Here is a 288,358-nt window from a genome sequence, read left to right on the forward strand (position 1 = left end):
AATGTAAGGCCTCCTGAGCTGTGTGCTTTTTATCCAGCACTGTCCCAGTGGTGACCCCTGCTCATGGACAGCTGTTTAGCAACATTCACAAAACGATCTTTATTATGGTGGCTGGCCCCAAGAGCTTCCTGCACTGAGGCATCTCCCCAGATGGCGATGAGATCTAGGGTCAGCACAGCTCCAAACTGCTGCTTGATGCATGTTGTCGGGCTTCTGGCATAATATCGCAGCAATTCTGATAGGCTCAAATCCAGAAGCAAATGGGCAAAATCTGGCACTGTGCCAATTTTTAAACAGGAGAGGGGCCACCCAGTCAACTTGAAATGAGAGCAGGGGAGGCCACACAGGTAAACAGACAGGGCAGCTCACTCACACGCAGTGTGGGGTAGCCACCGGAGGCCTGCTAACGCAGTGTGCAGTAGTAGCATTACGTGGACACAAACAATGCACCGCACTAACTCAATTCACAGCAAAGTCAGTTCACATCTAAAGAGGCTCCAGAGCTCACGATAGTTAGTGTGTGATAATGAATTGTGGTGTGTGTATGCAAGTATTTTCAAACTAGATTACCTCAGCTGAATCCGGTTTAAATCTCACCCTCGCCCACGTAGATAACCCAAGTTCTGCACTCAAATAAGACCATCCAATTCTCAGTCAAAGGGACTTGTGTATGTATATCGGAGGGCACAATTTGAGCCTTAGTAGTTTAATCACCAGCTGTGGCAAAATTACTTTTTGTTCTTTTAGAGACGCCTTTGAACGATGATGCAGTAGAGCACCTTTGAATGATTTAACCTCCCATTAGATGAGTGTGATTGGGTTTGGGATAAAAAAAGCTTCTGAAATTTAACATGGGCTGACTAGCTCTTTGCCCAGAATTAGTGAGGTGCCATTGTTGCATCACTATTTCTTTGGACTTGGACTAGAGTATGTTGATAGCTGTAACCAAAACCTGACTATTCTGAGATGTGATGGAGAAGTCATCAGAATCCTAAGGAAAATATGAAAAATAAAGGCAGAGCATGTAGCGAGATCTCTGGAAAGCTGTGGGTGACATCACATACGGATGGGAAGGCACTGCAATCAGGGGCCTGTGTCGCCATGGCACAATGGAACCAAATTGCGCAGCAACAACCTACAACTTCCACAGCAGCAACAGCTAAATTCTAAGGCCACATTAACTTATTCTACCACATATAATCCCCTAACACACACAGTGATGGTTCGTAGTTATAAAAAACCTCATTGATGTTACATTCAGCTGGGATTATTTTTGAGGATGGGATTTTCACTATGGCTTCCAAAAGCCTCAGTTCCATTCCATGGGCCTTTGTTGTCCAGGGGCCCAGCTAAGACCTGCTTGTGCTTACTATGTGCCAAGGAAGTAGAGCGATTATAGCCCCACTTCAGTGGCTCATCTGAATTCAGATGATCAATTTAAGATACTGCTTATCAGTGGGAGCCGGAGGTTTTTGCATTGCCAACAGTACGGAGGCTGGTTTTACTGGAGTCATTGATAAGCGCATTTTTGGAGCAGGGAACCTTAGCTTTGCCTTGTCTGGTGGCTGTTTGTAAAGCATGGTTGTTAAGTTTCTACAGATTCATTATAAATAGTTAAGGTGACATTGTCTGTGGGACCAGAGTGAGCCAGTGTTGTCCTGACCTTGATAGGCAGAGCGGGAGCGGGCTGTCAAATGCCAGACCTTTTTCTCTTAATTGCAGCTGTTTTTTATTTTATTTTAAAGAAGCTTGGTGCAGGAGAAGGAGGAATGAGGTGGGGTTGTGAGTACCCTGGCCAACAGAGAAAACAGACCAGCTGATAAGGGCAGTAGAAGAGTGAGAGAGAAGCTGGAACTCATCAACGGATGGCGTAACTGGGTGTGATAATGCTGGGTTGCCAAGAGATGATCTCTGATGGAGAAAAACAGAATGAGGCTGATTGACTGAAGGAGGGAGGCTGTCCCAAGGCACAGTTGTGGGCTTGGTGAGCCAGAGTCTCAGAGGATGTAGCAGAACAAACAGGCAGGAGCTCAGATGGAGCTCAGGGTCATTTGGAACATTAAGGCCCGCGAAACCGCTGCACTGGCACAAGCTGATCTTTCGATGGTTTTTTGATTTGCCTCGTCAGATTTGCTTATCTTGTTGAAAAAGCTGGACACTGTTCTCTAAGCAACGCGCCCTGTTGGTGAAGGAGAGCAGCGAACTAGACAGACTCCGGTGGTGCATCCTGTGGAAGGCACAGCCAAAATGAGGTGCCTTGGAGAAAACAGGCAGCACCTCAATGTGCCCAATGACCCTGCCATTTCATTGGGGTTCCTGCCTGTTTGTTGTGTGATGTGGATGGACCCAAACAATCCCGAGATGTATAGGTTGTGAACTTTGGCAACAATACGGGCCTAACCGTGTCTTGGACAGGAGACTGATACTGCTTGGCTTCAAGCTCCTTTGCGGTCCAATGCATTGTAAATACATTTTTGAACATTCTGTTAATCATGCCTCATAAAATCCTTATCTTACAGACTTACGGTAGTTTTAAGGATGATCCTCTGCAGTCCAGGCAAGCCCATAGCAGCCCCTCCCACCGAGCTGCAGATTGTTTTCAAATGTTGATTTAAGTTTTAGAATTTGTTTTATTATGTGATAGTCCTAAAACTATGTTTTTTATGGGTGAATGTGCTCCAGTGTAATAAAACTGTGCTTATTTTTCTGTCTACTCTGTGAACTAAGAATAAAATGCCTCGCGGGACTATATACATTTAATGGATTTTCTGAATTAAAAAAAAAACCCTCAGATTAAAATCATAGTCTTTGGTGGTCCTACCCAATAGCCTGTTACTGACACTCACACACAACTTGGAAGTAATATTTTTAATGCTGTGACTTCTGCTTTCAGAGTACTCTTCTAGTGAAAATTAGGGTTTCTACTCAGTTTTGGGATCCACTCATACCTCACTTACACTATTTTCACTCCCTGGTGAGCATTAATATAGAGTACATGAGGATCACTGCTCTCATCCTCTCCAGGAGCTGCCTCACTGTTGCTGACTGTAAGTCTATTACTTTATATGACAGCTCTGACTTTTTTGTTGTCATTAATTATGCCTGCATTATCAGGCCCATTTTTGAAGATTTAGGTCTATACCTCTAATTGTTTAATCTTGTAATTTCCCCTTTTGCTACTGAGTAGATGAGAACAGTAAGATTGTCTGCTATATCTATAACTAGAATAGATTATGGAGGCAACTCTTTACTGTTAGCGCTGATGCAGTCCTATTATTTGGAGCACAAATGGTCAACGGATTTCCTTATCAGAGATACCACTGGTCTAGATCTTAATTGCTAATAATTATTTACTTCATGTATTTTCAGATTGTACTAACTGCAAGACTGTTCACTTTGAATATTGGAGCATCTGCAAACAAAGATTGAAGGAATGAGTGTCTGTAGCAGGTGAACCAAAGGAAATACTAAAGGGAGGTAGGAAAGAGATCCCCAGTTGTGGGGAAAAGGTAATTAGAATGGAAAAGAGGTGATGGAAGGAATGATTCTGAAACCTTGTTCACTGCATTGCAGTGAATTAGCAAGAAAGGTACTGGCAAGCTAATTGGCAGAAAAGCTCTGTAGTAATGATGGAAAACAGAGGGAGAACAAATGCAACATAAGGGTAATGGTTTAGTACAACATATGACTGGACCAGGCAGTCCATAGGGAAGACACAATGAATCAACTGTAACGATTACTATACATGGGGAAATCAAGGACTAAGGTGAAGTAGCTTCTGTATAGAGTGTTAGTAGGGAACATAGCAGAATGGGAGAGCCCCTCTGGAATGAAGAAAAGTGTGAATCATGCCAGTACATGAAAAGGAGAGTGGAGTGCAAATGTACAAAAATAAATTTGTTTTTAAAGTATGGCAGCCAAAGTATTTCCTCTCTCTCTCGCTCTCTCTCTCTTACACACACACACAAGTGTGTTGTGATAATGATAATGAGAGTGATAATGCTACAGGTCACAATAGTTTCCAATTCAAAGAAAAATATGGCACCCAGACTAGTATTTCTTGGGTTTTAAAAATAAATGGAGAAAGGAAGACTATGGGAGATTCTGAGCAGCTGTGTCCCTAGTGAGATGGGGGAAATTAACAGAAAAACAATGTGAAAGAATGCAAAGGTGTGAAGGATGGAAATGATACTTCATTATGGTGTCGGGTAAAGAATGGGGTCTGACAAGGCTGCATCCTGTCTTCTGGGCATCAGATCACAGGAATTGCCACACTGGATCAGATCCATGGTCCATCTAGTCCGGTATCCTGTCTCCAACAGCGGCCAGCACCATATGTTCAGAGGGAGGTGTAAGAAATCATGCATTAGGCACTGTTGCATACATGGGCAGTGAAACCACTGTAAAAGGAATACTAGCCAAGTTCCTGCAGCAACAGCTTTAGAAAACTCCCCAAAACTGATGTGAGAAAATGAACTGATGTGAGTTTAGTGACAGAGGTGAAAGCTTATCATAACCTTTGTTACAGTTGTGCTGGACAGAGCAGAAACGTGGGTCTTGATCCTGCAAATACTTGTGCATGTTTTAAACATGAGCAGTACCATTGGGAAGTGCATCATGGATAGATTTATTGGAAGATATCTCAAGAAGACAAGTGGGAGTGAGGTTATCTAGAGGAATGACTAATAAGAAGATATGGGGAGTTAAGCACAGTTACAGAAGTTCAGTGAGCTGGCCGATCCACTAGGTGGGTGGGTTACAGCTGGAGCATAAGATCCGATAAAATAACAGGAAGAGTTGAGTGATGGCAATCAGAGGGAAGAAGACCACCGGGAAGACTGAAATGTGAAATGGAATGGTCCTGTAACACTGCTGAGCAAGGAACAAGATTGGAGCAAAAGGGGACAGAAAATGCAATGAATGAAATTGCTCAGATCTCTGCTTCAGAACTGAAGTTACGTATATTACTTCTCAGTACTTGTGTTGGGATTATGTTCTAGGTTATTTGCCTTACAAAATAACCAAGTTCAAAAAGTACATGCCACAAAACACTAAAAAAAATAATGGTTATAGATTAGGTATGTTGAAAAAAGTAGCTTGGAAATAAACTAATACAGAGAATATGCATAACTAAATATATGGACTAATAAGATTAGAACAATCACAGTAAGAGAGTGAGGTACACTTGCAAACATATGGGGCATATACCATGTGTGGGCATATACCACAATCTTCCAAACTAACCCTGTGTCTTTAAAAACAACTCCCCTTTAACTCAAGCACAAAGATATCTGTACATTATTCATGGTTCTCACACAAAAATGACTTGCATACAAACTTTTACAAATTTGGCCCAGTGTGACCAAACTTTATTACCCATTTCATGGAGCTGTGACAAAAGTCTAAGAATCAAACAACTTGGGGATCACAGAGGCTATTATGTTTATTGTGCTGAACAGACTGTGATAATCCATTAAAGGACCATTTTCAACAAGCAAGCGATTCAAAGTACAATCATAGGCAGCAACTCTACATGAAGAACAAAGCAAAAAAGGAACAGGAAAACAGTAAACTGCAGTTCAACATCTTGAAACTGGTTTCCTGCAAACATACCTATCTTGCAGAAATGGTAGAAAAGTTTAATGTCCAGTTTTATTTACTAGTGACCAATGACAGCAAAGAACAGTCCTATAAAATTTATCTCCCATAAAAATAAACTATATATATAAAAAATTTTATGATGTTCTCACTGTTTCAATGGCCACAAGCAGTTTTCAGTCTGAAAAATGAGGTATAGTAGGCCCTAAGAGGTAGTAATGTATTTTGATTGTACTACAATATATAGACAATATAAGATGAACTTCATCAGAGCTGTAAGTCCCTCGGAGCTAGATCCACATGCATCAACTACTTCTGTTTCATCTGTTGAACACTGTGTTTTTAAAAAAAACAAAATGCATTTGCTGAACATGAAATTGTTAGGACCTGATCCAGCGTCCTTTGAAGTCAACTGGAGTCCTTCCATTGACTTCAATGGGCAATGGCTGCAGTCTTTAATGAGCTGCAGAATGGATATGATTATCCCTTGTTTAGTTAACATTAACATGTCTAGTTTTACTACTCTGATCAGCTCTTTCTCAGCAATCCCTGAGAATGAGCCCTCTGCAGTCTTTTGAGGAGATCCTTGTTTCTTGATATCACTGTATCACTGAAGAATCCAGTAAGTAGTTATCTTTAGGTGCATTTGGCTCAGTACTAAAGCCATACCGATAGAAGCCTTCCTGAGAAACTACCCCCGGCCCAGTTAATATTACAATGTCACAAAGCAGATATACTGACTAGGATAGAGAGAGAGCGAGAGAAAGAAAGGAATAAAAAAACTCTACATAAGAAGCATTTAAAATAAATCAGGTTTGAAACATATTACAAAAATCACATTTGTGTAAAATACATGAAAATACTTGTCAAGTATTTTCTTACAATCTACTAATTTGTTTTTAAAAAAACACACATATTTGTGATTGCATTATGCAAAAGCTGAGCTTGTTGCTTCCCACCTACAAAGCTTCAAGTTTCTTTGAAGGTTTTTTTTTGTTTTTTGTTTTTAATATGAAAGTAATTTAAAATGTGTTCATTTCCAGCAAAGTTCTTTTACAAAAAATAGTTTTGAATTAGGGATTAGTTGCAGTCCTAACTGTTTCAAACATCTCAAACTATTGCTGAAAGTAACAAGTTCATTCCATTTAAAGTCTGGAGGTAGGTCTTTGTCAATCGATTAGTCCATTTCTTTAAACAATTCATTTGAGGTACAAACTTGGACAGTAATATTTAAACATTACAACTAATTTTTTCTATGTCATGTAGTGTCATTGAAAATTATCCTTACAAACCTATGAGTAATTCAGTACAAAAATATATTCAAGTTAACAGTACATTACACAGAAATCTAGCAGAGAATAGGAATAAGTACATTAAAAAAAGAAAAATACATAGTCATGCTGAAACACATTGAAAATATTGCGTCATTAAGTGTTGAAGAAAAAATATGGAGAAAATACAGATATTCATGATTATTTACCCAAAAATAATTTCCTGCATTGTATGTGTATAGCAGCATGTATTTATCAGGCTGTTGAGTTAATTGTAAAAATCAGAGGTAGTATTGAATAGTGGGGTAATATTGCATCTGTTGCTAAAAGTGCTGCTTTGAGTGAAAAAGATGGAGAAATGTCACTGGAGTAAAACTGCCCAGTGAACCATCCTATGTCAACGTATATTGTTTAAAGTAATACACAAGCTCACTTGAGGTACATGGTGTTGATTCTTACATCAAAACTGGTGAGTAATGAGAAGAGATTCATTCCCTTTGAAATATTGATACATGAGGGGTGAAATTAGGTGAGGTCACACAAACCATTTTTTTCTTGGTTCAGGTAAGTTCCTGATTCGTTCTGGGGTACCTTTTCCTGATTTTTTCCTCCAAAACCACTGTAATTGATAAATCTATGTCTTTATATGGCTTGAGAGTGTTTTGGTGTTAGTCACCTCTAGTTCTGTAAAACGTGTCTGGCTCTGCAGGAAGCTGAGTCTACCTGAATTTCTAGTTTCCTGAAGATGAGTGCTGTGAGTTTTGTTTATTACTACTTCTGCTGATATGTTTGTATCTGTAAAGTATACAACGTATCTTTGTCTTTCTTCCCTTTTGCAAAATGAAAGTACCTATTTTTCCTTTCTTTTGATTATCGGCTGAATTAAGTGAAAAATCAGCTCCCAATTCTTCCTGAAATAACAGTAAGTTTAAAAAAAAATCAAGTACAAATCTACAAGAAGGTTACAAAAAAAAGAGTAGTATCTATCCCTTATCTTTGGTGTTCTAAACAGGGAGTTTACTAAGCTAGGGAGTGGGTTCTTGGACGTGTTGTAAGGCCAATGGTGTTACACACCAAGCCTTTCCTATTTAAATGCCCGTTTTAATTATGTTACAAGTCTCTTGTTTATATGCAGTGCAGTGAATGACTTAAATCTTATTCAAAGCTTTCCTGACCCAGTCACCCTTACTTAGCAGCTCAAACAAACTATTAGTAGGTTAAGAAAAAAGAAAACAATAATTAAAAGTTGCATCGGTAATCTGTGTCCCCTTTGTGTTACAGCAGTTTTTCACTAAACATGGGACTGTGAAGGGATTACAAAGAAGGTGATTAATATAGTCTTTTTTAAGGTTATGTGATTTCCCCCCCCCTCCCCAAGGCATAAGTGGAAAGACCATGGCATAGAAAATAAGTGGTCAAGGCAGCGTCTTCTCCCTTCAAAAGACCCAACTGCTGATGAGGTAGAAATCGAATGGTGTGGTCTCTTAGTCTTCTTCCTCTGCAGATTCTTGTGAGGACGTCTCTTCAGTTTCTTCAGTCTCTTCCTGGAATACAAAAAATAAATAATTACCATTGTGTCTGTGCCTTTCAGTTACAAAGGCAGACATGGTTGCCACTGAGTGAATGAACACTCTTTATAACTTTTACATTATTTCAAGAGTCCTCCTCCATGATACCTCCATACCCATGTAAATCAGAACATAAGACAGGCCCTACTGGGTCAGACCAAAGGTCCATCTAGCCCAGTATCCTGTCTTGCGACAGTGGCCAGTGCCAGGTGCCCCAGAGGGAATGAACAGAAAAGGGAATCATCAAGTGATCCATCCCCTGTTTCTCATTCCCAGCTTCTGGCACACCATTCCTGCCCATCCTGGCTAATAGCCATTGATGAACCTATCCTCCATGAATTTATCTAGTTCTTTTTTGAACCCTGTTATGGTCTTAGCTTTCACAACATCCTCTAGCAAGGAGTTCCACAGGTTGACTGTGTGTTGTGTGAAGAAATACTTCCTTTTATTTGTTTTAAACCTGCTGCCTATTAATTTCATTTGGTGACCCCTAGTTCTTGTGTTATGAGAAATAGTAAACAACAGTTCCTTATCTACTTTCTCTACACTGGTCATGATTTTATAGACCTCAATCATATCTCCCCTTAACCATCTCTTTTCCAAGCTGAAAAGTCCCAGTCTTATTAATCTTTCCCCATATGGAAGCCGTTCCATACCCCTCATCATTTTTTGTTGCCCTTTTCTGAACCTTTTCCAATTCCAATATATCTTTTTTGAGATGGGGCAACCACATCTGCACACAGTATTCAAGATGTGGGCGTACCAGGGATTTATATAGAGGCAACATGATATTTTCTGTCTTATTATCTATCCCTTTCTTAATTATTCCCAGCATTCTGTTTGCTTTTTTGACTGCCGCTGCACATTGAGTGGATGTTTTCAGAAAACTATTCACAATGAGTCCAAGATCTCTTTCTTGAGTGGTAACAGCTAATTTAGACCCCTTCATTTTATATGTATAGTTGGGATTATGCTTTCCAATGTGCATTACTTTGCATTTATCAACATTAAATTTCATCTGTCATTTTGTTGCCCAGTCACCCAGTTTTGAGAGATCCTTTTGTAGCTCTTCACAGTCTGCTTGGGACTTAACTATCTTCAGTAATTTTGTAAATTGGAAGGAAATATTCTCCTCCAATGTCCAGCTATGCCTGTCCAGACTGTGGATCTGACCTCTTACCACCAGATGGAGTTCAGAAAGAAACCAAGAACTTGGGGACCTCAACCCTCTTGGAAAAGGTACTGACCTGGCTGACCACATCAATTCATTTTCAGTTGTCTTTCAGTCTGCCCACTTTTAATACTTTGGGACCTATGCTGCTTTTATGTTGACTTAACAGAGATGAGACTAAATAAATAGCTAGGAATTGGAGGAGGCTTTGAGTACAACAGTAATTATCTTGTTGTTTTGGGTTTGACACTGGAGTGACTTTGATCTCAACATTTCTCATGCCAGAGGTACATTAACTAGATGCAACCTTACTCATGTGTTTAAACTAGCAAAGAGGAGAGCAGCATCTTCATTAACACCAGAACGCTCTTTTAGTTCTGATGTCCTCAGACAACAAAATGAAGGAAAATAGGAAAATATCTCGGCTTAAGGCAGCAACTTCAACCCTGAAGCACTAGGTGGAATTTCTTTTCTTTAGCCTGACTTCTTTCAAAGATTAAGAAGAGAATTTGTTTGAGTGGATGTTTCTCAACTGTTGTTTAGAAGTTTAACCAAGTTAAAAACAACGCTGTGGTGAGATGCAGTGTCTGAAAGGTGGGTTAGCCACAAAAAGTAAATTTGACATATATCCTTGCAGGTCCCTCCCTTAACAACAGCTGCTCTCCTCTCCCCATCCCTCTGGCCTTGACGTTTTCCTTCAGCAGGCCCAGCTCTGCCGTACAATCCTCTTCACACTGCTTATTTAATAAATGTGCAATACCTTTCCAGACATGGTTGGTAAACTGCAGACAATAAACATTTCTGGTAAAAGGGCTGTTAGTGTGAAGTTGATTTTTATCAAATGCTGCACATCATCTCCTAAGACAGCATGTGAAAAAGATCTAGGAAGAATAGGTAAACATTTACCCCTACAGCAAAGTGAGACCTTTTAAGAATGACCAGCTTAAAACAGCTTATAACAGTCTTCATACTTTAATAGATTTGATTTTCCACATGGCTTCATTTTGTCTGGGTGGCTAACTGACACAATTTATAACTCTCTTCCTTTCCCAGGCCACTACAGTACACCATTCAGTAAAGCATGCCTTAGAGCTCGTCTGCATTATATGACCAAACTTCCATTCATTAGTGTTTGAAACACCTCAGCTGTGAAGGGCTCCTAAATGCTACCATGTGTGACAGTGCTGCACAAGAGCAGCATCGAGAAAAAAAACCATAGGCTTTAATCATAGGCCACTGCTTACTGCAATCCCTTTTCAAAAGGTTTCAAACATCCAAAAAAAAAAAAAAAAAAAAAAGGCTGAAAAAAGCTGTAAATCCAGGGAATAAACACAAGTACAAATGAATGGATGACAGCTTAAAAAATATAACCATAGCAGCATCAAGCCATGAGATTTCACACTGGTTTTGTTTAGTCTGCTTTGGGTTATGTGGGAAATGCGGAAAGCATGAAGCAAAAGCCCCCCTCCCTGCTAAACCATGGGCCTCAAATATTTAAGCCAGTAGGTTTATACCTCTTGACTAGCAAACAGGCCATGACCCTGGGTTACTCTCTGGAGTACCAGGCACAAAGAAAGATGTAGCATGATCAAAGCCATGGCCAGACGAAAGAGAGCAAAGTCAAGTGTCAGCTGCCCTCTGACCTTGTCTTTTCAATTAGTATTTAAATTCCAGAAAGGCACTAAGCGAGCATGCAGATACACAATTTTCTTCCTCGCAACGACTCCTTTACAGTCATGACAGGGGAGGTGTTTAGATTACTGCAATGAAAGTTGTCACAGAACCGCAAGTGTGGAGGTGAATTTTACTCCCCCCTCACCAAGATTCAGAATATTCCAGTACTGAACCAACCTTTTAAACCCTTCATAAAATTCATAAATACATGATGTGTTTTCCCCACTCATCCTCCCCATCTGGCAGAATGACATAGGGGGCAGTTGTAACAGTTCAGGCTAGAGGAAAATCAGTATCTGAAGCCATCTTTGTGCTGGCAATTCTAGAAGTGGGAGAAGCTGTTTTAAAACATATTGCTTTGACGCTTTGCAAATTCAGAGGCTCATCAAGATCATGACGAGCAACCGCTTTGCTCAAAGCTGTCAGTGACTATTCAGCTGAAAATGGTGACCTTGGATTCTGTTTTCTTTACTTAACATAACACACATAGGTGTGTTTTTTTAAATGCTGCTTTCTACTGACTTTGAAGTTGTATTAGCTTTGGCATTTAATTAGTAATGGTATGAGGAGCAGCCTGGAAACCACCAATGATTTTTAAGGCTATGTAGAGGGCAGAAGTGAGTTGCCTGAACTTTCTAGAAATCCATTTCACATACCCAACAGTTAAGCTACTACTCCTGGGGGAATTCTGTGCCAAAAAATTAAAAATTCTGTGCACGATATTTTAAAGTTCTGCAAAAATTCTGCACCTTTTATTTGTCAAAATAACACTACATAATCACGCCATTTTCAATTATTTTGGTAATTTATTTCAAAATACCTGTCAGCAAGTATGTCTGTAACAATACAGACACACACACAAATTCCACCAGGAGGAGAGAGTTAAAGAAACCCCTATGACAACCCAGTTCCTGTTTGCTGTCCCCTCCCCTCTAGAGCCCAGCCAGGGGGGCCAGACACCCACAACTCCTCCCCCACAGAGCCCAACTGTAGCTCCCCCTAGCCCAGATATCCACATCCCCTCCCCACCAGAGCCCAGCTGCAGGGCCCTCCCTGGTGCAGACACCCACCCCCTACAACTCAGAGCCCAGCCGCGGGGCGCCCAGAGCCCAGATACCAGACCCCTTCCCCCGCCAGAGCCCAATGGTGCCTCCCCAGCCAAGACACCCGAAACCCTTCCCACCACAGAGCCCAGCTGTGAGGCTCAGCCTTGCCCAGATATCTGCACCCCTCTCCCCTCTGAGCCCAGCCACGGGGCCCCCACAGCCCAGATATCCACACCCCCTCCCCTCCCAGAGCCCAGCCATGGCCGCCCCCGAGCCCAGACACCCACTTTCCTATCCCTCAGAACCCAGGGATCCAGAGGGAGAAACAGCACGATGCTGGGTCTGCATTGCGCAGTGGTGCAGAATTCCCTCAGGAGTACAGCTATGTGACCACTTGCATCATTTTATGATTGGCTAGTTGGGAAAATACTGCAACTTTAACTAGTTCTTTTTGAGAGCAGGTGGACTTCTGACCACCCTATCAGAGAGGAGGAGTGGGGGTTACTGGCAGCAGCCTCTGGAGAAGGTGTTTGTGGAAGTAAGTGTTTCACAGCCAGCGATGGAGAGCTGAAGAGACAACTTCATTGCCAAAAGGTATGTTTTAGTGCCAGTGTTGCCACCTCTTTTAACGTTATCACAAGTCTTGCGATATTTAATGGTTTTCTTAAAGTTCCAGCAAGAGATTGCACAAAAATCTTTTTTAAGAAAGATTCTAGCCCTCATGATTGTGGTAAAAGGTTTGAAAATGTGACCCAAGGGCACCCTAAAGCTGAAACCCCAGAAATCGAGTAAAAAGGACATCTTTTTCTTTCTTTCTTTCTTTCTTTCTTTCTTTCTTTCTTTCTTTCTTTCTTTCTTTCTTTCTTTCTTTCTTTCTTTCTTTCTTTCTTTCTTTCTTTCTTTCTTTCTTTCTAAAAATCTCATAATGTTAAGACAATCTCATAATTTTGGGACTTGATTCATGATTTTTTAATGTTTGAGGTTGGCAATGCTGTGGATCATTTTGGTTTGGAAGAAGAGTTTTTCAAGAAGAAAAGCAGAACTGAAAAATTTTTTACTCTGCTAAGGGGAGTGGAATATTGACTTGCAGACTGACAACTGTTTTGTGTGAAGCCTGGTTGAATTCTTTCTATGCAAACACTAAGACCAGAACACTTAGTTTAGAAGTGACAGTAGAAGAAAGATATTTGTAAGTAACCTAGACAGTAGTTATTATTTACTGCTGTTTGGTATTGTACAAAACACAGAAGATGATATACTTGCTGATTTGGAGTGCTTACCACCTAAACAGAGAGAGAACAAAAATTAGATGTGACAGATATGGCAATTTCCTGCAATATCTTTGGGAGATCTTACTGCCTTAAGCTTGTGTATCATTGTGGGCAAGGGATTGTATGTAACTCCAGGGGGAAGGGTGACCATAGCTCCTCCAGGAACTAAGAACAGTGGGGGCTAATTCCCTCAGGCTGTAACTCCTGCAGAGCAGTACCATTGTCTGGAGAGATTTGCATATACCGGTTCAAACTGGATTCTCCAGAGACCAACAGACAAAGAAAGGACTTCTGGATAAATAGCCTGAGTTTAAACTGATTCAGGGTCTTCCTTCTGATCCAGCAAACAGACAGGAACTTCTGTCCAAGTGGGGCCACCATCCTTCCTGGGAAAAGTTCCACAATATTCTGGTAAGCTTTTAGCCTACGTATAGGAACTTTCATTGTTTATTATGTAATGCATTCACCTTAAGAATAAATGTGCTTGCTTAGAAAGAGCTGAGTGGTAACTTGTGACTGGTGGCAATTACAGCTGTTCATAGCTTTTGAAGAGAAAGCAAAGCACAGACAGAGGCCTCTTTACGCAGTCTGGTGTGTTGGGGATAGTACAGTGTAGGCAGGGAACTGTGCTGCCTGGAAAAACCCTGGTCAGGAGGCAGAGAGATACATGTCTCTGCCCAAGAGAAGTGAGGGCTGAGGAGCCAGGAGACTAGAGTGGGTGCCCTCGACAGACCACAGAGGGGAATACAGGTAAAGTTGCCCTGAACTGGGAGATCCAGAGGAAGTAAAGTAATAAATTATCTTTTTTGTGGAGATAGCACTTTTACAGAGTGGATTAGTGGTTATGGGTTCCATGGAAGAAGAGCACTTTAAACAGAAATTTGAAAGGAGGGCACGTGTACTATATACTAGGATTGGGTGACACTTCCCGGTGTTGAAGCTGGCAGAAATGGTTAAGTTTATCAGAATGTTGTCAGTGATTCTCAACCTTTCCTATGCTATGGCTTTATGTTACCATAGAAAAAGTAACCTCCCAGCCCTCTCCTGTCTAGCCATAGAAAAGGAGAGGTGGTCAGAATCTTCTGAAACCTGTTTGCAACCCTGCTAGAGTTGCTTCTCCTACATGTGCAAACCTTTGCTGTTATAAAGTATTCAGGGAACTCACTGAAGTCAGTGGGACTATTCCCATGTTTAAAGCGAAGCACGTGCCTAAGTACTTTGTTCAGTTCCTTGCAGGACTGAGCCTCTAGAGAAGAAGACATCACAGTCTTATGCAGTGCCTTCATGAAATGATAATGTATTTTACACAGACCTACTGACTTGTATCTGGTGTTGCTGCATGCAATAGGACCAGGCACTGAGACAAAGCTTCAAAACAAAGGGAAGGATACTGTGTGATGGAGCAGGGAAACAGTCCCCACATTTAGGAGGAACTGGGTGCTGGAATGAAATGCTTTGTGGGTCCAGATGAACTCTGACCAAACTCAAGAGAGACACACATAACACACGCAGGAATTCTGGCAAGGACTACACTTTTATTTCCTAGCTACATCCACATGACATAGGTTGGGGTATCAACAGGTTAACACCCCCCATCATGTGGCAGGAACTAATATCCCTGACTCCAGTGGCTACTGTTATATCTCCCTTCCTTCTCACCCACCCCTTTTTTTGTTTTGAAAATCAAATGCATATAATCTGTAATATCAATAAAAATAACAACCACAAACTAATCCAACTACTTAATAAAAGTTAGAAGTAGAAACAGCTAGGATGGCGCTTAGGGTACAGCTGCCCTTAAATACCCTATCAGAACCTCAACGCCTTTCTGATCACATGGCCAGCCACTTCTTGTTCTCAAAACACTTCCTTCTGCAGCGTCCTAATCAGCTGCTGAAGTGGATCTGCTTCCTGGCGTCTTTGTTTGCTGCTCCTCATGTTTGCCATTGTGAATAACCAAGTGAGCATGTGTTGCTTTTGTCAGTGTGTAAGAACTGTCACTAGCATTTTGGGTGTTCTCAAGACCAACAAGTCAGTGTATTCCTTTGTCTCCTTTGGCTGTCTTCAGTTCCTCTTTCAAGCCTGACCCACAGGGTAATTATGACATAAAACTTCGGTGCTGAATCTAACATTCTCTCCCACTTGCAACAGGGAGTAACTGCTTGGCATTTTTGCCATAGTATTTCTTCTGTTCTAGTTTCCTGGTGTAAAATTCTTTTGTCACTACTTCAAGGTTAATTATCTTTGGCTCAAGAAGCTTGTTGGCACTAAGGTTTTGGCAATATTCTAGTAATGCTAAGTATTGATCCCTTGAATCTGCCAGGGCTTTCTTTAAAAATCAAATGATTTTGTTATTTATACAGCTTTCTCTTACTGTGCATTGTAAGGCCCTGATGGGGAGTGCTTAAACTGATATGCCAAAGAGAATTGCAGAAATGACCAGTTTATGAACTGTGGATCATTGTCTGTTGCTAACTCCTCTGGAATTCCATGGAGAGCAAAGCAGGATTGTAACAGGAACCACTGGAAACTGTTGCTACTGTTACAGATGCAGAAGGCGAGTGGAGGCAAAAAAAGGCACCCATGTAAGGACCAGGCAAAATCTAACTTTAAACAGTTAACACAGTAAAGTTATTTAAGAATGGCACCTCCTGCAAATGTAATAGGGCTAATAAATACTCAGTTAATACACAAATAAGAGTTGCATATGCATAAAGCCGATGATAAAATCTGGTATATGAATTTAATGCACATGTGCAAAGGTTATGGGCCAGATTCTGCCATTTTTACTCACACTGAGTAGTATCTTACTTTGACCAAATGCATACTGTTTTCACAGCCTACACTCTATTCTAATAAACTTCGCACAAAATATGCCTTCTGAGGTATCATTTGAAAACAGTAACTCATTGATCAATAATATCATAGTGAAATGTCTGTAGCAACATTATATGTAAAGTTATGACACAAGCTGAAATTATGTCTGAAATGTGTTTACCAGACAAGTCTGGGGAGGGGTAAACCTATTTCTCAAAAGACAAAGGAAAAGCCAATGCCTCTAGCCAGATGTCATCAAAGTAGATTGGCAATCTCCTGTCAAGTGAGCGTTCTTTGGCAATGAAGGGGAGCAGAAACAGATTGATCTGCATTTTAGCAAACAGCATGGAACCTCTTTCACCATGACACTCCATGACTCCATCCTCACAGTGGGAATGAACTTTATTGAGGGGTAACCCTCAGGAAAATATATTTCAGAGGGGGACAGGACTATAAAAGTGAGAGGCAAAACACCCCAAGGTATCTCTCCCTGTCCATCTCACTTTCTCTTTCACCTAAGAAGCAGCCATTTGCCTTTGGGAGAGAGCCTGACCTGAAAGTTGGTCAGCCCTGTTGCTGGTAAGAATTTTATCTTGAACCAAGTCTAGTTTGTTAAGTTTGAGCACTAGGAACTGTTTTATCTTTATTTCTCTTGTAACCATTTCTGCTTTAATGCCTTGTACTTGTGCTCACTTAAAGCCTATCTCTTTGCAGTTAAATAAACTTGTTTTATTCTTTAATCAAAACTGATCCAGTGTTGTGGTTAAATGGGGCTCTGGGGTAACTCCATTTAAAGTAACAAACAGTTGGATATTGTTCCCTTATAGGGGCAACAGACCTCCAATATCTGGACTGTCCAGGAGAGAGCTGAGCAGTGCAGAAAACATGTTTTGGGGGAAAATTTGGGACTGGGAGTGTGTTGGGGTTGTCCTGCAGGTAGTAACCAAAGCTGCTGGTGTCAATGTTCTTGGAAGGCTGCAGTTATACACACACATTCAGGGTGTGACCTGCATGCTGGTTGGCTGTTTGTGAGGGGCTCAGGTTGGGAGCGACAGCCCCAAAGCATTGTGAGGCCCCCCAGGTTGCAGGGCAGGTGGTGACACAGCCCCTGACTGGTCGGCACTGCACCTCAGAATGGGACACTGACTCTGCTTATAGTCCCAATGAAGTCAATGATGTTACTTAATAGCAGAGCAAGGCTCTAGTAAATGTGAGTAAGAGTGGCAAAATCTGGATCCAAGGCCAATATTTTTAAAGATATTTAGGCATCACTCCACTCAGCATTGCAAGTGACTTACGCACTTAGGAGCCTGTGTATCACTGAAAATCAATGAGACTTAGGCTCCTAGGTATCTCAGTCACTTTTGAAAATAAGACAGCCATCTAAGTCTCTCAGGCCTTGCAACACTGAGCGGAGTGATGCCTGAATATCTTTAAAAATATGGACTCACCTGACTAGAACCACAGTGAAAGATGTCAGCTGGCAAAATTGAGCAATTCTTATAACTGGTCACAGGACTTTTTGCACAGAGCAGAGTTCAAGCGTATATTCTGTATAGCATTTACTCTGGGGACAAATCCTGCTTGCAGAAATCTTGGGGGCCGTGGGGTGGGGCTATACAAACTCAGATAAAGAGATACACCCTGCCCTGGAGAGTTCACATGCTAAAAGACACAACCAGGTCACCTAGGAGTGAAATAAAATATTAAAGAAAGTAAGGAGGCATTCCTAATTCATATTGGTTGAATCAGTAGTGTGACCTTATACAATCTTGTGGCAGACTGGCAAATCCCAAGGTTTGGAAACAGCTTTTACAAATTGTCTTTTAGATTGTAAACCCTTTAAGTTAGTGACTATAATTTACTATATGTTTGCACAGCACACAGTATAATGAGGCCATGACCTGGATGGGTTTGAGGTGCTAAAAACAATATAAATATAACAATTAATAATAATAAATTAACAAGCACATAGCTCTGCGGTCAGTAATTCCTAGTATTTAGGCCTGTGCACTACACTGACAAATTATAGGCCTTGGTATAAACTCTTCCTCCTGATGGTAGTAAAGATTGTCAGTACCAGAGAGATGTTGCTGTCAATGCAGGTGGAAATGATATAATCTATAATACCACTGAAGAGCTCCCAAGGACTCATGCATGAAACAACATATATTTCTGTGCATCCCACCTGTTTAATTACAGTCAGTGTTACAGCAATGATTTCGTTTTTGATATATGTGAGATGCCATAATATGAAAGAACAGGGACACAACAATCCAGAATAAAGGTGTGAGTTGAAATCCATATGACCTGTCTTAGCCAAGCCTAACATCATGATCTCCTATCTCACTGAAGTGAGAGCCTCCTTAGGGTATGTCTACACTGCAATTAAAAACCCGCAGCTGGCTCATGGCAGCTGACTTGGGCTTAAGGGCTTGAGCTAAGGGACTGTTTAATTGTAGTGTAGACATATCATGCTGCAGGCTGAGATCTGAGACCCTCCCCCCCTAGAGCACAGGCAACATCTGAGCCCAAATGTCTACACCACAATTAAACAGCCCCTTAGCTCGAGTCAGCTAGCACACATCAGCCGCGGGTTTTTAATTGCAGTGTAGGCATATCCTTAGCGTATGTTTAGAATAAGAAAGAAGAGGCACCAGTCAGATATCCGGGGGCCTCCTGTTATAAAAAGACATAAAAAGATGAGGAGAGAGATTTGTCCTTTTAATTCCTCAAAAGAGTGATTGCTTGTTGCAGGTTGATAAGGAATGCCCAATGACATTCAAATCCTGATCATTACCTCTTACAACAGCATTATAATAATTTACTGACAAGTGGCAACAGTGATTTTTCTGAGTAGCCAAATTTATATTATATGTATTAATATCTAGCACTTGAAACACAGCTGAAAGGTTTTGACAAGTGCTAAAACTTGTTTAGACCTCAAAGCTGCCGCTTTGAAGTAATAAGAAAGAGATTGAAAAACGGTAGCCAAGAGCTGTACACACCTCATTAGGGCCAAGCAATGTGGGAAGGCCAACCTGCAGCTTCCTGCTCAAGCATGCTTATCCATTGGAAAGGGGCTTCAGGAAGGTAAGATAAAAGAGCCTTTCAAAGTGGAAGTGCACAATGACATTTTTATGAGCGCTAGTCATGAAGGCTTTTAAACACTGAACAACTCGGTCATTTACATAACCTACTTCACAAAGAAAATGAAGGCTGCTACAAGGGGCATAACAAGCACATTCTTTTGGGGGGGAGAGTTGAGTTGGAGAACTTTGTTTTTATTATTACTGTTTCTAAATCTCACTGGTTTGCTCTTCATTTGTTTTCACTCATGAAAGGAAGAGTTTAACAAATACGGCTCTACCTTCCCCCAAGAGTGCTCAGAAAAGCTCCCAGAATAAGAAACGTATTTCTGAAAGAAAGCTAGCTGGGTCCTCTGCCTTGGTTCAACAAAGTTCATGTGAGACCTTGCGGTATAATGCAGCTAAATGATTTGGCTCTTAAATAAATAAATAAACCAACAAAATCAATGAAAGAAGAAAACACTACAGGCTAAAAGCCTTGTAAAATCGTTTTTAAAATGTCTGAAGAGTTTAATCCTTGATCTTACCACACAGACACTGGTGAGGCTGTGTGCTGGCAGCAAAGCAGAGTATTTAACTTTGAAAGCCGAAGTGCTGGGTTTAATTTTCAGTTTCAGACTAAACAGCGGGTCTGCAGTGAAAGGCAGGGCAATGAGGACTCCTGAGTGAAATGGGGTAATGTAAATGGTTTCCTTGCAAGCTTTAAGGATTGTGTAACCATGGAGCACCTCCTTGTGCAGGCAAAAGAACACAAAAATCAGAAAACTTTGTGTAGGCTTTAACAAGAACCCCTGTTTTCCCTCTCTTTTTTTACTGCAAAAAATTCTGTTGCTATTTTATTATGAAATGCTGCAGGCTAAAAATATATCCCTAATTTAAGCCATTTTGCCAATAAATCTACAAATACCTGGTAATCCAAAAAGGGTAGTTATAGTTTAATGACATACTCTTCTTGTCCTCTTAATATGTTCAATTCGTAAAGGATTTAGAGCCATGCATTTAAAGATTTTTCAACTTCTTGAATATCTCTGAGCAGTCTGGTGGAAAAGGCAATAAAGTATGGACCTCTTCATCATGGCACATGAAACCAACTTTTTGAGTTCCATCTGCTAAGTGATTCATGTTACCACAGAGCTGAGCCTTTTCTTTTTCTACATTGGATAGTTTGATTTAAAAATACATTGGGGCTGTCTCACTTAATGGATGGTGATTATTTCCTTTTGACTAAAGAACTTTATGGTCGTTTCTTTTTAAATGGAACATATCTAAATCCTACAATCTAATAGAAAAAAGCTCCTGATGGAAACCTATGCACAAAATACTTTTTCTTTGAAGACAAAGAAAGATTTATTGAAGTTTATACCTCAGTGTTCATCTGTTTTCCTCTTCCTAAATGTAAAAAAATGAACTAAAATAAATTGCAGTTAACGCCTCATTATATAACATTCTTCTTTGGAAGACTTCATTAAAGTGAAGGGGAGGCTGCCTAAAATACTGTATCTGTCCCTTTGTTGTTCTGATTTTAGTTTCCAGATTTTGCCTCAAAATAGCCATGGGAAATAGGGAGGAAAAAAACCCATTCACTGTCCTGACTGTAGATCTACTGGGTCCTAGAGCTCAGTGTTTCATTCTGTCAGACTCCTAATCTGGTTTCAATACAGAGCTCTCTTTCCCCTCCCCACCCCCAGCCCATCCTATCTGTGAGATCAGCCATTGTTGTAACTCTGTGAGACATTATACACTGCGATGTGGGAAACGAGAGATGAAAATTCAGGCAGAATGTAGGTGATTTGTTTTTTTTTATTTCTCTCCTTTTTTCCCCCATGGCTGTAGGGTGGCAGATTATCTTCAAAACCAGAGATCAGAGATCAGAATCAAACAATCAGAGTTCAGAGATCAGAATCAAACTACTTCAGCAGCCTGCTGACCGAAAATTCAGCAAGTTTAGGAATGATTTTTCATGCTGGTTTTCCCTTCACTTCATCAGATGCCAAGAGTCTTAAGTGCTATAAACAGGGTTAAGGTAAAGCACGGGGTATCATGGCAATACTCTAGTGTATTTAAACAAAATTAGCGATCATTAAAAAAAAAAGTACAGCTTGTGAGCAAAATTTTCAGAAGTGCCTAAATCCCATTTTCAGACGTGCATAAGTGACTTGACTTTTAATGGGACCTCAGCTGCTTACACTTTGGTGCTTTCGAAAATATTACCCTGTGTCTATAACCACAGTATTACCATGATATCTGTAATCACATTTTACTATTGCAACAGGATGCCTGCAGTCTCCAGCCCTTTGCACAGGCCAGCGCAGCACTGGGATAATGGTGGCTTTTGGAACCTTCAAGTTAGAGCCAATGCACAAGCAAGATTGCTTACTCCCAGCACGCTGCCAGAGGCTGGCATGGTGAGAGTTCTATTCCAAAGGATGTGGACTCAGCTGGAGTTAAACATTTTTAAAATGTGTGTGTGTTCTGTGATTTTGTGCATATATGGATTTTCATGATTTTTTAAAAGATTTTTTACTTTCTAATGTCCAGCTAATGCACATGAGGGGGGATGCTGGTACGCCTGCATGGTCTTAGCAAAGGTGCTGGAATCCTGCTCTGATTGGCTGCCAATATGTGGTAATGTTCGGACACATCAATCAGCACTGGTGTTGTGTGATATAACTGTGATTTCAAAGAAAACAATTCTATAACTGCCCATCATTAATAGAGTAGCTGTGTAATGCTTCGTACTCATATTCCAAGGGGTTTTTTGGTGTGTGTGTTGGGGGGAGGAGTTGGGGGATTGGGGCTTATCAATTAATCTTCAAGGGACAGTTTCCAGAGTGAGACTTTATAAAATGCCAGAAATACTGAGGAATCCCTAAAGAATAAAATGTTTTTCTCCTAATCGTCTTCTCCCAGGAAGTGTACATCAATAAATGATGATGGAGCACACAGCTATTTCCACTCAACAAATTGTTTTTTTTAAATTGTGCTTGGTATGTAAGGACCTTAACTGACAATAACAGTCAAAGACTCAATATTTAATAGATGACAATGTATTATATTCACTGGTTCATTTAATCATTCTGTGGTTCCTATATTTGCCCAAAATTTCTTATTCTATTTCTGCTACTTCATAACTAAATGTTTGTATGTATTACAGTACAAAATGCGAAACCAGTCTGAAAAGACCAAGGGCTTGGAGATTTCAAGCACTGGGTAATAGATATCTTCGTATAGGAAATTAAACTGTGAATCAGTTTTGTCATCTGAGAAGATGTGGTACATTTCTGAGAAGAACAAACTAATACATCAGTGCTTCATCTTCCACCCTTTCTGATGTAGTTGATCAGTTATGTCCTTGTATTATTTTAGTACATCCAAGCATTTAAGGACCTAATCCAAACCCCAAACAAGTCAATGGTAGTCTTTCCATTGACTTAACTAGCTTGGTATTAGGATCTATGAACGTAATTGTAAAAGTTGCTAAACACCCATAACTCTACAGGTGTTCCATGATACCCTGTCTCCTGGATACGATAAATGTCTCTTTTTTGAAGTAACACTCCAACTCACATCACCTTCAGTGATTAGTGTGATGGGGCATACAGGCCACAGACTGGCAAGGATGGGGTTATAAAGGGCCTGTGGATCAAACTGCCTCTGCCCCACCACACCAGTAACACGTCAGGAGTGAAGAGGGATATCCAGCTTGATTTGAGGCTGACCAACAAGGAGATTAGAGCTCTGCTTCTCTGTTGGTGAGAGAAGCCTGGTTTCAGCCAATAATCTGAGACCACTTGCTGCCTGGACAAACCTCCTGGGGGATGGGACAACTGAGACCAGGAAGACTACTGACTGGCTGAATGAAGACAAGCCCTAACTAGAAGGGTGGCATCCTGCCAAAGACACCTTGGACAACCCTAGTTTTGAATTCATAGTATTCCTTTAATTTTTAACTTTAATACTTGGAAGGGGTGAGACTCAAGTGTGCCTTGGCCAGAGGCTAAAGTGCCACTGCCCCGGACAATGAGAGGTGGCAACAAATCGTTGGCATCCCTACAACAGCATGAGTAGCGTCCCATTGGGGCATAACGGAGAGAGGCCCTGTCACAACTGATTTATTGATTGTCTTTGTTGTTACAGGTGTAAGACAAACTCCAAGATTTTCAAAAACAACTAGTGATTCTGGGAGTTCTAATTTTTTGATGTCTTTCTGGAGACACCTTCAAGAGGTCTGAATTTAGAGAGTGGGTGCTCAATCTGGCAATCAGGCCCCTCTAAGGTGTATCAAGTTAGGCACCCAGAAATTATGGCACTCAAAACAGAATCACAGAAATGAAATGCTGGAAGGGACCCAAGAAGGTAATCTAGTCAAGCGGTTGTCAACCGAGGGTCCGTGATATGTGCTTGGTATGTAAACCTGGTGCCCCGAGCCCCTGGAGCTGAGGCTGACCCCTGGCACTCCCTTCGGGCAGAAGCCCTGAGCCCATGGCACAAGGCTCCCCCAAACTGCAGTGCCTTACCCAGAGTGGAGCAGTCCCAGGGAAAGCTCCAGCCCCAGGACAAAACATCATGGAGGTGCATAAGGCACTCAGAGTCCTCTATGCTGTCCAGACACCATGAGAACAAATTAAACATAGTGCCCAATGGATAGCTTTTTAAAGGTGTTTGGGCACCAAAATCAAAGGGAAGCGCTACCTTCCCCAGTTTTACAGATGGGGAGCAGATCCCCAGATTTCATAGGCAGCGGGTAGAATAGACCAGAGGGGGCTAAGCCTCCCCTGCGGCACAACTGCTGACCCACTGCCTTTGAGAGTGTGGATGACTGGATTGTGGTGGCTCTGCCTGCACTCCGCCCCTGAAGTCCTCTCCCGCTTTTTGCCCTTGACCCCACCCATGCTCCGCCTCTTTCCGTCCCTGCTCTGCCCTTCCACTGAGGCCCCTGCCGCTTCTCACTGAGTCCCTCCTCTCCTCTCCTGAGAGGCCCCTACCTCCTGCTGCTTGCTGAGTCCCTCCCCTCCTCCACCCCCTCCTCCATGGTCCCCCCGCTAGCTGAGTCCTGACTCCTTCCTCTCCTCCACCCCCCTCCCTCAAGGTGCCCACTGCCTCCTGGGTCCCTCCACCCTCCTGTGCTCCCCCTGCCACTCAGGGGAAGGGGAAGGACTCAGAGGGTAGGGGGACCATGGGTGAGAGGGAGTGGAGGAGAGTGGGGACTTGGTGAGTGGTGTGCAGGGGTGGGCTTGGGGGATGAAGCCTAGCATGACCGGGGCCTGGGGCAGAGTGTGGGTGGAGCATGGGCGGGGCCTTAGGTGGAGGAGGCTGAGCAGGGGCGGGACCCCGGTCCAGTCACTGGGGGATTTTCCAGCACTTGGGCCAGCCTCCCTGAATGGTGGAGCCACGCGCCACCCACGCCGGATCCTCAAAGGTATTTAGGTGCCTAACTCTCACTGATTTCTGTAGAAGTCAAGCACCTAAATACCTTGGAGGATGTGGGCCAGAGAGACTGAAGACCAGATTTTTATAGGTATTCTGGCATCTGAACATGAAGACAGGTGCTTTGTAGGATATTCAAAAGCGCCTGGATACCTAACTCCCATGGAACCACAAGGTGATCCTTCATTCCCCTTCCAGAGGGGAGCCAGCACTCCAATGGATACTCCAGCCCTGAGGCTGTTCAGCCTAGGGAAGATTTTTCCCTCCCTTCCACAGAAACTCCCCTCCTGAGCAGAGTTTGGTTTCTTGGGCTACGCACTTGGGGCAGGATTAGGGAAATGCTTTGAGGGAGTGGGTCATGATGTGTGCATGTGTTTGTAATTCACTTTATAAAGTCCTGAGGGGCATACTCTATATTCTTGATGAAATGGTGGAAATGCTAAGTAAACCCTTCAATAGCTTTATCATAGGTGTTTTCAATAGGTTTCATAAGAGAAAATGTTCAAATCAGTCATGATCAATGCTAGTTCTTACAAAGGTGAATTTCAATGTAGTGAGCTATACTTGTGCTGGCTCATTGGTTGTCACCGTCTGCCTAACAGGTGTCTGCATTTTCAGCTTGATGCATCTACACAATTTTGGTAAGCACTTTGTGATAAAAGGCACTATTTAAATGCAAAATAATAGAGTAATAATAATGCTTAGAGCTTGCCCAGTTACTTTTATCTTCAGATCACCTTACAAACATGAACTGAGCTCTTCAGATTGGTCTTGTGATTTGGGACTTTTTTAAAGGTGACTAACCTCAGCATGTTCTTTTTTAAAGGTAATTTTTCTCCCTTCCCTTCCTTCTTGGCCAGGAAAAATCCCAGTTGGCTTGTTTAACTCATTTAAAGAGGAGTTTCTGGGAAGCAGCAGTCTCAAAAATGTCATTCAATATAGTTACAAAATAAACAAAAATTACATAAAATATTTAAAACCAAGGAAATCCAAATCTTAGACCAGTTTGGGGATCTACAAAGAGCCTAGGGCTCCGTAACATTCTTTAGATTCTGCTCAGTAGTGATGTCATATAAACAACAAGAAACTCGCTTCCAAAAAACATGTGACTTCCTCTTCTAACCCCTAGTTCTTTAATACAGTTTAGCTTATTGCTTCATCTGTTTACAAAATCAGACACTAAACTGCTAATCATTACTTGTTTGTTTTTATTTTTTCTTTCTGAACAGACATCTTTTGGCGTGCTGTGAGAGCTCTCAAAATCTGACCTGGTGGGTTTTTTTCTTGCTTATCATAACAACCTTTGAGGCACGCTGTCATGGTAACATCCTACTGCCCAAAGAAGACTAGAGACAACTTCCTGTAGAAACCACACCCAACAATCCTACACTCTCATCATCTGAAGTGATAGAAGTTGCTCTGGAGTGAGTCTACATTACATTACAGAGTCTACATTGGCTGGTATAGCTATGGCTGTATAGCTATGCAAACAGAGCCCTCTAGTGTAGATGCAGTATAAGCCAACAAAAGGAGCTCTTCTGCCAATATAGCTACACCATCATTTACTGGAATGATATTAGCTACATCGTATGCAGTGTTGTTGTAGCCAAGACGGTCCCAGGATATCAGAGATACAGGGCGGGTGAGGTAAGATATTTTACTGGACCAACTCTCATCAACAGAAGTTGGTTCAATAAAAGATATTACCTCATGCTCAAATAAATTGGTTAGTCTCTAAGGTGCCACAAGTCCTCCTTTTCTTTTTGCGAATACAGACTAACACGGCTGTTCCTCTGAAACCTGTCACCCACCTTGTCTCTCTAATTAGCTATGCTGTCATAAATATAAAGGGAAGGGTAACCACCTTTCTGTATACAGTGCTATAAAATCCCTCCTGGCCAGAGGCAACATCCTGTTACCTGTAAAGGGTTAAGAAGCTCAGCTAACCTGGCTGGCACCTGACCCAAAGGACCAATAAGGGAACAAAATACTTTCAAATCTGGGAGGGGGGGGTGTGGACTTTTGTTTGTACTTTTGTTTACGTGGTTGTTCTCTCTTGGGACTGAGAGAGGCCAGACAGAAATCCATCTTCTCCAACCCATCCTAATCCAAGTCTCCAATATCGCAACCAGTATAGGTAAGCCAGGCAAGGCGGATTAGTTATCTTTTGTTTTATGTGACTTTTATGTTTCCTGTGTTAAGAGGGAGGTTTATTCCTGTTTTCTGTAACTTTAAGGTTTTGCCCAAAGGGGGATCCTCTGTGTTTTGAATCTGAATACCCTGTAAAGTATTTTCCATCCTGATTTTACAGAGGTGATTCTTTTACCTTTTCTTTAATTAAAATTCTTCTTTTAAGAACCTGATTGATTTTTCATCATTCTTAAGATCCAAGGGTTTGGGTCTGTGTTCACCTATACAAATTGGTGAGGATTCTTATCAAGCCTTCCCCAGGAAAGGGAGTGTAGGGCTTGGGGGCATATTTTGGGGAAAGACGTCTCCAAATGGTCTCTTTCCCTGTTCTTTGTTTAAAATGCTTGGTGGTGGCAGCATACTGTTCAAGGACAAGGCAAAGTTAGTACCTTGGGGAAATTTTTAACCTAAGCTGATAAGAATAAGTTTAGGCGGTCTTTCATGTGGGTCCCCACATCTGTACCCTAGAGTTCAGAGTGGGGAAGGAACCCTGACATATGCTAACAGTAGCATTCTTCTGTCGGCATAGTTGTGTCTACATCAGTGGTTTTATTGGCATAGCTATGTTACTAAGGAGTGTGATTATTTATTTTCAAAACGTTGTGGTGTCGATCAGGCTTAAGCACTCCGCCGATGCTGCACTGTCGGGTGGGAAATTGAGAGGCTGGGAATAGAAATCAAACTTGTCTCTCTCCTTTCACACTGGAGAGCAGCGCCACCTCCTAATTTTTGAACCTGATTCTGCAATTCATCAGCTTGTTGTTACTCTAATTCAGGGGTCAGCAACCTTCGGCACGCAGCCAATCAGGGTAATCCGCTGGTGGGCCGCAAGACATTTTGTTTACATTGACCATCCGCAGGCACGGCCCCCCCGCAGCTCCTGTTCCCGGCCACTGGGAGCTGCGGGGGATTGTGTCTGCGGACAGTCAACGTAAACAAAATGTCTCGTGGCCCGCCAGTGGACTACCTTGATGGGCCGCGTGCCAAAGGTTGCTGACCCCTGCTCTAATTTTTATTTGTTTTATGCCAATCAATATTTAGAGTTATTTTAAATATAAACATTTGAGCTAGTCAAAAAACAGAAAAACTGTTTCAAACTTGACCCATTTTCCATGAAAGTTTCTGTAAAATTTAAGAACAATTTTTAATCAAAATCATGTCCAAAACTGTTATAGAATATTTTTGTTCACAGAAAGCTGCATTTTGGGTAAGCAAAAATGTTTAATGATGATTTCAAACATAATTTCAATTTAAAAATTTGATTAAAACATCACAAAACTTTCACAAAAAAACAGAAACATTTCAAAAATATCAACAATTTTTGGCAAAAGAGTCCATTTTTTAAAAAAAGGCCAAATTGCTGTGAACTTTTTGTGCAAAAAATTTTGACCAGCTCCAACAACCATCCTTACCACTGCCCTTGAAGTCTCCATAAACACAGCCAATATTTGCTTAAAATAAATAAACAAACAAACAAAAAGCAAGATAACCAAATGTTTTGGAAATTCTTTTGCAGTGGTGCTTGTCACCCCTATGGAATTAGTTTCAGGTAAAAACTATATGTGCTATTGGACAATAAAGCTTCCTGCCTCTTATGAATTATAAACTTCCAATTCTCAGCTTCAATAAGCAGAATAACTAGATTTATCCTTATGCGCTAAGGGACTGATTCAAAGCCACTTGAAGTCAATGGGAAGATGAACGAAGTCCAATGGACTTTAGTCCCTAGAGGATTAAACTTGTGTGATACTGAATAATTGAATCAATGAGCACTGAAGGCATGCCATTCCTTGCAAAGGGTAGGCAGCATGTCGGATGTTCAAGTTGCTGGAGCAAAGTTTAGACCCCAATTCAGGAAAACACTTAAGCATATGCTTAACTGTAATAAAGACAGGGATTCTTTCCTGAACCAGGACCTTAATTAACAAGTAAGACACACAAAAAATGTACTTGATTTGCCTTTGTACCTATTCAAAAATAATGCTTTTCCTCTTATTGTTGTTATTGTATTCGTTTGCTTGGCGTGTTTGTTTTTTTTTAATGTAAGCAATTTAGTTACTATTAGGTAAAAAAAGTTACTTAACTGCTGGTAAAATATATTTGGACTCATGTTCTCTCTTCTGAATTCAGTTATGAGATCCAGAGACTCTAACATCTCTGATTTTTAGGCTCCCCCTCCACATGGATCATTAAACAGTTTCAAAAGCTTGTTTCAGACTCAGACTATTTCTATGCTGCAGAAAAGATAAAAATAAAACATGTCCTGTTCCCCAAAAAAACTCTGATAACTTTCATGATTCCCTAAAAATATCAATTTATTTTGTATTACTTAAGTACGCAGGTTTCAGAGTAGCAGCCGTGTTAGTCTGTATCCGTAAAAAGAACAGGAGTACTTGTGGCACCTTAGAGACTAACAAATTTATTAGAGCATAAGCTTTCGTGAGCTACAGCACACTTCATCGGATGCATACGCAGCTAATCCATATGCCATCAGCTGAGGATCCAGATGTTACAAATCATTTAAAAATTAGGAAAGTGGCTACTTAGTCCTTACTTAGTCACTTAAATGAGAATATGGTAGATCTTACTAGTAAGATCTGTTTGTTTGTTTTTTTCTGGTGACTAAAACATATTTGAAGCGGATATCTGACACTTCTCATCTTTCGAGATTTTTAGACACCTATCCCTCATGGAGACTGTAAACTTACTATGGCTTGCAGTTAGATTTTCCAGTACAAGTTCACTGTACTGTGTGTGTGTGTTTCCCCACTGATACAAGTCACCTGGTGACCATCATGAATACATACAGATTGTATGATTTACATGTTTGCATTGATTCTGTGGACATATCTCTTCCCAGTGGAACCTGCTGTTGCATTTACCACCTGCAAGATGGGAAATCCTCAGGGTTCTGTGGATGTTTGAAGCTATCATAGGTTTTTACATAGCATTGTCATGGCCTTAGACTGGACAGCAGCTGTCCATAAATGGAGATTTAGAGAATGCCTGAGACCTGGAGAATGCCTAAAACCTAGGTGATGGTGACATTTACAGAACTGTTATCACTACAAGAGAACTATCTGTTTTTGCTTCTGTGCCTTTTAAAATGCAAAACAATCAACAGTCATTCCATCTGAGCTGGCAACAAGGGTAACAGCTGGATGTAAATTAATACTAATCCAAAATCCTTGAGAATGAACATCTCCAGACATTCAAACCACAGCATTCAATGATAAGTCTGATCAAGGGTTATGCTTCTTTTATTCAACCAAACTGTGGCAACATGCTCACTATCACATAGCAGTGCTTGAACGTAACCTTTCAAAGCCCCGCTGATGAAGAAAAGATACGCTTCTAACTTAATCCAGACTGCCACATTGAAAAGCCATCTGTGAGGATATTTTGAAGGAAACAGATGGAAAAGGAAGAGATTCCTCTGAATGCAGGGTAAGATTTACATTATCCTCATGAACTTCCATGTAGTCCGCATGTTTATATAATTTATCACTATTTCCTTAGGCAGCTCAGATTAGGAAACTCGCATGAGCTCATATTCTTGTTGTTAATTCTGAGTCTGAACTCCTCTCCTTTAAAGGGAAATTCAGTAGTGTAAAAGAAAAGAAAGAAAGGCAATTGGACAGAGTGAAGGCCATTTATGTCAGGCTCCCAAACTTCCTATTGCTACCTCTCCTCCTTTTCAGCCTAGAGTCATTTTAGTATGTGTGCACCCATGACGATAGTCTACATTCATTGCCATGAAACAGAGCCGAGTGACAGCAAGAGGCTCTGCTCATTGTAGTTTTAGAGCAATGCCTATTACAGCTGCTATGGTAAAGGCCAGTCAGTACTTGTGTTGAAAACCACTGCTGCCAGGGGTTTAAAAAAAAGTTCTTTGCGTTTACTTGGCATACAAATAACTGCATTCATATTTATAATGTATCTGTTTGTAAACAGAAGTTTAGCTATAGTTCTAGTGCTACATTACCTTTTAGAAATCCAGAGTTATCTACCTACTTCCATGTTAAATACATTCTCTACTTGATTTCTAGTTTTCTATAAATACAGCAAAATTCAGAGATTAAAAGTGAGAGTTCCAAAAGGGCAATTCTTAACTCTAGTGCTCACCATGGAGAGGAATCCCTCTGCCCACCTTTGGCTGCAGAGCAGCTGCAAAGCTGCACCAAGGAGGCTATTGCAGCCCAGTGGCTGAACCCCGACCCCCTGCGGCAGTGAGTCTCAGAGCCCGGGTCCACAGACTTGGGCTCTCTGTTCCTGTGCTATGCTGCTAAAAATAGCCATATGGATGTTCTGGCTGAGCTCAGGTTCTGAAACCCACCTCCCCTCCAAGGCTTCAGAGCCAGAGCTGGAACATCCACTTGACTATTTTTAGTGCTGTAGCGTAGGCCCCGCAAGCCTGAGTCTATAGACATGGGTTCTGAGACTTGTTGGTGCACGTGGTTTTTTTTGTCATGTAGACGTACCCTCTGTTGCCTCTTCTGCTGCCCCCTATGTGGGGAGGGGAGGATAGTAGGATCCAGGCAGCAATGGGTCCTCTGGTCCAAGCCTTCTCTTAGTCTACCTTTACCCTGCCCACTGTGTAGTACTGCCCATCTTCGGAGAGGAGCTCTGCAACACGTAAGAAGCATGCACCTCATGCAAGGCCCCACCCAGAATCCTGTCCTTCTTTGCACAGCTGAACTGTGCCTGGAGTCTCTGCTGGCTGGGAGGGATGGTGAATTTGAGTTTAGTGTAGAATTCCTACTGCATTATCCTGAATGTTATCTCCACCATTAGGAGAGCACAATATTATTGTATCAACACCATTCATTAATCATGGCTGTAGTTTTATTGTTTTTTTTAGAAACTGGACTCCTACACATGCTTTTGGAGAGTTTTTATCTTTTTACCACTAGAACTTTCTGTTTCTATGCTTAATTCAGGTTCTTTTTACAGTAATACATTCAAACCATAACATAGTCTAGCAAAAGTTCTGTTCCTTCAAAAAAAGCAGACCTATATCAAGAAGAGTTCTGTACCCTTAGTAGTCCATCTGTATTCATCAAAGCACTAAGCACATGCTAAGTACTTTTCTGAATATGGATGGACTTAAGCCCATATGTAAACACTTGGCTGAAATGGGGCCTATATGTAATTATTCTGAAAAATATTTAGTGGACAAGTGGGGTTTATTTTGTTGTGTGGATTTAATGGATGATTTAAATGATCAGTGCATTTTTCCATTTATTAAGTACTAATTGCATTACTTACAATAAACATTGCTAATTTACATGCTCAAGAACAAAGGATATTAAGGTAATCTACAGAATTAATTCATATAAACATTTCTTACCTGAGCAGGCTTCTTCTGAACCACTTGTTGCGGCTGCAAAGAAAAGTAAATATTAGCCCTTTTATGAACAAGAAAATACATTGAGGCCATATTTCATTTTCTAACGTCTGAAACAACATATAGACAAAGGACCAAATTCAAAGATGATGTGAAAAATAGTGCACATCTCCTGCACTCACTCAGACGCCCCAGACATACTTACGTCCCCTCACCCAACATGTAAAGGTGTCTCAGTTGATGTAATGCACACTCTGTGGAGGCAGACATATATGTAAGGGATAAGTTAAAGCAAGGTAAGGGCTGCGTTAATATGCACTTTTCTCCAGCTCCTCAGGGTGTGTGTTACAGCAGCTTTACACATCAGAAGAGGGGGTTTAAACAGGTATAGAATCTGAATGTAGAGGAGTCTGTTACTCTAAGGAAGTCTGCCTTATAGCACCTTCTATATCCCCTCTGAATTTGTCCCCAAAGATGCAATTTTAGTTTAGTTTCAAAAGTAATGTTATTGATACTATGTTAGATTTTGGTGTGTGTGTGTGAGTACATATCAAGTAACTTTTGGGAAGCTTATATTATCCAGAAATTTCCCTCATATCTGACACTGTGCATTCTGTAAGCAGGCTGACCCCCATTCAGTCCCTCACAACTGTTTGTGTAGATACAGGTACACATTCATACTCCAAAAGTGGCATTTCTGTGGTCCTATGTTCTGGCTGGTCCGGGAATGGGCGCATAACACCATTGTAGACCCCTGATGATTTTACTTATTCCAGCAACACAGTTAATTCTAGAAGAGGATGGGGGGACGGATGAGCTAACATACACACACCAAGCTCCTAGGTCCTATCTGAAATATCTCTAATGACTGGCTCTGATGACCTGTAGAGCATGATCTCCACAGGTCTTGGTAAAGGTACAAAATAACAAGACTACTTAGCACTCATAGAGGGTGAAATCCTAGCCCCACTGAAGTCAATAGGAGTTTTCCCAATAACTTTAATGGGAAACCCACATAATGTGCACCCACATAATTTTTTTATATATATATTCAAAGCACAATCGTTGCATCTAATGATTTTCTTCCTAGCCATTGCTTTATGGATGTGTTGCCTATTCCCAGCTTTGCCTGTTTCCAGCTCAAGACCTGTGTTTGTCTCCTTACTTGGGCATAAGCCAACAAGTCATTTAGATAGCCAAAGGCTAGTTTTCATTACAGTGTGTTAGAAAATCGCTTAAACTTTTCAAAATAAACAATTTGATGTATCTGGTCCTTAAGAGCAATATTTTAGTGGGAAAAATGAATGAAAATGTAAAACAAAGGTAACTGATGCTAGGATCAATTCAGACTCCCCACCACAAAGCATTCTATTTTAGCAACAGATACTTTGTTTACCTGCAATATCTTTCTAATTCTATGGAGTCCTGATACTGATATGTTTTTGTATTTCTGCATAAACCTCTAAGGAAATACTAGAAAAGAAAGTGCAATTTACTACGTCCATTTTTTAAAATCTTAGCGTTGACCCTTTCTTTTCCATTGAATAACTGTGCAGTGGAGAAGTGATAAAAAATGCACACTTTTTTTGTTGATGTCTTTCCCAGGTGACTACAGGCCCTGGGCTGATTAGCACATTTGCTGCCTCTTGGGAAATGAGTCTTGGTGCAAAGAGATTATTTGGTTCAAAAGAATCATTTGTAAGAATAGCATTCATCAAGCTTATCAATAATCTCAATCATTAGCACTTCCCTGACTTTTCTTCCCCCTGTTGATTACACCTGTACACATGTTTACTCCCAAACCACACAAAATCCACAGACATTCTCACTGGCTGACTTGATTCCTACAGCTCAGAAATCCCCATTTTTTTTGGCAGTGGACCCTGCATTCATGTGACTGTTGCACACTATAGCTCAATGAAATCCACTGAAAGAGCTGCCAACTCACCAAATTTTCCATGAATTAGCTCCTGACACTTCAATGAGGGGAAAGACAATGTCTGAAACAAGGCCAGCTCTGGCTCCTTGCCTAGTATGTGTCACAGTAATTCTACCAGCTGCCCTTCCACATAGCACTTCATACTTTTCAGACCACCAAAAAGACCCTTGAATACTTTCAATACCAGTTGGGGTTAGAGCTGCCAGTATGTTTTCCCAGCCTCTGGCACCCGATGGCTTCAGACTGAACCTAGAAAGTTTTGTGTGTGTTTGTTTTGTTTTTATTTTTATGAATGGCTTTAGTAGAGGACTCTGATTGAAGCACAATACTGCAGTCATTCATAAAATGTGAAGGGAAAATGTTGTACTTTGCCTGCCTGGAAGCTGTTTCTGATACTGACCAAGTTTTATGAGACTCTTAATCACTTGGGACCTTTGGTATCTTACTGCTGAGAGCTTGCTAGCTAGAGTTCTTGTGATTCAAAATACTGTGGATTTGTGATCTTGGATATGCTGTTTATTATGCTTTTATAAGGAAGAACTGTATGATTTAGATTAAGCTTTAAAGCAGGGGTCAGATCCTTAGCTGGCGTAAATCAGCATATTCCCTTGAAGCCCATGACATTTAAAGCTTTGCCACTTAGAAAACAATGATTTTTATGGGCTGGGCTCCTGCAGATTGAATCAATGGGTGCTTTGTTTGCATAAGGACTGCAAATATTGCTTGGTAAAGTCAAGCGGGATTTAGTCTGGTCTCCTGAGGCTTGGAGTGTCCCTGGCCTTGAAGGCAATGAGAGAGTTCAGGGAAACTGACTGCACAGAATCAGGGCCTATGTGTCCTGCTCTAGTGATGCTTTCTTTGACTGTAGTGGCTATGTATCCTTTGACTCCTTTGTCAACTCTTTGACAAGTTAATGATGTAACCTCCTCTGCTCACTAAGCTTTCACTTCATTGTGTTAACAGATCTCTGCATCTTCCAATGAGTGTCTTGGACTGAGACACCTCTAATTCAAAAGGCTGTTGCATTTAAATGTACATCTTGCTGGGGTAAAAGAGAATTCATCTTGGATATAAAAAAAAAGTTAGTATCTATAAAAAAATGCCAGAGACAAGGGACTTTAAAGAAATCCTTTGGAGCAAAATAACATTGTACACAGAACTGGAGAGCCCTGAATAAAAGACTCCATCAGCTGAGAGTGTTACTTATGGATTCTGTACAGCAAATCTCTGTATCTCTGACTGTTCTCAAAGATGTGTAGTCTCGTTTATTTCAAAGATCACATTTGGAGTAGCTTAGCTCAATATATAACTTTCAAGTGTTATTTTTTGCCTAGTTTAAAAGTAGACTATTTTATATTGCCTGGAATATCAGTCACAATTCTGGACACGTGAAAGAAAAATTCACCTCTTTTGGTCAAACACGATTATAAGACACTGTCTTACACTGCGTCCCCAAATTCATGCACTACAGGGAATACAAAGCAAAAGTGTTAAGATGCTGGCAGATATTAAAAATATTCCTGTGAGAAGAGAACTTAAATAGCAATAATGTCTTTTAGTATAAAATGGAAACTAGAATATAGCAGGATTTTCTTCACCAACTTTAAAATTGTGTTGTTTTAATGTGCTAGCTAAAGCAAAATAAAATTAACTGTATACTTTCATGGGCCGATACTGCACTTTGGATGGAAAAAAACAACTATGGTGACAACATGAACAGACCTTTCAGATGTCTTGTCGTCAGCTTAAACTTCACACAGTTAAATCCCAACTCCTTATCTTTCCTAACAAACCTTCTTCACTTCCTTCATCCTCTATCACTGCTGACAATCACCACCGTCCTCTCTGTCACCCAGGCCTAGGGATTAGTTTTGACTTCTTTTCTCTTGCCCTGACATCCAGGTCATATCCAAATCCTGCCACCTTTTCCTTCTCGACATCCAAGATGCATCCTTTCCTTTCCCTCCCCACAGCCAAATCTCTTGCTCAGGCCTCATTATATCCTGCCTCAATGACTACAACGTCCTCCTCTAAAAAGTCTATAAATCAGATATCGTCTACCTGTGTAGGGAACTACAGACCCTGATCAAATCACTTCTTAATCCTTCTCTTTGTAGACTAGTTTGAGCTTCTTTACTCTCTCATTGTAAGACATGATCTCCAGTCCACAAATAATTTTTGTTGCTCTTCTTTGAACTCAATCCATTTTTTTTTAAAATGGACACATTATTCCAGCAGTGGTTCCATCAGTACCAAATACAAAGGCAATATCATCTCCATACTCCTGCTCATTATCACCCTGTTTATATTTCCAAATAGGAATTCCAAGTTAGCCCTTGTTAGCGTGCATACCTGGGCTTTCATATACTTTGCTGAATGTCATGCAAGTAATCCTTCCAACGTTTTCAATATTAATTGGGAGATTTCTATAACTGAGTTATAAGTTACATTTTGAAACTTCACGGTGTTGGTTGGAAGAATATGCATAGCTTTTCTTTTAAATAAAATGAACAATGTTGGAACACATATATAATGATTACAGATGAAAATACTATGCATGAATTCAATCCACTAATTGATTTCCATCCCCAAAGTATAGCAATCCACATTGTTCTTAAATATTAAAAGTCTGCATTTGGATCTGTCTCTCTCCCTTATTAAAGTGAGCTTAGTGCTGTGAAAGGTGCCAAATGGACAATCCCTGGAGACTACAGTTCTCTGTTTTACCCACAAGCGAGTACAATATCAACACTGACAATACAATCATACATAGGTAGCTCTGTTGGTGAGATTAGCAAGAAAGGTGAAAAACTAATGGCAGTTATGATGGTTTCACTAATGCCAACTAAGTACTGTAGTTAGACAATCAACTCATTTCATAGGTCACCCTAGCATTTGTAGCTCTAATTTAACAGAAGTGTAAAATGATATGCACAAATCCCTGTTGACCTACACATCCAAGAAGGTTCAAGAACTCAAATAATACTAGCGAAACTGAAATCAATCCAAACTAAAAAATATTCCCTCCAAACGATTTCAAGAGGTGGCACAATAATTTCTGTTGTAACTCGCACCTTCCTCAACTAGTTTAAATCCAACCTTGCCCCTGCCTACTTGATAACTGTGGAAGACATGCATATTTAGCGATCCATGTTTTGGGAGATTTGGAGTGGATCCTTAGTTATGGATAAAGGCTGCTTTTCGCTTCTTAACTGCATACATGAATCCACAGTGCAGAACTTGTGATATACTGGCTTATATAAATGCATATTAATGCCCTCTATCCAATAGAACCAGGTATGCAGATTTCTCAATTGGTGACTACTGTGCACTACAGTGGTTAGAGACCTAAAAACAGCATATATGTCCAACCGTCACCAAGAGCTACAGCATATTCTCTATTAGCTCAGTGAGTAAAATGCCTGAACATTTTGGGAGCAAAAGATCATGAATTCTATTGCCTACAGCCCAGGTTTGCAGTTAACAGGCAACCATGGTGTCTATGTTTGCACACAGCCATGGGTCATTAGAATCTAACAGTAATACCATTAGGCCCTTATAGTGCAAAGATTTCATAGTGATCTGTGTAGTCTTATAAACTGGGATAACAGTAATCTGTGGAGAATTTTGGTAAATCTGTGCTATTTCTAGTCTTTATTTTCTACCCTACTTGGTCCTACTTTTAGATTTGAATAGCAAAGACGAAGAAGGATCATTGAAAAACTATTTATTAGTTTATTAAACTGACCTGCTGCTGGACCTAGTTTTACAGAAACCCACAAACTCCCACAAGCCACACCACTGGAGACCAATATCCTTTAGCCTATAGCAATGTAAACTCCACTCTCATCCTAATTGTTAATGACAGTAGCAAGGAACTCAGTTATCTCAATAGAATATTTAATAGAATACTTCCTTGTTTGCATATTCCAAACTTAGTTCTAGGAAAACCCATTCAGATAACAGAAATTATCATGTTACATGTATATCCAATACGATAAGCACATTAAAGGGAAATTTCAGCCTGCCAAGATGAGGATTTAACAGGCAAAAGTAACTTTTTATCTAGGTACTTTTATGGCCTTTGTATTTGGTCACCTTGGGTGAAATTCTAGCCCCACTAGTGTCAATGGCAGTTTAGTCACTAACTTCAGCAGAGCCAGGATTTCACCCTTTGTGTTTACATCTATCTTCACAACAGAGGGCTAGACGCCTGTTATGTTTTTAATAGTTTTAGGTTCTGGGGAAAATATCAAAACATGAGAGAAATCCCTGGGAAAGAGCCAATGGGTCAGATTCTGCTCTCATTTACAGCAGGATAATTCCAGTGTAACACTAATTTAAATGGATTTACATCTGGATAACTGAGAGTTACTGGCAGATTTTCCACAAAGAATTCTTCAAGTTTGAAAAGAACTGTTGGCAAGTAAATAGGAAAAGTCTCATTTCTTGTCAACTGTTAATTACTGATCAACAATATCCAAGAGTTTATCAAGGATGTAATCAAAACTCAACGCACAGTAGGTGAATGTGAATATATTTTACACTCTGTTGCCTTGATATAAAACATTTTTGATTATTTTAAATATGTCAATTGTAATATCAACTACACTTCTCTTAAACTTCTAGGGCAGTAGAGGTTACAAATAATTAGTCATTCAAAAGGAGCTTATATCTCTGACTGAAGTATAGAAGTCAGATTCTACACTGTGATACACTGGGTTTACGACCGTGTAACTCAGCTGAAATCAGTTTTTTTAAGTCATTTCTATATGTTTATATTGAATTCAAATCTGGGAGCCCACTGATAGCCACAACCATCAGAAGCTGTGATTTAGGGCCAAACTGTGCTACTTGGTCTTGCTCAGATTCACGGTCTGGAGGAGGGCACAAAAAGTCTTCTCTTCATTGCACATCCCGATAGCAGTGTCTACACCATCATTTTCCCTGTTCCTTGCTCTCTTTCTGCCCCACCTTTTCATTTTTTAGCATTTCCCCCATTCCATTCACTTTTCTGAAACTAAGGGCTTATCTCTATGGCATGGCTGGCGAGTGAATGCGCCCTTGAGGGGGGCTACCCCCGGCCCTCCCCTTCTGCCTCCATCCCCCACTGGAGCCCAGAGCACCTCCTCCTGCAGCCGCCGCCTCCCCCTACACACCCCCAGCTTCAGCGCATCAGGCAGGCAGTGTGGTGGGTGGTGCGGCTGGACCAGTTCCAGGAGGGTGGAGCGTCCAGAATGCCCCCAGCCCCGGAGCACCAGGCAGGCGGTGCAGTCCCAGTGCCCCCAGCGCTAGACGGACGCACGGTGTGGCGTGGCCCCAGCCCTGATGTCTTGTGTGCACCCGCGCCAGCCTGCCTGCCCCCAGCCTCTCAGCCACAGAGGCGCGGGAAGGGTACTGGAAGCAGGCAGGAGTCTGGGGATGGAGCATGGGCAGGGCCACAACAGGCTGTTTGGGGAGGCACAGCCTTCCCCTGCCTATGCTACCTGCTGCCCATGCTATACAGAGACTTAGTGTGTGGCAAGCCGGGGTGAGAATATACAGTGCACCAGCCTGCAGCACACCAAGTGGCTGTTTGAAACAGCAGTGCATCATAGCGCATGACGGAACTTTGATTGGGTGGCAGCAGGCTCTGCTGGCTGCTTAGTACATGGCATGCTGATGCAACGTAAATTCATACCCCAGCTCGCCGTGCACTACGATTCTGTATAGACAAGCCCCTAAATTTTAAAACTTTAATGTGACTTTTTAAGAGCTCTTGAAAGGTGACAAACTGACAGCTGCGGGAAGTGAAGCTCCCTGTTTATCCACAGAACAGATAAGGTATGTGGTTCTCAACCAGGGATCTGGGCCCCTTGGGAGGAGGTTTTAGGGGGGTCCGTCAAAATAAACCAGAGAGCAGGGCCAGCATTAGACTCACTAGGGCCCAGGACAGAAAGATGAAGCCCAAGCCCTGCCACCCAGGGTTGAACCTGAAGCCCAAGCAAGTTAGCTTTGCGGGGCCCAGTGTGGTGTTGGGCCCTGGGCAATTGCTCTGCTTGCTATCCCCTAACATGGCCGTGGCTTTTAATCTACTGGATATGCAGAAAACCAGTTGTTGTGGCACAGATGGGCCGTGGAATTTTTATAGCATGTTGGGGGGGCCTCAGAAAGAAAAAGGTTGAAAACCCCTTTAACGGACTTTGCCTATGATGCCCAATCAATATGCCTCAACCTGAAACTTTTAAGGGAGAGAAGGTGGTTCAGTCTCTTTGCCTTTTCTGATAACATTTCCAACTAAGGTCCCACTTAGTGCCCACTGAGGTGCTATTTTTGTAATGTTGTGAATCTGGTCTCAGGGTGCAACTTGACAGGAATCCAGTTTCTTCCCAAATTCTTTCAATAACCTAAGCCAAGGAATCTGACACACAGCATCATACGTGTGTGATCATGCATGTCTTTCCAAGTAACACTTTCCCAGTTGCAGCCAATGACAGTTTCTCCTCCCTTTTATCGGCATGCTCTGCTGCACCCACTGCCTTTTGCTTCATGTTTTCAGCAGCAACTTCAAAAAAAAAGGAAAGGAGGAGAGACTCATATCTCACTGAATGAGATGGCGTGAGAAGGTGAATGAAGAGAAACATGTTCTTTCAGGGTGGGCTGGGACTTACAGGGGATGTGGATGATATCATCTGTACTGTGCCTCTTTCACAGCCATGTTTTGTACAGGGTTTATGCCTTTGGATGTTCTGATGGTTTGGAATTGGCACCTGACAACTACATTGGATAAACTGCAGTGGAGGTCATTTGAATAACCATTGTGGCTGACCTTAGCGTATATATCTGAGAGTCATCCATGCTGAACAGCGACAATCCAATTTCTGATAATGTTTCAGTGCGAGTCCAGTGCTTCATTGTAAGTGATCACTTGGTTTGGTCCTTCTCAGCAAACCAGTCTCATTTATGGCCTTCCACTACTCTGCCATAGGCTGGGAGGATTTCCCTCTAAAAGAGTTGCCTACAATGAAATGAGGGCAATCAATGGTGCTACACCCATTTATAGCAGCTGAAGATCTGGCCAGTATGTTATCTTGAATGCCTTGAATGTCTGAGCAAATGTGCTGGTAGACAATTGGTTGGCTAGAGATGTTTTTGTATGTCTGGGATAAATGGATGTTTCTAAGGTGCTATATTTGATCATTACTGTTGCATCCAGGATAGGGTTGCCAACTTTCTAATCGCACAAAACTGAACACCCTTGCCCCACTCCCTGCCCTGCCCCTTCTCTGAGGCCCCACACCTGCTCACTCCAACCCCCCTCCCTCTGTTGCTTGCTCTCCCCCACCCTCACTCACTCGCTCATTTTCATCGGGCTGCAGCAGGGAGTTGAGGTGCAGGAGGGGGTGAGGGCTCTGGTTGGGGGTGTGGGCTCTGGGGTGGGGCTGAGGGGTTTAGGGTGCAGGAGTGGGCTCCGGGCTGGGGCCAAGGGGTTCAGAGTGCAGGAGGGGGATCAGGGCTAGGGCCTGGCATTGGGGTGCGGGGTGCAGGCTCCGGGAAGTAGCTTGGGTGCAGGAGGGGGCTCGGGGCTAGGGCAGGGGGCTGGGGTGCATGAGGAGTTTCGGGGTGTGGGCTTTGGGAAGCATTTACCTCAGGTGGCTCCCAGGAAGCTGCGACATGTCCCTCTGGCTTCTAGGCGGAGCCATAGCACAGCAGCTCTGTGTACTGCCCCCACCTGTAGGTGCCATCCCCACAGCTCCCATTGGCTGTGGTTCCCAGCCAATGGGAACTGTGGAGCCGGTGCTCGGGGCTTGGGCGATGCGCAGAGCCCCTGTGGCCACCCCTATGCCTAGGAGCTGGAGGAATATGTTGCCACTTCCTGGGCACTTCACATGGACTGAGCATGCTCATTTACACTGCTGAAGCTGGCTACCCTCACTCTGCCCTCCCACTATCTGCTGGCATGGGTTGTCTCTGGGCTTAGTGCTGCATTATTGTAAGTAATCCATTTCCAGACTTGTAGGGAAGACGTTGATGTGGAACCATTTTGATGTATGGTACATTACATTTTGCATTTGTCTCATGTTGTTATATTTGAAAAGGAATCACAGGTATATGTTCCCCAGGGTTCAAAACAAATGATTTGTGCAATCCTTGCAAAGCAGCATGAAAGCCAAATTGAATTTTTGTTATGTTTTTACCATCCAGACAACAAATGCAACATCTCCGTATACAGTATGCTGTAAGCCACAGTATGTACTAATAGATTTAAAAGATGTTAGCAAAGCTAAATTCCTCTTTATTCAGCTGAAATCAGCTGTTAAAAAACTGATTTGCAGATCGATACTCGGCCTCTGTAATAACCTACCCTTAACATCCTGGTAACCATAGCGAAAGGAATGGAGTGTGTTTGTGTGTGTGAGAGAGAAAAAGCTCTCACTTCCTTTTCCTGCCAAGATGGCAGCAGCCTGAGATGGTGGGGACTGAAAGAGGCTTTATTCCTTCAGTACGTGCTCTGGATGTGAAGGTGGAAGAATCCATCTATTTGGAGATTGACTCAGAAGTTACTGTGCACAGACTGGTGGATCCTGTGGTGCTATTAGCTGATGTTATGATTAATAATTCATAGATTCCAAGGCTGGAAGAGACCATTGTGATCATCCAGTCTGAACTCTTGTATAACTCAGGCCATAGACCTTCCCCAAAATAATTCCTAGAGCATACCCAATGAGCCTTGTTTCTGTGGTACCTGTGGGGAAGCTGACTTGGGAATTGCTCTGGGCTATGGGGAAGGATTTGGGGTGATGGGACAGGCATTAGGAGTATGTATTCAAAAGGGAAAATAGTTTGCTTTGCAGCTCCTTGCTTTGGGGAGCAATTGCCAGAGGGAGATCTGGGAAAGGAATGGGTGGAACTATGTCCCTTTACTCTGGGAAATGGTTTGTAAGGCATGTCCTCCATTTCAAACACTACACAGAGACTTGAGGAGAGGCAGGAATACAGTGGAGCTTGGCCACAGTTGGGCTGTATCAATAATATAGGGGTAAAGGACAATTTTGTAGCCACACCTGTAGCCTTCCCATCCCCTGTAAGTGGAGAAGGGGCTAGTACTGGGATCTCCTCTGTTGCAGGGGCTCCATTCTCTTTAAGGAACTCCATCCAGGGGATTATACAGCATCTGAGTTGACCAGAGGGAAAAGTGGCCCATAAAAGGCATTTTTAAAGAATCTGAAGTGGGGACTTTTGTTTTTCTTGCCCCTGAGGTTCCCAGCAACACAAAGGGGGAAGCCCCCGTGCTTAGGAGGGAGCACAAAGGCCTATCCCGAGTGAGCAACTGAGGAACAGTGACAATAAGGAAGGACCTGAGGTGTCTGTTTCAAGTGTGGGGGTCCCTGAGAGGCTGAGTAGGAAGAAATCCCATGCAGCAGTCACAGCCAGTTGAGATCAGGCTTCTGGGCAAGCCCCCTTGCAATGGAAGCATTGCCCTGGGGTGTCTCAGCAGAGATATGTGATTGGTGTGCACTACACAGGGGACATGGACAAAAGTCTCCCTAGGGCTCTGTTAAGATTCTTTAGGATTCTCTCCTGCATGCCTGCAAGCCGTGATATACCTGCCAGGCAGCAGAGAATGCCATGTCAGCTTTTACTCTTATGGCGAAGAGGATTTTTTCCTGGGAACGGTTTGGAATTAGGAACTGGACTGGAGATTGGGGTGATATAGTGGCCAATCTTTATTCCAACCTGCTATGAAGCCTGTGACTACTTTATTCTGCAGTGAAAATACACATGAAGCAAAAGTGCTGCATTTGAGTTCCACGTAACACTAAAGTGGTGCAGACTCCAATTAAAGTTTCTGATGGATTTAGGGTTTGGAATGGTGAATTTAAAGGCACCACTAAACTCTTCCAGATAAATATTACAGTGCAACATCTCCCCAATATATTTCACTTAGATTTGAAGTGGGGTTATTGTAGGGATCCTGGGCAGCCACGCACTTTTTTTACCTGTGGCTCTACAGAGCATTTTAGTGTGTCTGGGGAGTGAGAAACTGCATGTGCTGTGGTTAGGGTGACCAGATAGCAAGGTTGAAAATCAGGATTTGGGGGAGGGGGTTTAATATTTGCCTATATAAGACAAAGCCCCTAATATCGTGACAGTCCTGATAATATCAGAACATCTAGTCACCTGAGCTGTTGTTCTAATGCACACAACTGTGAGGACTACAGGGACTTCAGTAGATGCAACATGCATGGGAGAAGTGGACATGTTCATAGTCAGTGCCCCAAGACATGGCCCAATAGGGAAAGAAATCACTTCCAGCCTTGCAGGGAACATTCCTTCTTCCCTGAGCCAGAGGTTCAGAGGATTTTGAGCAGCCCTGCAAGAGTTGTGGCAGGGCCTCTCTACTTCTGGGGGAAGGATTGGGGGACTTTGTTACTGATTCAGAAATGGAAAGGGTCAGGGTGACGGAGTGGGAACCACTGAGAGCCAGGATGATGCAGATGGGTATTTCAGACCTAGTAATGTGGGGGGAGACTATCAGAAGTGGGCAGGGGGGAAAGAAGAAACTGGGGAAGGAACATCTTCAGGCACAATTGGTTATGCAGGAATCTCAATCACCGGGGATGGATAGGCAGGCTACGGTACGGGTATGGCAGACTTGCTAGCTGGAAAGCACGTTTTGATATGCTCAGCTTCAGGAAAAGAAAAGTTCTGTGCAATCAGACAGGGAAGGAGAGGATCCACAGAGAATGCTAAGTAGCTGAAGGTGGCCTGCAGCTCTCCAAACTACACAGAATTTTCACAGTTCTAACGGGTAACAGGTTTTCTATATGGGTGCTGTTGCAGATGACGGAGAGCAGGCATTACAAGCACCTTTATTTGGGGAAGCAGAACTGAGTGTTATTGGGCTTGAGCTATTTCAGAAAGAACTATCAGAGTTGGGATCAGGATCTGGGGACTCAGGAGGCCCCTCAGTTGACAACAATGGACTAGTCAATAAGAAAAAAGTGGTCAAAGAAAAGGAAAGAGTGAGAGAGAGAGGGGTAAATCAGAGGGATTATCAGCAGTCACATGGTGGACAACTAGATGAGGATCACAAGTACCTGTAACAACTTGGAGCTGAGCCTTTGTTTAGATGGTACTGAAAGTTGCAATGTGAAACGTATGTTTCATTCTGAGTGTGTGCCAGAGGCAGATGACCTTTAGTGTTTGGAGGGGCAATATTTGGATCTGGTGGGGATACAGGTGTGACATGGAAGCTCAGAGGGATTGGAAGAGGGGCCTATCTTTTTGGTCCACAGGACTGGATAATTACAAAGGTGTAGGGGTACTGTTTTATACTTATGCAGTGTAGGTACAGAACGTGGTAGAACTGCAGCTGGTAAGGGGATTCTTGAGTACTGTTATTTGCATGTGAGGTATCATTGTGTCAGCAACTGAGGAAAGATCCTTTTATAGAGGTTGCTCCTCTTGACAATTGTTTTGTACAGGGGATTTTAATTGTTTAGCTGCAGTGACTGGCAGAGTGAAAAGAAAAGGAGTACTTGTGGTACCTTAGAGACTAACAAATTTATTAGAGCATAAGCTTTCGTGAGCTACAGCTCATTTCATCAGATGCATACAGTGGAAAATATAGTGGGGAGATTTTATATACATAGAGAACATGAAACAATGGGTGTTACCATACACACTGTAAGGAGAGTGATCAGGTAAGGTAAGCTATTATAAGCAGGAGAGCGGGGTGGGGTGGGGGGGAACCTTTTGTAGTGATAATCAAGGTGGGCCATTTCCAGCAGTTGACAAGAACAGTAGGAGGGGAAATAAAAAAGGGGAAATAGTTTTACTTTGTGTAATGACCCATCCACTCCCAGTCTTTATTCAAGCCTAAGTATCCAGTTTGTAAATTAATTCCAATTCAGCAGTCTCTCGTTGGAGTCTCTTTTTGAAGTTTTTTTACGTAGAGACTGTCCAGTTTGGCCAATGCACGTGGCAGAGGGGCATTGCTGGCACATATCACATTTATAGATGCGCAGGTGAATGAGCCTTTGATAGTGTGGCTGATGGGATTAGGCCCTATGATGGTGTCCCCTGAATAGATATGTGGACACAGTTGGCAACGGGCTTTGTTGCAAGGATAGGTTCCTGGGTTAGTGTTTTTGTTGTGTGGTGTGTGCACACCAAATGTGATATATGCCATCATGTGCCAGCAATGCCCCTCTGCCATGTACATTGGCCAAACTGGACAGTCTCTACGTAAAAGAATAAATGGACACAAATCAGACGTCAAGAATTATAACATTCAAAAACCAGTCAGAGAACACTTCAATCTCTCTGGTCACTCAATTACAGACCTAAAAGTGGCAATTCTTCAACAAAAAAACTTCAAAAACAGACTCCAACAAGAGACTGCTGAATTGGAATTAATTTGCAAACTGGATACAATTAACTGAGGCTTGAATAAAGACTGGGAGTGGATGGGTCATTACACAAAGTGAAACTATTTCCCCTTGTTTATTTCCCCTCCTACTGTTCTTGTCAACTGCTGGAAATGGCCCACCTTGATTATCACTACAAAAGGTTCCTCCCCCCCACCCCTGCTCTCCTGCTGATAATAGCTCACCTTACCTGATCACTCTCCTTACAGTGTGTATGGTAACACCCATTGTTTCATGTTCTCTGTGTACATAAAATCTCCCCACTATATTTTCCACTATATGCATCCAATGAAGTGAGCTATAGCTCACGAAAGCTTATGCTCTAATAAATTTGTTAGTCTCTAAGGTGCCACAAGTACTCCTTTTCTTTTTACGGATACAGACTAACACTGCTGCTACTCTGAAACCTGAGAGAGTGAAGCAACCTACAGCATTACAAGCTGATGAAACTTACTTAGAAGTTGTGTTTGATACTCCTGGGTTAACGGATGTTTTTGGGCATCCTCGTTTAAGAAAGGAGGGAGCATTTACATTTTTTTAGAGGGGAATTGTGTAGTCGATTGGACAGGGTGTATGTGAAAGCTACCACAGTGATCAGATACTGTGCAATGCAATCTGTAGTTTTCGGACCACTGCTTGGTCCATACCTTGCAGAGTATGGAACAGTGATGTTTGGCTGCAGTTATAGGAAACTAAATACCTTACTCAATAATGCTGTTGCAATCAGAAAGATTGAATACATCTTTATGGTATGAGAAACAGTTTGGGAGTTTTATGCATCCCAAATGGAACAGTGGGAATTGACCTAGCAGAGCCTAATGATTTCTCTATATTCCTTTTTCAGGCTGCCTGTATACGACTGATTACAAGCATTATTTAGCATTGCAGAGCTATTTGAGAGATCTTGATAGTTGACTGCAGGCTGGAGAATGCATAGAAACAAAGGTCTTTAGAGGAATTAAGAAGGAAATGTTGCAACGGTACAGGAGAAAGCTGGAATCAGCTTCATTTGCAAAGGACTTTAGGACAAAAGGTGGGGCAACCTCCTCTGATATATCTGCAGGATGTAAGGAAAAGAGACCTCAGAGGAGTATGATGGGGTTAGAGTATCCTAAGCAAAGGGCAGGTCCACAGGGACACCATTCGCATGTTGAGGATAGTTCAGGAATATCACAGTGAGTTCTTTCAGGGACAAATCACTCCTCCTTTCCAGCAGCAGCAGCAGCAGTAGCAGTAACAGGAGCAGTTTTTGAATAGTATTGCAAGTTTTCCAGCACTGGTAGATGAGGAACAGGACTTGCTTGTGAGGCCAGCAGAGGAGTATCTTGCCACTGAAGAAGGGAACTTCCCTGGGGATGCACAGTTTGACAGCGGAATTTTATCAGAGATTTATGGATCCCTTCTCTGTGGTGCTCTCATGTGCTTTCAATGATGCCTTGATTAGAGGCACATTGGAATCTTCCTTTTATTAAGGCCTTTTGGGGTTTTTTTTTGGCAGACAAAGAGGATTAGGCGTTGGGCGCCTATTGCTCTTTTGAACATAGATTACAAAATGTTGGCTTCCATTCTAGCGGAGAGATTGGGAAAAATAGCTGGAAAATTATTGCATCCCTGCCAGTCTAACACAGTTAAATGTCGCATAGTGGCAGGCACTTTTGTGTAGTCTGTAGAAAGTATTTGAAATTGGGCGACAGGAATAGTGGGAGGGGGCTTTTGGCTTTGGATCAAGCCAAACCTTTGGATAGAGTGAACCTGCCTTCCTCATGGGATGAGCCCTGGTGAGGTTATAGATATTTTGGTGCTCACTTTTGTCAGTGATTCAGTAGCTGAGTTGAACTGGGAGAACAATTTGCCTCCTGCCAGGTTAAGGTGATGAGGTAGAAAAGGTGGACCCTGATGCTGGCAGAAAGGGTGATGTTAATTAAAACATTTCTGTTACCCCTTTGCATTTATGTGGCATATGTGTTTCCTCCCCTAGAAAATTGTTGGTCAAACTGACCTGGTTATTTTTTCAGATGCTCTGGGAGAATAAATGTAACCTAATGTAGAGACATATAGTTTATTTGCCAGTTAAAGAAGGGGGCTTTGGGAGTGATGTGCCCTGAAGCTTTCTTGATGTTGTTGGTTTTATTTTTTAATTTTCTTAAGGTTTGCATGGTTGGGAGCAGGAGATAGCCACTTATTTTCCAGTATTACTGGGAAATGTCACAGGAGAAGAAATGGGTTAACTGATGGGGAAAAGGTGATGCAGCCCCTAAAAAGGATTTTTTTTCCTGCCCAGCAGGCTCCCTCTTACATGCAACTTGCCTCCAGGCGTATTTCCCATTGCCAAATTCAGGCAACAGCACTCCAGCATGGTGGCTCACAGTTTAGGAGACTTCTATATTGGAGGGTACTTAAGGGGTATTTTTCAGAACTCCATATGGCAGTACTGACTTGCCCAGAAGATTGTGTCAGTGGGGCATTGTTGTACCTTTAAAATAACAGAATTCCCTTCAAGTACAAGGATGTATGGTGGTGGGTATCTCATTGTAAACTGTCTGTTAGAGGTAACGTATGAGGAAAGCACATAGTAGATATAGGCTGCGCTTGGTGAACCTGCTCTGTATCAGAGGAGACAATGGAGCACTTTTTACAATTCTGCTCCTTGAATGTCCACAATTGGGATTTGTTGGCTTCAAAACTGAGAGTCACATTGTTGTGTGGCCAGACTGATGGACTACTGGATTTTTTACTTTTTCAGACACCAGAAGATTTAGCAGTTACCTGGATCAGACATTTGCCATGTATTTTCTTTAAGAATTTGGCAATTGTTAATACTGTGATTTTTTACTATCTATTGCAGAGCTGCTGTTCAAGCCTGTCTTCAGGCACAGAGTGACACACCTGCAACTCTAGTTCACACAACTGTGCAGTTATTCAGTTGCTGGCAATGATGGAGAAAAATCAAACAAATTCAGTGGAACAGTGGGCAGCATGGGGACCTAACATGCCGGACTGATCGTCTAGTTTTCAGGACAAAGAGTCTGGGGTGGGGAGGGTATGGATATCTTCTTTGTGAGTCTGTGATTTGTCCTGATTTTGACTGTATTTTTGGTCTTTGTTCTGAAGTTTTCTTTTAAGTAAACATGAACAGAGAGAGAGAGAGAGAAATTATACTCTTGGTGACCACAACGTAATTTTGAAGTAACTGTTGAAATCAGTGAGTCACTGGGGTTACTGTCAATTTAGGCCAGGTTAATAGAAAAGAATTTTCTCCATAATTTAAAAAAGAACTATTATGTAACTGTTTAGCTAAAATTGTTTAGTAGTCTTTTAGAAACTGTGTCTAACCTGAAGATCACATTTGTTACTTGGATCTAATGTTATGAACATCAAAGATATGTGTGTTAGGTATGCATGCAAATCCCCTGCAGCTTTTTTCATAATATTACCGTAACATGATACTGCCTCAAGAATGCAGTGCCTAAAGCACTTAACTACAACCCTGCTAGCCGTTACAGCTTAAAGTGGTTTCCTTGTTCCCATATCACAAAGCACCATATGCCACTGGGAAAGCAGTCTAGTTTTAAAATGTACTGTTGTTCAGGAACTGTCTTGAAAGGAACATTTCAGCCAATCACATTGCTCAATAATTTACTTCTATTTCCTGGCACTCACTCTCTATTTTTTTAAAAAGACAAAATAAAGTAATTAGATATAAGTGTATTATAAACACTGAGCCAAATGCTGCTCTTGGTTTAAAGAATTTATCCCACAATGTAAACACCTTTGCCCCCCAGCTAGGCAGATTTTGTTTTTGGTTAGTTAAATATGTGGTTTGGGGATGCCAGTTAGTGGCACTTGTGGCTGGCTGATTCTGGGAGACAAGGTAAGAACGGCCTGCTGGATAAATGAAGGGGATGGGTTGGCCCCCAAATCCTGCTGTGGCTGGCACTGGGAAGTATGTCTTTCAGGGGATTACGCATCAACCCACCATGTGAGACGAATGGGAGTTGGGTTTGCCGCAGCACGTAATTTGCCTACATGAGATCGGGAAATTACAAGACTGTTAGGCTTTGGCAGTGAGACAGCTAGGGCATGCTGATATATGAGAGGCTGATGATGGTGCAAAGAAGAGTATACCTGCCTTCCTGCCTTTCATCAGCTACCAGGATTTCCTGCCTTCAGGATTCAGGTAGTGGTTATGTGTTAATAAATTTGCATCCTTTTCAGACACTCTTTAATTTCATAGTGTGTCTCTCCTTGCTGATGTGAGTGTTTTTGTAACTGGAATTCATGGCACTTCCCCATTTTGTCAATTGCTTACAAAGGGTGTGCTGCCACTGGTGAATCCCTCCTGCCTGATAGGTGCAAAGACAGGGGGATAGGGGTCTCAGCTTGTACTGCCCATTAAATGTGGACCTCTACTGTTCTGCTTTCTGTCCACTCAGCCATTACATGTGACTTTTGTGTTGTTGATGTGTCTTTGGTTTGTTGTATGTTTTTAAGTGATAGATTTTGGGCTTTCACTTATGTCAAGGGCATCCCACCACTTTGCAAGGTTGTGTTTTGGGGGTCAATAGGAATAGTCTGATTTTGTCATCTCTGTGTTGTATTTTCTTGAGCTACTAGGATCAGATATATCTTGTACTCCTTTAGAGTGGACCTTTAATAGTGATGACCAGAGGTAAAGAGGTCCCCTTCTTCCCAGATGGGAGGAAAATAGCAATGGTGATGGCAGGTCTGCTAGCTGCACTATTCTTGGGAGTAGAGGGATATGCCCCTTCCTGTAAATAAGGAATCAACCCACCATTAAGGCTGACGATAGTTGGATCCACATTCTCCCTGCACAAGAGATCTAATGACCTCTCAGTACAGCAACTTGTGCAGAAATACAGGTCTGTTTAGGTGTTGTGGTTAGATTCTCTTTCATGTGGGACAGCTAGGGTGCTCATTTTTATAGGAGCACTAAAAGGGTTAGGAGGAGCGATGGCATAGGAGTTACTGTTGCCTCTTTGGAGTTACCATTGCCTCTTTGTCTTTCATCATCTACCAAGAACGTTTGCCTTCGGGGGTAATCTAGATGGGTTTATATTAACAAACGTGTGACCTTTTTAGCCATGTTTTAAATTCAGCTTCTGTCTGCACCCACTGGCACATGCCCTCAGCAATTTGTGATTAGTTCGCTCATTTGTGGTTCGTTGGGTATTGTACAGTTGTCTTTTTTTACTGAGTCTAGAGAATTTCTTGACATCAAGCAAACAGAGCTCATGAAGGTAATATCGCCTAACTTTAGTCTACTTTACATATTCAATTACCTTTTGTGCTTATTTTTTTCTTAATAGTAAATATTGCATTTTGCATAACAGTCAAGTTCTAAACTGACAATTTCATGTGTCTTCTGGATACCCAAACAACCCTGGGCCTAAAAACCATCCTTTTCTATCTAGGGCTAGTAAGAAAACTAATCACTCATTGTCAGATTCAGATTTGCTGGTGATCTTCATGTTTGTGATCTCCTGGCTTGATTAGTGAAATGATCTATGTCTCAGAGTGAAACCACCAATGTTAAAAAAGCTACAAATGGTTTAGAATACATCGGCCTGTGTGCTTAGCAACACAGGGTGTAGAAAGCACAGCAGACACCAGTGCACCACTCTCTGCATTGACTCCCTAGTGAATACTGAGTCAAGTCCAAGGGTTTGACTCCTCATCTTCAAAGCCTTCAATGGCATAGGCTATATTTATCTGGGGACAACCCTATACTGCATAATCATGACCTTCCATCACAGCTGGGTTCCAGTGCAACAATGGGACTATCTGGGTTCCAGTGCAACAATGGGACTATCGAGCTCCTGGGTCAGACTTGTGTGTAACGGAGACTAAGCTCCTGGAAGAGATCAAGATGTCCTTGAACCTCAGAGCCCTTCAGAGCAAAATGCAAAACCCACTTCACTGATATAGCATTCCCATGATACCACCAACAAAAATTAACAAAATCCAGGTCCTGCAGACTGAAAGGAAAAGAGAGAAAAGCCTGAATCCCGAATCCTACAAATCCTGAATCCTACAAAAGCCTGAATCCTACAAATTGATCCATGTGTGTGCAAGGATCTATCTATGCAGATAAACGTACAGGATCAGGCCCTATATCATTATATGCATACTTCTGCATTTTGGGAAGTGCTTAGAGATTTGTATAAAGAATCTAGATGGAAAAATCCGTCTCTTGAGGTGTTATTGTTAACATCGGTAAGGAATTTATTTTTACATTACAAGGTATTTTGTCAGAGATCTGTAACGGATCACAACACTGTCATTATTGGATCAAACATTGAATTTTTTTTCTAAAAAGCATATAATATGCATTAACCAATAATAGCAACAACAATAGTAAAATATATCACCTTACATTTGCACATCATTTTTAATCTTTAAGAAAGGAAGAACATAAGAATGGCCATACTGGCTCAGACCAATGGTCCATCTAACCCAGTATCCTGCCTTCCAACAGGAGTCAGTCCCAGTCCCAGATGCTTCAAAGGAGTAAATGGAACAGGGCAATTTACTGAGTGATCCAATCCCTTGTCCAGTCCCAGCTTCTACTAGTCAGAAGTTTAGGGACACCCAGAGCATGGGGTTTCTTCCCTGGCCATCTTGGCTAATAGCCATTGATGGATCTATAGCTAATTTTTTTTTAGCCCAGATATACTTTTGGCCTTTACATCATCCTCTGGCAATGAGTTCCAGAGAATGACTGTGCCTTGTGTGAAGCAGTACTTCCTTAGATTAATTTTAAACCTGCGGCCTATTAATTTAATTGAGTGACCCCCTGGTTCGTGTGTTACGTGACGGGGTAAATAACACTTCCTTATTCACTTTCTCCACACCACTGTCAGATTGCGACCTCCGTTTCCGCTTTTCCAAGTTGAACAGTCCCAGTCTTTTTAATCTCTCCTCATAAGGAAGCTATTCCATCCCCCTCATCATTTCTGTTGCCCTTCTTTGTAACTTTTCCAAATCTAATACATTTTTTTGAGAGGGGGGTAATTAGAACTGCATGCAGTATTCAAGGTGTGGGTGTACCATGGATTTATGTAGTGGCATTATGATATTTTCTGTCTTCTTATCTATCCCTTTCCTAATGGCTTCTAACATTCTGTTAGGTTTTTTTTTTTGACTGCTGCCCCACAATGAGCAGATGTTTTCAGAGAACTATACACAATGACTCCAAAATCTTTTTCTTGAGTGGCAACAGCTAATTTAGACCCCATTTTGTATGTATAGGTGGTACTATGTTTTCCAGTGTACATTACGTTGCATTTATCAACACTGAATTTCATCTGCCATTTTCTTACCCAGTTTTGTGAGATCTCTTCGTAACTCTTTGCAATATGCTTTGGACTTAAGGATCCTGAGTAATTTTGTAAGATCCCATTACAAACCCTATACAGGGATCCATTTCACTCCCCACTGAAACACGGCCATCTCTGGGATGAGATATGGCAGCTGTTTAACAGCACGGCACCATTACATATGTTTAGGGCATGAGGTGAAAAATACCATATCCAGTTTAAGCTGCAGGGGAGGAAGGATGTCATTATCCAAACTGGAATTTGGCCAGGATACCAGGGTCAATGCACCTACTCTTTTGAAAAGTGCCATGGGAACTTTAATGACCACAAGTGGTCAGGGCCTTGGTTTTTTTACATCTCATCTGAAAGACAACACCTCCAGCTGCACAATGCTCTTTAACACCCGCCTGGGGCATTGGTTCCTTAAGTGATTCAGAAGGAAGAGTGCCGCCCAGTGAATCACCAACGCCACTTCCTTCTGCATATGTGTTCACTGGAGGTGTCAAGTACTGACCTTGTCAATTCTTGTTTAGCTTGTGAGATTTGACCGAATGGCAGTGCAAGGGAGTATGGCTGCTGGAATACAAACAGAACAGGACACTGCCACAAAACCATGTGCTCCTGCTGCTCAATTCATGCTGATACATTGATCAAAAATTCACATCACCCTTTTCACAGCAGAGACTTTCTTCCTGTGATCATGTTTTTATTACAGGAACGTTCTTTCTGTTGTATAAAATGAGAAATGCAGATTAAGCTGTTTTTCCAAACTATAGATGTTGGTGCAATGGAATGGTGCCTGCTTGTTGTGATATTATTGACCTGCTGTATTCTGGTTATTTTAAGGAACAGGGATTAGACCCAAACTCACTGCTACTGATCTGGACAATCATAGAAGATCTTAATTCATAATAGTAAAGTATACTCTATTTTATGATTAAGATTTTTTTAGGCCTTGTATACATTGCTCCATAGTTCAGACTACAAGGGTATGAACAGCTGTGCACACCGAAGTGCTGCACTGTAACTCCCCTGTGTGGATGTTGCAGGCATGAAATAAAAGGTTCCTAGTTCATGTTAATGTAGTCCTGGTTGAAGAGGATTACACTAGGAACCTCTGAGTTTGCACCCACAGTGTCCACATGGTGAGAGATAATAGTGCAGTACTTTGATGCACACTGCTATTCAGACCCTCATAATCTGAACAGTGAAAATGACTGAAATTTATTTCTTACTTCATTTTTAAACAATTTTTATCTTGTAATTGAAGTTCAGCAATCCCACTGCCCAGTTCTGATTCTATCTGGCAGAATACCATAGTGTTTCCAAATCACTATTATTTATAGGTTTCAGAGTAACAGCCGTGTCAGTCTGTATTCGCAAAAAGAAAAGGAGTACTTGTGGCACCTTAGAGACTAACCAATTTATTTGAGCATGAGCTTTCGTGAGCTCATGCTCAAATAAATTGGTTAGTCTCTAAGGTGCCACAAGTACTCCTTTTCTTTTTACTATTATTTATCTTACTGTGGCTCTTATGGTATGTCAACACTGGGTTTTAAAACCCACAGCAGCCAGTCTCAGAGCCTGGGTCTGCAGATTCAGGCTCATGCTTCGGCACTAAAATAAAGTTCTGTAGATGTTCAGACTTGGGTGCTGAAGCCCAGGGAGTTCAGGTCTGGGTCAAAAGTCTACACAGCTGTTTTTAGTGCCATAGTGTGAGCCCAAGTCTGTAGACCTGGGCTCTTGGACTCGCTGCTGCGGGTTTTAGACTTAGACTTAGATTTCTCAACTGAAATTGGGCCTCATTATGACAGGCACTATACAAACAAATACTTAGTGAGAAATGGTCCCCATTACTAGTACTACTAATATATTATTCATTTATTATGATGATTTATTTGTAATACTGTAGTACCTGAGAACCTCAGTTATGGACCAGGCCCCCATTGGGCTAGGTGATGTACAAATACACAACAAAAAAGACAGTCCCTGTCCCAAGACCTTACAATCCCCAAACACTCACATTCTAAAAAGAGAAGACAGAGAAGAGGTGGGAAGGGGAAAGAGAGAGACAAAGAGGGGAAATGACTTGCCCAAGGTTACACAGCAGTTCAGTGGCAGAACTGGGATTAGCATACCGGTCTCCAGAATCCCAGCATAGTGCCCTATCCACAGGACCACACTGCTTCTCTGATTTTTAAAACTATGCCTACGTGAATATTACAGTTTGCCAACTGTGGCCAAATGCAGCCAGTGTAAAGGGATTTTTCTGTGGTCAGTAATTTCACATACAATCTTCTTGAGACTATCAGTCATAATAAAATTCTATGGCCTATGGTTAAGGCTATGATTTAGTCATGTCTGTTTTTAGTAAAAGTCACGGACAGGTTACGGGCAACAACCAAAAAGTCATGGCCATTCCCTAATTAAATATTACCTGCTTGGGGGAGCGGGGGGCAGGGGGCATGGGCAGTGCTCCAGCAGACGCTGCTGCTCCTGGGGGTGGGGTGTGGCCCAGGGCCCTGCTGCCACTGCTAGTCCTGTGAGGGGTGGGGGGGCAGCCCGGGCCCGCTGCTGCTGCTGCTCCCAGGCTGGGGGGCAGCCTGGGGCCCTGCCGCCACTCCTCCGTCCTCCAGGCTGGGGGGCAGTCTGGAGTGCCGCAGCTGCTCATGGCCAGGGGGCAGGTCAGGGCCCCACCACTGCTGCTGCTCCTCCGGGCCGGGGGGCGACATGGGGTGTCACTGCTGCCCTTGGACCGCTGCTCCGGGGCAGTGCCTGGGACCAGTTGCCTGAAGCTGCCGGAGCAGTGGCTGGTGCGACTGGCACCAGGGCTGCCCCAGCTGCTGGGCTGGCCCTGGGGTCAGCTGCACCAGCCGCTGCAGCTGCGGAAGTCACGGATGTCCTGGAAAGTCACGGAATCCGTGACTTCTGTGACCTCTGTGAAAGATTCACAGCCTTACCTATGGTCTCTGTTATTTATACAGGAGATCACAAAGTGGAGCTCTTGGTCCCTTTTGACCTTAAAATCTATGAATAAAGGGTCAGATATCTACATCTTTAAAAATTTGCAGTGGACTGTTAGTAAGACTACATTTTAGTCACATTTTTAGTAAAAGTCATGGACAGGTCACGGGAAGCAAATAAAAATTCACGACCCGTGACCTGTCCATGATTTGTACTATATACCCCTGATTAAATCTTGGGTGCTCTGGAGGGGGCTTCTGCGGGCACTGGGGGGGGTCCCAGGGGCACCGTGGGTGCTCCGAGGCAGGGGCAGCTGGGGACCGCCGCTGGTGCAGTGGGAGGGGTGTGGCACGTGGCCTGGGACCACTGCTGGTGCTTGGGGTGGGGTGGGGTGGGGGGACTGGCAGTGCATAGCCCAGGGCCGTGGCTGGTGCTGGGGTGGGGCAGCAACATGCGGCTCGGGACCGTGGCTGGTGTGGGAAGGGGGCAACGCGCATCCCGGGACTGCCACTGCTGCTGGGAGTGGGGGATGCAGTGGCCCAAAACTGGGTCAGTCGCACGGGCCACTGCAGAAGTCACGGAACTCCTGGAAAGTCATGGGATCCGTGACTTCTATTACAGACTTGCAGCCTTAAGTTAGTCACGTCAATCACTGCAATAAGGTTTTGTAGTATTACCTTACATGAACACACACACACACACACAGAGGAATTACTTAACAAATAACTATTCAAGCAAAGTTAAGGAGACGACTTAAAATCCCCTAAAACAAAGGACCCAATACTGCAAACCCTAATTCATGTGATTAATGCTAATGAAGCCAACCTGACTGAAACCAATGGGAATGCACACAAGAGAACGGACAGCTCATATAAATAAGGGTTGTAGGGTTTTCCCAAGGAAAATTAACCTCATGGCTTATCATGTTGTGCCTAAGTATTGGACAGATCTCCCGGCCATGAGCTAGTTTATATACAATACAATATATGAATGTGCAGCAATATCATGTGAGAGAAGCTAAGAATGGGGTTTCAGTCTCACCTTTAGAATCATAGAATCATAGAATATCAGGGTTGGAAGGGACCCCAGAAGGTCATCTAGTCCAACCCCCTGCTCAAAGCAGGACCAATTCCCAGTTAAATCATCCCAGCCAGGGCTTTGTCAAGCCTGACCTTAAAAACCTCTAAGGAAGGAGATTCTACCACCTCCCTAGGTAACGCATTCCAGTGTTTCACCACCCTCTTAGTGAAAAAGTTTTTCCTAATATCCAATCTAAACCTCCCCCACTGCAACTTGAGACCATTACTCCTCGTTCTGTCATCTGCTACCATTGAGAACAGTCTAGAGCCATCCTCTTTGGAACCCCCTTTCAGGTAGTTGAAAGCAGCTATCAAATCCCCCCTCATTCTTCTCTTCTGCAGGCTAAACAATCCCAGCTCCCTCAGCCTCTCCTCATAACTCAAGTGTTCCAGACCCCTAATCATTTTTGTTGCCCTTCGCTGGACTCTCTCCAATTTATCCACATCCTTCTTGAAGTGTGGGGCCCAAAACTGGACACAGTACTCCAGATGAGGCCTCACCAATGTCGAATAGAGGGGAACGATCACGTCCCTCGATCTGCTCGCTATGCCCCTACTTATACATCCCAAAATGCCATTGGCCTTCTTGGCAACAAGGGCACACTGCTGACTCATATCCAGCTTCTCGTCCACTGTCACCCCTAGGTCCTTTTCCGCAGAACTGCTGCCTAGCCATTCGGTCCCTAGTCTGTAGCTGTGCATTGGGTTCTTCCGTCCTAAGTGCAGGACCCTGCACTTATCCTTATTGAACCTCATCAGATTTCTTTTGGCCCAATCCTCCAATTTGTCTAGGTCCTTCTGTATCCTATCCCTGCCCTCCAGCGTATCTACCACTCCTCCCAGTTTAGTATCATCCGCAAATTTGCTGAGAGTGCAATCCACACCATCCTCCAGATCATTTATGAAGATATTGAACAAAACCGGCCCCAGGACTGACCCTTGGGGCACTCCACTTGATACCGGCTGCCAACTAGACATGGAGCCATTGATCACTACCCGTTGAGCCCGACAATCTAGCCAGCTTTCTACCCACCTTATAGTGCATTCATCCAGCCCATACTTCCTTAACTTGCTGACAAGAATACTGTGGGAGACCGTGTCAAAAGCTTTGCTAAAGTCAAGAAACAATACATCCACTGCTTTCCCTTCATCCACAGAACCAGTAATCTCATCATAAAAGGCGATTAGATTAGTCAGGCATGACCTTCCCTTGGTGAATCCATGCTGGCTGTTCCTGATCACTTTCCTCTCATGCAAGTGCTTCAGGATTGATTCTTTGAGGACCTGCTCCATGATTTTTCCAGGGACTGAGGTGAGGCTGACTGGCCTGTAGTTCCCAGGATCCTCCTTCTTCCCTTTTTTAAAGATTGGCACTACATTAGCCTTTTTCCAGTCATCCGGGACTTCCCCGGTTCGCCATGAGTTTTCAAAGATAATGGCCAATGGCTCTGCAATCACAGCCGCCAATTCCTTCAGCACTCTCGGATGCAACTCGTCCGGCCCCATGGACTTGTGCACGTCCAGCTTTTCTAAATAGTCCCTAACCACCTCTATCTCCACAGAGGGCTGGCCATCTCTTCCCCATTTTGTGATGCCCAGCACAGCAGTCTGGGAGCTGACCTTGTTAGTGAAAACAGAGGCAAAAAAAGCATTGAGTACATTAGCTTTTCCACATCCTCTGTCACTAGGTTGCCTCCCTCATTCAGTAAGGGGCCCACACATTCCTTGGCTGTCTTCTTGTTGCCAACATACCTGAAGAAACCCTTCTTGTTACTCTTGACATCTCTGGCTAGATCCTGGATATAACTTGAATAAATGTAGGGAGCATTATTTAAATAGACTGGTATCTTTTTATAAGTTCATTCACATGGACTACAATGTGGCCAGTGAGATCAAGAGACCCAACTATTGAGCCTCTTTTATAAAACAAAAGCCCTGGGGTTTTTAGAAGTTATGAGAGCAAATAAGTTTTTCACAATTGCTGTCTGACTGTAATCAAACATGTTCTCCAAGCAAAATTAAATGAATGGAAACATATTTATTTTTACCTGTGATTTTACAGTTAGGAGCACAATTAAATATATTTCTTTTTATCTGGAGGTACACAAGTATTAGCACCCAGGGATAAAATTGAAAAAGCCATGCCATCAATAAGTAATGCAACTTTATAAATATCTACTAGTTTGTGCTAAATAGTTTTTTGCATTCGATTTTGGCCACACAAAAATGTATCACAAACTTTGCAATGTTTAGCCCACAGTGTCTAAAATGAGGCTTGCTTTATCACTATGCCACCCCACTTATAAGAGTTAAAAAAAACTTTTAAAGTCTAAGCCCTTTTGCTCGTCTCAACTTTACTATCCCGCTGAAAAGACTCTCATTGTTTCACTTTAAATGTTGGCCCTTGATACCATGCTCGTTTTCCTAAGTCAATTCATAGTATCATTTTCCCTGAAGGTCAGAAACAATATATCAGGAAATACCACCTGCTAGTCAGGGATATCACAGGAAATTTGCATTTCCACTTTGTAAAGTGTTGTTATTTTGGACTGACAACCTATATTATTTCATTATCCCAGTGTGTTAGAATCCCTGATAGCTACAAAGAGAGAGAGAAAGAACGAGAATTACTGTCCTGGCTGCCCTCCTGCTGGCATTTCATGGTCATTAACAATCAGAGTGAGAAGACAAACAGTCTGTTGCTGAAAGATATGCATGCTTTACACACAGCTCTCAATGTCACTCCTACAAAAATATGGTAGCAATTCAGTTCCCTCAGTATCCTCCAGTTTGGCCAAAATTTCCCTGGGAGCTGGGTTACTGCCAGAGTGCATTCTTCCATCTTCTGTAAACAGCAGTTGAAGAATGAGGTGGTGTGGTCATGGCTGTATGCTTTTACCTCATTTCAAGGGGTATTACAGGCTCAGATACTGTTACTGTAGAGCAGTGGACTCCAACCTTTTTATGCCCAAGATCACTTTTTGAATCCAAGGGCAACATGGGATCTACCCCATCCCTTCCCCCAGGCCCGTCCCTTCCCCAAAGCTCTGCCTACTCTCTCCATCCCTCCCACTCTCACTGGGCTAGGGTAGGGGTTTGGGAGGGGCTGCGGGCTCTGGGTTGGGGCCGAGGGGTTTGCAGTATGGGAGGGGGCTCTGGGCTGAGCCTGGGGCAGGGGTTTGGGGTACACAAGGGGTGAGGAGTGCAAGCTTTGGGAGGGAGTTGGGTACAGAAGGGCGCTTTGGGCTAGGGCAGAGTGTTGGGGTGTAGGAGGGGGTACAGGGTACTGACTCTGGGAGGGGGGTTCAGGGCTGGGGCTTGGGGTGCAGGAGAGGATTGGGGGTGCAGGAAGGGGTATGGGATGCTGGCTTTGTGAGGGGGCTCAGGGCTGGAGCTTGGGGTGCAGGAGGGGATTCAGGGTGCTGGCTCCGGGAGGGGGCTCAGGGCTGGGGGTTGGGGTGCGGCCTCCCACCAGGCAGCAATTACCTTTGGCAGCTCCTGGTTGGTGGTGCAGCATAGCTGTTGCTAAGGCAGGCTCCCTGCCTACCCAGGCCTCACGCTGCTCCCGGAAGGGGCCAACACACCCCTGAGGGGGGAGGAGGGTGGGCGGCACATGGTGCCGCGCACTGCCCCTCTCTGCAAGCACCGCCCCGGAGTTCCTGTTGGCCACAGCTCCCCATTCCCGGCCAATGGGAGCTGTGGGGGTGGTGCTTGCAGGCAGGAGCAGCACGCGGAGGGAGACCCTTGCTCCCCCATTCGCAGGGCGGCGCAGGCAGGGAGCCTGTCTTTGCAGCAGCCCTGCTGTGCCACCGGAGATCGTGATCGACTGGGAGATCCTCTAGGATCGACCAGTTGATCACAATCGACTGGTTGGTGACCACTGCAGTACAGCTAAATAGCCTTCACTAGATCTTTACACAGATCGCCAACAAGTTTGAAACTCAAGTGCTTCTGGATCACCCTTGGAAAGAAAAAAACAACTCTGCCCTGAGATAGCAGCTCTCAATTCCTATGAATTTCTGTGAGTGCTGTGCGTGAATAGCTCAAAACAAAATTCAGCCCTTGAAGTAACCAGCAGTACAAATTCCAGCAATTGTATAACCTTACAAATCTCAGAATACTGATATGGGCTCATAGAATTTAGAGATGGAAGACCTCTGATGGAATCCACATCTCTGCACATTTTTAGATACTGTTTCCAAAGAACAAAACAGATATTAAACTTGATCTTAGATAAGAGGCTTTATTACCATACTCTCTACTCTCTAGAGTACTCTTTTAGATAAAAGGCCTTATTATCAATGCCCTCTACTTTCCACACTCAAACACAGTTGTCTTTCTTGCCCATCATACTTTTTCCTCTTGAGTTTACACTTATTGATATTAGGCATATAGCACAGACTGCCAGAGCAGACTCCAGTCCAAAGCCATATATATTCTATTTGATGGCACCTGAATGAAATTAGAAGGACATGTTGCTAAAATGGATTTTATTTATGGGGATATGGTGGAGGTTTAGGACAAAGCGTCACTGTTGGGGCTTTTCTGTACGGTATCTAGTTGGCTGGCTGTGTCCCTAACAAGAAAGTATCCTAGAGATTTCACTACAAGAAATAGTATTTTTGAAACTTTTTTTTGATAATGAGAGTGTTTCAAGACACAGTCCTATTTCAAGCACCAGTGACAGATACTCCTATGAAGTGGACTGGGCCAAGGCTGAGAAGGGACATAGCAGAAAGTAGAGTAGATGGGGAACTAATCTTACTATCTGTGTTAAGCAACTCTTTATTTAAGGGAAACTTAAGGCTCGTCCCTGAAAGTGGGAGCAAAATATCTCTAAATTAAATGATACCTAGTGAAAGGCATTCACAGGTGAGACAATGAGAGGCAGAATGTGGAGCTTCTAAGTAAGTTACACACTGGCCCTACTTCTGTTCCCCTGCCTCTCTCTCCCAAACAGCTTTGCTCTGTTGTGGCACTGAAAAGCAGTTGGAAAGTCAGGTTAGCCTGCTACCCAAGGAGTCATCAGGTGGTATGGAATCCGAGGAGCAGCTCGGAGTAGGAGGCATGGCCTCTTCAGCAATTCCCAGCTGCGGAAATAGCATTCTGGGGCCTCAGGTACTTGGTTCCAATTAGAGCAGCTCTGAGACTGCTTTAAGTTACACTGTGACTGGATTGGTTCCCCTCTACCCCTTGGGATGAGGAAGTTCAAAGGTAGTAAAAAGCTATCATCCCCTGTGCCCTCCCCTGCACCACCACCCCGCATCCTCCCCCGCCACACCCCATCTGAGCTGCAGCAAGTATCTCAGCACAGCTGAGGACCTAGCTCATTGTTTCTTGATGTGAATTTGCTAGCCACACAATGGTACTCTTATTAGCAAACAGGATCCGTGAAAGCATCCAGCTGGTGGAAAAGTGCTTTATACTGGCACTTATTCAGGTGGTGGGTTAAGAAAGATTGTCTTAAAAACTTCTGACTGATAAAACTAATGACTGTGTTGAAAGATGCTCCTAAAATATTGACTCGCCCCCTATCCCATCATAAAGCTACTGCTGATCTTTCAAATGGGTTTGAATGAGCTATTCCCCTATACTCAGTGCTTAACTGGAAATAGCAATCTGCTTGACACATCAGAACACTTAGGCCAGCAGTCAAAAAGTTCAAAAGGTAAGAATCACCTCTCACCATGAATAAACACCGATGTGCATTTGAAAATAACCTTTTCAATTACAATTAGCCTTTTGGAGCCTTTTGCTGCTTGGCAGTTCTCATGCTGAAAAGTGACTGAGATACGGCAAGAGACTATAAAACAGTTTCCAGCCTAGTTTAATGGTGGTTTAAAAATCAGAAGAAAAAACTTCAGTGTTTAGTATTAAAACAAAAAATGTTTAATTTTTAAACATTCATGTTCTTTTTATGATGTTTAAACCAATATTAATGCAGAATGTAAACTGTTTTATTGCCTCGGCGTAGGACTCCCTTGCCACTGCTTCCACAAACACAGTCCACTTTCTTGGTAAGATGAGCGCCGCCTGCAGGAGGTTCAGAAATGCCAGTAATAATTACTAACACCAGATAAAAAGCTTCAGGTCTTTGTTCCGCCAAAATTCTTACTGACTTCACTGACAATTCTGCCTGAGCAAGGATTTCAGGTTTTGACCCATTACATGAAGTTTATTTGTGGTCTGAGGTGCCGCCTCCTGTCTGAACTTTCAGTTTGACAGGCTGAGCCAAAGAGGTGCAGTTTCAATTTTAAAGGGCTCTCTCCCTTTCCCCCAAGTTTGTGCTCTCTCTGTTATTCAAAAGGGCTCCAGGAACTTAGTATTGTCCCAAGGTTCTGTTACTAGGAGCTTCCCGCAGCTTCTGCTGGCCAGGAATGGTGAACCGTGGCCACTGGGAGCTGCGGGCAGCCATGCCTGCAGATGGTTAATGTAAACAAACTGTCTCGCGGCCCGCCAGCGGATTACCCTGACGGTCCGTGTGTGGCCCATGGGCCGCAGGTTGCCCACCACTGACCTATATACATTAGGATGTGCTGTACCTCTTTCAAAAGGATGATGTTCTGTGGATGAAAATCAGGCATAGGGTGTCTGAAGCTGGGCACTCAAAAACTGAGATGCTTGAAAACAGAGGCCATATTGAAAATTGCTTCGCACGTGAATTTCTGATGCAGGTCTTACAATGCTAGAAGAGTGGGTACGGAACCCAGACCACCCTGCCCTATTTGTCTTTGCTGCAGCAAAACATTTTCAAGAGCGTTCAAATGGTAAATGTTTACAAGCAAATCTCCATCCTATGGCTCAAAATATCACAAGTTTATCCTTCCTCCCAGTCATCTCCTCACATATATCAACCTAATTCAATCACTGGAACAAGAGGTGCCATAGTTTCCCCTCCCCAGTTCCTCCTGAATCCTGTTCCTAGAAGACCCACACAGCAGCAATTCTGTTAGTTCCCACTCTTCCCACAGATTTTTTTTATTTTCTTTGGGGGTGGGAGGGGAGGAATCTGTTCTGCAATATATTTTACTAACGATTTAAAGCATATGGTCTGAAAGCTCTGAGTGCCATGGAAGATTATTGTCACATGTCCCAACCCACTGCATATCTGTTGACACAGTATCACCTTTCATAAATTGCTGGATATAATTTTCCCATCAGCATCACTCTAAACACAGGAATTATTGCCAGGACACAGATCCAAATAACCCTTATGTGCTTAATAAAATAAATAACAATTGGCCTCTTAAATATCTCTCCTTTAAAGGAATTTTCCTTATTTTAGATCAAATACTTCCTGGGGACCCATGTTAATTTGTAATTTCCGGTGCCATAAATAACTAACAAAGAAAAAAGCAGAACTCCCATCAAATTAGCCTGATTTATTTTTTTTAATTTAAAAAAATGTGCTCATCTAGCACTCCGGGTGCAAACACAATTTTTAAACGAATGCATAGAGAACAAGACCCACTCTGATGCATCAGATCTGCTTTTGCATCCTTAGATTAGCTCTACATTAATGGAGCTAAATCAATTTATACCACCTGGCCCACAAAATTCACAGGAACAATGAAATGTCCTTCTAAAGCCTCCTCCTTCTCCCAGATAAGTAAAGTAATTAAAGGGTAGCACTATACATCTCCCTATGCTCAGAACTCATCCTAACTATCTGGGTCACTTCTGGGTCAGGCAAGAACAAACAATTTCATTCAGTTGAAAGCCCAATTTTCTATAGAAAGACAGTTTTGATGGAAAATTTCCAACTGGCCCAAATCAGGACATTTTTCTTGTTGTAACAACATACGCTACTGTGTGTTCCTGGACCAGTCTACATTACAACCCCACCCGCCAACCCCACACACATTCCTCCCTCACAACACATACACACAAAGCGCCCAGGAGAATACATAGGCTCTGCAATGTGTCCTGAAGTTCAACAGATCTTGGCTCCAATGTGAGAGTGAAAGAGTAAGTTTCAGAGTTGGGGAACCCCTCACTAAGAAATCCCAGTCTGCCAACCCCCTGTTGCAACATCACATGAGAGGTGGTCTCCATGATTGTGTCAAACCACATCAAGATTTATAGGTTGAAACCAACAACTTGCACCTGGAGACCAGTCAGGGCAAATTATGGCACAGAGGTATAATGTGCTCCAGGTGGGAAACACAGCTAAATAAGTGAGCAGACACATTCTGTACTAGGTGAGATTTCCAAGTGGGCTTGCAGTGTAGACCACCTTACAGTAATCCAATCTAGAAGTGGCAAAACACAGGTAGGGTTGTCAAACTATCTCCATTACCTACATGAACATTTCCTACATATTTAAAAACAGAATTAACAATCACAATCTCTCTCCCTCTCTCTCTTCCTTCCTATAGTCTATGAGAAACAGCTTAATTACTTCAAAGAGTTTATCTTAAAGCCAAAGTATTTGTTTGTATTTATGAATTCTAGCAAGGCCCAATCCAACTTCAAATTCATTTTAATGGCCGACTTTACATAACATAGAAGAATCTATCTTGTCTAATCCTTTTAATGTCTACTTTGGTCATTTCATATCCCATAAGTCTCTAAAGCAGAATATAGTTGCACTACAAACCTTCCATCACATCTGCATGAATCTTTGTCAACTCGGATGTAATGGTGCTTTGGGAGCTGAAACACTGTACTATGTCAGCCTATACATAATATAGGCACTTTCAGGAAAGGATCTTTGTCCGGTGCAGTTTATGATGTATCACATCAGTGTAGATTACAGGGACACTCACCCCTTCCCCATGGGCCACCATGTTTACTAGGCTGCAGTGGTAGTGTTCTTTGAAGAGCCAAAATTCCATGAAAGTCTGACACCTCACACGAGGCGTGCCATATGTGCAATGCAGTACTACATGTGTATGTTCTGTGTCAAGTACCTTGTATATTACACTGAACAGATGAGATTAAGATGCAGGTCAGTGACACCACAACCTTATTGGCTCCTTCAAAGTGGTTGTCACATCAGTTCCTTTATGAAACCTTAAAGACTAAACGCAGACAGAGCACGTGCCTTATAAAGTTTCTCTGCTGTGAAACAACGCGGTGGTGTCAGCCCAGTTCCCCACAGACAGGTTCTCACTGCACAACCACCCATGTTGCAACTGATACTAACTGGAACCCTTGTTGGCAATCCCAGCAGAGTCCAAGGCTTGGCAAGGAGGCTTACTGCTCTGTCATGCCTCCAGGTGAGGGCTTTAACTTGTTAATATTCTAAACAGGTATGGAGTAAATAACATCACCAGGCATCAACATTCCGAGACCAGACTGGACTGGTCCTATCATGGGGATTAACAGAGGACTTCAACTTCCAGGGCTGTCAGTCTAGCACCTTTCAGAAGCACCACATTCACTCTGGGAAAGAGTATTTAAAAGAGAGAATTTAAATATTACTGAACCTGTGCAATAGCAGACTGGCAAAGATTGACGATTTGGTAGTTTTAAAACTTTAAATAATAATAAAGTCTCCAAACCAGCCAAGTTTACATTACATACTAATGATGCCTACAAAATTTCACCTTTTTTTTTTTTTTAAAAGAAGGGTCAGATTCACAGGTACAGCTGAAATGCATAGGGTGCAATGGGTAAGGAGATGCAAAAGTGGCTTAAAGTTTGCCTTTGCACTCCCTTGTCCTGGTGCCACTTAACACAGGGACAGTCTTGCTACACAGAGTTGGATCAGCCAAAAAAATTTCTCTAACTTATTCCAGACTGCAGTGCCACAGGAGGCTAAAGACGCCACCAAGGATCTGTGTAGGGCAGTGTTGTCACACCCATGCTTCCTTTCCTCAGTTCACGCCTATGTTAACTGATACACTGGCGGCAAAGAAAGTGTTGTAATAGTCCCTATGATAGCTCTACCCACCAGCAGACCATCCTTCTCCTGGAGTGGTCCTCTCTGGGCTGGTTACACCTACATTCGGGTGATGAAAACCAGCGGTACTGCATGGGTGAATCTGGCCCCAAGCCATTTTAGTGATGGAGCTTGACCACAGATCATGAGTATTAGGGTATGTCTACACTGGCACGTTTCTGTGCCACAAGTTATACCACTTCTATTAAAATGCTGGAATTAAACTGCTGTTGCGTGTTCACGCTGTGCTCCTTGTGATGCTGGAGCGTGTCTACATTAGCAGCTCTTGCAACGGCAAAGACAGCAGTGCACTGTGGTAGCTCTCCCACTGTGCAACTGGCCGCAGGGTGCTTTAGGAAGGGTTTGCAGTGCCTCATGGGGCAGGCACAGCATCACATGATGCAGGTTTCCCAATCCCATTGGTTCATGGGCATCCTACTACATTGCCAGCTGCTTTTCAACTGAAGTGTGGGGGGAGAGAAGAGTGTGTGACAGGGAGTGTGTGTGTGTATGGGGGGGGAGAGAGACATTGTGTTGGGGGGACAGAGAGTGTGTCAGCACGCTGTCTTGTAAATTCAGACAGCAGCAGGAAGCAACCAGTCCTGAGGCAGAGGGAGGGGAAAACCCTGACATCAGCCCCCACCTCCCTTCCTGGGCTGTCTGCACAGCAATCTCTCTCTACACACACACACACACACACACACACACACACACACACACACACACACACACACACCAGCCTCTCTGTTCAACAGGACGAGCATTCCACATTAATGGTTTGCTTTGTGTCCCGGAGCAGATCAGCACAGCACACAACAGCTGGCAGAAACGGTGCTTTGAAAGGGGAGGGGCGCATGTCTCCAGGGTAGCCTAGCTCAAAACAATGAGCAGAGCGGTTGCTTGAGGCATTATGGGACAGCTCCAGAGGCCAATTACAGTGCAGAAAGCAATCAAGTGTCTACACTGGCAATAGAGTGCTGGAGCCTCTGCGCAAATAGCCTTACGACTCTCGTCGAGGTGGCTTTTTGCAGCGCTGCAACTGAGGAGTTTCTGCTCACAAAGTGGCTTGGCAGTGTGTTCCCATCTGCAGTTTGAGCACCAAAAGCTGCTTTACTGCACAGAAACTTGCCAGTGTAGACAAGCCCGTAGTCGGATTTCAGAAACATATTAACATTTGAGGCTTATCAACCCTTCCTCCACTGTGTGTGGAACTTATTAAAGAGTGAGGCATCTGCTTCATATTGCTCACATTTTTAAAAAAAAATCCCAACCTTATCACCAATTGTTTCTGCCTTTGCTCTGGAGCTGCCAGGCCTACAAGGGTGCTTACCCATGCTGAAGAACAGGGAAACTCCCTCTCTACCCAGGATTCTCTTTACAACAATGTTCAGCGATGGTAACACTGGCGAATATCAACAGCATGTCGCACTATGGGAATTGTTACACTCAGCAAAAGGCATTCAGATAGTACGATGATGGGTTCCAGAGAGAGATAATGTGTCAACTCCTCTCTCCAGCACACAGTTTTGCGAGCTCATTGGAAACCAGAGGAGACAGGTGGGATTGTGTGGTGGAGGGCTCCTCCCACCCAACAGGTGAATAAACTCTTGACTGTGATTCATAGACTTACAGATGATAAAGTCAGAAGGGACCATCATGATAATCTAGTCTGACCTCCTGCCCACTGCAGGCCACAGAACCTCACCCACCCACTGTCTCTATATCCTTTTGGGCCTCAGACTGCTCTTACTTATAACTTGTGGAATCCCATTAACTGAGGATGCACAGAGTATAAATTACAGCAGAATCTAGCACATTTAATTGTTTACTTATGCCTGATTCTATATGCATAGTTACAGAAACTAATGGCAAACTGAAAAGGTAGATTAGTGCCTTTTTACAAAGTTCACAAACAACGAGATGTACATCTAAATCCTCATGTTTCTGGGCATACGTCAACCATTAAAAGCCTCGGGTCAGGAAGAAACTTCCCCTATGGCCAGGTTGGTCTATAATTTCCTGTTATGGGGATTTTGCTCCTTCTAATGAAGCACCTGGTTCTGGCCACTGTCGGAGACAGGATGTAGGGCTACATGGACCACTTCTCTGATCTAGTATGGCAATTCTTAGTCCTACTCCCAAATAGAGTTTAATATTTTTAAATAAGATTTCTAAACAATTCTTCCAAAGTGAGACAACCTTGCCCACTAAGAAGAAGAATTGTATCAGGCCTAAAATAGAATCCACTCCATAAAGAGGTATATGGTACTATGACATATTTACATATGTGCTCCTTTTGTCCATTTTTTGTTGCAGTCAGTCAAACATATGTGAAGTATTTTTTTTGACCAGCTCTCTAATTTTGTTAAACATAAAAACAGTACAGACAATTATTACTTAAAAAGCATTTGTTTCTTTTTTAGTGAAAGGAATGCAAAAAATGGCAAAATCCAGCCAAAATACTATTTTTGTCATCTTCTAAATAATAAATCATGGCCAAACCGATTTCCTTCAAATTTTGTGGAAAAGAAAAATGTTCTTGGATCTAAGCTAAGAGTTTGTGCACTATATTTCAGTCGGGAGAGAACTTTTATGGCTATTATACACCGCTAATATACAGCGTTTATAATGGAAACATTGACAGGACCTCCACTGAAGCGATACCAGGAAGGACCGCTGTAATAAATTCAATTAACAGCTAATAGAAATTGTGATCTCATCACATGCCAACTAACATTATGCTCTGAATAAACTAAGACTAGCACTGACTGGCTTCTGTCAATTCTCTAAGACTGCTATCCTCAAATTCTACCCACAGAATAGCAGGCTTTATGAAATGATGTAATGTAAACAGAAAACTACTAATTTTAGGCCAGACTGAATCTCAGTTACACTGGTTTAAATCCAGAATATCAGCATTGGAGTTTTCATCCGTTACTCTCTGCAGTGAGATTGTATGGGTGTAACTGAGGGCAGAACTTGGCTCAGAGGCTATTAAAAAGTCTAAATAGAAATTAGTGATTCCTATACTATAAAGTATTAGGATTCAAATCAGAGTTAAAATCAAGCCCTTGTTTATTTCCTGCCCGTAGGACATGCTACATCTAATATCCTTTAAAATTCCAGAGGTAATAAAATTTATACAAAATGAGGCAGGTCCCAGCACAAGTCTGTACTGATGCCAGGCTTAACAATCACTTTGATATGTACTGTTTTGAAAGTACCAGAGCTGAAAGGCACAGGGGCTTATGGAAAGACAGGGCTTGACATTTCCACTGATAACATGATTGAGCTGGTAACATGATTATTGCACATAGTACACAACAAGTTAAACAATTTTTCTATGAGGAGTGGAGGTGGTAGAAGGGACAGGGAAGCGTGAGAAACAAGGAAAACAGCGTCAGTACAAACCATAGGATGCTAACTTCTGTTTCCTAGAAAAATAAATAAAACAAACCCTTTCCAAAGGATGTGCTTTGAGCCTGAATTTTGTAAGGTGTAGGCATGATCTATGTTGTAAAGATAATTACAGTGGAATTCAGGTGGGGCCCAAGTACACAGAGTATAGTTCTGCAAGGTTAACCAAGCCATATAACAAGAGGCCCAGTTCTCTGTGCCTTTCGAGATGCACTCAGTGTGGGAGCAGAGGTGTGTGGGGAAGGTAGACCAGCCAACTTTGTGCCCCATAACTGCTTTTACTGACACTTGGGCTACTTACTCATAGCCCCCATGAGGATGTGGGCAACCAGGAGTACTTGGTGTGCAGTGGTGCATGGGCCTTGTCCTGCTCTCCCTATCCCTAAAAGGGGCTGCAAGAGTCATTTGGCATTAGCTCCATGCCAGCTGGGATGCCCCCTTATGTCATAGGTATTCCTGAGGGGAATTCTGCTGATTATAAGGCCCCTTTATACTTCTGGAGAAACATGTGGGGGCCTTAACACAACAGGAAATTGGATGTTCCCACAAAAGCAAGGCATAGTTTACAAAATACTATTAAACTAAAACAAACCCTAAAACGCAAAACATATATTCAAAGATTTTAAGACCAGAAGAGATCAGTCTCGCCTGCATGACACAGAAACCTCATCCAGTGATTCTTGCATCAAGCCTATAACTTCTGGTTTAACTAGAGCATAGCTTTTGGAAAGACAGCCAATCTTGATTTAAAGATTGAAAGTGTTGAAAAATCCACCACATCCCTAAATAAAGTGCTACAGTGACCAATTACCCTCACTGTTGAACATTTGTATCTTAATTCTAATCATGTGAGAACTAAAAATACAAAGAGTAATTGAATCATCACCAAATCATGGTGCTATGCCAATTTACTTCAGTTAAGGATGGGCCCTTAATCTCTTTGAGGCTTTTTTAATCCCAAAACAGAGCATATACTATCAATTTGAAATACTTTTGTGTAAAAATCTAGAACTAGGCATGAAATGATTTTTCCAACCCATGAGAATTTTCAAGATTTCAAAAAATTTTCCCACCTCGAATCAGGATAAAAAGTTGAAATCTTGAAAAGTTTTGTGAACTGAAAATCCCAACTTTTTTTTGATTGGGTCAATTGAAACATTCATTTTGATTTTGATCTTTGTCTTTTTTTTAATCTACAAATTTTGAAACAAAAGTTGTTTCAAAGTGAAATGCAGAACTTTTTATTTTGAAAATGTCAAAACAGGACATTTTAAAAAAAAATTTCAAAATGGGAAATTCATCAAAAGTGACCTTTTCACACAAGAAGTGTCGGTTTTGACAAATCGGTACTTTCCAACCAAAAAAAGTTTTGTCAAAAAATTCCTGACCAGTTCTAATAAAATCTAACTGGGCCTCAACCAACTGTTGTGTCTCTTGAGTCTTGTCAGCAATTGTGTGAGGGCCATATGGAGAGGAGACAGACAGAATGATTCTCTTCACACTAACACAAGTTGAAAATCAAATTACTTTTGATTTACTCCAGTGCAAATGAGAGAAAAGCCAGGCTTAGAACTGAGAATACACTGCTCGATGGGAAGCAATTCGCCACAGCAAATCTGCTCAGAAACAGAGGAACAAGGAACCAATAAGCATTATGGTCTACGGCTTTTTGAGGAAGTGAATGCAACATGTACTTTGAGAAGGATGGCTAAAACATGCACATATGTGCACTGTCGTCTATTGTGCCCTTGATGCTGGTGATTTAAATCCTATTAGCATCACTGATACTTAAAGAGAGGAGGAATTTCTCTGTGTATTCTGTAAAAAGGACTCTGATTTAATTTGCATTACTGCATTGAGAGTGGATTCTACTTTTAAGTGTAATTTTCTGTCCCACTTCAGTATTTTTTTAACATAATCAGTGGTTTAATTACTCAACATGACATATGCAGGAATCAAATAATCCAAAAGGCTTTGATTATGGACCAAAGCTTCTGGTGGTGTAAACTGTCTGGTGTAAAAACTAATAAATGCCATCTGAGGCTGTGGATCAGTCTCTTTTAAATGCGTTGTCAAAGGTGGAACAACACATGTGCGCACATTCTTCTCTCCCAAGTCAGCATGTCCTACGTGGGGGGAAAGGGATATTTTACATAAGCAGCTGTTGATTCCAAACTGTTACTTTTACCGTTCTTAGGAAATTCAAGTACATGGAGAATAAGTCTGCACAAAACTGGAGCTTGTTGCTGGAGACGCTGACCTCCAGGGCGACCCCTTGATGATTCCGCTCTAGTCTCCAACAGAACACCAAAAGAACTTCACCTTCAATCATTGTTAAAATGTGACCTCATGGTCACTTCCCCACATGAGTTTAGCTGCAGGCCTATGTTTTAAAGTTCAGGCACTATAAAAACCAGCTTATTAGATGCAATCAGGAATTAGACTTCAAAGGCTATTAGTCTGTCATTTGAAATTAACATATTGGATAGCAATTAAGCCACTTTGGGCATTTTATAGCACCAGTTCTTTGGGAAGAATGGAGCTAGTTTTTAACAATATTCATCAGGAAAAGATTTCATTATTTAAATGCACCTTACATTTCTAGCATGTTATAAACTGCAGAATTTAATTATGGAAATCTAATTGCTAACAAATCATTGGAGATAGTATCATTAGGAATCAAGGCTATAGTCTCAAACATAATGTTGCATTCATGTTGTTTTATTACTGTTGTTGTGTTAGTGGCCCTGACTGTTCTGGGGCGGGCTGTGTAATTAAAAATAGAGATGTCAAAACACTGATTGGAATGATGAATATAAAATCATTAGTCACATGTTCCAATTAAAGTATGTGTACTCTGAGGCTACATAGCCTGATGTAATATATCCTGAAGTGTGCATTAAATACATTAAATTGTTTAATTAAGACATTATAATGCATTAAACCCCCTCAGATACGACAATGATGAGAGCCAAGTGCATGTTCACAGTAACAGGGATTGTTAATAATAAATTGTGCACTTGAGGTTTGGAGTTTGATAAGGGGCAGCTGAAAGAGCACTGGTCTTTGGTCCCTGCCTGGTGTAATATTACAGTTCTGGAGATTGCACCTTTGCAATTACGTACCTGATGGGGCTCAGCTGCTATGATGTCTTTTTTCTGCTTTCCCCAGGCCTTCAACAACTGTCAGGTTAAACATGTGTACTCACTCTGTTGGGTATGGTTTACTTTGCTGCACGGAGCATCAGAGCCTGTGAAATCTGTGAAATTAGCCTATGGAGTCTAATGTACCCTCAGATAACATTTACTAAATAACAAAGTCAGACGGGATTTGAGGGGAAACAATGACTTGCCAGAGTGAGCATAGAGTCCATAAGAACATAACATAAGAACGGCCATACTGGGTCTGACCAAAGGTCCATCTAGCCCAGTATCCTGTCTTGCGACAGTGGCCAATGCCAGGTGCCCCAGAGGGAATGAACAGAACAGGTAATCATCAAGTGATCCATTCCGTTGCTCATTCCCAGCTTCTGGCAAACAGAGGCGAGGGACATCATCCCTGCCCATCCTGGTGAATAGCCATTGATGGATCTATCCTCCATGAATTTATCTAGTTCTTTTTTGAACCCTGTTATAGTCTTGGCCTTCACAACATCCTCTGGCAAAGAGTTCCACAGGCTGATTGTGTGTTGTATGAAGAAATTCCTCCTTTTGTTTGTTTTAAACCTGCTGCCTATTAATTTCATTTGGTGACTCCTAGTTCTTGTGTTATGAGAAGGAGTAAATAACACTTTCTTATTTACTTTCTCCACAACAGTCATGATTTTATAGACCTCAGTCATATGCCCTCTTTTCCAAGCTGAAAAGTTCTGATCTTACTAATCTCTCCTCATTTGGAAGCTGTTCCATAACCCTAATAACTTTTGTTCCCCTTTTCTGAACCTTTTCCAATTCCAATATATGTTTTTTGAGAAGGGGCAACCACATCTGCATGCAGTGTTCAAGATGTGGATGTACCATGGATTTATATGGAGGCAATATGATATTTTTTGTCTTATTATCTAGCCCTTTCTTCATGATTCCCAATGTTCTGTTAGCTTTTTTGACTGCCGCTGTTCATTGAGTGGATGTTTTCAGAAAACTAGCCACAATGACTCCAAGATCTCTTTCTTGAGTGAGGTATAATTATGTTTTCCAGTGTACATTACTTTGCATTTATCAACATTGAATTTCATCTGCCATTTTGTTGCCCAGTCACCCAGTTTTGTGACATCCCTTCGTAGCTCTTCGCAGTCTGCTTTGGACTTAACTATCGTGAGTAGTTTTGTATCATCTGCAAATTTTGCCACCTCTCTGTTTACCCCTTTTTCCAGATCATTCTGATCAACGCTAAGCTAGCCCTGACAACTTATATGTTTTGTATTGTATTACACTCATTTCAAGCCCGGCTTTCTTCAAAGAACATGTCCTCTTATTTATTTTCATTTATTCACATTCATTTTCATTTTAGAGCTGTCAGCTGTGCTGCTGGCTCGTTCAATCTCTCCCCGCTCTGTCAGCAGTATAAGTCCCTGCCCCTCCTTTGAAAATGTCAGGAAGGAATTAGGGTCTCTGAAAAGGTAAGAAGAGGCCTATGATTTAGTTTGAGAATCAAACAAGTTCAATCTTTGAGCCTAACCATTTTTTGATTTGTGAGTGAATGAAAAATTTAGAATAATTTCCTAAAAATGGAAAAGTACCTTTTGCCCCCTAAGAACTGTAACTCAAAACCAGAACATCAGATTAATCTCAAGCTTTCACAAAAAAAGTTTATTTTGCTGTAAGACTAGGTATACACATTTATACCAATAAAGAGTTTTGGGGTTTTTTTGCCTAAGTTATGGGAATATGGAGTCAAAAATAGTCTTGGAATGGCAATTTACAACTTTAAGACACTAACTTGGTTCCATAATCCAGAAAGGCAAATCCTGGTCTACTAGCAGTCAATGACAATTTTGTCCAAATGGGACCAAGATTTGGCATAGAAGACACAATGTGTTTAATAAGAGTTTTCTATATATCTATTGAATAAATTGTTTCTTCTTCCTGATTTAACCTAATTACACTATCTATTTACACTGTGTTTGTTATGATTCTACAAAAGCACCAATTTCAGTTCAATATAAAAAATTCTACTCTTGAAAAATTCCATCCAGTTTTAACATATTCACTTTATTCTTTCCTCCTCACATACAAACATGTCAAAAATAAATAAAAAAGATACAACTATAAATACTTATTTTAAGGTTTTAAAGGTATTTAGGCACTGCTCCATTCAGCATTGCTAGTCTCAGTGATTTAGACAGCTAAGTCTCATTTTCACAAGTGATTTAGGCACTTAGAAGCCAATTTAGGCACTTAGGAGCCACTTAGAAGCCAACTAAGGTTCCTAAGTCACTTTTGAAAATGGGACTTAGCTTTCTAAATCACTTAGGTCTTGTGGAGCAACATCTAAAAAATCTTTAAAAATCTGGGTGTTATTGTCTAATTTCACTTTCCTTTGCGACAGGTTTCAGAGTAGCAGCCGTGTTAGTCTGTATTCGCAAAAAGAAAAGGAGTACTTGTGGCACCTTAGAGACTAACAAATTTATTTGAGCATAAGCTTTCGTGAGCTACAGCTCCATTTATTTGAGCATAAGCTTTTGTGAGCTACAGCTCACTTCAAATAAATTTGTTAGTTTCTAAGATGCCACAAGTACTCTTTCACTTTCCTTTGTGTAATCAGTGGTAACTCTAAAGTCTATGAAGTTACACGAGTGTGAGACCAGAATCAGGCTGTAGTGTACTTATTAAATTGCAGCCACTTATATTGAACTGAGTAGTAGATCCCCTTAAACGAGGTCCATTAACATTCTAACTAACCAGCTGTCATATGTTTCTTGCTCATACCTGTTCACAAGCAAGACAATCATTTTGAATCTTGTATCTTTCAGGTTTTAGCTTTTGCAATTCACATGTCAACATAAGAAAGAAAGAAAGAAAGAAAGAAAGAAAGAAAGAAAGAAAGAAAGAAAGAAAGAAAGAAATGCTAGGGCTATATGAAAACTTGAAGAAAAAATGATTGCCTTCAGTAGATTGCCCCAGAAAAGGATTACAGTTGGGCATGGTTACAGTATAAATGTTATGATTCCACAAAACTAACCACTGCCATCAGGTGCTTGAGTTCAGGAATCCTATTCTGAAGAACTATAAGAGATGTCCAGTGTACCGCAACATGGAGTTGTCAAGTGTATTGCCTTGGCTTGGCAATCCGTTGATCTACTGTTCACATTTTTTTAGAATAGCACCCCAACTTTTTTGCAATATATCATCTTCCCTCATGACATTTTCAGGTTAGACTGGCACCGGGGAAATTATTTATCAGCTTATAAATGTGAGAAGCCTTGTGAGACAGACATGGTAGGCAACGCTTTGATTTCCATTTCACATATTTCTTACATCCTTCTCTTTGTGAGGAACATACTATAATTTTCACGAGAGGTGGTAAAATCACACATTGAGATGCTCTTGAGAAGTACTGTTGTCAAATCCTTAGAGCAGGGAACTGAGTTTCAGCACCCCAGGTTCTATTCCCAACTCCACCACTGATTCACAGCCTGGCATTCAACAAATCAATGAATATTTCTGGGCCTAATTCTCCTCTCACTTACACCAAGGAAAACAGAAGTCAATGGAGTTAAGCGGTCTCAGGGAGAGGAGAATCAGACTCTACATGGAAGTTTACATGTCTATAAAATTACTAGACCTGGGTGAAAAAAATGTGTAGAAGTTTTCCTGACCAAAAAATATAGTTTAAGTTAAACTGAAATTTGCCATTTGAAAATGTCGACTCCAATTAAAAAAAATTCAGTTTTCCCATGGAAATTTTTGAAACGAAAACTTCTTGCTTCATTTTGACTTAAAATAATGTTTTATTTCTCTATTTTCGGTTTAAAAAACTGAAATCACTTGACATTTTAAGTTAAAATGTCAATTTGAAATGAAAAACAAACTGCTCTGAAACTTCCAGGGGGCAGCCCAACGTTTTTTAACCAAAATTTTTCAAAGTCTTTGCCTTCAGAATTTCTTGCAGGAAATATTTTGTTTGTCGTCCCGGCACAGGGCTAATGGAAGGTTTCATCAAATAAGGTTTGAGATCTTTAAATGAAAGGAACTACAGATCTTGCAAAGGGATTCATCTGAAGGGACCATTTCCCCCACATGGAATTCTACTGAAGTCAATGAGGCTCCATGCTGGCTTAATGGCGTGAGCCATTCCCAGGATCAAACATCCTTATTAGAAGGAGCTTCACAAGGTTTACACTTTATTTGGTTCCTCCCCTCTAAAAAATAAAAAGATGCAGTATTGTCTGATCTTTGGTTGCTGAGATAAATTTTTATAAAGAAAACCTAATTTTTATATCACCCCTTTGAGTTCTGAAGATTACTTTTCTCAACATATCCATTACTAGAAAAGCACAGTACTTGTTAACCAGCTGCTAGGGAGAAAAAAACCTGCAAATGTGTTTTCTAAAGCACTACAAAGTAACTATACTCAGAGAGACAGAGCCCTGGTCTACACTGGGAGGGATCGATCTAAGTTATGCAACTTCAGCTATGTAAATAACATAGCTGAAGTCGACGTTCTTAGATCGACTTATCGTGGTGTCTTCACCGCAGTGAGTCGACTGCTGCCGCTCCCCCGTCAACTCTGCCTGTGCCTCTCGCGGTGCTGGAGTACAGGAGTCAACGGGCGAGCACTTGGGGGGTCGATTTATCGCATCTAGACTAGACGCGATAAATTGATCCCTGCTGGATCAATCGCTGCTCTCCAATCTGGCGGGTAGTGAAGACATACCCAGAGATTAAGAGCAACGGAAACTTGAACTCATATTCTGATGCCAAGGTGAGACATTCCTTAACATCCTGTCCTTCCTCTCCTTCCCCAAATGCCAGTTATTTATGGGATGCAAACTCAGAAGAACCTACCCCAATGTGAAAGAAACCTCTGAATCAGACTCCTTACACATCCCTCCTCTGAAGGTATGTAAAATCAATTACAAAAAAGGAGGCCATGCAGTTACTGTATATGAGTTTAAGGAAACTTTTGAGGTCCACAATGGCCTTGAACTGGCCCACTGACTTACTGGGGTGTACAAAGGTCACAAGATCTGCTACTAAAAATAGCCATGTAGACCAAAAGGAATGTACATTCATAAGAACAGGGAAAGAATGAGGAAAAGACTAAAGGGAAAGAGAGGACAGGGGAAAATGGAAAGAGAGAGAGAGAAAGAACCACATTTCCCTACAAGAGCAGCTTTGTGATTCCTCCAGTAATGTTCCTTAGTTTTGTTTATCATGAAAAGAGCCCATTAGTGCCCCAGCCCAATCAAACAGCAGACCAAGTCCATGAATGGCACCTATCACAGCCCAGGGTAAATCCAATGATTAGAGGGAATTCGCCAAAGGGCCTTTGTAGCTGAGAAAAATGCCTACTCCAGAGAGGAATGCAGAAAATTCCTGGGAGCACAGGCACTCCTTTGTTGGCAGTCTGGTGGTATTCTGGAGCAAATAAAGGCACACAAAAAATGGGATCTTAAATGCAATGAACATTCGAAGAAAATGTTCAAAGACCTCCTTGAAAGATTCCTTATTTTTTGAAACTGTACTAACTCTGTTTAGGATGAACAAAAGGGCCATACTCAGAATACCACATTTTTTAGTATTGCGTAATTTAAATGTTTCCCTACAGCAACAACTTTGCTTATTTCTTTTTCCTGCTGTTTTTTTTCTAATTCATCTTTTTAAATTGATATAAGATTTGAGGGGCCAGATTCTCAGCAAGTATAAATCAGTGTCAATCCACTGAAGTCAATGAAGCTTCGATGATTTACACCCGTCGAGAACGTGACCCTGACACTTGCAAAACAGAAAATAGAAGAAATATTCAGAAACAATGGCACAGCTCCACATCTGGGGTAGAACTGAAGTCAATGTGGCTTCACTGATTTACCCCAGCTACAGATCTGGTTCCATGTATATACAAAAATAATACATGCAGTCTATGAACTGTGATGCAGGAATCACACTACACTAGAGAATGAAAGACATGCCTGTCTGCGTTCAGCTTGAGAATACGGAGGCATTCAGACAGAAATAAAACTCAATAGATAGGGCAAGACAGGACAGCACCTGGCAAATAACAAAAGACAAGACCCCTATGGGACCTGATTCTTCTCTCACTTACATAAGTGCCACTCAATTTACTTCAGCTAAGTTAAATCCTGATTTAAACCAGTATATGTATCAATATGTGGAGAATCAGACCCATGGAATTCAGCCAGATTTTACTTAAGCTACAATTTGTTAATGCAACATTATGTCCACGTTTGCTTACCAGGATTCTGTCAGCTAAATTACAACAATACGAATGCACTTGAAAATATTTTTATACCCAATAGCCCCAGGCCATGTATAGTGGCAATGTTCTGTCTGCTATAGGCCAGATTCTGATCTCACTTACATCAGTGTAAATCCAGAGTAACTCCACTGATTTCACTGACACCCATGTAAATGAGATCAGAATTTGGCCCTTTGGCTTTTTCATTCTATTTCCTCCAGAGAAACTAAAACCATTTATTGTTATTTGTTTGGTGTGAAGAATCAGATACAGATTTTATGGCTGAATTAGAAGATTTTATCTGCTACTGAAATCTGAACTGAATAACTTCATGTAATCCTCACCTAAACCCTTTCAATAAACATGATTTCCTCCCCTGCCCCCACTTCCTAAGGTCCGAACAATCTTAATGACTTTTTTTCACAGTGTGTCCCTAGCTGCAATATGTTTCCTCATAAATCCAGTTATATGCTTTTTTTAATGTTCTGTTTTAGAGAATTTGCTGGAATGAGCAAGGAGTGAATTAAAAATTTTGTTCCCGTTAGGCTCTGTGTGTGCATGTATGCATATCTGAAACCTAATAAAATATTATTTATTTGCAACTTTGGAGATGAATTCACTAGCATTTTTCAAAATGGGAGTGAAGTTGTTGCAAAGGTGGTACCTTTATTGCTCTGCAAATGTTGTTCATTTTACTATTCGTTTTAAATGCTTTTTTACTGGTCCTCATGGATTTACATCTATTAAGGAGCGTAATGGCAGTCAGAGGATACAGAGTTGTATAATCAAACAAAATACGGCCTATTCAGAGCACTGTTACGTTACTCGTTGCTTGACTATCTGTCAGAGCCCAGCAATGTTAAAAGGACTGTTATCATCTAATCATTAAAAATCAGTCCAGGGGACTAATAGAGAGAGAAACAACTACTTTCTGCCTACTGCCAATTACTCCAATACCAAGCCATTGCTACACAGTATTAAGGATAAGGGCCCACTCTTGCTCCCGTCAGAATCAATGGGAATTTTGCTATTTTAACAAGAGCGGGATTGAACTTTTAATCAAACAGAAACAGAGACAGATTCTGTCATCCTTGTTCATGCTGAATCATTTTCAATGGGACTCCTGGAGGAATAAGGTACCATCCTATTGCACGTGGGTAAGGGTCGCAGAATCTGACCTGTAGGCAAAAATGAGAATTCAGCCATTCTGAAAGGCCATGTAGCATTGTGCCCTGCACTCCTATTATCTCTGCATTTACATGGACAGAGATGGAAACAAAGGGCTGCAAGGGGCCAGTGCTTCCTACCAGGTGCAGAGCACCCTTTACTCTCGTTAAAGTCAATGGGAATTGAAGCTACTCAGCATTTTGCATTGCAGGATTAGGCACTAAAAGAACCCCATGACAGAAAAGCACAATTAATTCTAGCAGAGAACAGACACGCTGACAGAACAAGCCATTACTTACGCTCCCTCCAAAAGGGGTGCACGTCTCCACACACCAGCTCTTTACTTACCATCAGCTGCACACATCCTAAGAGCATCTTCTGCAAGATAAGTATCAACTAGGAAAATAGGTAGAAAAATGCAGAGCCTGCAAAGGGCACACACAAGCACACACACACACATATACAAACACACACTCACACGAATGCATGCGCACACACCAAAACTTGATTTACTGAGCCCTATTTTCAAAGCTGTGCAGATGGCTGACCTTTTAAAATATATTTCTAAAAGTGACCCCACCAAACAGCCCTTAACGTATTTGGTAATATTTTTTTAAAAACTATTTAAAAGAAGAAATAGTACAGTAAATCAATGTGACTGTGATGCATACTAGTGGTCAAATCAGGCTATCATGGAAAAGTGTGAAAAGTTGGAGCTCTTTCTTCCAAGCTGAGGCTGTATAATCTAAACACATGCTCTTTTTACTATTTTGTACGTTTGGCTGTGCTCAAAAATTTCCATGAATTAACCACTGATTTACTAGCTGTTATGAAACATTAATTGTAGTACAAAAAAAAAAAAACCACAAATCAACCACCTATAGATTTTATGGTGACACTGTATATTTTTCAAGTATCTTATTGAAAAAAAAGCAAAACAAGATAAAGCTGGATAATTATAAGCAACTGACATCTCGTAGAGACAAGGCTGGGTGCTTCGGGAGAGTCACTTACAGTATGTCTACGCTGCAATAAAACACCCATGGCTGGCCTGTGTCAGCTGACTCGGGCTCACAGGGCTCTGGGTGTGGGGCTATGAAATTGCAGTGAGGAATCCAGGCTTCGGTTGGAGCCTGGGCTCTTGGACCCCACGAAGGGGGAAGTTCCCAGAGCCCAGGCTCCAGCCCAAGCCCAGAATTCTACACTACAATTTTATAGCCCCAAAACCTGAGCCCCATGAGCCTGAGACAGCTGACACAGGCCAGCCATGGGTGTTTCATTCTAGTGTAGGAAGTGTACCCTTAGAGCCAGATTTTTAAAGGTACTTAGGACCCTAAAGATACAGATTGATGACTTCAATGGGAGTTAGGTGCCCAGGTGCTTTTGAAAATTCCACTAGCTGCCTATCTTCATCTTTGGTTGTCTAAATAGTTTTAAAAGTCTGGCCCTTAGCCTGTCAGTGCCTCAGATCCCCTTTTGTAAAATGGGGATAATAGCACTTCCTTACCTCTCTGGGGCATGGAAAGGATAACGACATTCAAGATTGTGAGGGGTTCAGATACTGTGGTTAATGGGGGGCCATAGCTAGCTAGTTTCATACCAGTCCTCTCTTCTAAAATAAAAAAGAGTGAGGATTTATATTGATGGGCTTGGGATCTGGAATGGTTTGAAGTCCCCTCTCATCCAAAGCCAGAAATGTTTTCAGATTATTTATTATTTTTTGCTAGAAGCAGCCAAACCACCATTAAACCCTAAAATCAAACTACTGATTAAAGCAAACTTTCTATAAAATAAAAACAGCTTGACTGGCCCAGATGCTGAGCTGCAGCCAAAAAGTGCTCAGCACAACATAGGAGGGGTGTGCTACGGGAGCTTTAAACTCCCTTTGCATTCTTTTAAATCTTGTGGCGGGTTCAGTTCCTCTCATTTACACTAGCTGCCCGGCACCCGGAGGTGTCATTTCTACTAATCAGAGATTGCTGGGTCGTCAGGGAAATCTGGCCATGCCCGCAATTCTCTGGCCGAACCTGGGTCACTGGTTGCATTACGGTGGAGGCAAAGCAGCTGATACAGCATCTTTATACCACCTAGTGATGCTCTAAGAATGAGGAGGACTTGTGGCACCTTAGAGACCAACAAATTTATTTGAGCATAAGCTTTTGTGGGCTAAAGCCCACTTCGTCAGATGCATGCAGTGGAAAATACAGTAGGAAGATATATATATATATACACAGAGAACATGAAAAAAAAATTTTTTTCATGTTCTCTGTATATATATATATATATATATATATCTTCCTACTGTATTCAACTTGATTTTCAATGGGCTTTCTGCCCCATGTCACTTTGGGGCTTTGGAAAAGTGTTGGATTTTTCTCTCTTCCTATCGCCATGAAATGTTGGGGTGTGGGAGAATCCTACCTAAACCTAAACCAAATCAGATAAATCAATTACATTTTATGTTCACTTCTCTGCTTCAGGAATTGTGGCCAGCATTTAAATGTATACCCTTCGGTAGTGATTCAGTCACTCAACAATCATCCATGAGCCAGCAGGAAGTAGCTACTACTGAGGTCAGACAGAAGAACATTGTGATTACCCCTCTGAATCTTCGGAGTGTTCATCAGGATATGAATGTATCTAAGTAGGAACAGGTACTGTTTCCAAAACTAGATCTGTGCAGTGTTAAATTAACATGCCTAAGCCTGAAGCCTGAAATAACATTCGTCGGTGTTTAACTTTTAGTATTTTGCATTTTACATGCTGTTAATTAAAAATCCACGAAGGGTCTTGAAAGTTTTGGGGAACTTAGATTAGCTGTATTCTTCAAGCATTAAAGTACTTCTGACCTTTTTCAAATACCCTTTATAAATATAATTAGATTTACTTGAATATACTGTATTTACTGACTTTTCTTTCCACGGGGGAGGGGGAGGAGGAAACACAGACTGCCTTAGCATAAAGCAAATTGGTGAAGAGAGTGCAGAGGTAGCTCTGGACACAAAAGGTCTTGCAATATTTCTTAAAGGTTCTCCTGTAGTAACAGCAATTAGAGAGTTCAGCTGTAATTTCACCCCTCATTCATACAGGACCTTGTCTCACCTTAAACAGGAAATAGGGACTGAGTTAGTGGAGCTTGAATATAATAGAAGTCTGTGACTGTAGTGCAGTGTAACCATCAATATAAATCTGTCAGAGACACACTCAGTGAGGAAGAAGAACTTCCATACACTATAGCCCCTACATTTTTTGATGGAGATACAGATTTATGGCACATGGAGAAGCAATAAGCCTTTGAGCCAACAAGGGCCTTGTAAATGTGCAGGGTTCTGGAGACTTACATTACAAGATACAGCTACAATTTTCTAATTGTGTTTCTAGCCAACTCCCTAAAAGACAACAGAGCTTAGTCAGAATAAAACTGAGGGGTCTACCCAATAGCAGGTCTTGTGTCATTAAAGTTTTTACAACAGGGTAAACTGACAAAGGAGAACTAGAATTTTTCAGAACTAGTAAAACATTAAATCAGACTTGGTCTACGGCCTCTCCGCAGCATATTATGCTTCAAGATATGATGTTAAATAAAGAACCAGATTCTGTTTTCCTTACTCACATTTGCTCCATGTGTGGGATAACTCATATGATAAGGGACATGAGTAAATGTAACAGAATCTGGCCCCCAAATGCATTAATTGGGTAGCTTTTCTAAGAAAATACTAACATCGGCTACCAAAAAACAAAACAAAACAAAAAACAACCTATCTATAAGGCACTTAAGTCAAGTGCCTGAATTAAGACAATTACTTTTTTGAATTAAGGTATCTTAAGAGTATTTTTACATAAAAGAAACTACAAATGAAAGCAGTTTTGAGCAAATGAAAAAACAGCTCAGTGTCACTATTAATTAATTAAAAACAAATTTTCCAAGTCAGCCTAATAGAAGGCTTCCTACATGCAACCAGTAACTGATTAAGTGAGTGACTCAAGCAGTAAAATCACAGTTGGGCCTATTTTCTTCACACTGCAAGGCCAAGTTCAATATTTTTCCTGTGAGGCATGCCTGTGCTATAAAAAGAATATGATGTTTGAATGTGAGTGTCTCTGCTTTCTCTGTGCTGGCACTAAAAGCCTTTCCTAGCCCTCCTGCCACATTTCAAGAGTACAGTATGAATCAGAATCATGTGGCTCACCTCCCTGCCAAATTCTTTTCTTCTGCTACCACTGTGAGTTCCTCTCAGATCTCTGCCAACAGTATCTGTTCCCTAGCCAAGACCATCAGCGTGAGTGTCAGTGGGGGAGACAGGGCTTTCTCTTTTATTCTTCCACTAGGAAACAAGTAGGCAGATTGTTATAAAACTGCAGTCACCAGACTGACTAAATAGATGGTGGTGTTTGGAAGCGTAGGGTTAGAAAGAGAGAAAATAAGTAGGAGGCCAAAAATGAACAGAGAGACAGAAGAGAAGAAACACATGTGCGACTGAATGGACTCTGCAGCCCACACTTGGAGATGCAAGGCGGCTGTCTTTCCTTCCATACAAATTATAAGCACACTCTTAATCCATCAGACCAGGAACGTATGATCAGCACAACACTGCTTTCAACCAGGCATATCTCTTAGACAACAGAGTTTCCTTTGCAACAGAGCAATGATGATGTGTAATCTTATCACAGGCTACTTCCTGTAGCAGTAGCAGCTGGGCCCCAAGCTATGGCAGAAAGGCAGATGGGAAAGAGGGTATTAGTTGACGAGGAAGCAGACTGGGTTTGAGGAAAGCTCGTGTAGAGATTGTGCAACTGTATTTCTCAGAACAGGAATAAAGATGGTTAACAACTGTAAAAATGCTTTTAATCTACCATATTCACACTTGTAGGCCAACAAATCCAGGCTAGACAGAATATAAAATCAATGCACAGCTCAATATAAGTCAGAGAAGTGCAGAAGCTGCAGTGAATGATTACACAGCTCACCTTACTGAGTGATAAAAATGCTTTTTGCCACCTCCCACAAGTTACCTTTACCATCCCTTTTTGAAAATGTAGCAATCTGGAAGTCTATTACTCTTCCTAGCCCTGCCCCATCGGAGCTGAGTTCCAGAGAGACCCAAGGGAACAGAAGGATCACCTGTGTTCCCTCTTAGTGTATACTAGCATTCAGAGGTGCCAGCTCACATGGTGATGTGTGTGGTATAAATACACAGGCAGACAGGGTGGAAGAGAATGAAGGGGGACACCTAATACTGTAACTGATGTGGGAGAGGGGTCAGAATATATCAGGCAAGTGGCAGAAACTTTTCTGATTGGTATAATTCCCATGTATGAGAGTTCTTCCTCCATTTTACAGAACTGCCTGTCCATTTGCAAAAGACAAACGTAGGGATGGAGTGGTCTGACAAGTCTAGCAAGCACAATTAGAAGACTAAGGCTACATCTACAGTGTAGCCGGGGGTGTAATCTGCAGCTCGTGTAGACACACCCATGCTTGCTTTAATCTAGCTAGCTCTCTTAAAATAGCAGTGAGGATTCAGAGGTGCAGGCTTCAGCATGGGCTAGCAATGCCAGTATGTGTCCGGGAGGATTGGGGGGCTTTTACAGCTTGCACTGAACCCTGTGCTGCCATGGCCTTAATGCTACATTTAGCGAAACTGTCCAGATTAAGCTGCAAATTATGTGCCTGGCTGCAGTGTAAAGGTATCTTAACATTTCCTCTTCGAATAAAGCCTTTCCACCATAACAAGAATGACATTCGCAATGTGGCACCCCCACCTTCCCAAGTGCACGCTCCAAAAACCAAACCATATAAATCCAAATCCTAAACAGGGCATTTACGCCAAGAATGGAGATGAAGAAGAGGCTCCATGAAATCTACCATGTCCGTTGCTATTACTATCGCTTTTGCAAGCAAGATGCTCAGACACTGTAGTGAGGAGTGGCAATATAAAATCCTACAATAGATAAGAGAATAAGCAGAGTTCATGAGAGTCACCTCAAATGGAGTCATGCACTGACTGTCACTGAGGACCTGAAGCACTCAGGATAACACAAGCTCCTCTTGTAAAAACACAACAAATAGGGGGAAATCCACAAACTACTTATTGCAGAGTTCAGTGAATGCAGACAAAGGGTTCCAGTGTTCAGACCCCTTTCTGCTGGTATGCTAGTGTTATTTACCTGAACAAATATGATTGTAAATCCTCAAGAAAATATTTTCTTTATGTAGGAAGGAGTCGTGTTACTGCTTTGAGCTATTGACTAATGTAGCAAGATTGGAGGGTTAAACAGATCCCAGTTTCTGAGTGCTCCAACCAAGAACTCATTCAAACGTTCCTCTAATCCCTAATCTCTCTCCCTACCCAAAAACACCATCGTGGCTGTTGCTTCAATATCTCAGACAGGCAGATTGCTGGGGGAGCTTTCCCCATCGTGTGTGGAGATGTGAAAGGCTCACTAACGTTGGGAGAAAGAGTGTGGTAGATCTCCCAAGAATCTCTGCTCATTGATAAACCCAAAGCAAATGAAGGGAGCAGTTTTGCTGGTCCTGCTTCACTGCATGTGCTTCTACTATGAAGGCAAAAAAAGAGCCACTCTTAAAGGCTATCAGAATTTGTAACTAACCCTTATATGTGTCCGAACTGAGTCTCACTTCCTGAAAAATGTGTTCAGCCTAGGTGTATCTGGTCATTGCAATGTTTTGCCGGGAGAGAATCTGAAGATGGATGGTTTTTAGTTGTCCTACAGTGCTGAAGGGTCAGGGTTAGAGTTAGGTAATAAAGCACCTGCTTTACATTAAATTATTCGGGGCAGAACTTTGGCTGGTGTAAATCATCATAGCACCATCAACTTCAGTGGAACTACACCAGTTCATACCAGCCATCGGTCTGGCCCTTAACATTTAAATAGAACTGAGGCTGGAGCGTTTGCAGTTTACCATTTGCCATAAAGAATATACAAGGCCTATAACATCTACTGTAATTCTAGGCTTACATGACTCTCACAGACTTACTCATTGTCTATAAAAAGCAAGGAAGCAAAAGTACCCAAAGGATATTAAATTCTAGACTCTCCACGCTCTTCGTGTAATGTTACCAAGTCTAGACACTGTACACAGAGGTTGTAGACTTTCCAGAAGCAAATGCCCTAGCTTCAGAAGACACTAAAGCTGTATGGATTAGGGAGGCCTGCTGAAACTGAGGGATGAATCATGAGTGGAACTTGATTCTTCATTTTGAGTTCAACCTCTTTTTCACTAGGCTTGTCCCCAGATCACTCATGAATTGCATTTTCCTCAGGTGAGAGGGCTTCCAAGTGTATTTTGCTACCAGCTGACTTTCCCTGGATCACGTTGGAATATGAATCTAGCACACATGGTAGCTATAGCTCAGAGTGTTGCCTATAGGAAGAAGAGCAATGATGGAGTACTTGTGTAATCTGCTCACACCTATGTAACTGAGTAGCCCAATGATTAGGTTTTCCATTTTCAAAGTATTCCCAACTACAAGGAGACTGGGGCGGGGGGGATTAAAAACTGCATCTAGGTTTCCATTTAAACAAAGCAATATTTCTTGCTTAAAATTAACTGAAGTAACTGAAAGATACAATTTACTTCATAATAAATGTTTGCATTAGTTAGAGCTAAAATTTACCAGAACAGCTCAGCTTTGTTTCTACAGTTATAAAATATATTTACTTATTGTTTTTATTATCAGAACGTATTTAGGGATTGGAAAGGCTGCAGAGACCAGTGGATAAGGAATGAACTGGGAGTCAGAAGAACTGACTTCTATTCCCAGCTTTGCTACTAACTCACTCTCTGCCTCAATTTCCCCATCTACTAAATGGAATGAAGATAGCTCTTAAAGCTTGGCATAAAAGAGAGTATGTTTCAAAAATGCTGTGTAAGTGGCAAGTGTTAAAAGTATTATATTTCACTATTGGTAAAAACTGTTTCTCTAATCAGCATCTCAGAAATACTGAGAAGAATAAATACCAGTTGTTGCACAGAGTCAACAGTGTGCCCTTGTTGCCAAGAAGGCTAATGGCACATTGGGCTGCATTAGTAGGAGCTAGGGTGACCAGATGTCCCAATTTTATAGGGACAGTCTTGATATTTGGGTTTTTTCTTATATAGTCACCAATTACCCCTCACCCCCTGTCCTCATTTTTCACACTTGCTATCTGGTCATCCTAGTAGGAGCATTGCCAGCAGATCGAGGGAAGTGATTATTCCCCTCTATTCAGCACTGGTGAGGCCACATCTTGAGTACTGTGTCCAGTTTTGGGCCCCCTACTACAGAAGGGATGTGCACAAATTGGAGAGAGTCCAGCGGAGGGCAACAAAAATGATTAGGGGGCTGGGGCACATGACTTATGAGGAGAGGCTGAGTGAACTGGGCTTATTTAGTCTGCAGAAAAGAAGAGTGAGGGGGGATTTGATAGCAGCCTTCAACTACCTGAAGGGGAGTTCCAAAGAGGATGGAGCTCGGCTGTTCTCACTGGTGGCAGATGACAGAACAAGGAGTAATGGTCTCAAGTTGCAGTGCGTGAGGTCTGGGTTGGCTATTAGGAAAAATTATTTCACTAGGAGAGTGATGAAGCACTGGAATGGGTTACCTAGGGAGATGGTGGAATCTCCACCCTTAGAGGTTTTTAAGATCCATCTTGAGAAACCCCTGGCTGGGATGATTTAGTTGGGATTGGTCCTGCTTTGAGGAGGGGTTGAACTAGATGACCTCCAGAGGTCCCTTCCACCCCCAATCTTCTATGATTCTATGAATTCGAAGGGGGGTAGGTCTTTTTAAAATATGGATTTTTCCATTTTAAGTAACGATTATTAGGCTTCTCAAAACACATTACATTGTTAGTCTAGAATTCTTAGAAAGCTGAATAAATCACTCTTAGTGCAGGCTGTGCCTTTACAGGATGCCAGCTGAAGAAGAGGAAGTTTTCATGCACAGAAGTATGTGCAGGCACCAATAAATTCTAGAAATAAAAGTGTCTGAGTCCACTGAAACCACACTGTTCCTGACAAAAATATTCCCCTCCATCACTCTTGATGGCAAGTTACTTTAGAAAATACTATGGTCCAAATTTAGTCTTGAGATGCAAAAACTAGTAAGTAGCTCCCACTGGAGTCCACAGAAGGAAACAGTGCAGAGAGTACAATATGGCCCTATGCATGGGCACATCAGCAGTATTGCTGTAAGACTGGTTCAGAATCAGTGGTTAGATGAAAATCCTAAAGATCATTTTTCAAGTTGGATACTGTAGGCAAAATTCAGCCCTGGTGTATGCAGGCACAATACTACTGATGCTGGTAACAGTGAGCCTGCTTCCACCAGGGCTGAATTTGGACTAACAGGACTAACAATCACAAACTGCTAATTATGGGATCAAACCTCTGACCAGTATAAACTCCATTAAAATTGCCAGAACATATTTACAATTCTGAAACATCTTTAGGCTACTTCTATATTCATACATTTTAAATAGCTAGGGTTTTTCTGACCTTTCCCTCTCTTCACCCAAATTTTTCTGTTCCCCTGAAGATATTTCAGTTGTGGCTATAACTTGGACACAAGACACATTTAATGCATGCCCAGGCTGCACATGTAAGCTGATGACTCAGATTCTCTCGTTACATGCTGTTTATATGCAGCATTTACCATTTTCTGTACAGAGGAGAAACTGCAATTGATTTGTACTTTTCAGCTGTGCTAAAGTTCAAATCAACTGGATCAGTTTAGATCAAGTTCATTCACCTTTACCTAAACTTGACTAGAAGGTGGTTTGGGGGTTTTCCTTTTGGCTCTTTGGTCTAACAAAGTAACTATTCAAGTCTAAAGAAATGTACACACACTTTTGTTTTTGCCTTTAAGTAAATCAAAATCCGTTTATGGACGTTATTGCATGAAATGGCACTCGGAAGAGTATGGCAGAGTACCAAGATGCCACTGCAATATTATTCAGTGGCTTTATTTGTTAATGAACACAGCTGATTTGACAGGGTTGTTTTGTTTTGTTGCTGGATCCACTACAAACGCAAACCATTGGCAATTCAGCTAGAAGTATATGAGAAGGGGCTTCCTCTCTCACCATAGTGTTCCTCGCTGTTTGAGCATGAACAGAAAAGGTGGACTGATGCCAATTGGCAAAAACAGTAGAAATAGCAGTGCATGATTCTAATACAAGCAGCAAAAAGCACAAGCACCACACATCATTTCTCTTTCTTTCTTTCTTTCTTTCTTTCTTTCTTTCTTTCTTTCTTTCTTTCTTTCTTTCTTTCTTTCTTTCTTTCTTTCTTTCTTTCTTTCTTTCTTTCTTTCTTTCTTTCTTTCTCTCCCATTGCCCAAGGTTGCTTTTGGCACACATCAGCACAAGGCTTTCCCATGTTTATTTTCCTCTAGTCAGAGCAGATAACTTTAATTATGTAGCAATGGGAGGTAATACTGTACATTCTCTGGCACCAGCGATCAACTAGTGTGGTAAATGAATGGCAAGTATACTGATCAGCTGTCAAGAGGCTCATAGATACTTCCCACCTTGACTTTATAATGAAATTCTACATAAAGGGGCTTACTTGGGGACTTCCCAGGAGCTCTCCTCAGACCAATTCACATGCACTCCATGAACACATGGGAAAGGGCATGCAGCTAAAGGGAAGGAAAATGTGTAAACAGCAGTGACTCAGTAATCCCAGCACGTTTATGAAAGGCAGGTTCACTGGGATTAACATGCTTCCTTCATAAACAGATCTTCATTAACAACTATTCTAAGTGTGCGCATGTTTCTGTGTGTATGGAATAGGGCAGTGGATGAATCAAATTCTTTAGCAGTTTGCTTTCTTTCTATTTTTTCCCCCTGCAGGACATCAGCTAAAAACAGCACCAGACCCAACCTGATCTTTCCACTACTTAGCAGCCAGCATGTGGATTTGCTGAAGTGTTTTTTTTATTATTATTATTTTCACTATTAACTGAAAGATTGCTTTGGAATCTTTAAGATTTTTTAGCCAACTTTTATGTTGTGACCTGCAAAAGCAGTGATCAATCCATGGATTTCACAGAGTGAGGGCAGCAATCAGAAAGCCTCTCTCAAATCAGATGATGTCTTTCCTGAAAGAAAACTGATCTTTTCACCAAAAAGACAATCATACTTTTCCTGTAAATACATGGCTGCAGCTTATGCTCAAATAAATTTGTTAGTCTCTAAGGTGCCACAAGTACTCCTTTTCTTTTTGCGGATACAGACTAACACGGCTGCTACTCTGAAACTTGATGGCTGCTTCTGCCAACTGTAATCTGGTTTCCAGACATTGTGGGGTGGGGGGGGGAGGGGAAAATGATCCAAGGGAAGTGTCCCTTGCCGGAGCTGGAGAAGCGGGAACTATGAACAAATATACTCTATGAAGAAGCATCTTCACATGCTCTTGAAGGGTGGTGAATTTTGTTTCCTATTGGGCATGTCTACACTGTGATAAAAGACCCACCACATGGCCTAAGTCAGCTGACTTGGGCTCGTGGGGCTCAGGCTGTGGGGCTACAAAATTGCAGTGTAGATGTTTGGATGTGGACTGGAGCCTGGGCTCTGAGACTCTCACCTCTTGCAAGGTGGCTCCAGCCTGAGTCTGAATATCTACACTGCAATTTCATAGCCCCACAGCCTGAGCCCCACGACCCAAGTCAGCCGAACTGGGCTCTGAGACTCGGAGCTACAGGTTTTTTATTGCAGTGTAGACATACCCCATAATGAGACCCTACTGGCCTCTTGCCAGAATCATGACAGCTGCACCTAGAGCCTGATCTAATGCCCCATGAATTCGATGGATCTTTCCCCTGACTTCAGAGGGCATTGGATCAGGTTCATAATTTGTAGGGTTGTCTATTAATTGCAGTTAACTCACTTGATAAACTCAAAAAAATTAATCATGATTAATCGCAGTTTTAATTGCACTGTTAAACAATAAAATATCAATTGAAATTTATTAAATATTTTTGGTTGTTTTTCTAGATTTTCAAATATATTGATTTCAATTGCAACCCAGAATACAAAGTGTACAGTGCTCACTTTATATTATTATTTTTATTACAAATATTTGCACTGTAAAAACAATAAACAAAACAAATAGTATTTTTCAGTTCACCTCATACAATACCATAATGCAGTCTCTTTATTGTGAAAGAGCAACTTACAAATGTAGATTTTTTTTTTTTGGTTACATAACTGCACTCAAAAACAAAACAATGTAAAACTTTAGAGCCTGCAAGTCCACTCAGTCTTACTTTTCGTTCAGCCAATTGCTAAGAGAAACAAGTTTGTTTACATTTACAGGAGATAATGCTGCCCACTTCTTATTTACAATGTCACCTGAAAGTGAGAACAGTCATTTGCATGGCACTTTTGTAGCTGGCATTGCAAGGTATTTACATGCCATATATGCTAAACACTCATGTGCCCCTTCATGCTTCGGCCTCCATTCCAGAGAACATGCTTCCATGGTGATGATGCTCGTTAAAAAAATAATGGGTTAATTAAATTTGTGACTGAACTCCTTGGGGTAGAACGGTATATCTCCTGCTCTGTTTTACCCACATTCTGCCATATATTTCATGTTATAGCAGTCGCAGATGATGACCCAGCACCTGTTGTTCATTTTAAGAATGCTTTTGCTGCAGATTTGACAAAACGCAAAGAAGGTACCAATGTGAGATTTCTAAAGATAGCTACAGCACTCAGCACTACAGCAAGGTTTAAGAATCTGAAGTGCCTTCCGAAATCTGAGAGGGACGAGGTATGGTGCTTGCTTTCAGAAGTCTTAAAAAAGCAACACTCCAATGCAGAAACTACAGAACCTGAACCACCAAAAAAGAAAATCAACCTTCTGCTGGTGGCATCTGACTCAGATGATGAAAGTGAACATGCATTGGTCTGCACTGCTTTGGATCATTATCGAGCAGAACCCCTCATTAGCATGGACACATGTCCTCTAGAATGGTGGTTGAAGCATGAAGGGACATATAAATCTTTAGCACATCTGGCTGGTAAATACCTTGCAACGCCAGCTACAACAGTGCCATGAGAATGCCTGTTCTCACTTTCAGGTGACACTGTAAACAAGAAGCAGGCAGCATTAACTCCTGCAAATGTAAACAAACTTGTTTGTCTGAATGATTGGCTGAACAAGAAGTAGGACTGAGTGGACTTGTAGGCTTTAAAGTTTTACATTGTTTTATTTTTGAAGGCAGTTATTTTTTGTACATAAACTACATTTGTAAGTTCAACTTTCATGGTAAAGAGCTTGCACTACAGTACTTGTATGATGTGAATTGAAAAATACTATTTCTTTTGTTTTTTATAGCACAAATATTTGTAATAAAAAATAAATATAAAGTGAGCACTGTACACTTTGTGTTCTGTTATAATTGAAATCAATACATTTGAAAATGTAGAAAACATCCAAAAATATTTAAATAAATAGTATTGTATTATTCTTTAACAGTGTGATTAATTTTTTTCATTACGATTAAATTTTTGACTCGCTTGACAGCCTTAATAAATTCACGTGTATTTTTCAAGCCAGAATAAAGGCACTCAGGCATAACATTTGCTTGCACTGTATCAGATGAATAGAGATGGCTTGCTCTTTGGATTCCCTAGTAATAAAATCCCATGGATGATCAACTTTGTCCTCACTGTACAGTTACAAAGAGAAGGCAGCTGAGAGATGTATTTTAGGATGTAGAGGGTTGCATTTAGCCCATGAGCATCCAGATATAAGGATTTAGGACTCAAACCTTGGCTCTGTATTCAATAGTGCCAATGAAATCCATGAGGAACTCAGGATCAAGCCCTCAATTATATTACCAACTATGTATGCTGTGATTTTGGGCCTGATCCTGTGAGATGCTCGGTGCCTGTTATGCGCTGAGGTTAGTGGACGATGACGGAGCTCAATACATAGCAGGAGGTGACAGAAGAAATAGTCAACATGGGAAATCTCTTCACTTCACCACTATAGGTCACATTTTACTACCAGCTTTGATATACTGATTTCAGCGAGGAGTTCTGTATGCTGGGAGACTGATGGCAGAAAATTGCTCTGTCATAAATATAAAGGGAAGGGTAACCACCTTTCTGTATACAGTGCTATAAAATCCCTCCTGGCCAGAGGCAACATCCTGTTACCTGTAAAGGGTTAAGAAGTTCAGCTAACCTGGCTGGCACCTGACCCAAAGGACCAATAAGGGAACAAGATACTTTCAAATCTTGGGGGGGGGGGAGGCTTTTGTTTTGTGCTCTTTGTTTTATGTGTTTCAGAGGAACAGCCGTGTTAGTCTGTATTCGCAAAAAGAAAAGGAGGACTTGTGGCACCTTAGAGACTAACCAATTTATTTGAGCATGAGCTTTCGTGAGCTACAGCTCACTTCATCAGATGTTTACCGTGGAAACTGCAGCAGACTTTATATACACACAGAAATCATGAAACAATACCTCCTCCCACCCCACTGTCCTGCTGGTAATAGCTTATCTAAAGTGATCAACAGGTGGGCCATTTCCAGCACAAATCCAGGTTTTCTCACCCTCCACCCCCCCACACAAATTCACTCTCCTGCTGGTGATAGCCCATCCAAAGTGACAACTCTTTACATAATCAAGTCGGGCTATTTCCTGCATAGATCAAGGTTTTCTCACATCCCCCCCACCCCCATACACACACAAACTCACTCTCCTGCTGGTAATAGCTCATCTAAACTGACCATTCTCCAGGTTTAAATCCAAGTTAAACCAGAACATCTGGGGGGGGGGGGTAGGAAAAAACAAGAGGAAACAGGCTACCTTGCATAATGACTTAGCCACTCCCAGTCTCTATTTAAGCCTAAATTAATAGTATCCAATTTGCAAATGAATTCCAATTCAGCAGTTTCTCGCTGGAGTCTGGATTTGAAGTTTTTTTGTTTTAAGATAGCGACCTTCATGTCTGTGATTGCGTGACCAGAGAGATTGAAGTGTTCTCCGACTGGTTTATGAATGTTATAATTCTTGACATCTGATTTGTGTCCATTTATTCTTTTACGTAGAGACTGTCCAGTTTGACCAATGTACATGGCAGAGGGGCATTGCTGGCACATGATGGCATAGATCACATTGGTGGATGTGCAGGTGAACGAGCCTCTGATAGTGTGGCTGATGTTATTAGGCCCTGTGATGGTGTCCCCTGAATAGATATGTGGGCACAATTGGCAACGGGCTTTGTTGCAAGGATAAGTTCCTGGGTTAGTGGTTCTGTTGTGTGGTATGTGGTTGTTGGTGAGTATTTGCTTCAGGTTGCGGGGCTGTCTGTAGGCAAGGACTGGCCTGTCTCCCAAGACTTGTGAGAGTGTTGGGTCATCCTTTAGGATAGGTTGTAGATCCTTAATAATGCGTTGGAGGGGTTTTAGTTGGGGGCTGAAGGTGACGGCTAGTGGTGTTCTGTTATTTTCTTTGTTAGGCCTGTCCTGTAGTAGGTAACTTCTGGGAACTCTTCTGGCTCTATCAATCTGTTTCTTTACTTCTGCAGGTGGGTATTGTAGTTGTAAGAAAGCTTGACAGAGATCTTGTAGGTGTTTGTCTCTGTCTGAGGGGTTGGAGCAAATGTGGTTGTATCGCAGAGCTTGGCTGTAGACGATGGATCGTGTGGTGTGGTCAGGGTGAAAGCTGGAGGCATGCAGGTAGGAATAGCGGTCAGTAGGTTTACGGTATAGGGTGGTGTTTATTTTTTTTTTTATGTTTTTTTTTGTTTGTTTTATGTGGTGGTTCTCTCTTGGAACTGAGAGAGGCCAGACAGAAATCCATCTTCTCCAACCCATCCTAATCCAAGTCTCCAATATTGCAAACAGTATAGGTAAGTCAGGCAAGGCGGATTAGTTATCTTTTGTTTTATGTGAATTTTCCCTGTGTTAAGAGGGAGGTTTATTCCTGTTTTCTGTAACTTTAAGGTTTTGCCCAGAGGGGGATCCTCTGTGTTTTGAATCTGAATACCCTGTAAAGTATTTTCCATCCTGATTTTACAGAGGTGATTCTTTTACCTTTTCTTTAATTAAAATTCTTCTTTTAAGAACCTGATTGATTTTTCATCGTTCTTAAGATCCAAGGGTTTGGGTCTGTGTTCACCTGTACAGATTGGTGAGGATTCTTATCAAGCCTTCCCCAGGAAAGGGAGTGTAGGGCTTGGGGGGATATTTTGGGGAAAGACGTCTCCAAGTGGTCTCTTTCCCTGTTCTTTGTTTAAAATGCTTGGTGGTGGTGGTAGCATACGGTTCAAGGCCAAGGCAAAGTTTGTACCTTGGGGAAGTTTTTAACCTAAGCTGGTAAGAATAAGCTTAGGGGGTCTTTCATGCGGGTCCCCACATCTGTACCCTAGAGTTCAGAGTGGGGAAGGAACCCTGACATGGTGGCAGAGCGGTGGGACCATTCTGAACCAGAGATCATTTTGAACCAAAAGCACAGACCTGAAGAGGTTTTTTTTTTTTCAGCTGAGAGCAGCTAGAGGGTTTTCTGTCTATTTGCCTGGAGACAGAGGTGTTAGTTTTTTACAAAGGGATTTTTCTTTTTTGAGCTGGAGTTTTCTCTTCCTAAAGGCAGGGTAGTGAACCTTCTGCAGGAAAATTCACATAAAACAAAAGACAAACTAATCCACCTTGCCTGGCTTACCTATACTGGTGGCAACATTAGAGACTTGGATTAGGATGAGTTGGAGAAGATGGATTTCTCTCTGGCCTCTCTCAGTCCCAAGAGAGAACCACTACCTAAAACAAAGAGCACAAAACAAAAGCCTTCCCCCCCGACCCAAGATTTGAAAGTATCTTGTTCCCTTATTGGTCCTTTGGGTCAGGTGCCAGCCAGGTTAGCTGAGCTTCTTAACCCTTTACAGGTAACAGGATGTTGCCTCTGGCCCGGAGGGATTTTATAGCACTGTATACAGAAAGGTGGTTACCCTTCCCTTTATATTTATGACATGCTCTGTGTAGAGTTTTGAATGGTGCAGCTTTAATAAGAGAGAGACAAACTCCTAGCAAACTCTCAGCAAGGCAAATAAATCCACAGATATGCAGGCTACACCTTACTGTAGTGCAAAACTACTATCAAGCTCAACAGCTCCACAGAAACAGTTGTTTGCAGCATGATTAACTGTTCCACTGCAGTTGTAAAAATCCCCTGCCTTTTGTCTGTGGGGTTGTGGGGTGGAGAAGGAGTGGAGGGAATGCTGGTGTGTAAGTGGTATGGAAGTGCCTGTGTTTCCCCATGGGAAGTGCCTATCATTATCTCCAGTGCTCTAAAGTCAGTGTCAAAGGTTTGTAAATGGGTTTTCAGAATGAGCAAGTGGAACCTCCCATCCTTAGCTGTCTACATTTTTTATAACCACTTGCATACTTTTGGTCAACCACTGTAAAATAAACAGTCCTTCCCAAATGTTTTTGTTTTCTTTGACAGCACAGCAATAATTCACTTGGAATGCTGCAGACTATAATAGCACTTTATTGCTGTTGTAAAGCTGCCTTTTTATTATTTATATTCATCAAGTTTAAGTAAAAAGGATACCAGACCTGCAGAAGTATAAAAAATTAGAGGATATACTGTGTGTGCGTTTGGGAGGTGGAGAGGGGTCATGCTGGAGAGACTATTTTTAATATCAGGTTTCAGAGTAACAGCCGTGTTAGTCTGTATTCGCAAAAAGAAAAGGAGTACTTGTGGCACCTTAGAGACTAACCAGTTATTTGAGCATAAGCTTTCGTGAGCTACAGCGAGCTGTAGCTCACGAAAGCTTATGCTCAAATAACTGGTTAGTCTCTAAGGTGCCACAAGTACTCCTTTTATTTTTAATATAGTTTTCACCTGTGATTTTTGCAGAGAAGCACAGATTACACGTCTGTGCCTTTGAATGTGTCAGCAAAACTTTATGCCACAGTAAGGTTAAGTTTCATGACTCCTGAAATGTAATCAATAAGACCCAATTGAAACCCTTTCAATATTTACTCCTAGAAATAGAACAAACCACCCTACTGACTGATTGCCTGCCACACCCACCTGTGCAAAAAACCAACAACATTATGAAAGGACTTTATTGCATCTAACCAGAAGAAAATTCTTACATCTGCATATAAAAATATTACATGGCTGCAAATGCAATCAGGAAAGTCTAATGCAGAAATCTGTGACCATCACTACAGTGCCTATCATGTAGTACCAGGGAGCTTATCCATGTGCCTGCAGATATTTGGGTCTTGCCAGTGTTGCTGTATTTATCTTTCTCATCTTCCTCTCTGAAGAATCTGTCTCCAGCCTGCACAACAAAGCTCCTAAATTGCACTGTATGACAAGCATGAATAAGTCTTATGTAGAGTTTGATCTTGAAGGCTTAGAGGTTATCAGTTCAGCCATCGCATCTGCATTCCTGACAACCAGCTGGAGACCAGAGAGGCCTAGCCTAGCTCAGAGCTTCTCCAGCAGAGAGCAGTGATACACTGTCAGTGAGCTCAATCCTGGAAAGCAGGGCAGCTTCCAAGCATGAGAAAAAGGCAAAGCTCAAAGCTGGCAGGCTCACCAATGTGTTTCGAGGAATGTCAGAGGAGCTGGTCTTGGAGAAACAGACGTAATAAATAGGGGTCATCTTAAAATAAAACAATTTAAAAAACAACCTGCAAAGGTGGCGCCTGATCATGCAGCCTTTATTCACAAACGTCAATGGGACCAGTTCTGTAAGGGCTGAGACATGGGGCCTGTGATTCTTGCAGCATTGTGTGTGGCAAGAGTGGAACAGGTGCAGGTGATGTACCATTTGCACTGCAAAAACTCAGCACCTAACACTACCATGGCAGGAAGTGCTGCAGATGTTTACAGTTGCTCTTATGTGTGCCAAAAGCATCCCTCTTTAAGGGAGCAGAAGAGAATGTGGAGGCAGAAAACAGAATTGCTGTGTTATATACTGTTCTTCTTACTGACACAAGTTTTGTGAACTATGTATCCACCCACCTGCTCACACGTATTACACATGACTACTTCACCTTGTACTGCGGGTTTTTGGCCTGTTCTACAACCCCAGTTGCTTCTGCTGAGATTTTTCTTGCCTTTAATAAAGTCATAATGGAAATTGCTCCTTAAGATAAGTAGCAATGAGAAGTGTTGACTGTTTAATTACAGCTGCTATTATTGTGAACTAAATATAAAACATAGGTAGAGAATGTGCCTTAGCTGAATGCTAACTCCTTCAAGTCATGAGGACTAATCTGACCTTCCGGATAAAAACCTTCCCATGAGTGCAGGGGATCCATAAAACCTTATCACCAGTGCATTCTATGCTGATCACATTAACTATTTTGCATGTATAGAGCAGTTTGCATCTGGTGAGCTCAAAAAGGTACATAAGTATCATTATCCCTATTTTACAGATGAGGATACTGAGGCACAGAGTGGTAAGTGACTGGCCCAAGGTCACATAGGAGGCTGGTGATAAAAAACCCTGGCTGGCTTGCATCAGCTGATGCAGATTAGGAGAGCTGAAAAATCCCTGTGTAGGTACTCAAGGTTGGGCTGGAGCCCAAGCTCTGGGACATTTCAAGGGTCTAAATAACAACTTTCAGCCCCGCAGCCTCAGCCCCGTGAGCCTGAGTCAGATGACTGAGGCCAGCTGTGGCCCATTTACCCTTTTACCATAGAGTCTTGGACTGGAACTCAGGTCTCCTGACTCCTAGTCAACAACCATTTTTCAGAATGAGAAAATTAAATATAATTCTGTCACATACAAATATAACTACCCCCAGAGTGCATATCTTTAGCAAGGCTTGAACCCTAAGGCTACAGCACTTCCAGACAGACTCTGTCCACTTGAGCCACAGGACTAACAAGGCTGACCAATAGCAGAAGGCTTTTATCCCAGAGGTGGCGAAGATGGAGGTTATGGGTGTGATTGGTGGGGGAAATGAGGAAAGCCTGGTCCAGTCCCTCACTCTTTCCACTCACCATGGGAGGTGAAGGAGCTTCTGACCCACGTGATGTCCAGAGTGTCATATGCTCGGTCAGGGGGATGTGTGGGGGAAGAGGGGGAAGAGCCTGACTCTGTCTCTCTCTCACTGGGGCCTGTGTTGAGGGGAGGGATAAGTCTATAGGGTCGGGAAGCACAGCCTGCTTCCCGCCCTAGGTTGTGCCCGCAAAGGCACCGGCCACTAGAGCCATGTGCTAGGTCCAGGGGAAGAGCGTATCCTGGCCCTACCCCTCGTTATACCTGCTAAGGCACCTATAAGGTGTTTGCAGTCCAGTGTCTGCGGTTCCTGCAAGTTTGTCATTGGAGCCACTCAAATATTGGGAAAACTATTAGGGACAGGATTTTACAATGGCAAGAACTGGAAACCCTACTATTCTCTCCCCTTTCACTCTTGGCTTTCCTTTGTCAGAATATCAGAAGTCAAATATGCTTTTCTATTTGAAGGGTGCATCTTGAGCCAATTCCCCTTTACTCAAACAATAACATAGTCTCTCTCTTCCTGTGGGGACCTCACCCATTTAATGTTAAATGCTGACCTGAGACCTGTAGCACAGACCATTTTTCAGATAATTTGAGAGATAGCATCCTCTACAGCACGGGTTCCCAGAGGTGGGCCGCAACACAGTCCCAGATGCTCTGCTGGCATTAAATTAAAAGGAAATGTACATTGTTTATTTGCAACGTTATTGTTTATATGTATGCAATAATTAAAATTAATAATTTTCCTCGAGAAGTGTTAACAGTGGGCCCACAGTGCCTATTGCAGCTGCACACTTGGGCCTCAGGGAAAAAAGTTGAGGAACCCCAGCTCTATATAGGAATGACCATGGGAGGGGAATCTAAGGATTCATTGGTTCACGTTCTAGCCCTACCACTAACTTAGTATGTGGCCTTGAGCAAGTCACCTAACTTCTGTTTTTACCATCTCTAATATAAGGATAATAAAGTTTCATACTTGTCGTCACTATTGTGAGACTAAAGTTTTACAGTGCTTTGAAACTGTCAAGTGTTACTATTACTAATTATTAGTAGTAGTAGGAGTAGGAAATTGGCCCTGCTTTGAGCGGGGGGTTGGACTAGATGACCTCCTGAGGTCCCTTCCAACCCTGAGATTCTATGATCACACAAGAATATTAGTTTTACAGTAGTGCCTTGAAGCTGCAGTCATAGATTCATAGATTCATAGATATTTAGGTCAGAAGGGACCATTATGATCATCTAGTCTGACCTTCTGTACAACGCAGGCCACAGAATTTCACCCACCACTCTTGTGAAAAACCTCACCTATGTCTGAGCTATTGAAGTCCTCAAATCGTGGTTTAAAGACTTCAAGGAGCATGGATCCGGGCCCCATTGTGCTAGGTGATATGCAAACCCAGAACACAGTCTCTAAGCAGTAAAATGACGCTCTCAATCTTTATTACATTTACTGTCTCCCAAAGGCTGAGTTCAAGGGCCAGCCGCAACCCACAGGTTTATGTGATCTGCCTAAGTAATAGGTGAAGCATCCAGGGGTTACACACAACGGAGAGAAAAAGTGTGGTACCTTTCCTAAAATCCACACACACAATTAGATGAACTTCAGGGGACTGGCTCAAATCATAAGACACTTCAAGTTTAGCATTCCTTTTTGGCGATTGTGATCTTTTTACGTGATGCTAGAATCTCTTCTGAGCAATTCTATCTCTTGCGCTGAAACAATCCAGTTCCTCTCACACACACCCCGCCCCACCACCACCACCACCACCACCACGAGCCCTGCTTCTGGAGGACAGTAAATAAAGCTGCAACCAACACACCTAAAGTCAGTGCTTCCCTGCTATTGAAGAATGCGGGCTGATGCAAAGGCTGAAAAGCTTGGGAAAGTGCAGCCCTGCTGTTCCGTGTCAACATTCCACCCCCTCTGCCTTTCCCAAGGTCTCAGGCAGAAAATCCTTTTTTGTTCTTATCAGTTCAAACAAGAACAATGAATTCCTCAAGCCCGCAAGAATGTGACAAGGTGCCAACAAAGCCAACCAGGAAGGTGATGTATGGTCTATAGGCTGTAGCTCAAATAAATCACTTCACAATCCAGGGCTTCAAGGAGTGAATTCAAACAGTTTAGAGCCTGTATTTTAAGATTTTCACCTGCAAACCATCCCAAACATAAACAGTTTGTTTGATGCTAGAAGGCTGCATGTCCTGTGCTTTCATTACAAGCAATAGTTATACAGCATGTAATTAAATCTATATTACAGTAGTGCATCTGCACAGTTTCAGGGAAGGTTGAGTTGCAGTTTCCATTATAAACCCCTAGATTCAAGGGTTTACAACTGTCAGTAAGATCTGGCTCACAGAGCAAAACTTGGTGCATACAGCTGTCAGCTTGAGAGCAAATGATTTCTACCATATTTCAAAAATAATTGGTTTGGCTCTTTTTAAAATCATACGAATGCTTAAACAAATGAGAAGGTTACTAGGCCTGGATGCTACTTAGTATATATCTTCCATTTCTACAAAGGAACGCTAGCCAGGTAGTTTGAAGAGGAAAAAGAATAGAATAATGACCAAGATACTCAGCCCTGAAAAGGTGACTCAGCAGATAGATAATGTGAATTTGATCAGAATGCTTATTTTTCTTCTTTTACTTGGATAGGACACATACTAAATGAGATTTTACATGCCAGTCTGGTTCGGAGTCTATGGAGAAATTAGAAGATATAATAGATCCTTGATAAATCACGCTCATGATGGGGAGAGACACTGGTGCAAATCCATAGGACAGTAACTGGGCTAGGTGCTCGATAGAGATGCATTCTTCCCATAAGCCCATGGGGCAATGAGGCAGCGCAATACTGCCCCAGGGTGAAATCCACACCACACACATAATATTCAATTAGTCAAGGTTTATGTGAATGACTGGGGATGTGAATTTCATCTCCTGAAGTCAGGCCGAGCAGGTGGGTGGCTGCACAACTTCCTCATGGCTGCTATTCCAGCTCCTGGGCTGGAGTAGTGGCTACAACCTCTGTGTTACATGAAATACTGTGATTATGGGATCCTTGCAAATGTGGCTCTCCAGCACCTCCCCCTGCCCACTTCCACCATGGCCTTCCACTCTGACCTATAGAGAGAGGGCTGGTGCTTAGGGGACATATAGTTACATCACCAGTAACCCCTCAACACACTCCTTATACAGAGCTTAATTGGTGCCAGAGGACCTCCACGCCATGAGTGACTTTTATCCCTTATGCACCATCTCAACTCTGCTGGGAAGAGGATACACATAGAAACAAATTCTCAAGCACTGCTCCTGCTTCTTTCTCTGGCGCACCTAAGTCCCGCCCCCACCTGCTGTCTAAAGAGCCCTGTAATACTCAGCGGATGCACAACCCTGGTGCAGAAGAACCACAATGGTCCCACTGCCAGGGGATTGTCCATGGCTACAGGAATGGGGACTGGATTTGCCCTGTTGCAAATGTTTCCAATTTGCAAGCTAGGGGGTGAGCAGAGAAGCACAATAAAAAAGCAAGGAGAATGCCCCCCAGATGGAGTTTCTCCCTTTGTTTTGACAATTGCAGCTCAATTCTAACTGCTTGTGTTAATCATTCATAACATACCAGTAAATGTTCTGCAGAATATTTTGTAAAAATACTCTGTAACATGAGATCTCACTACAGCCCTGGGCTATTAAATCTTTGCTGTGTAGTGGGGAGAGACGGACATTTCTAGCTGAGAATTATACAGTGTGTGGACTAGTGAGGTTCCACTTAGTCGGCCATTTCCAAAAATGACTTCAATGGGAAATTTGCCTGAGTGAAGACTGTACGAATTGGCTCTGTAGATTTAACCAATAGACTTGAATAAAAGAAAAGAAGCTGAAGAAGCTGTTTTGTTTCGCTGGGCACATGATACATTTCCCCCCTAAAATGCCCTAAATACATATTTTACCCAACAGACCAGAACAGTTGAGTAAATAATTTATAAACATGTATTTATATGGTAGATCAGAATGGTTGCCTTGCAATTGCTGCACCTGACATCACCTAGAACAGGTTTTTTAAAACCTTCCTGAAATACTCCTGTGGTTATTCTGGTACAGTCTGAAAGATGCTCTTCTGATATGCACCTTACCAACTACATTCACTTGCAAAGTACCTATGGGCCTGATCCTGGATAGGTTTATTTACAGGGGTAATCCTGACATATACCATCATCAGTCATGTCAAAGTCAGTAGGATTACTCCTGTCTTGGAGGCTTATATTACAGTGGCACACAGAAACCCCAGTCAGAATCAGGGCCTCACTGTGCTAGGGGCTGTATAAACATGTACAAAGACACATAGTAGAATTTTAGGAGCACAAGTCTCACGTAGTGTCTTGCAATATTTGATGTATTTCTTAGAGCTCCAGCTCCTTGAGTCATGTGAATATGTGAGACTCTGTTTCTTTTTTTATTGCTTTTTTTAAAGTAAGTTTCCAGCCCTCATGGTTTCTGCAAAAAGCTTCAGAGTAACAGCCGTGTTAGTCTGTATTCGCAAAAAGAAAACGAGTACTTGTGGCACCTTAGAGACTAACCAATTTATTTGAGCATAAGCTTTCGTGAGCTACAGCTCACTTCATCGGATGAAAAAAGCTTGAAAACCTGAACTGAGTGCATCCAAAGGGTGCAAAAACCAGAACGCAAACATTAAAAATGTATTTTAAAAAAAACCCTCATGATTTTAAGCCAATCTCATGATTTTGGGGGCCTGATTCTGAGTGTTTGGTGTTGGCAATCCTGTGACATCCATGGGATTTCTGTGCCTGTCACTTAGATGCTTTTGGAAATCCCGCCCACAGTCCCTACACCGAAGCTTTTCCAGTGGAAGAGGAAAGGACTATGTGACGGCAAGGGGGAGAGGAATACAATTAAACAGAAACCATCTGTATATATCTAGATACATTTAATTTAATGTTAGTAATAAACACAAAGTAAAATTATCCCCCATCTGCTCCAGAGCCTGCCAAACCAGCTAAATATTTATCAAAGAAATCCAAAGAGCTTTCAGGTCAATAACATACATTTAATGTTGTGCCTTTAATTTACTTTATGTCTTTTAATTTTAATTAAGGTAAGAATGTATTAAAATGTATTTACAGTAAAAGCTTTGTTGTCAGGCATGTTGGGGTAATGGGGGGTGCCAGAAAGACAAAAATTCCAGTTAACTAAGAGGGAGGGAGTTTGGGTGCAGGAGGGGGCTCAGGGCAGGGGGTTGGGGCACAGGAGGGGTTTCGGGGTGCCAGATTCGGGTGGCACTCACCTCGGGCAGCTCCCCACAAGCGTCGACATGTCCCTGCTGCTCCTAGGCAGAGGCGCAGCCAGGCAGTTCTGCTCACTGCTGCCACCTGCAGGCACCGCCCCCATAGCTCCCACTGTCCCTGGCGAACGGGAGCTGTGCAGCCAGAGCTCGGGGCGGGACAGGGGAAATACACAGAGCCCCCATGGCCATTCCTCCACCTAGAAGCAGCAAGGACATGTCTCTGCTTACAGGGAGCTGCCCAAGGTGAGCACTGCCTGGATCCAGCCCCCCGAAAGCCCTCCTCCACCCCAACCCCCTGCCCCAAGCCCCCTCCTGCACCCAAACTCCTTCCCAGAGCCCACCCCTCCCTCCCAAAATGTCAGTTTCTAGAGCTTTCCCTTTGGTAAAGTGTCGGATAACACAGCTTTTACTGTATATTGTAAAGGTTATGGCAGAAAGCTAACAAAGCAAAACAAATTCTAAATTAGCTCCATTCTTCTCTTTATTTGCTCTCTTTGGCACCGTGCTTTCAGTACAATAATGGAGTCCAGGATGGAGTGTGACAAGGCTACTGGTGCAGTGAGTTAATGTATTTCACCTCAGGAACCCCAGATATTGGCAGAAGGTACAAGCAGAAATGATTTTTAGTATCATTCCACTCCCTTTCCACAGAACAACCAAGCACACGTGTAATTTGGCACAACCTTCTCTGCTCAGGAGAGGCCTAGTATGACATGAGAGTGGATGTAGCAGGTCTGGGCTGGGATGCATTCACCAACCTGCCAGTATGTGCATATGCAGTCAGCAGACACAACCATGTCCAAGGAGTCTTACTCTCGGGGGTACCAAATAAATATGTATTTTTCAGCATCAAAGAATGGTATGACAGACTTAAGTACCAGTTTCCTAATCTGGTAATCTATAAATCGGGCTGAAGAAAGGTGACTGTCTGATTGGCTAATAAGTTATAACTCAAACTACTATCTAGTCAAATCCCCCATGGGCAAGGTCAAACATTTGGTACTATTTTGGCATCCCTGTCCATCTGCTTGGCAAGTGAAAATGACAGACTAACAACACTGATTTGAGCTAGGGCAGACACATGGGGCCAAATTCTCTGCTGGTGTGAACTGGTGAAGCTTCACTGACTCCCTGTAAACTGTGCTAATTTACACCAGCAGAGAACTTGGCCATGCTTCACATTGCTCTGCCATGCATCCCAATCTTCCTCTGTTCTTCTAGTCCTCAGCGTCTCTTGAATGAAACCTGTACAAGTTTTGTGATGTCCATAAAAGGGGGAACTGATTTTCATTTCTGACCTAAATGAGCCCTTTACTCTGGAGGAAAGAGTAATCAACTAGCCTCCTGACTGATCCAGTCCTGCATATTGTTGATTTGTACCTACAACTGCCACCAACTGATGGCATTCAGCACCTTGAAAGAGGCACTCAGTACCACAAAAGATGACATCCTTGTGGAATTTATGAGTAGCAGAGCACATTAATTAATGTAACTGAAGAGTGTGCATTAGTGATTTAATTTAACACATGGTCCTAATATGATAACACACCTGATACACTACCCTTTACTCACTATTATGTATTATATTAATATCACACTCATTTATTTGTCCTTTGGGAACTTTCCCTACTGTACATCATCTTACATCTCTTTTCAAATCCCATCTTAAAACAAATCTTTTCTCCCTGGCCTCTATAGCTCTTAATTTCTCTCTGCTTGGATTTACAGCTAGTGGGCCAGATTTTCCACAAGGGTCGAGGAGTGCTCAGTGCAAGTCTGGAGGAGGCCTTGCTTCTCCTTTGTGATATCCTCATCCTGAAGCTGTCAAGCACTGACCTAGTCCATGGTGCAAATTACAACTGTTGGTGCTCTGCCTTCTTCTGGGTGTCAAAAGTCCTCAGGGACTGTTACAGCAACCGGGGATCAGATGGATGCAGAGGCACCCAACCACGTCCCCATCAGCAAGAAGAGGGTGTAGGATCTATTATGGCGGTCTAGAATGCCTAAGAATTTCCCTGGGCAAGGAGAATCCTCAAGTTCCCAGATCTGCAGCTCTGTGTTTGCTTTGTACTGTTGGGATAGCGCAAAGCAGCCAGAATGCTCTGGAGAATTGAGGCCAAGGTTTTACTTCAGCATCTTGCATGACCAAATTTTCAAAGGACCCCATGTAGGTCTCTCCAAACTTGCACCTGCAATTTGGCACACATAGCACACAAATAAGAATTGCATGTGCGGATTGCAAAGCTGGATCTCTTTTCTACCCAATGTACACAAATCTAAAGGGGTGTCTACAAAAGAGTTGCAGACACTAAATGATAGTGATTAGTTTGGAGCCTCATTATGGACATTAGTCATAAATTAAATAAATATTAATCAATATGCAAGTATAATGAAAATAAATGGAAATGAGACAAGGCCTAATCAACAAACAGGATTAAAATAACTAAAATGGAAAGTAGATAAATGGTTAATTTTTTTTTTAGATAATAATGATAGCAGGCAAGGCTTACAAACCAAGTTACAGTGGCCAAGAGTAGTGGCATTTAACAGAACTGAAAAGGAAGAAACAATGGCTAGGTACAAGGGCATCTGGGTAGAGTATGTGTGTGTATATATAACAAGACGTACTAATCACCCACCTGATCATTTTGCTTTTATATTGTGTCCCTTTTACCCACCCTTTGTCTGTGTTTTGTCTTTTTGATTGTAAGCACTTCTGGGGATGGCCTGTGCCTGTAGAGGACATAGCACATTTTCGGAACTACTGTAATATAAACAGCAAATACTGTTGGCCTGGATTGTGTGCCCTTTCCCACCCCACAGAGCCACACATGTAGGCCATTTTTTCTATGTGATGTGGCTCTCCTCCAAAATGGGGCTCAGCCACCATCTCTCCTCTGGATCCTGAAGTGGGCTTTCCACAGGTTTGTGACATGGGAGGAGGCAGAGAATGGATAAGCTGGGTACAGGAGTAGGCAGAACAGGTGTGTGTAGGGGGACGGGGGGGGCGGGCATGGTGTCTCATCTTGTCCTCCCTCCAAAGCTGCTGAGATTTCCCAGAGAAGACAATACAGCCGTGGACTGATTTGACTGAGTTCTGAGTATTCCAAAACCACATCCTGGACATGCACAGTACAGGTTTTTTGTTTGCTTTTGAACTAAGCTTCTTAAATGTGCACTATGGAATGATGCAGTACATATGCAGGCACCACTGGATTAGTTTTTCAGTAACCTGAACTGCTCCAAATTGGTCCTGATGACATTCCAATTGTTGTGGGAAACCCAGGGTCTGGCAAAAGACACCCTTGTCTTGCTACTACTAAACTGTCCTTTTAACCAAAGAGAATGTATCCGGAGCCAGAAGGTCAGAGGTCATGACTTCCCTTCCTATGTCTTTCACTAACTGGACCTAAAACAAGGGTGGAATTTCAGTTCTATCACTTCATTTACTGGCCTGGTGAAAATAGCAGCTGTACAGTAACAGCCTTTAGCAATGTTTCTGTATTGAGCACAGTATTGATTCACATGTTCACTAGGGGTTTTTTGCATTCACCTTGGTACCTCTGGTTCTTTGCGAAGTAAAATAATGATGTCTAGGTTTAAACTACTTCTGATCTACCTCAGCATGAGAGTTGCAGGCAACACCTTATTTAGCAATGTTTTCCTGATCTGAACTAACCCTCTTTAAACATATTTTTAAAAGATTACCCCTTTGTAACTGCTACTCTATCTTTGATAGGAATCCCGACAAGGGATAAGATTAAACTGCAGTATCCTAAAGCACCTGAGAACACAGATGTGCTGTTTAAAAACATTGTGTAAACTGCTTTAAGTGCAATAGGTGAGAAGGGAGGACATCTGATCTAGTGGATAAGGAATGGGTCTGCTAGATCTAGATTCTCTTCTTGGCTGTGCAGCAGATTTCCTGTGCTACCTTGGCCAATTCAATGACCCTTGGTTTCTTGGGCTCTAAGATGGGGATAACATTTCAGAGGGGTTTTGTCTAGCTTAGGTCTCTAATATTTGTGAGATGCTGATACTAAAGTGATAAGCGAATAATACATTTTATTATTTATTTAGTCCCTCAAGGTCTATCCCATATTACAGGCTAAATTTATAGGGCAAAGATTAACTTCTGAATTATGCGGGCTTCCATTGGCATAACCCAGAGGACATGGGGTTCCCGAAAGCAGGAAGTCTGACAAGACGGAGGCTGTAGCTGTACAGGGGTGCCACAGAGGACCAGAGCAGGTCTAAAATTGTGTATTACTAGCCTAGGAAAACTATAGCTGTTGTGTTTGGGACATGCTCTAATCCAGCATTTCCACACTGACAGCCATTGACAGCAGAACATCCCCTGTGGAAACCAAAGTTGCTCTTGCCCTCCATGTAATCCCTATGGAAGAGCAGAGGTGGAAACCTCATTGGCTCTCCTCTGGATGTGAACCTGCACCTTTATCTGGGACACCAGAGGCCTCTGGCACAGCACACCTCTCTGAGCTAGCTGAGGGGAATCTATTTCTGATTTGAACCTTTCTAACTTTAAATTGGTCGTGCCAAATTCACCCTGGTGTGAATCCATTGACTCAATTAACTTGTACCCAGGATGAGTTTATCCCACGGTTTTAAAAGTTTTGGGGGGAATATTATTTCCTGCCTAAGCTCATGTTACCATGATCCAACTTGGGACAAGCTATTGGGGTGAATTTGAGTGAGTTAAAATTAATCCCAACACCACCCTAACAGTAAGGTCTCATGTACATAATGCTTCCAAACTGGCAAATACACAGGTAAACATGTTTTAACTGTGCATTTTCCAGAACTGAAGACAGGCAAATGGAAGTGTTAAAATGAAGACTGGTCCATTTACAACACACCAAGAATTACACATGGAGACACAAATAATTGCAGTTTCACTGCACAGCAGGCAGCCTGCCCATTTTTTAACCTTGATTTAAGGCATCTCAGTAGAGATACTGCAGTTAAAGTTGAAGCTCCATTTCTATTCCAAGGGTCAAATATTCCCTTGGCTGTGCATGTCACTTGCTTCTCATTTACTGTTTATTGTGTAAGTCAGTGATGCCATATGGCACTGTAAAAAAGAAGAAAAGAGCTGTCGCATTGACTTTACTACAGTCATGCACAAATGCAATATAATGTATTTCAAAAGTAAGCTATAAGTATGTATTTTTATATGACATATTTGGGGATCAGACGTCTCAGGGATTGGTAATGAGATATAGAGGCTTTTGCTTTGAGGTCATGAGTTCAACTATAGACCAGGTTGCTAGCGACCTAAAGTTGTTACAACATGACAGGTGCTCGATGGCTTATGTGAAATGAATTGGTGGTCTCAGATCCTAGTGAAGAGAATTCCCCATCTCAAATTCCACCCTTTGGGGGATTTAAGTTGAGAGGACAAGATGAATCCTAACCTACTCTCTCACCCTTTAAGTGGTCCCTCGGTAGGTTGAGGAACGTTGTTGGGATCGTGTGAGGAGATCTGCAATACTCCTGCATATACTCTACTTTTTCTCTGTATGCAGAATGTTCTTTTCTTCAAGCTGTCTACCCAGCATCTTTCACTAACACTGTAGTCCCACAAAGACATTATATTTTATACAAATTGCCGCTATTATGAGTCACTGCTCTAGATCACTGGCTTTTCAGGTGAATCAAATATTTGAGTCCTCCTTGGCCTAAACAAACCTAACAAGAACTAGAACTGTGGCAATAACTGCTTTGTGATGAACCAATTTAAAGGCCCTGAGGAGTTATTTTTTGGGGGGAGGAGGGGAAAGAGGGAGAGGAGGTTAAAGGGGCCTGAATTCAAACAATGATTTTCTGGCCAGAATGTTGCTCCCAGAAATAACTACAAGTGCAATTTCACAGGTGCCTTTTCTAGTTCTTAGATGTCTAATTGCCTAATTTGTAGGTGAAACTAGGTTGTTAGAATTCTAAGTGCTAAAAACAGCAACCACAATTATTTCCTGAAGCAAAACTGCAGGAACAAAAATTAAGGTCACTTTTCAAAACCAGGCTCAAAATGTGTTTTTAATTGTACATGAAAACAATTCTACCCTATCACCTGCAGCACTAAAATGCAGTTGGAGGTGTAATGCCTATAGTGGCACAGGCAGGGGACATAATTGTTATATATTGGCTGCATGTTAGTGAAGCTGTAAATGTTACAGTGTAACAGGTACTCTATTATACTAGGATCCTTCAAGAATTCTCTTACTTATTATAAGTGGATTATCAAACTTGGCCAACTGTTGGGCAAATGCATCAGAGTTCTGTTTGCTTAGCCAGATTTCACAGCTTGTGTGTGTGTGTAAGCAAAGGGAGACCTTTTCACTTTCTGTTTAAGTCTGTGAGATAGAGTAGATATTGGGGCAAATATTGCTGTGAGATACGTTCCTGCAACCGTAGGGATCTCAATGGGGTTGTGTGCATGTGTTTAACTCAAAGCAGAAATTGGTCTATTGTCCTCAGGTATCTCATTTTCTGTGGATTAAATGAATGAAATGCAAATACTTCACAAGGTAAATATATGAGTATGAATCACCCTTATACACAATACCTGGGCTGTAATTTCGTTATATCTTCATTCTGGCAGTAGATAGCATATTGGCTTACCCTCACACCAACATTGTTTAAAATGTGATTTGGAGGGTGGAGACGGCCTGGAAATCCAGGGGGTGGCCTTTTTTTGTCCAGCTCCTGTAGTTTTCATTGTTTCTGCCCTTAGGCTCATGGTTTTCTGGTAGCTTAACCCAGATAACAGCTTAACTGTTTTCAATAGTGGATGCAACACAGGGGAGAACCTCAGCTGGTGTAAACTGTGAGAGCTCGCAGGACCTGTGAGAATTCACACCAGCTGCGGATCTGGACCAAAATTCCTCTCCAACTTCACTCATGCAGAGCTTAAGCTTCAGCCCTGCAGAGCTTCACGGTTCCATGGGATGGAAGCTCCCAGTTATCTAAACTCCTTGATAGCTTCAGCTATGTCTATAAAATCTGTTTTTCCATCCGTATATAAAGTATTCTTTGTCTGTCATTGCCTCCTATAGTACCAAACTATAAAAGCAAAGCTGAGAAGTCAGCACTCTTCAGTGGAAATGCAAAGCCCTCCTTAATTACTATTTCTTTAGCACAAAGCTCCATCTGTGAAATGCTGGAGCTAGTTAAACTGAAAAAAATGACTCAATATAGAATACTTAATCGTCAGTAGATGTGAAAGGTATCTCTCCTAAACTTCCTGACCTGCAATGTTAAATGGAACATATGGCACAAGTGGGTGGAGAGCCTGGCTGTGAAAATATAGATAGAGTGCTCTTTCCAGAAAGCCTGTGTAAAGGAACTTAGTGATCAAATAAAGTTTAGAACTCTGAGAACACCAGATATGGTCAAAGAATGTTAGAGTTTTAGGAATTCCTGATTAATTATAGAAACCCTCACTTGCTTGCATTTATGGGTGATCTGGTACCCACTATGGCAAAATTGATTATGAAGGATGAACCCATCTATAATGAAAAGGCAAAGAAACAAAAAGAAACTGGAAAATAATACCTGGAATCTTAATGATATTTGGTTTCCTAGCTGACATGAAGGGATAAAGTATGTTACCATGTTGAGTAACTAACATTGGAATGCTATCTAAATATTCCTAGAGTGATACTAGAGTGTAGAGTTTGCTGGGTGATGATGATTTAACCAGCTCTGTGTTATTTCCCCTCCACCCCCTTAACTGTAGACACTAATGGCAGAAATAGCCTGTTTGGTAGGATTTATATGAGAGGCTCCCTACCCTGCTACACCAACATTCTAGTCAGAGCCTGGGTCTCCTTAATTTTGGAAACACTCACCAAAATGCAATGCCTATAAACTCTTACACTTGCTTTTCTGGCTGTGTGTTTTGGAGACATGAGCCTGATCCAAAGCCCAAGGGAACCTTTCCCTTGACTGCAGTGAGCTTTGGATCAGGCCCCGCCTTCCCAATCTACGAAGTATGGACTTTTCATTCAGGACTGCTCAGCATGACTTTCCAGAAACAATAACTCTTCTTATACAGCAGCCAGTGTCACTGACCCTCTCTAAGATAAAAATTGACTCACCCTGATCTTGGTCTATTTTTAAAATTTTCTGTTTTCATTTTAGACATTTTGGAGGTTCCTATCTGCTGTTGTCCTTTTCTTCTGATTTCTAGAAAGAACTGCTGGCCTGCTGAGAATGGAACACTATAATTAAACTTTGAGCTATGTAGATGATACTGTATAATTGGAATAATGATGCTACAGGGCCTGCTCCATTCCCCTCTGAAGCCAATGGGAGTCTTTCCACTGATATCCCTCTGTGTTGCTTTGGGCCCATCAGTTAAACTGAGGTTGGGTTTGCACCCAAATTCTCTCTTTTTCCAATCTCTGCTATGATTTTCCCCCCACATGCTTCTCTAATGTTAATATTATCATAGAATCACACGAGTTTGAATTGTCACAGACCTTTTAGGCCATCGAGTCCATCTCCATGCTAATACAGGATTGTTCCTCGCAATATGTCTATGACTTCTTTGTCCATTGATTGAAAAGTATTGTAAATCAACTTTCTAATACATTGTGTGAAGTATAGCTTGCTCTCTTGCGTTTGCTGTACTTTCTTACCCTGCCTGTCTTCACTCCACTTTTCCTTTCTTTTCTGTGGTATAACAGATTATGGCATGTCTTTTCCCATTTTGTCCTCAATGTCTGTTTTCTTTTTCTTCTCTTTACATCCACCTTCTATATCTTTTTTTTCCTCCTATAATGTGTTCTAAACCTCTATGCTCTACCTCTCTATTTTGTGTCTTCTTCCTTCACCCCCAAATCTCTCCCAGTCAGTACCATACTTCTCTTTTCTGATTTATCCCCACATTTTCTTTCTCTCCCACCTACAACCTCACATATTTTTCTCATTCACCCCTTAGTGACAGAGCCATCAGTCAGAGGACTAAACCTACTAGTCAACAACCTGTAAGAAAGACCAACATATGTCCCCCCAAAATCTAGGAACAATACCCAGGTGAAAAGCCAAAACTCCTCTAGCTGCAGGGAAAAAGAAAAGGGTGCTGGGATTTGGGATTCCTACCAGAGTAGTGTCTCTGTACCTTGCTTGGTGACTCCTTCTTTCATACCAGCCTCTGATGAATTGACTCCCTCCCCTCCCATGCTGCTGAAAGAGAGAAAGAACATTCTCGCACTTTGTTTGCTACTCTAAAGCCTTCTGTTTGCTACCACTATGAGATGGTCTCTGCTACTCTACCTCTCCTCCAGCTTCTATTTTTGAGCTCTCCTCCAAGTGAATCACTACAACTTCTCAATTTCACCATTGTCAACAGGATTCTAAATAGCAGGAATGGAAACTGACAAGAGCCTTGGCAAAGCTCTGAGCACCAGTAGAGGCACAGGAACTGCCTATCTGCAGACTCAGACAATCAGCACCATATTGATTTACATTCAATTCACGTTTTGAAGGTAACCTTTGTGACCATAAAGACTAGAGACTTATTTTTTTTCATTGAATACTTACATTCTGTAAAAGTTAATGGTACTTGCCAGGGAAAGCTTCCTATTCATCACATATGAATGGGGGAGTGGATTTTTCAAGACCTGGATGACAACATAAGTCTCCTGGGTATCATGGCATCTGCAATGTTACATAATGATGAATATTCAGCTGTCTTTGGCATTTTCTCATTTACGAGAGAATTTCCAGGGAGGGAGGGGAGGAGAATTGTAAACATTTAATTTTATTTTTGAGCTTACTGCTGCCCACAGCTTGGTCAGTAGGGTGTCAGCAAATATAGCTAAGCTTATCTCAAATTTCATTTTAACTTAGTGGTTGTCCCTTAAGTGATTCAAGCAGTAGGGTTTCCAGTACCTCCCTTGGGACACTGTTCCATGATCTAATATATCTTGCTCTTTGGAAATATTCCTGATATTTAAACTAAATTTTCCTTTGTTCATTTTTTCCCTATTTCCCAATTTTATCTTTTTTTTTCTTTATCGTATACTTTGTTCATTTTGCTGCTATATGTGTCCCAACACTCTATATCTGCTAATGCCCTTTATAACATCAAGCTGTAAATATTTAGGGCTAAATTCTGTACACTGATTCTCACAGCTCCTTATGAAAAAGTCCTATAGAATTTAATAGAAAAAAATAAATGCTCCATAGGTTTTTTAAAACAAAAATTGTCCTACAGTATTTAATACAGAACTATATCCTCACTACAGAATTATATGGAATGCCCCAAAATCCCTATAGCAAGCATATAATTTTCTAAAATGGATTTTAAAGAAAATTCTGTAGAACCAAATTAAACTTCTTTATAACCCTTTTAACTGGTAAAGCATTTTTCTATAAGACTTGATTCACAGATCTCATATTCTGCTCACTTGACATGTGCAAAATTCCTAGCAGGGGAGCAGAATACCAAAAAGCACAGAGAAGAAATATTATTCTACTTGGAGATCAGCGTTTTGTTCATTGTTATTTTAAATTTTCCACTTCATAATTCACTCCTCTTGGTGCATATATTATTATTACTATGTTGTTTTTTATATAAATGAAACCAAAGGAAACTACATGCCAAAAACTACATTAATAAATGTAAAGGAAGAGATTTTAATCCCACAAAACTCAGGTAATTGAGCATTATGATTTCTACCTGACCTGAATATGCAATAAACAAACAGACCAGAGGCATACTTTGGAGTTTGAAAGGAAAAAAATGCTTTTCATGTAAAGACAGAAAAAAAGAGTTCACCTAATTCGCTTCCTTTACTTATTTTTTTTTTTTTTTTTTTGCAAATTGGCCTAAGAGACAAACATATTAAAATAAAAATTCTGGACTTTAGCTCAACAGACAGCTCTTATTGCTCAGTACAGTAAACTGCATTCCAGTACTAAAGAAAAAATCATTTACAGCAATAGTCAAACTAAAATTTTATTCTAGCATTTTCCTACTGTCTGAAAATCTCAAATGACCAGCACAGAAGCCAATGTTAAAGTTTAATTACATAATGTATATGTTGTCTGGTTATTAAAGTCAAAACTTAAATTACCACCCGCCTGCAAAATCATGTTTTGTAAGAACTATACCTTAAAGTTTAAACAGATCTATTTCTGAATTCATTTGTAAAACCCTGATCAACTCCTATTAAAGTCAATGATAGCCTTTCCTTCAGTTTTAATGAGAGTTGGATCAGGTTTAACAGATTAAAGTTTTGCTTATCAAATGTTAATTTGATAAACTAAACTTTAATTCCATTCCTTTAAAGAGTCATGTTAGTTGATTCAGTAATTGACCAGTTACTCATTTAAAAGTACTTCCTTGGTTTTGGGTACTAGAATAGGGTTGCCAACTTTCTAATCGCACAAAACCAAACACCCTTGCTGTGCCCCCAGCCCCACCCCTTCCCCGAGGCCCTGCCCCTTCTCTGAGGCCCTGCCCCTACTCATTCCATCCCCCCTCCCTCCGTCGCTCGCTCTCCCCCACCCTCACTCACTTTCACTGGGCTGGGGCAGGGGGCTGGGGTGCGGGTGAGGGCTTTGCCTGGGGGTGCGGGCTCCAGGGTGGGGAGGAGGATGAGGGATTAGGGATGTAGAAGAGGGCTCTGGGCTGGGGCAGAGGGGTTTGGAGTGCAGGAGAGCGTGTGGGGTGCAGGTTCCAGGAGGGGTCTCAGGGCTGGGACAGGGGATTGGGGTGCAGGAGGGAGTGCAGGGTGCAGGCTCTGGGAGGGGGCTCAGGGCTGGAGCAGGGGTTTGGGGTGCAAGCTCTGGGAGGGAGTTAGGGTGCGGGAGGAGGTTCCAACCTGGGGTCAGAGGTTGGGGTGCGGGAGGGGGTTCAGGCTCCAGCTGGGCAGCGCTTACCTCTGGCAGCTCCTGGTCGGTGGCTCAGCAGGGCTAAGGAAGGCTCCCTGCCCGTCCTGGCTCCGCACAGCTCCCAGAAGTGGCCGGCATGACCAGCTCATAGGCAAAGGGGTGGATAGGTGGCTCTGCATGGTGTGTGCTGCCTGTACCAGCAGCCAATGGGAGCTGTGGAGCTGGTGCTTGGGGTTGGGGCAGTGTGCGGAGCTTCCCTGTTCACACCTGCGCCTACTGGGGGATGGAGGGACATGCTGGCCGCTTCCAGGAGCCACGCAGAGCTAGGGAGCCTGCCTTAGCCCCACTGTGCTGCCAACTGGACTTTTAATGGCCTGGTCAGCAGCGCTGACCGGAGCCGCCAGGGTCCCTTTTCGACCAGGCATTCCAGTCAAAAAACAGATGCCTGGCAACCCTATACTAGAAACTGATTCATTCAGCAGGTATTCTTGCAAGTGTATTTGTCACAGGGAGTCTGGCCCTTTAAGGGAAGATGGTACCGGCCACACCTGTGCCATAATTAATTAAACACTTCCCAGCCTCAGGGGTGTGACAACCCAGGGTCAGGTGATAGATTAATAGACATCTGGGCCTTAAAAAGGACTGAAAGAGCTCAGTCTGGGGGGTTGGAACCATGGGGAATGGGCAGGCTCCTGTGGAAGGCCCTGAGCCAGGGGCTGAGGTGGTCAGAGACTCCAGGGGAACTAGCCGGGGACCCACTGATTTATACCACAATGGGATGGAACCGCAGGGAGTGGACCTGCAGTCTCCTGTGCGAGGCCCTGAGCCAGGGTCTGCAGAGGAAAGGGTACTTTGGGGAACCAGCCTGGGTTCAGTGCTCTAACCCAGAGCAGAGAAAGACACTCTCCAGCCAAGTCACAAAACAAGAAGTCCAAACAAACTAGAAGGTTCTTCTACTTCTCTTCAGCCCACCCTATGGGTCCTGTTCCAAGGCCCTTCTAGTTTGTTTGGGCTTCTTGTTTTGTGACACAGCTGGAGGGCTAAGCCACGTCTCCAGCACTGACCTGTGTGTGGAGATCTGAGGAGACCCACTCCTGGAAGGAAACTAAGCCAGGGGGTGCCAGCAGTGCCATATTTGGCCAGTAGGGGTTGCTACAGGAAGGTCATACCCATACTGTACAATTTCTTGGTGCTGTAAGTTGATGCCTTTAGAATAACAAGATATCAATTTCCAGGCAAAAAACCCCCAAAACCAACAACAACAAAAACTTGCAGCAGCAGTTAACACTAACCTTCTTAGAAAATTTCTTATAAGCATATTACATTTTTAAAAACTTTTAAAATCTGGGTAACTTAACTTAAAAACATATCAAATATTGGAAAGTATGGAAATATTCAATAAAGGTGATCCGAACAACCTTAACTCTGCTCAGTTAAGCAGTCTTCCAACCTTCATAGCTATTTTGTAAAGTGACATTTTTTATTGCCTTCTTCCTGAATGAAATTTTGTGAAGCATTTTTCCTAAATACTTTATGAATCCAGAGCCTATGTCAGTCAACACATTACTTTTGGAAAAAACATTGTACTTGAACAGTCTACATGTAAAACATGCCACAGTAAATAAGGATGATAAAACACTGGTTCCATACATATGAAGTGTGATCCTTTGCCAATTCGTTAAGCTTTACCCTTACCCAGTAAATGCCATAAATTAAATATTTAGGCTTTAGAATTTTCTATCTGTAGATGCAGAACCTCTGTGACTGACGTACATAATGGGTGACAAATGAAGTGGGGGGTGTATCTGGTTTTTGAAACAGTGGGGGGGGTCTGTATGGTTTAAACGAAAGGAGTTAACTGGACAATGATATAAACACTGGTACAGTTTGATATAGATGACAGTATGGTGCATGTTTAAGATTAAGACGGAAAGTTGGGTGGGAATTCATATTTAAAAAGAATTGGTTCCATTTTTTGTCAACGTTTCATTTTCATTAACATATGCCAAACAACTCTAATAAAGAGCAAGGTATTTTAGTAACATATATTCTTTATCGATAGGAGTCAATGCTTAAATGTACCTGTGAATTCTTTGTGGAAAAGGTTGTCTTCAGTACTGATTGTTCTGAGGGAAGCAACATGGGCAGAGAAAAAGTTCTTTGGACAACCGTGACTAAGCATTTTCATACTTGCCAGCTTTTTTTTCTTTAAAGTGTCATTTTTAATATTGGATTTCCCAAGTTTTAAAATATTAGTTAGTATTTTATGGAAGGCTGGTGTTTCGGTTACAATCTGCTCAACCATAACGACGGTTTAACTAAGATTTTTGCTTGGGAATTTCCTTAGGTGTTTAAATATATTTAAGAATTGCTCAGTTATGAGTGTCTGAGGTCCTCACGAGCCACAAGCCATTCAGGGATGGATTATTTATTTCCCAGAAAGCATCCCATCTCCCCAGAGACATTCTCCTTCCCATTCCCCATATTGGACACTGTCACTCATGCTCTCCCCATCTGCTCAGATCTGACCTAATTGCCTTGCACATCGTTCCCTAGGTGCTACTTCTCCATCACAATCAGCTCCCTGCATCTGGACTATACAGAACTTCTGAAGTCTGCAGCAGGCAATGAAGACATTAATCAGGCCATACACACATCATACAAAGACCCCGGGCCACAAGCATTTTGTAAAGTGAACATGGGCATTATAACGCACACATAAGGCTTTATTGTGTAATTGAAAACTATAGTCAATATCTAAACAATTCAATACCAAAATACCTTCAAACTACTCACTGGCAATGGCACTTCATCAGGCAACAGAATAAAAGACCTGTTTTGGAGATAGGGAAAAACAATCAAAATGAAACCAATCTCAACTTCCTGAGCTCCCAAATCTCTCAGTTAATGTGTCTGATTGTCCCAAGATCTGGTATCAAAACCTTCCAGTACACCAGTTTGATTCTTGGCAAAGACAGAGGGCTAGTACGAATTAAATCGACATAACCTAGATTGATTCTCAGATTTATGAGCTCACAGCTGCAGGAGACTGCTGCTCTGCTATGGTTCAGTTTGCAAAGGAGGTGTGGGTATGAAGAATTCCAGTGAACACCACTCATTACTTTCTTCTGGCATTAAAATGTCTCACATTGTTACTCATGTAATCATTCCAGGTATAGTTACTGAGAAACTGAGAATAAAATAACCACCCACCTCATGCCTAAAAAATACCTCTATGTGCTCAAAGGTGACTGACTTTTCAATATGTCTCAACCAGATTCTAGGGTGTCTCACAGGCAGAGCATGTGCCAAAAAATGTACCAAATATTTCCCTATTTATTCATCTACTGATGGGTATAGATTGCCTGATAAATACCAGGTGGTTTCTTCCTCTTCTTTGTTTTAGTTATTTTGCATATCCAAACTGGATTGCAGACCAAACCTATCACTATTATTTTAGAAGGTTCCCCCCATGCTGAATAATTTGCTCGGTTTATTGCTTGCCCAGGGCTCCTGATGAAGGCTACGCTGGCCACTAGGGTAAATGTTTCTGGGAACAAAGTTCTCTCAGGCTGGGATACTAATGAGGCAAAACTAAAGAAGCAAGGAGGCGGCCACATCCCATTGGACTGGGCACAGGGAAGAAGAGTGATACAGTGGAAAGAGGGGACCCTAATAACTGTACTCTCATTTCCTTGTTTCATAGACTCTAGGACTTCATACCAGCTCTCAAAATTGAATATGCCACTTCCATTTATCCCCATACAACCTAATCTACGTTTTCAAGCAGCTTTACTGCCTAATACCTTCAAAGTATGTCTACACAGTAGCTGGGAGCACGCCTCCCAACCCTGGAAGACAGATATGCTAGGGCTGCTTTAGCTAGCATGCTAAAGATTGCAGTGTGGACGTTGTGACATGAGGTAGCCACCGAAGTACAGACCTGGCGGGTGGGCAGGCTTGTACTCAGATGGCTAACCCATTCTGTCCCCTGTGCTGCAATGTCCACACTGCTATTTTGAGTGTGCTATAGCGTGTCCGTCTACCCAAACTGAGAAGCACTCTCCCAAGCGAGGACACGTACTCTCAGCTACAGTGTAGACATACCCTTAGAAACCAGATCAGTGCTTGAATTGCGAAAGTAAGCCAAATGTTCAAACCGTGTAGGTATTGTTTCTACAAGAGCTTAAAGCTAAAAGATAATTCAGGCAATCTACCTGACAAGTGTACAGGGCACTGATTCTCTGTAAATGGCCTTCACATAATACAACTGAAATAGCATCACTCATAAATAGCATGCCTATTTTCCGTCTTCAGTTCATAAAGCAACATCAGCACAGGTCATTTCCTCAGGATGGGTGACCAGCTGGGAAGATCAGTTGAAAGCCAATGACGCCTCCTAGCAAGTCCTACTGCCCAGGAAATGCCCCGTGCTTCAATTTTTATTACTTAAATACCATTTGTGAGACTTCTTTCTTCTGTTTCAAGAGGTGCAAACAGAATTGTGTTACAAAACTCAGTGTGTATAAGTCATTTAACAGGCCACTATTGGGGTAGAAGATACAATAATTAAAACTACAGGAAATAAAGAGATGCTACCCAAACTCTGCCAAGGGGAAGGAAATTTGGACTCTTCCTCTGTCTTTCTCAAAAAAAGGGAATGGGCACAAGATAGTTTATGATGGGTGGGTATATCTTAGGCACGCAGACTCTGTTGAGCAGAATAAGATTGTCATTAACTAACCAAAATAAGTAATTTATTAACCACAATTATATTTAAGCCTACACTGAGATTTGACAGATGATGAAGAGCAAGTGTAGACAGATTAGCTCTGTAATGTGGCATGCTGGCCCTTTAAGGGAAGTCTCCCAAAGTATGCTACCCCTTGCCAGGGGATTTTCTGTAAACACAGACCTCGGGGAAAAAAGGAGGCAGCCACTGAGAGAGAGGAAGTGGTCCCAGGGTGGCAGTTTATGGTTTGAGGTGAACCAAGGCTATTAACTCTGTGTAGGGCCTGGAACTGAAGCCCTGATGTGTGGGCAGGGAGAGGCTTCCCTTTCTCTTATCCAGCCAGAGAGAGAATCATACGTAGTATAGTCCCAGGACTGCTATGATTCATGGGCCTTCCCAATGGAGCATGCTGGGAACTGTGAATGGAGATGGAACTGCTGCCAGCGACAGGGAGAACTTTGTTTGTTTGGACTGGCCTGCCAGATCTCTGGAGAATGTCTGGAACCCCTGCAAAAATGCCTGAGAGGAAGAAAGCCTGGTGGGAGATTGGTTTATTTGTTCTGAAATTTATCATAAGTCTTTTAGTTTGTTTGTTTGGACTTGCCTGCCAGATCTTCAAGAACATCAGGAACCTCAGCAAGCCTGGCTGGGAGGCAGAAACCCTAGGGAGGGGTTTGATTTGTTTGTTTTGAACTCCCTTACAGATCTTCAGTTTCTTGGTTTGGACTTTGCCACCTCTTGGTTCTCCAGAGAAAAAAACACTGGCCAGGGGCCATATTGTTGTGTATGGTTGTTGGGCTTTCTTTGGATTTTTTTTGTTTTGTTTTTATTTGTTTAAGTCTCCATGGGCATGGCCTTCTGTCCTCACATGGGAATGATCTTATGGAAAGAAATAGTAAAATATATATATATATATATAAATCATGGGTAAACAAGAGCCACATCATCCATTTGGTTACTCTGGGCCCATTGCTGCAGCCCCTGTTCACATGAGTGGTCCCAATGGGTCATCTGTATTTGGGGTGGAGGGTGGCACCAGTTAAGAAAGTTAACTACTCGCAACACACACAGAAACACACACGAAGAATTTGCTTCTATCAAAGTATGGCAGAACTGTTCTATAGTGGTAGTCTGAGAAGTGACTATTTACTACACACTGAACAAAAAGCACAGAAGTTTTGTGGTATCATCAGCCACAGGAAACCCCCTCCTCCCATAAACTACAAGTGGATCATACTTGTAACCCACTTTTTGGGGCATCTATGGAATTATCCTTCTCTTGATGTCCACAATTTTTTGACGGTGTTGAGGCACACTAACCAATCAACTGAACTTCTAAAAAGAATAATAAACCTCATTAATTCTGGATGTGGACTGAGAACATTTATAAAACACAGGCCGGGATCCAGGAGAGAATCTTATCAAGGCCACTGATTCTCTTGCAGTAAATCAGAGTATTGGAATTTATATCAATTAAATCTTTGAGGGTATATTATATGTAAAACCTGCCAAGAGCAACCACTCATGGGAGTTCGCAAAAGTGGTTGCTTGTAAGAGATGGCCTCTCTTCAAAGGTACAGTACAGTATTGCCAGCCTTACTTCTGTGCTGCTGCTGCTGGTGTGTGCTGCCTTCAGGGCTGGGCACCTGGCCAACAGCGACCACTGTCCAGACGCCCAGCTCTGAAGGCAGTAAGAAAATGTGGTCACTGGCCTCAGATGACAGGTGGTCGCTCGTCTCAGGTTTTTCACAGTTAAATTATAGAGGAAAAAGTTCCATGGCCTCTGCATGTAGTCGCTCATGACAGGTAGTCTCTCTTCAGAGATGATCTCTAAGGCAGGTTTTACTGTATGTTGTAGCTTAAGTATAACTCTTCAGAATACACGGGACTGCATAGTTACAACTCAGCTGTTCCCAGGAAAACTCAATTGCTTCATGGAAACATATTTACCAACTACACTCTACAATTGGTACAAATCCCAGGTAGTTCATTTATTATGATTTGTATTACAGTAATGCCTAGAGTCTCCATCCAAGATCAAGGCCCCATTGTGTTTTGCACAGTAGAACTGTGTAGTGAGCGACATATCTGTCCTGAAGAGCTTTTCTCTATAAGTATTTAATCAAGACAGACAAAGAGAGAGAGGGGAAACAGAGGCGAAGTGACATGCCCAAGGTTACACAACAGATTGGTTGCAGAGCTGGGAACAGACCCCAGGTCTCCTGCCTCCTAATATAGTGTTGTGACCACTAGACAACATGGTTCATCCTTATTCTTTCTGTCATGTAAAGCAGTTACATTGTTTCAATTCCTTAAGGTTTCCCCTCCTGCCCACCCCTAACAAAAGGGAGAAAGTTACTGAAATATTTTATCCATTAAGTTATGTATTGCCTTATTGTATAGAATAGGTACAGCACACACAGTGATGGAACAAGCTTCACAGGTCTGCCCTGCCACTAAGCCTCACTTGGAGAGACTGCCTCTGGGGGTGCATCCACACTGGAGAATTTAGTAACCCATATTACAATAGCAGCCAGCAATGGTATAGCTGCATTTGTAGTAAGGTGATAGTCAAGTTGAAGCTCAGGCATTTTTACTAGTATTCAAAGTAGGTTTTCATAATATAATTGTAAAAATTACAGAACCTCTAGCAATGGTGCAGTTGCATCATCGGTGATAGTCTCTAATATCAAGGATAGTTCAGCAAATCGTACTACTGGAGTTTTTTTAATGGTATGAACACCTGTCTTCTAGGCACTGAACTGAAACCACTAAGTTATTTCTTTCAGATTGCTTCAGATAGTAACAATTTTTGTTCACCTTTGATCTGAGCCAAATTCAAATCAATGACATACTGTAGAATGTAAAGGACTGATGATACCTTATTAGTAGTTACTCAAATCATTCAGTCTCCCCTGATTATGTATTATTTTACCAAAAACAATACATCTGCTAATATACCATTGAAAAGCAACAGGAACTCTTATGAAAATGTGTTTGAGGGGTTGGTGGGAGTCCTGTATTGTCTTATGGGTTTTTATTTTCTAGAAACACAAACTTCCTGGAAAGTTATTTGTATTTATGATTTAGATTGTACTAGTGTCCAAAATGTGCTCAAGCACTTCCCAAACACATGGAAAGATGTAGTTCTGTCTTCTAATCTAAAAAGTTCCAGCTACTTTTCAAAGAACTATAACAAGGTACTCTACTCCTATAATGAAGGACCAGTTTCTAAATCTACTTACAGTTATCTTGAATGCATATTGTGACTTCCTTGTGATTTTTTAATGATATATAACTTTGATGTTTAAAATTGCATTTTCTTGAAACTCAGCACTCAAGTTGTCGGAATGAAACTTGTTTCCGACAAACATATGGCAGCTTTAATTGGCAACTTCAGGCATTTCTAAGAGATACTGATGTCAAAAATTAGTTTCTGGGGGATTCGTAAAATTTGTTTTTATTGCCTTCAGCTAAAACAATGTTATGACCTCATGGGAAATTTTAAAAAGCATTTTATTTGAGACAACTCTTGATAATGTACCTCATATGTTTTCTTTTTTTCCCCCTCCACTGCATTGTTTAATAGGGGCATTTACCTGAAAACTTATTTCTTAAGAGTTCATCTGCTTATTCGGCACCTGAAGTCATAATACTTTGTTTGCAACATCACAGACTGTTGCTGTGTAAATGATTGTGATGTCACAAAGAGAGGATTAGTGATACTGTACATAGAGAATAAACAAGTTGAGCAGATGAACACTTAGATCCTGTTTTCCTACAAATGTTCCCAGCAATAATAAATAAATAAAATCATAATAATAATAAAAATAACTAATTAGTAATAAAGGAAGCAAAAATTTCCCCAAAACCTGTTGAAAGCCATAAAGTAATGCAAGTGCTGTTCCTAGATCAGGGACTGAACACTTTCCTTCGTGATTGCTGGTCCAAAACGAGTGCTTCGAACAGTTTATGAAAGTACTTATAATGAGCTGACAAAATGCTTCTAGCCATGGCAGGACCTAGGCCCTTCAAATACCATTAAGATTATCATTGTGCTTCTTTTCTGCCCTCCAGGGGTAGAAACGTAGCACAAAATATTTTGTGGCTTGCACAGGGCTATTGTTCTTTACTCTCAGGAAAATATGTACAGTATAACACTGAAGCATAAGATGGCAACTCGATAAATAAAATTCACTGCCTGGTACCAGAACAAATGAGTGGGAGTACTTGAAGCCTGTGTTTGGTTCTCTTTTCTGTGCCATCAGGTGATAGAATCATGAACATCTGCCACCAAATCCTCTTAATGTTGTGGTAGATGAGAGAACAACAACTTGTATGAGAGTATCTGGGTTCTACAAAGGTGCTCATATTAATGCAATATAATAACTAAGTCCAGGAGTCCTGATTCCCAGTCCCCCATGTCTTCCTAGTAAGCACACTCCACACAGAGTCGGGAATAGGATTTGTGTAGACTGCCTCCACATGCATTTGGGGGTTCTGGGTAGCAAGCAGCAACAGAAGAACAAGAGCAATAAAAGGCATTTGGTGTTTCTCTGCCTGTTTCCACCAGATGCACATATTTTTGCTCTCAAAACCTCTGTAGCTTGCCTGTGCCTCACACCTTATGCACTGCCCCCAAACGCTTCCCCTCCAAACACTCAGAGGCACTACTTAGCTGCTGCAGATATTAACAAACCACTCTGTCCTGCAAACCACCTTGCTTCTTGTAGGACAAGCAGTGAGGCCCTTTGAAAGGTTTGTTTTAGTCCCATTTTCCCCCCCCCCCCGCCCCCTTCCCCCAGCTCTATACTCTGAAACACAAACAAAAGGACACATTAAGGCCCAGATCTAGAAAGGTATTTAGGCTCCTAACTTCCATTGACTTCAATGAAAGTTAGGAGAATAAATACCTTTGTGGACTTGGGCCTTATTGCCTTTTATCTTTGTTTGTTTGTCTTAGGAAAAGAGTATCGGATTCTCTACACAAGGGGTAAGAGGGTTGTGGAATTTGCTTTTTAGTGTGTGTTAGTTTAGTTCGAACCAACTGCACTTAAGAGAAACAAATAAGAGCATCAGTCTACTCTCGGAATGTGGATGGTAGACATGAAGCTGGCATAGCAATCCTAATGTTGAATGAAGCAAAGCAGGCACTGACTGAGTGGGAATCAGTCAATGAAAGAATTTTTAGAGTTGGCTTTCAGACTAGATTCTTTCAACTAGCAGTCACACAGTGCTATGCACCAGCCAACGAAAAGCCAAATGAGGAAAATGATTTTACGATTTGTTACATGATATGTTAATGAAGGTCCCAAAACATGGTATCAGAGTGACTATGGGTGATTTTAACACAAAATGCTGGACGTAACCAGGATGGGTTGGATAAAGTTATGGGATGTGTGGCAGGGGTTTGGACACGCACCAAAATGGTGAACGATTAGTAGAAATTTGCAGTATGAACAATCAAGTGATATGTGTAACAGTATTTCCTCATCAAGAAATCCAGAAAGTGACATGGAACTTCCCAGATGGTACTACAAAGAACCAGAGAGCTCACCTCTGCATTTCAAGAATGTTTTGGAGCTCACTGGCAGATGTACATACATACAGGGAAGCAGGTGTGGATAGTGATCATAACCTGTGTATTGCTAAATTGAAGATTAAGTTAAAGACGATTAAGACAGTTAAAAGTCCACACATCAACAGTGCACAGTTAAAAGATCCAAACTCTAAAAGTGCTTTTCGGCTTGAACTGAAAAACAAATTGAGTGTTCTAATGGAGTTAACTGAAGAAAACCAAGACACTCATACCTGTGGGAAGACATCTGAGATTGCTGTCTAGAAAGTGCAAATACAGTTCTAATAACAGTGAAATCCAAAAGGGAAAAATGGATTATCAATGCTACTTGAGCAGCAATGGGAAAGAAAAGAAGGCTAAAGCAAACACTCCTGAATACCAAGATATGTGAAGAGAACAAACAAGTGGCCAAAAAAAAAAAAAAATACAGACCTCTAGATAGAGAGCTAAAAAGGAGTGCTAGAAGAGATAAAAGGGCACATATTGATAGAAAATGTCAAGATGCTAAAGATATTAGATAAAGCAGTGACCTTACAGCCTTGTATAAGACAATCAAACAGCTAACAGGTTTCAGAGTAGCAGCTGTGTTAGTCTGTATTCGCAAAAAGAAAAGGAGTACTTGTGGCACCTTAGAGACTAACCAATTTATTTGAGCATAAGCTGTTGTGAACTACAGCTCACTTCATCGGATGCATTCAGTGGAAAATACAGTGAGGAGATTTATATACACACAGAACATGAAAAAATGAGAAAACCTTTTGTAGTGATAATCAAGGTGGGCCATTTCCAGCAGTTAACAGCTAACAGGAAACTTCAGCAGTACTGGAGGCCCTATTAAAGATGCAAATGGAAAGATTCTTAGTATAGGAGAAGAACAAAGGAAAAGATGGGCAGAACATTTTCAGGCTGTTTAAAATAAACCAGGTCCAAGTGAACTATTAGAACTATGTAATGAAGACCCACCATTAGAGCTTGATATTGATTTAGGAGATATTACCATGGAAGACGTTAGAAAAGCCATCAGTAAACTCAAAAATGGGAAAGCAGCTGGAAAGGATAACATTACTGGACAGATGCTAAAGCAAGTGACAAAACAGCTCTCAAGACTTTCCTTAGATTTTTGGATAGAATATGGAATGAAGAAAAGAACCCAACACAGTGGAAGTGAGGCCTTATAGTAAAATTGCTAAAGAAGAGTGACCTTACAAACTGCAGTGTCTGGAGACGAATCACATTACTCTCAGTCCCTGGGAAAATCACATGTAACATCATCCTGGAACATATCAACAAACAAATAGACCTTCAACCAAGAGAGGAACAAGCAGGCTTTTGACCATACTGTTGTTCTCAGACATAGTATAGAACAAAGCGTGGAGAGGCAACCATCTCTTATGATAAATGTCATAGATTTCCAGAAGACTTTTGATAGCATACACGGAGACAATCTTTGAAAATTATGGGATACTGTGGAATACTAGTAAAAATAATTAGAATTATGATATTGCTGAATTTGAAATCAAACACTGTGAAATCAACCAATGGTTTGCAGTGACAACTGGAGTAAGGCAAGCGTGTATTATATCTCCATTATTGTTTTCACTGGGCACTGACTAGGTCATGAAGAAAGTAACCACAGAAGCCAACTGAGGAATTTTATGGACCAATAATGAAGCACAATTGGATGACCTTGACTTTGCTGATAACATTATTCTACTTAGTTCAACACATTGCTTAAGGAAAGGGAAGACTCAGCTTTTGGCAGATACCACATCAACAAGGGAAGACAAAATACATGGTTAGCAATGTCCCAAAAATAACCATCAGAGTGGACGAAAAATACTAGAAGTAGTAAGTCATTTTACCAATCTAGGGAGTGAGATGTGCGAAGTTGGTGTTCGCAAGCTAGATGTCATACAACAAATATCAAAAGCAATGAACAACTTTAATACATTTGAAAAGATTTGGAAATGTAGCATAATCAGCCCTGATACAAAAATATGAATTTTTAACACCAGTATCATGTCTATCCTCCTTTTATGGAGCAGAGTCATGGAAATCTACAACAGAAATTGATAAAAAGACCAACTCATTCCAAAGTAAATGGCCGTGGAATATCTTCAGAGTCCATTGGAAAGAGTTTCTTGCAACATCAGAAATTCTAAGGAGAACAAATCAATCTAAAGCAGTGGTTCCCAAACTGGGGTTCATGAACCCCTGGAGGTTCACAAAATGTTACAGGGGGTTCTCAGGAAAAAAATCCCTAATGGCAGACAGAGCTGTCCCTACGGACCCTAGCCAGCACGGGGCCAGCAGCCTGGAGCCCCTGGACTTCCAAGAGCTAAGCAAATCAAAGGAAGCATATCTATCACACTGAGGAGATTTAAACTTCAAGACTCTTTATAAGAAATGGAAAGGGAGGTGGATATTTTTTGCTGTTTTAAAATTAAACAGGCAGCTAGTATTGTTTTTAAAATTATTATGAAGAACATGTTTAAGCTTTCTTGTAATGTGCGTTGTTTGCCTGGACTGCTCAAGACCTGAATGCTTGTGTAGGAGTAACTCTTTGAGTTGGCTTCTTAAATACCTTCATGCTGTTTCACATCTGATACTCCTTACATACAAACGTAGGAGCCTGTCTTATAACAGGCTTATTCAAAGTGATAAAAGCTATGAAAGTGAGATCTTGGAAGAGTGTTGCCATTTTCATAATGTAATAAAAATACTGTAATGATAAATGATAATTAATAATAAATAGTGTGTAATAAGCATGTCATAAAAACAAATTTTATATTTCCAAGAGCACCGCTTTTATAATTTATACTCAGGTAAAGGAGAAAATCCCTGGAAATAGTCAGTTTTAGGAGGGGGTTCGCGAGACTTGACATTTTAGTGAACGGGGTTCAAAGGTTGTTAATGTTTGGGAACCACTGATCTAAAGCATCAAATATGGTGAGCAGTCAACAATGGATATATGTAGGACAAGATTTAAGGATGCCACCAACACGATTTCTATAGCAAATGATAATATGGGCACCACTTTGAAAGAGAAATAGAGGGTGATGTAGAAAAACACTGTGCAGAACAATAGAGAACAAAGCCAAATCTACCAGCATGACACTCAGAGGCCTAAACAGACCAGTAGAAGACCAAAATAAATGGCAGAAACTGGTGGATGCCCTATGCACCTGAAGGTGCAGGAGGATAAAGAAATGCAGGGGAACCAACAACTCCTTGTTAGACCCATAGCACAGTTTGCTGCAGGAACATCATCTAGCAGCCACCAGCATCTGGAAGGCCAGAAGTACCCCACTTTGCTTGCTCCTGAGCATGAAGATACACAATGTAAGGATGGGAATAGTTTCACCTCAGCTTGTCACCCCTAGGCATAACTGCACCACACTAATAAGACTGTACAGGTTCTGAACCTGAGTCCACTTTCATTTACATCACTGTAAATCAGGAGTAACTCCAGTGAAGTCAGCAGGCCTCATTATCAGTTACCCCATTCTTGCACTTGGCACAAGTTTTATGCTTCCTTTGCACTTGTATTCTAGGGCAGCCAGAAGGTTGCCCAGCTCTGGGTGAAACCAGAGAATAGCCAAAGCACAGTGCCAGTCCCTCCTCCACAAATTTATCCCTTACACCAGGGCCCAAGAGCAAAGCTGTCACAAAGCCCTTTTGCCAGCTCTATGCCAGCTGAGAAGGCCCATTGAGCAGAGGTATTCTCAGAGGCCCACTGCCACCTCCTTTATGCCACCACAGGGGCTTTTGTGTAACTGAGAATCAGATCTACTTAATTACACCCATGTGCCACTGGAGTATGTCCAAGTATAATTAGTCCCTCTGTGTCCCAGATTATGTCCTATTCTAAACCTACATACACATTTCCAATCACTAAAGAGATCTAATACACACTGGGCCTGACTCTACTTACAGGTCTGTCAGTCTAAATCAGGAATAATCCCATTGAATTCAATGGAATAGCACCAGAGAAAAAATGGCGTGAGAGGCGGGTGAGGCCTATTTTCATAACTAGTGCGTTACAACAGTGTGCAAGTGACACCTTCCACATACTTAATCCCTAAGAGGCCCGAGTCTCCATTTTGTGTAATCATTCACATATATACAAAGTAGTGGTAGCAGGTCTAAAGTGTGAGGGGAGAATTCTGATCTGGTAGTGTTTTCCGCACACTTTACACAGAAATAAATGACTTCAGTGGGAAATCAAACCAGAGTGCCCAACTTGCAGAAATATAACTATTTACTCCACCTGTTTACACCTGCCAGGAATGAGAATCCTTCATTTGAAAGTCTTCTATAAGATATTAGTACTGCAGGTCTTTAATTTTAAGAGCCTCAAAGGAATTAGGTGCTTAACTCCCACTGATTTCAATGGGAGATAGGGGCCCAAATACCTTTGTGGATCTGGACCTTAGTACATTCAAAAAAAAAATTAAAAATGGCAATAATATTTAACTTTGGAAAGCAGATGCTGAAATGCTCAGTAATATCTGTTTAAACCTTATTGCCTTGAAATGAATGTCATAGCTGTTCTAATACATTTGTGTGGAGGTCTTCCACTTGGAATCTGTGCACTGTTCATGAAAACACTGAGCGATCCTCAATGAAAGCTTGTTTTTATTATTATTAAGTATCTCTTTCTCCCCAATAAAATCAGCATAGAGGACATCAAACACCAACAAATACACTGAAATAACATTAAGGACCTAATATAAATCCAAAAGAGCCAGGAAATTCAGAGATAAAGGAAGACTTTCATACAAAGGTAAACTTTCCAATATATTACATTGAAGCATAAATTCACTTCCCCTTCACATGTTTGCCATCAGCCCTTCCAGACACAAAAGGATAAGTTCCTCTCTGTTGTAACTCCACTTAGTTCAATAGTGTGACAGCAGGGATGAATTTAGTCCTATGGAACTGTACATTAATACTTTATCTAACTATTTCTGATAATTACCAAAGATATTTGAGTTTAAACAGCAACTTCCTTCCTTGCAGCTATATCCCCCATCCTTCTGGGATTGTTATACAGCTGTGAGATCACAATAATTTCTATAATTACACATTGTGATGTCAATCACAGGATTATGACTTCACTGAAGACCCAAACAGAAGAACCATATCTGAGGGAGAAAACCCACATTTAAATGTAAATATCTTCAAATGTAGCAAAGATAACACTGAATATTACTAGTCATGTATATTTCCATCTGCAGAAATAATAGTCTCACTTTCCATTTTCTTCAAGTGTGAAAATGCTCCATGAAGGTATCAATTTCATTCACAATTCAACCATTATCCAGTACTTATATTTTTCCACCCAGAGAGACCAAATTCAGACTTTGTGTTAGTGATGTTTGGGCCAAATTCAGTGTAAACAGTGTTTTAAAAATCACACACTATGGGCCCGATTCTGTGCTGCACCTCTCAAGAAACACATCACAAACTGTGCAGCTTAGGAAAGAGTGTGAGGGCCACAACTGTGCCTCCCAGATTCTGGCCTACTCCATAGGCTAACATAGCTCTTAGCATAAATAAAAGCAGCGCTGTGCTCCACTCACACTCTCTATGACAGAGTAGGAAGAAGCTGTAGAACCAGCTAATAGCGCTGTGCCACCTGGAGATCCTCAGCTTTCCACTTGCTCTATGCTGCCAGAGCAGAAAGTATCAGATGGATCTGGCCCTCTGATCTAAATATCAAAACTACAATTTTTCCACTATCAACTAATGTTACTTAAAAGAGGCAGCTAAAATGATCACCATGCAGTCTTAGCCCGCCAATCCTAACCCTTATGTCACTGCTACAAGCACATGGGCTTTCAAGGTCTTTGGACACTTTGGTTTCTGAGAAAGAAAGAAATTAACAGTAACTGTTTTCAGAACACCTTTCATTTCCAGACTCTGTTTATAGTAAATGTAGATAAAAAGCCTTTCATTATGATTCAGGATGCACTGAGATGCCACTGCACCTCTTTGACCAAAAAGTGATGGTCTAGATGCACTTTTTCATTTATAAAATAAACAATGTCTGTTATGGGTGAAATCATGGCCCAGCTTGTATGGCTGCACAGAGGAGTAAAAGGGTGTAATGCGCTCCTTTTATCTCCTGTGTCATAAGTAGCTGTGGGGAGGGAAAGCAACCACTGCCGGTCACTACATTTCCTCCCTCACACGTAGGTGGGAATCTTCTAGAAAGGGCAGAGAATGGACACTGCCTTGGCTCCAATCACCCACTCAGCCCCCTACTATGCCTGCCAACTCAGCAGTGCTGGTGCTCTGAAGGAGGTATGCTGCACCAGGCATTGACATGGCACAGTATATTTCCCCACCCTAGCATGGGGCACACTGGAGGTAGGCTGTGGCCTGGTCTACATTTAAAAGGTAGGTCAATATAGGTGTGGCACTCAGGGGTGTGGAAAATCAACACCCCTGAACTCTGCAGCTATGTCCACTTAAACCCCTGGTTTTGGTGAGGGTAGGTCAATGGAAGAATGCTTCTGATGACCTCGTGATTGTCGCTCGGGGAGGTGGCGTTACTTATTTACAGTGATGGGAAAACCCCTTCTTTCACTGTAGTGTACATCTATACTCTAAAAAGAACAGGAATACTTGTAACACAGCTGCTACTCTGAAACCTGCATCTATACTCTGGCACTGCAACAGCATAGCTCTATGGTGCTATAGCTGTGCCGATGTAGTGTCCATAGTGTAGGCATGGCCTGTGACTCTGAGGCTCCTGGTTTGCCCCTGCAAAAATGGGCTGCCTCTTGCTTGGGGTGCTTGGAAAAAAGTCACCATTTAGTCCTTTGATGGCAACAGTAAATTAATAACAAAAATGTAGCAGGAAAATAATTGTCTGTTATGTTGTGTTTTGTATGGTAATCAGGCTGACTAACAGTATTCGTTTTTATTACAAGTATCTTCCTGCAATAATCAGTTAAAGTGAACATAACTTTATCATTATTGCTCTCAGCAATATTTGCCTTTGGACAAATACCATTTCCAGTGCCTTGGTACTCAGCTGAATGCTAATTAGTCACCTCTAATTACACACCCCTCATTTTCCTGAAAATTGGGGCTCAAGTTATTTGTATTGGTTTGTTAGAGATCAAAACAGAACCATAGTCAAGAGAGCTCTCCAAAGCAGACCTGCACACCAACATCCTGGGTGCAGACAGTGAAACACACACCCTGCCTGAAGACACCATTATTAGAGTCCTGTGTGGAAATATTTGTATCTGCATCCGATCTGCACACCACAAAAATGATCCACGGATGTAGATATCTGTGAATATAAAGCAGATATCCACTGATTCTGCAGGGCTCTAGTCATTATTGCTGTGGTGAAGTTCTATCACTTGATGCTAACATTGTCACAGTCAAGGAGAGCAATGGATTGTGCCAATGCTCAGATTGCAGAAAAGGATTCTCCTTCCGACAACTATCACTATCCACAGAAATAAGCAAGAATGATGTGTGTAAATGTGTGTGTTCCTTTAAACACTCTGCAGCTGTCCATCATATGGATGTAATGATCAAGATCACACAGTATGGCCAGCCTCTGTGGCACAAACACCATCAGGGCACCCACATTTTTGTGCTGAAGCAGTGGAAGGGGATATCTTTTCCAAAGGCTGATGGGTGTCACCACAATCAGATGGGAGCAAACACACACCCCAAGTACTTGGGTTGTGAAAGGAGATTCTCCACAGTCGGTCCCAGGTACAGTTACTGTTAGGAACCCACTTCTCCATCTTATGGAGAAAAATACTGCATTTGGTAGAAAATAACTTGGGACTTTTACAGGGCAGTTGAGGGGTTTGCTAAAGGTTTTAGTCTGTAGGGAAAATTATTTCCATTTGGGATAATAATTTGTTGTCCAGAGGACACTAATTCTTTGAGTATTATACCGGAGAGTGCATTCCTTTTTAAACCTTCAGGTCAGTAGATCTCCACTATATTTCCAGTCACTATTGCTAGAGCTTATCTTGTTTTCACTGCTTTCTATATACAGTATATAGTAAAAATAATACTGTGCACACATATAGCTCCATTCATCCAAGGATCTGGAAGTGCATTTCAAACGTTAAACTGTACAACAGCCCTGTGAGGTAGATATTATTATCCCCTATTTAACAGTTGGGAAAATGGAGGCAGAGATGTTAAATGATTGGCCAAAAGGTTCTGGAGGGCTCAGCTGTGCCTTTAAGGAGCAGTGTGCAACCTCCCCAAGGGACTTTGAGAAGGAAATTAAGCTTAGGAAATTCCTCCCACTGTTCCCTAGCACACAGGAGGGACTTGTCTGCTACTAAAACCCTCAGAGGTGCAACATATTTCCCAGATGTGCCAGACCAACGTTTTGGGGCAGGGACCATAGTTTTTTCTGTTTCTACAGTGCCTAGCACAATGGGGATCCTAGTCCATGACTAAAAAGAAAAGGAGTACTTGTGGCACCTTACAGACTAACCAATTTATTTGAGCATAAGTTTTCGTGAGCTACAGCTCACTTCATCGGATCCATTCAGTGGAAAATACAGTGAGGAGATTTATATACACACAGAACATGAAAAAATGGTTGTTTATCATGCACACTGTAAGGAGAGTGATCACTTAAGATGAGCTATTACCAGCAGGAGAGTGGGGAGGGGGGAGAAAACCTTTTGTAGTGATAATCAAGGTGGGCCATTTCCAGCAGTTTACAAGAACGTCTGAGGAACAGTGGTGGTGGTGGGGGGGGAGAATAAACAAGGGGAAATAGTTTTACTTTGTGTAATGACTCAACCACTCCCAGTCTCTATTCAAGCCTAAGTTAATTGTATCCAATTTGCAAATTAATTCCAATTCAGCAGTCTCTCGTTGGAGTCTGTTTTTGAAGTTTTTTTGTTGAAGAATAGCCACTTTTAGGTCAGAAATTGAGTGACCAGAGAGATTGAAGTGTTCTCCGACTGGTTTATGAATGTTAAAATTCTTGACGTCTGATTTGTGTCCATTTATTCTTTTACGTAGAGACTGTCCAGTTTGACCAATGTACATGGCAGAGGGGCATTGCTGGCACATGATGGCATATATCACATTGGTGGATGTGCAGGTGAACGAGGTGTCCATGACTGGGGCTCCAAACTACCTTGGCAATACAAATAAATAAATGCAGATCAGTGCATGGCATGCTCTGGCACCACCTCCTCCCTGCCCCTCTAGGATGCTTTGCACTTCAGGCAGTCTGCTGAGGTATCAATTCCTGCACTCTAGGAAACACAGGGACTGCCACTGTGCCTCACTGCTGTGAAAAATAAGGGACAGGGCACCTTTGCACTCTCCTTCCCTACTTTGAAAACACTATATCAGAACAGAAGGGTACAATCTGGCTCCCATCTGGTTACAAGGAGAGCCAAGACAAGAACCCAGCCATGCTGATTCCCAGTTGCCTGCTCTAATTCTGCTTACACACGATATAGGCTATACTACAGGATTAGCTCTGTAGTTAAGATTCAGAGAGTGTGTTCATTCTAAATGCCTATTTTCTGCCACTTGCTGTATGACTTTCTCAATGGTTACCTGAAATTTCTAGATATATATTTTCTTGGATAGTTTCCAAATAAATCCACTCAGACATTTTTTAATTAAATAAATGTCCTTTTCAATTTTTCAGATGCTTTATGCTCAGATTACTACAAACCAGACATTTTTCAAGGCTCGTACCCATGACATTTATGTACTCCTGAATGAGGAAAAGGGGGGTTCAAATACTGAACTGGAGGAGAAGAAAGAGAAAGAATGTGGATATGATTCTTCCCTGCCTCGCAGCTTGTGTCAGACTTGAACACAGTGTGGGAGTAAAATCCCCTTTGCACAGGTGGAAATGAAGATACAAGGTGTGATGCTTGAGAGAATCAGGCCCTGCGTTTCTTATAATATACCTTTTATGAGAGCCTTTTTAACACAAACTAACAGGTTTTAACCAAAAGCAAAGAAGCAAATAAATAAATGAATCATTTTAAGCATCTCCTTGCGTATTGCATTATTCCCACCGAAGTAAATGGGAGTTCAGGTGCAAAAGAATGCAGGACACAAGGCATGGGGACAGATTGCTAGGGTCAGAGTTGCTAGACCAGGGCTGGGGCTATAAACAGACACTCATGATGTGATCTGCATGCTGTTTGGTTGTTTGTGAGGTGCCCAAGTTGGAAGTTTCAGTAGCAAAGCATTATGAGGCACCAAAGTTTGTAGAGCAGATGGTGACACATCCCCTTATTAGTCTGGACTGCACCTTGGAATGTCATATTGACCCAAATGATACATCAGCTGAGGAGGTGTGTACCAGGGCTTGTGCCTTGTGAAGATATGACTAGAACTCCACATGGCTGCTTTATATACATCAAAGCCAGGCTACTGAAGTGGCCTTTGCACTGATGGAGTGGGCCTTCACTCTGTAAGGTGAAGGTGCATCAGATAATCGGCAAGAGAGCAAAATATAGCCCAAAATCCACTTGGACAGTCTTTGTGAAAATAACGCTTGTCCTTTCTTATGTTCTGCTAGGGCCCAAAGAGCCTAGGCCATCTCCTAAAGGGCTTTGTTCTTGGAAGATATAACATGAGTGCCAAACGTAGATCCAGAGAAGGGAATCTCTACCCTCATTGGTGATATGAGGCTTAAGGAAAAACACATGATTAAGTTATAGTCTGATTCATGTGGAAGTCTAAGATTACTCTGGAGATGAACTTTGGGTGCAGTCTCAATGAAATCTTATCCTTATGAAATATGGTCAGCTATCTGTGTTTCCCTAGTTCTTCTATCCTTCTAGCCAAAGTGATGGCTACCAGGAAGATGACCTTCAGAGATAAACAGGACAGCAAGCATGTCACTTGTGGTTCATATGGTGGTTTAGTTACTACCTAAAAGTTAAGATTCCATGTTGGAGCAGATCTGGCTAGTGGAGGGAAGGTTCTGAGCAAGCCTTTCAGAAATCACCTAGTCACTGGATAGGTGAAGATGGGGTAGTCATCAATAAGAGGGTGACAGGCACAGACCCTTTGTTTTTCTCCCTCCTCCCAGCTTTTGAAAGTATCTTGTCTCCTCATTGGTCATTTTGGTCAGGTGCCAGCGAGGTTACCTTTAGCTTCTTAACCCTTTACAGGTGAGAGGATTTTTCCTCTGGTCAGGAGGGATTTTAAAGGGGTTTCCCCTTCCCTTTATATTTATGACACCAACAGACACTACTAGCAAGACTCTTCCAGTCTCAGGAACATGAAGTGCATGCACACAGATGGGGGGATAAATATAGGGACCAGTAATCGAAGAAAAACCTTCTCTCCCAAGAGAGTTTACAGATTCAGGGACAAGTTCTCTTTACAAAAGCTGAAGTCAATGACATTGTGTTAGTGTAACTTAGAGGAGACTAAATATTAGTTCTAATATAAATTCTCACCGAATCCTGTAGGCACCTAAACTCACTTGGCACCTAAGTTTTCATGGTAAAAGTTCCCTAGATGCCTAGGTTTTTGCCTCTGGGTATGTACATTCCTATATCCCTTTAGGCAGCTGGATGCCCATCTCTTACCTAAGCCCCAGAGCACTCCACAAATTGGGAGAAGATAGGTTTTCTGCCACCTAAGTTGTGTCTGAGGCCTGATCCTGTAGACATGCTCTCTGGATCAGGTCCCATTCAAAATCCAGCTGGATGAGAAAGTGGTGGAGTCGTCTACTTTATAACTTTTAGCTCAGTGGCTGGAGCACTCACCTGGGATGTGGGACACCCAGGTTCATTCCATGCTCTCTGCCAAAGGGTGGGGAGAAAGGATTTGAACAGGGATCTCTCAACTCTCAGGGGGGTGATTTAACCATAGAACTATAATGACTAAGAATTTATCAACAGTGGATCAGCCATTGGGTCAGAGAGAGAGAGAGAATGAATGAATCTGTAGTAGAGTGGTGGGAGACTCTGTGTCCAGTCCCACTGCTCCAACCACTCTTTCATTACATAGCCACAGCTGAACAGCTTCAACAGGAGAGACAGAGGGATTCCCCCCCCTCCCCGCCACATAAATCAGAATATCCCGTAGTCCTATGGTTAGAGCACTTTCCTGAGACGTGGGAGACACCTGTTCATTTGAGGGAATTGAACCTGGGTCTCCTACATCCCACATGAGCACCCTAACCACTGGCCTAGAAGTTATAAGGTGGGCTCTTCTATCCCACACCCTATTTTCTATGGAGCGAGGCAGGCACTTAATTCATTCCCACAAGAAACACCTTAGCTTCTTAAGCTGCCTGACTCCAGGCAAAGGGTTCCCATTCATGAATCGCTAGCAGAGATAGGTGCCTCCCTGCAGCTTAGACTTAGGATCCTGTCTCTGAGAAAGGAGGAAGTTTAGCACTCACCTCTCTCTTTGGAATATCCCACTGGTTAACTTGGGCACCCATCTCTCCCCATTCATTTTATAGGGAAACTAAGTGCCTAACTCGTCTTTGTGGATCACAGTGTTGTTCCTGTGATTTTTAGGTGCCTAAATGTTGGGCACTATGATACTCAGTGTTGCAACGCCTAAGTCCCTTTGTGGTTCCCATCCTAAATTTCTGTACAACTCTAATCAATCCTTTATTAATGTTGTATTGTCTGTAGGAGGTGCTTCCACCTTCCTCTAACCAAAACACCACTGGATGAGAAAGATGTGTACCAAACTTACTGAGATTCAACTGTTATTATGATATATGTTCACAATTACTCAACATTGAACAAAACACAAAGAACATTTTAAATCTGTGCAGCAGATGAATATTTGGCACTTATGTCACTCTTTGTCATCAACAGATCTCACAGTTTTATGTTAGCATGATAATAATCCCCCATTTTATAGATAGCTAAATGACTTGCATAAGGTCACACACCAAGTCAGTGGTAGACTAAGAACTAGAATCCAGGGATGAATTAAAAAGGACCGTTGACTTCAATGGGACGAAGATTTCACCCTACGTCTCCTGGATCCCTGCTCAACCTACTTGACCATAGCCACCTGAAGTATTTACTGAAACAATCTTTACCTCACATATAAGGCCTGATACTACAGCTGTTTCATGCCTGGAAAACTTCCAGTGACTTCAGCATGAATTCTCTGAATGAAGTGTTTTCAAAATCAGGCCAATACAGTCCAGGGAGACAGACCTCTGTTGCATCTAATGATGGCATAAACTGTTTCTACACCTAGGCCTGCACCCCACAAGAGTCTGGTTTTTTTGCTCTGAATTTTTAATGCTGTAAGCCAAGCACTGTATCAAACAAATGATGGAAAAAGGTTCCTGAGCAGATTTCTCAAAGCATCGTTAACAGGAAACAATGCAGTATGAATGGGCAGAGTACGAACGAGTTGTGTGTGACTACTAAGGAAACCCCAGGAATATGTTAGCACAGTGCAACTTTGATAAGATCATAATAGCAAAGCTCAGATATGTGTTTGTATTACAACTAGTAAAAGCTCCCAGTTGATCTCTATTAGGATAATTGATGTAACAGTCAAGATGGATTAAGGTAAAATATTGGATAAAGTTGCCATTCTTCCTGAATACTGGAACTACCAGTTTTAATGAATTTTAAGTGCTAAGCAGTTATTCTAAACAGAGAGGATGTAAAACATAAAATTCTAAACCTGGCTGATTCATTAATAATTTTAATGGCTCCAAAATGTAGACTATGCCCATTGGTACACCAAAGCATATAGACCTCTATGGGCCAGATACAACTGTCATTTACACTGGTGTAAATCCATTAAAATTAATGCGGTTACTGCAAGTTTAGCTTATTCATATTATTATGTACATCACTGTAACTAGGAACAGAATTTGACCCTACAATTTACAGACACTTAGACTGGCAGTCTAGAAAAGAATAAACTTATGATGATATGTCCAAATAGAATGTACAGTAGAACCTCAAAGTTAAGAATACCAGAGTTATGAACTGACTGGTCAACCACACACCTCATTTGGAACTGGAAGTACTCAATCAAGCAGCAACAGAGACCAAAAAAAACCCCAAAAAACCGCAAATACAGTACAGTACTGTGTTAAACATAAATCGCTTAAAAAAAGAGGAAAAGTTTTTAAAAAAAGATTTGACAAGGTAAGAAAACTGTTTCTGTACTTGTTTCATTTAAATTAAGATGGCTAAAAGCAGCATTTTTCTTCTGCAGAGTAAACTTTCAAAGCTTTATTAAGTCAATGTTCAGCTGTAAACTTTTGAAAGAACAACCATAACATGTTGTTCAGAGTTATGAACATTTAAGAGTTACAAAAAACTTCCATTCACAAGGTGTTCGTAACTCCGAGGTTTTACTGTAACAAACAAAACAAAAGAACACATTATACACTACTAGCTTCCAAAAATTGCTTTGACAAGAATTACTATCTTGGAATCTTCTTCCCCAATATATGTCAAATTACACAATACGTGTATTAAATTGCCTAAGGTCCAAAGTCTCCTAAGTCTAAGTCTCCCTGAAGAATGAAAATATTTGGATTCTCCAGGACCTTAGCAGATATCCTGTTCCTTTATTGACAATGTCACTGATGCATCTGAAATTGCTAAATTATGTACCTTCATTAACTCTTTAAATGGTAAAGGTCTGGATTCATCTTTCTGTGATGTTAGTGTTTTCAGATTCAATTGGCAGGTTTTGTCCCAATATTTTATTTTTCTTTTAAGATCTAAAGAACATTGCACATAGGTTGCAAAAAGGAAAAAATAATCACTCTATTGTAAATGTGCTGGGTTCCTCACACTTTTTTAATTTGAACCTGTACCAAATTTGAGTGTAGACGTGAATATAAATGGGCAATGCCTACTAAAGACACATATGAAGTACATTATTGTTGGTATAAAAAGTAGTTTTCCTGAATCAGGTGCTTGTATTTAATGAGAGCAGCCCCCTTTCTTGTTGAAAATCCTGTACTGAAACTAAAATATAATGCTGAATTTCAATATGAAGCAAAGCTTTGTCCTATGATTAAGGGAAAGGAAATAATAATAATTCTTGCACTTACGGCATGCAATGATTTCATTCAAGGACCTCAAACCATTTTCCAAACATTAAGTATCCCAAAACCATCGGAAGAGACTCAAACCTGCATTGCATCCAGATCTCCTATTTGGGTAGTAAAGAACGCAGAATCAGGCCTAAAGCATCACAGTTAATAAGTATTATCAAACTCCTTATTTCAGATGGGTGAATTTAAGCACAGAAGGTTTTATTTTCATTTACACTAAGCATCAACACTCTAGCAGTATAAAATGGGAGGAAATTATCATTACCGCAAGAGGCCATAGTGTAAATGAGCACTGGGCACAGAGGAATTAAGTGGCTTCCCCCATACCACATAGAGAGTAATATAACTGGAAGAGAATCCAGGAGTCCTGACTCTCAGCCTAACCATCAGATGACACTTTTACACATGGTATTCCATTCATTGTGTCAGGTTTCCCCCCAACCCCCATATACTCAAGGGTGTAAGGTGTTGACTTTTTTATTTCTGAAGTGGGAGGCAGTGGAGGTGCTAGCCCATTGGGGGTCTTAATCAGGAATATTTCCCGTCATGTCCCCAACATATATTAATAAACTAAGCTGATCCTGGAGTGTTTATTTTCGGATCTTTTTGAAAACATATAGTTTTTAAAATGAGTAAAATACTAACACAGGCAAGTTCTTATGAAACTAATATTTAAAAAAGCAAACAGGGGGCCCCCTTGAGCTGCTCAGGACCCCTAAACAATTGCATAGTCTGCTTATGCCTAGCGCCAGCTCTGGTGGGAAGCCTTTAACTGGACATGTCCAGTGTCTGTAGCAAAAATCAGCTTATATCTCAACAAAATAGATTACTTACATTCAAAACATTTAATGAATTATGCAGTTAGATTTGATGATTGTATTTCTTATTTTAAAAGACAAATGAAGGAGTTATATATGCAATGAAGACGTAAGAAGGAGATAAGTTCACTAGGATTCACACTTCTGTCAGAAAGAAACTAGAAACTAGAAAAATAGAAAATAGAGCCCAGTTACAGAAACTCACGCTGTTCCTGACACTCCCTCATCCATCTTGTACATAAAGAGTATGCAAGGCCCTTCCAAGTCCTCCCTACGTCATTGTCCTGACAGCTAGACATGTGCTGGGTGCATCGTTAGCCTATAGGAATTGGAAACAAGCAGATGCATTGGTTTGGGAAACAATTCAAATGTGTGCTTCCCTCCATCAACTAACCTGTAGCCAAGTGAAAGCTACCAGGAAAGGACAACCTTCCTATGATACAAGGCAAGTGTCAGGAAATCAGAGTTCTATTCCTGTCTCTTCCAAAGATTTCCTATGTGACCCTGGGCAAGACACTTAGGGCCAAATTTCTAAAGGTATTTAGCTGCATAACTCCCATTTATTTCAATGGAAGTTAGATACCTAAATGTCTTTTAAAATCTGGGCTCCTAGCCTCTATGGAATGCATTTTCAATGGGCTAAGGCTCAACAGCTCCTTTTATACCCACAAAATTTTCACGGCAAAAAACTGAACTGCAGGAGCAAATCTGAGTGCTTGTACCTCTACCTAACTGATTTGTACAGTCAGGTCCTTAGAGACACAAGTAGTTAGAACTGTACCTTCAACTGAACTGTGGCTGCACATACTGCAGGAACAAAATGCCCTCAGAAAAAGTGTGCTACCCTTTTGGCAATATAGCTCCTGAATTTGTTTTCCCAAATATAAAAAGGGGATGCAGGAATACTTACGTCCCTGACAGGACGTACTATGAAAATTAAGGGATACTGTCAAATGAAAAATCATTTTTAAATACACTTTCTTACCTATGCTACTAATAATACCTGAAATTATAAAAAATAAATATTTAAAATGTCAATTTACTTTTCACTATTGATACGGTTTCCTTACATATTGCATTTCCCTCACTTTCAACCATGAATATTTGCTGTTTGGGGCCAATCTGAGTTGACAGTTTCCCTTTAATGACTATGAATGCTTTGAGAAGCTCAGATAGAAGATGCTATAGAAATACAAAGTTTTGCTCTTTGGCTAACTTGGACATCTTGTGTTACCCCATTCTGGCATAGAGGGCAACAGTGAACTACCCTTTTGATAATATAAATCAAAGCCCTTGTTAAGGTCTGGTCTACGCTACAGACCTATATCGCTACAACTGCGTCGCTCAGGGATGTGAAAAATACCAACCTAACCCTCCGTGTAGACAGCACTATGTTGGCGCTTGAGTGGTGCAGCTGCGCCAATGCATGGTGCAGCTGCGCTGAAGCAGCATTTTAAGTGTAGACATGCCCTAACTGTAGGACATAAAGATCTAGGATCAAATTCTCTACTGGTATAAATGGGCAGAACTCCATTGCCATCCATAGAGTTACACCCACTTATACTGGCAAGAATTTGGCTCCATACAAAATCCTTTATTTGAACCTTATCTTCGACCAAGCCAAAGCTTGTACAGAAATGAAGACGCATACACCTCTCTAAATGTATCCAAGGCAGAATGAACATGTTTTTAAGGCATGTTTTCCATTCATTGGCTTCCAGCATGGAGAAGTTCTTTTCCTTCTCCAGAATGTCAAATGGAAAGAAAATAATTAAATGGCAAAATTATGAATCTTTAAAAATTCACCAGTAATTAGAGATAATCTTAAAGGTTGCTGGATAACTTGCTTTTGCAATCATTCTAGCCTTTTGAGAGATTATACTTTTTGCAGATCATCCTGTTTGGAAACGACAGAAATAAATATGATGCTTTCTAAGACTTTTAACTTGTTCTTCATGTAACTTGACTTCATGTCATTTGTCTACACTTTCAGTTTAGGAATTGTGAGGACAGTGGTAATTAGTCTGACCACTATAGCTCTGAAAGCCCATCCAAGATCTTTAGGTGACTAAAATGATGACCGTCCACAGGCAGTAGTCTTGCCTGCACTGATTCATTCATAAGGCTCGACAACAGGAGTGGGCAAACTACGGCCCACAGGCCAGATCCAGCCTGCCAGCTGTTTTAATCCTGCCCTCGAGCTCACACTGGGAAGCAGGGTCTGGGGCTTGACCCACTCAGGTGCTCCAGCCGGGAAGCAGGGTCGAGGGCTGCTCCACGCGGCTCCCAGAAGCAGCAGCATGGCCCCCTCCGGCACTCCAGCCAGGGAGCAGGGTCAGGGGCTGCACCACATGGCTCCCAGAAGCAACGCCTCCAGCTCCTATGCGCAGGTGCAGCCAGGGGCCTCCACTCTGCATCCCACCCCCTGCAGCTCCCATTTTCCAGGAACCACAGCCAATGGGAGCTGCAGGGGCCTTGCCTGTGGACGGGGCAGCGTGCAGAGCCACCAGGCCGCGCCTTGCCTCACATAGGAACCGGAGAAGGGACATGCCGTTGTTTCCGGTAGCCGCTTGAGGTAAGCGCCGCCTAGAGCCTGCACCCCCGAGACTCTCCCTGCGCCCCAATCCCACGCCCCAGCCCTGATCCCCCTCCCGCCCTCTGAACCCCTCGGTCCCAGCCCAGAGCACCCTTTTGCACCTCAAACCCCTCATCCCCAGCCCCACCCCAGAGCCCGCATCCCGAGGCAGAGCCCTCACTCCCCCCACACACCCCACTCCCCCGCCCTAGCTTGGAGCCGCCTTCCGCATCCTGAACTCCTCATTTCTGGCCCCACTCCGGAGCCCGCACCCCCAACCAGAGCCATCATCCCCTCCCGCACCCCACCCCCAATTTTGTAAGTATTCATGGCCTGCCATACAATTTCTATTCCCAGATGTGGCCCTCGGGCCAAAAAGTTTGCCCACCCCTGCTCAACAAGACCAGACCAAGACAGAAGTTCTGCTTAAATTATGGTTTAGAGAGACCCTAGTTATTATAACAGCTCAACTACACTAATGGCTGATCTAATGTTTCCGTTAGATTGTATTTTCATATGTATTTCTACAGTGTCTAGAGCAATGGGACCCTGATCCTGTTCGGGAACTCTGGAACTACATTAATACTAATACAAATACTACTATAATAATAAATAATAAATCTTACTACTAATAAATCTCAAGGTTAATGTTTGATATCTCAGCCACTTCAAACTGCACTGTGATGGAATCTGGAGAATCCTAGAAGTAGAGGACTGGAAGGGAACTCGAGAGGCCTTCTAGTTGAGTCTGATGCACTCAAGGCAAGACTAAGTATTATTTTTCTAGACCAGGGATCTCAAACTCAAGGCCCGCGGAGTTATTTGCTGCAGCCCGCCAAGCTCCCCCCACCAAACCCCCAGAGTTATTTCCTGTGTCCACCAAGCTCCCTTCACCCGCCAGCCCCCTTCCCCCACCCCCCAGCGCGCCCCATCCCTGCTCCTCTGCCTATGTACAGGTGCTTCCCGCTGCCAAACAGCTGTTTGGCAGCACTTAGCACTTTCCAGGAGGGAGGGGGGAGAAGCGGGGAGCCGCGTGCTCAGGGGAGGAGGCACAGAAGAGGCGGGGCAGAGGCAGGGATTTGGGGAAGGGGTTGGAATGGGGGTGGGGAAGCGGTGGGAAAAGGCAGGGTAGGGGCGGGGCCTCATGGAAGGGGTGGAGTGGGGGCGGGTCCGGGTCAGAGGAGGGGGCTTTTGTATCTTTATATGAAAAAGTGTCAGTGGTGCGGCCCTCAGGCCAATGTACTAGTCCTCATGTGGCCCTCATGATGATTTGAGTTTGAGATTCCTGATCTAGACCATCCCTGACAGGTGCTTGTCTAACCTGCTCTTAAGAATCTCCAATGTCAGAGATTCCACAGCCTCCCTAGGCAATTTATTCCAGTGCTTAACCACCCTGACAGTTAGGAATATTTTCCTAATGGTCAGCATAAACCGTCCTTACTACAATTTAAGCCCATTGCTTCTTGTCCTATCCTCAGAAGTTAATGAGAACACTTTTTCTCCTTCCTCCTTGTAATAACCTTTTATGTACTTGAAAACTTTGTTATCATGTCCCCCTTCAGTCTTCTCTTCTCCAGGCTAAACAAACCCAGTTTTTTCAATCTTCCCTCATAGGTCATGTTTTCTAGACCTTTAATCATTTTTGGCAAAATGCTCTTCTCTACACTTTCTCCAATTTGTCCACATCTTTCCTGAAATGTGGCCCCCAGAACTGGACACAGTACTCCAGTTGAGGCGCAATCAGCATGGAGTAGAGCGGAAGAATTACTTCTCATGTCTTGCTTACAGTGCTCCTGCTGATACATCCCAGAATGTTTGCTTTTTTTTTCAACAGTGTTACACTGTTGACTCATATTTAGCTTGTGAGCCCCAGAGCCCTTTCCACAGTACTCCTTCCTAGGAGAGTCATTTCCCATTTTTTATATGTGCAACAGATTGTTCCTTCCTAAGTGGAGTACTTTGCATTTGCCCTTATTGAATTTCATCCTAGTTACTTCAGACCATTTCTCCAGTTTGTCTAGATCATTTTGAATTTTAATCCTGTCCTCCAAAGCACTTGCAACCCCTCCCAGCTTGGTATCATCTGCAAACTGTATAAGTGTACACTCTATTCCATTATCTAAATCAGTGGTAGGCAACCTGCAGCATGCGGGCAGCACGCGGCCCGTCAGGGCACGCAGGCCCACTGGTGGGCTGCGAGACAGTTTATTTACATAGACGTTCGCTGTTCTCGGCCAATGGGAGCTGCGGGAAGGGGTGCAGGCCGCAGGGACATGCTGGCTGCCGCTTCTTGCAGCTCCCATTGGCTGGGAACAGTGAACCGTGGCCACTTGGAGCTGCAGGCAGCCATGCCCATGGACAGTCAATGTAAGCAAACTGTCTCGTTGCCCTCTAGTAGATTACCCTGACAGGCCACGTGCGGCTCAAATGTTGCCCACCATTGATCTAAATCATTGATGAAGATATTAAACAGAACCAGACCCAGAACAGATCTCTGCAGGACCTCCCTTGATATGCCCTTCCAGCTTGACTGTGAACCACTGATAACTACTCTCTTGGAACAGTTTGCCAATCAGTTATGCACCCACTGTATAGTAGCTTTATCTAGGCTGTATTTCCCTAGTTTGTTTATGAGAAGGTCATGTGAGATGGTATTAAAAGCCTTACTAAAGTCAAGATATACCACATCTACTGCTTAGCCTCATCCACACAGCTTGTTACCCTGTCACAGAAAGCTATAAGGTTCGTTTGACATGATTTATTCTTGACAAATCCCTGGTCACTGTTACTTATCACCTTATTATCTTCTAGGTGTTTGCAAATTGATTGCTTAATTATTTTCCCCATTATCTTTCTGGGTACTGAAATTAAGCTAACTGGTCTGTAATTCCTTAGGTTGTCTTTATTCCCCTTTTTATAGATGGGCACTATATTTGCCCTTTTCCAGTCCTCTGGAATCTCTCCTGTCTTCCATGACTTTTTGAAGATAATTGCTAATGGCTCAGCTATCTCCTCAGTCAGCTCCTTGAGTATTCTAGGATGTATTTCATCAGGACCTGGTGACTTGAAGACATCTAACTAAGTTTAAGTAATTTTTAACTTGTTCTTTCCCTATTTTAGCCTCTGATCCTACCTCATTTTCACTGGCATTCATTAAGTTAGATGTCCAATTGCTACAAAACTTTTTAATGAAAACGGAAACAAAAAAGTCATTTATCCCTTCTGCCATTTCCACATTTTCTGTTACTGTTTTTCCCCTCTCATTCATTAATGGGCCTACTCTGTCCTTGGTCTTCCTCTTGCTTCTAATGTATTTGTACAATTTGGAGAAAAAGCTATCAGCTACAAATCATTTTCTTCACTTTTTTTAAAACAGTTTTGTACCTCTTACTCTAATTTTCAGCATTTAAGGTGAAATCCTGGCCCTACTGAAGTCAATGGCATAACTTCCATTGACTTCACTGGGCATAGGATTACACCCTTAAACTTCAGAAACATAGACTTGTCCACTAAGCATGTTAAAATTAGCTTAAACCCTTGCATAGGAAAATGGAGTTTAGTTCTGTTTGTTTTATCGCTACCAATTTGTGTTTCAATGGTTGTGTGTGTGTGTGTTTGCGCACGTACTGTGCTTAGAAATTAACTACTCCCCCTCTGTTGTTATAAGTGTAACCCTTCTGCCCGTCAGAGTTGGCAGCAACAAGGGCCGGGTTCAATATCTAGGGGTTCCATTCCAATAACACAATGCAAACTGGCTCGAGCCCCCACCCAGTGACCTGGGACAAATATATACCACCCCCGCTGGGCGCCTCCAAGAGGCAATACTTCCCCTCTCGCAAGCACATAGTCTGAGTGTAGCAAAAGTCTTTTAATAACAGAGAGAAACAATGTGGCATTATGTTGGGGAAACACCACCAACCGGATTCATAACACAACCCATGAGCAAAAACAACCCCACCCCAGGCAAATTGGGGCATACCCTTTTCCCTTTGGTTCTTGAGTCCAGCAACCCCAAAAGTCCAATGCCCCAAAAGTCTCTGTCCCTGGTCAGGGCAGCCCCAGAGTTCGAAAGCTTATCGGCGGAGCTTTACCTCCCAACCTGGGTGGAAATGGGACGGGGGTAAGAGGCACCTTACGTGATCTGAAGCTGACCGCCCCATAGCTCCATAGCGGCGCTCCGCTCCGCTCCGCCAGCCGCCCCAAAAAACTCCTTCGCTCAGCTGCGCTCCGCTCCACCAGCCGCCCCACGAACTCCTTCGCTCAGCTGTCCTCCGCTCCGCCAGCCGCCCCACAAACTCCTTCGCTCAGCTCCACGGCCCACAAGCAGCTCCTGCCATCCACACACTGCTCCGTGTCGAACTGCTTCACCAGCCGTCCCGCAAACTGCTCCACAATATATCTCCAGGCTCCCCCACTACTTAACACAACACTCAGTGATTTCAGCTCTTAGGTGAATTCAGCTTGTAGTAGGGGAGCCCCAGTGCTGGTGCACGGTCAGCCCAAAGTGAGCTCAGCAGCCTATAACTAGATTTCTAATGAAATCAAAATTAGCTCTGATATTCCACAGTGGAGAGAGGAGGAAGTGCAATCAGCATGTAAGGCCCTCACCAAGGGGCCCATGCCACCAAGTATTAATACTTGTCCCCAGCCTCTCTCCATTCACACAGTTTTGGAACCCATGACCCTTGCCTAGCGAGTGCTACTTAGATGATGGTGAATCCCTCCATCGTAACAAAAGGCCACGTACAGTTCCAAGCACAGTTCCCATAATCAGGGTAATAACAATTTATTCTTCCTGCCCCAATAACAGAGACACTGGGGATCCCACAGCAGCCAAAGTGACCATTTGGGCAGCTATGGTCTCATTCTAGGCGTGGTGGGTGTGCCTATGCAAATGAGATCGGCCCCTGAAGTTCTTTTCCACAACTTGCCACACCTCACCACCAGATGTCAGGGTGGAGCTCATCCTGACACTGCTTACATCAGCAAGCTATAGTTGGAGTTTTGTCCCTCCTCTGCACAATCCATTACCAGATAGTTTCATACTATTATATCATTATGTCAGTCACTTACCCACATCAACTCCAGACCCCTTAGAAAGTTATAACATCTGCATATTGAGCTTTGGAATATGCCTGGCTATTTTATGTGCTTTTGAAAAGTTGTGTTTCTGTTTAAACAACATGGGGGTGAAATCAGACAATGCTAAAAAGCAATCTGGAGGGGAAAAAAAGAAAGACAAACCTAAATACCCTTTTAAAGCATCATCATCAGAATGAGGTTTCAGGTTTCGCCATTAAACTGAAGTTTGAGAGCACCAGAAGTCTGTGAAATTTCCAGGACTTTTCAATATGATCCATTGGAATGAATTGTATTATAACTGCTTATTCAGTCTCCGTTCCGCTCCTGCCCCAACACAGTACTTCAGTCAGGTTACTAGCCTTACACAAATGTAAAAAATGTGGAAGTTTAAAGTGTAAGCTCCTTGGGACATGGCAATGGAGACCTACTCCTGTTTCTCACTGAGTCCAGTGTGAGTAGGATTAGGCTACACAGATGAAATCCTGGCCCCACTGAAGACCATGGCAAACTTCAATGGGGCCTTATGTCTTTATTATCTCTGCAAATTGCTGTGAACATCTATGACACATACAATAGTAATTCTCCTAATAAAAAGCCAGGTTGCTTCGTCTGCATGTTCCACTGGCATCAAAGAACCTAGATCATATCCCTGTATCAAAATTTCTAAAATTAAAGAGTAACAAGTACACAAAGAAATTTTTTTTCATCAGTAAAATAATAGGATTTTCTCCCCCAAAAAATGTTATTGTACTATATACATATGTCCAGCAACTTGTGGTGACAGATGGGGTCTACTACAACTGAAACTGAATTTCTGATTCCAAATATGATGGTTCCCATCTGTTTCTTCTTTATTATCTTCAGTGCTTTTAATCAATTAATTCTAAATGTGGGTGGCTTTTCTTTATAACCAAATATATATTTCCTATAGAGCCACTCACTCTTTATAGTTCGTTCAACAGACAACGATCTTATCTTCTTGGACTATTTTTCAAATACACATTATTTTATTAAAAATATAACTTGCTTTATTGTACACTTCTGGTAAATCAGGTTTCCACTCTCTTCACTTCAGCTTTTTTCTCCAGGTTTTATACATTCATAGTCAACTAGATTTAGTCCCTCTTCTAAAAAAAATTGTGAGTCACAAATATTAAATACTTAATTTGAACTGGCAGAAAGATTGGCTACCAGAATTCTACAGAAGGCTGTTAGCTAGTTTGTTTCTGGATGTGCATATTGAAGGAAACAGCAGAAATAATACTTTACAATTTGATGAACAACATATGACACAAATCCTCTAAACTCACAAAAATAGGTTACAAACTTAGAAAAATATCCGTCCTATACAATTTCTTGCCCCCCCACAAACACAAAGGAAATCTACGCATTCCTTATTTTAATTGATACATAACTGTTTAAAGTAATGCTTGCTACAAACGTACTAGATTAACAAAGAAAATAACCACTAATGTACTTTAAAAACCCTAATTAAATTCATGTGATAAAAAGGGGTGTTTTCTAAACAGAAGCTAGATCGGGTATTCTCAAACTGGGGGTCGAGACCTCTCAGGGGGTCACGAGGTCATTACATAGGGGGTCGTGTGCTGTCAATCTCCGCCCCAAACCCCGCTTGCCTCCAGCATTTATAATGGTGTTAAATATATTAAAAAGTGTGTTTAATTTATTGGGGGGGGGTCACACTCAGAGGCTTGTGATATGAAAGCGGTCATCAGTAAAAAAGTTTGAGACCCACTGAGCTAGATGTTAAAACACAGTGGGCCCTATTATGCCATGACCCTCTGTTTTTAGGTAGAATCCCTCACTGATTTCCACCGCATATACTGTTTAAAAGTTGTTGGTATGATAATGGCTCCTAATAATTTAACAATATTTTTTCATGTATAAAATGTGATATGACTCTCCATTTTACCACATGTAAAGAGGAGCCCACAAGCCTGACTCATGCTGGAAAAAAGAAAAGCAGGAGAGAGAAAATGGCACTTATATTTCCCAATGTCTACAACTTTATCCCATTGTTAGGTGCAAGCTCATATATTATTTCTAAAATTCACTAAAAAAACAACCATCCAGTACAGTAGTGAATGGGTAAAGGATTCTGTTTCTGATATTTGCAATAAGAAAATACTGCAGGGCTTTAAAATACTCCATAATTTCAAGGAAATGAGTGACATTGTTGGAAAGCATTAAACTGTTGCAAAGTGAAGACTGCCTCTATGGGATAGTCAAGAATTTATTTCTGCAGTTCAATTTTTTCACCCAAACAACTGTACTGTATTTATTTCTTTGTTGCTACTGCCTGCTCGCTCTTGCCAGCATAAGCTACACAAACCAAAGTGTAATATGCCGACTATAACAAAAATACCCCTTTTTTTCTTTTCAGAGAAGAAACCTCTTAATCTCCAGATACAATGCCTTGGATGGTGCACCTCTTAGCACCACAGACTGTGACACTTTCCATTCCCACGGAGTTAACAACCTTCTGCCTACAACCACATATACCAAACCTATATAGATGGCTTGCATGTTATAAATTATTCTTGTAAAACAGCCATTCATTTTGCCTCCCTGGGGACTGCACCCAATATGAGGATTAGACAAGTTCAGTTAGCATCCACATATACAATCTCAGGCCCTAGTAAACTCTAGACAACCTTATAAGGAAACTGACAGTAATCGCTAAACGTTTTACTGAGCTATTTAGTGTTTGTCTTATGCAAGCCACCTTTGAGAAGGTTACCAATTCATGTAAGTTTTTATAAACCATCTAATCTCCTAATGCCAATGGGCTTCTTCTCTGTATACAAAGAATTTGCCTAGTCTAAATACTGTAGACATGTATAGTATATACTGTATATGACTGTCTGATTTTCTCCACAATATTAGAGGAAGATCCTCAGGCACTTTTATCACTGGACCACAATAGGACTATTTTTATAGTGTATGTTACAGCCATCCCTCCTCTCTTGCGCTTAGCTGCTGACACTTTGGGGAACATCAGTTGTAGTTATAAGCTTCCGGTGGTGCTGTTTTAGCTCTAGGAAGCCTGGATGTCTTGACAACAGTCTTAATATATATTGGAAAGGGAAAGGATGAGCTAATGGAGGGGAAATGACAACATGAAGATGAGGGAAGAGAAGAAGGAACATAATAAAGGAATGAAGAAGAGATGAGGTAGGAAAAAGAAGTATAGAAAAAAATAGAGGACAGAAGTGTAGAAGTTAAAGGTAATGGGAGAAGGAAAACTAGATAGAGAATTTATTATGGAACATATGGTTACACCTTCAATTTCTCCCATTAACACCTATAGATGCTTTTCAGGTGACATTCTCATCACTTTCTTTTTGAAAGGGAGAGAAGTAAAAAAGGATGCATACAAGAAGTACTCAACAACTGAACACTGAATTTCTAGACTCCAAGCGACCAGAAATCTGTATGACAAGAAGATCAAGGGCACTTTCCAAAAATGCATTTGTCTCTGACATCAACATCCAGGGAGCCAATAGCAGTGTGAAAGAGCAATATTTTAAAATTTAATAGCAAGACAAATGAAAAATATAACAAATCACCTATTCTATGTGAGGTATACAGCTGGCCCAGACAGGGAAAACATTTGGTGCAAGTTACCCAACATTTATTTTTGTTCCTTTTAAGGATTTTGGGGGGAAAATGTACTCTGTTTCCCAGGGACTGTGAACCATTACTAAAGAGACAAAGAGGTTTTGTTTTTTTAACTTTATCTTGTACACACTGCATTTGAATTTTATCACCTTTCATAATCACTTTCTGATGCCTGATAATACCTCCTTTAACCTTTGTTACTCAATTACGGAACAAGTTATCTCATTGTTACTCTTTTTTTTGAAGGAAGAGTTGAGACTCTTTTCATGCTGATAAGAGACACATGAGTATTCAATGCCAGAAAACATTTAGCAGTAAAGTGTCTTGAGCAAACTATCAGAGTCTAAAGGTAGGAAGCTGAGATAACGTGTCTGCTGCCTTAACCCTTTCGTTGACCCAACAGAACTGAAAGAAATGAGACATTCTTTTAAAAAAATGAAATAGAAATAGTCTTTTTCTAAAGAATGGCATTAAAACATGTTTTATAAAGCAGAAAAATAAATCAAATGGTTGGAAATGGAATACTTACCCATTTTCTGGGTCGGCCTCTGGGTCGTTTTTCTCCAGTGGCTTCTGCTTTCTGTAAAGTGAAAAAACAACATATTTTGTAAGCCACATTATTTAGCAGTGCTGGTAACTGGGAACATATTTCTTGTAATATGATCCATAATTATGTATCTACTGATTAGATGGGTGTCATTAAGTCTCTCTCTCTCTCCCCTATGGCTTGAATCTTGAGATTCCTTTTTCTAACATTTCATAGCATAGATTTAAAGATACTAAAATCCCCTCTTGTGGGGTAAAAAGAATAGTTTGTTTCAAGAAGGAAGGAAACTTCTTTAAAACTGATGGACTATTCGCAATAGTCTGCCTGTTTTTTCTCTATTGATAATGTTCAGAAAGCAAACCAGCATGTTTGACAAAGAATATCGTCTTGAACATGTGTGTATTTCTACTTAATGATACTTTCCTGATTCTGAGTAACATTTTCCTTTTCAGGTGCAAACACATCCTTTAAACTCTGAACATACCTTTCACCATTCCAAAATATGCTTTCATTTTAAGGGTTGAAGTAATTTCAACAGTAGGTGCCATTTCTAGGTCACCTACTGTTGAATTTGCTTCAACCCTTAAAATGAAGGCATATTTTGGAATGGTGAAAGGTATGTTCAGAGTTTAAAGGACGTGTAAGAATATGTAAAGAATATATAAGCAAGGCCTAGCAATTACTGCAAAGAGTTCAAACAGAGAAAACACAGATTCTATTCAGGACTCTGTCATTAGTTTGCTTAGTGATTGTGGGATAAATATACTTACCCAGTTTTGTAATGCAACTTTGAAATCCTTGGATAAAAAAATTACATATAAAATGTTGTTACTTACAGACAAAGTATGTCCACCATACATATGTCAATATCTGATTAATAATAATGGTAGTTAGGTAGGTGAACTACAGGTGAAATCCTTGCCCAACTCAAGTCAATGGCAAAACTCCCTTCTATGGGGCCAGGATTTCACGCTATGTGCATAATCATTCCTTAGAATCAAGGTTTTTTGAATACCTGGTGCATACGTGTTTTCATATATTGCTTCTTCACAGCAGTTTGTGTGTTTGACTTTCCCCTCAGGAGTCAATTGTCTCATTACATAAATCACTTATTGGTATATCTCTGTAAAATGTGCGTAATGCCTTGTCATGTAAAATGAATCCCACAAAAAGAGCTGGGAAAGTACTGGGGCCAATCCCTATAAACCCTACACTATAAGTGCAGTAAAATGACCTTGAAATAAATCTCAGCAAGAAGAAATGTGTGAAAAATAAAATTCACATTCCTAAAGGGCAAAATTATCACTTAGACTTGTTAAAAGAGTAAACTTGCTCTTTAACAGTTTATACCAGTGTTACATGTAAGGTGAAACCCTCTTATGAGAATACTTTTTAAAGAAGTACATTTGCTGTATTCTCTAGCTATTTAAGAGGTTTTTGTTTCCCTTCAAACCCTTCATTATTATGTCCTTATAACCTAGACAGTGCAAACAGAAATTAATTTTAGTATATGATGTCCAATAGACACATAGTTATTGTTTGAACTATCTGAGGCATTAATTTTTAAGAAAGGATCAGTTTAAAATGTTCTAAATCAACACTTTACATCTTAGTAAAGGACCAACAATCCCCCTCCTTTTTTTAAATCCCCCTCTTAAAAATAAGATCATGCTGCCAATGTCCTTAAAAAAATGAACATGAACTTGTTCAGATCTACAGCAAACCTGGTCTTGAAATCAAACTTAAAAAATCCCAGTAAATTGACATAGACTATATAAAGTAGCTTGACTGGAAAGAGTACATGCAGATTTCTTTGAATAATCAATCTTCATTTCCAGTCCTAAAGTGTCATGCAGTGTGGCTGAGTGCTGTTAACAATCTGTTTCACCCCAGAGGTGGCTACGTTTCAGTAGTGAATAGTGTTCCCTGTGTATAGTTTGTATATCAGTTTGTAAAGTGCTTCGGGACCCTTTGTAATGAAAGGCACTATGTTACTGCTGTATATGATTTCCACCTCATGTCAGAAGAAAAACATTTCCATAGGTCTTATCAAAACCAAATCTTTCCCAGAGGTGAGCTGGGAAAACAGCAGTGCATTCCAATTCATTATGTTTTGGTACAGAGAGATGCTGTAAGCAACAGGAAGGTTTCCATAGACTAAACTGCAGAAGATGAATGACAAAGACTTCCATAATGGACATTTTATCTCTACTCTAAAAGGCAAAGACAAAACACTTCTTGAACAAACAAGAAGGAAAATAATGATAAAAATATGATAGTAAAGACAAGGAATCTAGGAAACATAGTTCAATTTTTTCACTTGGATAATTATTATTAATATTAATATTTTGACAAATAAAGCACAAGTTTACTCTGGGAGCACAGTATTGTCACTTAATATAAATACCTGGTGTCATGACTAGTTATTTAGCAGTGATCCTGTCAAATAAATTAAATTGTGCGGAATAATGTAAAATTTAATTAACAAGAAGTTAAACACATCAACCCAACAGCACTACTTTGCCTTTTGAATAGATACTGTATTTAGAGCAATATCTAAGTACTCTGCTAGCTGTTTGCTTTCATTACACTGTTGTGTCTGGAGTAAGGAACAAATCTAGAGAGAACACCAAACCTCCCAAACATAACAAACAGTATTATTTAGACGGCAGCTTGCAAGTGATCTCAGCTACGCACTGCAGTTTATATCTGCTTAATCAAAGGAAGCTGTTTCTTTTTAATCCTCTGATGCAATGTAGAGTAAGGTGTGTTGTGTTGGGTTATATCTCAGCACAAGACACAACATGCTGAGACATGACTTTGCTCTATATAACATAATACAACAACATTTAACACTGAACATAAAACAGAGAAGGGCTGAGCAAGGGGAGGGAAGGTTAGCATATATGCAGTTTAAGGGTGTTTTTCTTTTTTAAAAATTAACACACTTTTATGTGCAATATTATAACCAATAAATTGCTGTGATAAAACATTTTGGGAGTGGAACTGAATTAAATAGCTTTTAGAGCACAAAACATGTCTGAGAAAATGGTATTTTTCATGTATCACAATTGCCATTTCAATCCTTTTCATATTAAAGACAGTTAAGAGTCAATGGAAAGGTCTGCAATTCATCTAAGCTTTGGTAGCACAAGGCAACTTGAAGCTGCTTCATAACCTCACACTGTATGGGGCTCAGCAAAAATGGAGTGTGACTTTCCCACCACCAGTGCCTCCTTGGTCTATGGGTAGGCAATGCCAAGCAGAAACTGAAACTGTACAGTTGAAGGCAATTAACAAGACAAGATGAGTGTAAATAATTGAATGGATATAAAGTGTTCTTCGGGCATCCATATATTGTCAAGCAAAAACACAAATGCAACAGAATCCATATCTTGTGAACTCTGTTTTGCAAAATGATCTGTTGAGATGTCAAGATAAAATGTGTCAGAGGCATAGGTTAGCTGGAGTAACTGATAGCTCTCTCAACAAAGATCACTGTTGTCAAACCTAGTCAAGAGAACTTGCACAATTAAGTGTCCCTCTACTAAAGTCACTTTGTTAAAAACCATAATAAAAGAACTCTGAAGTACTGAACAGACTAATCTTGTTACAGCTTCCATGTCATATTTATCCAGTTTACCGCCAAACAGGTTGTCCTGCCTGACACATCTTACTGAAAACATCTCAGTGGCTGAAGTCTCCATGTTTTAGGTGCAATGACCTCATATAGATATACAATATACATCATATAGAATCATAGAAATGCAGGGCTGGAGGGGACCTCAAGAAGTCATCCAGTCCAATCCCCTGCACTGAGGCAGGACCAAGTAAACCTAGACCATCCCAGACAGGTTTGTCTAACCTGTCCTTAACAACCTCCAGTGATACAGATTCCACAAACTCCCTTGGAAGGCTACTCCAGAGCTTAACCACCCTTACAGTTAGAAAGTTTTTCCTAACATCTACTCTAAATCTCCCATGCTCCAGATTAAGCCCCTTATTTCTTGTCCTACCTTCAGTGGACATGAAGAACAATTGATCACAGTTCTCTTTACAAGAGCCCTTCAATATATTTGAAGACTGTTAACAGGTTATCCCTCCCCCCATCTTCTGTTCTCAAGGCTAAACATGCCCAGTTTTTTTAACCTTTCCTCATAAGGCAACTAGATTTTCATCAACCAACTTAGGGTGACATCATGGCCCCAAAGAAGTCAGTGGCAAAACTCTCACTGATTTAAACAGGGCCAGGATTTCACCCGACTATTTAATTTAGAGACACAAACCTCTCTTCATAGAAGGCATATGACAAAGTGTAGATACAAATAGTACCACTAACTTTTGTTTGCAAAGTGTGCATTTTCCAACTCATGTTTTTGAGTTATTTAATTTCATTCTAATGAAAAATAAATGACTCTATTTTATTGAGCTGGACCTAAACTTTTAAATTGAAGGTAAATTTGACATAAGAGCACTTCTTGGGATTTCTAAAGTTTTCTGTTATGGCACAAAGCAACTATTTCTATTGTTTTACTCCAAAAGCGCGTTTCTTCATTCCAAATATGGGAAATTTTATCAAGCACAAATATAGTTCTTTAAACAAAGAAAAGCCCTGAATGCATAAGGGAAATGGAGATATACTGGTAACAGTGCTACCTCAGTCTAACAAATAAAACATAGGTATGGAGCAACCAAGAAGATAATGGAGGGATGTCAATATGTTGTCCTTTTTGCAAAGTCAAACATATAATCCTTAGAAAAGAGAAGTCCTCCATTTATTCTCCAATTTTGGTTTAAATGAATGACAGCAGGTCTTGTTCAGAGACATAAGCTCCAATGATAGAGTAATTCTGAACACTCTAATACAATGTGATTAGAGTCCTTTTGTGTCTGTCTCCTACTTGTCATCTGTTAATATGTTATTCACATTCACTGTTGGTGGAAAATTAAAGCGACTGAGAGGATGGGGTGTTTTTTTGTAAATTGCAGGCTTACCTGATGTATTCATCTAATAAATATATGTAATAAATATGTATAAACTTGGTAAAATTCTATTTTTATATAATTTTGACTGATATTGGTTTGTTTCTAAGCCTTTTTTATTTTCATCTATTTAAATTTTCACTGTTGCACAAAATCATGGGTTTTAAGCCTTTTTTAAAAAATTGTATCAATTTAAACTTTCTCGGTTGTAGGAAATTATGAGAGGGTCAGACAATAATTATTTAATGACAGCAGACATTGAGATTAAAAAAGATAAAGCTTTATGACCGTTCAAACACAAATTGTGATCACATCAAATTATGCAAAGTAAATATCCTTAAATCAAACTCCAGTTATCAAGCAGCATTTTTCTTACTTTGCCTATATATACATTTTGATGATTATAGATGGAAATATTTTTCATTGATTTTTGTGTGAACAGTGAAATCAACGTTCACCAACAAACATTTAGGGATAAAAAACTACCTTTCCAAGCCTAGATATGTATTATAGGCAAGTCAGTTTTTATGTGTGTATTACCTGAAATTAGAGTAATTACTACATTATTAGCTGTCCAATTGGTCTTGCAACATTCTGCATGCATTGTCAAGTTTCACATTGCTAATTTCCTAACAAGCACAGTTTGTTTTCAAATGCCCCAAGGCCAGTTTACTAAGTCCAAACACAAGCTCTGCAAGTAAAAAAAAAAAAACCATACACCAAGAAATTTTAAATACACCACAGAATCATGATCACACGGAAAATGGTGCCTCAAGTGATTTAAGGGTATTTACTTTTTAAAGTATAACAAAACAAAGCTCCAATACTTGTCTGAGTATTTTTAGCTCCCTGACAGTTTGTGTAATACATTTTTAATTGTTATGTGTAATGGTCTGCAAGAGAACACCCGATCAATTAATCATGAGTGCCTTCTCACGTCTGCTCTGTGGGTTCTAGTGGTGTACGTTTATCTTACATGTTGTGAACACTATAGTACATTTCAATGAGTTCACTTTGAAAACCATAGGCCACACACTATTCTATAGAAATTCCAGCAATTTTCAACTGCATGTACAGCAACCAAGTTTACATGTATAGGGTCTTAGCAATGTTAACAAGCAAGGCTTTGAGAACTGGAAAAGGATATAGAGGACCTTCAATTAATATATATGTCAGAAAGTTACAACTGTAATTCATTATTTTAAAAAGTGATACCAACAACAACTGAACCATGTGTTTTTGTTTGTTTTTAAATGAGCAAACTTTTCAATTCAGGTTTACTATGAGGAAATTTATCAGAAAAGAAATTGTATAAAATAAAAACTTTGAGGTGTCAAATGTCATATTACAACATCTATTTTAAAAAAGGGCAACACACTGTTAGTTGAAACATGATCCCAAAGCTTTTACTTTATTTATTGATTTACTTATTTTTAAAAGTTCTACAACTGTTTTACACTTCGGAATATTTAACAAAGACTTGTGCATCTTACCCAAGATACATATTTTAACAACCATTCCATCACAAAAATTAAAAAAAAAAAAAACCCATCAGACTTATATTTAAGGAAACATCAAAGATTTTTTAATAGTAAATAAGACATGTGCCCCTTGGTCAAATTTTATTATACATAACATTCTGTAGAGTTTGCCTTAGTTACAGTAGTTACTTGGTGAACTCTGAAAATTGAAAAGGTGCTATTAACTTGTTCCGTTCTTAATTCAGACTAAAAAGGGACTACATGCACCAAAATGATCTGAACATAACTAAACCGCATAATATATAGTTTTGTGTAATAAAAAAGTCTTTTCTAATTTATGATGATTTTAAATCACTCAGATTTATTAACAGGTTTTAATATTTCTACTAGAAATATCTTTTAAATATATAAATATATAAATTCCATGAAGAATTAATTTAAAATTTTATTCTTGCTAGAAATATTACACACAGTAATGTCTACTCTTCCAACAGTAATATTCAAAACATTTAATCTCAAATTTCAATTTTCCAAACTAATAAAAATTTGTTTTCTTTCTTTTGAAGAATTAAATTTAAACTGTTTAATACTGAATCTGATGTACATTTTTAACTATAAAAAGAAAAAAACCTAAATACCTACACTTATTAGAGTAGCAAAGCGGTTTTTGTACATTTTAAATATCTAACCAAAAAAGTACAATTTTTACCAACTTATACATTTATTGATTAAATATACTGTTTTTTCCCAGCTCAGACACTAAAAAACAATTGGAAATTCAAACACTATAGAAAAATGTTCCTTCAGCTAATGTTCAAAACATTTAAAACAGACATGAAAGAACTTAATATTTATCACTAGTTGCTATGGTAATTTATAACACTGAAAACTATCAAACTTAACATGGTCAGTGCCCTCAGGCACAAAGTAAACCACATTTTAAAATTAACCATAATTAGATGAGCCAACAGCCATCTTCCAAAACACATTTTACCACATAACTACTAAAGAGTAAATGACACTGATACACTTAAGCACCACAGTTCACTCCCAGATTTCGTAAGCTTTTGTTTTCAACTTAGTACCCGTAAATTAGTGCTAACTGCTGTGGAACCCTCCACAGAACCATCACTCCTGTACTTATTTTCAAAACTACATACTTCCATTTACTTCTTATGTTCACCAAAAAAATGTCACATATAAATGTATTATTAGCCTTGTTAGCAAGATTTTATAATGCACAGCATTGGCAAATTTAAATTAAGCTAGTTTTTCAGGTTGAACTTGCAATTTAAAATCAATGAACTAAAAGGATTGTCTTCATTGGACTGGTCTGTCCAATTGCTAAACTATTCAGAACCCCTATGGTATGTATCTGCTAGCAACACCAAATTGTAGGAGTGGTTCAAAAGACCAATATTGCTTCAAGAAACAGCCTCTTTGAAAGTGATTACTAAACAATACATAGCAGACTGTTACTGTAACTCGCAGTTTACTTTACCATCACATTTTAAAATTGTAAATTTCAAGAAATATTTCTATCAACACATAATTGGATTTACTTCTAATTACCATATGTTTGACAAAGCACTTAGCTTTAATAGACAGATTTGGTTTGAAGTAGTAATGTAAATAAATGTACAGGAAATGAATTTTCATTTTTATGCACAGAAGACTTTTTAAATCTTAAACTGGAAAATAATATTAATAATAATAATAATAATTAATAATATTGATTTTCTTTCTAGACCACAATGCTAGCTGCAGAAGATCTCAATCAATATCTCAAATATGTCATATTATTTCATATTGTATGCACTGTACAAAAACTAAATTGACCTCATATGTTCTGTGTTAGGGTCTTTCTGCAGCAAATGTTAACTCTGATCTTACAAAGGTAAAATGCGGAAAATATGTGGCCTCCATTATTAAAAATGGTTCAAACTCTACAGTTCAAAGGCTGAATGACTGGAATAATTTGGAAAGTAACTGATGAAACTAACAGTAATTGTTAAGAACTCTCTCTCTCTCTCTCTCTCTCTCTCTCTCATAATCTCACCTTCTGAGCTGCTTTAGAGGGACTCTTGTTTTTGCTTCCTCTTGGTCTTCCTCTTGGTCTTTTAGGAGATGGTTCTCCAGCTGGTTCCTAAACACAGGAAAACATGCTATTGTAGCAAGAATCTCCACAAGACACTACCCAAATAGACCTTAAGTATAAACAACAACTGAAGAGCTACCTAAAAACATGAAGTGTAAATGAATGATACAAAGTTTAAAATGAAGTAGAGAACTCTAGTTTGCATATTAAATGGAGACTTCATTTAAATTGTAATTATGTAAGAACATAATGAAAATTTGCATATTCTAACAACTGTAAAACATACCAGAAAACACAAATTGTTAACAGGGATGGTGACTGAATTTTGTGGAAAGATGGTTTTTCAAAATTAATTACTCATTTCATTTACGTTTCATCATAAGAGTATACAACTATGGTATGTAGTTTCTATCACAAACATTTTTGGAAAAGCTCAATACTGAAAAACTGGGAAGTAATCTGCAGTTTTCTCTTAAGGGCACAAATAGATTTTTTTTATTTGCCTTTGTTATTATGAAGTTTGCATTTGTCCAAACTTAATTGTCTTTTGTTAAAATGTAAATGTAAAGATTTCTTTACAACAGATTTTTGGCATGCAATATATATTTTTGGAAATAAAATATCTGTAACAAAAAAGTTTAACACATCTATACAAGAACAGTGATTATTTTAGAAATTTTCTTAACTGGTCCCTGTGTTTGATAGTAAATTAACTAGTCATTAAAATGGATATGAATGACTAATAGTTCGGATTCCAAATATTTATTCAGTGAATCATAAATACTATAAAACTCTTCTAGTTCTAAATATTGAACATTTCATTCAGATTACAGGATGTGGTAAAATTAATTAAATGCAGTATGTTAACTTAAACCATCCTAAAACCCTTTAGATTTTAAATTCCCTGGTACATTTAGATAGTCTGGAAAGGAGATTAAATGATACGATTCTCAGTTGCAAGCCACAGAGACATGGTGCACATCTGGATCGAACACGTTTTAGGAGATGCAGTTTTCTTTCTCTCCGAGCCATTCAAATGCTAAAAAAAAAGCCATGCTCAAAACTTGCAGAGCCAATGCTACTGGTTGGTTTTGTTGCAAGACCACGTTGTCGGAGCCAGGTGTAAAGTGAGTTTGTGGGGATAAAGCTGAGATCGCAAAGCTGAATAAGTGTCACAGGGCAGAGCGGGAAAACGTGGGGCTCCAGTTTTGTGATTTTCCATAAGTATTTTCTGTGCATTTTTCAGGAGCACACTGGAGGGGCAGGAGCAGCTGCATATCCCCCAGTTTAGGGGAATGCTTTCGAGGATGTTCTGCACCTCAGAGCTCCCATAATATTTTCTAATCATCTGACATGCTTTGAAGGAAGCGGTGGGATACTAACGAATGGAGTAAATATGTTTAAAGCCCGCGGAAGTCAGTTTAAATGAGCTCACTAGAAATCCCCACACACTTCCAATCGGTACTTCCGAAGCCTGCGAATTATGGCAAACAAAACCTCCAGCTCGGTGCTTCCCCGTGCTGCCTCTGCAAAGCTGCAAGCTTAATTGGTTGCATCCGCAGGCAAAATCCCCGCAGCATACATCGCTTCAGAGGGGGTGAAAAGAGCCGGACTCGGGGAAGCAGAGTGGCAATGTCACTGCAGGAAATGAAGGGGGGGGGGGGACAAGTCGAGCAAGCTTCAACCCCAGTCGGGTCCTGCAAGTGAAGAGGGGCCCTTTTTGGAGTCCCTGAAACTGACCAGGGGTGCAAGGCGAGGGGGGGGGGAGCGCTGGCTCTCCCCGCCCGCAGCCAGAACCCGGAACAGCCCCCCCGGGAGGTGGAAGATCGACCTGCCTGGCAAAGGGCTCCGGAAATGCAAAAGGTGTTGTGACTGCGGCGCTGCCCCCTCCAGCAGCCTCCCCCCTCGCCGCCGGGAGTGGGGGGCACCTTCGTGCACACGAAGGGGGGGGTGGGGTGGGGGGACCAAAAGCCAAGCGACTTTGCAGCCGCACCCCCCAGCCCCACGATCTAGGGGCTGGGCTGGTCAAGCTCGGAGGCGGCAGCAGCCGGCGGTGGGACCCGGCCCCCCACAGCCCCGGAGCTTGCAAAGGCTCCGAGAGGCGGGCGCCAGCGCAGCTCGGTCCCTTCGCCCTCTCGCAATTTCAAACTCGGCTCGGGGATGACCCAGCGCGCGCTGGTTGGCCGGCTCCGCGCCGCACATTTCCATTGCACAGCGCTGCCCCCGCCGCCGCCGCCAGCAGCGCGCCGCGCACAATAGCCGGCGCCTCCGCCCGGCAGCCCACCCCGCGCCGCCGGCCGCCGCTGCGCCTTTCCCCCCGCCGGCGGGCCGCTCAGCCGGGAAGGGCGCGCAACAAAGCCCCCCCCCCCCGACCCGCCGCCGCCCCTCACCCCCGCCGCCCGGCCCGGTCCCCGGGACTCCAGTGGCAGCGGGAGCCCGTCCCTGGCCACGCTCGTCTCCTCTCGCGCGCGCGCTCCGTGCAGGGAGCGGGTACTGACTTGTGGCTGCTTCCTGGGTCTGCCCCGTCCTCTCTTCTGAGGCGCTGTGGCTGCAGGTTGCTCCTGGGCAGCGGTGGAAGTGGAAGGCTGGCCGGCTCCTTCCCCTCGCGTGCTCATCCTGCCGCCCGCCGCCGCCGCCGCTGCTGCTCAGCCGGGAACAATCGCTCCGAGCACCTTGAGAGCTAAGGGGGGCGGGCGGGGGGGGGGGGGTTCAACCCGAGCGCTCGCCGCCCGCTGCCACCACCACACACCGGACGTCCTGGTGCTGCCAAAAAGGAGAGAAGGGGAGGAGGAGGAGGTGATGGTGGTAGCGGTGGTGGTGGTGGTGGCGGCGGCGGCGGCGCGGGGGGGGACTCTCCTCTCTTCTCTCCCGTACGCTTTGGGAACAGGGATCGCTAGTAACGCGCAGCAGTGCAAGAGGGGGGGTGGGGAAGGAGGGAGAGAGGGTGAATTGCAGCCCTACAAATGCCAGGAGGGGGGACCGCGGCAAGCAGAGCAGGAGCAAACCAAGTGGGGGGGGGGGGAGGGAGGGAAATATCTTCTTGCAAAAATGGGAAGCAAGCGGTGGCTATCGCCCGGGGACCGGCTCAGGACCCAGTAAGAGGAGACACATTGGAAAGGCACGGGGGACTCGGCCCTCCGGCCAGGAGTCATGCACACTGTGGAGATGGGGGGCTGGGGAGCGGCAGAGAAAGAGCGATCATTTAAACAAAAAGAGAGGGAGAGCGAGCGAGCGAGAGCTGTGGTCGTGTGTGTGATGTGAGCTGCTGGGGCTAGAAATATTATTAGGCGAGTCCTGCCCACGGATTAAACTGGGATGAGTAAAAACAAAAACACCTTTGCCCGTGGGTGGAAAAAATAGGAGGGGGCTGTGTGAAAAAAAAATCGAGGAGGAGTAGGAGGCAGGGCGAAAACCCTAGGATCGGGGGCTGGACCGGGGCCAGATACAACATTAGAAATACAGCAGCATTGGAAGCAGAGGCAGGCTAGAGCACAGGGAGACCAACTCACGTGTCCAGCACCGTTCATGCCCAACTTGCTGCTGCAGGTTTAAAGGGACAGACCGGGGATTCCCACTGCCCCCAGTCCTCTGCCATAGGCGCTGGAACTAGGGGTGCTGGGGATGCTGCCGGCACGTCGGGGTTGACGTAGTAATAACCCACATATATGGTGTTCATCTTCAGCACCCCCACTATAAAAAGTGTCCCCGCACCACTGGTCCTCTCTCTCAAACCTGAACTAGCCAAATTTGGGCAGCTGTACAAATGCACCTCAGCTCCTCTGCTAGGCTTGTCAGGCATAAAGGTTTGTCAACCAACCTTTCTAATAGCTACTTGTTTGCTTCCTCCAGTGACTTACTTTGTCCTGCCCCATTCACTTCAACCTCCAAACCTCCACACAAAGGCTCCAAGTGAGGGGTATAAGACATACAATAAGGTACGAATCCTGCAAATAGCATCTGATTCATAAGTGACATTTCTGATGCAAAAAGAAAAGGAGTACTTGTGGCACCTTAGAGACTAACCAATTTATTTGAGCATGAACTTTCGTGAGCTACAGCTCACTTCATGGGATGCATGCCGTGGAAACAGCAGCAGACTTTATTTATACACAGAGAAGGAAAAGTAAGATGTCTACAACAAGATATGGCACAGAGATGCACTAGTTGCATTGATAGATAATCTCCTTATACCCATGGAAAAGGGCAAACACTAGTACTTCTAGACCTCTCATGAGCCTTCTGTACAATTAACCAGTAAGTGCTGGCTCACCAGGTTCACTTTTCCACAAGACCTCTCACATGCAACAGTCCTGACCTTTTGGTGCTGCCTTCCCTCCTATATGTCTAACTAAATTCTCAATATTACAGCTGCACTTGCTAAGAAAGAGACAATGCAGTTACTCTTCTCTACTAAAAAAAGGAGGACTTGTGGCACCTTAGAGACTAACAAATTTATCCTCCTTTTCTTTTTGCGGATACAGACTAACACGGCTACTACTCTGAAATCTGTCATCTCTACTAGACTCTGAAAGAAAAAACAGTTCCTGGATGAGGTGCAGCTGGCTCAAAATGAAACTTGATTGGGTGGAGTTGATACTGATGGGAAAGAGGAACACTTTAAGGGACTGATTGAAGCCCTTTGTCAAAAGGTGTGTCCTCCAACTGTCTAGGAGGTGCACAGCTTAAAAATCTTACCAAACTCATCAGCTAGCATCCCGAAGTGTCTTCTCCCATCTTCTGCCATTCTTTCCTCTCAGATGCAGACCTAGCCACAGTTATTCATGCCTTTATCTTGGCAAGGGTGGACTCACTCTACATAGAGCTGATTGTGAAGGCTTCATGAAGGCTTCTATCTCCCTAAACAGGACACTGGGAGCATCACACTAGTGCTTCATAGGCTACTGTCACCCCTCAACTAATTCCATATCCACTTCAGGGTCTTGGTCATTATCTTCAAAGCTCTCAATAGGCTAAGATGTAGCTGCCTCCAGGACTGCCTCTTTCCCCTCAAATAAGCTACAGTCAGCAGGGACAATGGGGCCAAGCAGCGATGAAACAGAGCTCACAAAGCAACTAGCCATGAAGATAGAGATAGCCCTGAGATTTTACAGATGGACTATCACAAGAATCCTACAGACATAAAGCCACTTTGAACATTGTGAAGAAATCTGTAGAGCCCTGTAAATCTCTGGATATCCGGGGACCATGGATGCGGATCCAAATGTTATATCTAGAGCCCTGGAAATCTGTGGATATCTGCTTTATATCCAGGGACCATGTTTGCGGATCGCAGTTTGGATGAGGACACAAATTTTGTATCCACACAGGGCTCTAGAAATCTGAAGATCTCCAAGTCCATCCAGTACATTAAAAGATTTAACTGTTGCATGAAAGAGCAAGATTTCAAACAAAGATCATAAAAATCAATAGTTTCAGGTGGAGCAGTAAATAATTTTTATAACATCCATTCATCTTGTTGATGTCTCTGTAAGACAATGGTACATAAGATTCCTGTGATCTTTTATCTCCAAAACCACTGTTCTTATTGATTCATCCCATATGGGCTATTAATAGTCATGTGTGTCTTCACCAAGTTCTTAACAGTTCTGGTGACAATGCTATGATTCAAAGGTATTAATGTAATCCCATAATCAGAGAACATTCACATCAGACAACTGTCTAGAATTGTCTTACTTTGAAAGCTGTTCAGGGCAGGGGCTGTCATTTTCTGTACTGGTGTTCGTACTGTACATAGCATGATAGAATTTTAATCCTGGTTGGGCAATACAAACGAATAACAATAACAACAGAAAACAAATAAGTGTTACCATCTGAGATATAAAGGGCCATGAGTTCATCATTCATCTGTAGCTGAGTGTATTTCTTCATCCCCTGAAAATTGCTACAACTTGAATCAACATGGTATTCTTGATGGACCAAAGAAAGAAGGATTTATAATAGAAATCTGCCTCTGACTAATCAAACAGCTTAGTTTTAATTCAAGCCTCTCATATCCACGATACCTGAACACAGAAGCAGAGAGGACATATAGTACACAGAATGGATTTCAAGCTGCAAAGTTTTTGAGGCAACTGCTTATAAGCAGATATGTTTGCATCAAACTGTAATCAAAAGGTGAGCAAATATTTCTCAAAGGACACAATAGTATGAGGAACAAATGCTGTCTGCCCACCCTGGCTGAAGATACTTGTAACAGGCAGGCCATTCTATGCATTCCCCTGTGCCCAGGAGTGGCATTGAAGGTGATCCTCACCTTTCTTTCCCCCAGCTTGGCACCAATAAATTATCTTGCACAGATCAGATTAATAATAAGCCAAAACAAACTAGTCAAAATAAGTATGTCTTCTTTAATGGAAGGAGCACTTGGAAATAACAGTTCACGGACCATTACCTCAGGACCTGGGTTTAGAGCTCCCAAACAAAGTCTCTGTGCCTCGTCAGGCTAGCCTTCTAGAGATGGAGAGATCTCACCACCCTTTTGCAGGCTGTTCAGCTTCCATTCTCCTCCCACCCTGTTCAGCTTCTGCTTCCTGTTTAAACAGGCCACTAGAACAGAGTGGGGAGTCTTCTGCATTATCCCCAGGCTGTTCTATTTATGAGTTCCACCCTGGCCCTTAAATGGGCCTACATACTCCTACACAACTTTCTTATGCACTTTCCCACTAATCTTACTGCTGAACAAGTTCCCAAGTAGCCATGTAGTCCCTGGTTTTCCACCCTAGTGGTCAGTGGAGATATCTAGGCACCCATTCCTTTTAACAGCTAACCAATCGTGTCAAGTAAGGATCATTGTTCCACTTAGACCCTGTATCCCTGAATTTGATATTGTGTTCATTAAATGGAGCAGCCATAAAGAAGAACGATGATGGCCTGACTTGAATACTCTACTTTCCTCCAGGGAACACTGCATAAGGTTTTGGCTTAGCTTTAAGCATTAGTCTATCAACAAAGATCATGATCCCAAGAATTAATTATTATTATTATTTGACTCCGGTAGCAGCCATCATGAGATAAGTATTTTACACTCATAAAAGAATGCATGGTCTCTGCCCAAAGAGTTTACAATCTTATCATTAGGAAGAGAAGAATTAGAGATGTATTATTTAAATACTTAGATTTGTATTAAATGTGCCATATATCCTGGATTATGTAACATTTAAAACATTGACATATTTGATTAAATACATTACTTAACTCCTGCTTACATGTTTAGTTATTCAGTCTCAGTAAAAATCATAGATTTTAAAGCCAGAAGGGATGATTAGATCATCTAGTCTGACTTCTCCCATAATACCATAGAATTTCACCCAGTTTCAAGCCCCATACTTCTGGTTGAGCCAGGGCACATTTTTAAAAAGACCTCCAGTCTTCATTATAAATTATAGGTTAAAATTTATGTAAGATTATACATTTTTAAAATAATTTCCCTGACTCATTTTTTCAGTCCTCCCCTTTCTCAAAAGCCTGGGAAAACAGACAGAATTTGAACTATGTCCTGACGTCAACAGTCTCATGCTGTGTTAAACCATGGGGACACACAAGTCCCATACATAAGAGCCCTTCTCTGAGTACACACTGCCAGTAACTCCCACCTGTGTTAGCCAGGGTCTCAGATGCTCTGAATTGCTGAGATATTACACAACACGAGATGCAAAAGAAAGATAGGAAGAAGAGTAAGAAGCCAACATGACTCCCATCCAGAGATCTTTAATGACCTGAAAATCAAAAAGTAATACTACAAAAAGTAGAAATACATGGACAAATTGCTAAGGAGGAGCACAAAAGACTAGCACAAGTATAAAAGGGACAAAATCAGAAAGGTAAATGCACAAAATGAGTTACATTTAGCAAGGGGCATAAAAGGCAATAAGAAGAGGTTATTTAATTACATTAAGTTCAAGAGAAAGATGAAGGAAAAAGTAGATCCTCTACTTAGCAGGGAAGGAGAGCTAATGACTGACATGAAGACTGAGGTGTTTAATGCCTTTTTGCTTCAGTCTTCACTAAAAAGGTTAATAGTGACCAGATACTCAACACGATTAATATTAACAACAAGGACAAAGGAGTGCAAGCCAAAATAGGGAAAGAAGAGGTTAAAGAATATTTAGATTACTTAGATGTAGTCAAGTCATCAGGGCCTGATGAAATTCATCCCAGGATACTTAAGGAATTAGCTGAAGCAATCTCGGAACCATTAGCAATTATCTTGGGGAACTCATGGAGGACAAGTGTGGTCCCAGAGGACTGGAGAAGGGAAAATATAGTAGCCATCTTTAAAACGAGGAACAAAGGGAACTCAGGAAATTATATACCAGTCAGCCTAACTTTGATACCAGGAAAGATACTGGAGCAAATTAATAAACAATCAGTTTGTAAACATCTAAAGGATAACAGGGGTATAAGGAATAGCCGACATGGATTTATCAAGAACAAATCATGCCGAACCATTCTTCCTTGACAGGGTTACTGGCTTAGTGATTGGGGGGGAAGCAGTAGGCGTGATATATCTTGATTTTAGTGAGGGTTTTGGCACAGTCCCACATTACATGCTCATAAGCAAACTAGAGAAATGTGGCCGAGATGAAATTACTATAAGGTAGTTGCAATACTGGTTGAAAGACTACTCAAAGAGTAGTTATCAATGGTTCACAGTCAAACTGGGAGAACATATCTAGTGGGATCCTGGAAGAGTCAGTCCTAGTTCAATATTTTCATTAATGACTTGGATAATGGAATGGAGAGTATGCTTATAAAATTTACAGATGACACCAAGCTGGGAGGGGTTACAAGCACTTTGGAAGACAGGATCAGAATTCAAAACGACCATAACAAATTGGAGAATTGCTCTGAAACCAATAAGATGAAATTCAATAAAGAGAAGTGAAAGTATATCACTTAGGAAGGAAAAATCAGATGCACAACTACAAAACAGGGAATAATTGGCTGGGTAATAGAACTGCTGAAAAAAATCTGGGCGTTATGGTGGATCACAAATTGAATAAGAGTCAATGATGTGATGCAGTTGAGAAAAAGGCTAATATCCTTCCAGAGTATATTAACAGGAGTGTCATCTGTAAGATGTGGGGGGGAGTAATTGTCCCAATCTGCTTGGCACTGGTGAGGTCTCAGCTGGAGTATTGTGTCCAGTTCTGGGAACACACTTTAAGAAACATGTGGATAAATTGGATATTGTTCACAGGAGAGCAGCAAAAATGATGAAAGGTTTAGAAAACCTGATTAATGAGGAAAGGTTAAAGAATCTGGGCATGGTCAGTCTTGAGAAAATAAGACTGATGGGACAACCTGATAACTGTCTTTAAATATGTTAAGGGCTATGGGTTGGGATGAAGGCAAGTTTTGGCTGCAACTTTTACAGTGCCAGCAAGCAAGAATTTCTGGACATGGACAGGGGAGCAGTTTGCAACATTCTAAGGGATTGTGCAGCATGCACTCGCCCGCTACTTCTTGGAGGTGCAAGAAGAATTGCACCTTCTAAGAGACAGACCCTCCTGGAGCAACTCCTAGAGTGACCTGGCTCAGCAGTGCCCTGAATGCTGGATTAGTAACTTAAAGGCACAGTCTAGCCCAGTGGTTCTCAAACTTATTTGATCGGGCCCTCCTTCTTTGTGTCTGTAGTTGCCCCCCCCCCAAAAAAAATACCCCACAACATATTCCTCCAGCCAGCTTTGAAAGCAGAGCAGAGAGCAGTGGCTGCTGGCCGGGAGCCCAGCTCTGAAAGCAGCGCCGTGCCAGCAGGAGCATAGAAGTAGGGGTGGCAATGTGAAAAGTGATATTCGTCATTATCACTTTTCACATCGGACTTAACACCCCATCACCACCCTTACTTCTGTGCTCCTGCTCACTGCTGAAGCCCTATCGCCTCAGGTGAGGGATTGGGGAGAGGGGGAGGGAAGGAGAGCCTGAGCCTGGGCTGCCTCCTGGTGAGGAATTGACCAGGGAACAGGGGAAGAGCCAGGAGGCAGGACTGCAGCTGTCAGCCCCAGGGCAGTAGGGCTGCAGCCTCTGGCTTTCCTCTTTATCCCCCCTTCCCGGGTGTGCATGGCTCTTCTGCATGAGCCCCAGCTACCTGGGGCTAAGAGCCAGAGCTCTTAAAAAAAAAAAAAAAAAGGCACACAACTCGCACCTCCCATGACACATTCTCACACCTCCCTTGGGAGGCCCACCCCATAGCTTGAGAACCACTGATCTAGCCCTATAGGTGCAAGTGGCTACCCTATCCAGTGAACAGACAGCTGAGGCAGCTCTGTCTATATTCCCCTGTATCGTGGGTCATCAGAGTGGCCAAACTCATAAATCCATTTCAGGAACAGTTTTGCCCTCTTTGGAACCTAAATTGGGTACTCTAGGAACTCACCAAATAATCTTCTGAGGCAACATCTTTTGTATCTTGACTGTCTATCCATTGAAAACTCATCCTTCCAGGAAGAGAATTGGATTCCTGAGAATATCACCTTCATTTATGACTAACCATATCTCTCATTTTCACTGGTCCTGTTTGATTAGGCTCCCTTCATTCTGCAGGAATACAAAGCACAAGAAAGAAAAGCGTGGGCACAAACTGTATGTGTGAAGAACCTTTAGAGTATGTATTGTAGGGACCAGAGTGAACTGCAAATCTTCCACTCTTTTCTTTCATTCCACCCAACCTGCTATGATCAAAGGAACTGCTGCCTTAAAAATTAATGATCTGCAGATGGCTGAGATAATGCATGAGGGAAGCAAAATTGAAATTGACAAACAAGACCCAGAAAAAAATTTAAGGCTCACTCTCAGGCCTTGTCGACGCCAGCGAATTTTTACAGAAAATTCCCACCATTACTAATATTAGTGCAGCTGCACCGTCTTTAGCAATCCTGGGAGCCCTTACACATAAGAGTTTTCATCTCCAGAGCCATTTTCAGCGCTGTGTCAATTAACCCCACTCAAAGCAGGGTTAATTGACACAATGCTGAAAACGTCTGCCAGAGCCGGAAAGCCGTCTACACTAAGGATCCCATTGTTGCTAACGTTGGTGCAGCTGCACTGGAATTAGCAAGTGTGGGGTTTTATTTTTATTATTTTTGGTAAAAATTCTCCTGTATAAACACAGCCCCAAAGTGTAGTATGTCCACCTTGTGGGCCAAAAGTCCATTGGCTTCAGCCCAAGAAATATGCAGAGCTGCAACCAGGTTTCAATGTTATACACTGGATTTCTGGTACAATCTTTGTGATGCAAAGAGAAGGCTCTCTAAGAGGAAGTCTCTGTATTAATATCTTAAATTCTCTGTTTATTAGATTTCTTTTGGATAGCTTTGTTTCTCATCTATGTTCTTGGGATTGTCATTGCTTGTTACTTTCCACTAGTGCAGATGTGAGAGGAGGAAGAAAGGAAGATCTCTTGTCTGGTAATACCGTTTCAATGATTAATATGTTTGTTAGTCCAGAATCATCCTGTAAGTCAGAGGTTTTTTCCATATGAAGATCTGATTCTTTTGCATTTGGGCTGGAGACTCTTGTTTGTTTAATGCAAATAAATAAATAAAGGCCTAATTCTGCCACCCTTACTCATGCTAAGTAGCACCTTACTTTGTGAATACTGCTATTTATTTCACGTGGAGTAAGGTACACTCAGTTTGAGGAAGGGTGACAGAAGCAGTCCATCAATTAGTTTCTATGCATCTTTGAAAATGCCTGAAAAGGTCTGGGTCTTCTGCCCTGCTGAGCAGGACTGACAGCTCTGTACTGCCCCTACTAATTGGGCAGGGAATTATTGTGATAGAAATATTCCTTTTCCATAAAACTACTGATCTGGCAAACATTAATGATCACATTTTCAAAAGGCCATACAAACCTGGGTTGTGAGAGCGCATAGAAACAGGCCCACACAAACCTCAATTTGAGGCCCCAGTCCAGCAAAGCATTTAAGTACAGCTGCCAAGTTTTGAGCAGCTTCATGTGTGACCATTTATGCAAATCAATAAATCAGCTAATTTCCATATCTTTGTAAACTTCAGCGTATGCTCAACACACCCAGCCCAAAGTAATGCAGAGGAGGAAGGACAAAAGAGAAGGAGCTGCAGAATACTTAACAGCGGTTAAGGGTAGGGAGTAGAGTGCTGGGGTGAGTGGCAGGTACTAGATGTGTTGATGGGTGAAAATTGGTGGATGTCTAAAGGTGCCAGGAGCTAGCTAGGGAGGCAGCTGTGTACTGAATGGGGCTTTTTGGAGGGAAGATGGAAATTATTTGGTGAAGTGGCTGGGTGAGGCTATGGCTGGGAAAAGGTGGAGTGTGGCTGTGTGGGGAGGAACTGGGGGAGGGTTGTCTAGGGTTGAAGCTGAGTGGGAAGTTTGGATGTGGCTGGCGATTTCCGGAAGGGGAAGCTGGGAGCCAGCTGAGTGAAAGGAAGCTGAATGGGGTCTGTCTGGGGCCAGTACTGAGCACCCTTCATCTCTGTCCCAACTACGGCCACCAAGTGCTCTTTCCCCACCCTGATCCAGCAGTGGAAGAAGAGGCAGAGGTGCAGAGGGGTCTTTGAGTTACCTGCAGAGCAGGTGATACAGCAGGCCCCAGTGACCAGGAGAGGCTGCAGGCCACTGGGCTTGCAGGAATTAATGATAGAGCTCTGCAGTCATGAGTGTCACACAAGACGCATAGTATTTAGCAGCAACATTTAAGCATATGCATAGTGTGTGATCTAGCAAACCGCTGAAGTTTACACATTGGGTGTTCCACAGATACCAGATGAAAGGTACAGAAGTGCACACGTCCTTTTGCACACAATTTTGGAAATTTGGTCAAAAGCTCCCATCCCCAAACTCTGTAGAATCAGCTCTTTTTTCAATTTTTGGAGTGCGAGTTTGCATACTTTGATATGATTCTTTGTAATTAAAAGTATTTAAGAGTAGCACATTTTCCTCTGCAATGAGTTGAATTATTTCCTTTTTAGACCTTCCAGAATTAATTACACCATATCCAAATATTGGCTGCAGTCCACATGTTTTAGATCATTTTCTATAATAGTCCTGTTGTTATAGAATGCTGTGTGTGTGTGTGTGAGAGAGAGAGAGAGAGAGACCGACATAATTATTTGGAATGAGAAATCATAGTATATTAATTCCATAAGTGATTTTTTAAAATAGTAAAATACAAGAGAGAAAACCCTGAGTAGTGAAAGTATTGATTTTTAAGGTTTTAACTTATGCTTGTGCTAATTAACGCTTCTGATCCCAGCACATTATGGTACTATATGTATTATGCTAATAACATTATTAACTTACCTTTTCTTGCTGTATAATTTTCAAACAAAGATCCAATTTAATGTTGCTTATTCAGAATTCCATGTTCTCTGCTTTTTGACTTAATCATTTAGAATGTATCTTTCTGATTTGACCCTCAGAATTTGTTGATTCATTGTGACCTACCACGAGAAGATGAAACGGGTAACAGATGAAAATCCCTGTTCTTCACAAGAAATCAAAGACAGAGATCTGTATCCTGTCAAGACGTGTAGGACTTACACGAAGCAGATACTGCAAGCCCAGGACTATTCATGTGCGTAAGGTAAGCAGGATTTGATGGGGTACAAAACAAACTTTACCTGAAACAAGGTCAAAGAGTGAAATACACTTTGCCCATTTAGCACCATAATGTGCTGGTGAAGTTCATGAGGACTGGATTGAGAATTGCCCTCCCATGCCCACCTGGGGACAGGATGAAGCCAATAGATCTGTGCCCATGTCACCTTTTACCTAGCTCTCTCTCCCCCCAACACACACTCACTCTCCCAGCATGGAGGAGCTGTAGAAATCCCTTGTACTGGCCAATCCAGTTGTCACCCACCTTGTAGGGAGCTGATTCAGAGATAAAGTGGTGCTGACAGCCCTATGTATACCCTTTGTGTTGGCGTGAATTTCACCCAAAGAGAACACATTCAGCTTCTGTTAACTTTTCTTTTCAAGCTAAGACAAATTTCTGCTAAGGTCCATTAACAATACTTGTATTTTTAATCAGAATTCATTTTGTTCTGTATTTTCTTTGGAAATAACAATATTACAGCTTATGTGAAATACAAACAAATGAAGGAACAATTTTTACCTCCATGTATGAATAGCATTTTGCAATTTGTCATTGTGATATATTTATCCTTTGAACTTTCAGTGAGCTCAGCTGAAAAAAATGCTTCTCTTCAGCACTTTACTGGAAAAAATTTTACGCCATGGAAGCATATTACCATTAGAGTTTAGAAATTAGTGGCTAACGATATTTTTCTGCTCTCTGTTTTACAAATTGTGCAGTAAATTATTTGGTATGCAGTAGATGCTTACTAGATACTTCAGAAGGTCTTAAAAAGTCAGCATTCCTATTCAAATTAATGTCTATTATGCAAACTTTCACTATGATTACTCTGGATCTGCCCGCTCAGGCACTACAAATTAGTATAATACAGCTTCAATGAAACAAGTGTCAACAATGTACACAGAGGGACAGATCCTCAGCTGGATTCAATGGTCATTGTTTGGCTGGAGCAATGACTATTTGGCAGCAGTTGAAGATCTGCCCTTGGATTTTTATCTTCAGCCTCATGACTCAAATTCATAGTGTTATACTGCCCTTGCACTCCTAACTACTGTGTAGTCTAATGAAGTAGCATCACTGGTGATACTATTTTTAAATGATCTTTAAGAAAAAATTATGCTTACCCTAAATGGTCTACAGTGGTTGTACTTACAAATTTTCCAACTTTGCTATCTAAATAGCTTTTCCTCCATATTCCTTACATGAGCAACTTAATTAGGAAGGCTGATACAGTTGTCATGGCACTAGCCTTGGGCTTGAGAGACATGGATTCAGTTCCCTGCTCTGACACAAACTTCCTATGTGACCTTGGGCAAGTCATTTAATCTCTCTGCCTCCATTTCCCATCTATAAAATGGACATAATAGTGCCTCCGTACATAACCTAACATGGGTATCATGAGATTAAGTACATTAAAGATTATGAGATGATCAGCTATTAAGATATCGGGTGCCATAGTTCTCAAGAGAGAGAATGCTGAGGTAAATTTGCTTAGTTATCGGAAGGCAAAGAAAATTTTTTGAAGTTTTTCAGTGAGACTGAAAGTAGTAAGAAGGGGTCAAACCTAGATATTCAAAGATCTAACTATCCTATCTCCAAATATTCATGTTTTTTATTATTTTCTAAGGATATTACTAAGCATCCATGATATAATCACAAAAAAATGAAAACTCTCCAGGGCATGAGCTTAGTTGTATAATTAACATGGGTGGCTGAAAGAACAAAGTAAACCTGAAGCAAAACTTGTACCAAAACCACACCTAATTATATCTTGCTGCTTAAACCTGTATATATGTGTTTGCTACACATCTGCCATTTAAGGTATGTATTATATGCAATGTTATATGTTATTTCGATTTAAAAATTTAAAAACACAGCATGACAAGCTGCGTTACTATATTCACACATGCCTCAAGGGGCAGAGGTGTACATCCTAACATACTTCTTAAACTGCATTCTAATTCAACCACTACAGAATTACAAATCATTTACATGATTATATTTTGTAAATAGTATACTGATTTCCTCTTGCTTATCATGGTGTCAATCTGGAGCAAATCTATTTAAGGCAATGGAGTTATACTAGTGAGAGGAGAATTGGGCTCAATATACAGATTTACATTTATTAGACCAAATCCTGAAGTCTTTACTCAGCCCACCATGCTTTCCTCTGCTCCCACGAGCAAAGGGAACTGAAGCCTCGGGATCTGCCCAGGGAAGGCAGAAAAGAGGGGAGATCCAGCTCTGAGGCATGTTTCCCTTTTTTAGTTCACAGCCCCAGAGAAGCCACTCTGTAGGGTTCCAGATCTGTGAGTGGGTAGGGTTGCAAATGGGGCAGAAGTCCTACCTTTTTAGGGTACATCTACACAGTAAAACAAACAAACAAAAAAAATAACCTGCCAGTGCATCTCAGAGCCCGGGTCATCTGACTCAGGTTCTTAGCATTCAAAATAGCACTGTAGACACTGGGGCTTGTGCTGAAGCCTGGGCTCTGAGACTTCCCCCCCTTGCCATGTCTCAGAACCCAGGCTCCAGCCGGAGCCCAAATGTCCACACTACTGTTTCTAGCTCCACAAAGTGAACTCAAGTCATTTGACCCAGAGCTCTGAGATTCACTGCTACAGGGTTTCTTTTGCTGTGTAGGTGTACCTGTGACGGGTTCCCCCCAGGGTGCCACCTGGAACTGGTGTACCACTGAGCCCTCTGACCCATCAGTCTGGGCTCCCTTTCACACTGTGAAAAATTACTGCTGCTGTGACAAGTTACAAAGCCCTCCAAGCCAGCACTTTCACCAGCATTCACACAGGCAGGGACACACCCAGCTGCAGTCACATGCAGGCTCTCTAACCACCAGCCTCCCAGCCTTGGACCCCAGAGCAGTACTCTCCTGCCCTGATCAAATGTGGCCAGTATATGGGTTTAATATTCGGTCTACCTCTCCCTCAATGTGAAGAGGACCATGCACACTTGTGGTAACCAAGCTGAGATTTTCCCCAGACACCTTAGTCAAACGCACACTGGTTTGGCTTAACACATAAAATAAAGTTTATTAACTACAAAAGGATAGATTTTAAGTGATAGCAAACAGATCAAAGCAGATTACCTAGTAGATAAACAAAACTGCAAGATGAGCTTAACATACTAGATAGGTAGGATATGAATTAGCAAATTCTCACCCTGAATGATAGACTGGCAGATTCTTAAGGCACAAGCTGCCTTGGCTTTTCAGCTTGGGTTTCCCAGGTTTTCATACACAGGCTAAAAATCCCTCTAGCCTGGGACCATCACTTCCCTCAGTTCAATCTTTGTTCCTCAGGTGATTCCAGGTGTGTTGTAGGGAGAGAGAGGTCCTATGATTATATCATTTCCCCCCTTTTATATCTTCTTCCCACTTGCTGGAAAGCTCTTTTGCTGGGACCTTGGTCAAACAGTTCCCATTGTGTAGTGCTATTTCTGAGAGGTTTCTATTGTACACAGTTCCTGGGGTAATCCTTGTGCTTGTGTGCATTTCCTCAATAAGCCATGAACATTGTTTGGCCTTTTTACTGTTGTATCCAAAAGGCTGCTTGTGGGTGTTTTCAATTTCACAACATGTTTTAGTAACACATACATAGCCAAACTTCATAACTTCACATATGACAATAGCATATACAATCCAATGAGATAATAATATCAACCAGATCAAGACTTTTAGAATGATACCACACAAGGCATACTTTGTACAAAATATATGCTGATTACATCACAGGGGTGAATATTGAGATGCCAGGATTCACTGTACCCATAGATTGTCTCCACCTAGACATGCAGGGCCACCCTATGCAAGTCTCCACAGTCTACAGTTACTTGTGTGGGTTACCCGCCTAATCAGACTCTCCTCTGGGGGATAGCTCCTGGAGTGGCTGGCTTTGGAGGAGCCTCTCGCAACAAGGCTCTTTCAAGAAGCTATGCTGTCTAGAATCTGTATGGAGGAAGGGGCCTCTGCCTGGCTTCCCCTTGCTTTCAGTGAACATCAGGAAACCAGTTGGACTCATCTGTGAGGCGAGACAAACCTGGTTTCCATGATGAAAGACCATGAAAGAAACTCTGTGAAAGCTGACACGTGGAGTCTTCAGACCCCTGTTTGTGAATAACCTGCCTGGGGAAAAATGGGGAGCATACATCACATAGTAAACTGAGACTCCTTCCACTCAACCCTAGAATTTGCTTCTCTCACAGCAGGATTTATCTGATATCACACAGAAGATCAACTGCATGGGGTTAGCCGCCTGGAGCATGAAGAACAGCAGGCTGAATACAGAATCATAAACATATCAAAGAATTCAGCCCATTCACACAAGTAGGCAAGGGAATACTGATTGCAACCAGAGCCATCATCTGTGACTCTGCACCATCCCTTCCTGGATGGTAGAGGATAGTAGAAAATGCCTGGCACATACTAATCATATTTTGTTACTAGGGTGTTGACATTACCCTACTTTGTCAATATCTCCATTGACGAGGGAAATCTACAGCCCAGCCTACACCATGTAATAGGCTGACCAATACAAAAGAATGCCACTCCTGGTGGCATTGTGGAAACATCAGCCATCTTAGACTCTGCAGACCTAAGTTTTAGGCCCCGCATCCTTACAGGAACAAAGACAGCACCCATTGCTCTGGTAGGTGAGTACCTAATGTTCATAGAAAGAAGAAGTACATCAAAATTCATCCTGTTAGACTGCTCTACCGCATTTAACATAAGAATGGCTATATTGGGTCAGACCAGTGGTCCATCTAGCCCAATATCCTGTCATCTGATGCAGAGGGAATGAACAGAACAGGGAAGTTTATTGAGTGATCTGTCCCCTGTCATCCAGTCCCAGCTTCTGGCAGTTAGACATTTAGGGACACCCAGAGCATGAGGTTACATCCCTGACCATCTTGGCTAATAGCAATTGATGGGCCTCCATGAATTTATCTAATTCTTTTTAGGACCCACTTATACTTTTGGCCTTCACAACATCCTCTGGCAACAAGTTCCGTTCATTCATTTTGCATTGTGTGAAGAAGTATTTCGTTTTGTTTGTTTTAAATGTGTTGCCTATTAATTTCATTGGGTGACCCCTGGCTTTTGTGATATGTGAAGGGTAAATAACACTACCTTTTTCACTTTCTCCATGCCATTCATAATTGTATAAACCTCTGTTATATCCCACCCCTTAGTCGTCTCTTTTCTAAGATGACAAGTCTGAGTCTTTTTAATCTCTCCTCATATGGAAGCTGTTCCATACACCCCCTAATCATTTTTGCTGCCCTTCTCTGGTATCTTTTCCAATTCTAATATATCTTTTTTGAGATGGGGCGACCAGAACTGCATGTCATATTCAATGTGTGGCCATTCCATAGATGTATATAGTGGCATTATGATATTTTCTGTGTTCTTATCAATCTCTTTCCTAATGATTACTAACATGCTGTTAGCTTTTTTGGCTACCACTGCATATCAAGCAAATGTTTTCAGAGAACTAGTCACAGTGACTCCAAGATCTCTTTCTTGAGTGGTAACAGCTAATTTAGACCCCTTCATTTTATATGTATAGTTGGGCTTATGTTTTCCAATGTACATTACTTTGCATTTATCAACATTGACTTTCATCTGCCATTTTCTTGCCGAGTGCCCTAGTTTTGTGAGATCCCTTTGTAACTCTTCCCAGTCAGCTTTGGACTTAAATATCTTCAGTAATTTTTTATCATCTGCAAACTTTGCCACCTCACTGTTTACCCCTTTTCCAGATCCTATATGGATATGTTGAGCAGTGCTGGTCCCAATACAGTTCCTTGGAGGGCCCTGCTATTAACCTCTCTCCACTGTGAAAACCGACCATTTATTCCTACCTTTTAACCAGTTACGGATCCATGAGATGACCTTCCCTCTTATCCCTTGACTGTTTAGTTTGCTTCAGAGCGTTTGGTGAGGGACTTTGTCAAAGGCTTTCTGAAAGTCCAACTGCACTACCTCTGCTGGATCACCCTTGTCCACATGTTTGTTGACTCACTAAAATAATTCTGATACATTGGGGAGGCATGAGTTCCCTTTACAAAAATTGTGTTGACTCTTCCCTGACATATCATGTCCATCTATGGGCCTGATAATTCTGTTATTTAGTATAGATTCAACCAGTTTGCCTGGTATTGAAGTTAGGCTTACTGGCCTGTATTACCAGGATTGCCTCTGGAGCCTTAAAAAAAAAATTGGCATCACATTAGCCATCTTCTAGTCAAATGATACAGAAGCTGATTTAAGCAATAGGTTACATACCACAGTTAGTAGTTCTGCAATTTCATATTTGAGTTTATTCAGAACTCTTGGGTGAATACCATCTGGTCCTGGTGATTTATTACTGTTTAATTTATCAATTTGTTTCAAAGCCTCCTCTATTGACAACTCAATCTGGGACAGTTCCTCAGATAGGTCAACTAAAAAGAATGGCTCAGGTGTGGGGATCTCCTTCACATCCTCTGCAGTGAAGCCAGATGTAAAAAATTCATATAGCATCTCCAAAATGGCCTTGTCTTCCTTGACTGCTCCTTTAGCACCTTGATTGTCCAGTGGCCAATTGCAGTGTAGATGTGTGGGATTGGGCTGGAGCTGGGCTCTGGGATCCTGGAAGGGGGGAGAGTCCCAGAGCCAGCTCCAGCTTGAGCCCAAATGTCCACCCTGCAGTTTTATAGCCCCACAGCCAGAGTCCCACGAGCCCAAATCAGCCAAAGCGGGCCAGCCACGGGTGTTTTATTCCAGTGTGGACATACCCAAAGTCACATGTCTTGAAAATGCTCTATTTCTTTAAATAAAAATAAATAAATAAAGACAGCACAGCCAATCTGCCTAGCAATGTCAATCACTGTGAACTCACCATCCCAGTACTCCAGTTCCTGTATGCTGGGTCCCCACTGAACACAGAGTCCAGTTCAAGGTTTATGTCCTGATATTCAAAGCCCTCCCTGGGACTGGCCCTACTTACCTAACAGATCACTTCTCCATCATGACCATGACTTTCTAAGACAGGTATGTCCCACCGGAACCATCAAACTCTCAACCAATAAGGTGGGGGGACAGGAGAAATTATTTTCAAAGGATCAAGATACAGAATGTGGAATTAATTCCTGCAAGATAAGAATGGCCACAGACACTATCTAAATTCAGAACAAAATGCAAAACTCTCATATTTGAGTTGCCTTCCCACCTCCCCTAAAAGAAATAAATTAAGCTCTTTATCCTATAGACAGAGAGAGGTTCTTATTTTTATTTCTATTTTTGAATGCTTGGAAGGTGCTCAGATACTACTCCTCTGTGAGGAGGGCAACATAAATACAGAGATAGATAAAGTTCTTAGTCCTTACTCAGGCAAAACTCTCCATTTTCATTGGTGTGTGTTTAGGCTGACTGCATTACTCATGAGCAGTAAATCCACAAGTGTATTATGCAAGTCATCCCAAACAATGCTAATACAAATCTTTATACCACAACATAGCATCATGTGTTGTTTGGGCCTGATCTTGTTCCTATTCAGTCTGCTCACACAATAATTAAATGTCTAAATTCCTATAGATTTCAAAGAGGGCTGGATTGGCCCTCTCATGTGCTACATATTTCACAGAAACTTCTTTTTAGATATGCTTTAGATTTTTTTTTAATTGATGCTATTTTTCATATCACTCCACCATTAAAGTCAGGCTGCCTTAGTATCATAAGTTCAGCTATGCAGACCTTAATGGAAGGAAAAACAATGTAATAACACTTATTAGAAACCTCAGAATATTACCTAAAATAACTTTACAGTACATAATAATGTGGCCATTCTAAGGTCTATTACCTTGTAACTGACCAAGGCTAGCAACTAATGCCTAATAGCACTGGAAAAGAGAGATTCTCAACTCTCCAGTGAGATAAAGTTTTACAGTCCCTGACAGTTTGCAAGCAGATACTGGACTCTGAACTTAAGACTGGTCCAGGTGGAACACTGATTGCTTATCCTTAGGCTTGGCAGAATTTGATTCTCTCCTGCCCCCCAATGTTGACGATTACAATCTATTTTTATTTTACATTTTTTGTTTTGATTTTAATCAAATTTTATTTTTACAGGTGCAAGAAATTAAGGGGGACAGTAGGGTTGGGCTCAGGGCTAAGGAAGCACTGACAGGAGGCTGCAGGGGGCACCCTGCGTGGCTGAGGAGCCCAAGACACCCAGGTGCAAGGCTGTGGTCCTGGCCCAGTAGAGCAGAGATCTCCAGCCAGGCTGCAAGAAGGTGGATGAGACCCCAGTGACAGGGAAGGTCATCCCACTGCTGAACAGCTCCCACACTCCTGGCTGGTAAGCGAGTGAGCACAGCTGTGACAGCGGAGCTGCAGTGGTTTCCCTGCATGGTCATGGGGCCAGTGACACATAAATCTTATTGGTACAAGGTGCAGGGAAGCCTGGGTTCCTGGTGGAGCAGAGCGGAGACACTGAGCCAAGGCTACAAGGAGGAAGACATGCCCCACCATGGGAGAGACCACCTTGCTGCTGAATGGTTCCATCCTTGGGCAGGTACCGTTCAGCATAGTATCGTTCTCTCTTGCAGCCAAGGGCTTATCCTCCTTCTTGAGGCCCTAGCCCAGTGGTCTTTGCTGTGCTCCGCAAGGACCGCAGCCTCCCGCAAACCTTGTGCCTGCCGGGATCCAGTATCAGCAGCCGCATGGTCGTGCAGGGAGCCTTCTGCAGCCCTGCTCGCTCAGCCCCACTCACTCACTCCTGTGACAGTGGGGCTGCAGAGAACACTTAGCAAGTTTTGTATAAGATCCTTTGAGTATAAATTACAGGTAACTCCTGAATTAACCAAACCCCAGCTATCGGAATGTTGCATGATCCAAAATATGTTTGTTCCTCAGATCCAAAATTCATTTATCTAAACTGATTGGATGTGCTTGGGGCACTCAGAGAACTGGAGTTGGCCTGTATTTAAATAATCCTAAATGCAATCTTCATAAATTAATCACTTTAGCTAAACAATAAAAATAACCAATGAAAAATAACCAAGGCTACAATACAATCCAGATAGCATTATTCAGTATTTCTAAACATATGATATTGTCCAACCAAGCCATCTTATCTTCATTGAAAGCTCCATATTACAAAGTGCTAAGTGCTATGGGTCTGATCCAGCAAAGCAGATAGTCCCAGCCTCTTCAATGGGACTACATACATGCTTACAGTGCTTTGCTGGATCAGGGCAAAGTGCTCAGCACCTTGCAGAATCAAACACTGCGTGTATATGGACCATGGGCTCTATTTTACAGGACTCACCATATTTGAAAAGACAGAATCAGTAGAGAACCACATTAATTTGTGAGAAAGCGCCCCTGGTGTTGGTTTTGACCTATTATAGGTTATAAATCACCTTGTGAGATACTGCCACAGATGCAAGCAGCAACGGTGCTCAAACTTGAGCCCCCTTGGTTTAAAAGAGAGACACTCTCTTTTGCTTTTGGAATTCAGTCGCCTCCTAGGTCTGATGTAGCCCAAATGTATTAACCTTCAGGGCATGCTGCAAGGTTGATCTACTTCCTCAGGTTTTGGGGGAATAAGCAGATGGAGGAAGATTGCTGAGGGTCAGTATGTTTGGGGAAGGTGGACTGCTTCCAAGGTCATTATTTAGTCAGTAATTTTGCTCTGTGGGGAGGACAAGCTGCTATGAGTCATGTAACATTTTATAAAAATGCTGAGAGCCATCTGTAAAATGGATATAGCAATAATAATACCTACATGACAGGATTGCTGTGATGGCTAACTCTTGTTTAAGTCTTTGGAAGATGAAATGTGCTATGGGTGTAGAATCAGCAGTAGTAATAAAATGCACGAGTCCAGTATGAATAAGGCAAACAGAATTTACCACCTTTATAGCGATACTATTTACTGACAGTACCTCTTGCTGTTGTCATTAGATCTTTGTAAATACACAAAGCCCTATTAAATCAAGAACTATGACAATGTACATAGAACAGACAGGAACTGTAATATTACAACAAGTAATAATAAAAGGAGATACTTGGAGTCATTAAAGTGGAATACGAGAAAAGCTAAACCACATTTACATGTCTAGAGAGAAGGATTACAGGGTCTGAGTTCTAAAGAATTTTGTTCCCCACAACAAGTAATCCAGGGTTCCCTTCGATTTCCACTTATACAGAATACACACTTGGGCATAGGTGGTGGGTATGATGGAGTGAGTGAAGAAGCACACATATGTGTATTTGCCATTGTGTTACTGGCAACTTCTGCTCAGAGGCTGTTTACTATAATGTTCTTTATGGGATTATTTTTAACAGTATCTTTCTCTTCTAATCAATTTCTTTTATTTTCAGGTTGCTATTTACTTTTCAAAAGGTGCTTCTTGAAGAGAAGAGGCTTCCAGTACAAAAGGGAAAGGTTCCCAATCCAAAGACATCCGTTTTGATATATTTCTCTCCTCTGGGAGTGTGCTTAGCAGGGAGAAGCAGCTGGAGAAAGAGCTGAGTCTCCTTCCTTCACCACAGTGCCAAGAAATGTTAGTGCAACAGTGAAACCAAGTTCTGCTAGATCAAAAGGTATTGTCTCCCCCCGATTGATAGCAAGGAATATGTATCTTGGGGCCAAATCTTAAAGGCTTTACTCAAGTCTTACTCATTCCTTCCTTGGGAAAAACTAATTGACTTCAGTAGTTTTGCCAGGATAATGATGTCAGGGTTCAGCTCTTAATGAATACTGTAAGTATCTTAAAAATTATCCTAATTGCAATTAAGGTCCTTGAGGCCAAAATGTATTCTTATGCTCCCTGAATTACTAGCCTAGAGTCTAAAGCAGAAGTGATCTTAAGCCTTTAAAAGAAAAACTCAAACATTACCAATGGAGTTTGAAAGTACTGATTAAAGGCAACGCTCTCCTACCTAGAACAGTTTTGAGGCTGTGGGAAATTTAAATAAAAGCCTGTATTTGGGGGTCAATCAAGGTTTTTGAAGGCAAAATATCCCTCTATGAATCTAATAGATATATTTGAAACAATTGTAGAGAAGAAATTTGATCCCTCTTTAAATGTAATTAAAACTTTTGCATCTCCACAAAAAAACTCCAAAACCCTGGTGATCTCTGATGGTTTATACTCTGGGGAGAACACACAGATACGAATTTTAATAGTGTCTTTTGGTAATGTGGTGCATAAAGACAAATTGATTACAGCAGTCTGGAAAAAAGCAGGTGATGCATTACCAGGGCCACTGGGTTAATGTTTTCCCAGACATGGTGAGGGCCACCCAGATCGTAAAAGAAAGTTGATATATTTAAAGACTGACTTGTATGATCTGAGGCTTCATATGGCTTTCTTGTTTCCAGCTACATTGTGGATTAGATCAAAAGAAAAAGAAATTTCATATTTTATGAGCCAGATTCTGGTCTCATGTACACAAGCAAATCTGGGCTCTGCTCACTGACATACAATGGATTTACTCCAGATATACACCAATGTAACTAAAAGCAGAATCTAGCCCTGTGACTATGATGACACATGTCACTATTTAACTTTTTAACCTCAAAAAAGTGAAGGTGCAAGAGGGTGAAGGTTTGGGTAATTTGAACTCTGAAGAAGCAGTAGTATGTAATTTAATCATCCCTGCTTTCTTGTTAGTGTCTCATTAGTTAATTGATACATTGGAACAATAACTGGCATTCCTAATGAAATATTTCCCTCCACTTCACCCATTTATCAATTAATTTTGAAATCTTACTTGAATTGTAATACACAGTCAGACCTATAGTCCACATTGTGATCCTTCTCTCTAGAGCACTAGGGGGAAAAACAGCCAAGTGGAATTGCTTTGAGGTATTTTGCTTGTGCAGGCCAGGCACAGACAGAAAGCATCAGGGAACAGTGGAGGGAGAGCTCTGCAGAGCTCTCCTCTAAAAGTACAGCTTACAGTCCCCCTCAAGGAACACAGGTACTGGCCATGTCCCCTTTGGGGCACAGGGAGAGCTAGCATCAGCCTTCTGTCTAGGTCCTAAATAGGTGTACCAAGGGGATTGGGGAGCATACCCCTTGCATGCTATTTTCCCCCATCTGCCCTGCAGACACACAGGTAAAGCATTTCATTACCCTATTGAGAGATGCTATTTCAAAGGGGAAGCAAAGTATTCTCTGTTCCACCATTACCCTTTTTATTTCGTGTTCTCCTCTGAGATGGAGGTGGATATTGCAGAGAATAGCAAGTTTAAGTTAAATGACACGAGGCATTTTATCTGTCTTTTCCCTAGTTTTATAAATGATTTATTGTGTTGATTAACTTGTAACATACATATATAATATTGTAGAAAAAGCCTATTATGCTTGGTTGGAAACAAGAAGCTATGGAAGACCCTCTTCTCCAAATTCACTTGTGAGTAATAGGCAGTGTGTGCTGGGACTTAAGGCATTGGACTGGTAGCTGTGTGTGCTCGGTTCTGTCCCTGTCTTGCCTATTGTGTGACAAGTTGTATTTTTCTCTGCATCGGTTTCCCCCTCTGTAAATTGGGGATAATAATTACCTATCTTTGAAAGTGCTTAGAGACCCAGGGCAGCCGTGCACTATGTAAGAGATATGGGCTAGATTTTGTCACAAAGGGAAGCCGCTTGTAAGGAGGAATGCACGGCCATGTCACCCCAACAGCATTTCAGGGAAGGAACTGTGATTCCCTGAGCCAGAGCAGCCGTGAATCCCTTCCTGCTTCCTGCCTGGGCTTAGCAATTTACTGCTTTCATATACCAGCAGTAACTTATTACCTTCTCACCCTGGTGGGTGAGTTGCACTGGCCGGCAAGTTGAGGGCAGGAGTGGAGTCAAAGTGGGAGCAAGTGGGCATCTAGCTTCACTTGCCCCTGTGCACCTGGACCCCAGATTGGGGCAGCCTGTGTAGAAGTGAAAGGAGAGTCTTTGCTCCCCTGGGTGGGTGGGTAGCCCAAGTCACAATCTACCCCAGGGTATTTTTGTGAATCCTCAACATTCTGTCCAAATAGGGGATGAAGTGGCTAGAACAGTAATGCAAATCAGATGAGAAGAAAGTTGGAACAGTAACTTTTTTTTCCAAAGGTCTGCACTGCTGAGTGAGTCCACAGCCACAGGGCAACTCAAACCTCTCAATTAATTCAAATATTATGTTTTTTAAAATACCTACATCTTTTGCTTAGGATTTAATTTTTAGGGGCCCAGTTGTGCATCCCTTACTCACGTGGAGAGTACCTCCTCATATAAGTGAGTATTCCTTGACTTCACTGGAACAATCTCTGTGAATAAGAGATGCACAATCAGGCCCTGTCATTGGATTTACTCGTATGAAAGGGCATACAATTCTGACAAGACTGTATTATATTATACTAATTTTGTACAGTGATATTTCTCAGGGGTATTCAACACAACTCCCTAGCTAAACAATAGCAAAGATAGAACAGCCTAAAATGGGCATCAGCAGACAAAAAAACAAAAAAACACATTATTACGATCATATGCAGTAGATAGAATCACTCACTGGATAGACAGGACTCAGACAAGCATCAGCTACAGAGACAAGAACCACACAAGGGAAAAACGTATCTCACAGATTTCAAGAGCAATACTTACTATCTTTAGAGAGTGACCATGAAGAAAAATTAAAATGCTATTGTGATTTGATTTAACTGTGAATTTTGTGTATTGGGTTCAATTTTACAACGACTTTTGTAAACCACCATTTCTACAGCTAACACATTACAACAACAAAAAAACAAACCTGGCTTATTGGGTTTCCCACAAACTTGGGAAAAGGGAGTCTGAGGCTGGCTCGTTGTTTTTGTTTTGTGTTGTTTAGGGCGGGGAGAGACTTATCATAGAGTTTGATTTGGGTTGGTTATTTTCCCCTTACTTTGAGTAACTGTGCTCTTCATAGAGCTAATCACAGTGTTTTAACCTATGCTGCCCCTGCTGGTCAATGCCGCCTGAGAGACTGACAAAAATATGCCACAGCATAGCTTTGAAAACTGCTACAGAAAAGCAGTACTAATTAATGAGCATGGGGCAGATAAAACAAACATGGGAATTGCCATAATGGATCAGATCAATGGTCCATTTAATCCAGCATCCTCTCTCCAACAGTGGCCAGCAACACGTGAAGCTGCAAGAAACCCAGCTCTAGGCAATATGAAATACACTGTCCTCAGGGAAATTGTCTTCGTAGCTCCCATTAGACTTATACCCTGAAGCAGGAGGGTTTACGTCTATTCCACAAATCTTGTTCTTTTGTGGATTATTTTAACTCCTGACATTATGCATATAAATATCTAGTTGTTTTCTTTAATCCTGCCAAGCTCTTGTCCACAATGACATCTTGTGGCAATAAATTCCCCAGAATACATGTGTACTGTTTTATTAGTTTTAATTTTGCTGCCTCTTAATTTCATTGACTGCCCCCTTGTTATTGTATTATGAGAAAAGGTGAACAAATGTGTCCTATTTATCTTCTCGCTGCTGTTCATTATTTTTAGGCTTGGCAGAATTTGATTTTTTAAAATAATTTTGATGGATAATATCTATAGTTATTTTAAGAATTTTTTAGATTTTTATTTAATTAAATTGTCACCGTTGTGCAAAATTGTGGGTTAAAAGGTTTTTTTCCCAATTTTTATGTATTTAAATTTTCAGTTGCATAAAATTTTGGGTGGGAATCAGACAAAAGGGGGTATAATAATTATTTAGTGACAGCAGATGTTGAAGTTCAAAAAGATAAAGCTTTAAAACTCTTAAACCACAAATTGGTAACATCTCAGGTCAAAATATAGAAAGTAAATATCCTCAACTCAAACTCTAAAAAGTTCTCAAGTAGCATTTTTCTCACTTTGCCTATTTGTAAATTTTGATTACTGATGGAAGTATTTTTTCATCAGTTGGGGTGTGTGCGGTGAAATCAGTGTTCACTGACATTTACCAATAAAATTTGAATCTTTTCAAGCCTCATTATTTTACATACCTTAATTTAAAAGGAAAACATTATCAAACAGTCCCAATCTGTTCACTCTCATTGGCTGGACCTTCCTTCTGGATTCCTCCTGGGCATATTAGCCACCAGAGCTGTGCCTCTGCGCCTGGTCTCACCTCCAAATTTCAGACACGAGCTGTGACTGACTTATTTCCTATCCTCACTTAGCTGCCAAATGTGGCTACACTGTAAGAAAAAGTCCTCCCACAAGAACTATCCATGACTCCTTTTAAAAATGTGACCAGCTTTCAAAAGCTGTCCAAGGCCATGTGAAACTCATTGACCTGGCAACATTGCGGCAAGCCTAAAAGCAAAAATTACTCAGTCAGGAACAATCCTGAACTATCAGAGGTGGGACAGAGGCCTAGTCATAGCAGACAGCTAACTACCAGAGGCAATACAATTTTGGTGGAGGATGGGGAGAGAAGAGGGTTGTTATATGATGGACTAGCTACTCCAGGAATCAATGTGAGTGCTTATTTCTTAGGTAACTTTCATAGGCTGCCAAAGTTGACTGAAGGGAGCATTTAAAAAATCAGTGCCTGCCATTTTATGGCCACTTTTGCAGGCTTGCTCAGGCAGTTCTTGACTTGCACGTGTGGCAACACTGCAGTGGGCCCAGGTTTCACAGAATGCAATTTGGATCCAAATAATCTATAGGGCTCTCTTGAGTACTCCTTTGTGGATTTTGCATGAAATATCTTTCCTTTGACGATTCCTACAATAACTTGTCTGGGTATCTTTTTTTTTTGTTCCCCTCGCTGAAATGTTTGAGTAAGTTGGATTATAGTTATCATTGATGTTACAGAGCCAAATATGGAGTGAGTGAAGAGGGAAAAGATTGAAGACTGATATAGAAAAATGAGCACACAGTGAGAAAGACATATTGGCCTCCCTCGATGGCAATAGAGGAAGAAAAAAAAATCTTTCCCATTAGCTGTTGTTTTCTCTCCTCCATGTAGCCTGTGCTCTATCTTTTCTCATTTTTCACAGTCTAGCAGATGAGTTAACTGTGAGGTTCCATCTCTATAAAATAGAGAATCCGTTTTAGTATGTCAACTGAGTTAGTTGGTTAGTCCTCCCATTGGAGCAATTTGTTAACAGCAGGAGTGTATGCAGCAAAATATAGTTCTTTGCACAGACCTCCCAAGTTGTCCCATCTCCATCAGAGAATCTTTTGTGGGACATGGTGAAGGGAGGGTCCTTCTGCCCCCCGCCCCCAAAGCAATGTTTAGGTGGCGGAACCCTAGAAAAATTCCACAGAAGAAAATCTCATTATGAACCCTTTCACCACATGTTATAGGGCTCCTCTGAAATATTATCAGGGGAAATGGATCATTAGAGGGGAAGGATGAACTTACAGTAGAGCTAAAATGCAGGGCTTGGAGTCATAAGAACAGATATACTGGGCCAGCCCAAAAGTGCATCTAATATCCTGTCATCCGACAGGGGCAATGCCAGGTGCCCTACGGGGAATGAACAGAACATGTAATCATCAAGTGATCCATCCCCTGTCACCCTTCCCAGCTTCTGGCAAACAGAGGCTAGGGGCACCATCTCTGCCCATCCTGGCTAATAGCCATTGATAGACCTATCCTCCATGAACTTATCTAGTTCTTTTTTTAACCCTGTTATAGTCTTGGCCTTCACAACATCCTCTGGCAAAGAGAGCTACAGGTTGACTGTGCATTGTGTGAAGAAATACCTCCTTTTGTTTGTTTTAAACCTGCTGCCTATTAATTTCATTAGGTGACCCCTAGTTCTTGTGTTATGAGAAGGAGTAAATAACACTTCCTTATTTACTTTCTCCACACCAATCATGATTTTGGAGAGTCAGGGAGATCTGGGGTCCTTTTCCAACTCTGCCACACAGTTCCTGTGTGGCCTTGGGCAAGTTGCCTAGCTTCTCTCTGCCTCAGTTTCCCCACCTGTAAAAAGGGAATAGCACTATTGCTCTCCCTTATCAGGATGGCATGAGGCAGAATTAATTCGTGTTTATAAAGTGCTTCATGATCCTTGGATGGAGGAGCCCTAGATTTGAAAACAAAATGAAATTTCTTTTTCCTTTTCTTATTTAAGAAAAAGAGAAACTTGGCACAGGTCTGATGAGGTAGTTACAGCCATGCCCAAAACTAGAGGGATCAATCTGCAAGCTAAGCCGCAATAGGATATTTCTTCTGCACTGTCGCCAATAGCCTTCTGCAAATTGCTATCTGCACTCTTTTTTTAAACTTAAATACAATAGAAAAACTGCCTCAGACTAACTACCCGAACCTCCCTCGATTGTCAGGATGTGGCTGGTGTTTCCTTTGAGGGCTTCTGTGTGTATAAAGAAAATTAGATAGTCCACCCTCCACCACCACCCCCAGAGCTGCACCCCTTTTATTTGGTCTTTAGGGGTGTGCCAGGTATGCAAAGCCAGTTCTGTTGCTGTCCAAAAGGCTAAGTGGAAGATCATCTGACTGGGTTTTAAGGAGAATTAAATGGTTTATTTTTCTAGCATTGTTATGAGTGTAAGTTGTGCACCTGGGCTGCTTAAGTTGTTTGTCTAATACTTGTTTCTCAGTAATTGTTTAACGTTTCCAGATATACACACAGGAATATTTTTGCAGTTGACCACTTCGGCACAGGGAGATGTTGTAGTCCCACATCAAGGCATTGGTGAGAGTGAAGAACACCAGGTTTTAACTCTCTCCTTGCTCTAACAATTGCTTTACTACAGATATGAGCACGGGGAGAACTGTCTGATTTCATGTTTTTTTCCCCAGAGGTAATAATAATGGGATAACATTAAAATCCATTTTTAAACAAGACTCTAAAAAGGGAGATAGAAAATAAACATTTTCTGGTCTATTTTATTTCTATAGTAATATTCAATTTGTGCACACACATTTTGCCTGTGAAAGTTGAATAGTTACACAGACACGCACCGATCTGGGTTGGCAGATGCCCATTTGTGCATTTGACTGGAGATTTTATAGGCACAAAACACTGCATGTATAATTTTGCAAGCATAAAAATAGAGAGGATGGCAGAGACATTGCTCCTCAAGCTGTAGACCCTCTATGATCTAAACGGATTGTGAGCAATTTAAAAAAAATGCACACAAAAACAGTCCCGAATGTATATGGTCTAAATGGATTTTTGCTCCCTTAGAAAAGTCAGGGAGGGAGAATATGAACTGCAACCTTTGCAGTGCTTTTGCAATATTGCAGCTGCTCTCAATTAAAGTGAGTGGTGGTTTCTAGGGACTGTATCTATGGTATTTGTCTTCCAACCATTTTTTTATTATTTTGCAATGATTTCATGCATCACAACTGTAGCTCAATAAAGGGGTGTAATAGTCAGGACCATATTGTCCACATATTTCTTTTCTGTTGAGTATCCCAAAGATTTAAGATACAGTCACCAATAAAATGGCAAAGAAGAAAGGGTCAAATATTGAAAAGAGTATTCCCAATCAAGGCCACGTGAAGCAGAGTTCAAAGGGTTCCAGTGGAACTGGGCTTGGGATCATCGAGAAGTCATAAAGGGCCCTATTTTTTCTTTACGACTATTTTTCCCCCTTCTCACTCCTTTTGTCTATCATGGGTCACGAGGCTTCTCTGGTTAGTATCACAAATGTACTATTTAGAGCCCTACTGACTGCCCTGAATGGTGTATTTGAGCCAATGTTTAGTGCCCTTAATGGGCCATTCCAGGCCACGTTTAATGCTTTGGAGGTGCCTTTGACATCCACATCAAAATAGGGGAGGGTCTTCTGAGAATGGTACAGTGAGATTCACTGGAGTTGGGAGTCTTTCCAGGGACAGGGTTCAGTGAGATTCAGGGTCCCTCAAATTCTGGGGATACAGGGCTGGTGGTATAGTGAGATTCAGTGGGGAGTATAGTCTTTCTGGGGGTGCAGCCTCTGCCCAGCCAACTCTGTCCTGCCCCTCCCTGCTGGCCTGGCTCAGAGCCTGTCCATACAAGGTGCTTGGTTAGGGTTGCCAACTTTCTAATTCCAGAAAACTGAACACCCTTACCCTGTCCCCTGCCCCGTCCCTGAGGCCCCGCCCCTGCTCACTCCATCCCCCACTCCCTCGCTCACGTACTCATTTTCACTGCAAGACCCAAACAGGAACCAGGAGAAGGCCAGGAGCTGCAATAGTTTGAATGTGGGAGATGGAAACTGGACACCTGGTCACCCCAGCTGCAGGAGACATCCTGTGCCCACAGGCCCCTCACCCAGGGGGCTGCAGTACTGCTGTGGCTGGCGTGAAGATTGGGCCCCTGAGCAAAGAGGCCACAGGCTGGCCACCTGGCACTGAGGGGGTTCTGCTCTGTGCCCCAGGCTGCTGGTTGAGCTGGGATGGGTAGGTGTGGGGGGACAGTGTGGAATGGGACGGCTGCAATGATGGGGGGTGGAGGGATGAGGGTGCAGGGGGGATGGGATAGGCAGGGATGCAATGATAGGGGGCAGGGTTGCGGGGAGGGAGTTGCCCAGAGTCCGTGGCTGCTGGGGCCAGTGGCGGACTCGGAGGACTGTCCTAGGCTGGGGGGGCAGCGCTACTGGGGCGGAGGGGGTGCTGGGGTGGTGCTGTTGGGCCAGACCCGCCCCGACTCTGCGAGGTGGCTGGGCCGGGTGTTGGGTTCATCTCGTTCTCCCCTCATCCCCTCCAGCAGCCCCATTCCCAGCACTCAGAAACGGGGATACATACCTTGAACTCCTGGGTGCGGGCAATGGACCACAGCTCACCGCAGGGCACTTACTGCAGCTTGAGGCTGCACTCCTCTGTGGCTGAGGAGGAAAAGAGGGCTGGCAGCAGTGGGAGAGACATGCGCCACAACCCCTCAACAGCTGCCTGCTGAGCTCTTGCAAGCTGCGTTAGTTCATCCCCTGCCCTGACCCAGCCAATGGGAGCTGCACCTGGACCCCTCTGATTGCCCCTCAGCGTAGGAGCCAGACGTGCCGGCTGCTTCCTGAGAGCCACACTGCCCAGTGGCCAGCAAAGAGCCTGCCAACCCCTGCGGGGTGCCGCGAACTGGACAGTCAATGGCCCGGTCAGTGGTAAGCCGCCAGGATCGCTTTTCGACTGGGTGTTCTGCTTGAAAACCAGACACCTGGTCACTCTATGCTGGGTGGCCAGTGGAGGAGGGTCCACATCCCCTGTGGCTTCTGGCCCCTGCCCCTGCTTCTGGCCCCTGCTCTTAGGAGGAGCCTGCCTCCCTCCCCACCCACAGATCTTCTACTGCCCAGGCTGCTGCAGCTCCCAGCTCTGCTATGCTATGCTCCCCTATGGATATAGGCACCACCCACTCCCAGTGTTCTGATGGCTGGACTAATAAGTGGGCAGTGCCTGCCCATGAGGGAGTGGAGGAGAGCCTGGGGTACTGTATGAGTTTGCATCAGGAGTTCAGGTAGCTATGTGAGGCAGCAGCTCTAGAAAAAGATCTGCATAGGCCTCAATGGCTCTGCTCAAGCTTAAAAATATATTTTGGGGCAGGTCTGTGGTCCCGTGTGGCCCTCCACATACATTTTGTGAGACTGAGCTATAGCCATAGATATGACCTTTTAGCGATTTCTCTCAGAGCTATTAGTTATGTATCTTTCACCTGCTACTGCAGTTATTCCAAACCTCACAGTTTATTCGTGAAGAGCGTGGTGGGTGAATTCTTATGGTCAACTGATTTCTGCCATGAATACCTACAAGCATAATAGTGGTGCTCAAAAGTGCAAGTTGCAGCAGGCCCCTGAAAAAGATCAGAAGATTGCATGTGGTCACTAAAGATTCTTCCAATGCACAAAGTTCAACCATGTTCCTGGTGATAATCTGTGGACAGTTCTGCTACTTGCACCTTCCTTAGCTGGTGAGGACGTTGATTTGGGTTTGGCAGGTAGAAGGGCATGTGGTGCAATATTTTACATCAGCCCTTGGATATTTTGCTGTACTTATGCAAGCGGTATTTAGATTTGAAAGATTCAGACAAGATATTAGACAGTCCTCTAAATGGTAATTTTGGGCAGTTTATTTGAGTTGCTTGCAAGGTATGATAATGTGTTGCGAGATCATATTGAAACTATTAAGTGCAGTACTGCAAAAGGTGAGCTACTTACCAAACCAAATTCAAAATGTATTGGTAGGATTGCAAGAAATATAGCAGCAGAACTATTTTCAACAAGATTAGGAAAGCTAAATACTTCTTTATTATGGCTGATTACACTCCAGACCTCTCCAAAGCAGAGCAAGTGTCTCAGGTGTTAAGGTATGTTGACGTTTTGAAAGATGGAATGTTGAGAGCTTTGTAGATTTCACTGATATCCCCACCAAAAACAAGGGAAGGTATTACCAAGGTTATTTTAGAGAAGCTGAAAAATATGGTTTTGATATGGCTGATTGCAGTGAACAAATCTATGACCATGGAGCTAACATTGAATACAATTCAGCAGGTAAATCTATACACATCTTTCATCCCATGTGCAACCCACTCACTGAATCTTGTTGGAGAAGTTCCTGCAATGGTTGGTCCAAAATTTGTTCTTTTTTGGAATCATTCAAATATAATACCATATTTTCTGTTTCTACTAGACCCTGGGATGTGTTGAAAAAGCAGATTAGCACTATATTCAAATGCCAACTCATGACAAGATGGTCAGCATGGGTAGAGACAATCGTCCATGATGAAATAAGGTTGGGGTGTTCGACACTTTAGACAAAAATTGAGGCTTCACACAACTTTATGCCAGAACTTCATTCAGAAGCTGATAGCTTGCAAAGAAACATTTCAGAGTTTGTTTCTTGTTTTGTCTGAAATATGGTGTATGATCTTATAAAAAAGGTAAGTGTGAGGAAAAAATTGCAGAGTCTGGCTCTTGACATTCAAACAACTTGTCATTTACTTGGTGGTCTTTGAGATGCTTTATCAGAATTATGGTCTTCTGGGTTCATTGCATGCAAGGAAGCTGCTACTCCACAAGCTGAAACGTTAGGAATGTCTATGCAGCTCAAAGAGAATTGATCTTGAGGGAGGAAAGTAATGCCAGGTGAATGTGCAAAGGATGAAAGGTGATTAGATCCTGAAACAGTTTTTGGATGTGAGGCCTTCAGCCCCATCTTAGACACAATATGAACACAACTGGACGATTGACTCCATTGTATTTACACAGTCTGAGAAAGGTTTGCTTGTTTGACAGGCAAGAAACTGAAAAGTCTCAGCAGTGAAGAGCTAAACAGGCATGTTCGAAACTTAGCAAGCAGCTACCCATGGGATTTAAACTCAGAGTTTTGAGAACAAGATAGAACTCTTGGTCAGTTTCTTCAAGCAAATCTTTAAGGATGACTTGGAAACCAAGACACTCATTGCTCTCCCTAGCTACTTGTACAAAAGGGTCTTTAGGTGGGATTTTCCCTAACAGAGAAAACAGCACTGTATATTCTTCTTGTCTTCGAGTAACTATCATTGCTAATGAAAGGAGTTTCAACAAGCTAAAATTAATCAAGACTACCTAAGAACATGCATGGGACAGGAAAGGTAAAGAAATCTGGCAGCTATTTCTGTAGAGAACTCAGAAGCATGACAAACATACTGGGGTTGCAAATTAATGGGGTTGCTTCAGAGAGGGCTAAGAAGATCTCTTTGTAATAGTAGTTAGTGGTGAGTGGCGGAGGGAGGGGGTAATTGTGGGCCAGGGAGAGGAGGAGCAGGGCAGTTCTGAGTCTCTAAATTGGACTCAGAACACCCTTGACATGGCACTGCCCCATGCATTCATTAGTACCCCACAATGGGGGACAGAATGTTAGAGAAATTATGTGCTTTCTTGAGGTTTGAGACAGACAGCTGTCATATCACTGTCAGTAGATGAGGCACAAAAGGTAACACGATACACAGCCAAGTCCTTGTAATACAACCTCTAGGTAACCAATGGGGCTCCATCCTACCATTTTTCTTCATAAGGCACTCCCACGGAGGTCAATGGGAGACTTACTGGCAACTCAATCACACAATTGGCCAGAGTGTAAACGTTCAAAGGGAAATGTTATTTGCAGAAGAGGAACCTCACTAATCAGTTCCATTTCTAACTCAGATGTTTCATAGCAACAGGTCTATTAAAATCGGGCCATATTCTACTCCCCTTATATGTGCAACTAGCCCCACTGGATCAAAGGAAGGAATAGCCTTGTGGTCAAGACACAGACGTAGGAGTCAAGGGACTGGGGTTCTATTGTGACTGCCTCAGGCTCTGTGTGTCCCTGGTCAAATCACTTAAAGCTAGACTGAGTGTTTAGGATCAATCCTGTGTCTGTGGAGTGGCTCAGAGGCACAATTCCCCCTCTTGCTCCAGGGGATGATGAGATTACTACACCTCTTTTCTGGATTGGCATACTCCCCCACGTACACCTGGCTAGCTCTGTGTACGGGAGAAGCCAAGATTCTGATAACTCCCTGCCTCCTGTGCACACCCCAGCCCGCAACTACTAGCTCATGGGGAGGAGGATGTATGAGTTTCTATCTGCTGCTTTGCTCATCAAACCCAGAGCTGCAGTTCGGGAGGGTGAAGAGAAACCTTACTTCCTCACACCACCTGCATGGTGGCATTGGGCTGAGGCACAATCCTAGCCTTAATATCTCAGGGCTCTGTTATGCTACTCTTGGGGCAGGTCTACACTTAAAATGCTGCATCTGTGCAGCTGTGCCGATGCTGTGCTTAAGTAAAGACGCTCCTACATGAAAAACTTCTCCCGTTGGCGTAGTTAATCCACCTCCAGGAGGCGGTAGCTATGCCAGTGGGAGAAGCTGTCCTGTTGACATAGTGCTGTCCACATGAGGAGTTAGGTTGGTAGAACTATGTCTCTCAGCCCTGGTCTACACTAGGACTTTAGGTCGAATTTAGCAGCATTAAATCGATGTAAACCTGCACCCGTCCACACGATGAAGCCCTTTATTTCCACTTAAAGGGCTCTTAAAATCGATTTCTTTACTCCACCTGTGACAAGTGGATTAGCGCTTAAATCGGCCTTGCCGGGTCGCATTTGGGGTACTGTGGACACAATTCGACGGTATTGGTCTCCGGGAGCTATCCCAGAGTGCTCCATTGTGACCGCTCTGAACAGCACTCTCAACTCAGATGCACTGGCCAGGTAGACAGGAAAAGAACCACGAACTTTTGAATCTCATTTCCTGTTTGGCCAGCGTGGCAAGCTGCAGGTGACCATGCAGAGCTCATCAGCAGAGGTGACCATGATGGTCCCAGAATCGCAAAAGATCTCCAGCATGGACCGAACGGGAGGTATGGGATCTGATCGCTGTATGGGGAGAGGAATCCGTGCTATCAGAACTCCGTTCCAGTTTTCGAAATGCCAAAACCTTTGACAAAATCTCCCAGGGCATGAAGGACAGAGGCCATAACAGGGACCCGAAGCAGCGCCGCGTGAAACTGAAGGAGCTGAGGCAAGCCTACCAGAAAACCAGAGAGGAGAACGGCCGCTCCGGGTCAGAACATGCCGCTTCTATGATGAGCTGCATGCCATTTTAGGGGGTTCAGCCACCACTACCCCAGCCGTGTTGTTTGACTCCTTCAATGGAGATGGAGGCAACGCGGAAACAGGTTTTGGGGACGAAGAAGATGATCATGATGATGATGAGGTTGTAGATAGCTCACAGCAAGCAAACGGAGAAAGCGATTTTCTCGACAGCCAGGAACTGTTTCTCACCCTGGACCTGGAGCCAGTACCCCCCGAACTCACCCAAGGCTGCCTCCTGGACCCGGCAGGCGGAGAAGGGACCTCCGGTGAGTGTACCTTTTAAAATACTATACATGGTTTAAAAGCAAGTATGTGAAAGGATTAATTTGCCCTGGCATTCGCGGCTCTCCTGGATGTACTCCCAAAGCCTTTGCAAAAGGTTCCTTGGGAGGGCAGCCTTATTGCGTCCTCCATGGTAGGACACTTTACCACTCCAGGCCAGTAACAAGTACTCGGGAATCATTGTACAACAAAGCATTGCAGTGTATGTTTGCTGGCATTCAAACAACATCCTTTCTTTATCTCTCTGTGTTATCCTCAGGAGAGTGAGATATCATTCATGGTCACCTGGTTGAAATAGAGTGCTTTTCTTCAGGGGACACTCAGAGGTGCCCGTTCCTGCTGGACTGTTTGCCTGTGACTGAACAGAAATGTTCCCCGCTGTTAGCCACAGGGAGGGGGGAAGGTTGAGGGGGTAGCCACGCGGTGGGGGGAGGCAAAATGCGACCTTGGAATGAAAGCACATGTGCTATGTATGTAATGTTAACAGCAAGGTTTACCCTGAAAGAGTGTAGCCACTGTTTTATAAAATGTCTCTTTTTAAATACCGCTGTCCCTTTTTTTTTCTCCACCAGCTGCATGTGTTTCAATGATCACAGGATCTTCTCCTTCCCAGAGGCTAGTGAAGATTAGAAAGAAAAAAAAAACGCACTCGTGATGAAATGTTCTCTGAGCTCATGCTGTCCTCCCACACTGACAGAGCATAGACGAACGCGTGGAGGCAAATAATGTCAGAGTGCAGGAAAGCACAAAATAACAGGGAGGAGAGGTGGCGGGCTGAAGAGAGTAAGTGGCGGGCTGAAGAGAGTAAGTGGCGGCCTGAAGACAGGGCTGAAGCTCAAATGTGGCGGCAGCGTGATGAGAGGAGGCAGGATTCAATGCTGAGGCTGCTGGAGGATCAAACCATTATGCTCCAGTGTATGGCTAAGCTGCAGCAAAGGCAGCTGGAGCACAGACTGCCACTACAGCCCCTGTGTAACCAACCGCCCTCCTCCCCAAGTTCCATAGCCTCCACACCCAGACGCCCAAGAATGCGGTGGGGGGGCCTCCGGCCAACCAGCCACTCCACCACAGAGGATTGCCCAAAAAACAGAAGGCTGGCATTCAATAAGTTTTAAACTTTTAAAGTGCTGTGTGGCATTTTCCTTCCCTCCTCCACCACCCCTCCTGGGCTACCTTGGTAGTTATCCCCCTATTTGTGTGATGAATTAATAAAGAATGCATGAATGTGAAGCAACAATGATTTTATTGCCTCTGCAAGAGGTGATCGAAGGGAGGAGGGGAGGGTGGTTAGCTTACAGGGAAGTAGAGTGAACCAAGGGGTGGGGGGTTTCATCAAGGAGAAACAAAGAGAACTTTCACACCATAGCCTGGCCAGTCATGAAACTGGTTTTCAAAGCTTCTCTGATGCGTACCGTGCCCTCCTGTGCTCTTCTAACCGCCCTGGTGTCTGGCTGCGCGTAACCAGCAGCCAGGCGATTTGCCTTAACCTCCCACCCCGCCATAAATGTCTCCCACTTACTCTCACAGATATTGTGGAGCACACAGAAAGCAGTAATAATAGTGGGAATATTGGTTTCGCTGAGGTCTAAGCGAGTCAGTAAACTGCGCCAGCGTGCCTTTAAATGTCCAAATGCACATTCTACCACCATTCTGCACTTGCTCAGCCTGTAGTTGAACAGCTCCTGACTACTGTCCAGGCTGCCTGTGTACGGCTTCATGAGCCATGGCATTAAGGGGTAGGCTGGGTCCCCAAGGATACATATAGGCATTTCAACATCCCCAACAGTTATTTTCTGGTCTGGGAATAAAGTCCCTTCCTGCAGCTTTTGAAACAGACCAGAGTTCCTGAAGATGCGAGCGTCATGTACCTTTCCCGGCCATCCCACGTTCATGTTGGTGAAATGTCCCTTGTGATCCACCAGAGCTTGCAGCACTATTGAAAAGTACCCCTTGCGGTTTATGTACTCGCTGGCTTGGTGCTCCGGTGCCAAGATAGGGATATGGGTTCCGTCTATGGCCCCACCACAGTTAGGGAATCCCATTGCAGCAAAGCCATCCACTATGACCTGCACATTTCCCAGGGTCACTACCCTAGATATCAGCAGATCTTTGATTGCATGGGCTACTTGCATCACAGCAGCCCCCACAGTAGATTTGCCCACTCCAAATTGATTCCCAACTGACCGGTAGCTGTCTGGCGTTGCAAGCTTCCACAGGGCTAACGCCACTCGCTTCTCAACTGTGAGGACTGCTCTCATCTTGGTATTCATGCGCTTCAGGGCAGGGGAAAGCAAGTCACAAAGTTCCATGAAAGTGCCCTTATGTATGCGAAAGTTTCGCAGCCACTGGGAATCGTCCCAGACCTGCAACACTATGCGGTCCCACCAGTCTGTGCTTGTTTCCCGAGCCCAGAATCGGCGTTCCACAGCATGAACCTGCCCCATTAGCATCATGATGCATGCATTGGCAGGGCCCATGCTTTCAGAGAAATCTGTGTCCATGTCTTGATCACTCACGTGACTGCGCTGACGTCGTCTCCTCACTTGGTATCGCTCTGCCAGGTTCTGGTGCTGCATATACTGCTGGATAATGCGTGTGGTGTTTAATGTGCTCCTAATTGCCAAAGTGAGCTCAGCGGCCTCCATGCTTGCCTTGGTATGGCGTCCGCATAGAAAAAAGGCGTGGAACGATTGTCTGCCGTTGCTCTGACGGAGGGAGGGGCGACTGACGACATGGCTTACAGGGTTGGCTTACAGGGAATTAAAATCAACAAAGGGGGTGGCTTTACATCAATGAGTATTTCAGGCAGGACTTCACGGAGGGTTCCAATAAGAAATGGTGCACCTAAGTAATTGTTCATATTGGAACAAGCAGGTTGGTCTGCCTCTGATTGATACATGGCTAGATTTACCTCGCTGCACCTTCTCTGTGAGTGACTGCAGTGTGACCTAGAGGAATGAGTCCCCTAGACAGGAGGGGCCCGGGGGGAAGCAAATGAGTACAAAACAAATCTGGTCTATTTCTTGTTTTGATCCACTCCATCTATCTTTTACATCTTTGGCTGGCAGCAGATGGTGCAGAGGGACTGCAAGCCATCCACATCTCATGGCTGCTCGGCAGAAGACGGTGCAGTAGGACTGCTAGCCATCCTCATCTCTTGCCTGCCTGGCAGAAGATGGTACAGTAGGACTGCTAGCAATCCGTATCGCCTGCCTGCTCACCATAAGATGGTTCAATAGGACTGACTGCAGGACTAAAGAGAATGACCTGGTCAAGTCACTCCAAATTTAGTCCCTGCGCCCATGTCTGCCCAGGCGCTCCTGGCCGATGTGGCCAGGAGCACCTCGGACATGATGATGATGGCTACCAGTCGTACTGTACCGTCTGCTGCCACAAGGCAATGGGTTGATGCTGCTATGTAGCAATGCAGTACCACGTCTGCCAGCACCCAGGAGACATACGGTGACAGTTACCTGAGCGGGCTCCAAGCTTGCCGTGCTATGGCATCTGCACAGGTAACTCAGGAAAAAAGGCACGAAACGATTGTCTGCCCTTGCTTTCACGGAGGGAGGGAGGGAATGGGGGCCTGACGATATGTACCCAGAACCACCCGCGACAAGTTTTAGCCCCATCATAGAATCATAGAATATCAGGGTTGGAAGGGACCTCAGGAGGTCATCTGGTCCAACCCCCTGCTCAAAGCAGGACCAATCCCCAATTAAATCATCCCAGCCAGGGCTTTGTCAAACCTGACCTTAAAAACTTCTAAGGGAGGAGATTCTACCACCTCCCTAGGTAACGCATTCCAGTGTTTCACCACCCTCCTAGTGAAAAAGTTTTTCCTAATATCCAACCTAAACCTCCCCCACTGCAACTTGAGGCCATTACTCCTTGTCCTGTCCTCTTCTACCACTGAGGATAGTCTAGAACCATCCTCTTTGGAACCACCTCTCAGGTAGTTGAAAGCAGCTATCAAATCCCCCCTCATTCTTCTCTTCTGCAGACTAAACAATCCCAGTTCCCTCAGCCTCTCCTCATAAGTCATGTGTTCCAGACCCCTAATCATTTTTGTTGCCCTTCGCTGGACTCTCTCCAATTTTTCCACATCCTTTTTGTAGTGTGGGGCCCAAAACTGGACACAGTACTCCAGATGAGGCCTCACCAATGTCGAATAGAGGGGAACGATCACGTCCCTCGATCTGCTGGCTATGCCCCTGCTTATACATCCCAAAATGCCATTGGCCTTCTTGGCAACAAGGGCACACTGTTGACTCATATCCAGCTTCTCGTCCACTGTCACCCCTAGGTCCTTTTCCGCAGAACTGCTGCCTAGCCATTCGGTCCCTAGACTGTAGCGGTGCATTGGATTCTTCCATCCTAAGTGCAGGACCCTGCACTTATCCTTGTTGAACCTCATCAGATTTCTTTTGGCCCAATCCTCCAATTTGTCTAGGTCCCTCTGTATCCTATCCCTACCTGCCACCGTATCTACCACTCCTCCTAGTTTAGTATCATCCGCAAATTTGCTGAGAGTGCAATCCACACCATCCTCCAACTCATTTATGAAGATATTGAACAAAACCGGCCCCAGGACCGACCCTTGGGGCACTCCACTTGATACCAGCTGCCATCTAGACATGGAGCCATTGATCACTACCCGTTGAGCCCGACAATCTAGCCAATTTTCTACCCACCTTATAGTGCATTCATCCAGCCCATACTTCTTTAACTTGCTGACAAGAATACTGTGGGAGACCGTGTCAAAAGCTTTGCTAAAGTCAAGAAATAATACATCCACTGCTTTCCCTTCATCCACAGAACCAGTAATCTCATCATAGAAGGCGATTAGATTAGTCAGGCATGACCTTCCCTTGGTGAATCCATGCTGACTGTTCCTGATCACTTTCCTCTCGTGTAAGTGCTTCAGGATTGATTCCTTGAGGACCTGCTCCATGATTATTCCAGGGACTGAGGTGAGGCTGACTGGCCTGTAGTTCCCAGGATCCTCCTTCTTCCCCTTTTTAAAGATGGGCACTACATTAGCCTTTTTCCAGTCGTCCGGGACTTCCCCCGATCGCCATGAGTTTTCAAAGATAATGGCCAATGGCTCTGCAATCACAGCCGCCAGCTCCTTTTGCACTCTCGGATGCAATGCATCCGGCCCCATGGACTTGTGCACGTCCACCTTTTCTAAATAGTTCCTAACCACTTCTTTCTCCACAGAGGGCTGGCCACCTACTCCCCATGCTGTGTTGCCCAGCGCAGCAGTCTGGGAGTTGACCTTGTTCGTGAAGACAGAGTCAAAAAAAGCATTGAGTACATTAGCTTTTTCCACATTCTCTGTCACTAGGTTGCCTCCCTCATTCAGTAAGGGGCCCACACTTTCCTTGGCTTTCTTCTTCTTGCCAGCATACCTGAAGAAACCCTTCTTGTTACTCTTAACATCTCTTGCTAGCTGCAGCTCCAGGTGCGATTTGGCCCTCCTGATTTCATTCCTACATGCCCGAGCAACATTTTTGTACTCTTCCCTGGTCATTTGTCCAATCTTCCACTTCTTGTAAGCTTCTTTTTTATGTTTAAGATCAGGCATTGGGATCTCAACCCAGAATTCCAATGGGCAGCAGAGACTGAGGGAACTGTGGGATAGCTACCCACAGTGCAACACTCCGAAAGTCGACTCTAGCCTCGATACTGTGGAAGCACTCCACCGAGTTAATGCACTTAATGCACTTAGAGCATTTTCTGTGGGGACACACAAACTCGAATGTATAAAACCGATTTCTAAAAAAACGACTTCTATAAATTCAACCTAATTTTGTAGGGTAGACATACCCTCAGAGGAGTGGATTTTTCGCACCCTGAGCGACATAGTTATACCAATTTAGTCTGTAATGTAGACCTGGCCTTACTCATGTTGAGTACTACATAGTACTTTGCTATGCAAACAGTGCCACTGAAACCATGGGACTACTCATGAAGTAAGGTACTACTCCACATGAGTAAGGATGGCTAAAATTGTGCCACACTTTTCTCATCTGTAAAATGAGGGAAATAATGTTTCCTTACCTCTCAAGAGGATTAGTTCATTACTGTCTGTAAAGAGCTTCGAGGTCCTTAGCTGATGGAAAATGCTATAAAATACAGTGGTGTATTATAATCCTATGTAGGTTTTGTAAAATGCTGTGCCAGCTAAGTACAGAGTTTAAGAGGAAAAGGGTTTTCTAGAAATCCAAATTTTCCAATATTAAAAATAACTAATCCAGAATATCCAGAAGATAATCTGGTAATCATGCCCACATAATTAAACCTTTCCATTTTTGGAGAGATCAAAATGCTCCTTTTATAGGAAAGCCACTTTTGCTCAATGTAACATCAATACTTGGGGTGGGTTGAGGCTGTTCTTTCCATACTTTACAATTCCCGGGGACTCCCACTGGCAAAACCTTTCTGCAAAGGTACACTTGACATTTTCACATTGCAGTGGTATATTTTAAGCATCAACTGACTTTATGACTTCTAAATACAGAATTGTACATTACAATCATTAGGGCTCTGGAGCTTAAATATTTTGGAATTGGAAAGCACTATATTCCAGAGAAAGAGCCAAGCAGCTGAAACAGGGAAAGCAGCAGAGCCTGTGGTTCAGGATGTCCCTGTATTTTTTTCCCCTTCTTTTTTAAAAGAAGTACTTCACACACTTACAGCCAGCCCTAGTTAGCTCTAGCCAACGCTTGTTATTTTGTATCCTATAGCACCAACCCTGAGAGTGGTAATAGACAGATTTAACTGATGTCGCATAACCCCCCCCCCCCCCCCCCGGACCAGAATCCCACAGAGGGAGCTGAAAAATGAGAGAGATCCATAGCAACAGATGTGTTTTGCCATTAGTGATCAAACTGATACAGTTTTAATTACCCAGAATTCCCAGTATTATGACAGTCCTGTAAAATGCTGACCAAGTCAGAAATAACTTTAAAATAAAAAACTAGGGAGCCATTGCTAAAACTGAATGACCGCTTCAGAAAACCAGTCACCTATTTGGCTAGAGAAATTCCTTTAAAATGTTTTAATAGAACATGAGTGGAAGGCTTGAAAGATTCTGATGCCCAAAGGCATTTGTGTTTGCATATCTGTTAACACACAATAGCAGCTTCCTTAAAAAAACAACCAAAATGGCCCAGATGCTCTTCTTAGCTGGGAAGAGCAGAGGGAAGGAAAGCAACATCACAGGACAGGCTCCAGGTGATCTGCAGCACCATAGGACCAAATTCTGCAGCAGTAAGTGTGATTCCTGAATTATGTGGCCATATTAAATTATTGTATTAATTTATTCAACAATTTTTTTCCATTATGTTCTCCAGGCTTCACTCCACAGGCCTTAGCACCTGCTCTGTTCTCCAGGCTGCCTAGCTCTCCTGCTTGCACTTTGGCTTGCGCAGCTAGATTTTCACTCTGATTCCCCAAATTCCTCTTGCTCCATAGCACAGTTCAGGGAGCATGCACGTAATCCAATGAACTTCCCCACTGGCGGAAAAGCTGCAGGGCAACTGGCAGTTGCCCGCAGGGAAGGGAGCCACAAAACAAAATGCTGGGTGCCTTTCTGCAATGAAATGTTGAATCCCATGGCATCTTAGAGAAATGCCAGGTTATGTGGCTAGAGTCATGGAAGCCATAGGGCCATGAATGAGATGAATGTGGTAGTTCACACCTTTTAAAACTAGTGGTTTAGGCTGTTTGCAGGCTCACACAGGCATCATTGCATTGTTTTAATCTTGGTTCACATCTTCAAGTTTACCCCAGCATCCATATGGGCTACAAACACAAGTTTTTAAAAACTGAAAGCTGAGATTCTTTAGCACAGTTTGTGGCAAATGGTGAATTCTATGGCTAATTCTGCAGCTGCCAAATTTTGCAATATGTGGGAACAAGAGGGGAAACTCAATGGAACAACCACCCTCCACCACATGGCTTCTTCAAGATTGCGTGGATTTCCCAGCTAATATTAGTTAGAGAAGCATTAAAAGCTGCTCCATGACTGTGTCTTGTTTGGAGACAGGCTCTGGAAATGCAGTCAAGGAAACTGAGAGAATGGTTCCCTGTGGTGATGGGCAAGATGGACAGCATCACAGATTAGGCCAACCCCCTTGACACAAAGACCCTTTGATGAACAGAATCTGTCTGAGGATTCTCAAGCTTCCTGGGGCATAACAAACTTCATATCTCCTGGCTGGTCCATGTGACTGCAGACTCCTGCCCTAGAGGGAAGGGAGCTTTCAGCAGAAATTCCATGGGTTTCATGGGTTTCATGGAATCCTCACAGGATTCTCTGTAAATGCTATTTTTAAGTAGCAGAGGATTATGACCCATAGGTGACTTTTCCTTGTGCTGACATATGTTTCTGCTTCAGCTACAATGTGTTCATAGAGGTTACATCACTCCATGTGCTTGATGTAGCTTCAAGAGTTAAAGTAGGGCAACACTAAACAGACATGTCGACAGAGAGGAGAGCTAAGGAGAAAACAAGTACAGTTCACGTGTCTCTCTATTCATCTTAGGATTTTCTACAACACCCATTGCAATGAGCAAGATTTGTGGAAACTTGAAAAAACATGCTTCAGAAAATTGTACTGCATCCTTTTTTTTTTTTTTTTTGCACACAGTAAAGGTGTCTAATATCCTACATTTATCTGTGGATGCAAGACCATTTTTATTAAGAGTGCCTTGGTTACTGGGGCACAATAGTCCAAAGACTTGTTTGTGACATATAGTGCCTTTCACCTCTAGATAACTGTATTAAAGGAGGTTGGTTTGGATCTAAATTAGTTCCATCCGATGAACTATTTGGTAGCTTAGGAACTAATAATTTTTGCTCTCTTCTTAAGGGATCACTAAAAACACCATTGCCAGCAAGGATACCAATGGCAGTCTCAGCAGGGAGAAAGAGGATAAAGTGGGCCTGAAGTGTGGCGGGCTGCAAGCACACTGGCCATGTGGAGCAACTGGCAACAGACAGAAGAGTTCTGTTTCTGATACTTGCCAATCTAGTACTTCTGACAAGCCTCCCCACAAACATTCACTCAAAAACAACCACCCCAGGAGATCCTCTTCCTTGAGTAATCAAGGTTTCAAATACTTGAGTTTCAAATACTTCAATACAAATGGAGTACTGTGTCCAGTTTTGGGCCCCACACTACAAGAAGGATGTGGAAAAATTGGAAAGTGTCCAGCGAAGGGCAACAAAAATGATTAGGGGACTGGAACACATGACTTATGAAGAGAGGCTGAGGGAACTGGGATTGTTTAGTCTGTGGAAGAGAAGAATGAGGGGGTATTTGATAGCTGCTTTCAACTACCTGAAAGGGGGTTTCAAAGAGGATGGATCTAGACTGTTCTCAGTGGTAGCGGATGACAGAACGAGGAGTAATGGTCTCAAGTTGGAGTGGGGGAGGTTTAGGTTGGATGTTAGGAAAAACTTTTTCACTAGGAGGGTGGTGAAACACTGGAATGCGTTACCTAGGGAGGTGGTGGAATCTCCTTCCTTAGAAGTTTTTAAGGTCAGGCTTGACAAAGCCCTGGCTGGGATTATTTAGTTTGGGATTTGTCCTGCTTTGAGCAGGGGGTTGGACTAGATGACCTCCTGAGGTCCCTTCCAACCCTGCTATTCTATGATTCTATGAAATACTTGGGAATTGTAGTTTATACAAAAGGTGGATAAAATTGGTTATTTAAGCAATAAAACATTTAAAAGAGTTAACCAGAGTTGGACACATGGCATTGCCTCCCTCATTGCAGAAAGAACAGAAACTATTAAAATGAATATATTCCCTAGGTTTTCATTCCTTTATTATCTCTGCATTAAACCACCAAACTCATTTCCCTCCCCCCTTCCCACCATTAGACAAGTCCATCTCAAGGTCCCCTTGGTGTGGGAAAGAGCCAAAGATAAAAATAGAAGATATTACAGCAGAAGAAAATGAATGTGGGCTGCCCCTTCTCAGCTTTCTGACATGTTCCCAGGAAGCTCATCTGAAGTATTTAACAGACTGGGTGAAAGACCCCTCGGGAATGGTATGTTCACAAATAGAACTGATGCCATTTCCATCAATTCCTCAGTCAACAATTCCTTTCTGAGATCTGAATAAAGAGACAAAATACTACAAATCCCTACGTCCTTGCAAATCCTTTCCACTTGGAAGACGTTTTTTAAAAAGACCTATGAAGTATGATCTGATGAAGGCCAGACAACCTCTATCACATACCTGAATTCCCATTGAGCTGCAAGGAATGGGTGGTCAGAGGAAATATTTGTGTTTCTTGAAGCAATTCTGAAATCTCCAAACCCTTTGAACTGCAGGGACAATACAAGTTTCAAAGATCAAATTTCTTTAAATATCTACAACCGAGACCCTTTGTATTCACAAAGATTGGCCCTGGTCAGAGGAGCCATTGCCACCAATTAAGATCAAAATTAGAGAAGAATACAATAACTATAGGAGTATTGCTTAGCCAGAGTACTTTTTGACACAGGGCCTGATCCTGAAGATGTTGAGAACCCTCAAGTCCTAATGACATCAATAGAAGTTGAGAGCGCTGAGTACCTCTCTGGAGGTTATTATAAGGTTATAAGGTTATTACTGCAAAATTAATAAGAAGCAGGTCCTAAACAACCTAAGGATCCATGAAGTTCTTAAGAGAAAGATATATTGCTATCTGTAGCATTTGAAGCATGAAAAGAAATTCAAGGAAACATTTTCATCACAGTTACAACCTCCCCAGACTGAAGGGAATTCTAATTTCTGTACGCCACATGAAAAGGATCATAGGCTAAGATTTCAAATGTCCACTAATGTTGGGCACCCACTAGAGATATCTTGTGTATCTCAAATGTGTGCACAAAGATGAAGACATCCCAAATTAGTGGACACTTAAAATGTAGCTCTTATCTGTCTTTGATCCTTCCAGTTACCATAGTTGTTGGCGGGGCGGGGGAACAACCCCACAAACAGCAGTCAGACAGCGACATTTTCTATGTACTCCAGAGTTATCCAACCATAATCTCATTTTGCAGAACTATTCCTAATTTAATAATTGACAATTTGAATGCAACCCACTTTGCTACAGTAATTTTAGGACTTTCAGCAGCAGACAAACAGAAATATTTGTTTCAATTAATGACCACTGCAGCCAAGCAAACAGAACAAAATTGGTTTTCAAAAGTTCTCCTCCACTTGAGTACTGTGGCTACGGCAACTTCATATAATGGAAGAAAATACATCACAGTTCTGGAATCCATACAATTTAATTGTTCTGAAAAGCCACCAGTGATTAACTTGCTTATAAATGCACTAATTTAGTGGCTTCAGACTCGCTAGTAAACAAAACCTAGTTGGATTGGCACCTCAAACAGCAAGCATCTTTACAAGATTAGACATTTCAGTATATCCAAATATGTACAGATGTACAGTGGCAAAGGGTGGTATGTTCAATAACTGCATGCAGTTTATACCCAAGGATTAGAAAAGAAAAAAAGGATATTTTGTTTAACACACTCTGTTCTTTTCCCTCTGAAATACATTGAAATTTCTAGACTGTACTTACATGTGCTATGGGGCTATTGTTATAAATTTATTCTAGCTATTATTAGATTAGTATAATATGCTGTAAGCGTCTAAGATATTCATGTGCATTTGTAATGACTCTACATTCAAAAATGGCCCTAGTGGAAGGTGCTAACTATATTTTAAAATGCAGGAATAATTCAATGGGAGTTTTACTATTTACTTCAGTGCGGCCAGGATTTTACCCTCAATGTTCAGGTCTCAGAGACAAAAGAATGGATAATATTATACTGAGTTTCAGAGTAACAGCCGTGTTAGTCTGTATTCGCAAAAAGAAAAGGAGGACTTGTGGCACCTTAGAGACTAACCAATTTATTTGAGCATGAGCTTTCGTGAGCTACAGCTCACTTCATCGGATGCATACCGTGGAAACTGCAGCAGACTTTATATATACACAGAGAATATGAAACAATACCTCCTCCCACCCCACTGTCCTGCTGGTAATAGCTTATCTATTATAATAAGCTATTACCAGCAGGACAGTGGGGTGAGAGGAGGTATTGTTTCATATTCTCTGTGTATATATAAAGTCTGCTGCAGTTTCCACGGTATGCATCCGATGAAGTGAGCTGTAGCTCACGAAAGCTCATGCTCAAATAAATTGGTTAGTCTCTAAGGTGCCACAAGTCCTCCTTTTCATTATACTGAGTGAAAATAGGTTCCTAGATCATAAGTACTATTCTGTGTATCAAAACATCTTCCTCAGTCTTTTGGGAACGCAAGAATTGTTGTTAGTTGACTGGTTGGTAAATAAATAGTGGTTATTTTTCCAAAGCTCCCTATGGAGCATAGCTTGGAACCAGCATCTATTTGGTTTACTGCTGATGTTATGTAGTCAAAAAACACCACGGCATTTCCAGACATTATTTCCTGCCACCATTTCTTTCACATTCCTGTCTTATCTTCCAACTTCCTACCTGACCTTCCTCCCACCCCCTTCAATCCTTACCATATGTACTCCTTTTCTTTTTACCATATTCAGGTGGCTCCAAACCACTACTACGTCCCATTTTCTCCATTTCCACCCCTGCCCCCTTCCTTTGAAATTTTGTATTGCATTTGTTCAGCAGTGAGAAAGAACAGGCAGATTTCTACAGGGACAGTTGCTACAGTAGGAGAAAAAGCAAACCAGCGACGACAGTGTTCAGCTGCACAAAGGTTGTGGAACAATGCTAAATTGTACCATCTGTGGTTTCAGCTGGAATGTCATTCTGCAAGGGGCCTGGGAAAGGGACTAGAGTTACTGGTGAGAAGGCACAGCATGAAAAATGGGAGTAACAGGTGTATGCTGTAGTAACATAAACTAGTGACACCTGTGACTGATAGTTACATGTATAGTATTGAAATTGACTTCTCATAAAACAGGCACATTTCTGCTTTAATAATCAGCCTGTTACTGGCTGAAAGAGGATTTACATACACAGTATTAAGGCAGTGGTGGGGGCTACATTGGCAACTTGCCCAGCAGTGGGTTCCTGACCTTACCCTAGGACTATCTGCATTGGATGAGCAAGAGAGGAGGGTAGGTGTGTGTGTGTGAATAGTGAAATCTGCATTGTGTGCGCAGAAAGGTTGGTGGGTAAGGAGTCTAAACAGGGAGGGGGTAGCTGTAGCAGCACCTGCCTAGGAGAAACTAAAGGAATGGCTCAGTGAAAGATGCATTGGGAGAAAGGAAGGTGGTTTGCTAAGGAGGGAGTGGGGGGAGGAGGGATCTCCCAGTGGCAACAAGGTGAATGTAGTGTCGAGAGGAGAATTGTATTAGCGGTAGGAAAGATGGATATGTAAGCTTCAGGACCGTAATTTGCACTTGGGGGAAAGACAGAGTGTGGGTAGGTCTGCACTGGGGCAATGAAGGGTAGGAAGGGATTTATACTCATGAGGAGGGAATGCAGAGTTATATCAAAATGGGGCAGGGGTAACACTATAGAATGCTTCCCAGTCTGGCAGCATTTCCAGTAAAAGCTGGAGTTTCCTCCCCCTCCCCCATCCAATCCAAGATGTTTAGCTTTGCTGGCAGATTTGCTCCTGCCTGACACGCTGCATATCAGGCTTCCAAACAAGTCAGTCCAGATTCATCTCCACCCATTTTCAAGAATATTGGTCTGGCTATTTTAAAAGCTGGAAGAATTGAAGTAAATGGACTGTTTGGGGAGCTGTTTTGCAGTTGAAAATTATGTTTTATAAAATGAAATTCAGTCCACAGAGATGATTAACTTCTTAGGAACTTGTTTTTGTATTAACAATGGGGGAGTTTTTTATTTGTAAAATGGCTACTGCATGTGCATAGTACTTTCTTATTTAAAAAATGCTCTGGGTGAATTTGGTGCACATGAAAGTCAAGGACTAACTGCACTGGCTTGAGTCAAGAACAATTGAGGACAGATGCTGTGCAAACTTTCATGCATAGCTGTCAAAGCATCCATGTCCTTATTTGCTACACTCCTATTTGAGTCCTGAGCAGCATCATGGCAAATGGTGCCAATTTTGCATGGTTCTGGGCTCGATCCTGCCTATCCTTGTTTACGTAATTATTCCTACTGACATCAATAGAACTACATGCATAAGTAAAGGCTATTCACAGGAGTAAGAACTGCACATGAAGGACTTTACTTTCTCCTGTGACAAAGCCTGGTCTAAACTCCCAGGTTTTTAAAGTTGGGAAAGCTTAGGGCATCAACATGCACTGCTTTGCTGAGCATCTGGCATTTTTTTGCTCACATGCATCTCTATTCACATAATTGGTCCATTCTAATACTCCATTGTAATAGCCAGAAGGAGTCAACCATAGATTTTCTTGACAGATTACATTATTAAGGTTTTATGAAGATATGTTGAGAAGGAGCCAGTGGCCCCATTTCTCAAGACCAGCAAGTTGTGCTCAGGGCAGGGCCCAAAGAGGGTGGGCAAATGTGGCTTTATACCATCTCTGTAGCTGTCTAATTCTGGAGATGGCTGGTGGGCACTTTGGCCCATGGCATATGTTAATACAATTACCCATAGCCCCAAGGAGTTGTTCTGGCAGGTAGGAATAGCTGGAGCATATAGATTTTCTGGTCAGGATCTCATCCGTCCTATGTCATGAACCTTAAACTAGGAGCTCCAAGGACAAATGGCATAGAGACACTATGCTAACTGTATGCCACTGAAGGATGCCCCTGGAGGGACTGTCCTGGAGGGAATTCCCATATAGCCGGATTCATGGCCCTGTTGTGTTGTTCAAGTGTTGTAAAGGGGCCAGAGCAGACCTGACAATCAGATCCACAGTCTGTTATGTATTTCAAATAGAGTCTAACAGACAAATATAAAAATTATTTCATGCTAAGTATATGGCTCTCCACACAAAAGAAAAGCCCTAACAAATTATTTTACATTTGAAGAGCTGCACAGCAAACAAAGTGGCCCTGTAGGACAAATTCAGCTCTGTTGTAAGCAGTTGCCCTCTGCTGACTTTAAAAGGTAAATTTGGCCCCATGTCTGTTTTCCTGCCATAAATTTAGCAGTTTCTTAGAACTAACTGAAAAAATGGAATTTCCATCCAGCAGGAAATTCCAATATTTTGACATCTGTTTTCATCCCAGATCAGGACAAATTCAAAATGGTTTACTGCATGAAAGTTCAATAAAAAAATTTGATTTGGAAATGTCATAATGTTTGTTTCAACATTTTTGATCTAAATGAAATGGTTCTGCATTCCCAAATCAAAACACTTCATTTCAGTTTGTCAGCCTAAAATGATAAGTTTTATTTCAAGTCAGCATTAATCTCTGCAGCTTTCTGTACCACCATGGTGCTTTAGGAGAGTTGTAGTTTGATTCCTCATGCCCCCATGGAAACAGCTCTGTAACCAGACTACATCTCCCATAATGCACCAAGCTCAGGCACATGCAAAAATTGTCAGCCTGAAATGAAATGTTTTGTTTCAATTTTCCTGACAGATTTCTGTCTAAATTGATCTTTTCTGTGGAAAATTTCAACTACAATGACAATTTTCCAACAAGAAAATGTTTAATTCAAATTTTTCCATCACCCCCTAGTTCTGACCTTGCGGGTGAAATGCAGGTCTGGAATTTAGGTGATCTGGGTTTTCTTCCTGATCTGCTATCTATATCCCATGGCTCCTGGACAAGTCACCTAACCTCTGTGCCTGTAAAATTGGGGTAATATTTTTCCTACCTTCCAGGAAAGCATTGTGAGGGTAAATTCATTAATGTCCAAAGGGCTCTAAGCTTTTTGGGGCTATGCTATCGAAGTGAAAAGTCCTATTACATAAACAAGACATACCATGCCTGGATATTTCAGCATATATGTCATAAAACAATCAGATATTCTAGGGCTTCCCCAAAGCCATTCTCTCAGGCTTCCCCAGAATGGCTTTTAGGTATTTGGTAAGAATGGCAGAAGAAAATCTGTGATGGCATCTCACCATCCCTCTCTCTCTCTCTGACACATGAGTCCTACCAGTCTTTTTTCACAAATTGACCTACAAAAATTGTCCTCTTTCACAGGTGTGATTTAGTTGAACTTCCTGTGCATGTGTATTGGCCTCACAAGCTACTGCACATGCACACAAAGTCTCACTGAACTAAACTGAATGCCACCTAAAGGACCTGCAAGGAGTCTGTGAGCTAACCATTTAGTGCTGTCTAGTGCCCAACACCCAGAGCATCCGCCACAAAAGTAGCTGCCTTTTTAAATCATATAATTGTAGGACTGGAAGGGACCACAAGAGGTCATCTAATTCAGTCCCCTGCACTCAAGGCAGTACGAAGTATTATCTATCTAGACCATTCTTGACAGCAGGGCTGTCCCTAGCCATTTCTGTGCTCTATGCAGCACCCCAGGCCTCCTCCCCCTCCCCAGGGTTTGAGAGGCAGGAGCTGTGGGGGGGCACTTTTTGGGGCCCCACAGGCCCAGAGTGGCCCGGGGGATTAGCAGGGGGTCGGGAGCAGCTCACTCTGCTTCCCTCGTCCCGGCCCCAGCTGTGTCACTCGGGGGAGGGGGTTTGGGGGAAGGCATCCCACCCCGGCACTCACCAGCAGCAGCGGGAAGCGGAGCAGCCTGGCCCCAGCCAGCTCTACTTTGCCAAATCCCAGACACGGCGCTCCGCATCCTGCCGCTGGTGAGTTGGTGCGGGGGGGAACCTTTCCCTAACCCCCCGCAGTGTCATGGCTGGGGCCGGCGCAAGGGAAGCGGAGCGGGCTGGGGCCACGTCGCTCCACTTCCCGCCATTGCCGGCGAGTGCGGGGGTCATCCTTTCCCCAACCTCCCTGCACTCACTGGCAGCAGGAAGCGGAGCGCCATTGCTGGGAGCTGGCGGAGTGGAGCAGGCTCGGGCTGGGTTGCTCCACTTCCCGCCGCTGCTGGTGAGTGTAGGGTGGAGTGTGAGGTGGAATGGGGGCCGGCTGGGGGCAGAGTGAGGGGAGGGTAAGGGATGGGGCAGAAGGAGATGTCTGGGCCCCCACCCCCAGGACGGCCCTGCCCCTTGCAGTGGGTGCAGCACGTGGAGGGCCGGCCAGGGGATAGGGCTGGTCACAGGGCTGGTGCTGCTGCGTATGCCCCAGGTGCCCCAAATTTCATGGTACCCTACGCAGCTGTGTATGCCTAAGGACGGCCCTGCCTGACAGGTATTTGTTTAACCTGCTCTTAAAAATCTCCAATGACAGAGATATCACAACCTTCCTAGGCAATTTATTTCAGTGCTTAACTACCCTGACAGTTAGGAAGCTTGCTGCAATTAAGTCCATTGTTTCTTGTCCTCGCCTCAGAGGTTAGGAAACAATTTTTCTCCTCCTTAGAACAACCTTTTATGTCATCCCCCTCCCGTCCCTGTCCCCGTCTTCTCTTCTCCAGAGTAAAGAAATCCAATTTTTTTTCCCAATCTTTCCTCTTTTCTTCCTTAGTGTCCCTCTTTCCAGCTCTCACACACAGAGCCTTACCTGTGTCCCTGTTCCCATTCCCCCCCTTAGCAAAACATGATTCCAATTTCCCTACCCCCATTCCCTGTTCCCATTTCCCCCCCTTACTTGCTGATTGACTGCAGACTATATAGTAAAACTTGAGTTTTGCTTAGCTATACCTTAACCAATCATTTTACTGAAATTTAACTAACCAATCCTAATGTATTGTTACATGATTATTTAACCAATTATATTCCACCACCTTAACTAGTTTACACCCAGCAAAATTAATTATACAGCAGACAGGAACAATCACAGAACCAGACAGAGATTATACAGACAAAAAATAGGGAAATGGGGACTACAGTGATAGAACAACACAGAAATTAGGATTTCACATCCCAGCTATTGATAAGTGAGTTCTTGACAGACAGGATGCTATCAAACAACGTTTCCTTTTACATCTTCTAGGCACTTCTCTTTCTCTGGAGGTGATAGGCATTATGAGGACAGGACTGTATTCCTAACAACCCAATAGCACCTTCTTTCAATGTGACTAGTCTGGAATGTAAGGATGTGACAGTTTGCTTCCCAGTTTATGGCTGTCTCTGCTGCTTAGCCAAAGGCCTTAGCCTAAGAACAGGGCCTCAGACTGTCACAGTGAGAGAAGGCCCTTACACAGATTCTTTCTTTTATACCTCTATAACTAGCTAGCTGATAAGAATACACCTAAATTAGAGTATAGGCCTTTACAGGCAGGCCTAAATATCTTTATCCTAACACTGTGAACCACTGATGACTACTCTCTGGGAAGAGTTTTCCAACCAGTTATGCACTCACCTTACTATAGATCCATCTAGGCTGTATTTCCCTAGTTTATGAGAAGACAATATATAAGGCCTTACTAAAGTCAAGATATACCACATCTACTGCTCCCCTGGTTTTCACAAGGCTTGTTACCCAGTCAAAGAAAACTATTAGGTTAGTTTGACATGATTTATTCTTGACAAATCCATGCTGACTGTTGCTTATCACCTTCTAGGTGTCTGCAAATTGATTGCTGAGTTATTGGCTCCATTATCTTTCCAGCTACTGACAAAATTGACTGGTCTGTATTCCCCAGGTTGTCCTTATCCCCTTTTTATAGATGGGCACTATATTTGCCCTTTTCCAGTCCCCTGGAATCTCTCCCATATTCCATTATTTTTTTGAAGATAATCACTCATGGATCAACTATCTCCTCAGTCATCTCCTTGAGTATTCTAGGATGTATTTCATCAGAGCCTGGTGACTTAAAGACCTCTAATTAAGTCAAAGTAATTTGCAGTATTTTCGCCTCCAATCCTACCTAATTTTCACTGGCTTTCATTAAGTTAGATGTCCAATTGTTACTAATCCTTTTGTTGAAAACTGAAACAAAAAAGTTATTTAGCAATTCTGCCATTTCTTACCTACCAACTCTGTGAGTTTGCTAAAGTCTGCCTTCTTGAAATCCATTATCTGAATTGTGCTGGTTTCAGAGTAGCAGCCGTGTCAGTCTGTATTCGCAAAAAGAAAAGGAGTACTAGTGGCACCTTAGAAACTAACCAATTTATTTGAGCATAAGCTTTCGTGAGCTACAGCTCACTTCATCAGATGTATTGTGCTGTTTTCCCTCCTACCGTGCCTTAGAATCATGAACTCTATCATTTCATGATCACTTTCACCCAAGTTGCCTTCCACTTTAAAATTCTCAACCAGTTCTTCCCCATTTGTCAAAAATCAAAGCTAGAACAGTTTCTCCCCAAGTAGCTTTCTCCACCTTCTGAAATAAAAAATGGTCTCCAGTACATTCCAAGAACTTGTTGAATAATCTGTGCCCTTCTGTGCTGTTTTCCCAACAGAGCTCTGGATAGCTGAAGTCCCTCATCACCACCAAATCCTGTGCTTTGGATGATTTTGTTAGTTTATAAAAATCCTCATCCATCTACTCTTCCTGGTTAGGTGGTGTGTAGTAGAAGCCTCCCATGACATCACCCTTGTTTTTTACCCCTTTTACTCTTACCCATAGACTTTCAACAAATCTATTTCCATCTCAACCTCAGTTCAAGTGTATACATTTTTGATATACAAGGCAACACTTCCTCCCTTTTTTCTCTGCCTGCCCTTCCTGGGCAAGCTGTACCCTTCTATACCAGTCAGGGTAGGGAGAAAGTACTCTGAACCTGGGAGATGGAGGGAAATTCAACAGAACATTGACCAGATGCGGAGGAGTGCCCACAGGTCAGGAAGACATTCTGGAGACTGAAGTTGAGCCCTCTGGATCTGACTTGCCTTTCACCTCACCAAGCGGCATGTCTCATCCCAGTCAATGCTGCAATCTCCCTCTCAGTTCTGAATACACACTTTCCATTCTGTGTTCTCTCACGTGCAGTAATTCAAAAGGCTATTGGACCTGAGGAACACCATCTATATCAGTACCAGATGGCAAAAGCACCTTTATTTCTCATTATGATCCATCCATTGCACTGGATCATCCTAGGCAGAAGTGTACGCAGAGGGTTTCCTCAGCACACGGACCTCTCCCTTTCTGTGCAGAAGGGGAGTGTTGCCACTACAGCACCACCCCACAGATGCCCCTCCACTTGAATACTACAGACCCATTGCTCTGCTCCCACATTTGCATGTGGAAATCCAGGGGAGGTGGAAATCCATATAGCCGGAACAGTAGAGTTAGTGGTTGTTGTCCCTGCAAATAGCTCCTATTTTTGTGAGGAAGGGAGTTTCCTTCCCTATGAATCCCCAAAATGTACAAATTTGGGAAGCAGCAGGACTTTTATAATCTACATCCACCCTAAATCCCTCTCACCAGAAGAAATGGTTCCAGGAAAATTCAGATGGGAATTACACCAAGTTTTCCTTAACCCCTATCCTGCAACCCCTCCTGTGGGTTTATCCCAGGGAGGAAACAATCTGGCCCATTGGTTTAGGGACTCCTAGGATGTGACACATCCAGATATCAGAGACCTAATTTTGCACACAGAGCTCAGAATTATCTGAAAGATGTGTAACTACTAAAGTGCTAAGACAGCTCCCTATTGGCTATATGTGAGGCTGTTCAGAAGTACAAGTTAATCTTTCCAAAGTCAATTCAAATTTGGGCTTGCTAAATTGGCTCACGTTCTAACTATTTTGGACAGTAGCATTAACTAAGACTTTTAGCAAAAGTGCCAGTTTTAGACCAAACCACACACCCCTTTTGGAAATCTTCCATTATAAATGCAGAAGTCGTGGGTATGAACCAGACTTTCAGGAGGAAGGCAGAATACTATTGAATTGTAACGTGAATTCAGGAGCTGCTATTTGTCCCTCAGGCACTGAAATTAACCACATATTTTGGAGATCTACAGTTCAGTTCTAAGGGGATGTTTAAATTAAAAGCTGGCATTTCTCTAAACTTGTTAGAGGCCAGGATTACTGTGATTATAGTTGTTATTTATGTATGTTGTGGTAGCACACAATGGTCCCAATCAGCATTAGGATCTCCTTGTGGGATACACTCTACAAACACACAGGTAGATGTTTAGGAACCTAAGAATTGCCATACTTGGTCATACCTGAAGTTAATCTAATCCAGTATCTGACACTGGCCAATACCAGATGCTTCAGTAAGGTACAAGAACCCACCATAGTCAGATGTGGGATAATTTGCCCCCACCCCTTATTGGTTAGAGATTAATTTAACCTGGGAAGCAGAAGGTTTTAATCACTCTTCCAAAACACTTCATATTTTTATTGTTATTCTTATCCAGATAAATGTCCAATCCCACCTTGAATCTTAAATTGTTTCTCACAGGACACTGCTGAGGCCATGAGTTCCACAGTCTGATTATACCCTGTGTGAAAAGTGTATCCTATGACCAATCTGGAATTTACCACCTTTCAATTTCACTGAATGTCCGCTCCTTCTTGATTTATGAGATGGGGGGGGGAAGCTCCCAGTTGAGCTATTCTGCACCATCCTCAATTCTGTATATTTTTGCCATATCCCTTTTATTTCTCCTAAAGAAGATGAATTAATTCCAATCTTTTCAATCTCTCTTCATATGAAAGTCTTTCCATGCCCCTAATCATTCTTGTCACCCATCTCTGAATGGCCTCTAATTTTGCAATATCCTTTTTGATATGGGATAAGCAATACCTTACACTGTATTCCATATGAGGAAAGATCATGGAGTGAAGTAACGACATGATCATACAAATTACAATCATAAAAATGTAGGTCTGCCATCCCCACATGCTAAGGGAGGACCAAGTATACCTAGATCACCCAGGCAGGGGTTTGATTAACCTGTTCTTAACCTACAGTGACCGGAATTCCACAGGTAACCTGTTCCAATGCTTAACTAGCCTGATAGGAAGTTTTTCCCAATATCCAACCTAAATCTCCCTTCCTGCAAACTAAGCCAATTACTTGTCCTACCCTTTGTGGACACTATAATATTTTCTGCATTATTCTCTATCCCAGTCTTTATGCAACCTCACCTCTTATTTTATTTTTTGACTACAGCTACACAATCCCTGCCTTGAAGAGTTTATAACCTAATTTAAGACAAACACAGAGGAAGCATAAGGGGGGAAAAAAGATAAAAACATGCCAAAGTGATCAGGATGACAGCAGACATTATATTAGTTCCACAAATTTCTAAAATATAATTGCTTTATTTATATTAGAAATACTTGGAGACAGATTCTAGCCCTTGTCTTCATCCATTTTGTACCATAATAGGGCAGTTGGGAGTTCCCCACATGAAGGAAATCCCCACATGGTGTAAAGACAGTATTCCTGGGTGAGTTGGAGAGGAATGAGCGACTGGCAGAGTAGGCCCTGGGGGAGGAACACCATTCTAGCTAGTATAATTAGAGCACTCCTTAGCCTGAGGCATGTTATACCAGGGGTGATGTTGGCACCCAGTCAGACCAGAATCAGGGTTGATGAAAGACGGCTTATAGTGATTTTCCCCCATGTACCCCTTTGGCCTGCACCAGGTGCAGCTTGGACAAATTGGAGGATTTGATTCTTCGTTTTTAGAGGATTCATTTGGGGCTGAAGGGAAGTAGAAGAAAATGTTGGCATATGTAAAGGAGATTAAAGGGAAAGGGAAGCTGGAGCAGAAACAGAAAGGGGAAAGGATAGAAGCATTGTGGGCTGTAGTGATAACACAGAGGCCAGTCTTGTGTTTAGGGCACAGAACCAGGAGCTCGGACATCAATTCCCAGCACCACCACAGGCTTTCTGAGAGCCATTGGACAAGTCAGTTAGTCGCTCAGTGCCTCAGTTTCTCATCTGTTTATTAAAAAAAAAAAGGCGGGGGGGGGGAGACAGACTATTAATACTTACCTAACTCTCTGGTGCTGTGAAGGTAAATCCACAAATACTTGTAACTGCTGAGATACTACTGTATGGGAGTCATATACATAGAACTCTAGAGAAAGAGTGTCCAGACCCAATAGCAATATCACAAAAGGGTTGAAGAGTCCAAGCTTCAGACTTGAGCAAATCTTGATATCAGGAGGCTGCAGATTTTGTTTGCTGTAGGAAGAGGGGGAAGGGAGGCCATTGGGCCTGATAAGCCACACTGTACGGTGGTGGGTGCTGGAAGATCATGATTCACCACCTGTGCCTTATCTGTAGCTGGGGTTGGCTGTTTTAACTCAGAAGTGCTAGTTTTGATTTTTTAAATGCATTTTCAAATACATTTCTCAAAGCACACAGAGCAGGAAGGACTTCTGTAACATCAGGCCTTTGGTTGATCAAACAATCTAGCTTTCCTCCTATACACACACTCATAGGAGGATTTCACCTACACAATGAGGAATCTCACTTATTTAGTATGTGCAGGGCCAACTGAAAGTTGGGATATGGTTATTAAAAACAACATCATTGTTTGGTAAAAATTAACATGCAAGCACTATCTACAATTATGATACACTATTTGGCCAAATATAAACATTTTCACCAGGCTACTAGAAGGCTCATTTCTGATCTAAAGTTTATGTCAGAAAACAAGTTGCTACCCCAAACCATGGAGAGAGCTGTTCAGAAAATGGCTACACATTTGCTTGTTTCTAAATAACAGCAAAATATTTGTGTGTGGGGGGAGCGAGTGTTAATTTTCTTTGTTTCAAAATTTAGCTGAACTGTATTTGCTAACAACTTGCCACAAAAAAAGTCATCCTTAGGCTGACAATAGACTCTGAAAAATTACAGTCCAAAAAGTAAAAGTTTGAGAAAGTGATAAGCATCTGGATTAAGGCACTTTAGGATGGAAATTTTGGGGTAACTGTAGTTAGAGACATTGGCACAAGCTCCACCCTATGTGTGTATATGCATTATGATTAACCCCTTTAATGCTATGCAGTCAGACTCTGAACATCACCAGTACAAGCTCTAAGGATGCAAATCCTGGTGGAAGAGAAGAGGGTGTTTATTGAACAATTGTGTATGGTGGGGATGGAGACTTTAAAGTAATACATAACAGCATTTCCTATGGAAAAACTGAAATATGGGGAACAAACAAAGGGCTCAGTCCTCAGCTGTATCCAGCTATGGCTATATATTGTCTTGGGGCTTGGCCAAACTTGTGAGTTACAGTGAAGGAGCCCTGGGCGCACTAGCTCACTACCCATCCACACTGGCAAGGCACGTAGAGCACTCTGACTCCGCGGCTACAGCGCTGCTAGTACTCCACCTCAGCAAGTGGAATAACGTTTGCTGTGCCCTCGCTGGAGCACCACGGTGCCAGTGTGAACGAGGTGTTGCTTTACTGAGCTCTGATCAGCCTCTGGAAACGTCCCATAATCCCCTTAAGTCAAGTGGCCACTCTTGTCATTATTTGGAATCAGCTGTAAGAATGCAGAAATGCCCTTTGAAAGCTCCGTTTCTGACAGCCGGCTACTTATCTGCTCCGAGACAAAGCAACCATTAGTGTGGAATGCTGTGTGTGAGAGAGAGAGAGGCGGGGGAGCAAGGGGGGACTGCTGCTGTCTGAATTTACAAGACAGCATGCTGACATGCTCTCAGCCCCCCCAAAACCCACTCTCTCTTTCCCCCCACATACACATAACACACTCCCTGTCACACTCCACCCCCCCTTTGAAAAGCATGTGCAGCCACTTGCATCCTGGGATAGCTGCCTATAATGCACTGCTCCCAATGCCACTGCAAGTGCCGCAAATGTGGCCACACCAGTGCACTTGAAGCTGTCAGTGTGGACAGACCGCAGCATTTTCCCTACTGCTCTCTACGAAGGCTGGTTTAACTCCAAGTGCTTTACATCTGCAAATGTAGCCATGCTCTCAGTGCCATTTGTCCTCCCCAACTGTGTTTAAAAGTACTACCAGCTACCAAGGAGAGCCCCTAGCTGGTGTCAAGCAGTAAGAGCTGGTGTCAAGCAGTAATTTTTGTTCTATAAAAAGAAAAGGAGGACTTATGGCACCTTAGAGACTAACCAATTTATTTGAGCATAAGCTTTCATGAGCTACAAATGAAGTGAGCTGTAGCTCACGAAAGCTTATGCTCAAATAAATTGGTTAGTCTCTAAGGTGCCACAAGTCCTCCTTTTCTTTTTGCGAATACAGACTAACACAGCTGCTCCTCTGAATCTTGTTCTACAGTAGCTTACACTGTAAACTATGCAAATCTAAAATTGCCCCAGAGGACCCCCCCCTTTCAAAAAAAAATACCTACAGGACAGAATGCAGCTATTTAGCCAGGGGAGAAACAGGGCAGTTTGAAAGTCTGTGTGTATTTGGGTACATTAACGCCCTCAGCTCCCTTCCACCCACCCTCTCCACAAAGTCTGTATGTTATTGATTGATTGGGTGTACTTTAGAGACTGGAGGATTCTCTGCCCCACCCGCCCCCTTCTCCTGGAGATGGGGGCGGAGGCAGAGCGGGTGCAGTGCGAGCTGATTGTGCGCCTCCTCAGACCTCCAACGGCCCGATCCGCCTTTGAAGTTTTCCACCCCTCGACTTGAAGTGAGATCGATTACAGAAGAACAACAGGGACAAAGAATCTGCGGCTTTACGTGCAGCCACTTTCCCACGATCAGGGCAGCCAGCGCGCCAGCAGCCAGGGATCACGGCTTTCCCCAGGCTCCTCCTTTCTACCATTCAAAAACCTACCCACGCCCCACCCCCAGGCCCTGGGCTTTGCCGGAGAAGGAGGGCGGGGGTGGGGAGGTTAGCAAATGAAACAGAGCTTTGGGCGGGGGAGGGAGCCTTTGCTGGCTTCATCCCTCCAGAGGACACGGCGGGGGAACACGTGGGCCCAAGCAGCGTATTTAAAAAAGGCGAGGACGTTTAAAGTGCAAGTAAATAATAGGCGGACGTAAGCGGCAAAGCTGAGCTCAGCGGCGAGCAGGCCCCGCCCCGGCCTGCGACGAGTCCCGCCTCGCAGGGCTCGGGGGCGGCGCGCGCGCACCCCCCCCACCCCGTCACGCGGGGGAGCGTGTAACGCACCCAGGCGCTCGTTGCGCAGGCTGGGCTGGCTCACGGCCGCGGCGCTGGGCACAGTTCAGTCGCGGCAGAACAGTGCGGGGGGGCGGGGGTGGAGGGGGGGGCGGGCGCGCCCGCGCGGCACAGGACGAATCATTTACCTTCGGGGCCGGTAAACACCCTTGCGTCAGTGCCGCCGCGGGGCCCGCCGAAACGGGCGGCGCGGGGCGGGGGGGGCTTGAAGAGCGATTGTCTGTCACCGAAACGCTTCCCGCCGCCCTCATCCCTTCCCGCCCTGGGGCCGAGGTTTAGCACCGTGGGTTGGGGAGAGGGACGCGCCCTCCCAGCTGCGTGGGGAGGGGATTGAAGGAGGGTGGGGTGGTTCCCCCCCCCTCCGCCAGTTAACTCCAGCAGGTCTGTTCCTCGCCCTGCCCGAAGGGGGGGGCAGAGCTGGAAGCGCCCCCGCCCCGCGAGGGAGACCTGCCTGGGGCCGGGCTGTCACCTCCCCCCCTTCCACCGCCCACCCCGGGGGGCTCCCGCCCCACATAGCGGAGAGCGCGGCGGCGGCACAGCAAGGGGCTGGGGGGCGGGGGTCTGCGCCCCGGCGAGCCCGCCCCACTGCCCGGGTCGGGCCCCCGAGCGCCTATGCCCGCCTTGCTCCCGCCGCCTGGGCGGGCGGAAGAGCGGCGGTGGGGAGCCCGCGCGAACGCCGCCCGGCTTTCCCCGGGAAAAGGAAAGCGGCTCGCGTGTCCCTCCCCGGGCATCCCCGTCCATTCATAAAAACCCCTCTCGCGGCAGGGACCCCCGGAGCAGCGGCTGCGCCTGAAGGGGGGGGATCCCCCGGTACTAGGACTTTGTTTATGAAACACACCCACACCCCCTCCCCCTCCCCCTCCTCCCGGGGCCGGGCTCCGCCTCCCCAGACTGCCCGGCGTCAGGGCCGCGAGCGAATAGGAGCAGCCCAACCAATAGCCCTGGCCGCAAATTACAGCAGGAAGTGTTAGCAGCACACCGGCTCCTAAACGAGATGGATGACTTTCCACTGCGGCAGCCCCCTGCTCCGCCCCCGCGCCCCGAGCCAGGCGGGGGAGTCCGCCTCTGCCCGGCCACCACTCACTGTCCGGGCATGGGGAGAGCGTGTGTGGCGGGGAGGGGACTTGCCCTCCCCGCAGCAGGCACCCACCGAGCTACCGCTGATCGAAGGAAGCGGAGATTGAGAATTTTGAGCCTCTGGATGAATCCCAAACTCACCGCCCGTTAAAAGTACAAAATGTTCGGGCACTCCGTGGAGTTGTGTTTGTACAGTGCCTAGCCCTAAGTGATCTTGACGGGGACCTCTGGGCGCTAGCGGACTATAAAATAAGTTAAGAAGGTATTTTCAGGTAATGCCCTTATGTCCCCTGGCCAATATTTATTTGAAAAAAGGAAAAATGTTGCTAAAGAGTTTTACCGCCCCTGCTTTGTTTGGGTCTTTCACACAGCAGGGAAAGAGACTAAGGACCCCAAGCACCTCAACTAGTTTTGTGTGGGTGGACCGCTGAGGCCACAAGGAGCCACATTCACTTCAAGTAGGCCTGGGCTAGGGCAGGGGTAGTCAATAGGAGGATCATGACCCAACTTCAGACACTTTTGAACAGACCCTGAAAACTTTACTTTTTTTTTTTTAAATATAATTATTTTCTCTAGAGTGTGAACCTTGACTATACCTTGACCAAGAAATTTGGATCTTGAAGAAGAACATAGACTGCTAGGGGTTGGCCTGCAGAGAACAAGCTGCAGGATGCAAAGTAGCTATCTGGGGAATCCATGTAATTGACTACGCACAAAGCTCAGTTTAGGGAGGTGCTGAGCATTTTGCAAAGCAATCCAGCAAAGTACTTAAACTCATGAATAACCCCCCTACAGTCAAAGGCTGAAATCCTAACCACATGCTACTATTCACTTAAATGGGGACACTCCATAAAGGTTTTAAAATTAAGCATGCACTTAATCCTGGCCAGAGTGTTCAGTACCTTGCAGGATGGCACCCACATGCACAAAGTAAGCAAACTGAAAAAAAGAAACGTTTTCTCCTGATCGCTCACAATTATAGCCATCTTAGGTTTACAGGTAAAAATATTTGGTAAACGAAATTCAGACAAATATGATTTTTAAGGTGACTATGTCCTTATGCATTGGGTGCTCAAGCTAAGAAAGAACAGCATTACCAATCTCTCCCTATTTTGTGTTTCTTTAAAGCCCCGGCAGTCATGGGATTACATGGGAAATTTAGCCTTCATTTAAAAAAATTAGCTTCTAGCCCTTACGGTTATAGAGAAAAACATGAAAATGTGATGAGTGAACACCAAAGTCAAATAAAAATAGTTCAAATTTCAAACCTTTTAAAAAATCTCATTTTTTAAAACAATTGTGATTTGAGGGGGTTTCATGGTTTTTGAATACTTGGAATTAGAGTACTGGTTATATATACACACACTTGGGGAAATGGTTGTGTTTTCTGCTTACTGCTATTTTTATTCTTTTTAGGGAGTTTAATTCATACTAAAAAAACCCAAATATATATTCCTCCTCTGTAAAATGAGGATAATCTGACTCACGGTGTATTGTAAGGATTGATGTTTTTAACATGTATGCTATCAAGTACACTGTTAGTGCTATCCAAATCACACAGAAATAAACTCAGTACATTACAGGGCCTCAGCTTACAAATCATAGTTCATATTCTCAGGGAGTTCCACTGGTTTACAGAATTTAGCCCATGTCTTGTAAATATATCATTTTTACCTATGTTACTAATAAGAGCTTAGTTATTAAAAGTGAAAGTTTAAAAAAAATCTAATTTGTTGCTAATTAGATTTACTTACTGCATTTTTTCCTCAGATTGCAATGAAAATCAGTTAAGTCAGTTTCAGTTTTCAGAGTAGCAGCCTTGTTAGTCTGTATCCGCAAAAAGAAAAGGGTGACTTGTGGCACCTCAGAGACTAACAAATTTATTCGAGCGTAAGCTTTTGTCAAGTTCAATTTGACAGTTGCTCTTCAAATATTAGTAGAAATGATGCCAGTGGTTCCAGAATATACAATTAAAATTGCTATAAAAATATGGCCCCCTACATCAAATAAGTGTCTGTGTTTGTGGCAGTGGCTACTGTCAGGAGACCGGATACTGGGCTAGATTGATCTTTGGTCTGACCAGTATGGCAATTCTTATAGTTACACATGTGCATATAGACAGAGTTGTATGTTCATGTGTGTCTGTGTGAAGGGTATAACATCTATATCAACATAATCACACAAATATTTGTTGATATATTGTTTTGGACTAGGACTCTGATTTTCCCCACAGTGATTTAATTGTAATTAAAATATAGTTCAAGTGTAATACTTATTTCTTTTTAAAAAACCACATCACACACACAATAAGGTTGCAAAGTCAAATTCTCAAAAGTCAGAAATTGCCAGAAGTTGCCAGCTCAACCTTAATTTGCCCCATTTGTGCATATGCTTTATTATGCAAACTACGTGATTACATGCTTTTTTTTTTTTAATTGTAGCCCTGATTCTATTCGGTATTCTTTTTCATCCTCATCATTCAGTGTCTGGCCCCATGCATTTACTGTACACCATTCAAACCCTGCCTGGAATGAAGAATTATTAATTTCCCCACAGGCTTTTCTAGGGTATTCAATAGTATCTCAGTACTTCACAAACATTAGTAAAATTATTGATCTCTGTTGCAGCTGTGATCACTCAGTACTTCTGCAAATCAGAGCCAGAGTGTCTCAAATTGGGCATCTAAAAAACAATTACACAGGCAACCTTAATGCATCCGATGAAGTGAGCTGTAGCTCACAAAAGCTTATGCTCGAATAAATTTGTTAGTCTGAGGTGCCACAAGTCCTTTTCTTTTTGCTTAATTCCTAGGACTTCCTAACTTTTGAGTTTTGGCTTTGCAACCTTAACTTTCTTTTACCGTAGTCTTTTTGGATGTAATATGAATTAAATTTATGATTTCAACATTGAAGGGGAAAAGAATTCCTCTTGTTTAGTTCACTACACCTGATATGAGTGATATGTATCATTAGAAGCAGTTAGTGGCCTTCTATCTATCCCCTTATTGCTGAAAGCAAAACAAAAAGCTTTTACTACAATAGCATTTCATCATAGGGGGCTCAGTCCTGCCTTCCATTTAAGTTAATGAGAGTTTTGCAACTGACCTGGGAGGGACCAGGATCAGCCAGCCAAGCCACATTAAAATTATCCTGCCGATAATAGCTCATCTTAATTAGCCTCTTACAGTTTGTATGGCAACTTCCACCTTCTCTGTATATTATCTTCTTACTTTATATGTTCCATTCTATGCATCCGATGAAGTGGGCTGTAGCCCACGAAAGCTTGTGCTCTAATGCATTTTTTAGTCTAAGATGCCACAATTCCTCCTGTTCCTTTTGCTGACACAGACTAACACAGCTGCTAGTCTGAAACCTATTAAAATAAGATTACATAAAAGAAAAATCAGTTGCAACTGCTATAATCAGGGTACAATACATTATTTTTTCCACTGTGATTGATCTATCCCAAGTACAAACAAGTGTAACTACATCCCCTCCCTCCTCAAAAAACCCTACTGGTTACTAATTCATTTCAGAATAGGGTGCAAAATGGCCCTCCATGGATTTGCTTCAGAATGCATCAGAGACCTTTTCTTTCTACTCCACTCTCTGTTCCCTGTGCACATCTGCCTCCTTCCATCTGGGAAACTGTTGGGACAAGAGCCTTCTTCTCTGTAGCTCTGACCCTGAGCAACAGCCTCCCCACTTGCCTCCTCTTTGCTCAGGGCTGTAACCAGGGCGTGGGACGAACTGGGTAGCTACAGAGGCAGAAAAACGAGGCGGAAACAGAAGCAACATGTGAAGCCCCACACAACAACTCGATCAGGCTAGCCCTGCGAGGTGGAGGTCAAGGAGGGAGCACCACTTCCATCCCTGGACTCACCTCAGCGAACTGCCCAGACTGTGTGGTTTGGGGGTCATGTGACCCTGCATGCCCCTCCCCACATGCAGCCTCAGTGCAGAAAAATCACCCCCCCCAAAAAATATAGTAGGGGGCACAAATATGCTTGCTTGCCCAGGGTGCTAAAATGCCTAATTAGGCTCTGTCTTCACCTATTTATTTTTCAAAACTGTCTTTTCTTCCTTACCTATAATTGATTATTTTCCCTCTACTGCTACTTTTGTTTATTATTGAACACCAGTGGTATCATTTAACTCTATAAAGCATTTAGGGATGGAGTTTGTACAATAAAATGCTGTACAGAAAAAAGTTGTATTGAATTGTTAACTCACTGGTTGCCTCAGCTTTGTGTCTTGTGAACTAGACTGATAGTGTGTAGAATAAACACACCCATATAGATTTCCATATATATAATCTATACAAGGAGTTCTCAACCTTTCTTTCTGAGCCCCTCCACCCCGCAACAGGTTATAGAAACACTATGGCCCATCTGTGCCACAACTGTTTTTCTGCACTTAAAGCCAGGGCTGGCATTAGGGGGTAGCAAGCAAGGCAATGGCCTGGGGACCCTCAAGCTTTGCTTTCAGCCCCAGGTGATGGGGCTCTAGCTTTCTATCCTGAGTCCCAGTGACTCTAATGCTGGCCCTGCTTGGCAGACCCCCTAAAACCTGTTCACAGCCCCCCAGGAGGCCCCAGACCCCTGGCTGAGAACTGTTGATCTATACAATAAGATTCCAAGATTGCTACCTTGTGTATCACTGAAGCCTAGAATGTCTGTTCCCATCACTTCACACCAACTCAGCAGCTACAAGCATGGGAGAGAGCTCTTTTGGTTTAGCATATCACCAGGTTCCATCACCACTGGGACTTGAGATCTATTACCATCCCATTAAGTTTGCAGCTGTGTGTGGGGTGTGTGTGTGTTTTTTTTAAAAAAAACCACTTTAAAAATTACACCCAGATAAATGCACAGGCTTCCACCTTATAGAGTGGAAATGTAGAGTCACCTACACAGTTATGATGAAAGAAAAAGCTGATTAACCCTATAAAACAAGCCAACAAAATTAAAGACATTCAAAACTGAGGCTCAAGATGAAACTATCTTGAACTTGCTGCCACTCCAGCCTCATTAACCAACATCATTGATGTACATCCCTTAATAAATAGCCATGCTTAATATACATTGTAATTACTTCATTATGCCTAACTATTGTTGACTCTTGCATAGAACGTAGTTACCATACAGAATGGATGTTTAATACTTCAAGAAAATGGGGGAAGTTAAGACTGGAATTTCAGCCTTTACTTTGAATTTCTTTTTATTGCCTTGTGACAAACTTAAAGTTATTGAAGCAATTTCTTGGCCAGTTAATTAATGTGTATCAGCATTTTAAAAGCAGATTTTTGGCCAGTTAGAGGGAGATGGGACTAAAGTAAGGAACTTCTATCTACCTCTGCCCATAATACAAGAAATGGGGTGGTCAGTAGGATTAATAGTTTTGGAGGTACTCCAGTAGAGATCTGGAGTAACTGATCAGAATTTTGTTTATTGAAATTAATATTTAACATTTACTATCTTTACTACATTTACTACATAGCACTTCCAAACCTTTGCAGAGCCCCAATCCTCTGGAGCATCAGCCCCTCCTTGCTGATCAAGTAAGTGGCTCCTCAGATCTCAAACAAAGAACTGCATCAACACAAAACCCATTCATTGTTGGTGGGCACTTCCCAAACTACTATCCATGCCAAGGAAGAGGAGCTGTAAACCAGGCACCATCACCAATTCCCAATACTACCTCCCAAATAAGATGGGTGAACTAGAGTGCTTAGTGTTAAAGGAGGATATTGATATAATAGGCATCAAAGAAACCTGGTGGAGTGAGGACAATCAATGGGACACAATCATTCCAGAGTACAAAATATATCAGAAGGACAGAGCAGGTCATGCAGGGTGGGGAGTGGCACTATATGTGAAAGAAAATGTAGAATCAAATGAAATAAAAATCTTAAGTGAATCCACATGTTCCATAGAATCTCTATGGATAGTAATTCCATGCTTTAATAAGAACAAAACATTAGGGATCTATTATCGACCACCTGACGAGGACAGTGATAGTGACAATGAAATGCTAAGGGAGATTAGAGAGGCTATCAACATAAAAAACTCAGTAATGGGGGATTCCAATTATCCCCATATTGACTGGGTACATGTCACCTCAGGATGAAATGCAGAGACAATTTCTCTATACTTTAAATGACTGCTTCTTGGAGCAGCTGGTACAGGAACCCACAAGGGGAGAGGCAATTCTCGATCTAGTCCAGAGTGGAGCGCAGGATCTGGTCCAAGAGGTAACTATAACAGGACCGCTTGGAAATAGTGACCATAATATAATAACATTTAACATTCCTGTGGTGGGAAGAACACCTCAGCAGCCCAACACTGTGGCATTTAATTTCAGAAAGGGGAACTATGCAAAAATGAGGAGGTTAGTTAAACAGAAATTAAAAGGTACAGTGACTAGAGTGAAATCCCTGCAAGCTGCATGGACAATTTTCAAAGATACCATAATAGAGGCTCAACTTAAATGTATACCCCAAATTAAAAAAAAACAGTAAAAACTAAAAAAGAGCCACTGTGGCTTAACCACCATGTAAAAGAAGTAGTGAGAGATGAAAAGGCATCTTTTAAAAAGCGGGAGTCAAACCCTAGTGAGGTAAATAGGAAGGAGCATAAACACTGCAAAATTAAATGTAAAAATGTAATAAGAAAAGCCAAAAAGGAGTTTGAAGAATGGCTAGCCAAAACCTCAAAAGGCAATAAAATGTTTTAAGTACCTCAGAAGCAGGAAGTCTGCTAAACAACCAGTGGGGCCCCTGGACGATCGAGATACAAAAGGAGCACATAAAAACGATAAAGTCATCAGAGAAATGAAATGAATTCTTTGCTTCAGTCTTCATGGTTGAGGATGTTAGGGAGATTCCCAAACCTGAGCCTCTTTTGTAGGTGACAAATCTGAGGAATTGTCACAGATTGAAGTGTCACTAGAGAAGGTTTTGGAATTAATTGAGAAACTTAACAGTAACAAGTGCCCGGGACCAGATCGCATTCACCCAAGAGTTCTGAAAGAACTCAAATGTGAAATTGCAGAATTATTAACTATGGCTTGTAACCTGTCCTTTAAATCAGCTACTGTACTCAATGACTGGAAGATAGCTAATGTAATGCCAATATTTAAGAAGGACTCGAGAGGTTATCCTGGTAATTACAGACCGGTAAGTCTAACATCAGTACTGGGCAAATTAGTTGAAACAATAGTAAAGAATAAAATTGTCAGACACATAGAAGAACAAATTGTTGAGCAAAAGTCAACATGGTTTCTATAAAGGGAGATCATGTCTTACTAATCTATTAGAGTTCTTTGAGGGGGTCAACAAACATGTGGACAAGGGGGATCCAGTGGACATAGTGTACTTAGATTTCCAGAAAGCCTTTGACAAGGTCTCTCACCAAAGGCTCTTATGTAAATTAAGTTGTCATGTGATAAGAGGGAAGATCCTTTCATGGATTGAGAACTGGTTAAAAGACAGGGAACAAAGGGTAGGAATAAATGGTAAATTTTCAGAATGGAGAGGAGTAACTAGTGGTGTTCTCCAAGGGTCAGTCCTAGGACCAATCCTATTCAATCTACTCATAAATGATCTGGAGAAAGGGGTAAACAGTGAGGTGGCAAAGTTTGCAGACGATACTAAACTGCTCAAGATAGTTAAGACCAAAGCAGACTATGAAGAACTTCAAAAAGATCTCACAAAATGAAGTGATAAGGCAACAAAATGGCAAATGAAATGTAATGTGGATAAATGTAAAGTAATGCACATTGGGGTTATTTTTTCCAACTATACATACAATATGATGGGGGCTAATTTAGCGACAACTAATCAAGAGAAAGATCTTGGAGTCATCATGGATAGTTCTTTGAAGACGTCCACACAGTGTGCAGCAGCAGCAGTCAAAAAAGCAAACGGGATGTTAGGAATCATTAAAAAAGGGAGAGAGAATAAGACGGAGAATATCTTATTGCCCTTATATAAATCCATGGTTCACCCACATCTTGAATACTGCATACAAATGTGGTCCCCTCATCTCAAAAAAGATATACAGGCATTAGAAAAGGTTCAGAAAAGGGCAACTACAATGATTAGGGGTTTGGAATTGGTCCCATATGAGGAGAGATTAAAGAGTCTTGGACTTTTCAGCTTGGAAAAGAGGAGACTAAGGGGGGATATGATAGAGGTATATAAAATCATGAGTGGTGTGGAGAAAGTGAATAAGGAAAAGTTATTTACTTGTTCCCATAATATAAGAACTAGGGGCCACCAAATGAAATTAATGGATAGCAGGTTTAAAACAAATAAAAGGAAGTTCTTCACTCAGCACACAGTCAACCTGTGGAACTCCTTGCCTGAGGAGGTTGTGAAGGCTAGGACTATAACAGGGTTTAAAAGAGAACTGGATAAATTCATGGAGGTTAAGTCCATTAATGGCTATTAGCCAGGGTGGGTAAGGAATGGTCTCCCTAGCCTGTTTGCCAGAGGGTGGAGATGGATGGCAGGAGAGAGATCAATAGATCATTACCTGTTAGGTTCACTCCCTCTGGGGCACCTGGCATTGGCCACTGTCAGTAGACAGGATACTGGGCTGGATGGACCTTTGGTCTGACCCAGTATGGCCATTATTACATTCTAACTATTTTCTCTGGCCCCCTATGACACCACACTCCAACACCTCCTGGTGGCCAGTACAGGAATTAGCTCTGGTAGCCAGTGCACCTTGCTCTGCCCATCACCTCTTCTGCTCCTGGACCCACATCCCTCCAAGGACCACAATGTCCTCTTCAGTGATACAGCCCTCCAGCCATGCCATATTTGGTGCTCCCACCTTGCAGGAGATATCTCTGTAGTCCCTGTCCAGCCACTTCTCTCAGTGGCAACTGCAGTCAAATGTTTAGCCACTTCCCTAGTGGCAAGTGGGGGAGACTCAGGCCCACTCACTACTTTGGGACCCAATTGAAGGCCACTGCTCACAGCATCACCTCCAACTTTTCAGTAGGTTTCCCTTGGCCACTTCCCTGCAGCCCCAGCATCCTCTTTGCCCTTGCGTCAAGGCCTCAGCCTGCAGATCCCTGCTGCCCACCAAGAGCTCCCTGCAGTACTGCTCTGTCTAGGGTGCTAGCTGCCTTCAGCCTGCAAAGCAACCAGTCTTCCTCAAAATCCAGGGAGAGACTAAAGCTGTTCTGCTCTGCAGTCCTTCTTATATGGGGCAACCTGGCCCTGATTGGCTGCTCCTCGCAGCCCCTCTCTGATTGGCTGCTTCCTACACAGCCTCCCAAGGGTTCTATTAACCCCTTAGAGCCCAGTGTGGGGGTAGGAACCCCATCAAACCCACCTAAAAGCATAGATGCTCCTCTATATTCCCTGAATTAATTCTTCTGAATTAATCTGCCACTTCTACACACACACACCATTCCAGTGAATTAATCTGTTGCCCCCTACACAAGACCAATTAATTAATCTAGTCCCTCCATGCAAATCCCAAAACTATTTATGTACCCACAAAATTTATTTCAGATTCTGCTGCTACTCGCATTTCTGTGACTCTCCTTTTCATTTGCTCCCTGCTATTCTATTCCCTCCTATTCTCCTCCTGGAAGTTGGGCAGCATTGGGAGTCAGTGAACAGGAGCTGCAAGACAGCTGAATAACTGGCCATTTAAGAGAAGGAAAGATGGAAAATGAGCTTAGCCTGCTCTATGTATTGATGGAGGAAGAAGCCCCTCAATTTATGGAGCAGCTCTGATTGGCTGCCTTTTCCCAGGAGACAGGCAAGAGAAGAAAAGCAAATCAGAGATTTCCTCAAAGGAGACAGTTTACCGATCCCTTAGGAGGATCTGAAACCCAAAGTCTCTGGGAAAAGCCCTTCAAGCTAGCAGCTCTTCTAGCAATTCTCAGTTGCCCAACTTTTGCTCTCTTTTAAAGCCATCGTTTTCCTTGTACTCCAGTCCTCATAGGGATTTCCAGGCTAGACAGCACTTGAATGTCTAATGTTAAAAATGTCATCAGTTTCTTTACATATCATGAAGAAACATAAAAGGGCAAATACCAAGCCACACAAACAGGGTTGCCAACTTGCAAACAAGGAGGATTTTGGCCCCTGTTGGAACCTGTCTCCCCAGTAGGGGAGTAACTCCAGCCTTACCTAGCCAAGCAACTCTGATTGGCTGCCTTCCCCTCTTCCCTGCCACCTGAGGAAGAACCTCCAATCAGCAGCGCTGAAAGAGGCACACAGAGCCCCCCCCCCCCCCCGCAGCTGCCAGAAGTGCGTGGGGTGGGGTGAGAGGGAGCATAAACCCTATTTGATTCTCATTGGAGGGCAAAGCAGAAAGAAACCGTCAGGGCAGTTCTGCTGCTCCTCTCTTCCTTCCCATGAACAACAGGATAAGCTTCTCACTTCCCTTTAATCCTGCAAAACTGGCCTTGACAGAGGGGAGTGAGGAGTTGCTGGAGTTAGCCCCACCCATGCCTAGGAAATGGGACTGAAGAGCCTCCACATCTGCAGAAGAGGCAGAGGTGGGATGGAGCAGGGCACAGGGTAGCTGTGAGGCAGAGATGTAGAACTGATATGTGGCTAAGTGGGCAGAATTGATGTGGATGGGGCACAACATTAATTGATTTGGGGATGAGAGGGGCATAGAATTGATGTGAGGGTGCCAGACTGCATAGGAACATAGGAATTGCTGTAGTGGACCGGTGCATTGGTCCATCTAGGCCAATAGCCTGTCTCTGGCAGTGGCCAGAATCAGATGCTTCCGAGGATAGCAAAAGTAGCCTGCGGAACGTATAATTAATATATGGGTTGGGGGATGGGCAGACGCGGGGCAGAGAGGGCTCAACATTAATTGGAATTTTTTGCATTTTGAAAGCTGTCAGCTCTGCCATTGGGTAGCACATTATACAAATTTGTGTGATTTGATCTCAGGAGAGTCTTTCTTCTAGCAAGAGCTCCTGCAGCAAGAGGTCAAAATCACTTTACTCAATATAATTTCTGAGGGTTGACAGAACTGTAATAATCACACACACATTGGGAGAGGGAGGGGGGAGGGGGAGTTCAAAAGTGAGACGACAGATAAAAAGCAAGATAAACATTTTTTAAAAAATCTCAGGATTTGGGGGGCAATCAGATGATTTTTGGAGTCTGACTCATGATTTTTGAATGTTTAGGGCTGACAGTACTGATCTTAATGTGTGCGAAATAAAAGAGTAGATCTCTACAGTGTGGCCAGTGCTCATGATTGTATCACAAATCTTATGCTAGTTTGGGGTTTTTTTCTTGAAACCCCAGCTCCTGGAATCATATGATTGTGCAAGATTCAGCTTTTGGGTGGGGCGGGGCAGTTTCCAGTCCTTTATGATTGTGAAGAAAAGCTTGAAAATGTGACCTGCATACACTATGAGGGTTAAAAAACCAGAAGGCAAATAAACCCTAACTTTTATTATTTAAAAAATCTCATCATTTTGAGGCACCTCACTGATATTTTTTTGTACACTGTGAGTTGGCAACGGTGTATCTGTGTGAACTGGAATAGCATTTGCAACTATAATACTTTGGAAGAGTTCCTCCCAATCCTGTAACAGCTTTCTTCTCTATCACCTCAGTACTAACACAAAGTAGGAGCATTATGAAGGCTTTTTGTCTTGCTCTGAAGCACTTTGCTTTGGCCACTGTCTGTCTCAGCAGCAATTCAGATGAACTTGTTCCAGTGCTGAAATACCTGTGTTCTTATTGGTCAGAGATCCCTGGGTTTTATTTAATGGATTTCTGGATTAAGTGCTGATAAATCACTTTCTCTTTCTGTGACTCATCTGTAAAATGGGAGTAATCACTCTGTATCTTTCAGCAACATGGAGATGACTAACATTTGTAACATAGTTGGAGATTCTCACAAGACAAGTCCAGAATACTGTGACAAACTAGTGACCTTCAGGATTTTACACTGGGAATTTAGGAGCACAAAAATAGCATGTTATTTACATTACTAACCTCTATTTTGGTTTCCACTTTTATAAATTAAATATCAAATATATTTTTTATTATTCAATTTTTCTGTGAATCTCTCCCCCACCCCCCGCTTCCCCGACTGAGATATTCTATGCCAAGTTCCCTCTAGAAGTGAATTTTTACGGTTGAATTATAACCCCCCTGAAAACAGAGCTTTACAATGGAACTCTGACCTATAGTACCATGTACATATACATCACTTGTTGGGGCGGGTGTGTATTAGTATTCCCCTGGGGTCCAGAATTCCCCTGGGGTCCTGAATAGCAACTGCGATGGTCATTTCCCCCTCTGACAGCGTCACACTGTTTGCCGTCAAAAATGCCTAGCCAGCCATGCAATCGAGAGCAGATCAACCGTGTTCACGAGGAGACAGAGGAGTAACTAGAACGGCTAGTTAACCTGGCCACCCGGCATAACTTCCCAAGAGCAGCTTCGTATTGTCGAGCCCCGCAGGGAAGCTTTCGATGAATATTCTGCTTGCCTCTGAGCTCAGACATTTCAGCGATTCGAGTCTGCATGGGAGACTTGGGAAAGCCCTGCCGGGGAATTACGCTGGGGGCCGGGAGATCTACAGGAGCTGGGATTGTCTGTCACCCAGCATCACCTTCGCACGTGCGCTGCGCAGAAATTCCCTCCTCGCCCCACCGCTCTGGAAGCAACCCAACAAGCCCTGATGGCTCGCGGTGCCCCAGCCCGAGGCACGGCTCTGCCCCCTCCGCCCGGCCGCTTGTGCTTCCCTGTCGGAAAGGGCTAAAGCGCTGGCCGGCCGCCGGCTGAGCTATTTACAGATACACCGGGGAGGCCTCCGGCTCAGCCGCTTTAAAGCTCTTGATTTCCTGTCGGGGAGCCGGAGGAAATCGGGGCATGTCATGAGATCTGCTCGCAGGAGGGAGGCCAGCCAGCCGCTGCCCACCTGTATCAAGGAGGCAGAATGAAGAAGAGAGGCCGCTGGGGAGAAGAGAGACACCTTAGCCTACAAAACCAATCTTGTGGGTTGTTTGGGAGAGGAGGGAAGCCTTGGTGCTAAATCTGTAGGAACTAATTAGCTAGCCACAAAATGGCCCAACCTCCCCAGCCTTGTCATGGGAGCCTTCTCTGACCAATCCAGCGTCCTAAAAAAGAAAGAAAGTCTTTTGCAAATTATTACACACATTATTTATTTGCCTTGAAACATTGCCTGCCTCTGTTAAAGCACATTCCATTCAACATGCCATTTGGACTAGATTTGATTTAAAAGAAAGAAGAAGAAAAGAAACCCACCAAAACAAAGTATTGTTTATGTTTGAAAATGATTGCTAGTTTTAGAAATCACCTTTCAGATTAAGAAGGCACTGACTTGTTATAAAAGGTCAGCCTGAACTTTGAAGAGCTAGTGAGGGGGCAGGCTGTCAATCAGAAATTTACTACAAGGTTTGAGTTTTAAAATATATATATATATATATATATAACAGTAACCATGACTTTATTATTTCTAAAATTCAAAAATAAAATCCACAAACAAGAGTATAAATTGTCTCAATTAAATGAACTCACTGAAAGGAAAAGGAAATTAATTCTCATAACAAACAGAAAAAATAACTGTCATTCTGCTGACAGTTTTATTATAGGAACACAGACAAATTGTGATCAAAAGTGATATTTTGATACTGTTTGTTTTATTAGTAATTTACGTCTCTATATGTTTTCTTTGGGCAGGGCTGACATTTAAGTAATCAGTATTGCCCAGTAAATAAACTTAGTCATGTGAACTAATTGTCTTCTTCATTTAAATGTACCTTTTAATTGTTTATTAGTGGAAGTATTGATAACATCTTTACCTTTAAGAGAAGTTAAAATAACAGTCACTTCCAGCTGCAGTCTAAATAACATCAAGTCAGAATGGTAGTTGTTTGCCACAATTTACTATGAGATTTAAAATTTTATCCTATTGACTTTCAAACTGCTTGCAAATTAAAACAATTGCTCTTAACTCATAATGCATATAGGTAAAATCTGATTTTGTTAACGACATATTTCAACTGCAAGTACTATAGCTATAATGCAAAGGTGGTAAGGTTATCATTAGAAAAAATGTGTTCTCTATGGGGAATCACATTTTTATATAATAAAAAAAAAATGAAAATCCCATGTACGTTCTTCACCTTCAGAGAAGATTTAATGTAAGACTTTTGTTTGTTTGTTTCCCTTTTGGTGGGGAGGGCAGATTCATCCACTAGCTTTTTTATAGTTTTTAATAGAGCCCTATAAATATTTTTCACACCTAAAGTGAAATGGGTAACATTGACTATTTGCTGGTTTTACAAAAGATCAAAAAAGATTCACTTTTCATCTGGTACAATTTCACAGTGATTTAAAAAAAAAAACCAGCAAAAAAGCTGTTTTCACCAGCTTTGGTTTGGAAACTGCCTGTTGTGTATCACAGCAGAAAGCGGGAAAAGGTCAAAGTTTAAATTTAGCTTGCTGCCTCACTTGATCTGTTTGAATCTTGCACACATGGGGTCTGATTGTGCTTTTTCTTGAGTACACTAGGCTCCCATCACCTTCTTTGGGAGTGCAAGAAATGCAGGATCGGGCCCAGGATAAGCAGCACTCATTGCCAGTGGTAACTTGCAAAGGGAAAGATGTAGTAGAAAATTTAAAATAGTAGAGAAAAAAATCAAAAAAAGAGTCTTACCAATTCAGCAAAAAGAGCTCTTTTAACTTCTTTAATTTCAATGATTTTAAGTTATAATAAATACATGATTTCCCCCTCTTTTGTGGATAAATAGCAAAAAAATTCAATGAGAGGAGCTGTTTAAAAGGAATTAACCCTATAAAAGGAGAGGAGGAATAAGAGAAAAGAAAGAGGGTGTCCTAACAAAGCCCCCTACAATTACCTCTGGTAAAGGAAAGCACAAAAGGCAGGGGCAGATATGATTGCAGCCTCTTTCCTTCTTATTTTTTCACTTTATTCCCAGGATTGGCAGGGCTGAGTTCCCCTTCAGTTTGTGCCATTGAGAGAAATAGAAGGGCAAAAAGGAGCACCAAAGGGGGTGCTGTTATTACAGAGAATTAGGGCCTGATCCAAAGCTCGTGGAAGTTTTGTTCCATTGATTTCCATAAGCTTGAGATCAGACCTTAACTGCAGAGGCTGAGGCAGTGCCACTTTTGTGTCCAGAAGACACTGAAAGAGGTTAAATTAAGCCTAACACTTTAAATAAAAGCTGTATGTTGTCCTAGCTTTGGCTATTTTTATGCTTTTCCTTGTTCTTCAACCCATTCAAGCGCAGCAAGCTGAAGTCTTTGCAGGACTGGGGCCCCAGGGCAGGTCTACACAACCAACTTGCGGTGCAGCTGCACTGGTGAAGATGCTCCAACCTGATGGGAGAGAGCTCTTCTGTTGGACTAACAACTCCAACTCCGTCAGAGGCGGGAGCTATGTTGGCGGGCACTGGAGAAGGTCTCCCATCGACTTAGCATTGTCTACACAGCGGTTAAGTTTGGTATAAATAAATGTGTAGTGTAGACCTGGCCTGAGAGAGCAGGTCTATAGCACAAAAATAGGTCATGTTTTAAAAGTGCTTGCTAACACTGTTTTAAACAAACCTTTGTACCTTGTATAGAGGGCAAGAAATGGCTGAAAACATGTTAGCTAGTCATGCTCAACCTGATCTTCATGCCTACAACTGACCATGACCAGCTAATACATTTTAAAACACAACCTATTCTCTTAGTCCAGGCATGGCCGAAGAAACCTATTTGCACCTAAAACGTCAGCTGCCAATTTTTCAAATGCTACTTATTTGGATGATAATTATATAGGCGTATTACAATTACTATTTTAGCAAAACAATGTGACTGCAGTAGCACAGTTGAGGAAGGCTGAGATCATTAGCTTCTATATCCCCCATGCCACTGATAGTTTCATCCTGGCTAGTCAACTTGCTGCTCAGGAGCTCTTTACACACAGAGTTGAACTGATTTAATGAAAAGTGGGCTGTGAATCCATTAAGCTACACTGCTGCAAATCCCTGTGTGGACATTCTTAGTTCCGTTTACCACAGTCTTATATCGGTATAGCTTTATTAAGTTATTTTCATTAAACCATTGTGACTGTTATATGTAAATAAGGCTGTGGGCCTGTATTTTTCACCTTTGTATGTAGTTATGTATTAGGATTCTTATCTGTAGGTTTTTCTATTATTATTTTAGTGCTAATTTTTAGACAAATTATGGTTTGTTTTTGAATGAGTATAAAAATTGTTTGCAATCGGTGCTTTAAAAATGTTTTCCCTTGGATTACATTTCTGGGGAGAAGAGTCCAGCATGCCCGTTAATCTTTAGGGCCACACCATAAACAATTTACCCACTTCAAAAATGGTATATTTCACATATTTGCAGTGTATATTTAAAAAAATGCATATTCTCATTTCTTTGCTTTAATGGAGTCTTAATTAGATTTTATGAGTTATAACTTAAAACTAAAAACCCAAGTTATGGAACTGTGTTTGAGTAGCTAAGTTAGGTAGAGCACATGACTAAAGCACATGACAGAAATTTAATAATAATAGCTAGCAAGCTTTTACGTAGCACTTTTTCTCCATAGATCTCAAAGCACTTTACAAAGGAGGATCAGTAGCATTACCTCAATTATACAGGTGGGGAAACTGAGGCACAAGGCATGGAAGTGACTTGCCCAAGACCACCCAGCAAATCCATGGCAGAGCCAAGAATTGAACTCAGGTGTCCCAAATCCTAATCTGGGGTCCTGTTCAATAAGCTACACTCCCTGCCTTTAAGAGAGCTGTATTTCATTCTTGATTCTGACACAGACTTCCTGTGTGACCTTTAGCAAATCACGTCTCTGGGCCCCAGTTTTCTCATCTACAAAATAGCTATTATACCTACCTCAGAGGGTGTTACAAGGCTAAGTTAATTCATGTTTGTAAAGCACTTGGAAATCTGTGCATGGAAAGTGCTCTATACGTACAAAGCATTATTTAAAAGGAGGGGAAATGCTAGATTCCATCTCTTCAGTTGTTTGCTATGGCTCCCCGTCACCCACAAAAAAATGTTGCTTTAGGGGCTTTTACTCTGAGCAACACTACTCCAGCAAAAAACCACTTTCTCTTCAACTTCCACAAAACCAGAAACAGTGCTTTTAGTTTCTTACATCTTCATTTACTTGTAAATTGCATTTTTCATTTAATTTTTGTAATTTAATTTGAAACATTTTAAATTGAGTAAGTTCCCTGACTTTTGCTAAGCTGTTATTCATTTTTGCATCCTAGCACAAACTTGACATATCTGCAAAATGCATTTCCAGTTGGAGCGAAAACAGAATTCAAAGCAAAACTCAGACTTCTTCTCTGATTTGAAGTTCTTAAAAACTGATGGCCTTATACAACCCTCTGATTATTTCCCTCTGATGCTCAATAGTGAAATAAATACATAAATAAATACTTCATTCTCTAAATTGGGTAAAGTAAAAAGCACAAGACATTTACTGAACAGCTTCTCTTATGATTCTGAATGTATTATTCAACATATGTATTATCTATTGGTAATTACTTGACACTATTGGAGCTCTACTCACTAGAAGATTAGATAAAGTGTTTATGACAAACATCAACCTTTAAATTACCATAGATACAAACATTAAGATATTGATGGGAGAAGGAAATCTACTTTAATAACATACTAACGTTTCTAGTTACTTGCTTATCAGCTTTGCTTAAATTAACTATGACTGAAATATGCTCTAACCTTTTCCTCAATTAACTTTTCATTCATTCACAAATTCATTGGGCCTCACCCTGGAATGAGACCCTTTATTCTTCAAAGAGTGTGGGTGACCTGTTACAGTTTTCAACTAATCAGAGAAACAAAAAAGGCTGAGATTAAACTCCAAGGAATCGAATCTATCTTGGAATTTACTTGCAAGAATAAACATTGTCACTTACAACATGCAGATCTGCAGATATTTAACAAACCCCAGGGTGCCCTATACAGAGAAGATTTCCACATTTGATTGCCATCTTATCCACCAGAGTGGTTTTCTTTTAGATAGTTCTTTATCTAATCAAGAAGTTAGCTGGTTTGCTGGACAAAAGAAACTTCCAGCACAGTTGTAAGGATTTGGACAACTTTCAATGTCCCTATCCATTACAGAAAAAAACCAGTTTAAAGGAGTAGGAAATGTGGTTAATAAAGATCAAAGAGACTTGGAAATCGTGACCTCTATGTTTGAAGGATCACCAATTTGTGAACTTATAAACTTTTTTAAAAGAAAAAACTTGCTAAAAGTTTAACATAATAAATATGATTTCAACAGAAGATTTCTAGCATCTCAACATTATTTATAATTGCATGATGTCTTTGTAAATGTTTGAAAGACAAGGTGAGGGAAGCAGTATCTTTTATTGGACCAACTTCTGTTGGTGAAAAAGACTCTTTTACAACAGAAGTTGGTCACATAAAAGATGTTACCTCACCCACCTTGACTCTCTAATATTCTGGGACCAAAGTTACAACAAAACTGAAAACAACAATTGTAGATGTTTGTCCAGCACTTAGTATGATGGGGCCTCAGATCTCGATTGGAGTCTTGCAGCATTACTGAAACACAAATATTAATGTTAAATAAATAATAATGGCTCTGAAATCAAATGAGGCAATTTCTAAGATTTACCAAGCTAATAGTCTTATATGCTGTGCTTTTCAGATTTTTTTTTTCTTTTTACACAGCAAAATGATTAAATTAGCTGAAATGCTACAGATCTGTCTGGAAAGAGTTTGGGGAAAAATACTTGAAAGAAAAGAGCACAAAAGAGTGAGATTACCAACAAAAGCATATGTAACCCTTCTGCCCGTCAGAGTTGGCAGCAACAAGGGCCGGGTTCAATATCTAGGGGTTCCATTCCAATAACACAATGCAAACCGGCTCGAGCCCCCACCCAGTGACCTGGGACAAATATATACCACCCCCGCTGGGCGCCTCCAAGAGGCAATACTTCCCCTCTCGCAAGCACATAGTCTGAGTGTAGCAAAAAGTCTTTTAATAACAGAGAGAAACAATGTGGCATTATGTTGGGGAAACACCACCAACAGGATTCATAACACAACCCATGAGCAAAAACAACCCCACCCCAGGCAAATTGGGGCATGCCCTTTTCCCTTTGGTTCTTGAGTCCAGCAACCCCAAATCACCCAAAGTCCCAAAAGTCCAATGCCCCAAAAGTCTCTGTCCCTGGTCAGGGCAGCCCCAGAGTTTGAAAGTTTATCGGCGGAGCTTTACCTCCCAACCTGGGTGGAAATGGGACGGGGGTAAGAGGCACCTTACGTGATCTGAAGCTGACCGCCCCATAGCTCCATAGCGGCGCTCCGCTCCGCCAGCCGCCTCACAAAACTCCTTCGCTCAGCTGCACTCCGCTCCACCAGCCGCCCCACGAACTCCTTCGCTCAGCTGTGCTCCGCTCCGCCAGCCGCCCCACGAACTCCTTCGCTCAGCTGCGCTCCGCTCCGCCAGCCGCCCCATGAACTCCTTCGCTCAGCTGCGCTCCGCTCCACCAGCCGCCCCACAAACTCCTTCACTCAGCTCCACGGCCCACAAGCAGCTCCTGCCATCCACACACTGCTCCGCGTCGAACTGCTTCACCAGCCGTCCCGCAAACTGCTCCACAATATATCTTCAGGCTCCCCCACTACTTAACACAACACTCAGTGATTTCAGCTCTTAGGTGAATTCAGCTTATAGTAGGGGAGCCCCAGTGCTGGTGCACTGTCAGCCCAAAGTGAGCTCAGCAGCCTGTAACTAAACATCTAATGAAATCAAAATTAGCTCTGATATTCCACAGTGGGGAGAGGAGGAAGTGCAATTAGCATGTAAGGCCCTCACCAAGGGGGCCCATGCCACCAAGTATTAATACTTGTCCCCAGCCTCTCTCCATTCACAGAGTTTTGGAACCCATGACCCTTGCCTAGCGAGTGCTACTTAGTTGATGGTGAATCCCTCCATCATAACAAAAGGCCACATACAGTTCCAAGCACAGTTCCCATAATCAGGGCAATAACAATTTATTCTTCCTGCCCCAATAACAGAGACACTGGGGATCCCACAGCAGCCAAAGTGACCATTTGGGCAGCTATGGTCTCATTCTAGGCATAGTGGGTGTGCCTATGCAAATGAGATCAGCCCCTGAAGTTCTTTTCCACAACTTGCCACACCTCACCACCAGATGTCAGGGTGGAGCTCATCCTGACACTGCTTACACATATACAAATAAAACTTTCTAACTTACTGGGTCACATTGTGTGGCAGCATTTCCAAAGAGCCTTTTGGATATATAATAGGATGAAGACCAAACAACTTGAGCAGGAAACCTGGAATGGGACATACTAATCATGTGCAGCATTTGTCATAAATAATGATTCCACCTCAAAATGAATGGCCACAATGTGTTTCATGACAGAATTGTCATTGTCAAAGGATCTTAAGATTTAGGCTTCTCAGGGGTTTGCTTAACTTTTTTCCAGTAATAGATAATTTTGCTATATGGCACTAATATATAGTGTACATTTTGTCCTGTGTAGGTTCAGTCATAAGACCTGATCCTGCTAACATTTATTCTTGCAAAAGATTCCATTGACTTACTAAGGGCTAAGGTTGGCTTATAGGAGTCACACGGTTCAGTCCCTGATTCACCCTATGGGAGAAGAGACTGTGGCAGCCCTTTCCTTGGTGTAGTTTACTTTTTATGCCTCTTTGGGAGCTCAATTCCTGCAGGACGGGGGCGTAGCAATTTGATGGAAGCGTCTCTCCCCCAGCCCTACAATATTGATAGTCTGTGCAGAGAAGTAAGGGAGGTTCCTTATGTCCTCTTGCGCCCCAATGCAGGACCGTAGCAAGGATCATGATCTGGCCCTAGGAAGGACATGATTCTGCTCCCATTTAAGTCACTGTCCTAGTAACAGGAGCAGGAGAAATCTCTAAGGCCACGTTTATGTTACAAGGACTATGATGGCATAGCTATAGCCAGCATAATCCCATAGTGCAGACACAGCCTACCGTGACAGGAGGGGCTTTTGCACTGCTGTAGAATACCATCTCCTGAGTGACAGTGACTAGGTTGATGGAAGCATTCGTCATTCATCTGTTGCCCTAGCTGCGTATACACCAGGGGTTAGCTCGGCATAGCTATGGCACTCGGGGGGTGGATTTTTCACCCTCTTGAGCATAGTAGTAACCTGAATTTTAAGTGCAGACCAGACCTCAATGAGCGAGTGAATAAGGACTGCTCATGAGCGTAAGGGTTTGCAGAATCTCTACTAATTTCATTGAATACATTTACCCCCGAGTTAACATAAGCAGCTTAGTAGAGCACCTCAACACAGGCAGCAAATGGGTAGCTGTTCAAGACACCCGCACTTTCATTGCTGATTTACAGATGGCTTCCAACAGTGCTGGAACATAGATGTGACAGAAAACCCACTCTTCTTCGATTCACTTTATCCTTTATTATTTTAAATTAACATGTTTCATGAATGGTTTCAAACTGCTTTCATTTGGTTTTCGTGAAGTAATTCTAACTCTGCCTGAAGAATCTGTAAACAAAATCAGGGCCAAATTCTCAGATACACCACTAAAAACAAAGGGATTGTTTGGGTTTAAACAAGTTTTGCAAGTAATCTGGATTCCGAGAGGAAGTGGTAACTTCCATAAAATGTTGAAAAGCCCATTCCCCACCTCTCTCCACCTCCACTACCTTTCACTTGTAAACTGGAGTCCTCGGTAAAACTGGCAGTTTTCTGGACTGCTTGTCATGCCATTATGATTCAGGATGGACTGAACAAGTGGAAAACAGAGCTGTGTGAAATTTTCACAATGCATCACAAAGTTTGCATGGTTTCAGATTTTGTTAACAATCCAAAGACCAAAGAAGGCTAGTTGAAAGGCTAGTTAAGTTTCATGAACCTCAGGGTGAGTTTGGTGAGGTTCCAAACGAATGGTCTGGAGCACTGAGCAGAGAATGTGAGATAGGAATCTTGAGTTCTAAGTCCAGCTCTGCCCCTGACTTGATATAGGTCTTGGGCAACTCGTTCTACTTCTCTGCCATCTGTGAAATAATGCTCACCTCCCTCCATCACAGGAGAGCTATAAGGATTAATGGTTGCATAGTCCTTTGGGTATGTTAAGTGCCACCTCAGGCTGGACTGAGTAAAGGGTAAAGCATAGCTATGCTGTCCCAAGAGTAGCCCTGGGAAGGAATTGAGATTAGTGTTTCAATTTCTTCCCTGCTTTTCCTTGCAGGGCTGGGTAATTTACAGTGTGGTTTACTGGCTAGCATGTTGGAGAGGTGGAAACTTGGCCTCATGGGAGGGAGGGAGAATTGGGCATATAACCCCTGTTCTTCGCACCCATGCTCAGAGGCTGAGTGGGTGGGAGGGTCTCACTCCATTACACAGTTGTGTGAAGGTTAGTCATACTCTGCCCCTAAATAATTCATTATAATTATTATTTATTATGAACCTTTTACAGAATCTATGCCCAGTTTTATTAGGATTATTATTTGTTTAGTAATAATTTTCCATGGATTAAAAAAATACGTTAAGAAAGAAAACAACCAAAGGGCAAACAAGAAAGTGACAATAACATTTGTAAATAGGGAAAAATATTTAACATGGTCCAAATCTTGAATTTCTTCCTCATGCAAAAATTTGGTTTGGGTCAAATCCTGCTGCTGGTTACAGCTATGCAGCCTCGGAAAAGTCAGTGTGGTTGCACTGGTGTAATTGAAGGCAGAAATTAGTCCACTGACTTCAGTGAGAGTTTTGTCTAAGGATTGGGTACATATACTTCTCTACTTGTTATTTAAACAGAAGAAATTGGAGCAATTTTCATTTGTGAGATTTTTTGTTATCTGACCTCAGGTATATTACAAATAATTATACATGTTCATATATACCACTGTATTTAAATGAACATTTTATTGAGCTGTTTAATTTCCATGATTGACTTTATCAGGAGCCACACGTCTTTTGACCATGTCTTTAAAAGCATTTAACATTCGTCGTTGTTTTGTCTATAAGATTCGTTTAAATATTTCAAGTCTACAAAGCCCTAGCCACAAATTCCTCAGGACCAGAGGGAAGAAAATTTTCATTTCTGTAAAATAATTTTATTGGGTATTAATGTTACTTGCAGCAACCACGTCCATTGGGGTCATGGTGAAATCAGAGCCTTTGAGACAATACCATAACGTATGCAATGGAGTGTCAAGATATTGATTACAGCAACAGCAATTTTCTGAACATTTCATTGTGCAGCAGCCACACAGACTGGTATCCAACAAGTTCAAAAAGGGATTTTCTGTTGTATAAGTCTAGACAGAAGGTCTAGTGGAACTAGTACATGTTGCCAGTCAGTAGGAAACAGGGAGGTCTCTATATTTTTACTCCATATGGGATGAAGTGAGTTTGATGGTATTTCAGACTGTTGGGTTACAGTAGATACTGAAGTTTTGGTGCAGGGCCATGTTATAAAAAAAAACAACGCATATATTTAAAAGAGTGAGTAATTGTGGAAGCCTTATGAGGAATTTAGTGTAATATTGTACAGAGCCAGGGGGCACATACTGCCTTCACACACACCTTGTGACCATCACAAATCTGTGTATTGTTCTGGTGTCAAGAAGTTAGGCCAATATGTCTGAGTGGAAGACAGGAAGAAGCTAGTGGGCATAGGAGATGAATTTTCACAGGAGTTGGACCTAGACAATGGAATTCATTCAGGCCAGAGATAAGAATGACTACAGGCCTCATCACATTCAAACCTTAATGCAAAACTCAGGTTTTTGACTTTCCCTCACTAATGTCTTCAGACACTCTCTCTTGCACACACAACTAACTACTGTATTTCTTCCCCAGGCTGGGAAGAAAGAAAGAGAGAGAGAGAGAGAGAGAGAAATTTATAGTTTTAAATACTTGGGTAAGACTAATTACTAAAATAATGGGTGCTATATAATAGACAGATTTCCTGTAATTTTCCCAAATAGAAGCATTAGTGAAAACATATCCTGTAGACATTTTATGGATTCATTCTAGATCTCACTCATTTTTATAAAAAGAAAAGGTATACTTGTGGCACCTTAGAGACTAACCAATTTATTTGAGCTTAAGCTTTCATGAGCTACAGCTCACTTCATCGGAAGTGAGCTGTAGCTCATGAAAGCTTATGCTCAAATAAATTGGTTAGTCTCTAAGGTGCCACAAGTACTCCTTTTCTTTTTGCAAATACAGACTAACACGGCTGTTACTCTGAAACCATTCATTTTTATATATGTCAAAGCACTAGGCACATTATATAAAGCTAGTGAAATGTGTAAAAATTATTACATCCAATATCTATGCAATAGGAGACTTAATAAATAAAAGTAATTTTATTTATATATACACACACATTTCACATTTTCTGAGTTCTCAGCAAACATTAATTAAATAATATAACCCATGTTAAAGCTTTCTGTTCAAATTACGTACATTAAATATGTAGCCATAGCAGATTTTTAGCAAATAATAACACTTTGTATTTCTGTTTCACCTTCTGAGGTTCTTAATGCATTTTTCAGACATTAATCAGTTTAGCATCATGATACATCCGTTAAGTAGATAAGTACTGTTATCCCCATTTTACAGATAATGAAACGGAGGCACAGAAATTAAAGACTTTCACAGTGATTGCAAGGAATAAAGCCTAGCTTTTCTGACTCCACCCTTGTGCTTTAACCACTAAACTCCCTCCCCTGCTATACATATATTAAGATTAACCATTGTTTACATAATGATTTCTCACTGGTAAAAGAAGGAAAAACACTTTAATTGTGTTTAAAATAATCTATGTCAAAACTAGGCAATATTTTTCATGTTATAAAAATACATTGACAATTCATTTGGATATAGCAACATTTTATTGATAAGAAAGTAGAATTAATGAGTGAAATGGTTTCAGTGAATTGGAATGAGCCACATGCTAATTCCATGCTACCGTGAGCCTCTGTTCATAAGGAAGGTGTTCTATGAAAAATAAATTTAACAAAATGAAAAATAAATTTAACAAAATGAGCATATTTCCACTGTTTTCCTGAATACATAAAGTATGTAAAATATTTAAAACAATATATTAAAGCAAGTAACATATAAACATGATTACTGTGATGTACTTTTTCAAAATTTTCATTGTGATCATAAGAAAATAATAAATGTTTGCATTCCATATTTTAAAATATTTGAGCAATGTATCAGCCACTGTATTTATTATAATTATACATCATATTGGGAGGATGACTTAGCAGAGACTCTTCTCTTATATTCTGTGTTCTAAACAATACAACTGTATCCTAAGAATGTACTTTCTAGGGAGCCTGGAACGTGTCCTAAAGTTCCAATGCAAAGTGTGTTCATGAAGTAGTCTGATGCAATAATTTATACATTAAATGGAAATAAATTTCTTGAGGGTAGCAGAAAACTTCTAGGAGTATGACCACTGTGACCCAGGTGTGACCCTGTGAGATTATAAAAAAAAAAATCCTTAGTCTTTTGTCATGTGTTCTCTGGGTGTGATAATCACATGTTAAATTCAGATTTAACTTCATTGCTTACAGCAGTGAACAACATCACAAAGCCACCAAGATGGCCATCTCTCTCTGGGAGCGTTCTGGGTAACAGACTATCTAGAAAACAGTATTACATCTTACTTCCACAAGTGATGATTGCTTTCCAAATAAGGTCTGTGGCCACTGACCGGGCACTATTGGAAAGCTTCCAATGCAGATGTTTAGACTACTTGACTGACTGATATATGGCGACTTCTTTTTACAATGCTATTAGTGTCTTAACATTAAGAAGCAATGGGATTTAATAAAAATACTTTTCCTGAAAAAAGGCTTGGTACTTTTATTTTAGCTGTAAGAAACTTAAAAGCATTTCAAACCAACCTTTGGTGAAAATAATCATCAGGGCAGGATTTGGTTGCCTTTGAAGCAGACCTCTTAAGCATACTGTACTTTGTGGGATGTCGCACACTTTGGTTGAATCAAGCTGCCTGTTCTGCAGCACTGCAAAGGCAGGCAGTGTTCCACAAACAGAGAGAGGAAGAGAGACACTTCCCTGAGCAAATACCCTCCCCCAGCCGAGAGGAACAGGCACCGGTGGGGCAAAAGACCATGTGTTTAAATCTCACTTTTAAGGACTGTTTATATTTCCGTTAACTTTACAGCTCTTCTTACTGACCAAGACCTTACATTCTAACCCTAGAGGCAGTAAGTTCACAGACAAGTTGCATAAGGTCACTTCTGAAAGTGTTGGGAATAACCCTTTAATAGCCCCAAGCCTTACCCACTCAGCACACTGTCTTTTTAGCTATGTCTTCACTGCCAAAAGAGATTCTTATTATTTTGAACTGAGAGATAACCAATGCTAATTATCTTGCTATAAAATCCTAGTGGAGACAAGGCACAGGTAGTTTTTACTGTGATGTAATTAGGCATGGTATACCTCCAACTAGCATTAACTATCTCGCTGTAAATCATATTGAATGTGCCAACTATATGCAATTTGGTTAACCTACCTGTAACCACTACACTGCACTCCCTAACCGTGGATCACTGATGTCCAATATTTTGCTGCTAGAATATCAGGGTTAGAAGGGACCTCAGGAGGTCATCTAGTCCAACCCCTGCTCAAAGCAGGACCAATCCGCAACTAAATCATCCCAGCCAGGGCTTTGTCAAGCCTGACCTTGAAAACCTCTAAGGAAGGAGATTCCACCACCTCCCTAGATAACCCATTCCAGTGCTTCACCACCCCCCTAGTGAAAAAGTTTTTCTTAATATCCAACCTAAACCTCCACCACTGCAACTTGAGACCATTGCTCCTTGTTCTGTCATCTGCCACCACTGCAAACAGCCTAGCTCCATCCTCTTTGGAACCCCCCCTTCAGGTAGTTGAAAGCAGCTATCAAATCCCCCCTCATTCTTCTCTTCTGCAGACTAAATAATCCCAGTTCCCTCAGCCTCTCCTCATAAGTCATGTGCCCCAGCCCCCTAATCATTTTCGTTCCCCTCTGCTGGACTCTCTCCAATTTGTCCACATCCTTTCTGTAATTGGGGGCCCAAAACTGGACACAATACTCCAGATATGGCCTTCCCTCGATCTGCTGGTAATGTTCCTACTAATGCAGCCCAATATGCTGTTAGCCTTCTTGGCAACAAGGGCACACTGTTGACTCATATCCAGCTTCTTGCCCACTGTAACCCCTAGGTCCTTTTCTGCAGAACTGCCACTTAGCCAGTTGGTCCCCAGCCTGTAGCAATGCATGGGATTCTTCCGTCCCAAGTGCAGGACTCTGCACTTGTCCTTGTTGAATCTCATCAGATTTCTTTTGGCCCAATCCTCTAATTTGTCTAGGTCCCTCTGTATTCTATCCCTACCTTCCAGCATATCTACCACTTCTCTCAGTTTAGTGTTATCTGCAAACTTGCTGAGGGTGCAATCCACGCCATCCTCCAAATCATTAATGAAGATATTGAACAAAACCAGCTCCAGGACCGACCCTTGGGGCACTCCGCTTGATACCGGCTGCCAACTAGACATGGAGCCATTGATCACTACCCGTTGAGCCCGACGATCTAGCCAGCTTTCTATCCACCTTATAGTCCATTTATCCAGCCCCATCTTCTTTAACTTGCTGGCAGAATACTGTGGGAGATTGTATCAAAAGCTTTGCTAAAGTCAAGGAATAACACGTCCACTGCTTTCCCCTCATCCACAGAGCCAGTCATCTCGTCATAGAATGCAGTTAGGTTAGTCAGGCATGACTTACTCTTGGTGAATCCATGCTGACTGTTCCTGATCTGCTGTCTTACTAGGTGTGTAATCTACTAGCAAAGTGTGTGCCAAGTCCCCCTCTAGTGGTCCATATAAAGGATACTAATTACTCCTATTGTTCAAGTGGTAAATGTCTGTGCTGAAGATCTGATTCCTACCCTATGGATAGGGCCCTACCAAATTCACTGTGCATTCTGGTCAATTTCATGGCCATCACATTTTAAAATTAGTCAAGTTCACATTTTCAGATATTTCCATCTAAAATTTCATGGTGTTGTAACTGTGGGGGGTCCTGACCCAAAAATGGGTTGAGGGGGTGTCACAAAGATGTAGAGGGGTCACAGGATTGCTCCCTCACTTCTGCACTGCCTTGAGAGCCAAGCTCTGAAGGGAGAATCCCTGCAGCTTCCTGCAGCCATAACAGGTTCCTGAAGGTGAAGGTGAGTGTGATCTGCCCCATGCTGCTGGGAGTGGCCCAGCAGGGGGCTCCAAGCTGCTACTCCCAGCTGGGCTGGGGAGGGACAGGACTTGCTCTTCCCCTCCATGGCTGCTTTTAGGAGGAGATCAGACCCACTCTGGGTACCTCCCACTGCTGCAGGGTGCTCCCAGCAGCACAGGGGAGATCAGACTCCCCTCCAGAAAACTCCTGTGCTGCAGGAAGCTCCGGAGCTTCCTGCAGCTGGGGTAGGTACCCTGAGGTGGGTCTGATCTCCTCCCAAGAGCAACTGTGCAGGGGAAGAGCAAGTCCTGTCCCTTCCCAGCCCGGAGGGGACTAGTCCCAAGCTGGAGGCCCCAGCCCTGCACCTCCCCTCCCCTCCAATAACTAGTTTTCATGGGGGAGGTCTGATTTCATGGTCTGTGGCACATTTTTCATGGCCGTGAATTTGGTAGGGCCATACCTATGGATGATCCACATTGGCGGGGCGACCTTTATGGCTGCATGCAGTAGACTTTTTGCTTTTACAGTTTTCTTTTAAAAATAGTTTATTTAATTTATACAAAGAGAAATCATCCTTTAAACAGGTTTTGTAGTTAAAAACACTATAATCAGTAAGTTATGGTGCCATCTGCAGCCATATACAGATTTTCCATATTTTGGTCATTTGTCCCATATTTTGCTTGCTGGGGTGATACATTGGCAGATTTGAAGGTTGAGAGGTATGGTCAGAGGACTGGTAACTGGATATAGAACCTTTTATTCTTAGGTCACTGGTTAAAATCTCATCTGGATATAAATGCTCAAAAGTCATATTTAGTCTCAGTCCACTTATTAGTGGATAAGGGCCTACATTACAAAACTGGCACCCCAATAGGCTGTCACAGTGGAGTTTCAACAGAGTCTCAATTAATCCATTTTGCCTAATTTCAAATGGCCCACAACCTCATGTATGACTCAGACCTAAGTGGGTTCAGATTTTACTTAAGAGAGACTGTAAGGGGGAAAATAGGAACAGAGAGGGTGAGAGAACTTTTCTAAATTACAGTGTCACACACAAATACAGAGAGGGAGATTAAATGTATCTCATCTTTCTCTGTATATCTATATATGTATGTAGGTAGACACTCAAGGTGTGGTAGGCACCAGTGGGATCCCTTTGTATACACACACACACACACACACACACAGTGTATAGGGAACCCGCTAGTGCAAAGCACACCAGGACCCCAGTCCTGATTAAGGCCTCAAAGTGTATTTCCCTTTAGACAGAAAAGCATGTGTGTAAATGGAATCACCCTTAAAAACCAAAGGTTAAAATTATGGGTGGAAAAGGTTTGCAAACTCAAAGCAGCACTGCAAACCTAAAAACATACATTGAGAGGTTTGCAGTCCATCCCTACTTTGCTCATTCTTTCCTTTTCAGTAAAATATACTCTACAGCTGCCTTCCAGGTCCCCTTGTCATAACTTGTGTGTGCAATAAAGTATTTTATTTGTAGATACCAGATATAATGTATTCCTGAGATGCCCAGAGCTATGCAAATAAGCAAATACAAGTAAACCATTCCAGGAGAATTAAGGCCTTTATGTTTCTCTCCTAATAAAATCTACAAACGGAGTTGAGTTCACTGTATCAAGACATTTGTAGAATTCTGGATTAATCTTATCTGGAAAGTATACCATATCTCCCCCTTCTTTCTTTATACTCACAAGTGTTCTCTCAACCTCTATGCCTCACAGCTGCAGTGCTAATAAATTACCCACTTGGTCACCTCCCTCATAATATTTCAGCTGAGTCTTCTTCAAAGCCAAAGGAGTGAACTATTTGACTGCATATGAGACAAGCAACACACTAACAAGGCTATGTGAGTGATCTTACTTATATTTCTCTTTGGTCATGAGTTCACTGGAGTTGGCCTTATATTTACTAGGGAGGACAGAATAAATACAAAAAGAGAATATTAAAAAGCCTAGGGAAAGAGGGACAGATTCTCTTCTGCATTAGGGCAGATTTGCACTGCTCTGCTAATGCAAAGCTGTCCTAAAGTTGGCATAGCTGGCCACAGGAGGATTACCCCAGTGGAGGCATTGTCCCAGTGTAGCTGGATTGCATAGAGCAGCCAAGTAACTTCTTTACCACCATCTCATTCCTGTGGCTAGCACAAGGATCATAGCTGCGATAAAGACCATGTGCCTAAGACATTCCTGCATCCTGGTGATCCCCAGCAGCCTTAACAGCCTTTGACAGCTGGTAAAAATTACAGTAGCCTCTACATTGCTCTAACTTGCACCAGAAGGAGGGTCTAACTCAGAATGGAACTAGGATCGGGGGAATAGAAAGGTAACTGAGTTCTGCTCAGTTCCTAGGCCAGAGCCAAAGACCGGGGCCAAAACATGTTATCAGACAAACATATTTACTGGATTCATTCACATCGGGAAGAAGCAGCCAGCCAAATATATTCAGTATCACACATTTGGAATGGGATGATTTCTTCTGACTCTCTGTGACCCAGGCTAGTAAAGATCAAGGGAAATTCACTGTGCGAGCTAAACCTTATTTACCCCACCCCACCCTGGTTTACCGGGAGGCACGTTCAGCCCTGAACTAAGTTTTCTCATTTTCGTTTCTGCTTTGCTGTTCACCTTAAAATTCTCCTCTTCTTTTCTCTTTGCTTGTCTCTCAGAGCCTGAATGCTTTATCTGCAAAAACATGCTCCCCAATGCACACGCATTGAGGACTACACCAAGGTGAGTGTTGATTCAAAAATAACTTCAACTACTGGATCAAATCCTCTTCTGGCATAAACTGGTTTATCTGATTTCAAGGAAGATCTGGGCCACTGTTCATTTGATGAGATAAAATAAGACCAGAATTAAATACAACTCAATCAACAGGTGTTAGTTTCCTCTACAAGCTATGAGTTTTATCAAAATCTAAATTTTTCCATGAGAAAATGTCACTTTTGAGAAATTTTGCAATTTTTCAGTACAAATTTCATGATATCAAAAATCATCAGAAAGGTTGACATTTCAAAACAAATTGCTTCAATTTGATTGACATTTCAAAATGTTTCCAAAGTGAAATTTTTCTGAACTTTTTCTTCTGTGACAATTTTGACTTTTCATCCTGTTTTCAGATGAAAACAAATGTCAACATTTTGGAATTTCCCATGGGCAGTTCTATTATTCAAACTCAAGAGATCATCAAATTAATAGAAAATTCCTAAATCTTCTTAGCTGGCCTATGGGGCTAATTGTATGCCGTAACTGTATTCAACAAATAACCAAAATCAGAGTCCCTGAAGTATATTCAAATGTCAGACCTTTCCAATTGAATGTCCAAGGCATTAAATAATAATACAGTACTTAGCATTTATATCAGTGTAGTGCTCTCTAGACTTGAAAATAAATACTCACACCTTATCATGTAGTTAAGCACAGTAATCATCATTTTACAGATAGTGAAAATGATATGCAGAGGGCCAAATTCGTCCCAGCTGTAATCCATTAATTTGAGTATATCGGGGATGCATTTCACCTACAGTGAAATTGGCACCTACAGTGCCAAATTCTGCTTACAGTTATACCCATACACCTCCATTTATTTCATGGAGGATTTGTATGATAAGGGAGAGCAGAATTTGGCCCATTGCAGGTAAAGGGACACGTCCACAGACACATGGTGAATAAATGTCAGAACTGAGACTAAAAATAGGAATTTCTGGTTCCCAGTTCTGTACAAATTCCCTTAGCTCTTTGGCCTCATCAGAGGCTTTACCGCATATGATATTTTGTATGTGATTTCTGGCAGCTGTGAAGATTAATAACAACACTGTGTCCTTCCATAAATGATTTTCACTGGAAGATCTGAAGGAGCTTTACGAACATTATCCCCATTTTCAGGTGGATAATTGGAGGCACAGAAAGGTTCAGGCTGAGACAAAGGATTTAGGTTGACCATTGACTTTCATTGGGAGTTAGGTACCTAAATCCCATTGGAAATCCCAGCCTAAACAACTTGCCCAAGGTCACACAGCAAGTCAGTTTGTGAAGTGGGAACGGAGCCAGGCAGTCTCGACTGCCAGTTTCCTAGTGTAACTACTGGACTGTTCACAGGACATTTGGTTATCATTGCACAAAATCTTGTCAGCAATGTCTTGTCATGACAAAATTATAATCCCAAACAGAAGATATGATGCCTTGAAGACAGAAATTGTAAATCCAAACTCCTTTATATTTAACAGCAAGGATGACACATCCCATGGTCAGAACTCATTACAATCAAATATTTGTGGTGAACGAACCAACATGAAATGATGCAGTCCTGATAAAATGGCCATTAAAGACCAGATGTATGCATCTGGAAAACAGGACACACTACATTAAATATCATGCCACAAATATTCTGTTTTCTATTTAGTCTCAAATCTAAAGTCAAATGAGACACTTCTCATGCTGGGAAGACTATTACAAAAAACTAAACCAATACAGTCCACGTATTCATATTATATAAATACATGCACACAGAGTTAGATGGATATTTTAATAAGTGTAGTCCTCTGTTACTTGCTCACTTTAACCTCCCACTGAAATAAATGGGAGGAGTTATGAGCACACAAGTAATGCAAGTTCAGACTCATCTTTGACATCTCGGGAAGTTAAATCTGTCCCTGTCAGGGTTCTTTCCCCACTCTGAACTCTAGGGTACAGATGTGGGGACCCGCATGAAAGACCCCCTAAGCTTATTTCTACCAGTTTTAGGTTAAAACTTCCCCAAGGCACAAATTCTTTGCCCTTGGAGGGTACGCTGCCACCACCAAGTGATTTAACAAAGAATCAGGGAAAGGACCACTTGGCGTTCCTATTCCCCCAAAATATCCCCCCAAGCCCTTCCACCCTCTTTCCTGGGGAGGCTTGAGAATAATATCCTAACCAATTGGTTACAAAGGGATCACAGACCCAAACCCCTGGGTCTTAGCACAATAGAGAAATCAGTCAGGTTCTTAAAAGAAGGATTTTATTTAAAAAAAATAAAAGGTAAAAATCACCTCTGTAAAATCAGAATGGAAAATAACTTTACAGGGTAACAAAAGATTCAAAAACACAGCAGAACTTCCTCTAGGCTTAGTTTCAAAGTTACAAAAACAGGAATAAACCTCCCTCCAGCAAAGGAAAAATTCACAAGCAAAACAAACGATAATCTAACACGCCTTGCCTGGCTTTTACTTACAATTTTTGTAATATGAGAAACTTTTAGGATGGTTTATAGGAGAAGGAGTTTTCTGACCTGATGCTTCTCTGCTTCCCAAGAGAACACACAAAACAAAGCCTTCCCCCTGACCCCCCAAAGATTTGAAAGTATCTTCTTTCCCCATTGGTCCTTTTGGTCAGGTGCCAACCAGGTTATTTGAGCTTCTTAACCCCTTATAGGTAAGGAGGAATTCTAGGCTACCCTTAGCTGTATGGTTATGACAGTCCCTTTGAATCCATTTAGGGAAAATCATATAGAGAAATCAGATAGTTTTTAATGTTACAGAAACAAATAATTTTGACTGGTGTTTTAAAAATATTTTCCCTTGAATTCTGTGCAAAGACTGAAGTGGAAAGTCCTGCTTTCTGTGCTCCCAGAGGGAAATCTTTAAGTTTAACCAGTCCTTCCACAAATAATTTTCCTCATGGCAAGAATGGCATATTTTGTATTTTTGGTGTTTAACTTATAGAAAATTACTCTTTTTTTGTTTGTTTCAATGGAGTTTTTATTAGATTTTATTAGTTGTAACATGTAGTTACAAGCCCTTTTGTCCAACATTATTTTGATGCACATTAATGAAAAGGTGCTTCATGGATTCAGTGACAGACAGTATCTTTAACTGATTTACATACGGAGTGAAATAGTATTGTACACCAAATTTGCACAGGTGTAAATGGCTTGACAAGCTTCAAGCTAGGGAAGAATTAGGCCCACTGTAGCTAGAAGGGAGAAAGAGAGAGATGACATGGATGTCCATCTGTTCCTGTTCCCCATCTTTAGTGGCACTTCACCCCTAAGAGGTATGTTATATAATATACAGTATATATCTGATTCTCATTTACACTACGGCCCCTTTACAGCACTCTGACACAGTACAGGGGCCTTAAAGTAGAATAGACCACACTCTAAGGCACCTTTACAGTGCCAGATCAGTGTAGAGGGGCCTTAGTGTAAATCTGAATAAAGCCCTATTTCTTTGGGGCAGGGATCATCTTTTCAGGTATAGGGATTAACACAACAGGCGCCGATCCGCACAGTTGAGACTTTTGGGGAGCACTACAATACAAACAGTAATAGATCACAATGATGCAAATTGGGGAGAAAAAATGTTTCTCCATACAATAGTTTGATGTACTTTAATACTTGAGAGTGTCACATGATTCTGAGGAAGACTATGCAGATTTCCAAGACAGAATCGGAACTTTTCACTCATGTACCCAAGATACTACCATTTTATACACTCTTTGCTCTGGCATAAATGGAGACACAAAGTACAAGGATGTGGCGAATCAGGCCCGCTGGCTATTTTCTATATTCAGCAAATTTTACTCACATACTGGTACAACTGGAGCCATGGTATCACTCCAATGACTGCTTATGCAAGGAGTGATTTTGGCAGCCATCCTATTCCTTTTCATTTTCAGGTAGCTGTGCAATCACATTGTGCACTGGGAAACAACCTGCTGCCATCCCAGTGAGCAGCCACATTCAGACATAGGGAAACAGCATGTATCAGTTATACTACAATCGCAAATGAGGAAATAGATAAAACAGGGCACCTCCCTTGAAAGGGGCACTTGTCACTCAGCATGTACACTTCTTGTTATCAGAGGTCTGCACAGGTGCTGAAGATGTCCTTCTGGAAGTCAGACACTTTTAAAAGACATCTTGAAATGTTACATACTAAACCTTCTATTTCATTCCCAGTGCCCAAGTTTGATCCCGTCTGGCTATTTGAACTGATTTCTCAGGAAAATGTTCTCAGTTCAACTGCAAGGTGTAGCCCGTAAGGGCCACTCAATTCAACACAAACCTAGAAAAGATCCTGTAATGAGACAAAAAGGAGAAAAGAGGCAGGAGAGTAGCAATCCTGTTCCTTCCTAAACTCAGGTGCAGATGACCTGTGCGGAGATGTTATGTAATAATCTAAGAATACTGATATGGAATAATGGCATGAATCTTGTAAGTGATCTGGTCAGTCAGGTAAACTTCCTGTATAATTATGGTGGGTTATTAGAATTTCTTGTATGAATGTATTTATCAAACTTATATTGGGGGGGTGATGGAGTACTTATTATATGGCAATAATATTACTTGAATTCAATTGGGTCTGTGCATGAAGGCAACAGAATAGCTTCTCGGATAAAAACATCCAGGTACACATTTGAAAGACAATAAATGGAGCAAGGTGTTAGGATACAGGATCCTTGAAGCTGTCTCCAACAAGTTGAAAGTCTTGTTTTGTCAAAGTTGGGAGCCTGGAGATAAAAAATAACACATAAATAAATAAATCAAAATACACAAATACTAAAAAGTTAAAAAATCCTTCTTAGGAGAAGAAAGAGATTCAATTGTCAGAAGCTGTTGAGGGTCACAGGAAGAGACTCTGCAGAGGGATTCTGAAGGTGTTGGGTCTTCCCAAATCCAGGGGACAGTAAGCCCTAAGGAGAGGCAGGTATGCACATAGACTGGTTTATTGTTTGAAGAGCTGTGTTTTCTTAAATGTTTTTGTTCTAAATAAATAACACTTTGCTTGAAGAAGGCTGTTTGGTCGCTGTATTAAACCCTGTCGTTGCTCCAAGCAGGAACAGACTTGCATGGTCTGGACATAAGTGAGACTTTCTGTGGTGATCACAGTTGATGCACCAGGACTGCAACCCAGGGCCTGGTCTGACAGCAGGAGAATCACAGCATTCCATCCCAAGAGAGAGGTGATAGCTCCAGGCCTGAGAGGGATGTAATCAAAGAGACCAGGAGGGTGAGAGGTGCAGTTAGCCTAGTAACAATGACAACACAGCACCCCAGAAAACAAAACCTGTAACTGCATTCACAGGACCTGTGATGTAAAGGCCAAAAAGAATCGAGGACTCTTAGTGGTCTGTAGAGCTGCACGCAGAGGCCCTGTTGATTTCCTAGAGGAACTCGCAGAGCTGTTGCCCAGCCTGGCGTTGGAATCCCCCAGATTTACTATCCTCAGTGACCTTAACTTCTACATATAGAATGCCAAGAATACATGGCATTCCACATGGAAACCATCGGTTTCACACAGGCCATCTCTGGATCCATACGCACAGCTAGACACCCATTGGATCTGATCTTCAGTCTAGAAGTGGACTTTGGGGACATCATCAGCTGTCATGGTTAAGACTACAATTATGGAAGCAGTGACTTCCAGAGACCTCTGTGACATTTTCTGCTTCAGCCCCTGGGTCTGCGGGACTGGAGCTGTCAGCCAGTGGGGCCCCGGCAGGGTTCCAGTGATAGACAACAGCCTCCTCGGGGGGAGGGAGGCAAGAGAACCTTGCAGCTCTCAGCCACCATCGTGGTGGGGGAACCCATGGAGCCGCAGCAGCAAAAGTCACAGACAGGTCACGGCTTCCATGAATTTTTGTTTATTGCCCGTGACCTGTCCATGACTTTTACTCAAAATAACCATGACAAAATCTTAGCCTTACTCATGATCACGATCCAGATGAAGATCAGGGCTATCCCTTCAGGTAACCCAGGTTACAGAGTGTCAAAGCCATTTTACTACACACACTTTTAAATCCTTTACATTTTAACATCCCTGTAACAGACTAGCAGTGTTTGCCGGAAACACCCACCCGGTTAGCAAATGTTAATATTGCTAGGAATGTTAAGGAGGTTCTGCTGATTCACTAAAGCAGGCAGCTTGTCAGCCCATTCCTTGATATAAAAGAAGTGGGAGTAGCTGTCTAGAGAGAGGGAGGACCCAAGGTGCCAGCTGAGCAGTCCAGGGGAACTCTAGGAGCAGCTAAACCTAGAGGGAGAAGGTCTGAGATGCACTTTGTTATTTTATCGTTAATTTGCTAATACATTTCTTTGTTAATAAAAATGAAACCCCAGGAAGAAGACGAATTTAGACTTTACATGAGGCGTGCACTATGTTTGAAAGTAGGATGGAAAAAGCATCTATTCACAATGCCTTTGCAGGTAAACCACCCACCCACAGGACCATGGGGATGGGTAACTGCTCCTCCTCCTCAAAAGCCCATACCAAAAGTGTTCCACAGAGCTCCATCTGGCCTCCCTTCTTCAACATCAACATAAGACCACTGGGAAGTTGGTGAGATGCCATAGGCATCACTGCCACCAATATGCCAATGACAGCTCTCTGTATGTATCACTTTCCACATCTGAAACCAGCACCATCACTGAGATGGCCTCTACAAGTGGTCAGCTCTTGGAGGGCAGCTGGCTCACGTTCAAACGAGGCAAGACCTAAGTGATACTGGTTAGGAGGAGAAAAAAATTCTTTTCTCTTTCAATCAAATGGATCCTTCCCCTTTCCCATTTGTCAAAGTGGCGCAAGGCTTCTAGGTCCTGTTTGACTCATCCCTAAGCTTAGATGCTCAACATCCACAGTGAACACAGCCTTTTTCCACCTCCAGACTGCTAGAAAGTTCCACCCCTACCTCCTAGATGAGGATCTGGACACTGTGATACATGCATTTATTACCTCCAGACTAGATTACTGTAACTGTTAACTGGAACTAAATGTGGATGCAAATAGGATGGGTTGCCATGAACACACATCTTCTGTGATCTACTCCTCCACTGTACCCCAGTCCACTTCTATTCTATTGTCTGTTCAAGCCTTTGCTCCTGATCTTAAGAAGCTTAAGGACCCACCTGAGTCAGTGACCACATCACCAGCTGGTTCATCTAGCCAGCTGCAATCCTGGTTTACAATGCAGCTTAAAAAGCCCCAGGTGAAGGAAGTGATAAAATATTCTCTATTGAAGGAAGATAAAACAAACATTCTATCGAAACATTCTATTGAAGGAAGATAAACATTCTCTATTGAAGGGCATTAGAATGACCTTCCAGAGGCAGTCAGGCTAATCTAATCTGACCTCCATTTGGCCATGTTGCAAGACCTTCTTGTTTGACGAAGCATTTCCCAAGCAGAACTGCCAAGCCCAACGAGGGGGAAAGAGCAGAAAACTTGCTGAAGTTCCCTAGAGAGGTGCAGCTTTAACTTACCTGGGAAGTGTGTCAATATTGTGGTGAGGAACAGTAGAAAAACCCTAAAATATGCCTCCGGTATGAAAAAGAGCCATTGCAGTTTAGCTCAACCAGTGCTGAATACGAGCTGTGTAACTGTGTAAATGTAAATATGTGTAAAGTGTAAATAAAAACAAACTGTGGCTAACACTGGATCAGCAACCATGTTAAAGCCCTTGCTGAGGGTAAATAGGTCAAAGGGGTTGTGTCCTCTTTTTCAGGGCCTTACAAAGTCTCACCTGCATATGGCCATTTCATTGTTAATCAGGTCCTTAGTTTGGCTCCTTCATTGAGAAATGACCTGTTATGTCTTCATGTTTTCCCCCTCCCTGAAATGAGGGTTTTGTATAAGAGCTACACAGAACAGCTGCTTGGACCATGGATAGGCCAGTTTACATTAGGTTGGTTTTTCTTGAGAAAGTCATAGTTTAAACAAATGGTTGTGTCTATTTTAATCATTTTTGCCCTCTTTTGAAGTGTTTTTTCAAACATTAGCTTTGTTTCCTTCAGAATCAAGTTTAGCTTTACAAATTAGTCTGCCCTGTCATATCCCCTTTAAACACAGCTGTTACTACAATGTAAACATAGTTTTTAAAATGTAGATAAACAGTTACAAGAGAAAGGACTTCAAGTGTTTTTAACACATGGTCAGCTTTTGCTTACTTGGTTCTCCGTGGTTTAAAATTAGAATTCAAAATACACTCTTTATTTCACAGATGTCAGCCCCTCAGTAATAACACTTACATAGCGCCTTGCATTTTCAAAGGGCTGAAGAGACATGAACTAATAATCCTCACAGCACCTCTTCCAAATAGGAGAGTATTCTTATTTTATAGTTGGCAAAGCCGAGATACGTACGTTTAGTCTAGGCTAGGGAATGTTTGCAACTATTTCCCACCACCACAAACACAGTTACTGCCGCCACAAGTGATAGCAGCTTTGGGAGTCCAAATTATTTATACTGCAGTAGCACCTCAGAGCCCCAGTTATGATCATAGACCCCATTGTGCCATGGGCTGTACAAACACAGAACAAAGAGATGGTCCCTGACCCAAAGAGCTTACAGTCTAAGCCCTAGTGGAGGTGGGCCATCTGCTGCTATCACCATTTTAAGTGCCATGACAATCAGAACTGCTATAAGCAAAGTTAGAAACAAGGTAACAATAGTGCCTATGTGACTTAAGAGCCTAAGTCCAAGTTTCAAAAGTGACTTAGGCACTCATTAAACGTCAGTGTGACTGAAGAGCCTAAGGGTCAGATTTTTAAAGGTATTTAGGTGCTGACTGGGATTTTCAAAAGCCCAATTTCCATGGGTTTTAGGAACCCCAGAAGCTTTTGAAAATCCCACTAGGTGCCTAAATACCTTTAATAATCTGCCCCCCTAGTGCCTAAGTCTCTTTTTAAAATGAGACTTAGGCACTTTTGAAAATTTTACCCACAATGCCTAAAATAGCATTGTTTGTGCTAGGGCTCCCAATGCCACTAACCCCAGTAGAACTAAACCTGTGCTACCACTGATGGGAATTTATTGAAAAAAGCTATAGAAATTAAGTGACTTGCCTAAGATTATCAAATAGTAAGTCAGTTGCAGAGGTCAGTTTAAAATTTAAAATCTCCTGCATCTCAGTCTTGGATGTGGTACTCTAAACTACATGGCCTGTCTTTAACAGAGCTATTCTCCTGCATACACTGAAAAATAACTAAATTATGTTTAGCAACCAGAATTGTTGACATTGTCATAATTTTGAGAAAACATCAATCACACAGAAGCAAAATGGTCTCTCTTCTGACCTGAATCATTTTCAGAAAGAGAGAAAGGGCATGGGACCACAATTTAATAAATGTTTTCCTTTTAATGAATTAGGGATGACTGCAAAACTTTGGCAGGCCAAAAATAAAGTGAAACTGGATAAGCTGTGCATGGTTATCTCTAATAATTGAAAATAAAAGTATATTATGTTTATTTGCATTGTATTTACATCTGAGAGGATGTCTACAAGGTAAAATATGTAGTTATCTGCTCTTCTTTAGAGCAGCCATTCTGATTAGAGGTGCAGCATATAGCAAAGTTTCTAGACAAGGTTACACAAGAGTTTTCATTCTAAAGGCTATTTTTCAGATATAACTTTGTCAGACTGTTACCTTTTGGGCTAAAATTGGCAGGCTCTCTCAGTTAAGGAATGAATTGCTTTGAAAAGTCTAAGCAAAATTAGTTAAGCCTTTTTTCAAAAAGGAAGAGTGAAACAACTCTTTCAGCATTACAAAAATTATTTATCACTTTTTTTAGGACAGTAACATTGTCTAAGTGGGAGATGGTAAAAACTCTAGATTTGGCAGGGACGTCGTCCTAAGGTAGTAGATGTGCTTTTTTAGTGGTTTCAAGAAAATTAATTTTAAGCTGTCAGATTAATAAGGGATTCTGAAACATCTTTTACACATGCACACTATGTTTTTTTTATAAGGTTTTACATTGAATTACATTTTTAAATAGCAGGCAGATATAAAATATAAGTAGGCTTGGGAGAATTAAATTTTTATTATTTATTTATCTGTCATTTCAACGGATAATGTTTATCTGTAAGCATTTTTTTAGATTTTGATTGATTTAAATTTTCATAGTTGTGTGCAATTATGGGGAAGGTCACACAATAGAAGGTTGAGACAACAAATTATTTAATGACAGAAGCCACTGAAATTCAAAAAGTTAAAGCTTTATCACTGTTAAAACACAAACTGTCAACATCACATGCCAAAATATACGAAGTAAATATCCTCAAATCAAACTCTGATAAGATCTCATTCAGCATTTTTCTTACTTTGCTTATCTATCAATTTTGATTATGACTGATGGAAATATTTATTTGTCGGTTTGTGTGTGTATGTTGAAATTGATGTTTACCGACATTTACCAATAAAAATTGAATCCTTCCAAGCCTAATTATTCTGTATACCTTTATCACATCTTCTCTTTAAATTAAAGAGTCCCAATATGTTCACTCTCATTGGCTGGATCTTTCTCCTGGACTTCTCCCTTGCACATTAGTCACCAAAGCTGTGTCTCTGCCCCTGGTCTCAGGCAAGACATTGTATATTAAGTTAACAAGTAAAGTAAGAATATTATACACTTAGACAATGATCAGCCATTTAAATGGCCAAGTTAAACAAGATGCAATTAGAACTCCCAGAACACCCATGTGTGGGTTGCTAAACTAGTTGGAGGCCACATTAACTTTCACTACATGTTTATGTTTTACAAAAATAAGTCCTGTCTCACTGAGAAAATCAGCTATTAGGCCAGGACCAGATAGCACCTCTGACCTGCATGAGGAGGAGAAACCTCAGATGCAGATCTTACCCCTCCCACAAAGAAGTCAGGGGATCATCCATCTTTATGACTTCTTCTCTTCCAGCTTTCTAGGACTTCACAGTGAGGTTTCTGTGGGGTCAGGATCTGCATGTGGGAGAGAGAGGGGCAGGCACTGGGTGGCCCCATAATGGTGAACAGGAAAAATGCGTATCATTCTCTGGTCCTGCATCTATGGCTGCATTTCCTCTTCCACAGAGCCCACTCTGTGTTAAGACTCACTTTTAAAGGGGGCTGCCAGGGGACACAACACCTCCAAACATTTGTAGGTGAGCTCCAGGGTTCACTCCAGAATGTCCTTTTACACCCTTGGAGCAATAGTAGACAAACATCACAAGATGAAGCTTGTGAAGATCCCTGTCCCTCCACCCCTGTTTGTGGGTTTTACTGTAGGAGGGGGTGATCTGGCCCAGCATTACTTTTTATTGTTAATGGAAACACAAGCAACACATATGCCGCCTTCTGTGTGGTCACAAAAGCAGCCACCATATCCACCATGCTACAGAGAGCCTTCAGTGAAGAATAAACCAAGAATTTTCATGTGTTAAGTTATACACCAGAGGGAGTCCCATGAATGTAATACAAACATACTGATAGCGCTGAAGAAAAGTCAATTTAAAGTTGTACATAAAGGCTACAGAGCTCAAACAGGGTGATCCAGAGGTCATAACATAGCTCTCTGTGCACGCAAAAGTACATGAACATCCGACTTAATTTACTGTCTGCTTTTTATCTATAGCCAAACATAGAGGCTATTGAAGATGACGCCCCTCCTCATGTTTTTCTCCAATATGTATCCTCATCTATGTCTAAATGAGCAGACATATGAAACTGATTTTATGCATGTGATATTTAAGCAAGTTTGTCTGAAACAATACATGTCTAACATTTGGAACTCTTTTAAGGCAATATTCTAGATTTTCCCACTAGGTTTGCTCCTATATGGGATGGTTATTTCCCCCCTTACTTGAATATTGTAATGTTCATGACCTTCAATATGTGAATTTTAACATCAGCCAGTTTGATGAAAGGATTTCATTTAATAATTCATCTCCTATTTTCACCCATTGTATTTCCTTTCCCCCAGCCTTCTGGAAATCTTGCACTTTTCATATGCAGCAGTCAAGCTGGTCTGGTTCTCTCCTATTGCTCTTTCCTTCCCTCCACACTATCTAGTAATGTGCAACTTCTTGCTACAGAAATGACATCCAGAAACTTGCCATATACGGTCAGCTTAATGACTTCAGCAGTTAGCTTCAAATCTGGGCTTTGAACCAGAGTTGAGATGCAAAGGGTCAAATACAGTTTCTAATGTTTTGGCTGGCCTTTGTTTCTATTTTTTTACTGTCCTTTTTTTAAAACACTAAATGGACTTTGTTTTGGCTTTACAGTATGCCAGACTATTTATAGAACTGGTCAAAGCATGTGGGAGAATCTTTTTTTCATGAACATGATACAAAAAGCACCACCCATCATTTAAGCTAACTCTGCTAATAAGAGGAAAGAGTTGTATTGTGTGAGCATTGATAAATCTGGCCACGGGTAAGCTGCTGCTGCTCTTTGTCTGAAAAATTCAGGCTCCATTAGGCTGATAGCCACTGTTCTTCTGAGGAAACTATGTCACTTGTGGACCTTCCTGTTTCCTTTAAACATTCTTAATGTGATACTGGAAGAGGATATCCTAAATGTAAAGTTGTGAGGTGATGATTAAATGGGAACACAGTGAAAACCTCACTCTTCATTATTTTAATATAGTCCAGCCTTTGCTGATATAATCATTTCCAGCAGATATTTAAAGTACTTGTGGAAATGATGAAAAGAAAAGACTTTCATTTATTATCTTAATTATATTTTTTGTGTTATTTTAATTTTTTTCCTTCATTTCACTACATGCTCAGGTTTAAGTCTTACAAGTTTGTTTTAAAGGACAATATATTTTCAATTGTGCGTTACACTTTGATCTTCCGGGTATAATGGTTTCATAAAGTTATTATAGCAGTGGCTGCGATAGTTAAAATTTATAAACATTTTCCATTATAATCGCCTGCTTTCACACACTCACAACCTACTGAAAGTCACATTTGTGGCTGAAATTGTCCATTCTTGGTTGCTGCCTGAAGGCAATTACTTTTTTCTTTTTATAAATCGTTTCGGCCCTTTTCAGTTGTAGGCCAGGAGAAAACAAAAACTAGCACACACACTTTTCTCACTCTGCACATTTTTCTACAGAAAATATAGCTGAAAAAAAAAATATATATATATACACGGGGAAGGGGCAGAGCAGGGATGGGAAGAGGCGGAGCACAGGCAGGGCCACCACAGCCCAGGCATCTGGTGACACAGCAGCTGTGCCAGGGAGCCCTAGCCTCCCTTGGCCTATAATACCTGACTCCCATGCTTCCACCCATGTAACCCCATTGGCTTCAACAGAATTACACTGCTGATTTACACTATGGCAAGTTTTTGTGTTTGCATGAGAGTAGTGCTAGGGCAGGGCCCCACTTTGTGCTAGACACTGTAGTAAGAGACAGTCTCTGCCCTAAAGAACTTATACTCTGTGAGCTGGTCTATAGGCAAGACACACAAAGGGTGAGAGGGAAAACAGAGACACAAAGAACTGAAGTGACTTGCCCAAAGTCATGCAGCATGTCAGAGCAGAGGTAGAACCCAGTTCCCCTGAGTCTAACTCCAGTGCTCTCACCACTAGACTACACTGCTTCCCTCAGCAAGGGAAGCATTAAGGCATGTATTTTCAATCCTTTCGGATCACAGCACTTTCTCAGATACCCATATACATTCCCTTTTGCCCCCAGAGTTAATTATAAAAATCAGATGTTGTATCCTAATAGGCTCAGTTTCTTTTATGTCCCTTTTATATTCTGCATGGTCCTTATGAAATTAGATAGATTTGATTTCTCTACCATATGTACATCATTATCTGTTTACTTATTTCTGTTTGCGTCTTTGTATATATACACTGAACATGTGTGTGCTATAATTCACAGAAGCCCATATCTACCTAATAACTGGTGCACTGTGAACAATAGGCTATTAAAGGGCTCAGTTCAGTAATAAACAGTTGCTGGGGATGTTGGCCGCCAAAAGCTCCACAGGTTTCCTGTATTCTGCAGCTGTGGCAGCTAATTTACATTCTTCAGAGAATTTTTTTAATTTCACTCATCTTTGGTGGCCATGTAAATAGCTTGTCTGGCCTTCTATGCTGTACCCTCTCCACAGCAGAGTCCATGGGCCCAGTTGAGAGGTGGTATGAGTTACATGGTGGGGGTATAAATTACATGCTAGCAAAGGGATGGGGGGAGTCCATGTGAGTGTAAATTGGTGTAATTTACATGCCACAGGAGCTGAAGGGCAGGTTTGTAGAAGGAAAAAATCAGCCAACGTGGGGTGGAGTAAGAAAGCGTAAGGTAAAGCAGCCTGGCACATACCTCTCACATCCTCCTGCTGATTGCTTTTACGACTACAAACCCACCCCACCCTCCTAGCATGTAAATTATCAACTTATCCCATAATTTTCATCCCTTCTGAATCAGGCCTCTGACTTTGCCTCATCTAATATGAAAATCAGGTTCTTGAAAATAATGTCAGGGAAACAACCCCACTAAGTGTGCTCGGAAAACCCCACTAAATATGCTCAGCACCACCCCCTCCATCCTTCAGAACAAAGCACTGGGCTCCTCCTTAACTGCCTTACAAAAGCCAGTAAGAAACATAAAACAAACCAATCCTAGGCAAAATTTTCTGCTGACACGAATCCACTGACTCCAGTAGAGTTACAACAGCAATGTATTTAGCCCTACACCTTTATTTCTGTCCCTAAATGTTTACCAGTAGAGCAAATTCCAGTGTTATATTAGCTGAGGCAAATCTAATATATAACTGCTGCAGGAACTTTTAAGATTTGTTTTACTCCTTAGAACTGCTGTAACAGACCAGGGACTATCACATTTCAACACACTGTCCAGTGTCATTATTTTTATTGCTACAAAGAAATATGATGCCTTAGAAGCCTTGTCTATACTAGCATGTTTTAAGAAACCCCCTTCTTGCACTACCACTAATGCAGCTCCAGCAGCGGTAGTAAAGATGGGAGCCCGAACGCAGACAGGGCATGGGCATTTCTACCACCACGTTGTTTCGAACTGCTTTGAGCAGGGTTAGACAACACAATGATAAAAAGGCCTGGGCCCTGTTGTATTGGTCTATGGCATTCCCACCAGGGCTGCCACTAGTGGATCTTATCTAGTGCAATGGTGGTGGTGGCAACAATGGGGTCCTGAAAAACATGCTAGTATAGACACAGCCTTAATCTGTTGTTTCATAAATCTACAGTTTGCTTACACCTGGAATCTCTTCCAAACAAGAATATGGGTATCCACAATGTGTGCACCTTATTCAAATGGAAAAGTGGGTCATTTATATAGACCACGTATTGTGCTGCCCCAGCATCTGCGTGGGTTTTATATTAGCTACTGATAGTTCAGGGATCTAGACAACATTTTTATGGGGCAGTGAGGCTGAGCTAAAAAAGAATAGCCATTGAATACCACTTTACATTATCTAACTATTGTATATGGGACAGTCTCCTGATAACTCACAGTTTGTTCTCTGCAGCTCAGGAGGGGTACAGTCCTCTGTTCGTCTTGGTTGCTTGAAGTCCCTCTCTTTCTGCCGGCACTTGGGAGCTGGGGCCAGTCAAAGGTCCCTCTTGCAGCAGGCTCTGGCTCCTTTCTACCCTGGCTGGGAAATGGCTTAGCAACCAGCGTCTCCTCTGAGGAATTATGTGTGCCAGGGTGAGGCTCTGCTGTCTGCTTTCCCCACTCTTTCTGCAGCCAGCCTGGCCATTTCCCTCCTTTTCTCATGAAGGTTATTAAGCCCATAGGTGCTGGAAGTAAGGGGTGCTGCCGCACCCCCTTGTTTGAAGTGGTTTCCATCATATACAGGGTTTACAGTTTGGTTCAGTAGCTCTCAGAACCCCCACTATACAAATTGTTCCAGCACCCCTAACTGACCTCTTGTTCTGTCTCTGTGCATGAGGACCTCTCATCCCCTCTTTATCTAGGGAGTCCTGATAGGTCCAGCCAGCTGCCACTCCTTTGGGGCAGATTCCCAGAGACTCCTAATTGACTCTGTTCTTCTTTTGTCCCTCCTCCCTCATGAGTTCCATATGTTCTTTTTCACAAAGGGAAAGGGAGGCCAGATGTCACTGAGCCCATGATTCTTTATTTTTGCAGCCTCTGACACTAGTCCCATCATGCCTTGGTATCACAGGGCCACCAGCTGCCATCTTATTTGTAGTCCTTTCCTTGTCAGACTCTCTGGGTATGAGAGGAACCCAGGGAGTTACCTAAGCAAAACATAAAAAGCAGTTGTTTTCCAGTGTAATCAACAGATCAGGCGTAGTCTGTTCCCTTTCTTCATTCTGCCACATTCTTGACTATTCTACAAAGAATGCAGTGACTGTATAAAACCAAGAGGTCAGCTAAATGATTCAGTTTGCCAGAGAAGTATTGCGTGTGTTTTGTAATTCTATAGTGCTATGCTGGTCTAACTAAGTGAGTAGTGCCTGAGTGAAGTCCCAAAACAAAGCAGCTATATTCAGGGGCTAACATGAAATCACTTAAAACGTGGCTGATTAAAAAGGAGGAAACTGCACATCCAATAAGGGGATCAACTTCTGCGGGTCATAGTACTGAGCTGTCTCTGCCATTGCCTACAACTGGAACCAACTGCTAGTTGCCTCATGCTGTTAGCGTTTCTGAGACTCCTCACCAACCACAATTTAAGTCTTTCCCTGTTCATAGTTTTGGAAAATATTTCTAATGTGCATAAAATGGAGTAAGGAGCAGCTGTCAGTGAGACAGGCTATTCGTCACAACATATAATGTACCATTTTGGCCCTGGCGGCCCATCTCGGTGGGCCACAACTCCGTATTAAAGAAGAAAGTATATTAGCGAAACTGCAAGGGAAATTACTGACACCTGTGGGCCGCATTTGACCAATGACCCTCCTCCAGAGTTCAGGCAAAATGAGTCAAGAAATAATACATAGACAAGTCCTGGGGAGTAGCAGTACAACTGAACACAAACAATAAAGCCAAATAAACAAGACTAGCAGTACTCTCTGTTCAGAATTGTGTTACTCATGTCAACAGGGAGCCTCTTCTTATATTTACAACAAAATAATGTAATGAGAATGTGTCATTTGGGGAAGAGAAACAGGCTGTGGGGAAACAAAATAATTTGGAGCTAGAAGGCCCACGCCTGCTCCCACCGAAGATATTGACAAAACTGCAATGAACTACACGGGGAACACGATTGGGGCCAAAGTGAACCTTGACTTTTGCCAACACTGGAGCTGGCCCCTATGGAAGTGCACTCATGCTATTCCTAGGTAGAGGAAATCTTAAGGACTCAATTGTGGAACGCCTGTTCATGTTGGGAAGCACTTGATCACCCAAGTAGTCCCACTGACTGCAAGAACATAACTCGAGTACTTTGTTTAGTTCTGGATCCCTCACTATAGAAGAGATAGGGATAAAGTCACAGCAGCATAAAAGAGAAATGGATAGTAAGGTTAGAGGGCATGTCCTATAAGGAGAAACTATATAGATACTTTCCAGCTTGGAAAAGAGGTGACAATAGGTGATGCAGTTGTGGTTGATAGATGGTACAGATGTTAAAAAATTAGAAGGAAGCATTATTCAAAAAGGAAGAAAATAAGGAGCAGTAATTTCAAAAGGGTAAAACTCAAAATAAGCATTAGAAAATAGTTCTTAAAGGTGTAATATACTCAAGGAAGCCATTGTGGTTTCATAATACTGTCACTGGATATGTCCAAGACAAAATTAGACTTAACACTTAGGGCCACAGTCTAAAGCAAAATACTGTTTTATTGTGAGGTGATGAACAGATTATCTGTATGAATCTATGCACTTGTTAGCAAAAATTGTAACAATACTTTAAGAGGTGTCATTGAGAAGAAATATAACATCAGATGGGTGCAATTTTTTGTTTGCTTTTCTGTGTAACATCCATCACTGAGGAAATAACTGAGGGATAAATGACAAGATACATATATTGACTTCAGTGAGAGTTGTGGAGGGTTGAATTTAGCTTGTTGTGATTAGAATTGGTACGGATACCTATGAACTGCAAATATTTTACATGTAATCTGGATCCCTGTTAGTCAGGGACTCAGCCCTTAAACATAAGGGCTAAATTACAGATTGGAATGCTGTCCTGAACACCATGTAAACTCAAGGCTACAGGGACTTGTCTATCAATAATTATTAAAAGTCTCCCTTAATAAATAATTACTAAATGTGTTTTAGCCTTGTTAAAAATATTTCTTATTTTAAAACTTAAGACACTTGTTGCTTACTTTCTAAAACATCATCATTTCCCCAAATCTTTGCAGCTAGCATCCTTAATTTGGAAAAACACACTTGTTTACACCTTTAGGACTAATTCCTTTGTAATCCATTGGCTTCAGTGAAGTTACAGAGCAGGCTAAATAATGCCTAATATAATTCATCGGAATTTCATCTTTTAATATGGTTTTTTGTTTGGTTGGGGTTTTTTGGTTTTGTTTTGTTTTTCAAAATGTCCATGACAATTTTTCATTTTTGGACCAAAAACTGAAACCAAAAACTGAAATATTTTCAGTTTTTCCAGGCTGTTTTAGTTACAATTTATGGTTTTCAGTTAAAATTTTCATTTTCCAAAAGCCAATTTTTGTGTACCATAAGCAAAATATTTTACTGAAAAGTGAATGTTTACATTTTTTTCCCAATTTTTCCATAAAAACAAATCTGAAAATTTTGACCAAAATGAATAATTCCTGCAAACATTTTCATTTTGGTCAAAAAGCCATCTTTCATTGAAAAAATACTTTGATGAAAAAAAACCTGACCACCTCTAGCAGTTACTCTGGATGAACACTAAGTGTAAGTGAGGGAAGAATTAGGCACTTGGGGCTAGATTCACAAAGGAACTTAGACTTAGTGAAGCTGAGTGTCACCATGCCTAGCTTTTAGGTGCCTAGAAAATCACTGGGATTCTCAAAGCCTGAGTTAGGGGCTGCAGTGCACATGCTCAGGCCACATCTACACTACCCGCCGGATCGGCGGGTAGTGATCTATCTATCGGGGATCGATTTATCGCGTCTAGTCTATCCCTGATCGCTCTGCTGTTGACTCCGGAACTCCACCACCGCAAGAGGCGGAAGCGGAGTCAATGGGGGAGCAGCGGCGGCCGTCGATCCCGCGCCGTGAGGACACGAAGTAAGTGATTCTAAGTCGATCTAAGATACGTCAACTTCAGCTACGCTATTCTCATAGCTGAAGTTGTGTATCTTAGATCGATCCCCCCCAGTGTAGACCAGGCCTCAGAGGCAGAAACATAGATACCTAGGGAACTTTTACTGCAAAAAATTAGGTGCTGAGCAAGTTTAGGACCCAAAAGGAGTAGGGGGCAACTGAGCAGGGGTTTTGTGAATACCTGAGTGGCCTGATTCTGGGATTTAGGTGCCTAAGGTGGCAGCTAAACACCTAAGTCCTTTTGTGAATCTGACCCTTGGTCTGTATGGGTCAGTTAGACTTATTGGAATAGACTCAAAGGTGTATGAATGAAAATCGTAGGCAGTCTGTCTCTACAAGAAATAGTCCAAATAAAGTTTAGATTCCTTTCAGAGAATTTTCTAGCAATGTATAGTACCATTTATCATTTAGCATTAGACAAGTCTTCCAGTTATTTTCCTGGCTGCTTAATAATGAACGAATACAAGACTTTTTCAGGGTCACTGGCTCCCCTTTTGACTTTCACATAAAGGGAGTTTGTGACTCCCTTGGCCTCATTGCTTTCGGCGTTATAATACCGCATCTGTCACAAATGATGCAATCTTAGCCACTCAGCTCTTCAGGGGAATTGCAGCACATATGAATTGTGACAGGATCTTGTGTGTCTGATCACCTCACTAGATTTTATTGTATATAGGATTAGAGCTTATAAACATTTCTGATCTGTATTTGGGGAAAAAACAGGTGCTGTAATCATATCATATAATGATAACACTCTTTCCATTCCATTAGCATCTCAGGAGGATGTTGAACAGCAGCTACTAAAGGTAGAAATTTTTAAATCAGCAGGCCCAGGTAACTTGCACCCAAGAGTTTTAAAAGAGCAGGGTGGGGAGCTCACTGGACCATTAATGTTGGTTTTCAATAAGTTTTGGAACACTGGGGAAGTTCCAGAAGACTGGAAGAAAGCTAATGTTGTGCCAGTTTTTAAAAATGGTAAATGGAATGACTAGGTAAATACAGGCCTGTTAATCTGATTTTGATCCCAGGCAAGATAATGGAGTGGCCAATATGAGGCTTGATTAATAAAGAATTAAAGGAGGGTAATATACTGAACGCCAATCAGCATGGGTTTATGAAAAATAGATCCTGTCAAACTAACTTGGTATCTTTTTTTGAAGAAGTTATAAATTTGGTTGATAGAAGTAATAATGTCGATGTAATATACTCAGCTTCTGTAAGGCATTTGAATTGGTACAACACAACATTTTGATAAAAAAAACTAGAATGATATAAAATTAGCATAGCACACATTAAATAGATTAAAAGCTGGATAACTGATAGGTCTCAAAATGTAATTATAAAGGGGAATCATCATTGAGAGATGCTTTTGTAGTGGAGTCCCACGGGGAATCTGTTCTTGGCCTCACACTGTTTAACATTTTAATCAATGACCTAGAGGAGAACATAACATCACTACTGATAATATTTGCAGAGGACACAAAGATTGCGGGAGTGGTAAATAATGAAAAAGAACAAGTCACTGATACAGAGAGATCTGGATTGCTTGGTATGATGGGTGCAATATGAGTTTTAATACAACTAAATGTAAATGCATACCTTTAGGAATAAAGACTATAGGCCATACTTACAAGATGGGGGATTGTAGCCTGGTAAGAGGATGCTGAAAAAAGATTCGGGAGTCATGCTGGATAATCAACTAAACATGAGCTCCCAGTGTGACACTGAGGCCAAAAGGGCTAATAAATCCTGGGATCCTGTAGCGGGGTTTAGCCGGGCTCATCCCTCTCGAGGGCGGCAGGGGACCACACTGCCTAGTTATGTCCTCACCGTTGCTGGCGTGGAATCAGTCTGGTCGCAGGAGTCTCTCACACAGGTGACCAGAGAGATTCCACAAAACAGTTATTCGTGCCCAATCGTGGGCGGTGAGTGCCAGTGGGCAGTGGCTCAGGCCCTCAGGCAGGGCTGAGCAACAGTTCTACAATTACCAAGCCCAGGCCCTAGGTCAGGGCAGGGCAGCAATGAGATTAAGGCTCGGGCCCTTAGGCAGGGCTGAGCAGCAGTTTATAAGTAACAGGCCCAGGCCCTGAGTCAGCGTTGGGCAGGAAGGAGTCAGTAGCTCAAGCCCTCAGGCAGGGCTGAGCTCAGACAGGTAAACAACCAGCCCAGGCCCTTGGCTCAGAGGAGCCTGGGAGAGGGGGAGACTGCCACCCACAAGTTGGGTGACTGGGGGGACGCAGGCCCTCCCACTCCACTCCGTCCCAGCCCAAGGGCCTAGCAGCGGCAAAAGGCCTACTGCTGAGTCAATGGGGATCCTGGCCGCATCACACTGACATAGGCTCTGGCAGTGCTGCAGCCAGACTAGGGTCAGCTGCCCCCGGGCCAGTCCCTAACTCCCCGTCTAGAGAGACCTGGGTCAGGAAGGTGTCCTCCGGAGGGGGGGCGGTGTCAAGCACCATGCGGTCCTCTGGGTAACTGGCGAGGGGCGGGTTTGGCAGCTTCTCCGGGCTCTGGTCAGTGTCAGGCGTTGGTCAGGTGGGCCAGTCTTCAGGTCCGCCGCCAGTTGCTGGGGTCTCCCAGCCAGGAGCTAGACCAGAGGCATCTGGCCTCTCCAGCAGCTGCACCCGAGTGAGCTCTGTCTCCATGCTTTTCTATTTCCTGGCTTGCGCCTGACCAATGAAAGGTGGCTCGGAGCTCTCTGGCCCCACCCACTCAGGTGTCTGGAGGAGCTCGTCCCTCTCCGGGGCGGCAGGGGACCACACCACCTCATTACAGATGCAGGTAAACAGGGAAATCTCGAGCAGCAGTAGAGAGGTTATTTTATCTCTGTATTTGGCACTAGTGAGACCAGGGCTGGGAGACTGTGTCCAGTTCTGGTGCTCACAGTTCAAGAAGGATGTTGAAAAATTGGAGACGATTTGGAAAGAGCCACGAGAATGATTAAACAATTAGAAAACCTGCCTTATAGTGATAGAGTCAAGGAGCTCAATCTATCTAGCTTTACAAAGAGAAGGTTAGGGAGGACTAGCTACGAATCACTCTAGAAGTACCTACATAGGGAAGAAATAATAATGGGCTCTTCAATATACCACTATCCAAAGGCTGGAAGCTGAAGCTAGACAAATTCAGATGGGAAATAAAGCGTAAATTTTTAACCGTGAGTGTAATTAACCATTGGAACAATTTACCAAGGGTTGTGGGGGATTCTTCCTCACTGGCAACTATTACGTCCAGATGGAATGTTTTTCTAAAAGCCATGCTCTAGTAATTATTTTAGGGAACTTCTATGGCCTGTGTGATACAGGAGGTCAGACTAGATATTACAATGGTCCCTTTTGGCCTTGGAATCTCTGAATCTCTCTTTGGGGGTAGTTCTTTTGTTTTTGTTACTCAGTTTCCTGTTTGGTAAGCTCTCCCAAAGGTGGGTATTTTGTAGTGCTACTTGGAAACATATAGAATCTACACATGTTAAAGAGTTCATAGTCCTGTGCATCTGAGCTCATTCTAGCTGGCATGAGTGCTTCTAAAACAGGGGTGGGCAAACTACAGCCTGGGGGCCACCTCTGGCCCTCCAGCATGTTTAATCTGGCCCTTGAGCTCCCACTGGGGAGCAGGGTCTGGGGCTTGCCCTACTCCCGCGCTCCAGCTAGGGAGTGGGGTTGGAGGCCACGCCGAGTGCATGTGCCAAGGCTCCCAGAAGCAGCAGCATGTCTCCCCTACGGTTCCTATATTTAGGGGTAGCTAGAGGGCTCCGCGTGCTGCCCTCGCCGCAAGCACCACCCCTGCAGCTCCCATTGGCCGGGAACTGCGACTAATGGGAGCTGCAGGGGCGGCGCCTGCAGACGGGGCAGTGTGCAGAACCGCCTGGCCGCACCTCCACATAGGAGCCAGAGAGGGGACATGCCGCTGCTTCCAAGAGCTTCTTGAGGTAAGCGCCGCCCAGAGTCTGCACCCCTAACCCCCTCCCATGCCCCAACCCCCTGCCCCAGCTCAGAACCCCCTCCCGCACTCTGCACTCCTAATTTCTGGCCCAACCCCAGAGCCCGCACCCCCAGCCAGAGCCCTCACCCCCTCCTGCACCCCAAGCCCAATTTCGTGAGCATTCATGGCCCGCCATAAAATTTCCATACCCAGATGTGGCCCTCGGGCCAAAAGGTTTGCCCACCCCTGTTCTAAAAGATCATCAGAAAGAGGCATGCTCTCATGGCCTGAACACAGGACTCAGAGCCAGGAACTCCTGAGTTCTTAACTCTCTCTCTGACACTGATGATGCCTTCTGTGGATTTGGGCAAATCACATAGGCCTCAACTGAGAGCTCCTGAACATTTCTGTGTAAGCAGGTATAGGATGCCTCCTTATTCCTCTGCCCAGATACATGCTGCAGGTGAGCATTTGCCACTGGGCTCCTTTTCCCCTTCCTGCTCCTCCAATGCACTAGCCAGCCCAACGGAGCCACCACACAGGGGGGAATAAGGACAGAATTGTGAATCTGAATCCCAGTTTGGTCCCTATCCTGCTCTTGAGGCAACAGCTACCCATTGCCCCTTAGTTAGGGCAGATTGCAAGGTACTAGTCTAGTCCGTCACCTCTGAGTGTCAGTTTCCCAGGCTGTAAAATACTTAATCTAGTTACCCAAGCTCTGGGGAGGGAGGGACATAATGAGGACTGCTGTCTGTGTCTGGCATGGGGTTGGTTTATCCCTAGTTGGTTACTTTCAGGATGAGAAAAAGCTGCTGGTTTTCATTTTCAGATGAATGTATCGCCTAGAACTTGGGATAAAATCTTTTTGTTATATATATTAAAAATCAAGCCAACTCAATATATACAATATGTTGCATAGTGCTGAGCTATGATTTTTCATTCTGTTTTGTTTGTTTTATTGTTTAACTTCATGTTTACTTTTCTTGCTCTTTAAAATGAGCAGATGCCATTTTTGTCACGATTCCTATTTTCTTTTTCTATAGCCTCTCGGCTGTAAATAGGAATCGTGACAAAAATGGCATCTGCTCATTTTAATAAATTAAGGATTTATTATTTAATAAATTAAGGATTGTTATTTGCTGTAATGTTTTTCCCCGCAGCTGCATAATACTGGGGATGTCCTCAGCTGCAGCTTGAATACCAGAAGCCATTATTTGTCAGAGGAAATATTTTGGTAACGTCCAGAAACCTTTCGGATTTGACAGAGCCATTGTTATATCAAGCCCCAAGAATATTCTGGGTTTTCCTGACTTTAGTCATAGTCCTCTGGGTCTCTACAGATACACAGTTTGCCTGATTTTCTAACAGCTCCCATGCTGTTAATCTAGTCATCTGGGGCAGAAAACTTGGCTAGGATGCTCTTCCCCCTCCTATTTATTTACTAGCTATCTTTAGACACAAGGAGCCACTTAAAACCCAATTGCCCAGGACCGCTCCTGGTTTCAACCCAAAATACAGGTGCCTCTTCCCCACTCAACACTGGGCTAAATGTACACTAGTCGATTCATGTGCTTTTATTCCTCCAGAATTTAGCAGCTGCAACCAACTCCCTTTTTCATGTTGTAGCCAAAAAAGGAATCAAACAATCAGTACGAAGTTAATCAACTGATAATGTAACAGGTGGCATTTGATTTCATTTACAACTGCATGAGGAATCACTTGTAATAAACCTTTAGAAGTATAGGGTTGCATATGGTCACCACTGGGCCAAATCCAGCATCAGCAGCATTTGCTATTGTATTTTATTCATCTCTTGTCTTTGGAAATTCTGTTAATCCTTGAAATACCACAGAAAGCACAAAAGGTTTGCATTACATATCAATGAGTGTATTTCCTTAAGACGGTACTTGGCATCCCTTGGAAGCTTATGAATCATCTCCTTTGGCTGCTGTAGAACCACTTATTGTTTTATTGAACAAGAGAGTAAAAAGTCTCATAAAAGCCTGCATACTGTAAATGGCCAGGGTATAATTCAGACCTGCCCTTGTGCAGATTAATTGACACATTTGGCCTTTTTGGAAAAAATGTCAACTGTTTTATGATAAATATAGCTTAGGCTGAGCACTTGAACCATGAATGACTTTTATTATTATTTTTTGGGTTGAATTTCACACACCCTTCTAATTTTTTTTCTTTTTTGGCTCGTGAGGTTTTTTGAGTGTAACAAGGGGAAAGCAAGTTAAGACAACAGAAAAAACACACACCCTTTCCAAACTCAGAAAGAGCAACTTTTGGCCCTCTTCATAGATAGTGCATAAAGCTTTATGAACATAATCTCTCAGACATATATGTTTATTTGTAGTATTGTGTGTTTTCTCCTTCTGAAGAACACAGTCAACTCTCTTCACATTCATACATAGGAGATGTTTTTTACACCAGAAGGAGGGTGATACTGGCTTGGTGATACTCCAGCATCCCTGGAATATTTTTTTGGAAAAGCCCAATGTTGGTTTCTTTCACATAAGTACATGATGCATCACAGTGTTTGCCCCAGATTTTATGTGCAGCTCTCCCAGGGTCTGATCCACCTAAGCACCAGCTGTGAGGTGCTGAGTGTCTTTAACTCTCATTGAGCTCTGTGAGACATTCTGAGAGATGCTGAGCACCTGCAGCTCCCCCAAAAATTAATGAGAACAGCAGCTGTTCAGCACTTTTCAAGAGGATTACAGGAAGTGAAGGGGGAGGCCCTGGAGAGAAGAAAACTTTATGAAGTTCCTTCCACAG

At 42.2% G+C, this 288,358-nt stretch overlaps 1 protein-coding gene across 2 annotated transcripts; it reads right to left on the minus strand.

The window, feature by feature from the left end:
- Positions 1–7,132: 7,132 nt before the first annotated feature.
- HMGA2 (high mobility group AT-hook 2) lies at positions 7,133–168,460 on the minus strand. Of its 2 annotated transcripts, XM_073331445.1 has the most exons (5): positions 168,339–168,460; positions 165,802–165,888; positions 157,261–157,311; positions 32,473–32,505; positions 7,133–8,413 (listed from the first exon to the last, which is right to left on the minus strand). In XM_073331445.1, exons 1-5 carry the CDS (start codon positions 168,453–168,455, stop codon positions 8,354–8,356), a joined length of 348 nt encoding a protein of 115 aa, XP_073187546.1. In that variant the 5' UTR covers positions 168,456–168,460; the 3' UTR covers positions 7,133–8,353. The 2 variants fall into 2 exon arrangements, with proteins under 2 accessions (XP_073187546.1, XP_073187556.1); XM_073331455.1 differs by lacking the exon at positions 32,473–32,505.
- Positions 168,461–288,358: the final 119,898 nt, after the last annotated feature.

This window comes from Lepidochelys kempii, chromosome 1, assembly GCF_965140265.1.
Source record: "Lepidochelys kempii isolate rLepKem1 chromosome 1, rLepKem1.hap2, whole genome shotgun sequence".
In the NCBI taxonomy this organism is placed as follows: domain Eukaryota; kingdom Metazoa; phylum Chordata; order Testudines; family Cheloniidae; genus Lepidochelys; species Lepidochelys kempii.

Excerpts from the sequence above, each read along its gene's own strand:
- HMGA2 (XM_073331445.1), bottom strand. The coding sequence starts at position 168,455 with ATGAGCACGCGAGGGGAAGGAGCCGGCCAGCCTTCCACTTCCACCGCT. Across the intron at positions 165,889-168,338 it reads GACCCAGGAAGCAGCCACAA|GAACCAGCTGGAGAACCATC; the intron begins GTCAGTACCCGC and ends TCCTGTGTTTAG. Across the intron at positions 157,312-165,801 it reads CCTCTAAAGCAGCTCAGAAG|AAAGCAGAAGCCACTGGAGA; the intron begins GTGAGATTATGA and ends TTCACTTTACAG.